The 288,358-nt window shown below is 42.3% G+C and overlaps 3 protein-coding genes across 5 annotated transcripts; 2 read left to right on the forward strand and 1 right to left on the reverse strand.

The window, feature by feature from the left end:
• Window positions 1-79,807: 79,807 nt before the first annotated feature.
• On the forward strand, window positions 79,808-83,117 carry SMIM15 (small integral membrane protein 15). The gene is made up of 3 exons (XM_080933805.1): window positions 79,808-79,886; window positions 80,738-80,889; window positions 81,411-83,117. The coding sequence occupies exon 3, from the start codon at window positions 81,436-81,438 to the stop codon at window positions 81,658-81,660; it is 225 nt and encodes a 74-aa protein (XP_080789931.1). The 5' UTR covers window positions 79,808-79,886; window positions 80,738-80,889; window positions 81,411-81,435; the 3' UTR covers window positions 81,661-83,117.
• Window positions 83,118-86,040: 2,923 nt separating this feature from the next.
• NDUFAF2 (NADH:ubiquinone oxidoreductase complex assembly factor 2) lies at window positions 86,041-196,701 on the reverse strand. The gene is made up of 4 exons (XM_080933637.1): window positions 196,551-196,701; window positions 130,459-130,548; window positions 120,866-120,906; window positions 86,041-86,362 (listed from the first exon to the last, which is right to left on the reverse strand). Exons 1-4 carry the CDS (start codon window positions 196,675-196,677, stop codon window positions 86,114-86,116), a joined length of 507 nt encoding a protein of 168 aa, XP_080789763.1. The 5' UTR covers window positions 196,678-196,701; the 3' UTR covers window positions 86,041-86,113.
• Window positions 196,702-196,869: 168 nt separating this feature from the next.
• Window positions 196,870-230,123, forward strand: ERCC8 (ERCC excision repair 8, CSA ubiquitin ligase complex subunit). 3 transcript variants are annotated; one of them, XR_013975448.1, is made up of 13 exons: window positions 196,870-196,979; window positions 198,218-198,313; window positions 204,932-205,033; window positions 208,917-209,040; window positions 211,944-212,025; window positions 213,203-213,271; window positions 214,535-214,601; window positions 216,077-216,177; window positions 217,223-217,347; window positions 220,410-220,607; window positions 223,560-223,643; window positions 226,451-226,517; window positions 229,161-229,209. XR_013975448.1 is itself a non-coding variant. In XM_080933522.1 (12 exons), exons 1-12 carry the CDS (start codon window positions 196,903-196,905, stop codon window positions 229,224-229,226), a joined length of 1,191 nt encoding a protein of 396 aa, XP_080789648.1. In that variant the 5' UTR covers window positions 196,870-196,902; the 3' UTR covers window positions 229,227-230,123. The 3 variants fall into 3 exon arrangements, 2 of the variants coding, with proteins under 2 accessions (XP_080789648.1, XP_080789649.1); XM_080933522.1 differs by lacking the exon at window positions 226,451-226,517 and having other exon boundaries at window positions 229,161-230,123; XM_080933523.1 differs by lacking the exons at window positions 196,870-196,979; window positions 204,932-205,033; window positions 226,451-226,517 and having other exon boundaries at window positions 198,216-198,313; window positions 229,161-230,123.
• The last annotated feature ends 58,235 nt before the right edge of the window (window positions 230,124-288,358 follow it).

The following is a 288,358-nucleotide window of genomic DNA, read 5'->3' on the forward strand; positions in this document are numbered from 1 at the left end:
AACTAATCTCAACTTCTCCTGGGTAGGTGTGGTATTTACTCATTTATGCTTTATTTACATTTTTTTATTACTCCATTGGTTAAATTAGTGAAACTCACAAGGCAACCTCTAACTTATTAGTGGTAAGGCAGGCTCCTGAAGTGTGAGTCATACAAATAGTCGTTTCCTTTTTTAATCCACAGTTTTAAAGGATTGATGCACACCTCACAGGGGTACGCTGAGGTTTATGAGAATGTGAAAATTGACATTATCTACCCCCGAACTCGAACTCAGGATGGAAGGCCTTCCACAGAATAAACCTTGTATACAAATAATGTTGGTGGAGATCTGGGATTCCTGGTTGTGAGTTTCCTTGTGCTTTTAGAAAGTCCTAAGGGGTGGAAAGGAGGGATGCTTCTTCCATGGTTAAAAAAAATATGCTTTTTTTTTTTTTTCTTGGCCAAGTGCAAGGGATAAACACTCTTGGCTTCTCCTGTTCTGTCTTTTTACTCTAATCTACAAACTGGCCACAAAGGGCCCTCTGTTCCTCCTCTCCTCGGGCATTTCTCAGTCAGACTCCTTCCTGTTTAGCGTTCTGTTTCTTACTTCCAGTTGGTTCTTTGCTTTCCTGTTCAGGCTCAGGCTTCTTTGTTTTTGGGTTTCTCACATTTTCCTATTTTTGAATTGTTTCTTTCTGTAAAACAACCCCCTCTGTCTCGCTCCTTTTTTGTGCCCCCCCCCCACATACCTGACGTTTGTTATTCACCATCCTGGTTTCTATTTATGCCCTCTTTGGCTTTTTATTTCTTTATCGCTGGCCCCCTATTTCCTCTCCTCCTGTTCCCATCTCGATGCCCTTTGACCAGACATCCTCTCCCTGAGCCGCTGGAGAAACAGGCAGAGAAGACTGCAGTGGACAGAACGGGCTGGCAGGATGCATGGTGGTAATGTGGGCCTGAAGGGACGTTCCCTTATCCCAGTGACTTCCTCTGTGCCTGTGGCCGCTGACCATCCCATCCCATCCAGGAAGGGAGCCACACCGAAAGAAGGAAGAGGGAGGAAATAAAGGCTTGGCGACACTGTTCTTTAAAAGTCCCCCCGTCAGCACTTGTCAGACACATCTGTAAAAGGCAGGCACTATTAAGGCTTGGAGCCTCCAGGTCAGCTTCCTCCCAGCCTGACTCCCAGCCTGGGGGCAAGTGTAACCTGCTGCTTCTCCGCTGACCCTGGATCACCCCACTACTGTGCAGGGTGGAAGGGTGCGGGGCACCTCCCAATAAACTTCCCACTCCCCACAACTTGGCTCTTACCTATGCCTTGCCCTTGGCAGTATTGGTTTTAAAACGACTTCCAAAGATGCTTATAGCTACCTCCGGCTTTGTAGACCCACCTCAGTCCACTCCGATTGTACAAGAGAGGAAAAAGATCCCTGCCGGTTAACCATGTGGACACTTGGCTTCTCTCTCACCTTTGGGAGTAGGGAGAGGCACCGGTCTACGTTTTTAAAAGCTGGTGAGCAAGCCTTCTCAGTCACAGAGAGACACCAAACACTGTGATCTTTCTGCCTGGCCCTCCCCACACCTGGGGGTGGGTTGGGTAGCTTCTGAAGCATTGGGGGGGGGGCAGTGGGGAACCAGGAGCGCTTCCTTGCCACTTGGCATGTTGCTGCCCAAGGCTGATGACAGAGCTGACCCCATTTCTCCTATTTTTCTTTTCAAGCCAGGTGGCTGTTTGTTGATTTTCAAACCGAGTCTCAGGGAAAACACCTTGGCTGTCCAATCTCTTCAAAACAATAAAAAGAGGCTTCTTAGCACGCGTGTATTTTGACAAAAGAAGACTCCGGAGGATGAGATCCGAAACAAGGGGAATCAGCCCAAGTTTGCAACAGTTTTTAAGGGCCCTTCATGATGTCAGTTCCCCTCCCCTTCTGCCTGGCCTGGGCTACTCCTTCCACAGAAGGGAGCAGGGCTGGGGCTCAGGACTTTGTCTCATTCAACACAAATCAAGGTGGGGCAGTGAGGGCTGTGCACCCACACCAGCCTCTCCCGCTCCTCCCCCCAACTCGTCCCCTCCCCCCTGCTGACCCCTTCCCAGGCCTCGCTCCGCCCCCAGCCCTCCTTCCCGCCCCGCCCCTGTCCCTTCCCCCTCCCGACCTGGCAGAAGAAAGTTCTTCCTGGCCCAGAGACTTGCTAGCCAGCTTCTAACCTCTCAGCTAGGATCAATATCTTGAGGAAAGGGGGCACTTCTGGGTCCTCCTTTACAACATCTGCAGATTTAGTTTCTGTTTCCTGCCACCCCTCCAAAAAAAGCAACAGCAAAAAAAAAAAAAAAAAAAAATCATGGCTAAATGACCAGACTTGGGTTTTCCAGTTCTTTTTGGTGAGGCCTTTGATTTCTAGCTCAGCCTAGTAGTTCCTGGTCTCAGGATTCCCAGCCCTATTGAGTCACTGACCTTGTCACCAGCTTGTTAGCACTGGAGTGCTGTGGGTACAGGGCACTGTGTTTATCCCCAGAACAAGCTAGTGTCTAATTTAAAAGAGGTCCAGTCTGGCTGTGCCTGGCCACAGACTGAAGGATTTAACTGACTCTTCACTTTCTATAGGAAGGCAGCAGGTCCTGTGTTCTCAGAAAAAGGAAGAAGGGAGGGGGAAGGGAGGGAAGGAAGGAAGGAGGGAGGAAAGGAGGGAAGAAGGGAGGAAGGAAAAAAAGCAAAGGACAAAATCTGTCACAACTAAAAAGCCTCAAGTCCCCATTACTTTGTCATGTAAAGGTTACACAGTACAATAAACAGATTTATTCTCATTATATATTTTCTGGTCATTGCTAGACGTCAGGGCACGAGTGTCCTCAAGCGTCCATAACTAAGTATCACAGACTGGGTGCTTGCTTATTTAATAAAGCAAGAGCATTTCCCCACAGGGGAGCTGCTTCAAGCTGTGCTCCCTCCTAAGACTGCAGAAAGACCTGTTTTCAACCTCCGGCTTGCCTCAGGCTTCCCAATTTAGAGACACAGGGATCCAGTTTTCATCTCCACCCTCCTCCTTGTGTCTGTCCTGTCTTGAGGTCCAGCGGTCCCCTCTCATGCGCTCACCAGGCAGACTGAGTTAGGATCCACCCTAAATGCCTACATTTTAGCTTGTTTATATCATCTGTCAAGGCCTTATTCTCAAGTAAAATCCTACGTGAGGTATGGGACCTAAACCTTATTCTGGGAGACACAGTTCAGCTAGAAAACAGCAGCCTACCTTACATTTTTCAGTGTACTGAGCAAGAAGACATCTTGTCTTGGCTTTGTGACTCTGCCAGTGGGTCGGATGTTCTCTAACTATCTGAATGCTGCCGGTCAAATGTATGGCGAAGGAGAACCTCTCACCAGGACAGAGCAGCCCGGCCTTTCCAAACGTCTGCTTCTGTACTTCCTATCCACATCCAGGCTCCAATCTCTTCCAGTTTCCCAGGACCAAGCAGAAATGTGATTGTACTTTAACTGAGGTCTTTTCCTGGCCAGTGTTCCACACTGGGACACATCTGAGCTGCCGCTCGCTTTCTTATGTAATACTGTCTCTCACCTGTAACAACACTACCCTTCCTCCCTGGTGGTGGTAGGGATTGGGCCTTGGAAGTGGGCCTTCTGCATGCTGGGCAAACACTCTACCCCTGGGGTGCAGCCCCTTTCCCTCACTACTGAAGGAAGCTGGGGGAGGTCCTGGAAGTGTCAACACAGAGAGCACTGGTTGCCTAAGAGTCATTCCTACCCATTATTGTACAGTCACGGGTCAGACGGAAAGTGGTATTTGAGTGTTTTTGAAACACTACGTTGAAAAGAGCGAATGTTGGGTTAGGTTGTCATAGCATTTCCCAAATAATATCAGAGCACATTAGGGTTAATGAACATCTGGGGTTCTCCTCATTTTCTAGACGATATTCATAACAAACCCATGATACGAGCCGTACCCTCCAGGGCTTACAGACTGGCTAATCATCCTTCATTTCCACGGGACTCCCAGCCCGCCTCCCACCAATTGTAGCCTCCCCAGTGAGGGCAACAGACAGGATGAGCAGATGAGAAAAACAAGGAAAATCAAGAGCAGGAAAACCCCACAAGGGGTGGATGGGCATCGTTTTTTTGGCCCAGCCTCCTTGTAGGTTTAGTTGGCTGCCAGGTCTTAGCACAGATCCCAGTTGTAGTAAAATGTGATTTCATTTACAGGTTAGGCTAGTTTTGAGTCTTGTTTGAACATTCTGTTTTGGATTTTTATTTCCAGTTTTTCTAGTTGGGTAAGAGTAAGGTAGATAAGTTGGATGAGGTGAGACTCCTCACTCATCCACCCTGTGACTACAAAGGCTTCAGTGCAGGTGGGATTGGAAAAAGAAGCAAGGGAGCTTAGAGGAGCCAGGCGAGCGAGTGGAGCCAAACCGGAGGGGTCTGTGCCGGAGAGACTAGGAGGGCTGAAGGGGTTTCCCCTCCCACCTTTCCTTTCAGTTTAAAAAATAAAAGTTTTTCTTTTTGTCCTTTCACTCCCACTACACAAAATAAAGCAATACAGAGAAAGCAAAAGTTTCTACCATCTTAACACTACACATCTGTCTAGAGGATGGCCACATTGTTCCGTCAGCTAAGTTCTCTTCAAGGCTTTAAAAAAAAGTATATAATATATTATATTAATGTGTGTGTGTGTGTGTGTGTGTGTGTGTGTGTGTGTGGTGAATGTTCCAGTGTGCTTGGGGATGTCAGAGGACAACTTTCAGAAGTCAGTTTACCCCCTCTAATGTATAGAGCACAGACCCTCACTCAGCCTTGGTGACAGGCACTTTTCTGCACTGAGCAGGCACTCCCCACACCACGCTTCTCCAAGTCATTTGCATAGTGACTTAATGACTGTTATCACAGTCTCTGCACTCAGTGCCAGCACCTTCTCTTCTGATGATGCAGGTAATAGTTTTCCACACCAAACTGCAAAGAAGTAACTTATGCAGTTTAAAGCCATGTTTGAAAATAAACATGTCTCACATAGAATCCAACCGTGAAGAGTTGCTGACTATACAATGCAAGTCTTCGATACTTGATCTGCCAGCCTTTGTGGCAAAGGTAAGCATCATAACTTCCGTGATGGCTTCTGAGGGTGTTCTCGAAGGCACGATTACTTACACGAATCTCAACATGCGTACACACACACAGGCAACATTCGTTCTGCGTGCCCTTAGCTTTGTAGTCCTACATCTTGAGATGTGAAAGAATCAGGAGGAAAATGAGGGGGCTCGACAGGCACACCCCATTATTTATTTTGTCACCAAGTTCCATCTTGTACTTCCCAGTACCTCTTAGTAACTCACCAAGCTATACACCTGCAAATAAGGTCAGAGTCCTCATTACCCCACACTTCCCAGCTGGCTTCACCTCTAAACACTGCTGGATTGAGACCAAGCCCTGGGCACAGCCTTTGGGGGCCCTTTAAGATAGTAGTCCTCTCCATTATCAGAGTTACTGTTGCCATGGTGAAGTCTTTTGTGGAAGTAACCCTTGTTTTACCCAGTGATTGCCTCGGAGGTGTTGTTAGGGATGCTGCTGGCACAGCCATACCAGTGAGGTACTTCTGGTAAGTTCCGAGGTAAACGTTCTCAGGAAGGAAGAACTCGTGTGCTGAAGTTGCCAAGAGCAGCAGTAATACCATTACTCATTTCTTCCTGTACCCAATTTATAAACTGAACATCATCATAGCACAAAGGAGATGTGGCCTTCCAGGTACCCGCTGAGGTTCCCTCTGGAAGAGGAAGGACACCCTTGCATTGGGCGAAAAACTGAAATCAGAAAGATGTCAGAGAGACTTTTGGGGTCTCTCGTGAGGAACACTTTTAGAGAGACAGTAAAGACACTTAAAAAACAAAAACCTTCTTGTGTAGACAGCCAGTGCCCATACGTGACTCTTCAAACTAATAAAAATGGCATCTTTTAAGACCTTCACTCAACCCCCACTGATTCTTTCTCTGTCTAAATCACTGCAGTTTTCTCATAATACTTAAAAAACAAGCCCATTACAGAGCCGATGACATCATGACAATGAGGCCACATTCATTTTCTCCTGCAGACATTTTCCTACTAGATGAGTGGCCTCCTTGTTTAAATATGGAATTCACTGATCATAAAATGGATTTTATCCAGACACAGAACATGCACAAATGAACTCATGGGAAGTGACCCTTGAAATTCACACCACCCTCAAGGCTTGAAAGGGCTTTCTAATTCACTAACTTCAGATGAGCCGTGATAAGGAAGCATAGGACCCCATACAACGATCTGGAAATCACAAGTAGCATGCTACATGATTCCTTGTTCTCTTAACCTAATCCTTTCCGAGGATTCATTAGGCAGTCCAGTCGGGCTTTCCCCGGGAGTCCGGGTCCTTCTGTTGAGCTAGGTGTTCCATCTTTGTGTCTGCACAACTGCTCCTATCAGTCATGGTGATACTGTGACATTGTGTGGGCCTTCTCCCTACAATGCGAGCTAGAGCACAGGTCAAGGGACATGTCTTGTTCATCTCCACATATGTATTAGTCCTCACATCCGCCACCTTGTGGGTTGTCGATAGTGATCTATTTTGTTGTGTTGTCATTTGTACTTCGGACTACACTAAGATTGATCTGGTGTTTTAGACTGGCTTACTTACGGCAAACACGGCCGAGGGCCTACCTCACAGCCACCATCCTCCCTCCTCCTTGCTATGGAGCCCTCCTTTTATTTAAAGCGTGTGCTTAGGATTACGTCCCTTGACACCCTTGGCAATTACTTTCCTGGATTGTGGCCCATTCCCGGCCAGTAAGGCACTAGAGCTTTGGCAAAGGGCTTTCTTGTACTACAGAGAGACTCACAAGAGGAAACTTGTTATTGGGATATTGCATGGGGTATTTGGAGCTATTGCAGACATCCTGCAGCAAAAGGAGGCTAGCTCTACCACAGGCTGCAGAGAAGCCTGGTGGCTCACTGGGACAGAAGACACCCTGCCTGCAGACGTTTGGAATGAGAGACAATTCCTGATTATAATAGTACAGTCATCACCCTCAGTAAGGGTGAGAAGGGGGCTACAGAGTTGGCTACGTGGTTAATAGCACTTGCTCTTGCAGGAGACTAGGGTTAAATTCCCAGCATCCCCCTGCATGAAGGTTCATCATCTGACCCAGGGATCCAATAGCATCTCCCAGGCACACACATGATGCATATACATATGAACAGGCAAAACAGTCATACACATAAAATAAAAATACAATTTGTCAATCAATCAATTAGTAGTGAAGAGGAAGCAGAGGAGAGTCAAGCAAATTCTATCAGATAAAATTAAGTGGAAATAAAGGTTAGAAGGAACCAAAGAATTTATCTTTTGATGAACTTGGGGCTTTATTTTTTTATTATATTGTAATACTTTGTGGGTGTGTGCATGTTTCCCTCCCTCCCTCCCTCCCTCCCTCTCTCTCTCTCTCTCTCTCTCTCTCTCTCTGTGTGTGTGTGTGCGCGCGCGCGAGTGCGTGTCTCGGGAGGAGGCACTCTTACCACATTGTGTGGGTGGAGTTCAGGGGACAACCTGTGAGATTCTCAATTCTTCCACTTTGTAGGATCTGGGGATTGAGCAAAGGTCACAAGGCTTGGCAGTTGGCACCTCTGTCAGCTGAGCCATCTTGCCAGGCATGAACTTGGATTTCAAGTTTACGGGAGGTTTTACCACTAGGATATCATGAATATATTTCCATGACTTATGAAGGTCTAAGAGAAAAGGAAATGGAATGGAAAAGCACAAACTGTCTGCGTTTAAAGGAGAACTTGCCTCTGAGACCAGTAAGACTGGTAAGATGAGCTGCTGACAGTGCTCTGTCCTCAGGAACAAGACAAGACGGGGACAGGGCAGGTCTGTGAGACACTTACTGATCAACTTACCTAAAAGCAATGGGATAAGCTGACAGTTGCTTGCAGTTTGTAGCTTTGTGGTTCTCGGGAGGAGAGAGGCTCCTGGAGCTGAAACAGGGGGTCAGCTCTAGACCTGCACAAGCATCATTAAGTAAGCTCTAGGCTTGACCTTGCAAAGCTGGAAATACCTGTTCCAGCACTATTGGGCTGGAGTAGCAGCCTGGCATCCAGTGTATAATTTACGTTGAATACACACTGCTTTATCAGAGCTTGGCAATTAGTCACATGCCCAGAACAAGGACATTGCATGAGAAATGTAGCCTCGGGGACAGTGGCTGATTATTTCCCGGGTGCCTATTAGCAGGGCTGATGCTAATTCCAATCCACTTTTCCCTGTTAGGATGCAGGAGTTACTGTCGGGATTTGGTCAGTTCCTCTGCCCCTGTCTGTCAAGGAGCAGCTCTGCTTGGGGCCAGAGACTCGGAGGTCTAAGACCTGGACTGAGGGAGGCATTCAGATAATTCAAATACTGGCATTTCAGGTTGATTTACTCGCTGAAATTATGGCGCTGGATCATAATTGACCTGAAACAATAGCTACCCCCTCCTTACAACCAATTTATAGAAATGCTATTATTATCCAGTCTGTATTACCCCAGAAGCAGATGTAAACACAATAAAAGTATATTAACAGCTTTAGAAAGGATGGGGTTGCTTGTGCCTTTGTTTTACTGAGATGGTCTCCGGGGATTTTTTTTCCTTCCAAAACTTACAGGACGAATCCTAAAATGTAGATGCTGAGTGGCATACCGTATTGAAAGGAAGCATGTCATCACAGACCCACACCCTGGTAGCAGGTTTGTAACAGAACAGCCTCAGCTGACAGCCAGTTTTGGCAGCGGGGGCTCTGTCCCAGCTCCCTGCTTCCCTGACTTAGCTTGTACCTTCCCAACCCTTCTTCTTTCCTCTTCCATTTCTTGAGACAGTTCTCAAACCCTCTGTAAAGCAGAGGGTGACCTTGAACTTCTGGTCCCTGTCTTCTTTGCTAGGCTTACTGGGGTGTCCACCACGCTCAGTTTTCATTTCCATTTTGTGACTAACGCCCTCTGCAGGATAACCTGGTGTCTCACCACACCAGGGTCCTGGGAATGTCTTTGAGTTTGGACTGACCTCCCTGATGTCAGATGTGCTGTGGTGACGCCCAGGGCCCGGAGGAGTCCCCTGGGACCACTGCTGCCTTCTCTGTGCCACTCCTCTACCTCAGGCCTGTGCCTCCAGCAGCTGAGGGAATTCTGCATGCTGACTTTGTGCCAATTAGGCTGTGTTGTTTGGGCCCTTACACTGTCCCTTCAGTCTGTGAGGACTGGGAACAAAATATACTTTGCCAATTGATACTGCTGTACCTGAAGCAAGGTATTTCACATCTATGAGCCTTGGTTTTCTATAAAATGAAGGTTAACACCATCAGTGACAGACATTTCGGAACCAATTTGTATGTTACCCAGTGTCCTTATAGAGAACATCTCTTGAAACAATCAGGAACATGTGATGTTTGTACCCAGCATTTGGCAACAGCCAGCCTTTGCCTCCTGAACTCTAGTCATTTCATTTAAAGGATGTAAAGAACCTTTTCAACCCTGGCAAAACAGTTAAAGTAGCTAAGGCCCGAGTCATAGGATACACAGGATGACTCGGTGCCTTTTTCTTCTAGATGGACAGAGGCCAGACCACATGCCTGAAGGGACACAGGGAAGGTTGGCGAGATAACATCTGCATGGAAAATGCAGAGGTGTGCTCTCCTGTGCCAGGTTACAATCACCCTGATCCTGGGGCAAGGGCCCCTTTGTCCAGCTTTGAAAGAGAAGGCACTGCATCAGGCGAGAGAGAAGCCTGGCTTTCCAAGGCTCGCAGCAACCCCCGAGCAAGCCAGAAAAAGAACAGAATGTTGCAGTAACTAGTTACTGTTACTGAGTTCAGAATGAAATCCCCGGTACCGACTTTCTACAGAATCTATTGAAGGCCACTAGCTACAGAGGCACAGGGGACCTATCAGCAGTCCTGTGGCCACCTTTCTGAACCGTTTCCTTTCTGGAAGACAGGACACCACTACCTATTTCATTCAGTTTGGAGGGTACAAAGCCGCCATGTCTTGAGAACTGGAGAGTAGCGCATATTAAGTGGGTTATATCTGATTTGTCTCTCACTTCTTATCTGAAAGTAACCAAGGTCAAGAAGGAAACGCCCGACTCTATTTGCCTGCTGCACGGCAGTCCAGTTGCCTTTGCACAAGGCTGAATTATGGATTAGGAGCAGTGAGAAAAGATGGTAGGATTGGTTCTATTTTTAAGAAACAGCTTAGCCACGGCTCAGTGCTTGCAGTGTGTGGAGTCGCTAAGCCATGCTATTATATAGAAATGTATTAACTTTTATTTATGTAGCTGTTGCATTATTTTTTTTTTCAGAAACTTTTTAACTCATATTCTCTCCTGGTGCCATTTAGTGTCTGTCTTGGTCTCTGTTTCTCCCTCACCTTTTAGAACAGCTGTTCTTTCTTGGCTGGATTTTAGCACCCCAGCCCTGAAAGCAGTCCTCGGTTTTCTGGATCCAGGATGTGTGACATTAGGAGATGTAGCCTTGGTGGCAGCCATTGTCAAACAGGCAAGCAAGACAGCCTGAGCTGCCCAGGCAGTGGGACAGAGGAGACACAGACGCCCTGTCATAGGGAGTCAAGCATCTCCCCACGATCCTGGCCACCACAAGGTTTAGGAAAGACTCCCATTTTCCCGGAGCCTTGGCTGTGGCTCTCTGACAAACCAGCCCCTCAATAATCTGATTGTATGCTTTCAAAATAATTCTCAGTAATGCCCCAAGAATGTCTGAACTGCTGTGTGAACTCACTGGTTTGCATATTTTTCCGCTTATTATCGAGAACTTGGGTGGACAAGGCCCATGACCTTGCTTTTTCTGAGGGCCTCCAGGCAAGGCTCAGGGCAGTCTCTCAGGCTGGTGAACTTGTGGTGGCCTCCTGTCTTGTCCCAATGCTTAAGCTGAACCCATACTCTCTTCCTGCTCCTTCTTCAGAGACAAGTTTTAAAAAGGAAAGCTTTGATTGTAGTTCATGAGCCAGAGAATGGCATGAGCCTGTGCTATAGCTCTGAATTTTCATGAAGTGAGGTTCTGGAAAAAGAAGGTGAGTGTAGAGATGGTGTTGCTCGGCCTAAGTGCCTGGGTGTTAGGTGGACTGTTCAACAACCCCCTTTGCGTCTAGCTTGTCATTCCTAAATCTCTGAAACATCCCAGGCCGACCAGATGCAATGGGACCTGGCTTCACCCTCCCATGGAGATCCAAGAAGTAATGCCTTCATTAAAAATGGGATTTGATACTAGAAAACTAAGCTTCTTCTCAAAAAAAGTTCTGAATGGGTTTACTGCGTGTTTGAAAGCATATAGATGCACAGACTCAGAAGGGACTGCTAGTCCCTTTTACCAGACACAGCCAATTAAATAGAACCACGAAGAAGATCCTTAGCAAACTTAGAAATGGAGGGCAAGGTCCTTTGCAATTCCTCCTTCTAGGCCTCAGCTACATGCATGTATTCTGCATGCCCGAGCACGTGTGAAAGTTGAAAGGTCATTAGCGCTGTAATCCTACAGCAAGGGTGAACATCCACTCTAGGCACACGGGTTTACAAATGATTCCCAGTGTTTTTGCTTAACCCATTCTGTCACGTCTGTATTTGCTGTTGTTGCACATGTGTTGCACGCATGTGCACATATCTGAGTGTCTACATTCCCACGTAGAAGCCACTGTCCATGTCAGGTGTCTTCCATCTTATTTTTTTGTGAGAGGATGCCACTGTCCATGTCAGGTGTCTTCCATCTTATCTTTTTGTGAGAGGATGCCTCACTGAACCCGGAGCTCATTGGCTGGGCTATACTGATTGGCCAGTGAGTACCAGAGCCCTGCCTGTCTCCAACCCCTGTTCCCACTCTCTTGGCACTGGTTCCAGGTGGCTGCTGCCAAGCTTGGCTTTTATGCAATGCCAGCGATCCGACTGCAAGACCTCCTGCTAGCATAGGGAGTACTTTGTCCACCGAACCATCTTCCTAGCCCACTCCTTATTTTAAAAACGAAATCTTTCCTAATAATTTTTCAAGCTGAGTCTTTTTCCTTAAAAGTTCTTAATTCTATAAAATATCGTATAATCTCTAAGAATCTTGGTTCTCTCTCCTTACAAATCTCACGAATAAATTTCTCCCACTTTTGTTTGTTTGTTTGTTCCTTTTGGCTTTGTTGCTGTTTTTTTTTTTTTTCTTCTGTGTTTAATCTATTTAAACAACCCACTTGGGTTCTTATTTTAATTATTAAAAGTTTTAGGTATTCTTCTTAACTTGAAATTTGAAAGATCATTATTTTTACTTCTTTATCTTTATATAATTGTAATCTCCTCTATTAATACTTTGTTGCCAGTCAGATTTACTTGTATTGAGTATGGATGACAGTAGCTTACGTCATGTTAAAACTTCTACTCCTGGCTCTTCCCCACTGGTGTCTTTGCTGCTCTGTGAGGCTTTAGGACCAGGCCATAGTTTCTTGATGATTGTATGGGATTTTTTTATTTGTTGGTTTGGTTTGGTTTGACATAGAGTCTCTAGATATCCCTGGCTGTCCTGGAACTCACTATTATGACCAGGCTGCCTCACACTCACAGAAATCCACCCACCTCTGCCTCCTAAGTGCCACAATTAATGGCAGAGGCCACCACACCCTGCTGATTTGGGGAAATTTTTAGGCATGATTGAAGTGATTTTCTCAAGAGATGACCACATTTGTTGTAGCAACTATAACTTGAAACTAACTCACTTTTTTCCCCCTCTTTTAGCTTGAGGGTTTTGGTCCTTACAGAGAGTTATAAATTTTGGGTCCAAAATCTTTTGTGTGGGTTTCTCTGTGGTTACACATTTTCTGGAGAAAAGGCCCCTAACTTCTACTCGGTGCTATATAGAAAAGAGTTTACACATTGTCTCTATCTGTGAGTGGGATGTAGCTAGGTTGTCTGTATCCTAATATTACTGTCCTTTGGGGTCTTAGCCTTACATGTTACTTTTCCTCTTAAACGTCACCTTGGTTGGGATCTTGGCATGTTCTCATGTCTTTTGTCTACGTGTGCCCACCTGAAAGTAAGATCAGTGTCAGCGGGGTCATGAAGAAAAGGCCAGGGGTTTACCTATGCCTTCACAAAGACAATGGCATTCGGAATCTTTTACCTTTCAACATCTTGTGTTTACATTTTTGCTTCTGACCCTTTATTCATTCCTATCAACTCAATGACACATTTAAAACCAACTTTTGGTATTGTATTTTCAGTTGTTTTCACTGGAGGATGGTCAGAATGTGATTTGCCATACTGAGGCAAATAGGAGTCCTTGTTCTATTCATTTTTGTATTACTTTGTATGCTTGCTGTATTTCATATTGAAAAGGATACTAACTTGAAAACAAACAAACAAATCCTGGAAGGCAACAGACCCACGACTACAATATTAGACAAGGAAGGTGAGGTTACTGGTGAGTATTTTTGTCCCTACCATTAAGTGCTTTAGATAGAAAAATATCCCAGTTGGTAACTATCTTAGGGTTTTATTGCTGTGAAGAGACACCATGACCAAGGCAACTCTTATAAAGACAACATTTAATTGAGGCTGGCTTACAGGTTCAGAGGTTTAGTCCATTATCATCAATGTGGGAACGTGGCAGCATCCAGGCAGACATGGGGCTGGAGGAGCTGAGTTCTACATCTTCATCTGAAGGCTGTTAGGAGAAGACTTGCTTCCAGGCAGCTAGGACAAGGGTCTTACACATGCCCACAGTGGCACACTTTCTTCAACAAGGACACCTCCAAACAGCGTCACTCCCTGGACAATGCATATTCAAACCACCTCAGTAACCAAATGAATCTTTCTAGTTGCTTCTTAAATAGCAGCTCACAGTGACTCAGGAAGCCTCCACTCACCCTTGGGCATCCACGCTGGTTCCCCTGCTTAAACAACAGTTCATTTCCATTCCAGTTGACCAGCCATTTTTATTTTAATAAAGTAAATGTTGAGAAGAAGGAACCATATCCTCAAGGCAGCCTAGTAATGTGGTCAACATTTTATATTCTTAGATAAGAGAAAACCCACCACAGAACCTTAAAAGAAACTGTGGTCTTACTTGGAACTTCTTCTGGAAGAGATGGAGACATATGTCCCCTTTACCAAGCAATGTAGAGTGGGGCAGAGACTACAGCTCAATAATGAGGTGCCTGTCCATCATGCTTCATGGCTGAGACACTAGGATTTGATCCCAAGTACCAGCAGCAGCAGCGTAGTAGTAGTGATACAACTCAGTGAGCGATGCTTCTAGTAATAAAAAGTCTAAGAAATAGGACAATTTACTATCTGTTCACTAAATGATACATTTTTGAGTTTAAGCGCATAAAAACAACCGGAGTCTTTTGTAAGTAAACAACTCAGGTTCGTATTGTGCTGAGTAAAGCTGCTTGGTCTGCTGTGAATGTGAAGATTAGCCAGTGGCACCCAAGCCTATCAGCAGCTCCCAGCCCACCCTGCAGGGACAGCATTGTGTAGCCTTCATTCACACTACTGGTGACCCTGTTGTTCTTACTCCACACCCACAGATAAGAACCTCCAAGTGCTGCCTGGGTGCCCTCAGACACTGAGTCTCAGGCCGCTCTTCCGGTTCTGATCCGCCCCTCCTCACAGCAGCCTGACATTTCATGACAATAAATAATCTGTATCTGCATGGCTTCTCTCAGTGTCTTATGTTCCTTTCTAGTTTTAGTTAAACAATGCTACATATGCATGCGTGTGTGTGTGTGTGTGTGTGTGTGTGTGTGTGTGCATACATATTTTTCTTTACACAAATTCAGTATTCTGATGTAACAGTAACACCATGGTGGACTACCTCAGAGAGAACTGCCTCCTGGGTACTTACCCTATGGTGTCATATAGTTTAACTGTGGGATTGGCACAAAGTCCCACATACTTCAGAGAGAGGTTCCTTTAAAAAAGAATCTAAATTCCTACATTTTTAGCATATGTTTCTATAACTTTATATTATTATTATTATCATCATCATAATTATCATTATTATTTTCTTACCCTTAACTATAGGGATATGTTGTTATTAAAAAAAAATATAGACACAGAATCCCAAACTTGCAAAACAAACAAGGGAGCAACTGTTTACATTACAAAATTATTGTTTGCTTTATAAAATGGTACCAATTTAAATCAAGAGCATCGTGACAATGCTTGAAATATAACTAGATTTGGAAAAAAAATCAATTTACAACAGATTTTTTCAGGATATACATACATGTAGGTGTTAGGGGAAGGATGAAGAGAGTGGGGGGGGCATATGGCCCATGGAGGTGTGGCAAGGCCTGGGGGCAAGGGAGATGCCTCTGGGGGTCCACGAGGGGAATCCCTTCTCCCTGAGGACCAGCCATACAATGGTATAGTACAGAATAGAGTTTATTCAGGTCATGGGAGAGTTAAGAGGGTGGTAGAGGCAGAGAGAGAGAGAGAGAGAGAGAGAGAGAGAGAGAGAGAGAGAGAGAGAGAGAAGTAGAGGAGTAGAGGCCAGCCATGAGCACGTGGAGAGAGGGGGGGAAGGGAAAGGGAAGGGGAGGGGTAGGGTTGGGAGAGCAAAAGAACCAGGAAGCAAGAGAGGCCAAGAGAGAGAGGAGGGAGCAAGCAGCCCCTTTTATAGTGTCAGGTCACTGGGGCAGAGCATACCTGGCTACAGCCAGGTAATTGAGGGGTGGGGTTTACAGAATCCCAACAATAGGGGTGTATCCAGTCCGGCATGGCTTTATGAGTCTGGCTACTGGGTCTTTTCGAGAGGCAAATTGGGCCCAGCACAAGGAACCCCAGGAAGGATTAACACGGCTGCAATTATGTGATATTTTTTTCTCTAAAATTCTTGCCTTATGATTATTATTATCGAAGTCTGTGCTTCAAAAGCAGGAGGCATATCCATTTCTCTTCTCTGCTTTTCAGGCTTCCTCCCTCGGGCCAGCCAGCACAGTGGCATGTGGCCCAGCATGCATAGTCAGCCTCTCACCAGCATGTCTGCAGAACCAACAGTACACACTGAACCAAGCCACACCTCCTGTGAAAGACTCACAATTCTCCTTTCCTCGTCGGTGTGGGAGAGTGGGAGGCGGTGGGGCTGGAGGACTTTGATTGTTGGCAAGAGAGCTGAACGGACCGCAACACCGCAACACCGAGGGGTGGGGGAGGTGGTCTTCTTTTTCACTGGCTCTAATTCCCTTGCCAGACTCACGAAATGACAGTGCTGTAGGGCTTAGAAAAAACTGGGGCAACTCTGGGGCAGTGGGCGGTGGAGAATGTATTAATGACAGCCTGCCTAGGCCGTTGAGTGACAGAGAAAGCGTGCAGATACACTCGCCCGACACTCAGCCAGCCCCATCCTAACAGAGACTCTAAAGCTTTTGTTCCAATCACTCATCTTTTCTGAGTCCTGTTCCAAAATATGCAATATGTCATTTAAAAATACTTTAGGGCTTTTTTTTTTTTTTTTTTTTTTTTTTTTGGTAAGAGGTGTCCACCACAGAAGCGTGAGAGGGAGCTTGGCTTTTTCCCAGCATGCTCAGGAATCCCAGCCTGTACTGACCATAATTAGCATGCTGCTTTCAGAATGCAAGCCTTGGGGGGGGTAAGAAGACAGGGAGTAGGCTAGGTCGTCTGGTACCTCCCTCTTTGCTGTCCTTCCTTGTCACCCCCTAAGAGACACAGCCAGCCACTAGGCGTATTCTGTGTACCCCTAGAGGCGCTGCAGCCAGGGACTTCTGCTTGTTATCAAGTCTTAAGTTTACAGCTTTTGGAGTAGAAAGGCCCGGTCGGGTTTGGTTTTATGAGGTCAGTGGGAAATTAAAGTAATTACGCGGGGAAAGGACGAGGAAACCTGGCATGGGAAAGACCTGGGTTTACTTTAGATTGGTCATGTGACCCTGGGCAGGACTCAGTCTTCCTCTAAGGCAAAGTTTTCTCAGCTCCAGTGATCTTGAAAGTAAACCAGGCATGCAATGGCCAGAGAGGTATAACTGTGTGTGTGTGTCTGTCTGTGGCTCACGTACGGACTCTGAAAAGACAAAGTCAAGGAAGTGGGTAAAAACTACGGCTCCCGAGGGTCCCAAAGTGAAAGTAAACCTCTGGAGTGAGCCGGAGGTCGGAGGAGAAAAAGCTCTTGCCCGCTGATGCTCTTATGTAGCAGACTGTCCTCAAACGTAATGGAGGAAACCACAACAAACATTCTGATATTTAAAAAAAAATGCTTTCGTGGGCAAGAATTCAAGAAGGACTTGGTTGCTGCATAGCCGCCATGTGGGTCTTCACGTGGGTGCAGGTAGTTGTGGAGGAAGATTGCCACCACCCGAAGGGTCAAATGGGCCTTCGGACCATCCAAGTTGGGCTCTGAAAGGGGGCGGGGAGTTCCGGTGGCTGGAAGGGCAGCTGGGTGTGGAGCACTGGACCCACACAAACCACCCCCTCGGGTCAGGCTCTTAGGCACTGACCTCCTCCAGAGCAAACATCTCCAAGAGGACTCAGAGGAAGCAACATGACCCTTTCGGGAACCCCTTCCAGGTCACAGGGTGTCACAGGCGCCACACCTTCGTCCTCAGCAGCCCATCGTGACTGGATCGGATGTCAGAGAGTGTGCGGGGGCCATGTTTTTTCTTAGTATCTCCGAGCTAAAGGTCTTGATAATGTCTATAATTTAATCAGCTATCTGCGACAAGAGGCTCCCTGAATAATGTGCCTTGCCGAGTACTTAGGACGCAAGCGTGCTTAAGGAGTCACTGCATCTTTCAAGTAAATTATAAGGCTCGACAATGGAGTTAACTTTAACCTCCACAGCTGTTGGATGTAATAAAACCAGCTGCATCTCCCCTCAGTGCAGGGAAAAGGTAGAAGAGCTGGAAAAATAAATAAATAAAACCCAGCAACTCCGACTTCCAGGCTCCCGGGAGCCAAGGGCTCTTGTGATGTGGGGCTGTGTGCCACGCAACCCAAAGAAAGACATCAACTCTTCATGAGTGCCTTGGGGCGGGGCCGCTGCCTGGACCCCAGTTCTCCTAACCACTGCCAGCTGCTGGCAAGCACCCCTCGGGCGCTCTTCTGTGGCTCTAATTTCAGTGACTGTTTGTTTCCATCTCGCAGCCGCCATCATCCGACTGGTTTTCGTTCCTGGGGATTAAGCAGTTTCTGAGGTTGTTATCACTCTTCCAGTGGAGCGCATCTTCAAACACCTTCTTGGGTAATTACCATGGCCCAGTGACTGGGGACTCACCAGAGTGATTTTAAACACACACACACACACACACACACACACACACACACACACACACACACACGGTGTGTCTCTGTGTTTGTTTTGTTTCTGCATTGTCTATGCCCAGCCATTCCTGAGAGACAAGGACAAAATAAGAAGACATGTGGTAGTGCTTAGATTATTCCCCCAAAGGGAAAGTGTCCAATATTAAATTATTCAGTCTTTCTACTATTCCTGGGTGGGGAGGAGGCATTTCAACCAAGAAAAATCATAGTTTACCCACAATGCCCAGAGGAGCCTGAATTATACTATCAACTTCTAAATACAGTCAGCAATAATTCACTAGAAAAGCTGCTTTTAAAAAATGACACCTGTAATGTTTACACCGGAAAATATCTGATCCTTCTTTACCTTGTCCCCTCGTCCCCTCTGTCCCTCCCTACACACATGTGGACACGCACAGTTTCCCTACACACTCAGACATGCACAGTTTTCCAGGGTCCTCAGATTCACTCTGCTTTCTTTCTTTGGAAACGAAGTTTAAAGACGTATTTTATGCGAAAAGTCTCCCTGCATTTCACCATTCAGAGGTCAGAAGAGGGCGTGAGATCCCCTGATACTGGAGTTACCAAAGGTTCTGAATTACCACGTGGGTGCTGAGAGCCGGACTCAGCTTCCCTGCAAGAGCGATACTGGTCCACCCCTGCAGCCTTTACTTCCATCTTCTTAACATGCTCATGGGTGACTCTCTAAGGAGATGCCCAAGCGCTTCCCAAAGGAAAGAGTCTACAAAAGGTCTAACTGTGCCTTGTTCATTGAAATGTTCTAAAAATATAGGTTTATCTGACCGGAGACACGGAAAATGGCGGTGGGAAGGAACTCAGGCCATTTCTAGAGATCTTTTTGTCTCAGTTGGTGGCTGGAGGAGCCAGGTGTGGGTTGGATCCTTCAGTTTTGACTCAGTTTTTGCAACTCTGCATCCATTCAACCCTGGCCTAGACTTGCTATGTAAAGATCTGAGTTGAATGAGACAGCCCTGAGGAGATATTTGAACTAGCCTTCTAAGGACAGGTGGCGGCACTGACAGGGCACAATATTAGAACAGAAAAGTCTATGTGTCAGTAAGTCAGTCCTCATCTACTTATGTCTGTTGGTATGAGCATGCTTAGTTCTTGTGTACAGATGCAAACTAATACTACACCCCCCAATTTTTCTCCTCTTCTCTCTAAGAAAGAATGCAGGAGACAAGGAACTGGCCATGTTGTCTAGAAGTAGTGTCCTAGTTAAGTTCATGTTTCTGGGATAAGGACTATAACCAAACACAACCTGAGAAGGAAGAGGTTTACTTGGCTTGCAGCTTACAGCCCGTCATTGGGAGATGCCAAGGCAGAAACGTGAAGGCAGGAACTGAGGCAGAGATTGAGGGTGGAGGGATGAACTCGGTTTACTAGTTTGCTCATCTGCTTTATTATACAAGTCAGGGTCACCTACCCAGGGGTGTGATGGGTCCACCACAATAACCATTCAATCAAGAAAGAGCCCCTTGCCTTTCTTGATTGACATGCCTACGGGCTGATCTAATAGAGGTAATTTTTCAACGGAAGCTCTATCTTCTCAGTTGACTCTGGTTTGTGTCAAGTTGACAAGAGAAACATGTGCGAGGGGAAATGCACCTGCAGAGAAAACATAGTGTCCACAGCAGCTTGGAAGTGTAGAAATGGCTTCTTGGTTACTTAGGCACCCGGGCACATGCTCTTTGGCTTTGGCTCCTTGGTTAAATCTATTCTCTGTGGTTGCTTCCTCTAAAGCTCTTGTCTGCACCAGCAACATTCTAGATAATTCAGAGAACTCATACCCCCAGTCCCAACAACAAAAAGCCCAGCAGCAAGGGTGGTCCAGGGTCCCTTCAGGACTGAACACTATCTCATTGCTCTTCACAGTAGGGGTGTTTATGACCTGTGTGAACATGTGTCTATGCCATAAGCATCTCCTTAGCTTTTCTTAGTTTTGTACCTACGGATAGAGAAAACAGGCACCTTCAAAACAGAGTCACGCATCACTGAACGCTGGGGATTTTCATAGAAGTGCATCGCTAGATAATTTTGTTCTTGTGCAAACATTGAGTACTAAAACAAGCCTAGGTGGAATAGGCTGTACACACCCAGGCTGAGTGATCTATTCGTGGGGATGTGTGCTGGGTGTGTGCTGCAGCTATTACTCTTAAGAGAAGTGATGATGAACAGTCAACGTGACATTAAATCAAGTACAAAGGAAAATGGTGTTATCAAGAGCTGTGGTGACATACAAGATGTATGAAGCTGCCACCATGGCCCACAGCAGGGTGCTTTAACTATGCACTTTTTTCTAAGTAGAAGGAACACTCTAGAATAACAATAAAAGTATAGTACAGCAAATACTGAGGCAGTAACAGTTGTTGGTTGTTATTAAGTATTGGGTATTATAGGCAGTTTCGTGTGCTATGAGACAGTAGAGCAATTAGCAGGTAGGTTTGCCAAGGCCACAATTTCTGCAAAGGCCCTGTCTTATAAATGCATTGTTCAATGAGCCATGCTTCGTGCATGAAAAATTACACCTGGCATCACTAAGGTGGTATTACTTCAGTGATAGGTCCCTGTTGGCTTTGTTGTAATCCTCTGAGACCACTGTTGTGTGCCCGATGTGGGCCATTGTGGAAGGAGACATACTTATGAAGTGAACAACTGTGTCTTACACTTTGACCACTGGAGATCTCCAACAGAATAATTTAGTAAATTTCAGTGACTTCAGGGATGTGGTGCAGGCTGATAAGAATTGATGAGGGTGGTGTGGGGCCATGCCAGACCTTCCCCAAAATGGAAGCCATTTAGACTCAGACCCTGTGTCTCAAGCAAATTGAAACACAGTAACAATGCAATTTGCTGCTGTTTTGTGTAGTGTTCTATGCTGGATGGATAAAAGATAAAACTAAATTGTGAATGACATACAGAATAAACTATTGCACGAGTGTATATTATAACAATTGCTTCCCATTGTAGACTTTTCCCTAAAGTGCTATACGTTTGCGAAAATCAAATAAAATTTGATTAAATATTTAAAGCGACCCTTAAGGTGATTCATTTATTTTAATATTATATTTTAACTAGCTTTTTTATTAAAAAGAAAATGCATGAACATTATAAGACTTTTAAGCGTAAAAATGCATACGGCAATTGGAACTGTAATTCCTGATATGAGGGAAGCTCATCAAATTCAAGGCCTGAACTCAATCCCCAGGAACCACAAAAAAACAATAAATATGGAGAGAAAATGTCTCCCTACACCTAATCTTAGGTTGTCAGGCCTATTTCCAGTTCTCAGAGTAAAACACAGAAATGCACTGTGGTCCGTGCTGAACACCCTGCATGTCTTAAGATGAAGGTGCCTGTGTTTCAAAACAACGAAGCGTGTGTAGAAATTCCACTCTTCGCTTTGCATAGACCCCAGTAGCGTCTACATCATCTCTCGCCCTCTGTGGTGCTGCCTGGTGTCTCCCTGGAAGGAAGATCAGTTATGAGTTCTCCGGTCAGGACTTCATTGTGCACCGAGTCGTCTATGATACTTAAAAGCATACAACACTTTCTTGTGATCTATCTTTATACACTGACTTAGCCACACTTGGCTTGTACCCGATCTCCTAATTTGGCACCTGCACTGTAGTTTCCATCTATCTTGATCCACTGGGCATTCCCCCTTTCCCTTAGTCCCCTGGACCGCAGAAATCACCAAAGCTCACTTCTCTGGGCAGCTCCCAGGCTTCATGGAGGGCCTCTGTGGGCTGCCTGACCTCTGTGGTCTTCGAATCATCCTGCCTTTCATTTCAGTGACTTCAGAGGGGGAGAAAAGACCCAGTCAGTTCCCACTCTCCAGCTCCCCCAGAAGTAGAAGTGTCATATTTTTAAACACCAAAGTGTTTCCTAAACTTGGATGTGTACTATCATCTGAGAAACTCATTAAAAATAAAGATTCCTGGGCTTCCACCCAGAACTGATGCTGAGGGGCTGCCTGGGAACTTGTCTCTGCTCTCAGCCTTAAGAGATACTGACTTGAACCTGCCATGACTGGCCAGTCCCCAGGGACTTTGTGGCTTACAGGAAGAGGACGTTTGTCTCTGAGTTATCCCTCAGTGAATATCAACACTGCTAACCTGCTGAACAAAATTACCGTAACTGGGATGGGTTCCTTGCCTGACTGGGATTGCCGCATTTTGGAGAGTACAGGTCTGTCCCTGGTGAACATCCAGCGAGGCCAGAGCTCTAAAGGGCAGCTCTGCTCAGCTCAGGACACAGCAGATGTCTACGTTTGTCGGCAACTTGGAGGTTGAATTGAAAGGGTTGCATTTACTTGTCTGTACAGAGAGGCTTCGAATCCCAGCAATTTCAATTTAGTTAAACTCATTTTGGAAAATCCTTTTGGCTCATGTGGTCTCATGCTTTGAGTTCCATTTTTAAACACTGGGCCCATCCAAACCCACCAAAGCCCAGCCGACACAGCCAAGGAAGATGCTGCATTTCACACAGATATCTGCTGAGTGTGTAAAAATCTTTACAGATTTGTCCAAACTGCTTTGTTGAGAAACCAAACCAAAGCAAAACAAAACCAAAATCCCTAATCCCAGCGGGGGTGTTTGCAGGGTCCTGTGGTTTTAATCCAAAGTGATGGCAAAAATAAGGACCAGACATGTGACTGACAAGCCGAGAGGTTTCATTAGGAAACCTGAAAGAAACCCACAAGCTTAGTCTTAAAATATACTCCCAAGAGATGAACCAGGGGGAAAAAAAATCATCTTAGTTTTGGCTCTGGAAGCATAGACTGCGGAAACAGGTCCAAACCAAATGCTGTCAGGACTCGCTCATTTTAAATCCAAAGCTGAATTTTATTCCACTAGGGTGACAGTGTTTATTAACACTGTCTGTGGCAATTGGATTGTCTAGCAGAGTTCAGGGAAACTGAAGGCCCTCTCTTGTTTGTGTTATGAACAGAACCAGACGGCTGTCCAATAAAATCAGAACCAACAACATAAATGATGAGTGTTTTACCATATTTTCCTTCCTCTGGGATGTGTAGACAACACCATACAACATCAATTACATTTTCTGTCCTTTAATATAAAAGTTGACTCATTAAATGTCAGATCCCTTTCAGTACTGACTCTTATTAAAGCAACACAAGTATGAGCTGAAGAAATCTGCAGAGGGAGGGGAGGCATGATTTGGTGGTTACAAGTACCGTCTGCTCTTCTAGAGGACCCAGGTTCAATTCCCAGCGCCCACATGGAGGCTGACCACCATCTGTAACTCCAGTTCCAAAGGCTGCAACATACTGTTCTGGCCTCTGCAGGTTCTAGACATTCATACGATGCACATACATATATGCAGGCAAAACAGCTATAGGTATAAAATGAAAATGAGAAAACAATGTTTTTAAATGTGGCACCTTCATATGATTGTTAGTATATAACAAATGACCTTCAAATATAGAGAATTAAAGAACAGCATTGGGTTTGTAGTTCTTAATTTTGTGGGTGGGGAATTCTGGCATGGCTCTGTTGAGTGATTCTTCTACTTCATATGATTGGCTGGAATTCAATGGGTGGCTGATCCTGCCTTGAGTATCCAAGATGGCTGCACCCCATACCTGGTAGGTTGGAAGGACTGTGGAGCTGGCTCAGCATCTGCTACCTCCATTCGTGGTCTCTTTACAATAGTCTTGTGAATCAGAACTTCCAGGTCAAAGTGTGGCTGGGAATAGGCGTGAGCCACTCCACTGACATTGATCAGAGAAGCCACATCCCGTTTCAAGAGGGAGAAACTGGCCTAAATCCTCCCCCCCAACCCGTGGAAAAAATGTTAAAATGCCAAATAATTTCTGGTTACCCTTTTCTCAACCCAAATGATGGGGTTCCCAGAAATTCCAATTTATTCTGTATGTAGTAGAATTAAGGATCTGAACTCGGGAAAACACCAACGGGTGCAAGGGGTCCGAACAGCAGCTTTGAGAAACGCCACTCTCTAGAGTGCGCTTCTAGTCGGGACTTTCGGCACAGACGTCGACCTACCTCCCAGACTGTACTTTTGCTTCATCATGCTGTAGCCTTGGAAGCCACATAATCTGTAGACCCCAACCCCAAAGCAGGCCAAGGGTATGAGAGAAAAGGGTAAGAGGGTAATCGGGGGAAATGAGCTGAGTCAAAATATGAAAGGTGTTTTTTTCTTTTCAGCGTCTATGACCCCCTGTTTGCTGAAAACAAAGCCAAAAATGATGACCTGTCATCTAAACCAATGCCCTGGCTGCAAGACGACAGTAGGACAAAGTCATAGTCACTAAGCAAATTAGGGAGGAACTGAGTGGAATTGGAGAGGGTCCAGAGTCTTTCTATGAAGAGGGGTAGGGGGTGTGTACCCACTGTGTTGGTCAAAGATGGCCAGACAGAACCTTTCCTTTCAGTCCGGATCAAAAGCTGCCAGTTCTGAGCCTTGGAGTCTTGAGAGATGCTGGAAGCAGCACTCAGAGATGATGTGGGCATCGATACAGACGCCCAGGCACAAGCAGATGGAAGGTCAGGGCAAGTGTGACCTACACAAGCCTAGTGGCCAGGGGATGTACCACAGACAGACCACAATTGAGAAGATGCAGGTAAGCTGGGAAGGTAGGCCACATGGGAATCAGGTGCCTCTCAAGACCGATGTGGACTTGCATCTTGGGAGCCTTATTGGCAATAAAAAGTCTCTGGTATCTGTCCATCCTAGGGACCAGTCGAGAAGAGTGTCCTGGACTTCTGTGCCAGTTAGAGCAAGGGTTTCTTCTAGGCTGCGACAGTATGGCTTGTCAAGTTGGAAATGACCCTTTGAGACGAGAAGGCACCCTCTTCCCAGCAGACAGGGCTGCTCAGAGAGCAGAGCACAGCCTGTATCCAGGCCTTTGCCAAGCCAAGGAGTTTGAGTTTAATGTGCAAAGTAACTGAAGGGAAGGGAAGAGTCGGGGTTGATTGTAGTCCTGAAATACTTGGACACACTGGCTTGTGTTTACTTTTAGGTCAAGAAACAGACTTCCCTAAGTTCTTTACTCTTTGGGCTGGAAGTTCATCATCACTGATGAGGTATGAAACATTAGCTTTGGGCTAGCCCACTAAACAGGGGCAGTATGTGAACCCCGTGGGCCTGGTACGCCACCATTGTGATGTCACCCCAGTTAGTCCAGTAACTGGCTGGCTGGAGCTGGGTAACGCTACTGACTGGTGCCGCTGCCAGAAGTCCCGTTCCAGTCGGATGGTGAGCCACATGGCATGCCCTGAATACCAGAGTCTAGGTGTCTGCTCTGGGACTTCTCAGACTGGGTAAATACTACAGCATCACGGTGCTGCTTCTGAGGATTGCTGGACCCTCTCATCAAAAGACAAGGAGTCACCTGTACTCTGCTTCCTCAGTTCACTACCCGCTGCAAGTCAGTGTGTCTGTCCAGTAAGTCACCGTGGCTTCCTGATTTACCACCCATTGTATCTGTCCACCCAGACTTTCCTTCCGGTATGTTGGTCCTGAAGAGAGGCTATTGATCTGATTTCTGCTCGCGTTGGTCTGACCAGTTAGGTCCTCTGTACACTAATCCTTTGTAAGTGCTTGAAATGTGCCAGGTATCCTGCTGGGAGATGAAGAGATGATTGTGACTCTGTCTCTGTCTCCCTCTCTCCTCTCTCCAGGATGTTACAGCAGAGGGGTGTTCAGTAGCTGTATCCCAGCAACTAACTAGTCCCTAAATGTTCTTATGTTCTTTCCAACAGGATTTTATGTTCCAGAATTTTCCTTTCTCTCTCTCTCTCTCTCTCTCTCTCTCTCTCTCTCTCTCTCTCTCTCTCTCTCTCTCTCTCTCTCTCTCTCTCACACACACACACACACACAGCTTGCTTTGCACTGAGGTTCAGGCACTATATCACTGGGGGATACAGTCGCAGAAGAGACAAGCTGAGTTTGAACGGTGTGGAAGTCCACACTGGCACTGCCTGGCCATCTCCCGCCGGGCCCGAGTGGCTCGCTGTGCAGTGAGATCAGTAGCAGCGAACAGAGAGCAGTTTGGAATTCCCATTGAAGTGTCAGGGGAACTATGAATCAATCTGAGGAGACTGGCTCTTATAGCACTGAGGTTTTCTGTCTAAAGAAGGGAGTCTACACTTACTTAACTTTTTAACAATGTTCCTTCAAGACTCAGCTGATTATGCTTACCCCAAGACCCTCTGGTCCCACTTACTGTGCATAGTAGTTTGTTCCTTTCCTCTGTCACAAAATATACTATAGGAATATCCTATGTGTGCCCACTGTCAACAACAGCGAATGTATCACAATTATGTGAATGTTCACTTGTGGATACCATCATACTGTGGTTCCGATGCTAGAACAATTCAATTCCAAGCACCAGCTCTTTCTGAATAACCCCATACAATAAGCAGTTTCATGATATTTCTTTTTTCAAAGATTTGTTTATTTATTTAATATATATAAGTGCCCTGTCGCTGTCCTCAGACACACCAGAAGAGGGCATCAGATCCCATTACAGATGGTTGTGAACCACCATGTGGTTGCTGGGATTTGAAATCAGGACCTCTGGGAAAATAGTGCTCATAACCCCTGAGCCATCTCCTCAACCTCATTTCAAGATATTTCTAAATTTAAAATAGTCCAGTGACTCAGATCACGAATTTAAATTGGAAATTCCCTGATTATTAACAAAGTTAAGCATATTCAAATAGTAATCCATCAACTGCATTTCTGTGTCCATCCAAGTCATTTTCATTTGAAGATAATAACCTCTCTGACTGACTTTTGGAAGTTTGTTATTTATTGCTGATGGCGGTTACTCATCAATTACATTTGTTTCAAACATTTCCTTCCACTGTGACATTTTCACGATTTAGTGTATTTTAATACACAAATGCTTTCCTTTTTCACGTAGACTGTCAGTAATTTTTAAAAGTATGTATTTGTGTGCATGTGAGAGTGCATGCATGTGTGCATGTGTGAGTGTGCTCATGAGTGTGCGTACGGAAGGCAGGGGTCAATCTTGGACGTCACTCCTCGGAACACTGACCACCTTGTTTAGTCAGACAAGGTCTCTCAGTGCTCTGAGACTTGTCGAGCAGACTGGGCTGATTAGCCATTGATTCCCAAGGATACAACAGTTGTTACCTCCCCGTGTTCCACTTTTGATAGGATTACAAGCACCTGTCACCATGCCTGGCTTTTATTTTTGCTGTGAGTTGTGGGGATTGAACTTAGTCTTTAAGCTTGTAAGGCAAGTACTTCATTGCCTGAGTATTTCCACCATCCTTATGAGTTTTTTAAAGTGTTACTTTTTTTTCTTATGTGTATGATTGTTGACTTGCATGTGTGTATATGTACCATGTGCATGCAGTGCCACCATGGGCCAGAAGAGGGCATCAGATATCCTGGAACTGCAGTTACTACTGGCAGTTGTGAGCCACTAGTGTGAGTGCTCAGAACTGACTCCCAGTCCTCTGCAAGAACTGCTCTTACCAGCCGAACTGTTCTCCAGCTCCGTTACCAGCATTCTCTAGGGCCAGCCATTTCTGATTTGCTGTAGAATAAGTCCTTATCTCAAGGTCAGAAAGATGGGGTCGGCATTTCCTGTTCCATGCATAAAGGCTTAATTACCCTGGAATTAGTTGTGCACGTGGTATGAGCTACAGTTCCAACTTGCTTTCCGCATGAAAAACCAATGTTCTTAACATGGCCTACCGACTTAAGTGACAACGAAGATACTGTTCTCTTTTATTAAGTTTCAATATTTAAATTTTCTCTTAATTTGTGAATTTGACATCATGCACCTTAATCCCACTGATTTCCCAGTTCTTCCATATCTGCCCTCCACCCTTGTAACCACACACACACACACACACACACACACACACACACACACACACACACACACAAATGTACAGTGGAAGATGCTGTGTGTCAGACAGTATACCCTTTTGGCCAAATGGCTTTACTTTAAACGTTCATTCATTGGTCTGGCTTGAGGCCTCTGGTTTCTGCTACACTATTAATACTGGATCCTCACTGGGACTCCTCTCTTTCTGTCTCCCTAGTCATGGAGATCCTGTAGCTTTGGCTTTGCAGGATCAACTCCTTTAGCTGCTCTAGCAGTCCATTGATGGAGTAGAGGTTGGGTAGGCCAACTCAGAGCCCCAGATCTGGGCCTGAATGGTGGCTGAGTTGGTCAGCCTGTCACTCTCCTATGACTGTGCCACTGGGGCCAGCTACCTGGCACCCACACTACCAGGGCTATGTCTCCTGAACTGCCCATTGGAGGGGCAGGGCCAGCTCTTGGGCATCATGCTGCTGAGGGGAAGGGACAGCTTCTTCACCCATGCCCCATGGCTAGGTTTCTCAGGGAAGCTTCGGGCCAGCCTCCCCGAGTGCCAGAGCCATTAAGGTACAGGGCCAGCTCTCCCATTTGCCCAGCCAAAGGGAGGATGGCTTTCCCGAGTGCCTCAGCTGGTGAGGATCAGGGAGGTTTTCACATTCATAGGTCAATTTCTAGGGTTTCTATTTTGTTCTTCTGTCAGTTTGTTTAATCCAGAAACAATATCACCTTATCTTAATTATAATAACTTTATGAACAATTGTAATATTTTATTCCTTTTTACAAGGGTATGGCTACCCTTACACTCTTAGTTTGAACTCATTAATATATGTCAAGATTTAGTTTGCCAAATTCTTGGGAAAAGCTTGTTTTCATTGACATTGTAGTGAAACTATGAATTTGAAGAGAATTACTATCTTTGTTCTATTGAGTTTCTCTATTCATTAAAAGACTGTATCTACATTTACTTAGATTTTCTTACTATTCATTCATAATTCAACTGCTGTAAGTCTGACTCTACACCAAGCTCACCTACTGCCCTCCCTTTGTGCTCACAGAACATAGATCATGATAACACAATGGGGAGAAAACAATCAATACTACAAATATGATAAATATTACATATACATGTGATATATACCTACATATGTCATATATACATATTTATTTTATGATATATCATATGCATATATGAAATTATATGTATTTATGAAATAATATGTATATGATGTAAATCCTACAATAAAAATACAAAAATTCTATAATAAACAAATGTTCAATAATTCAATAAATAGGATATGTATTATATATATATATGCATATATGAAATTATATGTACTTATAAAAATCATATGTATATGATGTAAATCCTACAATAAAAATACAAAAATTCTACAATAAATAAATGTACAATAATTCAATAAATAGGATATGTGCATGCAAAGGCAGAGATGAAATCATGTATGCCCTGTTTATGGAAGAGCATGCTAGTCAAGAGACACCAAGGCTGTGGGGTGTTATTCATGGTTGTTGCTTGTTGGAATAACTGTAAAGAGGTTAGAGTTAACTAACTCTAGGTTAGCTGTTAGCAGGTTAGAGTGGAGACCACAGAGCCCAAGCTGCAGACACTGGCATGGAGGAGATCGGACCGTTTCCATAGCTCAGAGGAGTCAGGGTCCTGATGATACAGCTGTGCTCCACTGTTAGGTGAGGAGCCTGTGAGGAGGATGTGTGAGGAACTGGTGGTGCTCTCTAGTCCAGATGGGGCCGAGAGACCTATAACAACGGCAGTGGAGTGATGATATGGAAGATATGCTAGATAAGGAAGGCTGGCATTTAGGAAGAAGCCAGCAAACAGAACCCGGTATTCAGAAATCATCTGCACTGCATCTTTCAGGATCTCAGCAGAAGGCCACCAAATTCTTGGAACACTTAGAGATTGTTTACAATGGGAGGTCTTTAGAGGTGAGAACACATGAGATGGTAGAGCTATGGCACTAAGCGCAGGGGGGGGGGTGGCGGTGCAGTTACGAACTTGAGCTGCCATAGTGAGTGCTGAGTTCTAGGCTCACCTGGGATACATAGGAAGGTGCAAGTTTCTGTCAAAAGGAGAGACAGAGACAGAGAGAGATGGAGACAGAGAGACAGAGACAGAGAGAGAAAGAGACAAAGAGAGAGAGAGACATGGAGAGAGAGAGAGAGAGATGGAGAGAGAGAGAGAGGGAGAGAGAGAGAGAGAGGAACCAGATCGCCACTGGGGACATGTTGCAGTAACATGGATGTGGAGAGCCGGGTGAATGTGGAAGACTCAGGAGGAGCTGCCACTAACTAAAGCTTCCTCCCACACAAAGGGCTGAGGTAGTGTCACCTGCCACTCTCTGTTTTCTCCTATTATTTTGACACCACTTAGCTTTGGCTACAGCCACTCAGAACCCATAAGGTCCGAGGCAGAGCACATATGAATTAGTCCTCTGGGTAGAGCCCTAGCTGCAGAATAGTCTGGAGGACAAGGGGGCTCCTCTTGTCCAGCACGTCAAATGGCATTTCAAACTCCAGGAGATGAGTGGGAATGTGTGTAGATAAAGAGCTTGGTGAGGTCTGAGACTGAACTCTGGAACATTCCTCAAGTTCCCAGTCAGCAAAGGAGACCGAGAAGCAGTCAGAAAGGAGCATCAACACACTAGGGAGAAAAGAAGCCAATCCCAAACTGACTATCACCTGGTTATCTGTGCCACCTGCTTGGATGAGTTTAGTGGGTTCAGTAGGCTAACACGTGTCCACTGGACACTGGCCACAGCAAGTCCAGCCCACTGTTGACATCACTGAAGCAGAGCCGAGAGAGAAGGCAAAGGTGGGGAAGAGGTAGGTTGAAGTCTTAGACATTTAAAGGTGGAGGGAAGTGGATGGTAACCAGAACATTAGGTCAAGACAGATCGCTTTTGTTGTTGTATAAGATGAAAAGAGGTAACAGCGCATTTATATACTTATAGAAATAATCCAGCAACAAAAGGGAGAGGATGAGTAACAGCAGGGGGCAGTGAATTGCTGGGCTGTTCACTTGTAGGACAAGCAAGAGTCGAGGGATCTGGTGACGTAAGGCGGGGCCCGAGTGCAGCCGCCTGGCCTGGCCTGGCAGACGGAAGGCACAGATGCTGGTGGGTGTGCAGGAGACGTGGGTGCTTTGGAAGGGCTCTCTCTTCATTTCTTGGATTTTCTCATTGTCAGAAAGCAAGGCCGTGAGCTAGCAGAATCTGGAAAGGTTGATGTTAGGGAAAGTGAAGGAAAAACACGAACCATTTGACTAGCTCAGCCATCCCCCGACTTCTTCGGTTGTATGCCTCCTAAAATAATTTTAAGAAATGCTAATCCTTATATATTTTAAGAGTGATGCCTGAAACAGTTCCCCAGAAGTTAAAGCCACTCACTGTGAAAGATGTTTTTCACCTACACAACCGGTTAGAGCAATTCTGCTAAAGCAAAGTCAATGCTTTGCTTTCTTTTTAGTCCTTTGGAAACTCTTCATAGTTATTTATTAACAACCACAAGATTATAAAAATCTATTTTTTCTGGTCAGTAGTGGATCATGCCTTTAATCTCATCACTCAGGAGACAGAGGCAGGTGGACCTTTGATTTCAAGGCCAAATTCATCGATGGTGTGAGTTTCAGGACAGCCAGGGCCAGACAGAGAGACTTTTCCTCGACCCCCACAAAAGGTATCTAACAAATACGTCTTTCACAATTATCAAAATAATTTTAATGATTTATAGCAACAATGTAAGTATTCCTTGTTCAGATTAACCAAAAGCAAAGAGAAAGAATATATCCCCCCCCAAATAAGCTACTCACTCTCCCAACACGTTTCTGGTTGTTTCATTAGGCATTGGGGCCATACAACATACTATGATTCGTAATATATGATGTGCATAATTCTAACTATACATAAAAATATCTGTAATATTGTGTGTATGTGTGTGTGTGTGTGTGTGTGTGTGTGTGTGTGTGTGTGTTTAGTGATTCCAACTGGGGAGATGGTTTAGTGGGTAATGTAGTTTGAGTTTGAGCCTTAGGACTCACATGATAAAAAGAGAAAGAGAAAGATAACAGCTCTTGAAAGTTGACCTCCACATACATGCTGTGACATGCTTATGCCAATACATAAGTAAATACAAAAAAAAAAAAATAATAAAATAAAATGGGCAGCAGATATATTCACAAAGTTTCTTTATCAAAGGATCCTTACTTAAAGTTTCTCTTGAGAAAGTCTTCACAAATCCATTTATTCTTAGAAACTATAGAAAAAAGTCTAGTGTCTGTGAGGCCTCTGGTTGGAACTCAAACCACAAAAACTGTAAAACAAACAAATAGATAAAAGGCTGGCAAGATGGCTTGGTGGCTAGAGGCCTTTGCACACTGGCTCAGTGACCTGAGTTTGATGTCTGGATCCCACCAGGTGGCAGGAGAGAACTAACTCCCAAGGGTTGTCCATCTCTTCAAATACTCGTGCAGTAAATTGTTAAAAATCAGTAACACGTACAGGTGAACATTTTAATGGCTCACTGCAAGATTCCACAGCACTGCATGCATTGACACTGCTGTGAGAGGAGCTTTTCTTCCTCCTCTCCTTCTTTTGTTTGTGTTGTTGTGACACATTCATTCATCATATGATGGTAGTCACATGGTTTGTACTTTTCGGTGATTGTGAATAATGTCGTCATAAGTAGATGTAAATAAATATCTATCCCGTCTTGCTTTCAATTTTTTCTAGCTACATAGCCAGAAGTGGAATTGCTGGATCTCACGGTAATTGTAATTTTTGTTTGTATATTTATTTAGAAGAAATGAGTCTAAAAGAATGTGAGCAAGAACAGGCAAGAGAAATACAGATAATTGCAGAGCATTTGTAGGGCTCCACTGAGATCAGCAATTTTGAATTTAAAATGAAACCAGTCAGCATTTTCATCGTATTTTTTTTTATCCGCATTTGTTTGTACAGATGCAGGTATTGGTTGGAATAAATATTGGATATAATCGTGAAATGGGGTTAGTTAAAACAATGGTTCAAAGCAAAAAAAAAAAAAAAAAAAAAAAGCAAAAGGTTTGATGATGTGCATGTAATTCTACACAATTACAGCTTGGGCCAGGACTTCAAACATATTTTAAAAAATAATTTCTAAGCTCTTCATAAATGAAAAGTGTTCAACATGTGTTTCCAGCTATTTTTTGTTAGAACACCCAATAACATTTATTTTTATAAATGTATAATACATCAAGGGCTTGAATGTTGGCTCACAGGTTAAGGGAACATCTTCATGCAGAGAACTCAGGGTCAAGTCCCATTATCTTCATGGTGGTTCCAATTGCAGGGATTCTAATACCCTCTCCTAACCTCTGTGGGTCCAAGGCACATAAAACACTAACACATGTAAAAAATAAATTAAAAATAAATGTATATATATATTAATTATATATATATATATATATATATATTAACCTAGCTTAACCACCTATTTTATTGTTCCAAATATGAATGCTTTTCTTTTCTTTTTCTTTTCATTGTTCTGTTACATGGGCTAATAATTCCAGCATAATGTTGAAAATATCAAATATTATTCTTTTAAACATGGTTTAAAATGTGTGTGTGAGGGCTGTAGGGATGGCTTGGCTGGTAAGAGCACTGGCAACTCTTCCAGAGGACACGAGTCCTAGTCCTAGCATATACTTAGTAGCTCACAATCATCTGCAATTTCAGTCCCAGGGCATCTGACACCGTCCTCTGGCCTCCGTGGTCACTGCATAATATGGTGAACAGGCATATATGCAGACAAAAACACTCATACACATTAAAATAATGCAACAGTTTAAAAAATTGTATGTATGCTATATGAATGTGTGCATGTGTGTGTGTGTGTGTGTGTCCACACATGCACATGTGTGTAGAGGAGAATTTTGGGTCCACTTCCGTCATTGTCAGTGGATCCTGCACATTAGACCTTTACACTATGATTCATAACTGCATTAAAGGTCGTATCAGGAAGGTTGAGAACCTGTGTCTTATGTCTTATTCCCTCACAAGAAAGCCTCACCTTGAATCTGGGGCTTACTTTTTTCATCTTAGCAGACAAGCAGCAGGTCCCTGCAATCCTTCTATCTGTGACCTGCCACTGCCCTGGGGTTACACGTACCTCCATGGCCAGCGCTGTTCTCTGTGTGTGCTGGGATTCGAACTCTGGTCCTCAGGTTTCATAGTGGATGTTCTTAACCACTGCATCATCCCTAGTCCCAAGAACCGATTTAAAATGGCGGTTCTAAACTTACCGTTAAGAAAGATGCATAGGCCTTTAATCCCGGCAGGCAGAGGGAAGGGGGGCAGAGGGGCAGGAGGACAGGGGCGGGGGTGCAGGGGGTTGGGAGGAAAGTGGGGCAAGAGTCAGGGAGGCAGAGGGGAAGAGGGTCTCTGTCAGTTGCAGACCAGCCTGGTCTACGTAGCAAGTTCCAGGATAGCCAGGTCTATGTATTTGTTTTGTTTCTCAAAAGAAAAGACACAAAAAACTAAATGGTAACTCTAGTTTTGGTAGGCATTCTATCAAAGGAAATTCATAGGAATCAGCACAGAGTTTTTCTCATGATTAAAATACTAAAGATTTTCAAAAGCCTTTTCTTTCTTGACATGACTCTCTCTCCCTGATAAGTGGTTAATGTCAAGATTAAATTCATGACATTTTAAAACACCAAATGATTCACTTCACGAGGCAGTGGTGGCGTGCACCTTCAACCTCAGTGTGCAGGAGGCAGAGGCAGGTGGATCTCTGAGTTCAAGACCAGCCTGGTCTACATTGTGATTCCAGGACAGCCAGGGCTACACAGAGAAACCTAACTTGAAAATAACTAAAACAAATGAATGAGCAAAACCAAAACAAACAAAATTACAAAAACATTCTAAAAACCCAAATTATTCCTTTTTTTAGATTATCCCATCTTGGACATGATAGACTAAATATTTCCATGTGATTGGGTTTTTTGGCATTCAAACAAAACCAAGTTTATCACGCCCACTTTACAGATGGAAACAGAGACAGAATTGTGACACATACTGTGGTTTACACCCAGCATGTGGCTGGAAAGGGGTTCTAACCCTGGTCTATCTGATTGTAATTTTACATTCTTTTTGCCCAATGTTCTTCCCTAGGGCAGAGGCCAAGGCTTGCTTATGTCCCAGTGCTGAGGACAACATTTCAATTCTGTGCTAAAAAAAAAAAAAAAATTAGTGAAAGTATGTTTTAGGATTCAAAGAAAAAATTCTTAGTTGGACAAACAGAAAAGGAAATTCATCCAGTTATAAATTAGTTTGTCACAAAAAAATGAAATTAAATGTAAACAGAAGGAAGGGTGTATAAAAGTGGACCTGGCAAGTTAATCCTGGGGTTCGTTCATTGTTATTACATTTCTTGAAAATTTCCATCACTTTGGAATTGATTTTTAAAAGTCAGCAGAAGATAAAACATAATGAAATAAAGTAAAAAAAAAAAATCTCCTGAAATGTACAGCGTTCCCCTGGCTGAACAGTTTCATTAATAAATTCACATTGAAGACCAAAAGAACCCAAGAACCACATAAGCACCAGTCTCCCTAGAGCCCCTGGGCTTCTGTGGTCAGAAGCAGTGTTTTCTGCTCCATCCAGGAAGGAAGCACCCATACAAAAGAATAACTAGCTGTTATGACAGGCTCCAGACAGGACCCTTTCTATCCCAGAAGACACTGGGGTGGGCCCTGCTCATAACAAAAAAAACTTTTGCCAAAACAGAATGAAGGGAACAACAGTTACAGCCAACATAATATTTCACTGCAAGTGGAAAAACAGGCAGGAAAAAAAAAAAAAAAAAAAAAAACCTTCCTTGTCACTTCTGGAAAAAGCAAAAATAAAGATGCATTTTACCCTTAATTTTCCATTTTGTGGGCAAAAATAAAAGGAAAATTACTTCTGGGCCATCCTGCACGTATTACAGAACAAGGAGCCTTTTTAGGCAGTTGAGCAAGAAGCAGGGAAGCAAATGTCCTCGCAGAAAGGGACAATGTAGGCATCTTGTCTTCAGAACTAAGTCTTATAAAGAAATCAAGGGAAGCTGCTACGAGGAGCAGCATCCCTGGGTGATTGGTTGCTGTGGTTGGAAAGGCTGTGGCAAATAACTGGAAGGTTTGAACCTGAGACTGTGAACCATTTCACACCCGTGTCATGAAGCTTTCTACAGGCTTCTACCCATCAGGCATTTCAGCTTCCCCCACCTCCATCTTTTAAATGTTAAGTCTTTCAAAAAATCCAATACATTTTGTGATGTCAGCTATTAACATGGTCCCAAATACTACTAAACTAGTCATTTCCCATGACCAGTTTCTAACTGCCTGTATGTGTGAACAAAATTCCAAGATGACCCCTAATAATCCAACCCTAGTGTACGTACACCCGCTGTGGTCCCCTTCCCTTGAATGTGCTATGGACTTATTAATATAAAAGGGTACCAGTCCTATAATTGTGCTGTTATACAGCAGAAGAGATTTACAGATGTAATTAAGACCTCTAATTAGTCGACCTCTAGTTAATCAAAAGACAGATTATCTTAAGCAGTCCGAATCTAACCAAGGGAACGCTTAGAAGAAATCAGAGCAATTTAAAGGGAGAGAGGCTCGTCCTGCTGACGATGCAGAAACAGCAATGCTTTGACCTGCTTACAGGAGGACAAACGGCAAGACCCAGCCAGCAGCCCGTGGGAAGGGAGAGTAGCTGCCAACCAATAGCCGCTAGGAATCTGGGGACTTGACTTCAGCAGGAGCTGCAAGCTGACTCCTTATAACCCACTGAGACTGGAAGAGGACTCTCAGCCTCGGATGGTCTTACAGCCGTGCCTGACCTTCGGCTTCAGCTCACTGAGATGAAGGTTCAGCAAACGCTTATCCCCCTTTCTAATTCAAGGGGCCTGAGATGAGAAATGCCTGTTGTGCAGCACTCTAGAGGCAGAGGCAGGAGGATCTCTGTGAGTTCAAGACCAGCTGATCCACAGAATGAGTTCCAGGATAGCCAGGACTACTCAGAGAAAACCTTATCTCAGAAAAACAAAAAAACAAAAACCAAAAAGAAAACAAACAAAAAATGCATGTTATTTTAAGCTGTCAAGTTTGTTCTTGCTAATTAGCTTCCTTATAAAGTGAAAACAAATAAAGTTGTGTCTATTGTCTTACTCCAGGGCATTTGGTAGCCATTATGCTAGTTTCTCCAGAAACAGGGCTGCTGATAAGTTCTTTGTCCCTTTTGTGTAATTATTGTTGGAGAGACCACAGGCATCCCAGTGGTCAATTGGGAGGGAGCAGAAGTGTGGGTACCAGGGATGGGGTGTGTAGCTCTGGCCCACTCTTCTTGGCTCTCTTCCCTCTGCTTTGGAGTATGTTCCTCACAGCCTTGCTCTTAGGATGAAAGGTGTGGGAGTCACGATGGCTCTTCCAATGTGAGTAAGAATAACTGATATTTTAATGCCCTGTTATGTTAGGTTGTTTTGTTACTGAAGCTCATGGCTGATGTAATTGGGAACAACACCCCAAAACATCAGGCTGAGATGCAGAAACGACAAGGTAGGAGGACTTTTACTTTAGGCATAGTGCACGCACCTTTAATTCCAGCAATAGACAGGGGTAGGGGAAGGAGGAGGGGTAGGGGAGGGAAGGGGAGAGGCAGGGGAGGAGAGGAGAAGTGGGGGGTAATATTTCCAGGTCCTGTGTCATTCATGGGAGGGCAAAGTTGTGTTTGCACAAAAGCAGTTAGTAAGGACTTGATGAAGACTGGACTTTAATTCTGCCTCTCGTCTTGGCCTCCCCCGATTTTCACCACGTTTGACTCTCATACACTTAGCCTTCACTGGTCCCAACTCTGCCTCTGGAGTGAAACTTGTACATATTAAAAAGTTGTGGTGACCAGTTCCAATGGGTCACGGCTCCATGCTGTTCCAGGCGGTCTGTGAGCCGTTCCCGTGTGGCTCCACACCACACTGCTCCCTGGGAGTTGGTTCTGGCACCAGAGGGCCACATGGAACTAACATTAGTTCATCTCTGGTTAGTACTGCTCCCGGATGCTTTTCTGCTAGCTGAGAACTCTGCCCAACAAACCCGACAAATTCAAAACTCTAGAAACTTGTAATTTCACGATGGCTTTATCTCAGATTTTCTCAGTAAATTTTACTCTCCACAAAACATCCACACCATAAACTCAGAGCCAAATGATATGATGTAATTTGCCTACCTAGACAAGTCAGATCATCCTATACAATTCCATCCCTTACAAAATATTTATAATAACCTGTAGCTATGCAGAGGTGCGCAGAGAGGAACAACTACACCTGCCTCCACATTGCCTCCTCTGGCTTCTCCCTCTTTCTAAAACTTTGTTCCCACCTACCCTTCCTTCTCGTCCAGTGACAGACCTCATTTTATCCTGTGCCTGCCTTCCTTTAATTCCACCCACAGAAACTAAGGCTGGGAACCATTTGGAATTACTGAAATGGATTTCAGATCCCTTGGACAAAGCTTGTTTTGGACAAATTTGCAATTGCTCAGTCAGGAACACAAGGCAAAAAGAAAGGGGAGGGTGTTTGAGTGGCAGAGACACGCATGCTGTAATATTTGGATGACGCAGATCAGGTTAAAATGGAGACCAGCGAGGAAACGATCCTACCTCCTGGGCTGGGCAGGGAGGAAAGGCTTCAGAAGCTGCTGGGCTCCCATCAGTGCAGACGCAGGAGGCTTCCAGGCTGTGCATTTATTTTTAATGTTTTTATAGACCTTGGTTATTTCTTTCATAAAAGAGAACGAGGTGGGGAGGGAAAGAGGGAGGGAGGGAGGGAGGGAGGGAGGGAGGGAGAGAGGTTTGAGTGGACAAGAAAACAGAACAGCAACCATCATTCATCCATGTTGAAAAGCGGGACAGTCTAAGGTCACAGTCAGCTCTTCTTTCCCCAAGGAAAAAGAGGGGGAGCAGGGGACACTGTTCTTAGACATTTCTTGGGGTCTCCTAACTCCCTTAACAGAAAAAAAAAAATTCTCTGAAGGTAGGGTCTGCCCAGAGAGACGGCTAGAGATAACAGAAAAGGATTGTGTCTACTCAGCAGACTTCTAGAAGGCATAAACACATCTGAAAAAGATCAAAGACAAAAACAAAACCCCAGAACTTCTCAGGAGAAAAGTGAAACATTTGTTTTTAAAAGAAAGGGAAGTTCCCCCCCCCCCCCCCCACTCCCGTGGGTTAACCAGAGGGCTGTGCTTGGGATCAGTGAGAGCAGTTTGAAAGTCTTTTAGAAAACAGTTCAGATGGGTTCTGTGGCAAGCGCTAAACTTAGATCTTAAAGATGGAGGCTTTGCTGAAATGGTATCTGGGAAATTAACAGAAATTCCATGCTAGCAGGGTTGGATTTTAAAGTTAAAAATACCACTGGCTCTGTGGATGGTAGGAGCCCACATGTATAAATTAAGCTAACCCTATGCATATCTTCTCAACACATCTGTTCAGACACATCAATACTGTGGTGTGTAAGGGATGGATGGAGGGGTGGAAGAGGACCCCAGAGTCTGACGACTGACTCTTGAACAGCCGAAAGAGGAGCTAACAGATGTTGCTTCTCTGAGAGTCAACACTGATCAAAGGGACCAAGACTGAGGTCTGACATGACTACTTGTTGCTATGGTTTGAATATGAGATCCTGGCCTCCTGAACCTCCAGCATCAGGTAATAAGGGCTTGGTTGCTAACTGACAGACTTGGGAGAAGTGATGGAATCCTAATGCCCCTGATCTAATCAATGGATTTATCCCTTAGTGGATTGATACTATGGTGGTCTTTCAGGAGATAGTTTGAAGTAGGATCCAGTTGGAGAAAGTAGGCCCCTGAGGGTGTGTCCTGGGGGCTATATTTTGCCTAATATCCTTTCTGTGTTTTCTGGCTTCTTGTTCATTATAAAGTGAACTGATCTATTTTGCCATACCTTCTTCACCATGATGGATGAATGGATGGATGCTTCCGAAGCGATAAGCAAGATCAATCCTTCCCCATTTTAGCTGTATATCAAGTATTTTGTCACAGGAAACAAAGAAGTGTAACACCTTGTGAGACACTTTTCAAAGCAAATATGTTGACTGTGCCTGCCTAATAAGGGGGAATGCTGAAGAAATGCTGAAGTGGGTAACTCAAGTGATGGGCCGTAAGCTTATATTTACAATGAAAACAAGCTAATTATGACAAAGTGGGTTGTAAAATGGAGTCACCTAAGTTAATTGTTTCAATTCCCCCACCTCTACCTTCCTCTATAGATGTTCATTCTCAGCCTCTGGGAACAAGGAGACTGTAGAGGTTGGCATGTTGTCTCAAGGGATACACTCCTGGTAGTTGTAGCTGCAAAGCTCATGCCTGCGGCTAGTTCTTTACTCTTCTCACCAAAATGCTGGTGACACGGCCATCGCCACCGTAGACAAGGTGGCCCTGTGTTCTTTGGATTCTGTATTCAGTTCTCTGGACCCATGCGGCAGAGTCACCCAGCTGATGAGAAGGATGTATAGGAAAGGAATGTCACCTTGCTCTTAGGCGAGATCCACAACACAGGTAACAACTTAGGATGCACCGAAATGGAACTAATTGTATCATATTTAATAAATCAATTAGCTTACCACCAAAGAAATACAAAAATAGCTACAGGGTGGCTCTCAGGCTTAGGCATGGTTACAAAGAGGTTGTATGAAAGGGATCTTTTGGGTCTTTGGAAAAAATTACTCTCTTCTGAGACCCAGTTATCACCCCCACCTAGTTCCTCAGCTTTTCTTCTAAATGGCAACGCTGACGCTTTATTAGTTAATCAATAAGACATGATACAGGGCATGGTTATCATAAAATAATCACACCCAGGAGCATTTTGAGGCATGAGCCACTTGCCACTAATCAGATTGGGCTGAGACTACCTTTGGATAACCACACTCCTGGGGACTGCCTCGTTTCTATTACAAGTGCATTTTCTAACGGGGAATATACATTTCTGCAGGGAAATGAAGTTAGCAGTGTGTGCCCAGCAATCACGTCAGCGGAGCTGAGATGCGTTCCTCTCTCGGAAGCAGTCCAACCAAGCATTATCAGAGAAAGCAGTGTGCACATGCAGTGTGGGTGCCTTCACACAGGGAAACTGTGTGTGCACATGAGCACACACGAGTGTTGCTAGCTTGGCATGTAATGCCAACATCCAAAGGTGGCGTTTGACACTTGGCATGAGTGTTTACGAACTGGGGCACTTTGAAGGTGAAGTGGTTTTAGGTGCCTAGGTCATAAAACCAGAAGACCTCCCCAGAGAAATGGACCAAAACCTTTCTTTAACTTCCTACAAAGCAAGACGTTCCTATCTCCTTCAACTACTGTCCCAAGCAAACTGGAGATTCTCCTGTGAGGAGTTTCTATCTCTTCCTTCTTGTCCTAAGCAGCCAAAAATTTCAAATGTGTATATCAAAGAGTTCCAGACAGAAATACCCAGTGAGTCTGGAAATGTGTTTTGCGAAGGTGTGTGTAGCGCTCACCCTGTTAGTTTAGAATGGTAGAAACATCCATTTCAGATGGTAGATGGATCCATGGAACTTTGCAGGGGTGACTCATCTCTTAGAGCCGGAGGTCTGAATCCTGTTTTCTTATACAGAACATTCCCACCCAGGAACTATTAACATGGAGGTAAATAAAACAATGTGGTGAAATTACTTATGCCAATTGCTCTTTTGACAGAGGTGATGTTTGCAGCTGATAGTGAGAGTGGCCATAGAGCTGCTGCTCTTGCTGTGCTGACAGAACCTAATTACTGATTCTCTGGGTTAGCCACACAGTTCTCACAATAAAACAATCTCTCTCTCTCTCTCTCTCTCTCTCTCTCTCTCTCTCTCTCTCTTGCCTCTCTTTTGCACGAAAGATGAGAAGGTATCATAAAGAGAACACTCACATTTTACGAATTTATTATATTAGAATTAAATTTAGCTTTTATATGGCAATACTATGCTTGATCAATGTGACCCTCTTGTGCCTTGCAACATTGGTTATTTCAAGAGCCTGAGAATGTCTGTCTCGGGTCCAACCACTGCTTCGTCCTGCCTACTATTTCATTTCCTCCAAATTCTCCTTGATCTTTGCAAAAACAGCTAAGGCAGCTGAACTCCCTGCTTGAAAGAAATGAGGCCTGGCCAGAAAGAAACCGAGCAGAGATTTGCAATGATCATTAAAAAATTCATCTCACAGCTAGACGAAAGAGGCCATGTTTAATTATTCAGTGAGCAGAAGGGCTCTCTACCCCGATTCCGCAGGAGTTAGGAGCTGATGTGTGTTTTGTGGGAAAAGTCTCATTGGAGCCTTTCTGGACCTGGCAGCCTGGTGAAAATCTCCATCCTAATCCCACACGTGGAACTGCAAGTAGCCAAGGACTGTTATGCAGAACTGGTCTGGCAGGAGCCTGGGGAAGCTCGCTGTCTCGTTGTCTCGTTGTCTCGAGGAAGCAGGGAGATGCTTGGCTGCTCTGCCCCTTGACTGAGGCCCCAGAGGCGGGTGTGCACTTTGCCCAGTTGACTCACTGAAACCTCTGGTCTGATGGCATCCGTGCACTAAATGTCTTCCTTTGAGGTCACCACACAATCAAATTAGTGAGCTCCCCAGCACCCGCGGTCACTGTCTCATTTGCCTGCGAGAATCCCCCAGCTCTTGAGCTGCCTCCCCAACATCTCCAGTCAGTCCCCAGTTTTCTCCCGCACTGAGCGATCCGTCTCAACTCGTCCAGGTTTCCCCGCTGCCTGAGCCGTAAACGTCTTCTCTGACGTTGGGGCCTGCGCTTGTGATTCCGGAACCCGGAGGAAGGAGGAGAAAGACCTGCTCCTAGTGAGCTTGGACCAGCAGAGAAGACTCTTTCAAAAACAACGAAACAAAACAAATACCCAGGCCTGGACCTGGGACCCAACAGTAGGGGACCTGCTTAGCATATGAAAAGCCCAGAGTTAGCTCCCCAGAAGTTTTTTTTTTTTTAAGTTAATAATAAACTTTTCTCTCCCCTAACACCATTTTTGTCTTTGTTTCCTCCTGGTGGGGGGAGGTGCTCACCCACCTCGTCCACCATCAAAGCGGGTAGTCAGACTCCTAAGTCTCCTCTCCACTGACGCTCACACCTGAACAGCTGAGCTGACTGCCGGTGTCCGGGATGCTGGAAAGTCCTCACCTTTCAGTAGTGAACAGAGCCTTGCTTTGTTGCTACCCAATCGAATAATGTCTAGGAGAAGGAATTTAGCAGACAGGAAAAGCTCTACGCAGCTGGCTTTGATCAAAAGCTAGGCATGTTCGATTGGGACTGACCTATGCAGAGGATCCTTCCAACACTGGCCATAGGCCTTATCAGAGACGAATGGGGGCAAGGACACCTCCTGTCTGTCGTGGAAAACATATGCACTGTTTATGAAGGTCGCTTCTAGGGGCTGCTGTATCTCATCTCACAGCCCAGGGGCCATAAGATAAGGGTCGTGTTTATGTGTATACTCAATTCAGTAACTCTGAAACCCATCCCCCAAAGAGAACAGAGCACTGGCTTGTGCTTTTGATGCCCTGCCCTTTTGTATCACACACAGATTTACTTTGGAAGACCTTTTTAGTTAGAAGGTGTGATGGTTTGTACATACTTGGCCCAGGGAGTGGCACTATTAGGAGGTGTGGCCTTGTAGGAGTGGGTGTGTCACTGTGGGCATGGACTTGAGACCCTCACCCTAGCTGCCTAGAAGTCAGTATTCTATTAGCAGCCTTCAGATGAAGATGTAGAACTCTTGGCTTCTCCTGTGCAATGGCTGCCTGGATGCTGCCATGTTCCCACCTTGATGATAATGGACTGAATCTCTGAATCTGTAAGGCAGCCCCAGTTAAATGTTGTCCTTTAAAAGACTTGTCTTGGTCATGGTGTTTGTTCACAGTGGCAAAACCCTAACTAGGACAGCAGGCAATTCTAACTCTTGTGTGTGTGTGTGTGTGTGTGTGTGTGTGTGTGTGTGTGTGAAGCTCAGCCAATGACAAATGGAGATCAGGAAATCCATTTCCTCACTGACCTCAAGGTTTGACCTATTCTACCCTCTGGGATCACGTGGGCTCCAGAAGACAATAAACTGAGGTGGAGACCTAGAGCTCTCTCCCTCTCCTCAACCATCCATTTCCTGCACTTATTCTAGAACAATTACTCAATGATGAACTTCTTTGTCAGGAGCGAACCTTCCTAAACAGTGAAGTTCCTCGAAGAATATCTGATGTGTTCTGATGAACAACCACAGGAGCCATGGTGACATCTTAGTCAGTGTCCTATTGCTGTAAAGAGACACCATGACCATTGCACCTCTTATAAAGGAAAACATTTTATTGGGGCTGGTTTACAGTTCAGAGGTTTAGTCCATTTTTTTCATGGCAAGAAACATGGCAGCATACAGGCAGGCATGGCGCTGCTGGTGAAGGACTTGAGAGTTGCAGATCTTGATCCACGGGCAGCAGAAAGAGAACTGGCTACAGCGTTTGAGACCTTAAATCCCATCCCCTAGTTAAACAATTCCTCCAACAAAGCCACGCCTACTCCAAGGCCCCACCTCCTAATAGTGCCCTGCCCTACGGGTTTGCAGGAGCCATTTTCTTTCAAACCACTACAGTGGTGGACTGCCTGCCAGTTGTGGCGTGGCAGCAATGCGGTGTTCTTCTGGATGTCCTGGTGTTCACTCATGAATATCGTTGACTGAATCTCTTTATGATATCTGCAGAAAGTCCTCCCTCTGAAAACAACGGTGGTCATATCAAATAATCTGATCTGGAACGTCTCCCAGTTGCCACCGTGACCAGAGATCTCTAAAGAGCTGGAGGCACCTCGTCACTTAAGCCACAGAACAGCCCTGGTGCACTGCATTGGCCGTTGGCCTTTACTCTAACCCTGAGAGTTCATACCCATTTCAAGGGCCAAGTAGAATGGTGTCATCGCTCCCAAAATCTTCTTGCAGCCTGTGCAGAAACCAAAGCCTTCTCTCCTATGCAAGCTGAAAACCAAAACTGTGTGGAGTGCAAGCGCATGTAGGGAGGAAGCGCGTCTACTCCAGTGTCTTCTGGCACCCGGCTCAGTCAGCCAGAGTCTTTTAAATTGGATTTTTATTTTAAGCCAGCATCGAGGAAACCTTCTTCCTGGAGCTATTTTGGATGGAGGACATCCGTAAAGAACGAACAGATACAACCTGTTTTTGAGGAACTCTCGTTTTTTTGTGAGAATGATTAAAATGTACGTAGACACACTCAAAGAAACTTTGAAGATGTAATTCTTCCGCATCTTACCAAGTCCGTTCGATTTTAAACAAGAAACTTCTAGAATGAAATGATTTCCATTTCTCTTTCATGGATATTTAAAGTTTATAATAGTGTTTCTCCAATATTGTATCACAAGCATGCTCAAGCATATATCAATGTTAAACAAAGCCTATAGAAAAATTTCTATACCCCTCATCCTGATTCTTTCAGTAACAATTTTCCTAGCCTGTTCTCTCATGTATCAAAATTATATCTTACTATTTATTAATGATAACATTGCAATTCTTAACAATTCATTTTATGCTTTGGTGTAGAAAGTATCTCATATAGGAACTTCAAATAAAAATAAATTACAAACGCTCTTTTTAATCATAGAAATATTAGATGCATGATTTGGGTTTGTAAAGCTGCGCTTTCCTAGTGAGAAGATGCGGAATTAGTTTTAACACTTGTTTGGGTGAGAGCTGTTTTAATGCAATCATTAGGGCATTCATTCATTCTGCTGTCTGGACGTTGAAGACACTGTCTACAGAGGTTTCGGTACCATCTTTCAGAAGTCCCTAGTCTGTTTAATCATAAATGGGAGAAGCTATTTTTTTTTTTAACCAGTGGGTCAATGTGTCTGTTCATTAACTCTTAAGTATAAAGTCACAAATGGAACTTGCTAAAATTCGTTAGTTAGGACGAACCATATGCATTTAGCACCATGATTTATAAAGATCTCAATCAGCTCTCTGACACACATATTTATGTGATCTAATTACCCAAAAAGCTTTGAGTTAGAGGCCATAAAGACAATATACTTCATCCTGTGGTGCCATTTTTAATAGAGGCCTGAGAAAAAGGCATGCATCAGAAAACAGGAAAAACATTTGTTTCACGATCTTAAAAGTAAAATATGATCGTGTTGACCCATACAGTTTTTCATTTCAATCAAAATATCAGGCAATTAATGCAAAGAAAGATCTGACCACTTTGCCTAAAATGACTACTTGAGACTGCCACAATAGTATAGCAACGGTATAGCAATAGTATAGCAACAGTATAGCAACAGTATAATAACAGTATAGTAACAGTATAGCCACAGTATAACAGTATAGTAAAAGTATAGCAACAGTATAGTAACACTATAGCAACAGTATAGTAACAGTATAGCAACAGTATAGCAACAGTATAGCAACAGTATAATAACAGTATAGTAACAGTATAGCAATAGTATAACAGTATAGTAACAGTATAGTAACAGTATAGCAACAGTATAGTAACAGTATAGTAACAGCATAGCAGTAGTATAGCAACAGTATAGTAGCAGTATAGCAATAGTATAGCAACAATATAGTAACAGTATAGCAACAGTATAATAACAGTATAGTAATAGTATAGCAACAGTATAGTAACAGTATAGCAACAGTAAAGCAATAATATAGCAACAGTATAGTAACAGTATAGCAACAGTATAGCAATAGTATAGCAACAGTATAGTAACAGTATAGCAACAGTATAGTAATAGTATAGCAATAGTATAGCAACAGTAAAGCAATAATATAGCAACAGTATACCAATAGTATAACAGTGTCAAAAGCAAATTCCCTCCTGGAAACAGAAAACAGAAGCCCAACCCTAGAGCCACAACTGTATTTACAACCAAACGTGGAGATAAATGTTCCAGAAACAAGTGGTGTGGCCAACTCCAGGGACATGAATGTTTCTAGTCTTAGTACCAGTGAGTAGGGCAGGGTTGAGGGAAGCCACAGTCGTCTCTTAGATAAGACACTGGGTGACAGATCTCAAAACTGCCTGGGGACATTCACTTTAAACAGAGTGTGATGCAACAGAAGCCCACAGGGTTTCTGTATAGCAATAGTGGATGATGCCTGGTGTACAGGGTCAGCCACAGAGTTAGAGTCTGTGACCACACAGGGCACCCAAAGACCAACACCTGACACTGTAGCAAGGTGGCTGAAAGTGACTGGAGTACGAGAAAGATGCAGACAACAGAGCTGGGGAAGAAAGAGTCCAGACGAAATTGGAGAGGGAGGCAAAAGCAGGGAATTAAAATGTACTGTATCATGTTATTAGCACTGTGAGGACAAAAAGCAATCCCTGGAAGTCAGAAGCTACATGGAGTGGGCCTTCTCAGAGAGGAGGAGGTGGGTCTCACATCAAAGCAAGCAATGGGAAAAGCCCGAAGTCAAGCTCTGTGCTGTTTCAACAACTGGACAGGAACAGAATGACATCTCCACAGTCAATCCCCACTGTCCAGAAAGACGCTCAACCATGGCCGACTACATCAGAATGATCTAGAAGATACCAAGAAAAGATTGCATAAGAGAATATCATTAGCAAAAATTAGATTATGAAATCCAGGAAAGAATATGAAATAAAAGGAAAAGGCATTTTAGAAATGAAGGGTAATTGAGAAAGAACCTAAGAATAAATTAGCAGAAGGAGAAAGTGAGAAGAGAAAGTTATTATTAATTTTTTAGATAAAAGAAACCAGAAGCTGTGCACGGGGGCACAGGCTTAGAGCTTTAGAGGCTAAGGCAGGAAGTCTGAGTTCCAGGCAAACTTGCTTTATATGGTTTGAGACCAGTATAAGATTTATATCAAAACAAGTAAGCAAACAAGCAAGCGATTTTTTGATGTTTTAATTTTCTTTTATGTGCATTGGCATTTTTCCTGCATGTAAGTCTGTGTCTGAGTATCAGATCCCTTGGAACTGGAGGCACAGACTGTTGTGAGCTGCTTTGTGAGTGCTGGAATTTGAACTCAGGTCACTAGAAGAGCAGCCAGCACGCTTTACCACTGAGCCATCACTCAGACCAGCATTGGTTCTTCAAAAAAGAAGGAAAGGAAACACATCGTTTTTTTAAGCCTTTAAAAGGTTTTGAAGTGATAAATACTAAAAACAAGTTGAGAAGCTGGGAGACTTTGGAGCACTTGGTCCTAATGGGGTGTCTTCATCCCCCTCTCAAGGTTCATGGATCTGTGTGGGAATGGTTGCAGAAAGATTGTAAGAGCCCAAAGGATGGATGTCTCCAACAGGACTGATGTGTCTATGAACTCACAGAGATGGACAGCATGCACTAGAGTGCACAGGTTCACACCAACGAAATCTAGCACTGAGAATGGGAAGTGGGCAGAGTCCCACCTGTAACCCAGAAGCTGTTGATGCAAATGTTACTTGCCTGGGAGGAAAGAGATTGTCTTCAGTGAAGAGCCTCAGGGCATATCAACCACACGTATGGCAGGCCCAGGCCAACTCAAAGGAACTTCCTGTTTTGATGTTGGTTTGACTACTTTTCCTTCTTTCTTTGTTTTTGAGAGAGAGAGAGAGAGAGAGAGAGAGAGAGGGAGGGAGGGAGGGAGGGAGGGGAAGAGAGAAATTGATAGGTAGAAGGAGAAGTGATCTGGAAGAAGTTGGAAGAGGAGAAAAATATAAGATATGATATGAAATATGAAATATAAGATATGAAAATCTAATAAAACAATTTAAATGATCTCAAATCTGGACAACAGAAGTCCTCGAAGAAAAATGCAGGGTTAACAAAACAAACACTGAAAATGTGATTTAGGAGGATTTCCTAAAGTAAAATGCTGAAAGCCTCATCTTAAACCTTACTTTTAAAAGTTTCACTTTTGAGACAGGGTCTCACAGTGTAACCTAATCTACAGTTCGTAATCCCGTTGCCTCAGATTCCCAGGCACTGGGATTATACACACGCACAACCACGCCCAGCTTTTAACAGTCTAATTAGAAAGAAAAAAATTCTCTAGGCATCTAGCCCAAAAGGGACAGAAAATTAGATCACAATCAGACATTTTGACGGCAATGTTTTATGGCAAAGGGAAACTGGGTGGCATATTTAAGATTTACATAAGTAACACATATTTAAGATGTTACACAAGGAACATATTCAAGATTTGCATCTAGTAAAACATATCTTCAGTTACAAAAAGTGTGTGTAAACTATTAGCAATCTGTGAGAACTCTGAGAATGTCATTTCTATGAGTATTTCTTTAGGAATCTACTACAGAATAAGTCAACAAAAATAACCCAGGACCAATGAGATGGTTTGTTGAGTCAAGGCATTTAGTTGCTGAACCGGATGGGCTAAGTTCAATAGCTAGGACCCACACAGTGGAAGAAGAGAAATAAGTCATACAGATAGTCTTTTGACCTCCACGCACACACTGTTGCATGCATGTGCTTGTACACACAGAGACAAATAAAGAAATGTTCAACCTAACAAAAACTGAGCTACAGGAAGTTGATTGTGCCCAGCAAATACAGAGTTACATGTAGAACTGAAACTGAGGATTAAAAGTAATAGTTATCAGCTATGCTATATTAGGATAATAATGCAGGAGTGGGGGTCGGAGAGATGGTACTGCTTATGGAAAGGACTTGGGTTCGGTTCCCAGCATCCACGTGGCAATCGGAACCATCCATAACTTCAGTTCCAGGGAACCCAAAACCCTCTTCTGGCGCCCCCAGGAACTGCACACACTCAGGGTACTCACACACATGCAGACAAATGCTCGAACACATGAAAATAAGAAAATCTTTTAGTCAGTAAAGTAAAAATAGAAGGCATATGAAGATGCTTTCAGCAGCTTCTAGTGGTGATTCTTGGTGCTAATGTTGGAATTGTTGCTCTGAGACTATGACACGCATACCTGAAATTAAAGAAACCTCTGCAGAATATCCCCACTCTCTCATCTCATGAGTCTTTGAGAACCAAGACTCACCAAGTACAAGGGTAGGTATAGAGGGGGCTAAATGAAAGCCCTACAGTCAGGAAGTTGAATCAAACATGGGAAGGTAAACCCAAGAGGTATTTTACCTTTAAGCATATATTTGACTTTATTATATAATTTATCTTCAATACTATTATATAGCATGCTTCCCTATAAAACCTAGAAACAATGAGCAGTTCCAAAAAGCATAGTCTTTGAACATCATCTACTGCATAAATAAGCCAGAGATGCCAGGAAGAAGGGATGGTTGAGTCTAGGTCTGGGACAAGAGCTATTAAGGAGTGTGTTTTCATATCAGGCAGGAGGAGCACTAACAAAGGTCCCCCAGCATTGTGTCTAGAAGGACCCCACAAGGCTCTGCAAGTAAACAGTTTGAATTTCAACGAGGATAAGTATTTCATTGGGCTGAGACATATCACATTTATTCAGCTGTTTATTTATAATATTTTTAAAAACTGTCTACTTTAGTATGACAAGGAGCTACTTAATTGGAAAACAACTTTTAAGGAAAAGCTAAGCTGCCCTTCTTGCAAACTATTGACTGACAGCAGCTGAGGGAGATGAGCATTATATTCATCTGACAGTTTAAAGCATTAGGGGATGTGGTACCTTGTGGTAGAGCACCTGCCTAGCATGTGTGTGATCCACATCACCACAAAGACAAACCACTCAGTCCAACAAATAAATGGTAGCTCTGCAATTCGTCCTAAACCGCATAGATAGCAAGCGATGAAGCCAAGACTTGCTTGTCTATCCTATTATATTTTAAAAGTGAAATGTTGGATATGAATCAAAACTTTTCTACCTTTTTGCATCTCTTCCAAATAAGGGTTCTCTTTAAACTCCTGTTTATTTTATGTTTTTTAAAAAAATTCTCACTTTTTATTCACTTAGTGGGCAATGGACCCACTAGGAACTAACTAACACTGTACGCACTCAGACAGAGAGGGTCTTTGTTCTCATAGAGTTTAAACTGAGGCTCAATAGAGTCAGTAAGACAGAAAAAGATACCTGAGAATAGTGAGTGTGCAGACAGGTAATATAATGCATCACAAAAAGAGACTGTAGCCGACTAGGTTTGATTGCCTGTTCCAAGAAGGCATCTTTGGGTGGATATATTTTAGTGAAAATTTTAAAACCCACCATGTAAAATTGTCAGGAAAGAAACTTTTAGGTAGCAATTTGGCAGATCTAGAAAGAGAAAGGCGATCAATGGGCAGAGAAGGCGCTTAGTCACACGAGAGAAAAAGTTCAGCACTCACAGTGCAGGATTTTTGCAGGTGAACGCCAATCCTCAGCCAGTTACTCCAGAGCCTCGTGAGGGAAGTGGACTGTTTCTCCTTTCATTGTTGGCTCAGCATAAACTCCACTCGTTACCGCCAGGAGGCCAAGGAGGCTGCATACCTGCTTACTCAGGTACTTTCTACGTCCTGCCCTTCGTCTCGCTAGCCTCGAGTGGGAGCCTTCAGGAGTCCGCCGGCGCTCATGCAGAAGCTGGGGCTGAGCAGATGACGTTTGTAAGTCTGTCCTGGAGATGTGAGGGGTAAGACCCATGAGACACTCCCTTTTGATCCTCTCACCGTTCTAAGGCACATATGCCTCTTCGGGAGTCGTCTGTCACTGTGGACACCTCCAAATCATAACCTTGAACTGACCTTTAGCACTCTGAATGCTCACTGAAGTTCTTTGGAACCTTTACCCAAATTATGCACCCTCCACCCCACCCTGTTTTATCATGGACTCAACTTTTGGGGAAAATGTATCAGTGATTTTTCTCACCGCCGTGACCAAATGCCTCCCAGAAGCAACTTACTGAAGGAATGGTTTAATTTTCACTTACAGAGTCAGAGGATTTTAGTCCACCATGATGGGGAGTGTGGTGTGGCCATAGAAGTTTATGCTTCTGTGCTGGACCGCAAGCATGAGGTCATATCGCAACAGGAAGCAGAGTTCTGGGGCCCAGAACCAGGGATGGGTATACCTTCAAAGGCCCACCCCAAGTCACTTAATCCCAACCCTCGAGGCTCCACCCCCTGACCTCTCCACAGCCATCAAACTAACACAAAGGCTGCAGACCACGTCTTTCAAACATCTTTGAGGGACAATCAAGTTCAAAGCATAGAGAGGGCCAGCACTTAAAGAAAAGAAAAGAAAACAGAATTGAGTACTCAGTAGTGTTGAATGCTGTCGAGAGGTCAAGGGTCCACAAGACACAGCTTGGTGGGATTATTATTGAGGACCTGGAGTCACACAGCTGCTTTCATATAGTCACTGTACCTCAAAAACTCCTACTGCAAACGCAGAGGACGTCTCAGAAATAGTACACCTTAGAATGTGTTTTTCTGAAACAGTGCAGTATGTTATTTAAATTACTATACATATGATTTTGTGTTTATAACAGAATATAATTTTTCCTAATCCATATCTTAGAAGTAAGAAGATTTGTATGAGTTTATTCCAGTGCAGAGGTGGGGGCTAGCAAGAATTGCAGGCTTCCCAAACCAGGCCTAAGCTGAGAAGTTTCTGAACCCCGCTGAGCAATGACGTCATTGTTTCCTTAGTTACCCAATGCGGAGGCAGAAATGAATAAGCTAGATATTACTGCAATATCTAATGGGGTGGGGGTGTTGTAACTTTTAATGGCCATTGGATCTGTCGTCCTTGTAATTCAAAATGTAGTTACTCAGTATGTGTAACCAGAAACTTTATGGGGCCTGTCAAGTTGTTGCTTATGGCACAGGCAAAAAATGTTCTGTATCCATTTACTTTGGTAGGAGCTGAATGTAGATGGTTCAGTGACCACAAGTAAACTCTTGAGTTAGCACTTTTCAGTTATGTCAAGACAAAAACAAAAACTCACCTTTTGTCCTTGACAAAAATCTGAGTATGTACGTATTTATTATATAATGTATGGATTCCCCTTCGCTACATAATATCTGAAAGGTTCAAACAGCTCAGTCCCTACCTTGATAGAAAACTCAAATTCACCTTTTCTTTGTTTATTGTAGCAAGGAACCACCACATAGTTTCCTTATTTGTTGGCAGTTGTTGATAGGCATTGGAAAATCCATAAAAGGGAAACCAGAATAGTTATTCTTATTTCAGAGTTAGCAAAGCTAAGGGACAACTTTAGATGTTGTGTGTAAGCTCAGTCTTCGCTGTGGTAAAGACGCCATTTCAGATTAGTGGTAAGGTCAATGGGCAAAGAAAGCAGCTTTGACTGCTGCCTCATCCCCACATCTAGGATCTGGGAAGTTGTCTTTGATATACATTAACTAGAAGGTAAGGCACACTGTTTATGGCTAACGAACTGTGTGAAAAGTTCAGCCTCAGTAGCCTTTCATCACGCATGACTGAACAAAAGTATATGAGAGAGAGAGATTTTACAAAAATCATTGCTTTTATCATGGTATTTAACAACGTTACATCGTTCGATCTGTGCCGCTAGTCTGAAGTTTACCTAATAACAAGTTTGCAATTATTTTTATTGAGCCTTTCTTTGGAATCAGAACAGTAGCATAGCCGTGTTTTTAGTTCGTAATTTCCCCATGAAAGTTTAACCTCTTTTCAGATTTGAGGTCTGTGGACTGTAAACATCGATCTAACGGAAGCCTATGCAAGGGCACACACAAGTCACACCTGTTTCTGCCCCTTTTCCCTGGTGAAGAAGCTGGGTGTGGCCCCACATACCTCCAGTCCTTTGGAAGCCAAGCGGGCAACTCTCTGAGAATTCAATTCTACATGGTGGGATCCAGAGCAGCGAGGGCAGCATAGTGAGACAGTAAGAATGACCGGAAATTGATTGTTGAATCAGAAGATAAATCATAAAGTACGGTTTAGGCACAAAATCTTGAGTCAGGAGTTCCCTCTGTGCTTTACCCTCTGGTTATGTTAAGTAGTTTCTGACACTTTTAACTAACATGTGGCTTTTATTTTTACTGAGCTTATAGAGTTTACAATTAGTATAAAGGGTCAGCCAGGGCTGGTGAGACGGTTCTGCATGTGAAGACAGGCACTGACCACCAAAGCCACAGACCCTGAGATCCATCTCTGGGTGGCAGGGTGGAAGCAGAAAACTAATCCCTGGGGAGAGGGAAAGTTACTGTGACCTCATACATGCGCTCACTCCCACATCCCACACGTAATAACAGATTCAAACTTCACATACAAATATGGAAAGTCAAACAGTTTGACAACCTTGTTCCAAACACCAACTTCCTCTCCCCCTTGCAGCGCCACCCAGCACACCTGCAGGCGGCCATCTTTAACTCTGCTTTTTTTTTCTGCACACTGCGTTTCTTCCTAGGGCTGATTCATATCGTCACTTCAGCTTTTCCATTTCAGACATTATCTCTTCATTTCCCAATAAAGAAAATAAGGCTCTGGTTGCCGTTACCTCCTGCACTGCCACAGAGTCACACTTCCGTCCCCATGTTGGCTCCGTGACAGTGGCTTAGGTCATTGTTCCACCCGTACATTACTTAAGTGCTCTCGCCCTGTGCTGAGTAACACGCTATGACTTTATTTCCTTCCTACATATTTTTTTTATTGAAACTGAGGTTCATGGGTTTATATTAAACAGGATCTATGACAAACACTTGTCATTGGTCTGTACTTGGCTTTCCTTCATTTCTTTACTTACTTAGCTTTTCTTCTGTGTGCGCACATCCAGCCCTGAGTGTTCCTGTGTGTGTAGGTGCACACGTGTGTGCATGCATGTGTCGGTCAGAAGGCAACCTCATACTCACACTATAATTATGTTTTGTCTTGTTTTGTTTTTGGAAACACTCTTTCACTGTCTTGGGACTCTTGATCAGCCAGGCTGACTGGCCAGAAAGTTCCAATGAATCTGGTGGGCTCTGCCTCCCCAGTATTGGGATTACAAACAGCCATTATGGCAAGCTGTGTGTGTGTGTGTGTGTGTGTGTGTGTGTGTGTGTGTACCCACATGGGTCTTGGGGCTTGAACTCATGTTCTGTGCTTGCAACCAAGCATCTCACTAGCCCTAATTAACTGTTTGCTCTAATGAGCCTTCATCTAATCATTTCTCAAATTACATTTCCTATTCTCGCTCCTCTAGCCTTCTTTTCTTTTTCCTTTTAAGGGAACTTCCATTAATTAAGTACCAAATCTTTTGCAATGGTCCTCAAATGTTTGTACATTTTCTTTCCTGATTTCCCCATTTTTAAAAACAATTTTAAAACAAAACTAAAAACACAAACAAACAACAGTGTTCTGAGTTATTCCTAAAATCTACGTTTAGTTTATGAAAACCTGATTTTTCTGTGTTCTCCCAGTGCCTATCTGTTTTTAGGATCACCTCATTTTCACACAAGACCATAAGAGACAGTGTAATATTTGGATGTTCTTTGAATGTGTTAACAGTGGTGGCCATCTCCCTTAAGTGACCACTTCCTCTGAGAATTTTTGGGAATCAGTCACATCAGAGAGTTTCCTTGTTTTTTATTATTATTATTATTATTATTATTATTATTATTATTATTATTATTATTTATTATTTTGCCATCACCTGGTTGTTTGTTCAATCCAAAAAATGTCCATCAGAGAGTTGATTTGAAACCCCCAAGGTTGTACCTCACTGACTAAAGCCACCCCTGGCCCCTATGTCCAGAAATCTAGCTGGGTCCATCACTAGGGGATTCCGAAAGTCAAGATCATAGGCTCTTCCCCGAGGGAGTTCCTGATGTTGGGGTATTCTTTTCCTTCCCTGGCACAGATTTCTATTTTCTGCCAGGAGCGCTCTGGTTTGACAGGCAACAGTCTGCATGCAGAGAGGGTCATAGCTGTGGCTGCACGCAATGCAGAGAAAGGGCTAAAAGAATAATTGCTTCATTAACACACTGTCAGAGAAACCTTAACCTCATCTTCACCCTCACTTTCCAGAGTCTTAGGGGATTTTGAGATGTAAATTGAGTTTCCCTTTATCTCTGCACACCGCCCATTTGGGCTTCTGTTTTCTCCAGCCCTGCATCAGAATCTCTGTTCCTCCAGCCTCTGTGATTTTCAGACATTAGTTTTCTTCTTTCCGTTATGTTTGCACTTCTGGAAATGCTGGAAACACAGAAATTGTCAGAGTCAACAAGAATATGTTCAGCACCTATCATATACCAGCTGTATACACTCCTCACGTTAATCAGTCTGTGGACTTTTCAGCTGCTTTTAAATCCTAGACTCAAGCTTTTGATCCCCCGCCCCTTACAACCACTGGGCTGATTCTCCAGCTCCTTCTGAGACCCATTATTTATTCTGTTATCTCTTGTGTATCATGGGTCACTCCCCCTCTCTATCAACTGGAAGTATCTGTTCCTGTCTTTCCACTTTAGTTTGAAATGTGTAATCTATTTCTAACTTTGTTTTCTTTCTACATAAAGTGCTCAGCTCACTTCGCCTATTACAACACAGAGGACTTTAAACTCCAGGTAAGAAGAACTATTGCTACCTGTTTATTGTCAGGCTAAGTGTGGATAACCCTCATCAGTCTGACTGTGCAGTGCCATGACCATGAGCTATCGTCATGTTTCATGTTATGTGTTAACATACTTACTTCTTGCCTGGACCCACTGGGAAACAAGTACTGTACAAGGGTCAGGCAGTAGGCTTTCGGGCAACGGTGCTTGGATTCCAGCCCCTTAGTCTCTGTATCTCCATCTATACAAAAACACCTTTCTCAACAACAGCCTTCTCTTCTGTAGGATAGATAGTCATAGCATGAAGTTGGAAAGACCATTCTCCAGATCACATGACTTACTAGATGACAAGTCTTTAGAGTGGTATGGGGTACACAGTCATAAGCACGTGCCATCATTTGGGTACTAAAATTTTTCATCATCACCTCACTTAACGTAAAGGTTAAAAAAGTTAAATTGCCTATGGCTAGTCATCAAGTTAACAGCAATGCAAACTCAAACGATTCTGGTGCCATCTTTGTCTGAGAGTCAACGTAACACATATCTACTTTAAAATGTAGGCTTAAAAGTACCTATTAATTGGGCATTTATTATTTGCCAATTATATGTAGATAACATGGAGCTTAAGTTGAACAAAACAGGCTTGTCTGGCAGACAGAGCTTCATAAACGGTTGGAAAAGGAAGGTGAAGAGGATTTCCAAGCAATGGGACAGTCTGCCCTGGGTGTCTGTCAGCCAGGGTGGTGAGAGGAAGGTTTGGGAGTGGGTGTGGCCATTGTCTGCAGCAAAGCTCAAGGAGGAAGGGGGCAGTGTATGAGGAAGGAAGGGCAGTGGGAATGCTGGTTACAAACAGCGACATTCACACACACAGGTAGTTGGAGGTGGGATTTTCATGGCCAGAACAGGGTTATGGATACAGAGAGGGTAAAAAACAAACAGACTGTGTGGTATTGGGTTATATTCTGGTATGAGAAATATGAAAGGAGGTACTTCCTAAGTCATTCTCCAATGACTATGAATGACACCACAAACCAGACAGGGTCATTACGATAAAAGATGACCACTGGCCAATATTCTACAGAAACAAAGATTCAAACAAAAACTTGCCATGTTGTAATAGTTGGGCTTCTCTAGAGTCACAGAACTTATGGAGTGTCTCTATACATTAAGGGAATTTATTGGAATGACTTACAGTCTGTAGTCCAACTAATCTAACTATGGGCAGCTGTGGATGGGAAGTCCTAGAATCTAGTAGTTTCTCAGTCCCACAAGGCAAGGTTTTTTTTAGCTGAACTCCTATATAAGCTGAAATCCTGAAGAAGCAGATTCCAACAGATGTGCTGGCAAGTAAGTTTAAGCAGGTGAAGAAGAGGAAGGCTTCTTTTCCCACTGAACTTATGTAGGCCTCCAGCAACAATTTGGATGCTGGTTTTTTTGGGTGGTATGTTCCTTGGGTGGTATGTTACTTGGGTAATGTGTTCATTAAATGGTGGGTTCCTTGGGTGGTGTTTCCTTTTTGTTATTATTGCCATAACTTTGTTTTTCTGAGACAACATCTTGCTATAGCTCACCTAGAATTTGCTATGCAAATCAGACTAGCCTTAAGTCTGTGTTGATCCTCCTGCCTCTGCTTCCCTGTGCTAGGGTTACAAGCATGAGGCACCACATCTTAGATATTTTTCTAGTTCTGTCATTTTTAACTCATTCATGTCTCTAAAATAATCTAATTGTGTGCCTCAGACCAATACAACCAAGCTTTCAGGAAGATACTATATAATCACAGAAACAACAGTCAGAATGGTGGTGTACTGGCTGGTTTTGTGTGTCAACTTGACACAAGCTGCAGTTATTCAGAGAAAGGAGCCTCCCTTAAGGAAATGCCTCCATGAGATCCAGCTATAAGGCATTTTCTCAACTAGTGATCAAGGGGGGAGGGCTCAGCCCATTGTGGGTGGTGCCATCCCTGGGCTGGTAAACCTGGGTTCTATAAGAAAGCAGACTGAGCAAGTCAGGTGAAGCAAGCCAGTAAGTAACATCCCTCCATGGCCTCTGCATCAGCTCCTGCTTCCTGACCTGCTTGAGTTCCTGTCCTGACTTCCTTTGGTGATGAACAGCAATGTGGAAATGTAAGCTGAATAAACCCTTTCCTTCCCAACTTGCTTCTTGGTCGTGATGTTTGTGCAGGAATAGAAACCGTGACTAAGACACAGGGTTCCTCCAGAAATAGATGGATAGAACTGCTCTCCACACACCGAGAATCTTCTGGGTAAAAGGTCTGCTACACAGACCTGACCATCTGAGTGTGTCACCATAAACCCACATAAAAAGCTGAATGTTGAGGTATTCATTGTAACCCTGACACTCCTATGCCATGATGACAGGCAGAAACAGCAGAATTGACTATAAGCTCTTGGGCATGTGCACAGAGTAGTGGCAAAAACAAGAGAAGCCCAGACTAAAAGCAAGGTAAGAGCAGACTGGTAAGATGTCCTCTGAGCCCCATACACGTGCTAGAGTAAGCATGCATGTGCCTTCACATATTTACATGCACATTAAACAAATATGTAAAAGTGTATACACTCATGTATATAAAAGTCCTATGGCAAAAACAAACAGGGCTGGAGAGATGGCTCAGCGGTTAAGAGCACTGACTGTTCTTCCAGAGGTCCTGAGTTCAATTCCAGCAACCACACAGTGACTCACAACCACCTGTAATAAGATCTGATGCCCTCTTCTGGTGTGTCTGAAGACAGCGACAATGTACTTATATATATTGTACTGGCTGGTTTTATGTATACCTCCAGGAGATCCAGCCTAAGGTATTTTTTTCAACTAGTGATCAAGGTGGGAGGGCCCAGCCCATTGTGGGTGGTGCCATCCCTGGGCTGGTAGACCTGGGTTCTATAAGAAAGCAGACTGAGCAAGCCAGGGGAAGCAAGCCAGTAAGTAACATCCCTCCATGGCCTCTGCATCAGCTCCTGCTTCCTGACCTGCTTGGGTTCCAGTCCTGACTTCCTTTGGTGATAAACAGTGATATGGAAGTGTAAGCTGAATAAACCCTTTGCTCCCCAACTTGCTTTTTGGTCATGATGCTTTGTGTAGGAATACAAACCCTGACCAAGACATACATAAAATAAATAAATTGTAAAAAAGAAAAACAAACACAAATTCTGGTGTCTGCCAACTGTGTTTATTTCTATAAGCAGGGAAGTCATGCTATAGAGTGTGGAGCCCCGTGGGAGGTCAGCCTACAATGACCCTGGAGCACATGGAAACCCAAATGAAAGGGAACTCAGCAGAGCATTGACTTCTGGTGTTGCCCAGAGTGTCATGGGCCTATGCTGTGGGCACTGCTTGGCACATGCATGTCGGAAAGCTACAGTTAGATGTCTTTACTGTTCCTCACTCATTTTTTTTTCAAAAGTGTTTTTTCACTGAACCAGGCAACTAACCTAAATGTTCAGCCCAACAGGATGGCTGAAACGGGTGACTTTGTGTTTGCACAACAGAATACTACATAGTAATGAAAATGAATAACTCAGCAGCACAAACAAGGAAGGGAAGAAACCAGACCAAGAGATGCCACTTGTCTTTGTGATGACTCGGGAGGCAGAACTATAAAGAAAGGCAGACAGGGAACACTTAAGTGGTGGGCTGGAGTTATTCCAGGAAATGGGTACATATGTCGGGAGGGCTGAGGCTTAGAAGAGACTATGAGGGTCCTGACGTGCTGGTCACACTCTTCTTGATCCCCTTCCCTTTCTTCCTCTTAACCACAGTTGCAGTTACAAGCAGATATTATCTGAACGTTTGTAAGATGCGTGGCTTTGGCTGATGGTAGGCTAGTGAGCAAATATTCCTCATCTTTTTCTCTTGTTACTGATATAACTTGAGGCACAATTATACAGAACTGTGCTTGAGACAAACCATTTTCTCAGAAGCATTGAGGCTTTGCTGCTTGAGGGCCAGCTCTGAGTTTCCTGCTTCTGTCTGTATCATTTTCTGACCATAGGGAACCCTCTTCTTTGAAGAAAAACAAACAAACAAACTAACTAACTAACAGGAGCTGAGCCAGGCAGATGATGGTAAATCTGACTCAAACTGTCACGGATTGATCTTTCTGTATCTTGCATGAAGTTGACAATCGGAGCTAACAAGGACAATTGTCTCTTGTTATTATGTTTGAATAAGTCAGTGTTCTGCAAAAGGGGCAGGAGGTAGGAAATAGATGCAAAACAATCTTACATAAAAGTGAGGTTGTTTAGCCTAGGTGATAGTCCACTGTTTGGCAAAACAAAACAAAAACCAAATGACAAAGGCCAAAGGCTGCTTCCCCAGATTTAATCACTTCTGTGGTGATTGGGAAATGTCACCTCTCACTCTAACCTTGTCACTGAGTTAATTTCTGGAAAGATTCACATTCACATACAAATTCCCAGGTTCAAGTCCAAGTCCTGGCATATGGTGATTAGTGGCTATTGGCTTACGTGTACAGTGGCAACCCTCCCCTGGAATGAAATTTAAAACTGGCAGATAGGAGGTGACAGTTTCTGTGGATTGGCCCAAGTGCCCTCTGGGACAAAATGTAAACCTGCACATTAAAAAGGCATTTTAGCAAAGGCAAATAAAATGTCACTGTATATTAGAGTAATTGTAACGTAGACACAGGCCCTTGGATTCTATGTTCTACACATGCTAGTGACACGCTACAGCTATCTTTATGTTCCTCAGTAATGATCTACTACATATTTTGTATGGAAAATAATGACCACTGTGATTTCCACATCTTGGACATAAGTTTATTTCTTATAAGGTGCATGTGCTTTATAATCCTACTGAGACTTAATAGAGTTTGTGTCTCTGTGAGAGTTCATATAGTGCAGCCTGTGTCTCCACAGTGGTGCTATTTAAATGTGGCGGGCCTTTTAAAAGGTGAGGCCTTGGACTAGCTCCAAGAAAGGAGTCCAGAGTGCATGCCTTTGAAAGGAAGGTCTTTAGAGCCCCTGAAGGTTTCTTTTAAAAATTTATTACTTTATTTTATGTGTTTGGTCTGCGTGTATGTCTGTGCAATGTGTGTGTTCACTACTTGCAGAGGTCAGAAGAAGACTTCAGATCCCCCGGAGCTAGAGTTATAAATGGTTGTTAGCTGTGATGTAGGTGCTGGGAATCCAACAGGGGTACTCTGGAAAAGCAGCCAATGCTGCTAACCATCAAGTCGTCTCTCCAGCTCCTTCCACTGAGTCCCTGTGAGGTGGTAGTAAGGCAGAGAGCCTGACCTCTCTGCTCTGCCTCATATGTAATGGTTAATGTGGTCCAGCGGTCCAGCTGTTGCTGTCTGACAATCAGTATGAGGTGAGTTAGTCAAGGAGTCAGGACTTTCCAACCACCAAAACTGTGAGCTAAATTCTTGTATCCTGTAAGACTCGTTTCATTGTATCAATAATACAACCAAACAATTATATACAGAATAATTATATACTGTGTGTGTGTGTGTGTGTGTGTGTGTGTGTAACATGCATTTCCCAATCAGAATTGTTTCCTGGATGTTTTTCTCCCAAGAGATACTATGAATGATTAGATTATAGCTATGTGTCTTTGGTTTCCACTGCTTGGTGCTAGCAGCCAAAGATGAATTAAGCACAAGGTCTAGAACTTTACATATGAGCTTGGAAGGTTTTAAATAAGCAACAGATCAGAAATTGAGTATCCTTCATTTCTAAGTTGACTAAAGCTTAAAAATAGTGATATATATATATATATATATATATATATATATATATATATATATATATATATATATATATATATATATATATATATAGTGAACTTGTTCATAAACTTCTTTAAATCAAGGCCACATCTGTTTGGATAATTGAAATTATCCAAAAACTTCAGTTAGTTTTTGGATAGTTTTAACTAGAGATAGTTTTCAATCTATCTCTCCCAAGGTGCAGCTAGCAAAATAACGGAGTCCCCCTGCTCACTCTAAAATCTTACAGAGCAGCACATAATTATTTGTGTGGTGGTAGAGCCCTGAGCTCCAACACATAAACCCACCCACTAGTCAACAGTTGCTGCTGTAATTAAAATCACCTTCCCTCAGTTTCTGGATGGTTAAGTGGTTATTTCCATAAGTAAGTAATGTGCTATCTATATGCAGAAACGTAAGGTCTTTCAATGCCTACCTCTTTACATCAGACTGTGCGTCTTTAAACATGACAAATGGACAGTCCTCACTCACTGCTCACAGGACTCCCTGTTTCACTCTCACTAACACAACCAAGTCCCAAAGCAAGGGAAGTCTAAAGCTTACAGTATGAAACACTTGTGTCTCATTAAACAGAGTTCACATGCTGTTTGAGAAGTCTTTGGTGTCTTAAGTTGCAAGAGGGGGGGAAATCTTTGTCATGAGCAACATGCTTAAGAAATAGCATCAATCCAACAGGAAGCACAGCCATCTGGTTTACATCCTCTTTTTGGTCTTTGCTCCTTTAATGGTTATCACCTTTCAGTCTGGTCCAGTGTAAGCTTAGGCTTACACCTCCAGAGTTCTCTCGGGGTAAAGGTAAGAAAGATGCTAAAAAGCCAAAACCATACCACCAGCGGCAGGGCTAGGTAGGGGAGAACGAACAACAGCTGTGTTACCAACGGCCTTGTCCAGATCTGTGGTTTCCAAACATGTCTACACATGGGGATGACCTGTGGAGTCAAAATAGTACTGATGCCCAAAGCATTCTCAGAAGTGGTGACTTTATTGGTCTGGCACACAGCCTGGGACGTAGGATTGTACAGACCTTCATCAGACTCCGCCTGCAGAAAAGTTTGGGAACAAGTGATCGCTCTCTAATTCTATTACATTTTTTTTCAAATTAGGTTTGTATCAACTCTAGCATGATTCTTTTATTGGTCTCATACCATTTGGAGAAATCTCAGGGGAAACAATGTGTTCTGGAATAATCCCATAACTATAAACCCACAGAGGTAAACCGAGACCCAAAAGAGCAAGAGTACGACATAGTCACGTGTCATGTCGCAGGCACTTACGTACCCGCAGAATGGTTGAAGGCAGAAGGCAGCAGGACTTCCTAAAGTTTTTCTGGACAATAATGACTACTTTTCAAAGCCATGCCGCTCTAAAACCAGACATGGGGATCGAAGGCCAGGACACACAGTACCTGGGACTAAGCGATGACCTGGTCCAGCTCTCTACCTGCTTCAGACGGCACCCAGGCAGCAGCTGGGAGGAAGGCTAAGCAATCATATGCGCTACATGAACAAACCTGCGTGAGATACTGAGTTCATTAATGTTCTTGTTGGCAGACATCTAAGCGACTTGGATGCAGCCAAGTGGAATTGCAGGTTTGATTTACTGAAGAGATACAAGTTAAGTTATGCAGACATAAGCATTTCTTTTCAAACACCAGCCTCCGGCTCCATGTCCAGACCTTGTCATTGTTTTTTGTTTTTTTTTTTCTTTTGTCGTTTTGCTACAGTAAAGTTGTGTTTCTCTATGACTGTTCCCCCTCTTATGGGGACACAGCGGTTATCCAGATGAAAGGGGAAGGACAAGCAGCTTGAAAAGTTCAAAGCACGGAGATTAAGTTGTGGGAATGCCATGTGTCTTCACCACTCAATCAAAGATGAGGACCTGCCCAACAGGCGAGCACACTGCAGCTGGGATGCAGGGATGCACAGCACAAAATGTGTGCTCACTCTGACCCTCTGGCAGAAACATCTCGGGCAGCATTGCTCTTTGTCAGCCAGGAACACGAATGCTATCACTCATAAGACCCCACCATGAGAAAGAGCTACAGGCAACTAAAGACTATTAAGACAGGGAGAATCAGTCTTTTCTGGGGATCAGCCACCCGACTGGGTTATCTAACCCCAAGTAACCAGCTCTGGGCTGGAGAGATGTCTCAGACTTTAAAGGCTAGGCTCAAAAACAGAATGCCAAGTGGTCAGCCCTAAACTCATGGGCATATGAGAACACTAAATCACTCAGCAGATTGTGGGTGTGTATAATATTATTGTTATATTTATACAATATAAATGCACATATGCATATGCGTTCATATATAATGAGAACAAGAAGAGACTGTAAATTTTAGAAGTAATTAGGGGAGCAAAGGAAAAATTGGGGGTATGGGAAGAATGAAAGAATGTAAATACAGAACTCACGTATAAAATCCTCGAAAATAAGATAAAATACATGTGAAAAATCTGACGATGGTGACAGCACACGTTCTACCAGCTGCTAGACAAAGAAACACTTTAACTTGCAGCAAAGATGCCTAAGAAGAAAGAACCAAATAAACTAGCACAGCCAGTGGGTGCAATGGGAGCCTGTGGGCCATCCTGAAATAAAGTGTGTTCTCAAAGTCCGCACAGCTGATTCTCCAGGTCTCCCGAGCACAGCGTGGCAGCACCCTTCTGTAACTCCAGCTCGAAGGAGGCAAACCAAGATCAGGCACTCAGGGTCAGCCTGGGCCACCTAACCTTTGTCTCACAAAAGAAAAAGGGAAGGTCCCCCCAGTCTCACTAAAGGCTGGTTACAAAGCACTAAGACAGAGGTAAAGGAAAACATGTTTGCCGTTCTGCCCAACACAGCATCCTCTCCCCTGAGCTCTTCCAGCAAATGGCACCGATTCTCTGGTTTTCATCTTAAGTGCGACTCAGACAGTTGCTTATGTGTGTGCTCTAAAGTTAGGAGGTTTGAGTCAGAGCAGTTGTCCCCCTCTCTGTTTCAGGCTTTAAGTCCCTCCTGTGAGCAGCCAGCCCCAACCTTTCTGCCACCATCAGACCTAACTCCCAGAGCAGTCCTGGATGCCTTTGCTGCCCATCCTTGCCCACCCTGAGTAATATGTCACCTCCCCTAGACCCCACCCTTCTGCTCCCACCAGGTATGTCCTGACCTCTCATGCTCGGACTGCTCAACCCCCCAGTTTCATGTTCTGTCAGCAGCCCCCCTACTCCCTAGAGGGCCCCCTTCTTATTCAAATCATCACATGCTATCTCCCTGCTCAGTTGACAACTGGACACCTTAGCTCCCCTTCCTCCTTTGCTGAGTTCATTCCACCGGATTCACACTCACTACTTTTGTACTTTACGGCTGGGCCCCATGTTTTCTGATTTTAAGAAGCTGACTTAGGGCGTTCCCTTTTCTTTCCATTATCTTGCAACTCGATTGGACTGTTCATCGTTATCATAATTAAAAATTGTCTTGCCTGGTGCTCTTATTCCCTAGAAGGCAGGCAAGTATCACGTTGTATTCTGTGTCATCGCTTTCATACACGGCACTAAATAAATAAACACGTAGGGTGATCCATCTGTGCTTCTCTATCTAGCTGTTAGAAAAACAAAGGCGGAGTTGGGAAATGACTGAGACAGGAATCCCACCCGAGACCAGTTCAAATTGAGTTTGTGGAGTGAAGGTACTGCCTAGGTGGTCTAATGGGCAGCCTGCATCACACAGCCTGTTTCACTTGAAAATGCTAGTTAGAACTACGGTAAGAAAATGGGAAGTATAAAGGTCTTTTCGGCTTAAAAAAGATGCTTTATTGATCATCTATGAATTAGTAATAAATTACTCTAAAACTGAGCAACTTCAAACACCCAACTTCTCATATTGCAGGGTCTTTTGGCAGGTAATCTACACACAGCTTGGCTGAGTCCTCGAAAGTCCACATGCTCAGGCTTAGCGGGAGCTGGCACTATCTCCAGCTCCACTGGAGAGAAGAGGGTGTGTCCAGACCCACTCCCAACAACAGGATTGATTTCCTCCTTGGCTGGTGGCCTTTAGCCATCCTTTGGTCCTTGCTTCTCACTAGAACAGTTCAGAGGATGACAACTGGCTTCTGTGTGAGGCTAAAAAGGGGGAGTGCAGTGGCAGCCAGAGGTAGGGGAAGGATCAGGAGTGAGATGTCCCCCAACTCAGAATTTGGTCCACAAATACCATTCTTGACCAGAAATAAATAGGACTCCTAGGAAAACGGATAACTAGAGCTGGCTGGGAAGGCAGAAGATGAGATGGGAGTATATTTTTGTACTAAAAATAAGAAAGGGCTAAAAAATGAGAAAGACAAGGTTGGGTAAGGAAGGAAGGCAGATGAAGGGGTAAGGAAAGCAGAGAAACAAGGAAGTGGATGTGACTGGGGGCCAACTCTAAGCTACCTACCTAGACATTTAGTAATATTTGACTTAAAAATTAACCTCCATTAAAAGAACCCCAACTAGACTGTCTTAGCTCTAGGAGCAAGTTCATCAACATAAAACTGAAGCTGAAGGCTTTCATAGAAGTAAACTAGAGGTCAACAGACAGGTGTACTAACTAATCACAAATTTGTAATTTTGATATGTAACTACAGGTAGATCAATTTAAGGCCATTTGGGTGAGATAGTATCAGACCAGTCCCATCTATACAACAGTGGCCTGCATGTGGCCTTATAAATCAGGTCAGTGTGCTTTTCAAAAATTAAAAATGATTTCCTTTTATCTCCTCAACATCTCCTTAGTTATACAAGTTCACAGAAAACAGGCCAAGCACTGTCAGGACACAACATAAAATCTGATTTTAGTGATGAGAAAATAGTGAAGAGTGAGCGTAAGGTGCCAAGGAAAACAGGCAAGTTCATGCACCGCTCTCAGACTGGTGAGTGTAGCAATCTACACTCCTCATGTTCCAGCTCAAGCTACTGTACTGGAGGATAGTCAACACTGTGTGGATGCTAACCACCACAGAAGCACAGTGGAAAGCCTTCCTTCCTCAAAGACTGTCAGTATGAAAGCATTCAGTTATGTTTGTCCTGCTTTCAGGTCACTGCTAAGATGGATCTCAGAGTAGTTACTTTTGGTGTGTGTCTATTGGTGTGTGTCTTTGTTAGGGTTTCTTTGTTGTGAAGGGACACCATGACCAAGGCAACTCTTATCGAGGCAAACATTTAATTGGGGCTGGCTTACAGTCTCAAAGGTTCAGTCCATCAAGGTGAGAAGCATGACAGCATGCAGACATAGTGCTGCAGGAGCAGAGGGTTCTACATCCAAAGCTGGCCAGAAGAGGACTGTCTTCCACGGGCAGCCAGAGGAGGCTCTCTCTCTTCCTCACTGGGAAAGGCTTGAGAATAGAACCTCCAAGCCCACCCCAACAGTAACATACTTCCTCCAACAAGGTCACACCTCCTAACAGTACCACTCCCCAGGGGCCAACCACACTGTGGCAAAACACCATAAGTAAGACATTTAAAAGAAAGCACTTAATTAGGCTATGGTTTCAGGGAGTTAGAGTCCACGAGGGTGGAGGGAAGACATGTTGACAGGAACAGCTGAGAGCTCATAAAGCAGATCTGAAATCAGGTCAAGGACATCAGTGATGGTGAGGAGGCTTCTGAAGTCTGAAAGCCAGTCCCTTCACATGCCTATTCCAAAAGGCCACGCCTCCTAATCCTTCCCAGATAGTTTCACCAAGTGATCAAGTATTCTAATATAGAAGCTTATGGGCGTATTCTCATTCACACTACTGCAGCAAGTTAAAGTTGCTTAATGGTATTCAGCAAGTTACAAAGAAGTACCCCAGATTAGAAGAAACCTGTATGAAGGCACAAGTGACTTGTCCGCTGGAAGCTTGAGGGGTTAGCACACTACACACAATCCGCATCTCTGAAATTCTGTTCCAGCTACAATATTCCACCTCCTAAAAATCAATTGTTTGGTTGTAAGAGTACCAGCTTTCCACCTTGAGGACATTGCCTTGGACAGCGCCTTTCCTCTGAATAATTTCCTACATGTTTGCTCAGAGACATTTGGTTTTGTACCTTATAAAACATGATATATATATGTATTTCAAGGATGTGGTCATAATATATATAAAATATAAAAATAACAAGATATAAAAAGACATAAAAGACACAACTGAGAGTCAAGCAAGCTTCATGTACTTTACCCAGTCTATAGAGTCTGCTTCTAAAAGGATGAAACAGCACCACTGGGGAAGCCGAGATGGCAGCTCCTGGTGACAGGGTTACTGTCACCCACACAGTTTTGTGTCAGACACGTTCAGGTTCAGCAGACAATCTTAACTAGTTAAACCTAGTAACCTAACCAGCCGAGAGAGTTGGATCTCCTGCTCACGGTCTACACACAGCTACCTGAGGCCCACGTTTGACTTAGTAAGTTTGCTCTACAGTTGGCACTTCAGTGCCCAAAGCTGAGGATTACTGAGAAGAGGCGGGCCACCTAAAACTCCAGGGAGTAATTCTGAAATTACTTTCTGTATATTATATCCTGGAGCAAATGAATATTGAAGCCAATGGCAGGCAGGTCTGTTGAGTGAGGTTGAAATATGGCAGAAGGGAAAACTAGAATGCACTCCTTATATGGTCCTGAGGAGATCACAATACCCTTGTGAGCTGCTTTGCTTTGTTGAGACAGATTCTCACTGTGTAGCCTTGGCTAGCCTGGAATTCACTAAGTAGACCAGGCTGGCTTTGAACTTTCAGAGATCTGCCTGTCTGTTTCCTGAATGCTGGAATTATGGCTTGTATTACTATGACTGGCTCAAACTTGTGTTTTTAATATGTTGAAGTAGCTAGAGATGTGAGTGTGACAGTTTGCTAAGGACTACAAGAGCTGAAGTGCCAGCAGCCTGAACAAACCCGGCACTGAGGTTTTGGATACAGAATACCATTTGCCATGGAGAAGAAGCAGAGCCCCTCAGAAACCTGGCTAATTCTAGGGTTAGGGCTGGGAATGTAGATGAGCCTGGGGCATTTTCTCTATCAAAAATTAATAAAGGGCCCAGTGGATGATGACATAAGAAAAGGATACAGGCATCTTGGGGCTTCCATTAGTCCAATTAGGGATATTCAGAACATCAAAATAAATAATCATAGTGGGTTTGACTTTGTCGAGTAAACAGTGTGAGTGCACTGTGTTACAGTGAAAAGACAGACAGGAGAGGGATGGTGTTTTCTTTTCACAGAATGTGGACTAATAAATACTTCTGCAGCGGTTGAAGGGGCAAGGAAGAACAAGCTCCCATGTCCCCTGTCCTGGGTCTCTATCGGGTTCAGTGCCATGACAGCTACCTCCACGGAGCTTCAGTTCCCTGTCGCAAGTGGCACCAGCCTGCTCCCGAACTGGAAAGGCTTCCGCTATGATCCTACTGGAATCTCTATAGTCTCCACGATACCTTTCCACGACTAACACTGTAAGCGCGAGACCTTCAAAAGCTTTTTCAGTGGGAAGTCTTGGGCTTGGGCAATAGCCAAGCCTGTGTTTGCCTTACAAACATGAGGATCTGAGTTCAGTTCCCAGAATATGCATAAAACGGTAATCTAAGTGCCGGGGAGACAAAAAGAGGAAGACCTCTGGGATTCACTTTGTCTCAAAGGAGGTAGATTGCATTCCTGAGGGTCACAAATGAAGCTGCCTTTGGCCTCTACATGCATGCACACACAGGAACATGAAGGTACATTAAAGAAATAAATCAGAGAACTTTTCATCTTTATAGCATTTACCCCTCTCCTTCTGGAGTGCCAACGTCCTACGAAGGCATTCGGCATAGTGGCTGTCTTCTGTTCATCAGATCCAATCAGGCCATTGTTAGAACAAATATTTAAATAAAATAATTCAGATTAATTCATTTTTATTATGATTGAGGGCGGAAGAGTTAACAGCCTTGCGGCAAAACTCATTCCAAATTAATATTATCGCCTGTATTTTGTGAAGGTGGACTGTTTCTTTTCCAACTGGAACAGAATAAATGCGCTTGCCAAATCAGTGGTTGCACACTTTGTATTTGTGGTAGTATTACATTACTGTGCTGAAGCACAGGTCCAGGCCAGAGGCTCAGATCTCAGTTACTATTTGGTAAAGTCAGAAATGGTCCATAGTCTTTCTCTACGATCCACCCAATTTTAGAGAACAGCCCAGCAAATTGATGGCTCCAGACAGAAACATCGCCCCTCCATCTTTAAATGGTGGCACAAATCTTTGTCTTTTCGTGTCTGATCTATCTTGGAACAAGAGGGCAGTTTCGGTTTTTCATTTGGCTCTATCCTAATAGCTTTCAATCCACAGAACCAAGCACTGTTAATATCTAGTCCCAGGTGTACATCCCGGATTCTGCCAGAACATGTCACTCGTCTTAGTTGGGGTGTGCTGGGATTTAATCCTAGTGATTGGCTTGGCAGCCAGGAATGGAAGTGAAGAGCAGTTCAGGGAGGAGGAGGGAGGCGAGAGTTTTCCTAACACACCAGGCATGCCCGTTAAACCAGAGAGTCTATGGGTACCGACCAGATGACCTCATCTTATGGATGTTCAGGATTCTATCTTTCTTTACCTTTGTTTTAACAGACTTGCCTACATATTCAAAGCCCAAATTGAGTGGAGTGCTTCTTAGCAAGGAGCTCTAGCTGCGCAGTTCAGCTGGATCTGTTCTGTGCTAAAGGCTTCTTTATAAGTTAGCACAGTGCTTCTCACATTTAGCTACTAATAGCTCTAATACTTAGAGCCGTTTCTCATTCCCCTTCTTCAGGATTCCAGTGCAGGTCAGCAGTACTGAGCCAATTTTGCTGTCATTGTAGGCATTAATCCCACTGTGTTTTCTGAGCTCTTGTATCCTTACACCTACCTACTACAGTGTTTACTTCCACTGGGACATTGTCCCAGGTCAACATAAGCTTCCATCTTAAGCCAGGAACTACGAATGCCCTGGGCACCAAAATTGGTGTCTCAGTTTTGTTACCTGAGGACATGCCAAGACAGGAATACACATGTAGTAATTTTGTGAGATGGGGAAGGATCTGGAAAAGACTGGGTGGGTTATCACTTGACAGTTAAATGTGACCCCAAATGCAAGTGGCAGGTAAGGTATGTTGGGTCAAGTATCCTATGCTACCATGTAGCCTAAGGAAGGCTTAAAACAAAGGATGGAAGCTGGCTCCTGGAGGGTTTATGTCTACAGACAGGCTGGCTTGACCACTTTTGCCTTGATTAGTTATGGAGCTGAAAGAACCAAGGCCCTGATACAGACACGGGGATGGATTCCAGAGTACAGCCGATGGCTGTCTCTAAGTTGTATTCTCACAGTAGCTCCATTGTTCCATTAATAGTAGTTCAAACCAGGCAGTTTGGGTCCATAGTCTAGACTCTGAATCACTGCCCTGTGAAGCATCTCAGAACTGTAGAGATCTGCAATAAATTGGCCTCTATCACACTGAGAGTTTACATGGAAGCTTGGCCAGTCTGGTAAGTCTGGTTTCCCTAAGGCTATGGTAATTCATTCTATTGTATGTGTACGTGTGGGGGTGTGAGGGGCATATTACAGATTAACGTATATGGACAAATTACATATGCATTGGATATACACATGAATAATTTATAGAACCATATGTGGATTTAGTTTCCTGAAGTATAAAAGGGGTTAGCAGATTGGAAAACAGATGCAAGAAAGAGTATTTCCTGGACTGCTTATAGAGTAAGATGGTCAGAAAATGGTGGCTAAGCATTCATATCTTCTAGGGTGCAAAAATTTGAAAATTAAAAATGAACCCATAAAAATTCATTTTCCTCCACATTCTTTGTAAAAATCTTACATAGTACAAAGCAAAAAGAAAAAGAAAAAAAGAAAAGACAACTCATTTAATTTTTATCATTTTCTTAAAAGTGTGTTAGAAATAACTTTCTATCTTTTTTTCAGAGATGTTCTTTTCACTTGGGCTATGATAAATATGTATTTATAGCACAGCAGAAGACTTTTCTATTTTGAGATAGAGTCTCATAAACCTTGACTCCTGATCCTGTTTCTACCCCTGAAAGTGTTAGGTTTATAGGCAAACACAAGCTTAAAGGAAGATGTTATAGTAAACACCAACTTCTTAACGATCAGTGTAAGGATCCAATAATCAACACACACACACACACACACACACACACACACACACACACACAATTCTATGGATTGCAGTATACTTTATTGTAAAAGGAGTTCATGTTTATTCATTATTTTACAGTAAATAGGCATTTTTTTACAGATATGGGAACCAAGGTACAGAACATTTGATTTCCTTGCTCCACAAGAGAATAAAAATAAACGGAAATATTAAATACTTAAGCATTCATTAACAATATAATCCTACAATTATAATGTATTCTTACAACAGAATATCCAAAAGCAGACAGGAAAAGATAATTTCAAGAATATGGATATGTCTGAGGGTAGATATGTGTAATACAGTAAAAAATTAATGTTAAAAATAAAGTGGAAAATTAAAAAATTCAGAATTCCAAATTCGGTGCTTCTGGAAAAATCATAGAATTACTTATAACCAGCCAAGAGGGCACACACAAATCCAAATGAAATTTCTGAATTCAGACTGTTTCCCTTCTTAAACTGGGAGGTCTCAAAACATAAATTGTGAATAAGGCAATGAAGAAATTTAGGACCAGCTTGTTTTTAAGTAAGGAGCTAGCAAGCTCCATTTATAGCCTGGTACATCCAATGTTTCTTTACCTTTAAAACTAGATTCCAAATATATCCTTTATGCTGGGGGGTGGGGGGTGGGGCAGTGGTCCCAAGGACACAGATGCTTTCAGAATTAGACCTTGGGAAGCAATTTTGATTTCCCCCATCTTCGGTTCTGAATTTGAAGGAGTGGTTCTTCATGGTTATAATCAAGATAAATAATAAGTGCAAGAATTTGGATAGCAAGTAAGTAGTTATTACACATCTGGGTTTTCTGTAAAGTGTGGAATTTCACACTCCACTTAAAGTTAACCTGTACCCCCAACCCTTAAGAAAGGACTTATGGTGAACAAATGTTATGCAGGATACCTGCCCTAGGAAAAAGCAATCTAAAGAAATGTAGCAGCTTGGTGTGTCACTTGCCGGAAGAATGTATGCTTAGGACACGTGAACTTAGGTTGGATGTTCAACATGAATTTCAAATTTGGCTCAAGTTTTTTTTGACAGTCAAATCAACAAGATACAATTCTATCAAAGAGTAGATTTCAAAAACCTTTCTCATAAATACATCTCAAAACATCTTAAATGGGACCTTAAAATGTTTTTGATAGTATCATTCAGAAAATGTAACTATTTTTAAAAATTGATATTTAAGCCACATGATTATACGTAGAAGTTTAAAGTCAGAAAACTATGTAGTAAAGGTGGTGGTGCTGGGTCACTTTTGTCAACAAAGAATTCACATCAAAGTCTTATAAAACATGGATTGCTTTTCCCAACGGGAGAGTGATTTCTATTTGGTGACTAGGAAAATGCAGCAGAGAAACAAAAGTCATCTTGACATAGCCCAGGTGACTCATTTAAGAGACAGGACTGACATCTGACCATCGAGATTCAGGAAGAAAGCCCAAGGCCACTCAAACTTTAACAGGATTATATAGTCCACAGCATTGCAGGGGTTTACTCGAGCACTTTCCTCCTCTGAAAGGGCATCCTCCAACAACAGGAAGTTGCTGGCTGCCTGTGCATATGCAGGCCATTCTGCAAATTAAGAATTATGAGCAGTGTTAAAAACAGCAGGCATCCAATTTTCAGTATTATGTGAACAAAAGCCTAAAAATGGCCCAAAGCAGCAGCATAACCACCACCTGTACTGACTAAAAAAGATAAAACAAAACATCAATCTCCCTCCCAAGAGGCTCAAAACTACATGGAAATAGCCCCGGCAGGCAAAGACTCAGGGATGCCTCCTGCTATCTATCCACTCTGCTCCTCCTGCATCTGCACTGAGAATCTACAGAGCATCGAGTCTGCATATACATCCAGTCTTCAGTATCTCCTTACATCTGTAGTCTAGCTGCTCTTATCTTACGTTTTAGCACCTATAGTCTAGAACTAATTCCTCTTATCTTATCAATGAAAATGATGAATCACGACCTTCCGGTAGATAATTTTACATACTTAGAAAGCACTAAACAACTTCGTAACCTTCTTTCAATAATGGGATGTAACCACGACGTACTTATCAATCTTCAAACAGCTTTATCAAGTTTGACAGACAACATCCCTTCCCTTTATCACTTTCAAAATCTTTCAGCCCTCAGCACTTTGACACAAGCTTCACAAATACCCAGGATCTAATTTACTTAATTTGTTCCAACACTACTAGTTATTTGAGTAACTCGCTACCCTGAAATCTACCATTTAAAACAGTAGCAAGTTGAAGACGAGGGTGGCCAACACTGCAATACCCTGTGTGGTCGTTAGAATGAGAATGGGACCTATTGAATCATATATTTAAATATTTGCTTCCCAGTTGATGGGCTGTTTAGGAAGGAATAAGAGGCGTGGACTTGTTAGAGAAATGTGTCACTAGGGGTGGGCTTTGACATTTCAAAAGCTCAGCCGGCTCAGTCTAGCTTATTCTCTGCTTGCAACTTGTGATTTAGATGTGAGCTCTCAGCTACTTGTCCAGCTCCCTGCTGTGCTGATGGTGGAACAACCCTTTCAAATAGTAAGCAAGCTCCCAATCAACTGCTTCCTTTTCTAAGTTGTCTTGCCCATGGTTTATCTCCACATCAATGGAACAACTAAAATCTCTTGTTTCAAACAAACCAACAGAAACATTCAACTACAAAGGGCTAAGGCTGTAGGTCACACACACACAGGAACAGGACTAGGCAGTACTTGCATGGCATGTACCATGCACCTGGTTTCAGCCCAGTACTGCAAACGTGATAGTGATGTTCTTATTACTGAGGCAACTCGTGTCTTGGTTTACATTCTAATAGATTGTCTAGGTTACTGTCTTGGAAAAGACAATAAACCAGTAAACACAGACTGAAGATCTGCGGCAAGCAAAGCAGTGATGGGTGGAGAGGGCTCCTGTGGGAAGGTAGCAGTTGTTTGGCAGCTCCCTTTAAAGTCATTATCTCTGCAAAGGCATAAAAGCAATCTCCCAAGAAATCATCAACTAAATGTGTAAACCAACCAACAAAAGCCATCTGTGTGTTTGAGCTTCTGTGAGTTAAGGTCTGGGGATGGAATTCAGCCTTGCTTGCCAGCGACTATACCCTCTGTCTCCTTAGCCCAATAAATGATAATCTTGCATTAGTCCCTGTTGAGTTTCTTATTCTTCTGAGAGTACTAATTCCGCTTTTCATAAGCTCCTTCACTAATGAATCTGAGTTTAAGACACATGCCTTTAATTTAAGCAGATAGTTCTTAGTAGTATTAGCTAATATTGATACTTTGAGTACTGCACAATAATATCAAATACTGGTTAAAAGTGACAACTGAAATAAAATTGTCTCGCCTGATAGATCCTAATGAGTTTTCTGGAAAGAGTCTGATGGATACTTCATAGAGAAAACAAGCTGAAGAAAAACTAGCGGAGTGTAATCTGCCTAGAAGACGAGGCTACAGTGGGATGAATCACGGATGGGGTGATAAATGGAGAAGTGAAAGTGTTCTGCAGAGGCAGGTTATGCACGTTCAAACAGCCAGCCAACCAAGGCTGGGAAGGCCTCCCCAGCACACTAGCTCTGAGATGTGCTGCCACCACCTGGCAACTGTGAAGTCAGGGATTTTAGCTGTAGCAATGATAGACTCAAAAAGCATCACTCTACTTTGTGGAGGGAAAAAGAGAAAACATTTCTGCTTAGCCTCTGAGTATGCAGGGCTTTTGGTAAGGTATGTTATGAATCCTACTTTGCTTTGTAAGTCTTCTGTTCTTTAACTGTAAGAAACCTGTATAAGAACATGAACCTTTGATGGGTGATTTAGTTCAGGATTAGCGACAGCATTTGAGAAGCACTGACTTGGTGCACAGAAATTACTCAACTGATTCTTAAAATTTATTATTCTTCAGCATGCTCTTCAAAATATGAGCCCAATTAATTCTTAAAGTTATAAACATGCTGACTGAGAAATGCATTTGCACTGTGTTTTGATGAAAAGCAAAGGTGTAAAAATAAAGTTATGAAATAAAACTTCAGGGATTAAAACCCAATTCTATCAGAAGAGGTTAAGTATGTCCAGGGTTACTGGAGGAAAATAAGGCTACAGCTGAGAGACCTTTCAGCAACTTTTAATCAGAGCAAATCATAACATCACTACAGTAGAATCTCATTCACGGCACACTCCTTCCATTGACACATGGTTAGAGTGAGATTTAACTTCGTACTTACCAAGGTAAAAAAGATGTCAGAGACCAACAAATGACAATTCTGCTAGGCATTACCTTCTCAAGAGAAAAAAGCAAACTTACATTTTTTTAAGGCTTTGTGCAATAACAAATATTGTGTAGATCTTCCTTTGTCTCAGTTTCCTATGTGGACATGCTGACTTAATCTTGAATGTGCAGCTCTTCCTACTGTGGTCTCCAAAGGGACCACTTTAACCCTCTCCTCTCCTCTCAGGTATCCCGGAATGGCTCAGACTCACTGGAATCTTCCTGTCTTCACCTCTCAAGTCTTGGAGTTACACCTGGCTAAAATTTACTTAAGAACAAGGCAGACTTATTATGTGTTATCTAAAAATGATATTCTGAAGAACATTTGGGAGAGACTAGAAAATCCAAGTGAAGAGACAATGGTGATGGTGAATGATCATCATCCCATTACTTAAGAGGCTGGACCAGAATGACTGAGTTCAAGTAGAGCCTGGGCTACATAGCAAGACTCTCAAACAAAACCACATCTACTCCCTCCCCCTCAGAAAGGATGAGGAGTTAGACTGGCCAGATATAGACTCCTTTACTGATCTGAAGGGGCCCAAATGACTAGAAGTCAACTAGGATGCTTTTAAGATATATGGGGGGGGGGGGCGAGGCTCAGAGTGAATGAGTTCTGTGTGGGTATCAGTATGGAGACTAAAAAGCTAAACTCGCCATTGAACAGTCCGTGGTTTGGGAGCCCATCTTACTCCTCTCTGGTTAAGATGACGAGGACCACAGTATGGCTGTCCTCTATGGCAACCTTTATCCTGTTCTTAGGCTTGCACAAGTCTGACAGACAAGAAGACAGATCCCTAAAATTATAATACATTATAGCAAAGAAGCTTGCTTTTTCCTTTTCCTTGTGTATGCACCACCTCAGTTCTTCAGGTGCTTCCATACTGTGCCTCCCTTTATTCCCGGGACCCTCAGAGATAAAACACAACAACACACTGGGAGGCAGAACTTGTAAGAAACCATCTATTGAAGTGAACATGTCACTGATACAAGCCAGTTTGGGTCTGTTTATTCTGCACTGGTCTAAGCAATCTTTTAGGTTTTCACCCAAGAATAAAAAAACCACTGCTGCCAATACATATGCAACCATTAGCAATATACCCGAAGAGCAGTATTTTAGATCCTTAGATTACCTGCCAAAGTCTGCTTCTTGGTAAATAATGGTTACTGTTGTTATACTTTAACTACTCAGACATGTCTCGGCTTGCTCCTCAAAGGGAACACTCAGTCTCTCAGGAATAAAAACTTGCTTTATTTGGCACACAACAGTGAGGAGGTCTTGCAACATTCGCCAGAGGCAGTCAAACAGAGCAAGTAGTTCAGGCAAGCAATCACAAAATGTGAGCACCAACCAAACCAGAGCTAATCTTCCAGTTCCTGTAGATTAGGAGACCCATTTAACGCACCCCTTTCTGCTTGTTGACTTTTGAAGTCCTTTATTTATATATTGGAAGAACAAGTACTTCTGTGGGATCTCTATGCCCTGACAGTTTAATTATTGACAGTTTACTTTGGGCAAGTATCGACCATTCCTTCGTGAAATGTTAGGCTCTTAAATGAAAAACAAACAAAATCTCTTTCCCACAGAATGGCAGCATTTCCCCCTGGTAACAAGGTTCACTGGACACATCCCAGCCCGGCTGCTGCTTTGTCTGAATCTTTAAATATTTAACTATTGTTCAACTATAAAGCACGAGTGAGGGGTGAGTTAGGAAACAAGCCAGAGTCCTTCCACGGCCGCGAGAAGGCTCTAAGAAGTCTGCCGGGTGCACCTTATCTCTTGCTCGGCTCTCTGGGGCTGAGAGTCTCCAGTATAAACTCCTCATCCACTTCGTCTCCTCGCCAGCGTCCCACGCAGGACGCGAGGCCACGGTGCCCCATTGGCAGCGCACACCAAGCAACGCACAGCATCACCTGCCGCGAACCCGAAACCATCTCACCGCGTCGCCCCGCCCTCCGACTCTAGCTCGAGCAATGGCGCCGCCGGAAGCCCGCCCGCGACTTCCTTATCCCGCCCCGCCCCGCCCCGCCTGTGGGCGGGACCTGAGCGGAGCGGCTTCCGCTTTCCACTTTCCTGCCTGGCGGTGAGTGGGAACGGGAGCGGGGTTCCCCGGGGTGAGCCGTGGCTAACAGTAGCCTAGGCTGAGCGTGTGGTCAGGCTACCCCGGCTTCCCCAGCACCTCGTCGGTGGGACCTGCCCAGCTCCGCTCAGCCGGGCGGCGTCCTTAGCCTTTGAGGCCGACAGATGGTGGACGTGGCCCGGGGCAGGGAGAATCCTTTGGAAGGAAAGTTAGAAGAGGGAAGAAGCCGTAGGTGAAGAGCCGCCGGGTGCAGCACCGGGTCCCCTAGGCTTTTTGAGGTGAAGGAGTATACCTTAAAGTGAGGCGAGGATGTTTTGGTCCGAGACTGAGGTGCGCTCGAGATGTGTGGCCTGTGGACTAGGTAACTTTGCCACAACCTAGTCTTTAAGTCGAGCTATTCTACTTGCAAAGTTACGCGCTTTTCGCAGAAACTTGTATTAGTGCGTTACTGGGCTCGAGAAAGACCGATCCTTCTTGGACCTTCCTGAAAACTGTTTACAACTGGGCGAGGGCGTTACAACATGGGTTAGGGTGGTTAACGTCTCCCCCAAGTTTAATGTGCTGAAAGTAGAGGCATAGTTTCTGGTGCAAATGCGAAGACAGAGAGGACATGGAAGTTAAAACCAGTGACATTTTTCTTGATATGACGGGTTGTGGGTACCATAATTATTTTGGTAATCCTTTATTTTACTGTAAGGTATACTAATTGTACTACAGACCACAAAACCTTTAAAGAGCTAGGCAGAGCGTTTGACTTTGTAATGTGTTGTACGCAATCCAACGGATAAATGAGGAGTCTTAAGAACAAGCAGTTTAAGCTCTTGGCTGAGGATGTTCGTTAGTGATGGAGCACCTGCTTCTGTGTTCTACTAGGCCTTCGTCGGATCTCCAGCAATAGACGCAAAGATCCGACGTCTTTATGGGTACGGAGCCTGTAACATATCAGTGAACTAGCTTGATTTTTTTTTTTTTTTAATGTCAGTGAAAGTCATAACTTTTATTCAGATAAAAATTTAGTAATCAAATAATTTACTTAAAATATTTGGTTTCTACAAATAGGACTCCATTTCATGGCATTTGCAATTGTAATTTAGGAAGAAATAGGTGTCTATTATAGAAAGATCTTTTTACTTGTTAGTGTTAAGAAAATTTTTAGATTTTTTTCCCATTCATAATCTTACTGTAAACGTATGTAGCCTCTGCTAACCTAGGCCTAGAATGCTTTCAGCCTCTGAAACTTCTTGCTGATTATGCTCATCCTTTCTTGTTCTTCTCGAGCTCTGGCTGGCTCAAACTTCTTGCCAAGTTGACTGATTAATCTGGCTTCTCTCTCCCCTCTTCTGAATTGCTCTGCTTGACCTCAAACTAACTCTAGCAATGTGTTCTAATATGGCTCCTTCTTATTCTCTCAGTCATTGTCTTCACCTGTGTCTAGCTTGATCATCCACCCCCCCTTCTCTCTACACTGCTCTCTTAAGGACCCTCTTTTTTCCTCTGTGTGAGTTAGGCATATCCTAGTCTGTCAAATCTTCCTCTGATTCATCACATTGGCTGCCACTCAATTGGACCTTACTTTCAAATATGGAGTTTCCTTCTACAACATAACTTTACCTTCATTGTTTGGGATTAAAGGTGTATACTAAGGGAGTGTCTGCATTCCGGCCAGAGGGAACAAAGGTGTGTACTAAGAGCTGGCCACACTATAGTACAGTCTTGAGGTTCACAGTGGGATCAAATATCCTGCAACTTCTGACTTAGTTTTCTTCTTTTCCAGCTCATTCATTCATATATATATGAATATACACGTTAACCTCTCTCCAAAGTTTATGGTCAAACTGAAGAAGACATAACCAACAGTCATCCGAATTGTGATTGACTCATTGATAATCCCAGGGGAAAACTAGAGATCACCACTCTTAACATAAGGTAAATGTTTTTAAAAATCCTAGCTTAAGACTTTCTAGAAATAGCCATCTACTTCCCTTTCTCTGGGAGAATTTCTTATGGTCTGGCTTGAGAAGTCAGACATGAATCTGATTTGTACTTTCGTTAATTAGTACTTGGCAGTGCTAATGGTGTGTCAGCAATGACAGGATGCAGCTCTTTCCTGAATCAAGTCTGTGGAATTCAACATCGTTATATGTCTGCTCATGCAGTTTGCCCGGAGAACAAGAGGCATGGAGAGCATCCACAGGACAGTCCAAATGGGCCCTTCCTTCTAAAAATTGCTCGTTATTTTCTGTAAATTATTTGTGTTGTTCAATTTGAACTATTTTTTTCCTAAATGGAGATATTAATCTTTAATTAAAATACTACTAATTAATATTGGGAAAAAAAAACTAGGTGATAACGGAATTCTGATTAAATTGGATGTGTTCCAACCATAGTATGTGATTAACCATAGTCTTATGCTCTTTTTTCCTTCCTCCCTCCCTCCATTCTCCAAGCCTCAGTTTCTTGCTTGCTGCCGACATGCTTGACATAAAGGCTTGGGCTGAGTATGTTGTGGAGTGGGCTGCAAAGGACCCATATGGCTTCCTTACCACCGTTATCTTGGCACTCACGCCGCTGTTCCTAGCTAGCGCTGTACTGTCCTGGAAGTTGGCCAAGATGATTGAAGCCAGAGAGAAGGAACAAAAGAAGAAACAAAAACGGCAAGAAAACATTGCAAAAGCTAAACGGCTAAAAAAGGATTGAAGGGGTGAACAGACTGCAGCTAGAGAAAAGCCCTCTGGAAAATGCTGCAGCTTTGAAAGGACTCACAAAGCTTCCGGTCGGTTCCTGATAGTGTTATTTAGTAAATTAAATCTGACTGTGTAGGGGAGTCATATTCTGACCTCAATACTATAGTAATTTTCAGGCTTGGAAATAAAAGTTTGTTGGTATTACTGACAAGTATTTAAGTTAGCATTTATCATACAGGTAGAGCACACCTAATGTGAAAATTCAAAGCTCAGAAGCACTGTAAAATGTAACACCTGTGCTCAGATAGGATGCCAAGAGTGGAAAAGCCCACAGCCCACTTTGTGATGGGTTGCAGTCAAAATACAGGTGCGCTAAAAATACATAGTTATCTTCATGCCATGAGAAATACAAGCGGACCTTGTGTTTAGATTTGGATCCTATCCTCAAGGTATTATGAAATACTTTAAAATCTGGGGGGAAAAAAAAACATTCCAGGCCCCAAGCACTTTTGTCTGTTCATCTTGTAGTAAAAATTCTTTAAACTGACAGTCATTTGCCATTTTGGAGCTTAAAGTACTCAAGTGAAGAGCAATGAGAAAGTGGTTTAGATGATGAATTTAGACGGTAGTTTAAATGGCGCTCAGTTCTGGACAGACGATATTAGGAATGTAAAAGAACTAACCTGAGGTGAAAAGTTTACTTTGGCTTAAAAGAGATATAGTATATTAATCATGTTTTCAAAATCATTACTGCCTATTTTTTAGAATGGAAGCATTACTTTCTCAAGGGAAAACTTTATTAGTTAGTATGGCTATTTTCGTTCTTCTGACTTTAGCTTTTAACACAGCTGGTAATTACCAAGATATTGCATTTCAAAACCTAATTTTACATAGGATTCTTATTACCTTGACCTCGTTCAGCGCCACCCACTGGATAGAACAGCTTTTGTACTCTGAACACGGCCATCTGCTTAACTGTTGCTAAGAGTAACTGTAGCAGCCATGCAAATGCCTTGTGCTGTTGTTGATACCTTCGGTTCAGTTTAAATGTGAAATTGTTACATGTCACCAGATAATTAGCTTATTACATAGACACTACTTTTGTTTTTATTGATTATAACCAATACAGTAGTGATGTCCTGTTATTTTTAACATAGGCTCAAAGTGAAAATCAAAATTTCAAATTTATGAAGTCATACTTTGTAATTTAAACCAATAAGGGTTTACATTTGGAAACATTTTCATGGGTGAAGAGTGGTTGCAGGGACTGCAATAAAATGTCAGAAGTACAAAGCTGGGGACCTCCCAGCACTCAGACAGACATAAGACTATGAAACATGGCTTTTTAAATGCATGGCCAAGAAGCATTCACTGCAGGAGTTACCGCCTATTACTGTTTTCTGCACCTTTGATAACTTTAAGTTACAATAATTGTCAGTCTTAATAAAAATGAAACTAGATATTGAAATAAATTTGATACCTTTTTATAAAGAGGTCCTGAGTTTTTGTCTTTTGGAGGGAGTATGTATTTAAATTATGTCGTGCAAGTTAATGTTTCAAAAAGATGCATTTCAATCATAGCTAAATGTGCTAGAAACAGGATAGTTTCACAGAAGTCAAGGACTCCTGAGAATGCTGATGGACAAGCTGTTTTCTTTAGGTTATTAGCTCCTGGTTGGTCCCACCTTCACCTCTAAGCACTAAAATAATTCAGTATTTCTCAGTCAGGTGATTACATTTGTATTACATTTATGCAATAAGGTATCATCGAAATTAAAGCAAAACTTGCTTGTAAAGAACCACTGGCCTCCACAGATCTTCAGAACCCACAGTTTGGATGTCACTAATTTCACCAAAAGTTTCAGTATATTTTGTTTATGGCCATATTTTAGCATGGAGTCCAAATATTGAAGCAAAAAGATACAGTAACAGCCACTAAAGAAGGGGTTTCAGTAATTTAAAGGTATGTATTTAACTAAAAGTCTGACTTCTTAATATACTGTAAAAATTAATGTGGCAATTTTGTATTTGATGTAAGCTATTATCTTCGACATTGGAGACTTTGTATACTTGAGACCAACAAACATTTAAACTACTGGGAAAGGTGTGTGTGTGTGTGTGTGTGTGTGTGTGTGTGTGTGTCTGGGGGGTATTGTGTGTAATGCAGGAAAGACTGGCAAGTTTGGAATTCTTCAGAAAAATCCATCTTTTTTCATTGAGAAACAGTAGTATTGTTGAAGACTCTTATGTCATCCAGAATACCTTTTAAAAGAAGGTTTTAAAAGACATGACAAATGGCCGTTTGTCATGTCTGAATTTCAGAAAACTAAATGCAGTTGTTTCTCCTTTTGTGGCTAGAAACAAGCTACCCTGAGGCCAGTCAAGCACTTCCTCAAAATGAGAGAGGAAATGTGATCCCACTTCAGATGATTGCCGTAATGTCTGCGTCTGGTTATAGGGTCACTCTGTGTTATTGCTTCTTATTTGGAATAAATATTTAGGGCCTATTTTTTTTTAACACAATAACAGATGGTCAGATACCAAAGTTTTGAAAATGCAAATAACACTTGGACAAGTTTCTTCATAATTACTTGAAATCTCAGTTGACTTCCACAGCCTCTTCATCTTTTTTTCAGAGTATAAAGTTTTTAAAGTGATTTAAATAAATTCAGATTGTATTTTAAATAATGTAGTTAGTGAAATAGCACTAAAAAGATCAATAGAGTGGTAATTGGTCCAAGGTTAATTAAGAAGCTAGAGCTTTCTATTTTGATAAAAGAATAGGAATGATTTTTCCTTAAGTTTTTTTTTTTTTTTTTTTTAATGTTTTGAGATTGTAATTACATCATTACCACTTTTCTTTCTTCCCTCCAAACCCTCCCCTCCCAGCCCAGCCCTGATCCGTCATCTTTCAAATTCATGGCCTCTTTTGTTACGTACATACATGTGTACATATATAACGTCCATGTGTGCGTGTATTCCTGAATATAACATGCTCAGTCCACACAGGTACTTCTGTGTATGTACTTTAAATATAGGCACAGCTTTATATGATGGAACCCTGGAATCAGACATGACGTCATTACAACTTTGTGCTTCAGAAGTTGTGCATTGTTAAGGCCATTACTGCAGAAGCAGAGTAAGAAATGCTCTACATGTGTAGCAGAAACAGTGACCTGGAAGGATTTAGTTCTTAAATAAATGCTTAAGGTATACAGTGTTCTTTTGTTAATATGAACATTTTCACTCGAGACTAAAAACTTTTTAAAAAGGTATGAAATCTGTCTTAAAAGATAATAAACTTTGAAATGTTCAAATATAGCTAATTAAAAAATGAACCGTGGTAGGCAAGATATTTAATATTTAAATTCTACTTTGAATGTTTCACAGCTAGGTGGCTTTTTTAAAAATTGAATTAAAAATTTTAACTTAGTCACTTTACATCCCTTTCACTGCTCCCTCCTAGTCACTCCCTCCCCATAATCCAATCCTTCCCCCATCCCCCCCCTTCTCTAGGTGGGTATGGATTCCCTCAGGTATTCCCCCCTCCCAGACTTCAAGTCTCTGTGAGGTTAGGCGCTTCCTCTCTCCCTGAGGCCAGAGAAGGCAGCCCAGATAGAGGAACACATCCCATGTACAGGAAACAGCTGTTGGGACAGCCCCTGCTCCAGTTGTTCCGGACCCACACGAAGACCAAGGTGCACACCTGCTACATATGTGTGAGGAGACCTAGGTCCAGCCTGTGTGCTCTTTGGTTGGTAGTTCAGACTCTGAGAGCACCAAGGGTCCAGGTTAGTTTACTGTGTTGGTCTTTCTGTGGGGTTCCTGTCCTCTTCAGGAACCTGCAGTCCTTCGCCCTCTTCTATAAGAATCCTCAAGCGCCATCCACAGTTTGGCTATGGTGGCTAGGTGGCTTTTAAAAAGTATAAAGGCAAATGAAGTCTGGCATGCCAGCAGAGGCAGGTGGATCCCGGGACTTGAGGCCAGTGTGGTGTACACAGTGAGGCACATGATAATCAGGCTATTACTATATCTTATTTATTCTGTAGAGACTCAAATGAGTGTTCTGCACACCTAACAGGAAACCTATTACTCATTACTTAATTTTCTTTGGGTCATATGTTCTGTCCCAAGTTCTCTTATTGAAATAAGAATCTCCTTCCCCTCCCTTTTTAGCATCTGTGAAAGCCCACTGTTGTCCTTAATCATCTGTGCTGGTTCCTGGGTATTCCAAGTGCCACGACACTCACTTGCCAGCAGGTAATCAAGGGAAAGCGATGAGTGAGTCACTGTAGGACTTAAACCTAAGCTCTGTTAGGCTTCCACAATGTCATGTTACGCATAATAAATGTGCTTTGTGGAACGAAGTTTATAGTCAGGAAATACAAAGGGATCAACTTTTAACCTTTTTTTATTTGTTAAAATAGCCATATCCTTATAAATGATATGACTTTACCACGATGCATTCATTGACTGTGTCTTTTGCTGTCTTCTGGCATCCAGGATCCTGGCTGAAAAGTTTTGCCAGTGCTGGTGGGAGCCACTGAGGGTTCTTCCTTCCCAAAGTATGGGGCAGAGGCGTGCCCTTTAATCTGAGTTGCAGAAGGTGAAGGCAATAGTTCTTCACTGGTTTCTTTACCAAGTTTATCTTTTTCATAAAAGTCTTGGCTTTTTATTTTAATTTCTTCTCTGTATTTTTCATTCCTTAGTATTTCCTGTACATAGATATAATTGGGAAACATTAAAGTTTTAGTTTAAATCATTCAAAGGTTTATGGAAATAAAGTCAATCAAGATATTAAGAGACACTGTATTACATGTGTAGATAATGAACGGGGTAAGGCTGCAAAGGCATATTATAAAGGAAAAACTGAGATAACACAGAAAAATATTGACTACTTAAAAAGTAACACAAATGTTACCTAAGAATCTGCACTACTCTAAAAAAAAATTTTTTTTTCAGGTTTCACAACTGCTTTCTGTCTTAAAGCCAAGCACCTATGATGACTTTTCCACTGCAGAGCAAGATGTGCTGGAGTGTCTTAGGATGCTTCTTGGCCGGCTGCTTGTGTCGGGAATTCACATGTGAATGCTAACTCACTTTCTATATTGCCGGATCTAAACTCCACCTATTTCCTTTTCCCTAGAGTGGTCTAGTGGAGAACAGGAGGAGAGAGTTCAGCATGTCCTAGACCTGAGCTACATAGAGCCACTTAACTCCTGGAAGTGTTTCCTCAAAGCACTCAATTTGCAGGAAGTTCTGCAGCTTGGCTCTATCTGGGATCTATACTAAATATTACAGTGAATCTTTGTTATTGTGCTATACTGAATACAAGACTGTCATAGGGGTGTCATTACACAGACCTTTCAGGAAAAGGAATTAAGTCCTTTCAGGTTGCAGGAAAAGAAGGCAATGAGAGACTACAGTATAAGAAAACAGGGTGAACTCCAAGGATCAGAAAGAACCAGAGAAAGTTAGAGGGCACAGAGAATCAGAAAGGCACAAAGTACCCCACATTTCAAGATTGGAGTGTGAAGTAAACTGGGAGAGTGTACACAGCCCCACACCCAATACCAAAAGACCAGCGATTACAGTTCCAGGAAAACTCTTACCAACTTTAAATCCAGCACAGGGAGTTAGTCTGAAACTGACCTCCTCTGCAACAAACTAGCTCAAAAAGAAACCCATTGCACGGTCGCCAACCAACCACCCGCGTGACCCACCACCCACCCACGTGAAGCACGGTGGTGGCACACAGGCCTGTAATTCAGTTTTCCTGGTGTGAAAGCAGAATTTAGAGTTCACGGTCCTTGCTACTCAACCAGCGCCTGTCCAGCCGAGCTAAGTGAGACCCTATCTCTTAAAAATACAAAATTTCATTCAAAGATACAAAAGTAGATGAAACACTGCAAAGAAGATGGTTGCTTCTAAAAGGAAGAATAGATCCGAAGATGGTGAAACAGATTAATGAACAAGGAGACACGGGTTATGAATGTGAGCCATCAGCAGCAGAGATTCTGAAATAGAGCAGTCCTGAACAGTCACAATGGAAGTTCGTGCTGACCTAAAGAGAGTGGCTGTTTATTCCGAGGTGCTAAGAAGTAAACATCCAACTTCCACCCATCCTTTCCTAGCTCCTGTGCTAGTAGGGATTTAAGCCTAGGGTGCCTGCAAGCCAGGTGAGTGCTCCGCCACGGGCTACACCCCTACCCTACCCTATTCCTTTTGAAACAGAGAAAGGAGGTGATACAATGTAATCTTCAGATTTCCCAACAAGATGGTGCATAATTGGTACCACACTAACCTGCTTAAAAAAGAAAAAGAAAAAGAAAGCAAGAAAAAAAGAAGCTAAGAAAAATGTACAAAATACAGTGGTTGGTGCCCAGCTGTGCCTTCTGAAAGATGAGGGATAAAGTGAGGTAATGCTTGTGGTACACACTGAATTTCTGTCTGGATACACATTGTGGACTGCCACATGGGCTAGGGCCCAAGTGAAGGATGGCATCTCACTGAGCCCAAGCCATGATGCTAATTGTGTATAGAGACTAAGGAAGATGGAATACAAGGGGCAGACTATCAAGGTCTAGACTGCACAGGGACCTACCTGAATGTTCAGAAGGACACTAGCTGAGTAAGTGTAATTTGAGACTTTACAAAGCTAGCCAGAAAGACTTCTGGCCAAATCTTACAGCAGAGCAAGATGGGCCACCGCTGGAGCTGGCCCCGGGTGAGGAGGCATTTGAGTTCTGTGGAACCACAAGGGGCACCTGGGCAAACAGTACACAGACCCTAGGAGCACTGCTGCCTGGATTAGAAGCAAGCAGTGTAAGAGCAGGCTTTGCTTTAGGGCTGTGCTATTGAATGTGATAGCTGGATGTTATGTCAATAAAACTTAGAGTAGGTAAGATTTAGAAGTCACAAAGTATTTAACAGTCAAATGTATATAGTGGCTACCACACTTAAAAAGACAGATACAAAAATCTCCACTACAGGATCTCTTATTCTAGCATACTATTCTAGAGTTTATCTACTGGAACTTAAAAATAATCCTCCAGAACTTTGAGATGATTCACATATCAATTAATGGTCCTTCAGTACAAACCTCAGTAGGAAAGACAACAAAACCCACACGCTAAACAAGGAATATCTTAGTGGTCACCATACAAGGAACAAGAGAAAATGTGATCTAAAGGTCCATAGTTCTAGACCTTGAGATGACTGAACGGACAAATATGTCATTATAGCCACAGGAGGAAAGACAGGAAACAGAGACCAAGATAAAAACTAAAACTAAAGGAGAATGTACATGCCAAGAAAACTTGAGTGCTGGTTAGCGGAAAAGAGTCTGAAAGCTACAAACTAAATGAACAAGCTTACAAAATAAAGCCCCAGTGAGGTGGGGACATAATGATCAAAAATACCCCAATGGGATGCATATACAAACTTAACATGTCCAAGAAGCTCAAAACAGACCCCAATTCATACACCAAAACCAAACTGCTAAAAACCGAGAAAGGGAAATCCTTACATGAAAGGACACATAGATGTGAAAGACAAAAACCACTGAGTACTCTCATAAATAGTGGGTGTGCTTAGACAAGAACAAGTAAAGTGCTCGAATAAGAAGACCAGACACAGAATTCCTTTTCCTGTGAAACGGTTCTCTAATGAAGGTGTAGAAAAAAAAAAAAAAAAACATTCAGACAAACAGAAGCTGAACCGATCACAAGATGAAGATGAGAAACGTTAGAGGAAATACTTTGCTGATGGAGAGTCCTACATACAGAAATCTGACCCCATGCAACAGGTCAAGCCCCACAGGGAAGGGTCAGAATGAAGGACTGCACTGCACAGAAACTCAGAGTTCCTGGATGCGTTGCTAGGTGCTGGGGATTCTGGAACTCTGTCCGCTCCTTTCAAGTTCCTGGGAATATGAAGGCCCTCGGAACCCTGTCCAGTGATTGTGTTGCTCCCACAGCAACCCCTTAAACTTCACAGAGCTAGTTCAGGACAGTGCATCCTGGAAGGACAGACTGCTAATCCCATATGCAGCCCTCAGACTACAGGGCTCTGTGTGTATTACTTATGTGTCTCAGCACTGGGTTACAGTATCCAGCAAGAAGCAAGCAACTCTAGGGAGGAAGGCTGGTTCAGCTCACAGAATGAGGGGATGGGGTCTGCCAAGGTAGGGAAGCCATGGCTGCAGGATCATGGATAGGAGAGCTGGGAAGCCTCACGTTTTTCACATCTTGGCAGGATAGGTAGTAGAGAGCAGTCAGGAAGCTGGGCTTCACTATAAGCACATTCCTAGCAACTTATTCCAACCCCAGTCCCCCTTCCTCCTGCGCACACACCTGCTCTTCCAAACAGCATTATCAGCTGGGGACCTAGTGTTCAGGTATGGAAGCCTATGGGGACATTTCACATTCTCAACACCACCTTAAGCCTAGCCTATTTCCATCTAAGGAGGGGCACTACATCATTTCCAGTGTCCTTGACATGGGGTTTTGAGCAGCATATCTATAATGGTCTTTTGATTCAGTCTGAAGCCAAATCATGGAATTAACAGTCACAAAATCACGAGTAGTAGAGTCAACCCCAGTCTGAGAGTGACATGGAGTCCCACGGAATGACTATTATTCCCTACCACATTCAAAGACGAAACCACACTGACAATGGAGACAGACTAAACCCAGTCAAAATCTGTATGCCAAGTTGTTCCTGAAGTGTGCTCATGAACGACCAGTGTCTGTGATAACTCTTATTTGAACAGGCAGCAGACTTCTTCCGATGTAGCCAATACATTAGGTTTGTTTATGGAGCCTTGTTTTGGTGAGAGCTGACAGGCCCGCCAGTGTTACCTATTGTTTGAATTTATAGGTTATTTTATACGTCAAAACTGTGACCTTAAATGTCATTGTGGGGGATGAGATACAACAGGAAAGGGAACAAACAGCTTGAATGCCTTCAAAATGCTTGCCACATACGACAGAGACGATGGCTATTTTTCTGGTATGATTCATTAATGTGAACTCAATCTCCCTAAAGGTGGTCAAGTCTTCTGTAACACCATTACTTGCTAAGAGTCTTTGGGTAGCTGTACTCAAACTGATATATGAATCATGATGCCAAAAAGGTTTGAAAGTCTTTTTTTAAGGCTTAAATATGCACTGTACTCATTAGGCATAGTATAATCAGGAGAGTTTTCTCAGTTTATCAGTGTTGGATGTGAGATTCTAATAGAGAGGCATTTTCCACAACGAAGAGGAATCTGCGCTGTCATACAGTTATGGCTGTAGGAAATCTTAAGTGAAAGAAATAGAAATGAAGATGACAAAGCGAATGGCAGTAGAGGAAAGGTCCCCACAATGTGTGATGAGAGAGAAGGAAACCCAGGCAGCATAGCCTTGGACAGAGCTCTAATGTGAGCGAGGGAAGGGAGAAGGGAAGGGAGAGCTGCCACAGCTCCCTCGGAAGCTGCGATGAGGGGTCAAAGCTCTGAGGACTGAAGATAAGTTCTTCTGCCCGAGGCCACCGCTACAGTACGGCGTGGACATGCAAACGCACACTTCCGAGTCTGGTAAGGGCAGGCCTTGGTCCTCAACGAGAACCTTCAGGAGCACTGCCAGCTGTACACCTAGTAACAGCACACAGCAACGAATGTCACTGGACTTTTACACTGTTTATGTGATACATGCGTAAAATAGAGTTGTTTCCATTATGTTATTCAAGATCCCACCCCAGCCCAGCTTTTATTTTTAAAATATTTAAACCACAGCAGCTGAGACTTTGTCTATCAAGGTTTTTATTTTGTTTTTTTTTTTCTGTAATGCTTTTATGTGTACACCTGTGATGCTAACGATATGATACTCATGTCCAATTTAAAAGGCGCCATGATAACAGCCTTCAAAATTATTGTTATAACTTTGAGAGGAGGGATCTTGGAACTGGACCAGGGCCTCTTACATGTTATCACGCGCTCTGCCACTGGGTCACAGCCCCAGCCATGTCCTTTTCACATGGAGAGGCTGTGTGGGGCAGACCGACAGCAGTCTTGCATTAGGCCATTATCACGTTTGCTTTCAAATTGCTAGAAATCTAATCAGGAAAAAAAAAGCCAATACAGGTTAAAGACCCGTGTACATTTCATGTCAGAGCCTTTAAGTGTAAGCTCCTGTTCCTGAGGTATATGTAGCTACTAGTACTTAAAGCTTCTACGTACATAAGTATGTTCAAATGTATGTTCAAAAACATGCTGAAAAATTTTAACAGCATTGCATTGTTAGAAAGGTTTTTTTAATATATGAACAAGTAAGGTTTAGGAGTCAGTCACATTCAGGCACATTCCATCCTTACATTTTCTATAGGAATAAAACTGTTTTTGTTGTTGAATTTTATACTTCAGATTATACTACAAATAGAAAATGAAAATGGAAATTTATAAAATGTTACCACTTAAAATTATAATATATATAATATAGCTATTGGCACTATATATAGAATAACATGTAAGATAAAAATATAAGGAAAAATTTGGTCTCACAGAAAGATATAATTCTAAAATGCTTATATTACTAAGTATACTCTCTAAAATTTATGTATATTTTAATCTCTTATCAGACATATGCCATAGAGAATAAACTTAATTTTACTAATTTTATTAGTTTCATTTCATAAGTCAAACTCTACTTGCAAAGACTTAGGATTTAAACAAAGATTAAAAGTGAAGTTTGGCCAGCAGTATGTTTTTGAATGCCATATTACAGACAGTCACAAAGAGGGGTGCATGTTACACTAGTAATATACCACAGAGACCTATACTCTCAACATTTCTACAGTGGGAACTCTGCAAGCTGAATATGCACATCGGGGTTGTGTGTGGGGTTGGGATTGAACTCAGGCCTCTCACTACCACTGTGCTGTATCCCACCTCTTTTGACATCAATTTTGTAACATGCAGGGAAAATTCAATCCAATCACACACACTGTTGTTGAAGTGTGAGCTTGAAAATGCTCCTCAGTTGTTTAAACTGCCTTCCTTGTTCTACAAGGTGAACTGTTGGGATGAACCCGTGAGTTATTAGACCACCCCCCTTTCAGTCTGGAAAAGAAAGAAAAGGGGGAGGGGCACACAGGTCCCCCAAAAGTATTCTGTGTTCGGACCCAAGGAAAATACTGATTTATTAACAGTGATCTCGCTTAGATGCTAGGATGACCCAAAAGGACAAATAAATGAGCTTTAGCACTCAGGTTAGAATGCTCGCACAGGGCTGCGAAGACATGTATTAGAGCCAGACAGCAGTCAGGGAGTTACGCTCCAGCACATGCTGCTCTGATGTGTGTTCTTGCCAATCACTTCTGTGCCTCTGCCAAATCAATGTCACAGCTAATTTATGCACTTCTAAATCCACTGCAAACATCCTCTGATCAATTACAGCAATGGAAACGTACACCAACTTTTGTTGTTTTGACATGCTTTCCTGAACTCTTCCTTCTGCATTTTTCCCCAAAGTGTCTCTAATTACAAGAAGTTAATCTCACTGGTTCTTGTTATTTGAGGGGACAATTGTAACGTTTGTTTATATTCTTTGCTGGTTAGGAATTTCTGGCACTGAGTTTTCTGTCTTTGAACTTGAGCCAGACTAATAATTAAATCTTGAAATGTCACTAAAATGAACTAATCACAGAACTTAAGTCATTAATAGTTTTGTGTTGGTATTTCCTTTAATAAAAGAAATGAATTTCCCCGTGTATACATTAAAAAAAACTTCTGAGCATAAAGACACCATTATTTCATGGAAAAACTTAGTAGCTAAACACTAAAAGAAAATAATTAAAGTTACTTAGCTTTAGTCCTATTTAATTGAACTGCTCTGGTAGAAGACAAAGAAAACGTTGCTCCCTTATGGGGGGTTAAAATCCCTGGAAGAAAAGAGAATGTTGGGGCTCCAGGGCTTTCTTTCTAGTAAGGCAGTGATACGGCAGAGAAGCAAAGCTAGGGAGAAAAGAGGAAGAGCCCACAGTGAGTGGCTGCTAACATTTACTGACATCTGCGGGCTGCTGGAGACGGACAAGGGTTCTCTTTTGTGTTGAGAGATGGAAGATGAGCTGGGCAAGTGATGCCTGGAGTTAGAGAAGCCACATATGAAGGCTGTCCTAGAGAAACAAAAAGGCTGTAGTCACATTTGATTTGATGCAGGAACAGTACAGACTGTGAGTCCCACACGCTCTATTCAATAAAGAGCAAGCATCGTTACATCAAGGTTGTGTTCTTATAACTGTCCTTGGCGTGCAGCAAGTCATGATGGTACCCCGAAGTGATTCTGACCTAGGTGAGTATCAAGAACCAAAAGCTCTGTAAGCACCAGTGGCCATGAAGCCTAAAGATCCTATTGTTCCATTCAACTATTCATTGGTTCATTCATGTGAACTCATGTGAACCAGAGTTAAAGGATACAATGTTTACCCAGTGCCCAAAGAAGAAACACTCTTTGTGAGAAAGACAAGGAAAATGTATTCAAGTATAATAAGGACGATTGGGAAATGCAGAAGAAAAGGCCATCTGAATATTAGTCTCACTGAGGGAACTGAGAGGTTAGAAATGATTTTCTGGAGAAGACAATATCTGAGTGTTAACCAGTTTGCAGAATTAATTAGAGAACTGAGAGGAACTGAACCCGTAGAAGTGTGCGCATGTTCACAGGGCTGAGGAGGGAAGCAGCCCAGTGCATTCAGGGTACCCGAAGTGCAGTCCGAGAGAACACAGGAATCAGAGCATGCTATTTCTTCAAGACACTCTCAGGACTTAAGGTTTTATTCTGAAGGCATTAGTAAAGCATTTAGACTTTGAAGCAAAAACAGGATTCCAGAGGAAAAATACAGATTATTTTAAAGGTAAATTTGAATTTCAGATAAACAAACAATAGCTTAGTATTTACCACTTATATACTGCATGGGACAAACTTACACTTAAAATCAGTTGTTTATTTAAAATTAATGTTTAATGGGCTATGCTATATTTCTATTTGCTTAACCTGCAATCATGAATACTGGATTTCCACCTTCACTTGTTTTTTTAAAGTAAGACTACGGCAACTGTGTACACTGGACTAAAAGGTGAGAGGGGGAGGGGTGGGCATACTACAACAGAGAGATGAAATAGGTGTTGCTACAGTAATGCAGAGAAGTCATCAGGCCAGAAACTGCACAGTGGGAGTGAGGCCAAGAAGCAGCTGTGCAAGTGCTCTTGGTTACAAAGCATGGGAGGGAGAAGGCAAGCAGAACTACTAGCTCAAGAAGGCTCTGAATACCCAAGAAACAATTCACACCTTATATGAAGCTCAAAAAAAAAAAAAAAAAAAAAAAAAAAAAAAAAAAAGGAAAGCCAAAATGTGGATGCCTCAGTCCTTCTTAGAAGGAAGAACAGAACACTCTCAGGAGGAAATACAGGGACAAATAGAGGAGCAGGGATTGAAGAAAAGATCATCTAGAGACTGCCTCACCTATAGATCCACCCATATACAGCCACCAAACCCAAGCACTATTGCTGATGTCAAGAAGTGCTTACTGGCAGGAGCCAGATATGGATGCCTCCTCAAGAGGCTCTGCCAGAGTCATATAGATACAGTTGAGGATGCTTGCAGCTAACCATTGGACTGAACATGGGGACCCCAATGAAGGAGCTAGAAAAAGGACGGAGGAAGCTGAAAGGGTTTGCAACCCCATGGGAAGAACAAAATTATCAACTAACCAAACCCACCACAGCTCCCAGGGACTAAAACACTAACCAGTGAGTTCACATGGAGAGACCCATGGCCCCAGGTGCACATGCAACAGAGGACAGCATTGTCTGGTATCAATGGGAGGAGAGGCCTTTGGTCCAGTGAAGGCTTGTTCTCCCAGTGTAGGGGAACGCCAGTGTGCCAAGGTGGAGGCAGTAGTTGGGAGAGGGAGCACATGGAAACAAGTGGAGATGGAGGAGGGATTGGAGTGGGGAGAAAGGGGATAACATTTAGAATGTAAATACAGAGAATATCCAATAAAAATAAAAAAAAAAGAGTGACTGCTAAGCACGTTGTTAGCCATGGCTGGAAAGACAAGGGGCACACATCAATCCTCAGTACTCGGAAAGGTGAGATAAAAAGTGAGAAAAAGAGGTACGAGTGTGCATGGTATGTGCATGCGCATGCGTGTTACACATTAGATATACCAAATAGATGTCTGTAAAACATTCAGGTTCTTTTATCAAACTTTCAGCTCTTCTGTGTCCAACCTTTCAAACAGTTTGGCCTCAAGTGTTTCAGGGCTCATACACAGGCCCTCTTGTTTCTATATTCTCTTGATGGATAATTGCTTTTTGTGCTGCAAGTTTAAACACTATCTCCATAATGCTGAACAATCTCAAATTTATACTTTTAGCCTTGACAGTTTCCTAAGATCTAGACTTGACTGCTTAATAGTTTCATTCAAACTATCCAAGGACCACAGAGGTTCAGCGGGCGTGCTTAAGGTCATATGACTAACCTGTACTTGAAGTAGGCATCTGCTTCCAGCTGCCTGCCTGGCACATTTCTGAGGCCACTCACAAGGCTCTCACAGAGTTGGGGGTCAATGCAGTCTGCCTATCTGTTCTCCCCTGATGCCTGGGAGCTTTGCCTTGTTTCACCGGCTCCTCTTCTCCATCCTCATCTGCTAAACTACAGTCCAGCTCCAAGGCAACAGCTGACAGCCCTGGAAGTTACTTATCACTCTCAGGTAGGCTTTGTCACAGTCAAATGCATACTAGTGGGCGGGATCCGTGAAGAGATGGTGGAGGCAGGAAAAGTTAAGAGGAGGAGGGGTAGGCTAGTAAGTCAGGGCTCTTCGTATGACATGTAGCTGTGCTCAGCACAGGTTAACTTAGCTTCTTTGACATCATTGTGCGTGTTTATGGAGCCACTCCCGCGCCTCCTTCCCTCCCATACCTATGCACCTATGCAGACTAAATCTTACCAGTCTTACCATTGCAGCCTGAACTCTGCATGTGTCACCACCTCTCTTGCCAACAGCGTTTCTTGCTTGGACTAAAGGCACTTCCTAACATGTCTCCTTGGGCCTCAAAGGGACCAGAGGGTGACTTTTGTGCTAGTTTTTACTAACAAACCTTTCATGGGTTATTAGAAATTATGTCAGATTTGCTTGTGGCAGATAAAGGAGACTCATGAGATCCTTTCCAGCTTCAGGGGGATTTATGACAAGACAGCTCACACCTGTCCACAATGCTACACTGGCTAATTCTTTAAGGTAGCCTATCCAGTGAAGAACATAGGCAGGGACACAAACCCAGGCCACACCATCAGGTGGGCAGTACAAATGTGTTAAGGACCGCCACCAGCTTGCCAGAGCTTTGCTGGGCCTCTGTCAGTGTCTGATGTTGTCCTTTGCCCTCTTTCTTCCACAGGGATATCTACTAGATACCCACTGCAACTTCGTCTCAGGCCTGTTCCCCTGGGGGGGGGGGTCAGGGGATCTGATTGTTCTCTGTTCTCTTCTCCACTCATGTGCCTCTATACTATGCTCCAGCCCCACTGGCTGCTTCTGTGCTCTTCAGACACTTTCCCCATCACTGGGCCCCTTTTCTGCCTGGAAAGCTTTTCTTCCAGTTATTCATATGGCTACCTAAGCCTCATGGTTAAGAGAAGACCACAATCTAAAGAGAGCTCCCTTGTTAATCTATGTAATAATGGTTGCACAGTAAAACTAAGCAAAAAAGCAAAAATTCACATTCCATCCTTACTCTGCACATTGGTCTCATCCTGCTAGGGTAATCTTTTATTTAAAAACCAAACCAAAAAAAAAAAAAAAAAAAAAAAAAAAAAAAAAAAAAAAAGCAAAGCAAAACAAATTTTCTATATACTTTCTGCTTTTTTCATAAAATAGGCAAATTATCTATCTGGCCAACTTCAGGTATCATTCATTCCCATTCATATATAGTCAATTTCCCGTTCATCTACTCATCTGAAACTCTGACATGGCACAAAGTCCATATTGCTACGTTTTTGTCGTTGTCTTTTAGTCTCCTGGAACCCCCTTGTGTGGCCACACCATTGTTTTTGTCCAGCAACTGAGTAGATTTCGAGGAGCTGGGTCGCCAAGGCAGAAGGCAAATGCATGTGCAGTTTGGTGGCTCTTTTTGGCTCTTCCCCCCCCCTTGTCCCTCAGACACCGTGCCCAGAACAGGGCCTAGCACACAAGGCGTAGTCAGCATGTACGTGCTGAATGAATACATTTGGCTCCACATACTGTACTGTATCACATGTGCAAAGCTAAATTTAAACACTTAACAATTAGGGATACATTGTATTTCATCATTAATAAAAACAGTTATGGTTCTAAATAATTTTACAGGCCTTTTTTTTATACTGACAAAAAATGCCATAGATTCTTGAAAACTGAAAAAGGATATTTATACTCTTAGGAATTTATATTAGTTTTTAAAAATAAATGTGGCAAAGATGATGCTTTGAAATTGGGAAAAATGCATCCTTGTGTATCTTCTCTTGTCAGTCAGTAAGCATTAGGTTTTGAATATATCACTACTCAAATACAGAGCTCCTAAGTTAGGTTAAAGAAAGAAAGTTTAATAACCAGCCAACTTTTTAGACCCCCAATACTTTTTATCCCCCAGAGCAACACATAATTATGATGGTTATATTCCCTACCTAGTGCACACTTAGACATTTATCCAGAGCAGCACATTTGCAACAATGCAAGTGTGACAGATCACAGTGTGTCCATCCACAGTGCCTAAAACCAGCGTAAACATGACAACAGGTACTGGACAGCTCGGAAAGCCTACTGATGTTTCCCAAAGAGGCAGCGGTCATTCAGAAAAGTAGATGGGTAAATGACTCAATCATTTAACATGGAAATCAGGACAACTCCCCTTACCTATACAACCCTAAAACAGACAAAGCATTCTCCTTTCTAGTCTAGGGTTGGAAAAGGAAGGAATAAGAAGGTAGCTAGGTAAAGGGGAAAGTAATGGCAGGGGTCAGAGATAGACCTGTGATTACTTAGCAGCAGAGATGTCAGACAGGCAAACACTACCCAAGTTTATCAGTGGCGCCTGCCTTGGGCAAGGTGACTGGTGCTGGCAGCCAGGCAGTTGGAGCTTCCTGAAGCAACTGCTGGGAGGGAAGTGGAATTCTCTGAAGGGTAGCATCTGATGAAATGGACTGAAATAAGACTGTGGGAGGGATGAAGGAAGAGTAGAGGGAGCCACAGCGACAGCTCTTCTCCTCTGAGGAACTGAAGGAGCTCATACATTAATTAGGATACAGTGGCCTCCAAAGGTCAGACAACCAAGTGCAAGTTCAAACGGGTATCAGTGGAGTTGAGCTTCTTTTAGGATTGGTGCCAGGCCTAAAAGAGGCTCAGGGATGATGTCCCTGATGTCCCAATGATGGGACTAGAAGATGAAACAACAAAGTCAGGTGAGCATTCTCATGGGAGATGTGGGAGGGAATCCAAATGGTTGCAGGGGACCTGGGGAGGTGGCTCAGTGGGTATCTTAGTCAGGGTTTCTAGTCCTGCACAAACCATCATGACCAAGAAGCAAGTTGGGGAGGAAAAGGTTTGTTCAGCTTACACTCTCCACATTGCTGTTATCATCAAAGGAAGTCAGGACTGGAACTCAAGCAGGTCAGGAAGCCAGAGCTGATGCAGAGGCCATGGAGGGATGTCACTTACTGGCTTGCTTCCCCTGGCTTGCTCAGCCTGCTTTCTTATAGAACCCAGGTCTACCAGCCCAGGGATGGCTCTACCCACAATGGGCTGGGCCCTGCCACCTTGATTACTAGTTGAGAAAATACCTTACAGCTGGATTTCATGGAAGCATTTCCCCAACTGAGGTTCCTTTCTCTGGATAACTCCAGCTTGTGTCAAGTGGACACAAAACCAGCCAGTACAGTGGGTAAGACTCTTGTCACACAAGCATGTCAATCCAAGCTTTATTCCTGGAATCTATGTAAAGGTAGAAAGAGAACTGGTCCCACAAAGCTATCCTCTGCCCTTCACACTCATATTAGGTCAACATGTGGCTTTACCCTTTAACACAACAGCAATCACACACACACACACACACACACACACACACACACACACACACACACACGAATGCACGAACACTGCAAGTAAGAGCAAAAGAATCAAATGCAAACGAGGAACTCAGCAGGAGTTAAGTCCTTCAATATCTGGAGCAAATACTCTGAGCTGGGGACTGTTCTAGATGCTACAGACCACAGACCTGTTCTCGAGGCTTGGACTCTGGTAGGAAGAGACAAAACAGACAGAGACAAAGCACAGCTGGGAACTGAAGGTAAGCAGGTGACTGCAGTGGCCCTGCCCTTTTGCTACCTAACAAACTGGAAACGTAAAATAGTAAGACAGGGCCTGCAACTGAGTAAATTAGAATTCTGCAGAATGTACTTTTGCTTTTCTTTCTCACAAGGAAAAACTACTTTGCTTTTCTCTACAGAATACTTCTAAAACAAATACAGGGATCTAAGCAAACAGAAATTCATAAAGTAGAAAACATAAACCTCTTACACTTTTATTTGCACTACTAAAAAACCCAGAGTATATCACTATATACTTTCCCTTCATTGGTTTTATATATTGCAAAATGAATACAATGTGTCTTATTTACAAACACACCTGTCAATATAAATAAAACATACACAATGCATACTGGCTCATAACTTTTCAATTAATGTTCTTCGGATTTGTGTGTGTCCACTGACAGAGGCATATTATTCTTCTCACTGGTTACTTAGTAGCTAACAACCCACTGTGTAAAGGAGTGTGATAGATTCACTCAATCCCTTGTGGATGCATGTTTAGAATACTTCATAGTTTATAAATGCTACATCTCCATGTAAATTTTAGCTCATTTGCCATTCACTTCTTGGCATACCTTCTCAGGACCAGAAATTCTAGATCAGAAAGTTTTTTTTTTTTTGGAAAATTTGTATCTAGCCCTACCTTATATCTTTATGCATGAATGAGAGCATACGTTTCCCCATAGCTTTGTCAGATGCTTCAGCATCTAACAAGGACACGTGTTCCATCGTGTTCATAGCAGCCTTGTTTATAATAGCCCAAAGCTGGAAAGAACCCAGATTTCCTTCAACAGAGTAGTGGATACAGAAAATGTGGTATATTTACACAATGGAGTAGTACCCAGCTATTAGAAACAATGACTTTAGGAAATTCCTAGGCAAATAAATGGAACTAGAAGCTATCATCCTGAGGGACATACAAGGACAAATAGAGGAGCAGGGATTGAAGAAAAGATCATTCAGAGACTGCCTTACCGGGAGATCCATCCCATATGCAGCCACCAAACCCAAGCACTATTGCTGATGCCAAGTGCTTACTGGCAGGAGCCTGATATGGATGTTTCCTCAGAGGCTCTGCCAGAGCCATACAGATACAGTTGAGGATGCTTGCAGCTAACCATCGGACTGAACATGGGGACCCCAATGATAGAGCTAGAGAAAGGACTGAAAGCTGAAAGGGTCTGCAACCCCATGGGAAGAACAACATTATCAACCATCCAAACCCTCCAGAACTCCCAGGGACTAAAACACCAACCAGTGAGTTCACATGGACAGATCCATGGCCCCAGTTGCCTATGTAGCAGAGGAAGACATTGTCTGGCATCAATGGGAGGAGAGGCCTTTGGCCCAGTGAAGGCTTGTTCTCCCAGTGTAGGGGAATGCCAAGGTGCTGAGGTGGAGAGAGTAGTTGGGAGAGGGAGCACCTTCATGGAAACAAGTGGAGGGGGAATGGGGTATGGGAAGGGGATAACATCTGAAATGTAAATACAGAGAATATCCAATTTTTTTACTTTTTTCCTGTCTCACCTATGCTGTGTGGTTTTGGTGTGAGGCTCTCAGCCTAGCTCTTACCTCTCCAGAGTAGTTTTCTGACTTTGCCCCATGTAAGAAAGGTTGTGTCTGTTGTGTTTTTCAAACTTCTGCTTTTCTCACAGTCCTTTACATATTTGCAGAGATCCTCTTTGGGCACACATTAAAAGTGACTTTCCTAAGTACAAGCTCTGTGGAGACCCCGACGCAGTCAGGGTCTATCAGCATCCATCCTGTCTGTCAACATCTGGCACAGAACAGGCACTCAGGGGTATTTGGGGAACAAATTCAGCTTCCTTCCCCAGGGGAGCTTACCGTTAGTGTTTTCTTCACCAACATTCTCAAAGGCAGCTGGATTAACCCTTCTTTTAAAAAGGTGCCCAGAAGGAGGATGGAAATCTCACTCTTCCTTCACACAAGTGAGCTCAGGCACTGCTGGGCCTGGACCCCCCGTGGACTCTGCTGTGGGGATTCATGGAATACTGTAAAGTAAATGGGCCACTCGGGCTGTGGATGCTCTGGTTTAATAACTATAATGTGGTTTTCATATCTAAGAGGCATCATATTCTAGTACCTCAAAGCTTGTTGGCTGCAAGATCTATTATTCATTTACCTCTGAAAATGAATAAATACTTTGGAGTAAAAGGAGGAATGAGATGTCAGAACAGTCCAAAAGTTAGGAACCATTAGGGAGTTGTGACTGAATTTCTACTACCAACTACTCTGCGGTGACACTACCCCTTTATTTAAAGTAAAGTAACATTTCCTTCAGGTACTTAATATGAATTTCAGCATCATTGATGGTTGGTTCCTGATCATTAGTCAGGTAATTAGGACAGAAAGACACCTGAACAGGTGACATGCTTTGCTAGGTAAAGTTTATTTCATAGGTTACTTCCTATTTTCATGCTGGGCCCAAAAGGCCTTAATTATGAGGTTCTGTGAACCTTTACAGAGTATTCCTTTAGATATGGCTGTGTGGGTACCACTGCTGCCAAGCCTGACCCCTCAGACCCACAGGACACAGAAAGAAGACTGACTCCTGTAGCAGTCCTTTGACTTCCCTACTCACAATGCTAGCCAAGGATGCCCTATCCAATAGGGGGCGGGAGAGGGGAGAGACCCCAACTCATTCCTTTTCTTTTATCCTAGGTATAACATGGCAGGAATTAGCAAAACTCTTATTTGAAAAAATTTCTAATACATAAATGTAACACTTGATATCAGAAAGTCTTGGGTTGAAGAAAACTGGGTTGAGTGTAGCTTAAATTACATTTACATTTTATGTTTCAATTCTCTTTGTTTCTCTCTCAATGTCTCTCTCTCAATGTCCCCCCAGCCCCAATCTTGCCATAGAAAGGATGGCCTTAAACTCCTGGCTCAGTTTTTAAGAGGCAGCAATAAAGTTTCCTTAGGTATATCCATGTTACTACTCAGTAAATGTGTCACTGAACTTGTTACCTGTAAATATTTTGCCAATACACAAATGAATTTTGTTAACAAGTATTGCATTAATGTGATAATGTCACAAGCATAAAAACTATGGAATTCAAATGACTATAAATGACTCTGCAGTATAAATGTGGCAAAGCATCCAACTAGCAGTGAAAATGCAGAGCTCCCTCTGCTAACAGGATGTCATTAATGAGGCTATTTTAGACAAACACTAATAAGTGTTTTTGTTTTTATGATGGATTGCCATGTAATTTGGGGAGAGCTGATAATGCAATTAGTTTGATTCTCTGGGGGGGGGGGGACAATTACTGAAACCTAGTGCTTATCAGTCCTGGAGAAAAACATAACACACCTTCTCCCATCTGAAAAAGAAAGACTGTCAAAATACACAATTATAGAAAAGCTAGAAATAGACGGGGAGAAGACAGGGCCTGTCATAAAAACTTCATTTCCCTTCTGAACATTTCACCCTATATCCAATTGTGCAATTCAGAAAACACTGCATTTTTTGGAACATGTCAAAAAGAACTTTATACATTAAAGATGAAAAGCAAAATTTAAAACCTAAATGTATTTTTATTCTCTGAGTACATGTGAAATAAAAATATCTTAATGAAAAGATAAACTGGGCAAACCTAAACGATGGCATTTGCTTTAAACAAAAAGCACTGTTTTCAGTTTTCCATTAGAAATGACACTCCCCACCACTTTAAAAATGAAAGTCAACCTTGAGCTGACCTCAAGCTGGATCTGACCTGTAATGTAAACCTTCTCCATGCCTACTAGCTTTCATGGCTTAGCTAAGGTGCAGTAGTGGCTCCCATACCTTGGTGGTAACCTACAGCTTTCTATTGAACTTACGACCCAATCAATGAGGGAAACCATGCTTGGTACTGGAAACGGAGCCAACTACTCAGGGCTGGTGAAGCCATGGGTCTTGGAGGAAAATCTACAACTGCCTCCTTGTTAAGCCAGCACAAGCCCTAACTATATCCTTAACACTTGTGCTTATACCCACAGAAAAGAGTTCTACTCACCCCTAATCAAAGAAACTTCCTTCTGCAATGGATAAAGACCATAACAGAAAATTAGAAACAATCAAAATGGCAGCTGTGGAGCCTGGTCCCGGGTGGTACAGATACAACTTACTTACAGGAAAGAAGATCACTCAACTCCATGAGGTCAACAGCTGTAGGCTATACCAAGGTTGTTAGTGAAAATTGACCTCAGGGTTTCTGAATGACCTGGGCAAGTCCTAAACAACTCCAGAATTTCATTCCCTTGAGCTGGTCTTGGTCACCAAGTTGTCAAGCACTCTGGTACACTGTTTCAGCTCTGGTCTTAATCAACATATTGTTTTGCATCAGCATAACTGAAGTGCAGCAGATTCCAAGATGAGCAGACCTGTTGAATTTAATGACCTGGTATTGACCGTTGCTGGTTTGAGCTCATGTCTGCTAAAGACAATTTTGGTTTTGATACAGCTGATGCTGAATAAAGGAGCCCACCGAAAAGAAACTGAATCCAGCAGAGTTAAAGTGGGAGAAAGGAGAGCCCCAATCAGCATGTGCTCTGTTACTGGTCGGGGGGGTTGGGCTTTCTGAGGAGGCAAGGTGAATGTGCTTTAACTACTAAGCCAGGAGACAGAAAGGGAGCTTTGGTCCCTTAGCTCCAACCCCTACTGCTCAGAGGTTAGTAGTATGTTAACTCTTTCCCATAGACACCTATGCTGAGCTATGGGCCAGAATAAATGGTGTGACAAGACTACACAGGCAAATTCCAAGGGGCATCTGATATGGCCTCCTGCATGTTTGTTTCTCTGTCCACTGGGACTGAAACTAAAATTATCATGAACTCTAGAAAAGGTAGCTATATTATTAAAGTTCAGATATATTACATTTTCAAAATTCAAATATTTTAAATTAATCTGAACATCACAAGTAGAAAACAGGTAGCTCTTATGCTACACAGATGGGAAGACAAAACCAGAAAAATTTCTATCAATTTCTACACAATAAACATTTAAAAATACTATATAACACTATTCATAAATGTAGTCCTTTCCAAAAGTCAAGCAAGGGTCAGCAAGATGGCTTGGCAGGCAAAAGGGCTGGCTATGAAAGTCTGATGACCTAAGTTCAATCCCTGGGGCTCACAGTGGTATGGGGCCCCTTGATTGGTAAAAGTTGTCTTCTAACTTCCCACACCTATCTCAGATGCAGTCCTGACACCTCACACAGGTGCAGACCCCCCCAACTCACACAGGTGCAGTCCTCACACAGGTGAGATTCTGACATCTCACACAGGTGCAGTCCCCACACAGGTGATATTCTGATACTCTCACACAGGTGTAGTCCCATACCCTTGGCAGTCCAGACTTAAAGTCCTTAGACCTTTTCTTCTGGGGTCTTCATCTGATTGAGGCCCGCCCAAACACTGAAGGATAATTAATTCCTTTACTCAAATTCTAATTTATGAAAATTAATTGTTGTTGTATATAAATAGTAGGTTTCATTATGAGATATTCTGTCTGTCTGTTTCTCTCTCTCTCTCTCTCTCTCTCTCTCTCTCTCTCTCTCTCTCTCTCTCTCTCTCACACACACACACACACACACATGAATGCACATTTACACCTTGCTCTTATTTACCGGTCATTGCCTACCCATCCCTTTTCTCCTCCCCCAATAATCTATCTCTGTCCTGCATGTGTATGTGCATGAATGCATGTATTTGTATGTGCTGTGTACTTAGATGTAGATTCTACACACAGAGAAAACTATGGGGCAAAAGAAAGACAAAAATGCCATAGTTTCCTCATATAATCCTACCTCCCTGTAGTTCCTTCTCTTCTTTCATTGCTATGTGTGACTTATTTCGTTAACACGATGCTTTCCAGGCCAGACTATTTTCCTGCAAATGACATTATTCCATTCTTCTTTATGGATGAATAAAATTTCACTGTGTACATATGCTATCCTTGCTTTATCCACTCTTGCACTGATGAACATCTCAGCTATTCCCACATCTTGGCTACTGTGAACAGTGCAGCAGTAAACACAGATGTGCATGTCTATGGGATGCTGACTTGGATTCCTTTGGGTTGCATAGTAGTTCTCTTTCAGTTATTCTGAGTAACTTCCAAATTGATTTCCATAGGGGCGGCCCCAGTTTCTGCTCGCTCCAGCACAGTACCAAAGTCCCCCTTCCCACATCCTTGTCAACATTTGTTGTTTGTTTTCTTGGTGATTCTGACTGGTGTGAGAAGAGATGAAATCTCAACACAGTTTTAATTTACATTTCCCTGATGGAAGACACTGAACATTCTCCAAAATATTTATTAGTCATTTGTATCTCTTCCTTTGAGAAGTATCTGTTCAATTCACGTGCCCATTTGGCAATTGGACAATTTGGTGTTTCTAGTTCTTTATGTATTGTAGAGATCAATCAACCCTCCATCAGATAAAGAGTTGGCAAAGATTACTTCCTGTGCTGCAGGCTGTCTCTGCTCTCTACTGACTGTTCCCTCTGGAGCCCAGGATCTTGGAAGCACATGCAATCCACTTGCCAATTCCTGAAAGCATTTCCTGTACTCTTGGGCCTTTTCTGATCCCACCCCCTTGCTACACCTAAATCTTTAAAGACTGTCTTTAAAGACTGTCACCCTTTAGCAGCCTCAGAGTTTCAGTCTTGTAGAAACACCATTTAAGGAATAACTTTGTTCTAGGTCAGACACCTGAGGACCAGAGTGTAAGTCCAACTGGTTATCCAAGTGAGAGCTAACACTTGTACCCAGACACATGCGCAGCAGATGTCTGAGTTTTTCTTAGAGAAAATTGAATATTGTCAGCTTCTATTTTCTACTACATGTACCTCTTACTTCATTAAAAAGAAAAACATATGCAACCCAGTAATTTCATCTCTCCACCTATCATGCATCACAGGGACTGAGAGCCTGTTCTAAGTAACACATCTATTGGCTAGTCTAGAACACTAATGAAAATGTACCACAGCAACAGTAGGACGGAGAAGCCAGTGGAGTATGCTTGAACACACGGACACAACAAACTTATCAAAGATTAATACGTAAAACATCTAATTCCCATTGCTATAGGATCAACATATGCCTGGCATTTTATCACAATCAGGATCCATCTTTGATAATGAACCAAACATGCCTAACAACAGAATAGAATCTGAGGTGGTCCATTCTTGTAGGATATTTGATCATACTGTGAACCCTGAGATGGTGCTAATTTCTGGAAAAATCTGTTTGTAGTTGTGGTGTGGCTCACCCTTAGCACATACTTTTAATCCCAAACAATGATGGTAAAATTAATTAGAAGGAAGCACCCATGTTTGAAGTGATGTCTAATTGAGTGGTAGAACATAGTGATGAATCAGAGAATATTAAACAGAATAGGATACACCCAACTCTTACCAGAAGAGAAAGGGAAGGGGAGCTACTTAAGAGAGCTGGGGGCAGGGAGGAGAGGGGGGGGGGAGAGAGAGAGGGAGGGAGGGAGGGAGGGAGGGAGAGAGAGAGAGAGAGAGAGAGAGAGAGAGAGAGAGAGAGAGAGAGAGACAGAGAGAGCAATTTTACCTGGAGAGTTTTACAGAGACATGCTGCAGAGAGAACAAGCTGGATACAGGTAAAGACAGAACGAGCCAGAGAATGAGAAGGAGCCAGAAGATTAGAACCAATTGCTAAAGTTGTGATGTGATGATCAGTCATACTTTTCTTTAAAAATAGATCATATAAAGTGATTACTTCTCTAGTACGGAGATGAGTGAAGAGAGTCAGGACACTTGATGAAGTAACGAGAGATTTAGAGCTATCCCCCATTCTACCTTCCTCAGCCATCCCCAATCTAGATCTAAGGCCTGTTTTCAAACCTAAGTGAGACTTGTCTTCCTTACTGACGGTATGACTTGGTCAACTACACAGAACTATTTAATATTTATCTACTATGTATTGATGGATCTTAAAGAATCTGAGCAGAATAAATCTAAAAATAATAACAGTACCTTACTTACAACTTATTTAAAACTCCTTTTATATTCTGTTCCTTAAAAGTCAGATAAAGGTCAAAAGAGATGGAAAACTGTGCTAAGAATAAAACATGTCGCTCTGCTTAGACAGATGAAGGAGCACCTCCCCAAACTGAGAAAAAGCGAGAGCCAAGAAATCGACAGGGTACTTCTTAGCAGCACTACCTAAGACCAAAGGCTTGGAAAGGAGGGGGATCTACACCAAACTTGCACAAATAGAACAGCCAGTGAGCGCATCCCTGCAGGCGGGGATGCAGATGGTCTCAGGGGTGAAGAACAGAGTCCCAGGGCTGAGACTCCAAATGCCCCCTAGATTCATTTTAACACACTTCCTAAGAAGTATGGTGAATTTTACATTTTCCCTGTTGTGGTAATCATTAAACAGTGTTTTAACCTTTTATCCCTCCCTCCCTAGAGCTTGCACCCACGGGGCCATCTGGCACTGCAGGGATCTCTAACTTGGTGTTCCACGTCCCTCTAAGAACTGAGGCATGGTTCACTCTACCGCCCCTGCTGCTCCTGTCCCCGGTGGACACGGCTGCCCCCATCGTGTTGTTTTCACTCACTTCCCCTTGGTGGGTTGTTGCCAGGTCTTAGACACACACATCCCAACTCTGGGACCGGCTTTATATGTTCCACCACTACACCCTTTGAACTCAATTGAGTAGTCACACCAAAGAATACTCCAAACTATTCTGATCCAATAGATATAATTTGCCAACCAAGATAAGTCAAATGATCTTGTACAATTCCATCCCTTATAAAACATTCATGACAACCTCATCTGCCTCCATCTTCCTTCCACCCAGAATCCCCTCCTGCCGCCTCTTCTTCCGCTGCGCCGGCCTCCTTCCCGCTTACTTCTCCACTGTCCAATGATGCATCGCTTAACATAAACCCACATTCCCTGTTTCCGTAGAGCTGGAGGTCAACACCTGAAGGCACACCGGGAGAGATGGTTGGAGAAACTGGACTCTGTGCTGCAAGCAGGAGCTTGTGGGTTTTTATTCATTGTGGTAGTTAAAAGCAGAACATGGGCAACGTGGTCTGCTAATGATGAAGTAGCTAACACACACGGCCATGGGAGCCAACCCTGACCTTTGACCTTTCATCTGGCCTTTGCACCTGACCTGAGGCAGGGCCAAATGACTTAGGTATGATGGAATTCAAAGGACTAGCCTGCCCAAAGATTGCTATTATGATGTCGGGAAGCCTAGCCAAGCACGTCTGTTTTCCTGGGTGATAGAAATGCGAGGGGCTGAACAGGGAGTGCGCTGTTGAGCAGGCTTTTCAGTCTTGTAAGTACAGGTTCCCACAATGCCGCTGTCACAGAGCACACACTCCTGAGTAAACTGCATTGAGCCCCAGTTCACTGTATTGGACTAAGTCAGTTTTACAAAAGGCAAGAGACATTAAAATTAGAAACCTAATATAATTTACCTGTTTTATGTCAAATGGATTTAGATCAGGTATGTATGAAAGAAGTCTACAGAGAAAGTATGTTAGCTTTTAAGCACATGTAAGGTATTTGATGGTAACTGAATAAATAATAAACCTAATTAAGCATCACAGATTTTAGAAAAAATTTCAAAAATTAAGTTCTACTGATTTGTTTTTTATATATGTTGCTAGAAAAATTCTTTAAGTGCCTAAGTATGTTTGAATTTCAAGTATCTCATGTAGTAGTTTAAGAATGCCTAATGAGAGAAGGAAAGTGTGTGGATTTGGGCAGGTGGGCAGGATCTGGGAGCTGGGGAACCACAGTCAGATTCAATCGTATGAAACGTGTCGTATTTTAAAAAGAGTGTCTTATTATTCTACCAGGGGTTAAACCTGTTCTCTTAATTATATGACTGTAGGTTGTTTTACTGCTTGTTTCTTATTGTGACAGGGTTTCAAACATATTCTGTAGCTGCGGATGCTCTTGGCCTTTGAGATCCTCCTGTCCCTTCAGAGTCCTGTCTGAAAGGTGGCACCCCCATGCCTGGTGTCTGCTGGGAACTGAACCCAGGGCCTGCCTCAAACACTCTGGGATTCTTTTTAAACAGACTACTTCATGAGCAGAAGTAATACAGCTAACAATATAGTCCTTTGTGCCCACTACCAAATGGAATGGATTAGATAACCCTGAGTTACGACACAAGCCCTTGATGGCCTTCCTTCTGTTCTCCTTCAGCAACATCTATCTACCCTGTGTCCCTGCCTGTCATTTCCATGTTCGAGTTAATGCTTTCAGTGTGTCCCCACACCCATAAGCAGTAGCGATGCTCTGGTGTCTTCAGACTTCAAACCACATCACGCCTTAGCTGGTGCAATCAATAGCAAAGCCTGCAGCAGTAGTGACTGCACACCCAATGCAGGTTTTAAATATGTCTTAAAGCCTCAGAGCTTCAGTTTAGCTTGTTCAATTTATGGAAAATATAACCATACAACTTAATTGGCAAAGCTAGTTCTGATTGTCAAACCCAATCAGCCAAATCTGACTTACTCTGTCAGAAAAAGTCTGGTTTAATTTTAAAATTCAAATAAATGTGTTATTATGCGTCCCCATGACAACTCTCACACTTCTGATTTTTAACTTTAGGATGCTAAGTGGATAGCTGGCTAGGTGGACAGACAGGCACTAGTCCTGGAGACTGCTGCGAGTGTGTGGCCTGGGTAAACAACGATGTCTGGAACTCTGACCATTTTTATTGCAGCTTTGTCTCTACTTAGCTTTAATGCCCTGTGCTGCCTGGAGATTTTAAACCCCGAAGCCGGAGCCCACGGTGAGGTGTAGCATGGACAAAGGTAAGCTTCCCTTTAAAACAGACAACACTTTAACAGTGAGTTTAAAGGAGGTCAATGTGTGTGTGTATGTGTGTGTGTGTGTGTGTGTGTGTGTGTGTGTGTGTGTGTGTGTGTGTGTGTGTGAAAGACTACACATACAGACAGAATGTGAAAGTTGACCTACTGCTTTTGTAGTTTTATTGGGCACAACCACAGTCAGATATGCTGTGTATAACTGTTTCACACGACAGTTGTTTAGAGTCTGTACTAACTACTAAGTCTACCACAGAATGGCTTGGCCCACAGAGCTTAAGCTGAGAAGGCCACCTGGCTGAGAACCCAGGCTCGCCTGCCCTTTACAGAGACGGCAAAGGCCAAAGCAAGGATCACAGAATTGCTGAAGAGCTACATTGCAGGCTCTGCTCCTGTGGATTCTGCAGCAGCCATGAAACACTGCCTCAGACCTTCACTCTTCAGAATTAAGCTTTGTGAGTTAACTCCTTTTGATTAGAAATGAGTTACCCCACCCTGTTTACCAATGGCCAACAGTTACAGATCAATATCCAATATCTACATTATTGTGCATGAATTCTTTTAACTGGACTATTTTCTCCTTCACAGGTATGAACTTGGGAGTTTCCAGCTGGAAGGGAAGGAGACATTGTGTAAACTATCACAAAGAGAATTAATTTACCAGCATCCTTTTCTGCAGGCTTAACACGAATACACGTTATTATCTAATGCATGACACAGGCCTCAACATTACCAGTTATCGCTAACTATCCGTCACAGTGAAGTTCTACCCCACTGGGGTGTTAGGTTTCCTGACCTTCGCTGTCCACACTGATGTGACAGGTCTGAAGACAGATAGAATGTCTCCTAATTTAGGTTTTCTAGTCATTTTCTCATATTATATTAGGGTTATGCATTTTGGAAGATTATTTTATGGATGGCGCCATATTCTATGCCTCAAACAAGAAGGCACTCAAAACAGCAGTTTTGGCTTAGCAAAACATTCGACCATCTGACTAGGGTTTTGTCTGCCAGATGTATCTGGTAAGAAGGTCTAGTTCCCCCTTTGTAAGTAATAAGTAACTCACGGTGCTCTGCTTTCAGACCATTAGACCTGTCAAAGCATAGGAACCAAGAGTTTTAGTGTCTGTAGATGGCTCTTCCCTGAATCAATGATGACTTTGATAGAAGGAAATGGTTTCTTCTACTAAATGGCCACCAGCAAATCACATCTCAAAATTTTCTGATCAGTTCCTGGTTTTAGCACCAGGTCACCATGTTCAGTTCCTGCACACTACTGACTACTGAGCGTGTGAGTTCTGTGTTCACACTGGGTTATTCCTGAGAGTTTTGTCGAAGCTGTTACCAGTTGTGCTTTCTAGTTCCCAAAGCATAGATGTCATCTGCACCTTTTAAAATGACCCTGTCCCTGTCATTGCCATTGTAGGTGTGACGTACTGTGTTAACCCCCCACCTTGAGATGGCTTCATCTTTCCCTATTTCCAAGTTTACATAAATAGCACACAAAACAAAGTCTCCTGTGATTAGCTGTTTGTACAATTCCATGTTTTCTGGGATTCACCCATATTCATAATCAGCTGTACCTCACTCATTCTTAGTCAGTGGTGCTAGACCCCAGGGTGTGAATATGCTACACTCATTCTTAGTCAATGGTGCTAGACCCCAGAGCTACAATTTCCTTATATGTTTCAACCACAATCCTAAAAATATGAGATTTGGTGTAAGTTCACAAGAACATATACTGAATCTCTGTGATTTAAATGAATAGGAAAGTAGGGCTATATATGTCTAATAACTAGCACAGAGAACTCAATAACTCAATAATTGGTTACTTGGAGACAGCACTGAAATGAGCCTCAAGAATTCAGACGCCTCTCTGAATGTTAAACTGCAAAATCGACATATTATAGGCCACAGCAGAAGTACAAAAGTGTAAAGCTAAAGAGAAGCTGCCGGGCCAGCAGCCCCTGACCATAAAACGGTAAAAGAGGGATGCCACTCAGGATGGGCAGCAGAGAAGAGGAGACTCCAGAGACAAATGCTGGCAGACAATCCGGACAAACACTGTCCCCGAGAGTGGAAGCCTTAGCCACCTGACACTTTTCGGTCCCAATCCACCAGGCTCTGCATTGTATGGAGCGTCCGTGGTGACAACAGTTCCTAAGCGCGTGCACTGCCGTGGGTCAGCCTGAGTCAGATAAGGTGGACAGAACAGGCAACAATAAATAAGTGTTTAATTCACTAATGCCCCTCGTTTGAATACTAACCGGGCTCCTGTCCCCCCATTTTGATAGTTTCCCACTGTAATAACACACTTGAAGTTCTGGCAACCATTTCAAGACCTTGTGATGCAGAGTTCAACAACCTTCAGCATAGACAACGATGAGTCTTTGGAGCCTCCAGGCCAGAGTTCAGATCATGGTCGGGCAAGCGAGCAGAGCCATGCTGAGTGTTCCTACACACCTCCCGGCCTCAGTCCATTTCCAAACACCCCTGCCTGCTCTGTCTCTACTGGTTCCTTGAACTCCCTTTTCCTTTTCATGAAGCGCATATTAAAAATAAAGAAGGCAGACTGCTAATATGGTAGTTTTCTTTTTTACTGTCTGTAAACATATTACTGAATCATCATGCATTTTGTCAATAATTAGCAATAAACATGACCACTTTTCAAACAGAAGACTATATTATGCTTCCAACTATTCTGTTGGTCTGAACAGAACAATATTTGTAAACATTTGCTTCTAATGGATTCTAATAGAGTGAGAGTCAGAGAATGTCTACCTCATTAGCTTTGTGAATAGAGCTCACTTTGTAGCACACCGAAGAAGGCGTGCTGAGCCTTGCTGACATACGGTAGTTGAATATGAACCTCTTTGAAAACAGAGCAAGCAATGTTCAGCTTGGAAATATATTTTACAAGGTTAATCTATAAAATGGAAGCTTAAGCCCATTTTTCAAATCTGTCTATAAAATCCAACCTCACAATAACAAATCGGGCTCTATGTTAGTTGATTATGATGCAAAATTACAGAGAAGTTTAACACTTAGTTCCAAGGGCCTATTCAGGTGTCCGAGCCAGGTAAACGAGAAAGAAGTTATTAAATCTGTGAGTTAACAAGTTGAGGAGAAAAAGGTTCAGAGAGGCAGCCTAGGATTTTAATGAAAAGGACTTAAATACAGGCAGGTAGTCTGTCAGCCCTTGGCAACAGGAAGAAGCATTAAGCCTTAGGCTGCAGGGTACTTCTTTGAGAAGGATGGGTAGAGCAGAAGAGGGAGATCGGGGGTAAGGCAGGGAAGTTTTGGGAGGGAGTAGACCTCCCATTGGCTAGAACACCCCAAGACTATGCTAGAAACAGACCTCTTCACCCTTCAAGTTGGCCAGGAGAGAAATAGTAATTTCATAGTATTTGAGTTTATAACAAACTGTTAGGCTTCGAACATGGACTATTGTAAAGAATGTTAAGACTGATGTCCTCCAAGGCTCTCAGGGTAGCTTTCCTCCTGCCCCAGCCTTCTGAGTGGCTAGTAGTGTAGTCATCTGGCTTAAAGTGTGTTCTTCATATTTTTGACAAGTTACATACTATGTGTACTTACTAAAGTCATGTAGCCAAACTGCCTTCTAAAATATTCACATTTATACTTATAGACTTGGGTTGCTCTCACCCTGTGGTCAGGCCCTTTAATGAGAAGCTACTGGCAATTGTTGGATGCGGAGGGAGGGAGATACATTCTCTCATGAAGATGGTCCCTTGTAAGGCTTCTGTGCACAGATGGCTGTCTCTGTAACCATGCACGTATGGGCAACTCTAAAAGGACTCAGTGGATTATCAAGAAAGAGAGAAGAAAACCAAAAGGAGACATAAAACCAAGAGAGGGGCATGATGGGAGGGGGTATGGAGTAGTTGGAAGGGAAAAACAGGAAGGTGGATATGATCATATTTCATTGAATGTATATATGAAATTATCAAGATAAAGAAAAATGTAATTAAAAGAACACAAGAGGAAAATTTATATGCATTTTCATTGTATGATATTTTATTACCATGCAATGCTAATATAATATAATAATATAATATTTTACTAAAAATACTTAAGAATTATTTCTTACAGAGTAAAATTAATACTTTGAGATGTACTGTATTTTCCTAAGGATATATGTATTTTTAGTAGTATAAACCCTCAGCTGAAAGACAGCATTAGAAACATAGATCACAGGGACACAGACAGGCCTGGTGAGAAGGCGTTCCGACTAGCTGGGGTGCAAAGAGATCTCTGCCGAAAGTGCACCCCCCCCCCGCCGCTTGGTTCAGGGAACCAGTAACCCGGCATTGGGCTATACCCAGCCGGAGGACTTTGAGTACAGAACGGGCACTCAGACCATCCGCCACCAGGAACAGTGGAGATCCAGGAACACAGGCCTGGTGAGAAGGCCTTCCGAGTAGCCAGGGAGCAGGAGATCCAGGTACAAGAGAAAGGCGAAAAACAATCACTGACAACAAGACCACATATAAACACAGACAACAAGATGGCAAGAGGAAAGTGAAAGAACATACCCCAGGGAAACCAAGACAACCTGGCAACACCAGAACCCAGCTCTCCCATCACAGCAAATAGCGGAATGCCAAACACTCCAGTAAAAAGACTCAGACCTGAAATAATACCTCAAGATGATGATAGAGATCCTTAAACAAGAACGGGAGGAAAAGCATAAATAATTAGAAGCTTTTAAAGAGGAAACAAGAAAAACACTCAAAGAACTCAAAGAACTAGAGGAAAACAGGACCAAAGGGATGAACGAATGAAAAAAGGAATTTAAAACGGAAATGGACAGAATAAAAAAAACATTAAAAGAGACAACCCTAGAGGTAGAAAACCAAAAGAAGAAATCAGGAGTCACAGATGCAAGCATTTCCAACAGACTACAAGAGATGAAAGAGAGTCTCGGGGGCAGAAGACAACATTGAAAACATAGACAAAACAGTCAGAGAAGATGCAAAAACCAAAAAGCTCCTAACCCAAAATGTCCAGGAGAGCCAGGACACAATGAGAAGACCAAACCTAAGGATAACAGGAATATAAGAGGGAGAAGAATATCAACTAAGAGGCACAATAAATATCTTCAACAAAATTGTAGAAGAAAACTTCCCTACGCTTAAGAATGAGATGACCATGAGCATAAAAGAAGCCTACAGAACTCCAAATAGGTTGGACCAGAAAAGAAATTCCTCCCAACACATAATAGTCAAAATGCCAAGTGCCCAAAGCAAAGAAAAAATATTAAAAGCAGTAAGGGAAAAAGGCCATTAACATGTAAAGGCAGACCAATCAGACACACACCCGACTTCTCAACAGAGACTATGAAAGCTAGAAGAGCCTGGACAGACATCATGCAGACCCTAAGAGAGCACAGGTACCAGCCCAAGCTTCTATACCCAGCAAAACTCTCAATCACTATAGATGGAGAGACTAAGATATTCCAAGACATAACTAAATTTACACAATATCTGACCACAAACCCAGCACTAAAAGGAATTATAGGTGGAAAACCCAATACAACGAAAGGAACTAAATCCTAATAAAAACAAGAAAACTCATAAGCAAAAAAAACCAAAAGTAGAAAGACACACAGACACAATTCAACCTCCAAAAGCAAAAATAGCAGGAAACAGCAACCACTATTCCTTGATATCTGTTAACATAAATGGACTCAATTCCCCAATAAAAAGATATAGGCTATCAGACTGGATACATAAACAAAACCCAGCATTTTGCTTCATACAGGAAACTCATCTCAGAGACAAAGACAGACACTATCTCAGAGTTAAAGGTTGGGAAAAAACTTCCAAGAAAATGGCCCCAAGAAGCAAGCTGGAGTGGCCATTTTAATATCGAATAAAGTAGATTTTCAACCAAAAGTTATCAAAAGAGATATGGAAGGATATTTTTTACTTATTACAGGGGAAATTTGTCAGGAGGAACTCTTAATCCTTAACATATATGCTCCAAATACAAAAGCACTGATATTCATAAAAGAAACCCTACTAAAGCTCAACAAATACATTACGCTGCACACAACAATAGTGGGAGACCTCAATACCCCACTCTCACCAATGGACAGATCATGGAAACAAAAACTGAACAAGGACACTGTAAAACTAGCAGAGGTTATGAACCAACTGGAATTAATAGATATCTACAGAACATATCATCCTAAAACAAAAGAATACACCTTCTTCTCAGCACCTCACGGCACCTTCTCAAAAATTGACCATATAATTGGTCACAAAACGAGCCTCAATAGATATAAGAGGATTGAAATACTCCCATGCATCCTTTCAGATCACCGTGGTCTAAGGCTGGTCCTTAATAACAACAAACACAACTAAAAGCCCATATACACATAGAAACTAAACTATGCTCTATTAAACGATAGCAGGGTCAAAGAAGAAATAAAGAAAGCAATTAAAAATTTTCTAGAATTCAGTGAAAACGAAAACACAACATACCCAAACCTATGGAATGCAATGAAAGCAGTACTGAGAGGAAAACTCATAGCGCTGAGTGCTTCCAAAAAGAAACTGGAGAAAGCATACACCAGCAACTTGACAGCACAGCGGAAAGCTCTAGAACAAAAGGAAGCAGATACACCCAAGAGGAGTAGATGGCAAGAAATAATCAAACTTAGGGCAGAAATAGACCAAAGAGAAACAAAAAGAACCATTCAAAGAATCAACCAAACCAAGAGCTGGTTCTTTGAGAAAATTAACAAGATTGATAAACCCTTAGCCAGACTAACTAGAGGATAAAGAGAGAGTATACAAATTAACAAAATCAGAAAGGAGAGTGGAGAAATAACAACTGAAACTGAGGAAATTCAAGAAATCATCAGATACTACTACAAAAGCCTATACTCAAAAAAGCTGGAAAATCTGGAGGAAATGGATGAATTCCTAGATAGACACAAGATACTAAAGTTAAACCAGGACCAGGTAAACCATCTAAATAATCCCATAACACCTAAAGAAATAGAAGAAGTCATCAAAAGCCTCCCAACCAAAAAAAGCCCAGGTCCAGATGGGTTCAGTGCAGAATTTTATGAGACATTTATTGACGACATAATACCAATACTCTCCAAACTATTCCACAAAATAGAGTCAGATGGAACACTACCTAACTCATTTTTTGAGGCTACAATAACCCTCATTCCTAAACCACACAAAAGCCCTACAAGGAAGGAGAACTTCAGACCAATCTTACTTATGAACATTGATGCAAAAATACCCAACAATATCCTTGCAAACCGAATCCAAAAACACATCAGAACGATCATTCACCATGATCAAGTAGGCTTCATCCCTGGGATGCAGGGATAGTTTAATATTCAGAAATCCATCAATGTAATCCACCATATAAAGAAACTCAAAGAAAAAAACCACATGGTCATCTCACTAGATGCTGAGAAAGCATTTGACAAAATTCAACACCCCTTCATGTTAAAATTCTTGGAAAGAACAGGAATCCAAGGCCCATACCTAAACATAATAAAAGCAATATACAGCAAACCAACAGCGAACATCAAACTTAATGGTGAGAAACTTGAAGCAATCCCACTAAAATCAGGGACTAGACAAGGCTGCCCACTCTCCCCCTACCCATTCAACATAGTACTGGAAGTCCTGGCTGGAGCAATTAGACAGCAAAAGGAGATCAAGGGGATACAAATCGGAAAGGAAGAGGTAAAAACATCACTGTTTGCAGATGGCATGATAGTGTACTTAAGTGACTTCAAAAATTCCACCAGAGCTCTCCTACAGCTGATAAACAAGTTCAACAAAGTGGCTGGATACAAAATTAACTCAAACAAATCAGTAGCCTTCCTCTACTCAAAGGAGAAATGTGGAGAAAGAAATTTGGGAAAAGATACCCTTCACAATAGTCACAAAAACTATGAAATACCTTGGTGTGACTCTAACTAAGCAAGTGAACGACCTGTATGACAAATACTTCAAACCTGTAAAGAAGGAAATCGAGGAAGATCTCAGAAAATGGAAAGATCTCCCATGCTCATGGATTGGAAGGATTAACATTGTAAAAATGGCCATCTTACCAAAAGCAATGTACAGATTCAATGCAATCCCTATCAAAATTCCAACTCAATTCTTCATTGAGTTGGAAAGAGCAATGTGCAATTTCATCTGGAATAACAAAAGACCTAGATAGTGAAATCCATCCTCAACAACAAGAAAACATCTGTGGGAATCACTATCCCTGACCTCAAGCTATATTACAAGGCAATTGTGCTGAAAACTGCATGGTACTGGTACAGAAATAGGCACATGGATCAATGGAATAGAACAGAAGATCCAGAAATGAGCCCTCATGTGTATGGTCACCTGATTTTTGACAAAGGTGCAGTAAACATTCAATGGAAAAAGGACAGCCTATTCAAAAAATGGTGTTGGTCCAACTGGCACTCAGCATGCAGAAGAATGAAAACAGACCCTTTCTTATCTCCTTGTACAAAGCTCAAGTGCAAGTGGAGCAAAGATCTCTACATTAAACCAGGTACACTGAAACTATTAGATGAGAAAGTAGGGAAAACTTTAGAACACATAGGCACAGGAGAAAATTTCCTGATCAGAACACCAATGGCTCAGACTCTAAGGTCAAAGATTGACAAATGGGAATTAATGAGATTGCAAAGTTTCTGTAAGGCTAAGGACACTGTCAAGAAAACAAAACGGCAGCCAACAGAGTGGGAGAAGATCTTTACCAACCCCACATTAGATAGAGGCCTAATATCCAAGATATACAAAGAACTCAAGAAGCTAGACACCAGAGAATCAAACAACCCTATTAAAAAATGGGGAACAGAGCTAAACAAAAAGTTCTCAATTCAGGAATATCGAATGGTTGAGAAGCATCTAAGGAAGTGCTCGACATCCTTAGCCATCAGGGAAATGCAAATCAAAACAACCCTGAGATTCCACCTCACACCATTGTGATTGGCCAAGATCAAAAATTCAGATCACAGCAGATGCTGGTGAGGATGTGGAGAAAGAGGAACACTTCTTCACTGTTGGTGGGGTTGTAAACTGGTACAACCACTCTGGAAATCAGTCTGGCGATTTCTCAGAAAATTGGACATAGTACTACCTGAAGACCCAGTTATTCCATTTCTGGGCATTTACCCCAGAGATGTTCCAATATTCAACAAAGACACATGCAGCATAATGTTCATAGCAGCTCTATTTATAATAGCCAGAAGCTGGAAAGAACCCAGATGTCCTTCAGTAGAGGAATGGATACAAAAATTGTGGTACATTTACACAATGGAGTACTACTCAGCTATCAGAAACAATGACTTTATGAAATTCTTAAGAAAATGGATGCATCTAGAGAATATCATCCTGAGTGAGATAACCCAGTCACAAAAGAACAGACATAATATGCAGTCACTGATAGTGGGATGCTAACCCCAGAAAGCTCTGAGCACCCCAGAAACAACTCACAGACTGTGCGAAGTTCAAGAAAAAAAGAAAAAAAAAAAAAAAAGAAAGAAAGAAAGAAAGAAAGAAAAAAACATTATGGTTACTCCTTACACACCAAGAAAACTTCGACTAATTCTAGGTTACATCCTGTTTTACATGTACTTTATGCTCATTGTAAGTAGTACGATCTTAATGGACACTATCAAACCTTAAAAAAAAAAAAGCCAAGCAATGACAAAAATGTATTTGTATACTTTTATGAAAAAATGCTTAAAATTTGTACATTTATCTTTGTTTTTTAAAAATAAAGTTCTTCAATAAAAAAAGAAAAAAGAAAAATACAAAAAAAATTGTGCGGGTGGCACAAAATCGACTTGTTATATAATTAGGCATAATAATAGATTCTCTGGGTATTAAAAATTTTATATATGAAACCTGTGTGAAAATAAAAAAAAAACAAACAACAAAAAAAGAAACATAGATCACTTCAATATTTCCCATGCATTCTTACCTCCATAGAAGGTGGAGTCTTTCTTGATCTTCTAATCCAAGCTAGAACAAAAAACAGCATTTAAATGTCTTTTTCCACAATTTATCCAATTTATTTATTTATTTTGTTGTGTTGTGCCTAACAGTATAGGTGGAGGTCAGAGGATAATGCCAGTTCTTGCTCTCCATCTTGTGGTTTTGGGGGGATGAAACTCAGATCCTCAAGTTTAGTGGCAAGAGCTTTTACCTATTGAGCCATTTTGCTGGCCATAACACAAAAATTTATTCACTCGTGAGTAGAAGATATTTTGAACATCAGTTATGTACTGTTTTAAATACTGGAGCTTTGACAGGAAAATGAGCAGATGAGGCACCTCATCTGCTGCAGCACATGTGATATGGGAACAGGGAATAAAGCAAACACAATGTCCGGCAGTGATTCACACTGTGAGAAACACACTAGAAAGTCAGGACAGTGTCATGTCTTCATGGGACACAAAGGACAAAACACAACAGAGCTGGAGGCAATGTCAAAATGGTATCATTCTGGAAATCTGAACTTGTAGATGATTAATTTATCAAGGACTTAGAAAAGTTTTATTACAAAAGGTTTCCTTCGTATGTGCTGTAGTAAGCAGCTGCCGGCCCTGGCCAGAGAATCTTCTCTTTAATGCCTGCTCGGGAGGCGAGCTACTGAGGCAGCACACAGACACCGGCTACGTGCCTATTTGGTAGACCCTGCAGCAGAGGGAAAGGTGGAGCTCTGCCTCCCAAAAAGCTAAGTGCGGTCTAGAGTCAGACCTTTAGCTCCATCACTTCCTTCCTATGCTGCCCAGGACACCTTATTTAAATTTCCAAGCATCAGACTTTTCTTTTAAAATGAAACATGATAGTATCTACAGTGAATGGTTGTCACAAAAGCTATCTGATGTTTATTATTTACATACATTTAGCTTATTGTTTATTCTTATTATTCAACACTCTCGTTTTTTCTACTTTGTTTAGTGTGAGACAGGGTTTCACTATATAGCTTTGGCCACTAGGAGCCTTGTGCATTTTTTTTTATAAGTGATTTTTAAAATCAAAGATCCAGTAACTCCTGCTTGGCCTGTGAGGTTGTACAGACTGCTCCAAACAAAACAAAAGCAAGTGAACAAGCAAACAAACAGAAACTTCACTGGGTATGTAGTCTTTAGAAAGTAAGAAAAACCAATGTTTTCTGATTTTAGTTGAGTCAGTCTTCCCTATGAAACTGTGAAGCATTCTTATTTTATAGGGAAATTAAATCATTTTCTAGGTTTGAAGATTAGGTAGTAATGGCGGAATTGAATCAGATCTGCTCCTGTCTCTGGCTGTAAAACTAAGCATGCTTTCCTAAGCAGTCTGTCAAAACTTAGCAGCAAAGGGTACCAAGAGAGGGAGAAGGCTAGCTGCAAGCCTAACCATGTCAGAAAGGACAAACTATAGACCCCACTCTATAAACTGGGGAGCCAAGGCTCAGACAGACTGAGCAACCTTCTTATGGCTATATAATTAGTGAGGAACAGGCTGGGAATTAAACATGCTGAACTGGCTGGGAAGGCAGTCTGTTGAGCAGACACCTCTCTTCAAATCAGCTCTACCAAATTGACATCTGTTTTTCATACAAATGGTAGCATCTGACCTTCCTTTCTGCAAGGTCTGGTTCTGTATGGTTTGTGGGTGTGGGGATGGAGTTTCAGTGTGGACTGGAATTACTGCTGTCTTGCGCTTTCCTGAACTGACCCCATGTGTGCATCTCTAACGGGCTTCATGTTCAGCACCTCCTCCAGTTTTAAACTTTTCTACTTCTTCTTTTGTTCTGTGTTCCTATTTTACTATCTTTGGCTTCTTTTCAGTCCATTTTAACCAAATCTTGCCCAGATTTTATATGACTAGGGTTGTCAAGGTCAGAGTGCATCGGTGAGAGACTTCCCTGTCATGCAAATGCCTTGAAGTGGGTTCTCAATACTTGCTGAATATACGTGCCCAACATGTACCTATATTCATTATAATAGTTCTTGTCCATTAGGAAAATGAACTTAGTAACAAAATGAAATTAACAATTCACCTTAGCAATCAAATCACAACTTCTCCTATGCAGTCAGAGAAAAGTAATGATTTACAGCAATTTCAGCTGCTTCTTAATAAGTTATTTACATTTGTCAATTTTTTTCCAGGTAAGAGACTTTAAAACATTCAGTGGGGCTAGAGAGATGGCTCAGTGGTTAAGGACACTAAGTGCTCTTCCAGAGGACCTGGGTTCAAACCCCGGCACCCACACGGCAGCTCACAGCTGTCTGTAACTCCATGATCTAACATTCTCATGTAAGCAGTCAAAACAGCAATGTACATAAAATAAAAGTAAATAAAATTTAGAAACATTCAGTATATGTCCCATTCCTCTAAAAAGTTTCCAATAACTCTCATTAGAAAGTTAGTTCAGAACCATCAACTGCTAGGAGAGCGTTTAGCAAATCTGAGACTCAAATTAAATTCAGTCTTTACATCTTTTCATGGGTTTTTAAAAAATGTGAAAAGACTCACATTTTATGGCATATGAAAATTATAAGTAACTCAAATTTTCACTGTCTGCAGATAAACTTTGATTGGAACATAGCTCGCTATACTGATTTGTTTCTATGGTCACAAAAGCAGAATCGAGCAACTGTAATAGCCCAAATGACCCACAAAGCCTAAAACACCATCCGGTCCTCTAGAGGAAACGTGTGCCAACCCCTAGGGCTGTCATTTAGTACAGTCCGCTCAGCAACATGTATACACCAGATGCAAACTGCTACCACAGCGCCCAAGACAAACCATGATTAGCTGGTATGCATTTTACTAATGGCCACTGTATATTCTAGAATCTATAAATATACACCAGTGGGCTTGAGTCTGGGATGAGAAGGGCATAGTGCACATTATCATCACAAGAAAACACCACAAAATAACTTGCTTTACTGGGAAACCCACAAATCAGCAGTATTCAGATCCCTTCCAAGACTGGAAAAAGATGTTTTAATAAATCCCAAGCATTTTAAAACAAGTCTCCTGTCCTTTTCAGAACTTGGGGATTGAACCCAAGTGCCTCGGTCACCAAGTTGCACCCTGCACTCCTCCTTTTAAAAGGCTCTAGTAGAGATGAAGACATTAGGGGAAATTATTGCTTATTTTATATCTTTAAATGTTAGTTAAGAAAATTAAAAGAAAATTTTATAATATGAAATTATACAGAATTAAAGTTCTCAGTGTCTTGAAATCATACTGTATTGCAATTGTTTTCTGATGTTTATTTATAAGTATAAGAATGTAATAGAGCCCAGATGCTGAGTGTTGAGTGCCATTCACTATGTACTGGCCGATGTCATAGTGCATGATTCTTTAAGGCTGGACAGAGGGCCTCCCGAGGCTTTGTCTAAGTGATCATTTAACAATCTTTGCTTTGCTGTCATGTAAGTGTTGAGATAGGCTTGCATGTTTGTGACTCTTCAACGAGAGGCAATGGAGGGTACGCTACTGTTTGTCACATATCCAGGAAACACACACTGGATGCACTCCCTGTGACTACTCATCTTAGAGACCCACTTCCTCAGCTGTCAAATCACACAGACATGTCTCAGTGAGAGCCAGCAAAAGGCAGAAGAGACAATGGCAAAAGCAGGACCATCTAAACAGAACCTTCCCCAATAATGAATCATAAAGTGATCGTACTATTGGTACAATGTCTGTAAGGTGAGTTCTGCATTGGCTTTCTTTATAAAGTTACCATTGTTTAAAGAGAATTCAGCAAAAGGACTTGGACAATTAAAGCCCTGTGGTGTAGCAGTCTTTCCTCAGTGCGCATGTGCATCCCCATCACTGTGCGTGAGCCTTACTGTTCCTGTTGGCACACACGGAGTGCACCGAGTACGAAGGTGAACAAGAGAATTAAGTCTCCCGTTGATCATGTAGAGAGAGTAAAAGAAGCAGGGAGAAGACCTCATGAGGCACATTTTCTTCAAATCTCTACAGGCACCAGCATCCTTCTAAAAACACTGCCAACCATCAATGGTACATTGGCTATCTCACTAACAGATTAGTAGGGAAACAAATTCGAAAGTATAAAGAAGTTAACGACTGTTTGCACCCAAAAATATCTTAATTTGGAAAGAGCTGTTTACTTCACTTAAGGAAGAGACTATGATAAACCCTCATAATTAGTAAAAAAAAAAAAAAAAAAAAGAAGAAGAAAAGGATCTCTATTAGTTCTGAGTGTTAGCACTTCATTAAAAAATTAAATAAAGAAGTATGAGAATGTCTTCAAAAGACATATTGTAAAGAGAGCTGTTTTCTGGTAACTGAACTTTAAGTATAGCTTACAGATTACAAGAATTATCTGGTGACCTTTAGGATTCAGGGTGGCTTCTCAAGTATGCAGCAAAAACTTAAGCTGAGTCCTAAAACTGCAAGGAACTGAATGTTGCCAATAATCACCCAGGTGGGAGGCAGATCACTTCCTGGCTGGCACCTTGATCACAGTATCACAGCATCCGATTTAGAGAAGCCAGCTAAGGTACGCCTGGGCTCACAGAGATTCTGGGATAAGAAATACGTGCTGTTTGGAGTAGCTGGAATTCGGTTACTTACACATAGCAACAGGAAACAGACAGAGCATTATCAGCTCACTCTTAGATTGTGGGGCCTTACTCAATTGCATGGAAATAGCACAATCTGTTTTAGCCACTTCCAATGCAACTGAAATTCTGCAGAGAATTTGGGACAAGTATTTGGGTAGACAGACATATGTCTTTATGTCTCTGGGTAACTACCTAGCAGAATTTCTAAGTCCTGGGGTAGCTAGATGTTCATATTTATAAAGACTGATAAACTACTTCCCAGGGCTGATGTACTCATTTATATCCCAGCCAGTGATTCATGAGAGGTTGAGAGATTTACAACAGTAAAATATCAGTTCCATTTTTTATTCATTCTTAAATTCTAACGTATCTCAGCAGTAAATTATCTTGATAAAGAAGACAGGTTTATATTTTTTAATATCTCAGCTTTATTCTTATTCAAAAAAGTTTTAGAAATTCTAGGTTTATTGCACGTTGATATAAATCAACTCAGAATCAGCATGTTGTTCTTTTTTTAAAGCTAGGTATGTGTATCTGCCTCTGGACACATGTTAACATCACACCAGGGATTATCTTCTATCCCTTTCCTCATTAAAAAAATGTGTGTGCATGTGTGTTTGTGTATGTGTTGGGAGGTGCATGAATTGACTCTCTCTGTACCATGTGGGTCCAGAGGGCTACACCCAGGTCGGACTTAGCAGCAAGTGGCAGTTATCCACTAAGCCATCTTACTGGTCTTCGTTACTCATTTCTAAGTTGGGGGTCTCTCAATGAACTTGGATCCCACTCATTGGTCATGTTGACTGGTCAGTGAGCGCCACAAATCCTCTGCCTGTTTTCCAGCACTGGGTTTCAGGCTCACACTATCACATTTGGCGTTTTACCTGGGTGCTGGGACCCAAGCTCAGGTTTCATGTTCACACAGCAAGCACTTACCTGCTGAGACATCTACCAGACCTGGACCTTCTAATGTTAAAACAGCCCATCATACTAGAATAATTCCATATAATTATCATGATCTTGTGTGTGTGTGTGTGTGTGTGTGTGTGTGTGTGTGTGTGTAGTATTTTGGGGTTTAAATGCAGAATCTTGCACATGCTAGGCAAGTGACGCACCACTGAGCGGCATACCTCACCCCACTTTATTTTTATTTGGCACATGTCTTTCCTATCTAGAGTCACAGTCTTCCTGACTAGGAAGCTGGACTCCAGGCATGTACTACCACATCTGGCTCTGATGATAGCTTGCTGACACTGGGTCCGTCATTTCTGTCTGTGCTGATGTGGGAGGTGGGTTAAATAAAACATTATATAATGTAATACAACATAATTTAGTACAACGTATTGTGTGAAATAGCTGGGGCTCAGCTTGGCAGTGCTGCTATTGCCCTGTGTGGCCAAGCCCTTGATTCAATTCTGGACCAGCAATTGGAAAACAGAGTCACAGACTTAAAGGATGATGATTTGAGATCAAATCTTGTAGCAGCTATTGGCTTTGGGGAGGTTTTAGGCCCTGTGACTTAGCAGGAGGAAACGGGAGTTCACGTAAGTTCTCATGGTCTCATCCAGAGACATCAGCTTCCCCACAATTTCTGATGGAATTCCCATGCTCTTCCACCTGTGGACCAGGGCCTGTGCACCTTCCCTTCTCTGGGGCTTTCAGCACTCAAAACACCATCTCTACTTATCAAACTCTCTCTCTTCTCTCAGGCCCATCAGTCCACTGAAGTTTTGGGGGCAGGTATGTGTGGGGTGTCCCTGTCTGATATTAAGATGGATGGTTAATCTTTAGGTATCATGTGACACCCACTGCTCACATCATCCTTCCGGACGATGACTGGCTTCTGGAATGTGAAATGTAAATTTTTTTCTCCTAATTTTCTAGTCATTCTACTTGTCTTCCTGTTCTAAATGCACAGGCCTTTCACCTACTTCTTTACTCTCACAGCCTGTGTGATTTCATCCGGCCTCGCAGGCTTAGGCAGCATTTGCTTGCTGGAAACTACATTTTTATTTCCAACCCAGACATTCCCACTGAATAGACTCACAAGTGACCATTTCTAATTGGATGCTAGACGGGCACCTCCAGCCCACTTCCCTCCTGACCCATGGTTCCCTGCTGCCGTTAACAGCCACTTCATTTTCTCTGGGTGAGGCCAGGTCCAGGTGGCATAACCACTCTTTTCACACAGTGTGCAGAAGTCAACAATCCCATTAGTTCTACTTCTATACTGTTTCAGAACGCACCCACTTCATTCCATTCCTACTGCTAATCTGGCCTAAGTCATACTCATTCTTTGCCTTGGGTATCAGAAAACATGTTGTATCCATGTTTTGATGACATTGCCCGATTGGGCAGCCAGAGTGATCCTTTTTACTCTCACTCAGCATGTGGCTTCTCCTCAAACCGCTCAGTGGTTTACAGTATCACTGGAGTAATGGCGAGGCCACTTACAACAGCTCAGACGCTGCCCACAAGATCAGGTATCTCTGATCTAAACTCATCTCCCGTTGCTTTCTCTAGGCTCTACTCCAGTCAAATTGGCTTCCTTGATATTCCCTAGTCACCAGAGCAAGTCTTTGCTTCAGGGCCTCTGTACTTGCTTTAGCAATGCCCTTCTCTGGTTATGGGTAGGGACAGATCTTTCTTCAGTCTTTATATAAAAAAAAAAATAAAAAAGATACTTGCCTTTGTAATAGGTCCTTCTGCATACTAATTAAAACTGTAAAACCTTTCAAACTATCTCTTTGTCCCTTGGTTGTTTCATTTCCTATGGTCATTAGCATATGCCTAACTTAATTTCTCTTTCTCCCACTCCAGAATGTATGATCTAGGAAGTCAATAGTTTCATAGATCAATGAACGAAAGCCACACTATTTAATCTTATTGTATGAAAGCAGGCACCTGGTAGGCGCGAGTACTTTAAGATTATCAATTAAAAATGCCAACTTTAATGCACCAGGATTAAAAACAGGTAGATTTGTTGCTGATATCAACTACCTCTACAGCTCCCTTTCCCCCTATGTAGTGTTGCATATGTTTGTTAATATCTTCACAGCACAGAGTAAGTGTCTTTTTCATTTAATTGATGTGTGCCACTGTAAAAGTGTTTGTCTTTCGGTATTTGGCTGATGCATAGTTTTGAGGATATACCCATGGGGATAGTGTGCTGAATTACTAGGTCAGGACAGAGTCACAAAAAGCATTAAAACTTCATTCTGATTCTCTAAAAGCCTCAGAGGCTGAAAAATGAGCCATTACCTATTTGTTTATTTATAACTTAATTTATTTCCATAAACATTTTAATTCTATAGCATCATTGGGACAATGACAAAAGAGGCTCATAAGAAGGCATGAGCACTACTGGATGTTTATAAATGTAGAAAGTCTGGGAAATAAAGGTCAGCTGCTCCTTCTGAAGTTGCCACTTAGAGCTGCATTTCTGAAAAAGGCTCTGTCCTCTCCCCTCACGTTGCTTTATCTACCACAGCCATAGATAGCGTCCTCATGGCCAGTGAGAGACTGGATGGAGGCCTGGCATGGTATTTACAGGCACTTGCTGCCAACAGTGCATGGTGCTTATGGTTACCCAGGGAAGTCACTGTGTTACCACACAGCAGCCAGGGTTCTGTATGTATATATCAATCACAGCCATTGATCTGAACTCACTTGACTGGAAACTCCAGAGATGAAACATGTCTGTCTGTACTGTCTGTCTCACTGTCACCATGATCAAACAGGATGGTGACAGCAGAGAAAGTGCATACCACAGGTGACACTTGGCAAGTGCTGAGCAAGCAAGTAGAAGACAGATGTTGGCATTTCAGTCAAGTCTTTCATTTCCAGTGTTCGTGTCTGAGTGACGGTGTGCTGTGTGTGTGCATGCACTAGCTCGTGTGTACTTACCACCAGAGGGGGACACTGGCTTCTCTATCACTCAGATGCTATATTCTCCTGAGATGGACAGAGTCTCTCACTGAACCGGGAACTTGCTACTGGGCAGCAAACCCCAGCAACCATCTTGTCTCCACTGCAGTCAGCATGAGTTACAGGTGCACGAGCTGCTATACCGGCTTGTTAACGTGGCCTCTCAGGCTCTCATGCTTGTGTGTGCCTGCACTCTACAGAACCCGGCCATCGCTCCAGCCCTGGTTAGGCTACTTCACTGTAAGTAGCAAAGGCTAACTCGAGCTAGATTCTGTGTTTTCAATAAATTATTTACCGAGCACTTGCTATGTGGCAAACCGATAAGCTCGTGAGGTCAAGCCTGGGAGACACCTGTCAGTCCTTCTCAGGAGCTGCCTCTAGTTTTCTTGGTAGATTGCCCTTTCTGGGTGTGAAAAGCTTGGATTCTAAAATGATTATGTCTACACAGAAGCTACCAAGTGTATATATTAATGTTCCAGAAAGAAGGAGAGACAATCTGCTGCACTTTGACTGCCTGGTCTTTTATATGAAGAATATTGTTTTTGAGGCAGGGTCTCATACCAGACTGAAATCCACTGTGTGTTCCAAGCTGGCCTTGAGGCTGAGGCAACTCTCCTGTGTCATCCATCCTTTCCACAGGAAGTCAGTTAACACATTTTGTGAGTTAGAGAAATACAACACCTGAGGTAAGCATCCTCCATGAGTTATAGAAGAGAAAATGGACACACCCAAAATAGAATGTTTTCTCAGGTTCAGGGGCTAGTGAATCCTGGAAGAAGGAGTCTAGTCTGGAGGCTGTGCAGGAGCAGGGTCGGGGCGAGGCCCGAGTGAAACCCCTGACTTTTGGCAGGACCTTTATCTGCTGCTTCACCCTAATCCCGGTCCTGCTGGAGCTTCACAACTTTTGCAAATTACAAATAAATAAATAAATTCCAATGTTCCAAAAGATGTAAAAGTGTTTCCATGGAGAAGTCCTTCTGTGTACTCTTGCTAACTCCACACCTCTGAAGTGCCTTGCCTCTCCCAGCATCCTCTGGAGTCGGACACTTACCTTCCCACTCGGTTGGGATGTCTCCTGCTTCATAGTCGACCTCTTTTCTGTTTGCTGTTTCTACGAACCTTTTCTCTCGAATCGTCTGCCCTGTAAAATCAAATGAACACTGACATGAGACTGCGCTGTAGCTCTGACAGGTTATCTTTTATGTTGATTATTGCACACCACATTATGGAAAAATTACTAAATTAGGAAAAGAATAAATTTTGCTTAGAATTATATGGTGGAAAAGGCAGTTTCTAAATGACCACAAATTTTATACTTTTTAGCATTGTAGGCAAAATTAATTTTCATAGAACAGAGCTAGATTCTATTTAAAGAGAGTAACCCATTAATCCTGCAGAACACTAATAATTAATAAAATTATAATGAAGTATGTGACTCCCAAAACTCACAGCATATATATTATAGGTGCCAGCAGCTGCTGTGACTGCTCAAGGGAACTGATATCCACAGTCCTTATTAAACAGGAGATACAAGACCTTGCTGCCATTCTGTTTCCATAGATCACGGGGTTGGATTCTGTGGTCCTGCCTCTCAGACAGAATCTATGGGGGTGGATTCTGTCACCAATCTGGGTTACTACCTCATGGGACAAGGGACAAAAACTGGTACGTCTCAGGTAAGCCAGCTAGGTGCAAAAGACTCCTTTCTTAAGCTATGTTCAAAGCTGATGAGGACAGGTGGCAGTGTGGATGTGGATTGGTGGCCGTGTAGACCCTGAAGAGCAGAAAGAGAAACATGGAGAAAAGCTGCAGGCTAGCTGACTAATGAACTCTACACACTTGTCTTTGCAGAACTGGGATTACGGATGTGCTACCACAACTGGGTTTTTCTTCCAGTGCTGCGGACCCAAACTCAGGTCCTAATGCTTATGTGGCAGGCATTTTACCCACCGAGCCACTGCTGAAGATCCCAACTGCACACAAATACAATGTATTTGTTACTATGTATGTTAGCATACCAATTACTAAATGTGGAGAATAAGAACGGTATGTCTTCAGGTGGTCATTATCTAACACTAAGATGTAAATATGTCTTTTTAGTAACAACATCTAAAAAAGAAATACAATCATCTAAAATACAAAACAGAGCACGAGTGCCTATAAGCTTTTAAGTAAGTTTAGCATAGGAGGAAGACAGAGAAGTCTAGAACTCCCAGGAGCACCACTAAAAAATACTTGCTACAGGTACATTTGTACACAAAATTAGTCTTTCATTCCTGTTTTTCCCATCTGTAAATGTCATGCAAAGTCTTCAAATAATTTGAAAACAAGTCATTGTTACTTGCTTATGAATGCAAGAACAGGTAGAGTAATGAGCATCCTTTGTCTACACATAAATGCAGTGTGTGTGGGAAGTTTGCACATGTATGTGTACCTGCATGTAACAGCAGAGGCCAGAGGAGGGTAGGGGGCACCTTATTCCTTTAAGGTAAAGTCTCTCTAAACATGGAGCATGTGGGACAATGGGTGGCTTATGACATAGTTCTGGGATTTAAACTGCAGCAAGTGCTCTTGGTTGGCAAGCTGTCACTTCAGCTCCTGATGTGCTTTAGCTCCTTGCAATTTTGGGATAAACCTTTATTTGGGAATAGATGAAAAAGACTTACTTAAAACATGCGTATCTTTGGAAGGATTAAATAAAACTATTAGTTCATTGAATAATTAGTTTGTAATTAGATGTTTTCCCTTTCAGAATAAACTGCTATAAAATGTGATTCTTATAAATATATCCTACTTGCTGATTTTTATGAATTGGGAATAAAATTTATGTTTCTCATTGAGTAAGAACTTATATACAAACTATATTTACTAATAAATGTTTTCAGGCAGTATCTGTAAAGATACCCTACTTATAGTAAAAAGCAGCTTCCAATAATAGCCTGATAAAATATTTATGTTTAGATCTAATAAGTCCTAATACACAGTTAAAAAGAAAAAGTTCATTCAGTGGCCACAAAAAGAAACATTGCACAGTTGTTTTAGTTAATAGTAAACAATCCTAGGCTCAATTACAAAGGTATGACAAAAGCGCAAGCTCAGGGCCACTACAATGATCAGAGAATATGGAGACGACAGTATCTTTTCAAACACAAACTGCCTTAAAGCTTCACTGCCACTGAACTTCTCAAGGGACAAGTTCTTATTCCTTTGTCTAGAAACACAGGGATCCCATTAAAAGAAGATGGAAGGAAGGAATGAAGGAGGGAGGGAGGAAGGGAGGGAGGGAGGGAGGGGTGAGATCCGAGGGGGCACAGTGTAGAGACAGAGGCTCAGGAGCATCTGGAGTATGTTAGGGGACCCAGGGTTGAGAAGGAGACTTCAGAGAGAAAGTCCTCTTCTCCCTGGTTTGAATCCCACCCCTGCCATTCAATACCATCTTTGCCATAGTTGCCATACTGTACACTAATCTAGTCTTGAATGTCAGTTCCGATACGTTAGACACGTACTAAAATGGACAGACAGTATAAGTCCAACTAGGATCTACTTGGGTAACCATAGTGCAGGACACACTGGTCTGTCTAGCCGACTCATGTGGAGGGCATAGGAGCCAATATAGCCTGGCTGGGGTATCTGTGGACAGGAAATGTCTGATTTAATATCAGCACTTTGTGTGTGTTGTTTACTCTCCAGTTTATCATGTTACACACAATATTTATAAGTCTAAAGAGGGAAGATTCCTAATATGACCAGGTTTTAGAAGAGAATATAACATTTATGATACGGCTACCATAGACCAGTCACTGAATAAGGTTTACCTTTTAGAGTTAGCATACAAGTATTGGGTTTCACTATAGCATTTTCCTACACACACATACACACACACACACACACACACACACACACACACATACATGCATATACATATTCATATTTACACACAGAGAGGCAGAGAGTGTAGTATTTGTCCAAGTGTACCTTATTTTGCTTACATAACCTCTCGCTGTGTACTTTTTTCTATAAATGTTATTTTTCAGCTGCCTTTATAGCGGAACAAGTTTCCGCTGTGTCTACGAAGCACAATTCTTCGTCAGTTAATTAGGGATTGGGAACTAGGCTGGTTGCATTTCTTAGCTATTTTCCCCTGTTAATTAAATTATTCACTTTACATCCCAATTGCTGCTTCCCTCCTTCCAGTCCCTCCCTCATACAGCCCCCCCCCTGGGGACTTGAGGTTCCAGGGTGGATTGGTACCCAGGGCGTACCTCCCTCTGCTTGGCCACTCTTCTTAGTGAGGCAGTAAACACAGAGCTGTGAGTGTTTCTGTGGTGTGCTGACTTCAGGCAATCTATGCCATCATGGAATAGTACTATTTTTAGTTTTTTGACCAAATTCCACGTGGCCATACCCACCCAACTTTACATTCCCATCAGTGACCTATAAGGTTTCCTCTTTCCCTACAGCTTGCCAGCATTTCTTTTGTCCCGTGTTATTCCGACTGGAGTGAGATGGAAGATGAAGAGTTTGAACTTCAGCCCTGTTGGTTAGGATATTAAGCATTCCTTCAGTTAGTGGTTCTTCTAGCTCCTTTTTGCATAACTCTCAGTTTAGGTCAATAGCCTTTTACTGCCTTGATGATCTGTATTTAGGGCTCAATCTTCTCAGTTCTTTATATTCTGAGTATTAGTTTTCTGGTGAGACCCAGTTGGTGTTTACTTTCCCATCTGCAAACTACTCTTTACTTCGCTGGGCTGGCTGGTCCCTTCGCTCTAATTTGTCTATTTCCTTGCACCTAACCCCACTTGCCAACTCTTGGGGTTGTCACTGTACCATGTCTTTACAAAGTCCTTGTCACGCCTGTATCCTGCCGTGCACAGCCTACGCTTTCCTCTAGCGACCCCGACGCTTCTTCGGCTCTTAGACTCAGGTCTTTCAAACTCTCCTTTCCAGTGTCGCAGCTCCATGAGGCACCTGTTACTTCAGCTTATAAATCAAGACACTGAGGCCTGCAAGAACTTAATTTACTAATTTTAGGTGAAGCACCAGCAGTCTTCTAGGGCCAACCTTTCTTTGCCACTGAACTAGAAATGTTCATCTGTAGACAGGCATGTTTCAGCCGGTAGAACATAAGAGCTAAGCTAAAAGCAAAAGTAACTGAAACCTACGATCCTTTGCTAACATATTTAAAAATGCGGAAACCATCCCAAAGTCAGTTAAGACAGTAATCCTGATAACCATTCAATACTCACTAAACACAAACTGTCAAATGGTTTGAAAATGCAGGTAATTGTTAGAAAATGAGAATCATCTAAAATCCCATCACCTGAAAACTACAGATAGACATGGAAACACAGCCAGACATATACATACATGAGCTGACAAGAATAAATTCATACAGACGTTTTCTGGCACAGAAAATATGAAAATTCTCATGTCATTTTCTTTACCTAAAAAAAAAATGGATATCCAGTTTCAGAGTGTGTTTTGACATTCTGATAAGAAGAAAGCTCCTATGTAAGCGTGCTAACGTTTTTCTCTGTTGTGTTTTAAATGTGAAGATCAAAATAAAACTCATTGCTTTAAGCATTAGGAATCAAATCCACAAGCTGTGACTTGCCAACACTCTGTGCGTGAGACTCCTTTCTGGGATACGGGAAGCTACCACGTTCATCAAAGTAGCCTCTCTGCACAAATGGAGACAACTGGGTACAATGCAGAGGACATCACACCACGGTGAGCCCAGCTCTACAGATGCGTCTGCATCACAGCTCCTGCACCTGCATCACAGCTCCTGCACCTGCATCACAGCTCCTGCACCTGCATCACAGCTCCTGCACCTGCATCACAGCTCCTGCACCTGCATCACAGCTCCTGCACCTGCATCACAGCTCCTGCACCTGCATCACAGCTCCTGCACCTGCATCACAGCTCCTGCACCTGCATCACAGCTCCTGCACCTGCGCTCATGGGTGAACGACTGTAAAACTCACAACAGTGTCTTAGTCACTTTTCAGTTGCTGTGGCAAAACATCACGGCCAAGGCAAGCATCTCTTCCAACATGGTCGTGTCTCTTAAGCCTTCCCAAACCAGTCCACCAAGTGGGAACCAAGTATTCAAACACAAGTCTTTAAGACCGTTTCTCTGAGAGATGGCTGCGTAAGCAGGACTGGAACAATGGCAACATCAGTGGACATGTTTATGTAGAAGCAGAGATACTTCATGGGGTCCTGCCTGTAGACAAAGAACTACAGGCAACCAATGACTACTTGGAGAAGAAGAATTAGTCTTTCCCAGAGATGAGCCCCCTTATTGGTTGTCCAATGCAAAGTGTTCAGCTTTGAAACCATGTGCACACAAAAATTTATCTCCAGGTGTGCAGACACATACATACATACATACATACATACATACATACATACATATACAAATATACATACATACATACATATACATATATACATACAAACACATGGATATATTCCTGTAGCAATAATGAAGGTTATTAATTAGGAAGTAGAGAAACAAGGGTCAAGATCAAGGGAGGGTAGCAGGAAGTGCTTGAGGGAAGAAAGGGAAGTGGGAACTGAGGTAGTTCTATTTCAACCGAAAACATTTAAATGATGGAACACCAATAAAAAGAGTTAAAGTGATACTAAAGGGAATCTAATGTTAATTAGAGAACATATGCTAAAAACATTAACTTTTGCTAATCGAGGCAGAACTTCAAGATGGGAGGAAGAAGAGATGCAGTGCAGCAATGCATTTAGGAGGTTGGTCGCCTTCTGAGAAGCAGACAGACATCTGTCACAGGGAACAATGCTCTGCACTCACTGCCCCCAACACACACACAGCGTATCACACACACACACAGCCTATCACACACACACAGCCTATCAATCATCTCAAAAGAGGAAGGAACAGCGGAGACAGGAAAGTGCTTTGAGAAGTCCTGTGAAATACCAGGCATTACTCACCTCCCTGAGTAAACACTAATCGCCAGCAGGCTCCTCACCTAGGGTGGGAACTTGAGTCACTCCCCATTCATGATGGACTGTTGAAGGACCCAATCTTGTGTGTGTCTTAAGCAGGCAACAGCATTCATACCCAGAAGCCACCATTTCATACCACTCCTACCTACCCTGATTTATATATCCGTGTTTGGGGAACAATGACAAGGAAAATGTATCCACGCTTAATACAGATGGCTCAATTTGAAAACCGGGTTTTCATGTGAGCATTACCATTCAGTATGGTGGTATATTACACACATAACTTCCAGACTATCCCTAGTGTACTCCTGAGAGTGAGGAGGCCTGGCCATTTAAGTCATTTTCAGCACTGTGCCACTGCAGCTAATGCTGTAACGAACACACATGTGCATATGTATTATACACAGTCTCCTTAAATATGTGAAGGGCTCCTATGAGTCTTTAAGAAAAGACCAGCAGTAACCAGACAAATGTCCCATGAACAGATAATCCAGGGACAAGAAGGACAAGGGTATATAGGATGAAATGCCAAGCACCTGTTCAAAAATGCCAATTCACTACCCACTGTAGGAGCTAAACCAGCAACTTTTTATAGTTGGAAATAATTGTCAAAATTGTAAATGCAGGTTCAACCTGACCAGCAATGCTGGACATTTTTATCTATATATCCTTGCTACTCACGGCAGCACTGTCTATCGTGGGACAGCTTAGACATTACTTATGTGTCTGTCCTCAATTATAACTAAGGAAAGGCTGTGCTCACCCACTGTCTGCACTGCCGCAGGTCTGCTTACATAAAAACACCAAAGTAAAGAAAGCAACAAGGTGCAAGGTTGGAAAAAACAAATGGTGACAGGTCTTGGTGACAGGTCTTTTTTTCCTGTGTGTAAGAACTTCTAGGTAGGTTATAAAGGAGAACAAAGCAATATTCACAGCAGTCTGATCCATCTGCTACCATTTCTGTCATCTGCCTACCCCTCCCATCTTCCTGCATACTTGCTTATAAAGCTAAAAGTTACCCTGGAAGGCTGCTCCAGAAATAGATTACTGGTTTGCCACCAGAGAGAACAGAATGGCCACGAGCCAGGAGTAAAAGGAGACTTCCATTCTTGTACTTAGTGCATTCTCTCACAACGTTTCTACTTACATCCAGAATCTAGAGTTTAAAGTAATGAAAATGAACTTCTGGAAAGAGGAGAGGGCCTTGTGGGAAGCAGTGCCAGGAGGAGTGAGTGTAGCTGAAGTGTGTTGCACAGACGTATCAGTCTGCCACAAGGAAACTACTAAACTGAATCTATGCTCAAGAATTGCCAGCTCTGTTACCAACAGGCCCAGCTTCTTGTAGTTTTGGTCACCCTTAGGTGAAAAGATAAGGGATAAGTAGTAAGAGGCACCACTGGGCCAAAAAAATGAAGGAGCAGACCCAGGCACCTTTCTCAGGACCATTTCTTTCTTTATTCACCATTCCAGGCCAAACACGGGAGTAGTCTTTCTTAGGTTTCAGAGCTTCCAACTCCAGAGATATTTCTGGGAAGACTATGACCAAAAGTGATTTGTAGAGAAAGTGGTTTATGTCATCCTCATAGCTTACATCATGGGAAAGTCAGGGGCGGAACTCAAGGCAGGAACAAGGAAGCAAAAAATGAAAGCAGAGACCATGAACAGACACTGCTTACTGGCTTGCTCCCATAGCTTGTTCAGCCTACTTCCTGAAACAACCAGAAGCACCTGCCTAGGGCTGGCACTACCCACAGTGGGCTGGGCCCTTCCACAGCATTCATTAATCAAGAAAATGCTCCACAAACTTATAGGTCAACCTGAGGCTTTTTTTTTTTTCAGTTGAGATTGCCTTTTCCCAGATGACCCTACTTTGTGTCAAATTTAACAACATCAATAAAAGCCAACCCACAAGATTGCTCTTTTTAGTACATAGTTTCAGCTAACCTGGACTACAGCATGAGACCCTGGGTTGGAGGCACAGGGAGAAAGCCGGATGGCATGGTGGAGAGAGTTTCCACCTGTCTGCTTTCAGCCCAGTGTTCCTCAGCCTCTCAGCATGTGAGCTGAGGGTAGCTGCAGGCAAGCTTGGGTTGCAAAGAGAGATTGGGGTGAGGGAGATGACATGTCTGAGGAGCTGTCCCCTGTAAACAAGCAAGCTCCAGACTTCTGATGTCTGACAGAAGCTCCTGGCTTAGGGAAATAGCATGCAGTAGTTAGGATAGCCAGGATAAGATCTTTAAAGACTCACTGACTTTTAGCAATAGTGCTGCCAGCTGATAATTTTAACTAGAAATGATTGAATTCTAATTATAAAAGGAGGCTTAGAAACACCAATGTATATTGTATGAAAGGAAAGCCTTCCGAAAGTCAAGAACCTCAACTACAGACATTAGAATTAAACTTTTAAATTCTAATATTCTGAGACATCATATTTAAAACAAATCTCAATTATAAGAACCAAAATAGGAATTCAGACTGAAAACCATTTTACAGGTGACTTAGAGAAGAATTTGACTGAAGTTACTCAGATGCAGCATCTCTTCATTAGAAGACATTCATGGACCAGACAACGTTTAATTATTTTCCATGTATTACACCTCATCTATAAAATAACCCTTTACAGACGAGAAAAGGGCTGAGATACATTAATCAGTAAAGAAAGATAGTAGACATTTTAATGGAAGCACTTTTCTTTTATTAATTCGGTTATTTATTTACATCCTGGTGGCAGCTCCCTTTCCTTATCCCTCCCTCTTCCTGGTCCCCCCCCCTCATACTCCTCATCACCACCCACCCCTCCCCCCCTTTTCCTCAGAAAAGGAGAGGCCTCCTGTGCATACCAATTAGACCAGGCACATCTTCTACTGAGGCAGGTGAGACAGCTCAGTTAGGGGACAGGAATCCAAAGGCAGGCACTGAGGTCATAGACAGCCCCTGCTCTTGCCGTAAGAGTCCCACACGAAGACCCAGAAATCCAACTGTTACACTTTTCTTATTTCTAAGAATAAGCGTGTCTATTTAAGATTTTAAATTAGTATTCACAAATTTTGTATGTAGAATTATTGTTAAAATGAATATTTGTTAACAGTTATCATGAGCTATTGCTTTCTTACAGTGATTACATTACTGCTTGAAAACTTGATGATTGTGTAATTTGTCATATTCTACATACATTTATGTGAGCTTGGAAGACTCACAGGTCTTGGTAGGTAAGACATTTTTGAAAGCAATTAAATAGGCCTTACAGATAAACATGATGAAGTTCTACGACACCAGTGAGTTCTGTGGATTAGCTGGATTAGGTCCCCAATGTTTATGGGTCCTCACAAGGAATCTCAAGTCAGAACTTATGCCACAGAGCTTGGCTATTCTGAGATGCGTATTATAAATATGGTTTAACCTTTTGGGCTGCAAAAGCTAAAGGGCCCCAGATGGTATGTAGAAAGAGACAGAAAGTCTTAAGCAATCTGCTTACTGTATCAGCAAAATGCTTTGTGACCAGTTAATAGCACATCAGTATTCTTTTCTTGACTGAAAAAGGATGAAATGTTTTCTTGAATTCATTAATATTTTAAAAAGCAATAAGTAAAAATTGTAATAAAATGTATGTCTAAAACCATATATGAAGACTATAATAATTTAAGAAAAAAATACAGCTGCTTACAGCAAACTTCCTATACAAACTTTTACTGATGATAAAAAAATCAAAATACTATTGTATTCAAATAAAAATTTAAAGTTCTAAAAAGTAGCTGAGAATGTAGGACAGTTAATGAACTTTTGCCTAGAATGTGTGAGGTCATTCCAAGTACCTACCTACCTACCTACACACACACACACACACACACACACACACACACACACCAGCCTTAAAGTTCCAAAAACATCTTTTACACAGCAAACATAGTGGGTAGTCTAAACCATTCACTTATGAAGATTTACAATAAAACATTAAACAGGTTTTCTGATAGACACCCAAACAAGGGTATAAATCTTGGGAATATAAAATACTTGGAAGTATTTTACTTCATTTACTTCTTTCTCATTACTATGCAAAACAGATGTTTAATAGAATGTTTTTAAGAAGCAATTAAAATCTTTTTCTAAGCTGCAAAGGATTTCTGAAAAAGCACATGGGTCTCCATTAGAAAGGAAAAACAGAAAAGATGACGTCATGACAATTCACTTTGCAGAGTAGAAGATCTAAGTTTTGCTTGAGGTCAAAGAGTGTAAAGTACTTTGTTCACTTAAAATATTCCATACTTCTTTGTAAAGCACATAAAGTTTACTTATAACTGAAAATTTGAACAGAAAAAAAATACACAAGAAACTAAAAGTAGTTAAGTCTGGAATAAATGCATGTGAATTATAAATTCATATAGCTTATACAAAATTATGGAAGTAAAGGATTCATATTTCTTAAGCCAAATTAAATGGATTATATGACATATAAGGAAAACACACACACACACACACACACACACACACACACACACACACACACACCCCTTGCCTACACCTGGATGGTCTAAAACTTGCTATCTGGATCAGGCTAACCTGAACCTCACTGAGATCTGCTTGGCTCTATCTCCTGGGTGCTGGGATCAAAAGCATGTACCACCCACATACCTTGGTGGTAGCCACAGCTCTCTCATTGGATTTACAACCCACTCAACAAGAGGGAAACCATGCCTGGTACTGAAACCTAGTCAACTACCCAGTACTGGTGAAGTCATTGTAATTAGAGGAGAATCTACAACTGATGATCACTGAGCCAGCACAATCCCTAACAACAATCTATAAACACTTGTCCTCAGACCCACAAATTCTGTCCTCACCAAGGGAACTTCTCTCTGTAACAGATGAAGGCCATTACAGAAAACCACAACCAGTCAATATTCGGGGTGGAGCCCAGTCCCGATGGACACATCTACAAAACACCCCACTCAGGTGTTCTGTGTGCTCAGGGAACATTGCAAAGGATGGGAGGGGATTGTGAGAGCCAGAGGATCATTCACATTTCTGTGAGTTGTGTCTCCTAGTACATTGTCCAAACATGAGCTTAACAAGGAATATATAGGCAACAAAGCAAATATACCAAACTGGATGGGGGAGGGGAACTCATGTGACCTCTACCTACAGAGAAGGACAGACACCGGGTAAGGGTGGGAGTGGGAGAGCTGGCCTCTCCTGAAAAGAGCAAAGAGATTGTCCAGTCTGCAAACATACACACACATCACATTATATGGACACAATAGGTTACACGGACACTTAGGAATATATCTGTACAGACCAATACATATATGCATACAAGAACAACTGATAAAAAGGGCCATGAATTAGGAGAGTGAGGAAGGGGCATATGGAAGGGAGAAATGATTAAAATACAGTCTCAAGAACAAACAGTGTGCTGCCGTTCCCAGCAAAGACTTCAGATAGAAAATGTGTGATAGTGATGGAAAAGCTTTTGTTTTAAAACAAAACTCCCATCTAAAGGAATCAAATTGCAATCTCCTACCCCATCTCAAAAGTCAGCAAATACTCACAGTGAAATACAGTGAGTCTAACTAAGTATTAGGTCATCATGTTACACACCTGACGTGAGCACTTGGGACTGACTGCAAATAGGAGTGAATAAGAAATGGACGGAGTTAATAAAGGCAGCAAATATTACTAGATATGGAGAGATGCAGTTACAACACTGTGAACCCTAAGGAAGTTAGAGGGAAGGGAGAGGACTCCTGAGGATGGCGGTCAACAGAGACCCACAACCCAACAACATGCAGACAGCGAGAGACTTTGAGTCCCTTAGTCTCACTGAAGGGGATACCTCTATCAAACCCCTTCCCTTAGGGCGCACAGTACCGTGGGGAGCAAGACCAGGATGGATGTCACCAAGGAAGCACTATCTTCCTCACGGGAGACTGACAGGGCCCAGCTCCGAGACAGGTAGACATGAATTCCAGAGCTCCACCTTTAACCGAGGCGCTATCTCCAATCCATGTCACCTTCCGAGGAACCACTTTCCCTCGGCGGAGTGCGACTGGGACAGTGACCACACTGGAAGGTAGACGTCGTGCCCAGCAGTAGAGGACTGTCAGAGAATGAGCTCAGTGGCATTGCTGAAGACTTTCTGCCACGTTTGCTTTGACTGGGTTGTTTGCTTGTTTTTGTCTTATCATTCTTATGGTTTCAGATTTTGTGTTTATATGTGTTTTTGTCTTTCAATGTGTATTTCTTATGCCTTTTCTTTTTTCTTTCTTTTTAAATTCTGGTTTGTTTTCCAAAGAAAGAAAGAAGGGCGTGGAGACAGGTGGCTGGGAAAATTGGGAGGATCTGGGAGAAATTGGGGGAGGAGAAACTGATCACAATATACTGTATGAAAACTATTTTCAATTAAAAAAGGAGTAGCAATTACTACAATGTAGAGAATTTTGAAATTATTACACCTGTAAAGCTTAGCCCAGACTTCACTTTGCCTTTAAAATATAGTAAATATCACTGTTATTTCTAGACTCAAGCCAATATTTTAGAAATTGATTTCTAGACTCAAAAATATTCATAGCAATCAAGGATTTGGTCATTTATCACAGGCCATAAAAGAGTCAACAGCTGCAGAACTGCTCCAACTTCATAGGATAGATGACAGTTTTTAAATATAAATACTTTAAAGAAAATGGAGTACATTTATTGGTACATTCATCTTAATTTTAAAAATTATATTTATCAATCCATGAAATTACTAATGCCCTTCATTAATCTACCTAATTTAGCTCAGCACCAAGCGGTATTTATCATTTAGTAATAGGAACTGGCTCTGATGTAACAGAAAGCACATAACCATCTAGTGGGATGTGATAGTCCTGCTGAACAGGACCAGCCTTTTTGCTACAGTGAGATGTGTCTCAAAAACAAACAACAAACTAAAGTCAGAGCCCACAGGAAGGGATGGGGTCTCAGAACTGGGTGCAGCACACGAAAGTGAAACTACCTCTTGGCCTGTGCACTGGTGGGATGCGGTTGGTTAATTGCCAAGAGGAGAACAGAGGATGGACTAGGGCGGCCTTTATGCTCAGCAGTAAAGAAGGCACTGCCTTGTGATTCGGCTGATACTAAGCTAATGTGTTACTGATCACTGTCACCTGACAGAGCTGGAGAGGAGCAGGACTGTTACAGAGTGACAGCTATGAGTACTGCTCTGCTAGGTGTTATTTTTCTACCTTAATTCTTGCAACAATCTTCATGTTTATAATTTTGAAAACTTATGTTCAAAAGAGCCTTCACCACTGAGGTATAGTTTAGAATTACAGTGAATTTCAAACGGATTTAAGAATGCACTCTAGTATAGCCATTCCATGCTAGAGACAGTGTCCATACACCCAGTCACACTGTCCCCTCTCTTCCTGCCTCCGCTTTCCCAACTCATGAAAATAAATACTTTGCACACCTTGCACACCTATCCTCAGTCCTCTCTGCTCTGTACCGTTCAATGATACCACTGGCTGCGGACTGGCAGAGAGGCTGAAAAATGTTTAAATTTCAGCACTCACTTCCTTGGCCCTCAGGAAAAATGCCCACATAACTTTTGCTTTCTTTTTTGTCAGCTTTTGATTATTACAGCTGAGTCAAGCCCACTTGGAAAAACATTTATCATATCTACTCTTGACTCTCCTTAGAAGATGTGAAGAGTTATTGCATCTCTCTTGGTTTCACTGATAATCAATGTTTTTATTAATATGCTATAATTCAGATAAATTATAGATGAAATAAGATCTGTGAATTATTTTGAAAACTGAACTACAGTTTATAACACAATTTCTTTGGAAAATGTGTTGAATTTAAATAAGCTGCTTACATAGAACTTTTAAAATTCAACTAATTTGTAGGTTAGGAACATGTAGAAGCATTAAGTCTTCCATAGTGAAATCCAACGTAAAAAGGGTGGGATGCTGACACAGCAATACTGAAGCACTTCAATGCTTGCCTCGACTGTGGAGCTGTCACTACAGTATCTGTCGACACAGGGCATGAGCTTCCCTAGTGACAGGGACTCCTGAGAGCTGCACTGGTGACACAGCAGAGGACACCTTCCACTCCTTTAACGTTTCTCAATGACCATAACCCCAGCTACTCGGTGAGTCCACTGTGCACTTTTGTTTAGAATGTTTTATGTAGTCCTGTACACTGGTGTTCTCTAAACACTGCCCGCACCAGTCTATCTTCTTTAGTACTGTGTGACTTCGTCTGGCCTGCCTTATCTATAACATAGGACTTAAAAACAACCACAGGAGTCTACTAAAGTCTAAGAATAATGCCCTGTACTTAGTAAATATTACATGCTTTGCATCTGTGTGTGTGAGTGTGTGTGAGTGTGTGTAAGTGTGTGTGCTCACCATAGGGTAGGAGAATACAGGACCCGTGTGGAACAGATTTTGACCTTGTAGAAGATCATGGTTAAGACCCAGCAGCTCCATTACTGAAGGGAAAAAGTGAGCAAGTCTGATGCTACTAAAGGCTGGAGCAGCCTTAGCAGCTCTTCGTGCAGGCACATTTTTTGCCTGGAAACTGCTAATGACTTTAGAATCAACACCTCCACCCCAGGGAGGGGGTCAGGGAATAAGGAAAGTTGGAAACAGATGTGATCAGGGCTGTGCACTCTGAGCTGTACCACCTCCAGAGTATAGGAGAGGCCTTCTGAGGTGTGTGGCGCTTAGCTTAGGTCTACAACATCCTGCCCAGGCTCAGTTCTTCCCGCTGTAACACTATTGGGAATGGGTAGAATGCTTAGGAGGAAGGGCTTAGCGGCAGTAGGTCCACTCAGGGCTTAGCTTTAGGGTGATGCTACAACCATGTGGATGCTTGCTGCCCATCTTACTTCCCAGGTATCAGACATAAGCTGTTTCGGTCCATCAAACACTCCGCGCTCTGAACACTGTCTGACCAGAGGCTGAAAGCAGTGAGGCCACCCACCCAAAACATGAAGGCTATGAGACTTCGCTCAAAACTTCATCACAGCAGTGGAAAGCTAACAGACGTGGTTGGCAAACATTTCCTTCCCTCTGGCAGTTACGTCATCACTGATGACGGCTTATTTTCCTGCACAGAAGTTTTCTAACTTGACCCAATCCCATCTTTGTATCTTCATTTTGTAAACTATGCTTTCGATGTCAGAGTCAATGCATCACAGTTAAGGCCACAGCTTTCCTCCTTTCTAACACTTAAGTCTTCAATGATGTTAATTTTTCTAATGGCTACCATGCTACTTACAGCCACATACCATACAATGACACAAGCACACAAGACATACAGTGGTGGCTATGCCACAAGCTATTTCAGATGACTTACAGAGCTCACTGGCGTTTCATTCCCAGACTGAAGGAGGGAATAGAAATAAACCACTGCCATCATGGAATAACCATACACCGTAATATAAATGTATCACAGATCCCAAACTGTTTAAGGAAGCTGGGAAAGGATTGTGGCAGACTTTTTGATGTTTATATGAAATTCTTCCATTTCATGCTATTCTTCTAATAGTAAGTATGAATTGGGTTAAGTATAAAAGTAAAACACATTTTGAAAAAAATTATAATCTGAAATCATAGTTGTAAAAATATGCAGATGTAAACCATGAAGTCCACAAAAAAGTTATCATATTAAAGTGGTTAAAATTCAGGAAAAGATGAATCACTACAAATCACACGCCACTTCCAAAGAATCAAACCAACAGGCACACCACACGAGCTGTAACTGAGCCTAACCTTCTGTACTGAACGTGATACAGCCAATGAGCCAGCTTGAGCAACCTTAGGAGCCTACTGATGACGTCCCTCGGACAGAGGCATCTACAGGATTTACACCTCAGTTCATCTGCTTTGATGGGATGCTTAGTGGGAGTCAGCCAGAGCTTGGCAGCAGACACTGGGTAACAAGCTGGGTTTCAGGCCAGGAAAGGCCTGCACAGGAAGAATATTCCAAACTTCACACTACTCAGTAGTTTCTACTGGAGGAAGGAGGACAGAGAACACAGGAACGCTCGTGAAATTAACTATGGCCGCTATACTGCTTCATGAGACTTGTCTGTGGCAGAGCAGCAGATCCAACTGTCGCAGCTGTAAATACCTGGGTAAAGTAATACAATTATTAAAGGTAATGAAGCTGCTAATTACACCAAACTACAGCATATGTGTCAGTCTAGACTCTAGAACATATACTGATATAACTGACAACACCCAGAAGGAAGCAAGAACTGTGGTGTGTAATTAGGACACAGGAGAACCACAAGCTTAATTTACAGATTGGAAGGCTGTGGTTCAAAGACATAGGACACAGGATCCTTTGACAAAATCCAGGGTGTTCTGTGATGCAATCATCTTACGTACTCAGAAGCTCTGACTTTCCCCTTAAACTTATAGTAGTAGAGCAACATTACCAAGATGACTTCCACATAACAGAGGCTTATGTGTTTTTAATCTGCATTAACCTCAAATGTAATCATCTGATACATTATCGTTTAGAGCAGTTTAAGCTCAGAGCATCACTGAGCAGCAGGTACATCCGAGATGCATTCCCTAGTTCCCACTTATGCAGAACTCTCTCCACCTGCCAATGTCTCTTCCCAGAGTAGCACATTTGCACACAAGCTGCCACAGCCTCTTCACCAGCATGGAAGGTCCATGTGTGGTGTGCACACCCTATGGGTTTATAATCACCAGTCTCATTTACTGTCAGAGAAAGCTTCAGCCAAGATTCTTCCATGGTCCACTCATCCCTCTTCCACCCATAAGAGCTGGTAACCATTCGTTGTTTCATTATTTTCCTGATTCTTCCTTTCCTAAAGTGTCAGAGAGGAGGTCTAGGGTATGCTTTTATACTTAGTAATATGTTTAAGTTTTTTCTCCCATATTTTTTAATAGTTTGATAGCTCATTTCTTCTTAGTGCTGAATATTACTCCATTATCTTACAGCAGAATTCATCAACATACATTTTTTCTTTCTCTCTCTCTCTCTCTCTCTCTCTCTCTCTCTCTCTCTCTCTCTCTCTCTCTCTCTCTCTCTCTTTTAACAAATATCTGTCAAGCTTAATTTACAGATTGGAAGGCTGTGGTTCAAAGACATAGGACACAGAATCCTTTAACAAAATCCAGGGTGTTCTGTGATGCAATCACTGTACACAGCTCTGACTTTCCCCTGAAACTTCCGGTGGTAGAGTAGCGATATGTACCAAGATGACCATCTTTACACCTACATCTTTATCTTTGACCACCAGTCACATTAAACTTACAGGCTCTAGTAACAGTGATACAGGGAGGGGGAAGCTCCTGCATGCAGTCCTGTGTGCTGCATCTCTGCACATGCACCCAGCAGCACTGTTCTATGACTTTATCCTTCCTCAGATCACCGTTAGACACATAACATAATGCGCTGATATCACACACTCACACACACACACTCACACACTCACACACACTCACACACTCACTCACACACACACACTCACACACACACACTCACATACACTCACACACACATACACACACACTCACTCACACACACACACTCACACACATACACTCACACACACAGTCACACACACACTCACACACTCACACACACAGTCACACACACACTCACACACTCACACACACACTCACTCACACACACACACTCACACACACAGTCACACACACACTCACACACTCACACACACTCACACACACACACACTCACACACACACACACACTCACACACACACACACTCACACACACACACACTCACACACACATACACACACTCACATACACTCACACACACATACACACACACACTCCCTCACACACACACTCACACACACACACACACACTCACACACACACACTCATGCTTTTCCATTAACAGTACTTTTAACACTGTTCTGTACTTTTGTTACATAACAATGCATATTAGAGATTTGCCCCCATTAACATAAAAGCTTATCTTTATTATTTTCCACAGTCGCATCATTGTGTATATGCATAATTTATGTAACTCATTCTATGAATGAGTACTTGGGCTTAAAGAAAATTGAAATTATAACCATAAAGCCATTTGTGTGAGAAGAACCAACAAATTTTAAATGAAAGCTAAGTAATATTCTGTGGTAAAAATAGTTCTATCAAAATTACTATGTGAGGAATGGAAAGGTCTCGGTTAGTGAGAGTGCTTGGTGTGAGACAACGGGTTCAAGTCCCAGCGTCCACATCAAAGTTAGTATGTCCACAGGTAGATCCCAGGTCAGTGAGAGCTGTCTGAAGCGAATGAAGTGGAATGCAGTAGAGGAGAGTACGTAATGTCCTGACTGGCATACATACACATAGTCATGACTGTATGCTCCCCCTGACATGTACACACACACACACACTCACTCACACACACTCACACTCACACACACACTCACACACACACACTCACACACACTCACACACACACACACTCACACACACTCACACACACACACACACACACTCACACACACACACACACACACACACACACACACACGCACACACACACACACAGTCCAGATATTCTGAATAGTAGTTTTAAGCTTAAATACACAACTGCCTCCTTTAAAAGACCCCAGCCCATCAGGGCAAGTCACCTGACAGGGGCTCATCTTTAGGGAACCGTCTGGCCGGTGCTGCTTCATTCACACGCCACGCTAAGCACACGTGGTTTACCATGGCTTCCCACAGGTTTTATCAAAATTACTTTATTCTGGTCTATTTTATACAGATTTATTTTGCTTTTATAGCATGTGAAAAGCAAAAAAAGGAAATAAGCGGCCTTTAAAATCTTCCCTGTCCTCTAGGAAGTTCAGTGAATACGTGTCACCAAGTACAGATGACATCGAGTTTCTCCTTACTGGAAGATAAGTTTACAGTCTGTTCAGACTGACACCTCCACACAATGCTCATTCACCCCCGTGGATAAAATAAATCCGCTCGTAATTCATAGGTCAATGCTTTCTGTAACTAGAGAATCACACTCAGGTCTGCCAAGTTCCAAATCTGGCAGTGTTTTGCTCCAGTGTTGGTCTAGGTAATGAGTTAATAAACACCATCTCTGCCCCGAGTCTTTCCAAAAAGAGTGAAGAAATGAATGAATGCTGAGAATCTTTGTGTTTTAAAATTCATGAAAACAGACAGGTAAAACCACCCACCACCATGCAGAGAAGATGTCTGTATCTCTGCTCGTGAAACTTCAACCTTGGATAAGAACTGTCCAAAGCAATACTTTAAAGCTCCTTCAGAAGAGTAAGCAGAGCCTGCTTATACTGGAATCAGTCAATGACCATTCTCACATCAGGAAATTAGTATATTACCAAAACTTTAAAGAACTTAAACCCTCACATATTCACTTAGCTGCAACTTTTCTCTTTAAGTTACATTTTTTAAAAACTAAACTTTAAACTACATTTTAACTCCTTTTACTAAAATGCTAATTTTTCTAAGTGGTTTATGTTTCAGACAGAATTTTGATAGTTAAGCGGTTATTTTCAGCTGTGCTCTATAATATTAGAGCAAAATTATTGAACATCCAATATTCCCTGAAGAATCCAGATTGAAAGCCCATTAGAGATTTCAGTTGCTTAAAAACATGCTTTGGATCTTATCTGCCACATGGATGACACAGAGTAATGACAACAGCCCTTTGCTAACCATAGAGACCCAGGCCATGGAGTCCCCACAACCTTCTCCACATAGACTATTCGTCTATATTTATTCTACTGCAGTCCTCCTCAAATACACAGATTTTAAGAAGAGTGAACATATTTGTTCATAAAGAACACATCTGGGGGTCTTAGACCCTAAGAATGTTTACACAGTCCTATGGTACTCAGTGTTTGAGGGACACTGGCTATGTTCTCAGGGGAAAGAATGAGTCTGACACTGCTTTACATTCAAAGACTTAACACAAAAGGCAGAACTGTGAATACAGTGGGCACCAGTCCCAGCAGACACATGTACAAAAACTCCTGGACCTAACGCTCAGGGAACTTTGTGGGGGATGGGGCAGAAAGGTTATGAGAGTTTGTTGTAAAATTTGGTCTTGTATGAACATCAGAAGCTACATCCCTTAAGTCTCATCAACATGACTACCTAAACATGACATAAACAAGAACAACAGCAGACATGCCAAAGTGGATGGAGAGAGACCCATGAAGCTTCAACCATACTCAGAAAATCACAGTCGAATAAGGATTGCTGAGGTGTGGGAGAATAGCCTTCCCCAGGGAGGATGCATCCATTGGTTATCCAATACGATGTGGTCAGTCCTAAAAATATACATATGTGTAACATACAAACACATTTGGGAATGTGTGTATGTGCATGTATATAATGTAAGAATGTTTATGTTTGGAGATGTGTATGTGTATGTGTGTGTGTGTGTACAGGTACAGAACTCATGCAGTAACAATGAAAAGAGAGGACTTACCATTTGAAAGAGGGCAAGGGGCTATATAGGAGGATTTGGAGGGAAGGAGGGGAACGAGAAATGAAGTGATAAATAATAAAGACAATAAAAGGAAAATAAAGTTTGTGGGAGAACGTTCAGGCTTCCTGGACTTTCCATAGCAAGGTGCTAATTATGGGCAGTGGAAGCCATTGTTTCCACCCTGAAGGACACAACCTAGAGTGGAGGAACAGACTGGAGATGTTTGCTTTGATGGGGCTATGGAGGAATGGCTCTCCCCATTTGGGTGACCCACTTAGTGACCTTTCCTTACACTGCTTGGCTACAGCTGCATCACACTGAGGTTCGTTCCATTGTCACGTGGCCTTTTTCCTTGTATGCTCAGCCATGTGTTCCCACCCCCTCTGAGAAAGACACTTGTCACTGGATGAGGAACATCTTAGTTATGCCTGAAAGGGCCGTGTTTAGTATATTGAGGCCTTCTTCTAAGGTTTTACCTTAGAAATGAGTTTGTGGAGAACTTTACTTCACCCACTCCACTGGCTGTGTAGGAGGAGGAGGGACAGGCACGGAAATGCTTGTCTCATCAGACCACGTAAACTTAACACAAAAACATTCCAGGATGTAAACATTCGGAGAAGACATTTAAGTATTCACATAGCTTTTATAAACCACCATCTCAAAAATAATCTCAAATAATTCTATACAGTTCTCTCAGACTCCCACACACCACCGTCTATATGAACGTCTCCTCCAAGCTTGTCCATCAGGGGATGTGCCATCCATTCCTATTACCCCAAGCACCGAACAAGCATCAGGACAAAACTAGTTTTCTCTTTGATGAAATATGTTTGAGATGCTGTGCTTTACTAGGTACACTTGCTTATCTTTGCCAGAAGTAACAGAAATACACCACAATCACATGATCATTAAAATAAAAGCCACCGTCTTAGCACAAAGGAGATTCTTTGTTTTTAAAGACAGGGTCTCGCTATGTGGCTCTGGCTATCTTGGGACTCAGGCTGGCCACAGACTCACAGATATCCACCTGCCTCTGCCTTCCAGCTGCTGGGATTACAGGCGTAGGCTAGTACACTCAGTACCTGGGGGGTCTTAAATCACACCTTGACAAAACCTGAATTGGCTGACACACTGGAGGCTAGATAACAAGCAGTATTTTTTTGGTAGAAAAATGATAACATTATTGACTAAGGTTCTACTGGAAGCTTAACCATTTTTGTAGGAGGCAGAAGCAGTTCAGTTTCAAAGGATTCATACAACAGCACTGGTGGCTTCCTGCTGGCTTTCTAAAGAACCACAATCTACTTGTTTTGTGTGCTTTAGAAAATGAGTATTTAGAAGATGAATTGTGTAAGATGGTTGATAAAATGCAGTTTTTCCATGTCTGTGTTTCAATAGTACTTTAAATCATGCGAGTGCAAATGCCACTTCCTTAAATGGGTGACGGCCTCAGCACTCTGGCATGCGGCAGCTTTGTCCTCAGCCCACGTCTCCCCCCTTTTTGGCCTGTCAGCTGTGAGAAACAGTTTTCTACCAATTACTGTCACAATATGAATAAATTCAAAACTGAAAATATAAGCACTGAATATTTTCAGTAAATTTATCCTAAGCTACATTAAAATAGGGCTTTAGAATTTAAGCAAGGCGTTTAGTTAGTAATAAGGAAGAGGCATGACACTTTACTACATCTCCTACAAATAAACACACAAGATAAGAAGTAAAACATGCAGAGAAACGGGCAGATGACATCATATGACATTAAAAAGCCAAAAAGTGTGTATCCACGGCAGGGAACTACACATCTCACAAATTTATTTCATGGTGGAGCCTTTCACCACAGGATCCCTTGTAAGCTACTGCAAAATCTCAGAAAGTTTGAAAGGCCAAACTTTGCTCCTCGTGGTTCTCTCTAGGCTAATCCCGAACTACTTGAAATTACCTCTACTTCTGTGAATTTACATAAATGTCCACCTTCAACTCTAACTTACAGTACTCCATGTGATTATACATGCTATAAATAATCTGCGCCATTCCTGATCCTAAATCTGTTAACCCACGGCAGCTGTTAGGACCTAGGTAAAATATCAAGGAAATGGAATGTTAAGGCCTAGGTAACTGTGACATTCCAAGCCTGCCATTATAAGGAAATTTTCTAACACCAAGATTGGCTACATATTCTGTTATGCTCTATGCCCTTGGAAACCAGTCACGATAGAAATCAGTAGAACTGTTTTTGTATACTTACCCACAATAAGGTTGGGCCCAAACTAACCACCCAATAGCACTTCCTACACCTATGTCTAAGCTTTATGGTACTTTCCTGGTATTTGTGTTTACAAGCTGCCCTGAGACAGACTCCAACATAAGAGGGAGACCTGCATTAATAAGAAACTCTTTAGGACAAGACATCCAGTTTGAGTAGTGGGGTAGTGGGTTGGCCTAATGTTGCTTGTACTCTAATATAATTTGGGGCTCCCCAAAACTGTTTGTCCCAAAGTCCAGAGAGTCAACATGTCAGACACTGAGGGACCCTACCCCCAATTAATTCTGATCGGTGGATAAAGATGCCAACAGCCAATAGCTGGGAAGAAAAGACATAAATGTGGTTATGGTTTGGTGGGCTTGAGGGAAGCAGAGAGAGTTGCCATGGGCAGAGCCAAGAGAACCTGGCCCAGAGAGCTGCCTGGTTGGTGCTAAGAGCAGCCCAGATGAAACATAGTAAGTAATAACTTGGGCTATGGGTAGAAAGGTAGATTGTAACAGAATGGAGGGTGGGCAGCTGCCCAGCTATTGTGCTGCCTAAGACATATTAAAAATATGAAGGCTGGGTGTGTCTTTCATCCAGTAACATAAATGGTCTAAGGAAGGGCAGAAACCCTGAGCAAGAATTTAAAAATATTATTTACTACATACCGGCCTAGTAAAGCTTCCAAGACCTCCCTGGGAACTCGCATCCTACTTATCAGAGACATGCACGTGGGTACCTGACATCCTGGTTGGCAGGTTAAAGACAAGAATGTTAGACCATCCCATCCTGGTAGACAAGTTAGGACATGAATATTAGACAAGACATGTTCCTAAAAAACTTCCCTGTCCCTAAACCCAGATTGTTCAAATAACCTGACACAGATGTTTGTGGATTTGGGGCTTAAAAATCCTGTAGGATCTTAACTCAAGGTCGCATCCCTGAATCTGAACCATAGCCCCCTGGTCAAGCAGTTCTGCTCAATAAACTATCCTTGTCTGACTAAGATCAGTGTTTGGGTGGTTTGTGAAGCGATTCCTGGGCCCCAACAACAGCCAAATGAAAGTTTTGGTTCTTTCCAAGAGTGAACTGTGCATTAATCTCGCCTTCCACACATTCACCACCACCACACAAACCACATACAGACCACACACACACACACACACACACACACACACACACACACACACCACATACAGACCACACGCACACACCATACACACACTACCACACATGGATGCTCTTTATCTAATTCTTCACTTGGCATTCAGACTCTGCTTGGGAGAGCTTCCTTTGCAATTCATTTAGAAAGCAGGATTCCCAAAGAAAGAGGCATGGCTTGTGAACCAGCCCCATAGTTATTAACAGCTTTACAATCGACAGAGCCTTGAGAATATTTGTTTCCCTTCCCATATCCAGCCTGCCCCCCCAAAGGTCACGTGATGGGCTGTATCCACAGGCCTTCCTGCCCTCTGGGGTCAGTAGTCAGGAGCACAAACAGGAAACTGAAAGGAAGGAGGGAGCAGAGTAAGAGGACAGATTCTGCTGGTCCAATGACCTGTCTGTCACTCTTGGCCTAAGGCCACACTCTGAGCTCCTCCCAGAGCATAATCTCTGTCACCCAGAGCTTGGTCACAGTCACCTTCCCTTTGCTCCAGAGCAGGGCTTCGTCTACTTTTCCTACTCATGACCCATTGTGGACTGAGAAAGTTTTACATGAATTTGGGTATACAGAGGTATAAGAATCTATATGAATACGTCTACTGGTAATAGATCACGAAACATTTATTTTTGACAGTTTCTTGGTGTCTTTATAACGTCACCATTCCTGCACGCACACAAATGAGAAGGTTGGGCTTCTTTGTTTTTATGGGACAAATTAAACTGTGGATGAAAACTGATGCTGCTAGATAGTTAGCATCTTCAGTGTTTTCCAGGGTTGACTGATAATTTATAATCATCAATGCCGAGAAGTCTGCCTTACCCAAACACAAAGCACACAATGGCATTTCAGAAACTGTTGGAAATTCTGTCCTAATCTCAAGCCAAAATTCATTTAATGACTTTTTAAAAAATGAAATTCAAGTCAGCAACTCAAGGAGTAACTCTTAAAATCAAACACTTTAAAATAATATAAGGTAAAGTAAATTAATTTTATAATTACATGTTGAGAAATAATGTTGAGTATGGGAACATTAAACATTTTGGTTTTCCATAATTAAACCGTTATGCTTCTATAAAAGGAGTCAAGTTTGTATGTAGAGTAAGACACTGCACCAGATAACACACAGTAGAATCATTTGATGGAGGTACACTAGGCACCGCTCCTTGGGAACATGTGTGTTCAGAACCAAGGCTGCAGGATTAGCAAGCACTGTCAACAGGACCATAGGTTTACTATTCACTGTTTGGATTAAACTTCTGTTTGTTCTATATTCAGAAAACTTTACCTTTGCCATATTTTTTACGAATCCCAAATTCAGTAACCCCATGAGATCATGACTGTTTAAGAGAAGCTGAGTTCAGCTGCTAACATATACAACTTCCAGGATCTCTCTAGGTTCTTGCTGAAAAAAGAAAGACAAATACCCCAAAACACTGGTGCTAGAATGGAAAGCAAAGGCTTATGACGAAGATTCTAAAACAGAGAGGCTGCTTGAGACCCGTGCAGGGCTTTGTTTATTCTCTCAATCTGAAAAAGAATATACTTTTATCTGGCTGTGCACATCCCACCAGAGACGCAGAGCGCTGTAGGAGTCAGCAGTATCACCTCAAAATAAGGTCAGAGCATAGTCCTAGAGCAGGCACGCAACTTCAGGGTCAGAAAGAAAGCACATAAAAGTTGGCAGCGATGTGACAATACAACTAGGTCCCCGTCACAGATGTTTCCTTTGAATCCAACACGCAACAGCACCTCCTTAAAAGAACTCGTGGTGTTTCAGGCCTTAAAATGTTGTGAGCTGTTGCCTATCTGTTCCGATAAAGAAGCAATATGCCCAGCGGTCGAAAGTCTTATTTTGAAGACTTTCCTTTGCGCTGTTTCAGTTCACAAACAGAACCGGAGATACAGAAACCTCTATCCCCTCATCCCTACACACGCGCAGCCCCTCCCATTATTGACATTCCTCACTAGGAAGTAGCAGAGTTTCAAAGCAAGTATATATCCAACTGTTTCCTTCTGTGACAGGTTTTGTCTTATTTGGGGTCAGTGTGGGTAAAGCATTTATAGTAAAGTTGCTGGAAATGCTCTGCATAGTTCCATATAGGCACAGTAGTTCCAAAAGGCACACGAACTGTGTGCCTAGAAAACCTATCCACTGAGCACGGGGAAGACAAGACAATGGATGTGTTGGAGAAGAGGAAGAAAAGTAACAGGCTAGCAGAAGTCTAGTGCTGGTGAGGCTGTGGAGAGCACACTCACGGCTAATGTGAGCAGGTGGAGGGCCCAGGGCCTTTCCTAACGTACTCTAGTAACATTTACTATCAAAACTTGTACATATCTTCTGCCACAGCAATATCACATCTGGGAATTTATCTTACAAAGTAAAAGCATGTGCAGAAAAAGACATTTGATTGGATGTTTATTAACATCTTTAGTAGTAACAAACCCCTTTATATGACTCAAATGGCCAACGATGGATTAATCACAGGAAAAATTATGGTTCATCACACTGAAAATATATGCAGCTATGGGGCTTGTGAGCTGCCACCCCTTTTTGGGAGTCTACTGGAAGTTACTGGTGGCTCAAACAGGAGGGGTGTTGCCACTGATAAGTTGCTGATGGTCCTGTAAATAATCCCCACCTCTGCTCGTGCAAGCAACTCTGAGTCTCCTCAGAGGGTTCTGAACACAGGCTTGAAAGAAAGGAGACTTGGTTGGAAGAATGGTTTCAGCTGAAGAGGAAGAAGGAGAAAACATGACTACATACATGCAGGAAACGGTCAGAGAATAAAATCATAAACATATGCAGCTTTAAAAGACTAATTCAGCCCCGTGTCTTCTTGGTTTGCTGCAGGGTAACAGTCAGGAGGGACAGAGAAGGGAAACAGAACAACTGTGGTTTTGTGGAGAACGAACACTTCTCCAAGTCTCTTATGTGTGCTTACCTATCCATATACAGATCACCTGAGCACGGGAGCCACCAGAATGCAGAAGCATCATTTCTGTGACAGATGCAGAGCTGACCAGACGGGCTCAGTGGGGAAGGACCTCTCCGGAACGGTCCCCTCTAGTTACCACACTCACATGCTTCGATGGCCAGGCCCCAGGTTTCCTTTGCTGTCTCTCCTGTTCCTAACTTACACATGGTATCTATTCACTCATGTCTGCCTCTGCCACTAAATCGCAAGTCCACAGATGAAGTTCTGTGTCTTACTGGTATGCGGGATAGGACACAGACACCAGTCAGTACATACTTGCTATATACATAATGAATGAGTTACAACTCACGTACAAGAGTTAAAAATAGAGATGGTAAGCTAAAGTATCAAGCAATGGTTCTAAACGGATGATGAAATTAAAACTTAAAAAGGCGAGGGGATAGAGATGGTTCTGCAGTTCAGAGCACTGGCTACTCTTCATGAGGGAGGACCCGGGTTAGGTTCCTAACACCCATCTGGCAACTCACAACTTCTGTAATTCAAGTTCCAGGGCATCACACCCCCTCCACTGGCCCTCTACGGGCAATGCATGTGGTACCTCAAATCACATGCAAGCATATAAAACCTAATGAAGTAAATTTTAAAATGAGAGAAAAATATATCTTTCAGAAAGGTTTGGCCTTTAACACATGATGAGAAAGACAATAAGCAGAGATACTGGAAAGGAGACAACTGCAGCCTCCTAGCAGCAGGCCATTACATCCCAGCTAACCGGGCAGACGGAGCTGACTTGCCACCTAAAGTAAATTCTGAGCTTTAGGAAAATAAGGCCCAATGTACACTTCAAGGCACGGCTACTACAAACACTGCTCTTCTCACAGCAGAATAGCTGAGACTCTCAATTATAGCCACAAATAAAACATCCTTTTCTATGTTTTAATATTCATAATCTAGTATGTTAATAAAGTCCAATAATTTCACATTCATATTTCCTAGGTAATCACATATTCTGGTCACACTGTTAATTAAACATAATTCTTTTCTCTATAAGGTCACTGCTTCCTCATAAACTTGTACAAACTCCAATTTTCTAGAAACGCTATCTCAGGCATGCTACACCGTTAAGGCTATCCAAAGGGCTCGGGAAGAACAATGACCCCATCCCCAGAGCTTACCGGTCTCCAGAGACCACAGTATTTTTCAGTTGTGTGTAATATGAAGAGTCTACAAAAGAAGCATCAAGTACAACAATACAAGGTTTTGTTCTCTGTGCTTTTTCAAAGCACTTTAAGATGAGAACGGACCCTTCAGTATAGGTGTAACCATGCTCATGTATCTAAGTATGTGCTTCCTCATCTGTAGAAAATCTACTACTTAAAATCTGGTAACTTATCATTACTACATATGCAAGAGAAACCATGGAGTTTTTAAAGACACAGGATTGCACAGGTTTTTCCTGAACCCTTTTAAAATGAAGGTAAGAATTACAGAAACAAAAGACAAGCTTGTTTTCTATGAGATCAAGATAACAATTTCATGTTCTTGCAAGTAACCTACAATTCACCTGAGAATACTGATCAATTATCCAAAATATTTCGGTTCTTCTGAATGAATATCCAAATCTCTGAAGGCTCTTCCAAAGATACCCTGTGGAATGGAGTTCTGTGGCTTTAAGAACTGCCTTATTTTTGCTGTTTAAATAGTGAAGACTGACTTTTAAGTATATATTAGGGTTTCTATAGATGAATAAACACATATTTAGATATCAAATGTAGACATATTTAGTTAAAATCAATTAAGCTGAGGAGTCTTTCCCTCCTGGCTGTCTGTATTTCTCTTTAATCCCGGTCAGTGTAAGCCCTTATTACCAGTAATTTGCGGCTGTAGTGCTGAGGAAAATGCTACCCTCACAGGTTTCTGCCATCCCTCCCCCTCTTTCCCTGCAGGCTTCTACTGTTGATGGTCTTTATGGAAATATAAACTCAATCAGCAGCTGCAAATTTCATGAGACGTCCATCTTCGTGCTGAATTTCTAACCGAGTGTCAAAACAATCTGTGGATTTCTCCCTGATGAAACACACATTGAATTGTAAATTTCTGCAATTTCCTCACGTTTGACTTTCAGCTGCCAGCCAGGAAACAGCCTACTGGGCTCAGCAAATGATTCCCATTCTTACTTCTTCATTACATTTAAAGAGTTAAAATATAGAAGATCATGAAGTCTACCTCCCCAGCATTGGACAATTAAATTTTCTGCACTAATAAGAAAACAAGCCACCCCCCCCCCGAAAATACATGATATATTTTATAGGGAAACTGTTGCCTAAGAATTTCGTGTTCTATATGGTCATCTGTATTTATTTATGCTGCCTGGTGACTGAAGAGTATGACACGCTTTGACAAAACTGGTATTTTCTATATATACTATCAACAGAGTGCATAACAGAAAGGCAGTCACAAAGCAATGACTAGCAACCACAGTTTAATGAGATACATTTTTTTTTTTTTTTTTGTCTAGTATTTCCAAGAGAAAGATACTAAAAGAATTAAAACAACTAGACGGGGCATTCTTCTTAATATATAATTACAACCAGGTTAATTTTCACCAAAGATTCAACTGAAAAACAGATGGAACTGCTTTTAAAGAACACACTATTACCAAACCTATGTCGTTTTAAAACTTCAAAAGCAAAAATGTCAGGAGTTTTGATAAACTATCTTAAGAAAGTCTTACATTTTGTTTCAGGATACTCCCTTATAGGCAGCTTTCATTGTTACAAAATAAGTCACAGGCCCATTTAAAAAGTCACGAAGCTACTGCAGTAAGCAAACATTATGTTCCCTAGAATCTCAACTGAAACAATGGCTTTGCAGTCATTTACTCCACAGACATTCCTGGAGCACCTCCCCTGGGCCAGGTCATGCTTACTATGACTAGGTTTCCAGAATGTGGGAGACAAGGACCCCATGCTCTTCTCCGAGATGGCACCGCCGAAGGGAGGTGCTCTAAGTGCCACGGACTATAACAAACTCAGAAGAGCAGTGGAGAGGGACAGCGGTCCGTGGACAGGAGTCATGAGGAAGGCAGCGCAAGGAGGAACTGAAGGCAGGGAGGGTCCAGACCCATCAGGAGAGCACAGAGGGACTGTGGAAACCAGTAGGAGCCAGACATGGCACACAGGGCTGATGTGTGGTGACAGGCTGTACTACGTAGGCTGGAGTCTTAAAATATTTATTGAAGCAATTTACTTTTTAAATAATAAAATATTTATTGAAGCATTAACTAGAATGCAAGACAGTGGGAGGGATCTTAGGCATGAATATAAAAATAACACATTTCTCAAAAGCATCTAAAACCATAGAAACTGGAGTCTAATGAGAGGGAACATAACACCCTGGAGCCAGCCTCGGTTCGAATCCAGCTCTAGCAGGTCTGGCTGTGCGACTGGGGCAGGTTTCTTTCTCTGCCTCAATTGTCACGTGAGGAAGGCAGCAGTACCACCATACACTCCAGGCTCACTATGACAACCGTGTACCTTCCAACCAGCCACAGGGCTGGCTCTCCAGCTTAAAAATGTATTTTCATTTAGAAAACATTTATTGAATGTTTACTGCATACTGTAGAAATACCTCACCAATAACCACAAAATAGATTTTATAAGATATTAATAACAGAATCAATCAATACCTTAAAATACAAGGAGTATAAAGTCAGTGAAATTCCATCAATATTTTAAAAATTTATAAAAGTTTTACAACAAAAATACTCCCCCCTGTGTGTGTGTGTGTGTGTGTGTGTGTGTGTGTGTGCGCGCTCTCGTGTGCATGTGTTACTGTACTCTATAGAACACCTTAAAAACAGCACAGTGTCATAAAATTGTGCTTCAGTTGGGGCTGTGACTAGCCCTGGGTTTCAGACCTAAGGGCGTAGAATGACAGCAGTCTGTCACCAGAGAGAAACTTTACCATTAGCTGATGAGGGTTACACTGTGCACGTGTGTAATATTCGAAGTGCCAAAGCCTCTCAGAAAAAATTTGCACAAGAAAAAAGGTCCTTGGTGTGTGAGTGTGAGCAAAGCAGTCACATCAGTTTGAAAGGATGTGGGAAGCCACCAGCCACAAGCTTAAAGTTTAGAGAAATATCACAGGTATGTGGGGGTTTCAAATGTACTCTGTACAGTATGAAAATGGTAAACAAGATCGTGCTAGACCTTTGAAATCCTTTAGGATCTAAAGGATATATAAAAGTAACTAGTGTTATAGAGATGCCCACCGCATTAGATTTCTGCAGAAATAATCTCAATGAAAGATGATTAAGGGAAAAAAAACCGATGACTTGAGATGAGACCACCATGATGGAAAATCTTTAGTTGGTGTAATCAGTTGAACTGACCTCCACACAATGAACCATGGTGCTGACTGCATTTGACTTACAATGGTTGGCCATGGTCTCGAGTTCATGGTGGTATATATGAAAAGATGTCTATATTATACTCTGCTTCTTATACAACAGAGTGATAACTGTAATTCCATTATATACAGCACAGTAATGAGATAATTGTTTCATTAAAGGTAGTTTCTGTGTTCAATCCGCCCAGATGTAGGGTGGACATGCGTGTTCTGAGCATGGCTGTGGCAGAGCAGGTGAGCAAGGATGCTCAGTGCTTTAGGAAAATCACATGCACTTTTTATGCTACTTTCAACTCACCATGGATTTGGGAGGATACAACCACACAGCTAAACAAGGTGCGTCTGCACTCTGGAGGGGACTAACACGAGAGTGTTTAGGGTAAGTTTTAGAAGAGGAAGCATAAAAAAGAAAAAGAAAAAGGAGAAAATGTTTTTTAGAGACCCAAAGAGAAGTACAGTAAATAATCATCATTTGATATTTTACTGTAATTTGAGAGGAAGCCGGATGCAGAGTAAAGTCTGAGGTGGGCTGGCTACATGTCTGTAAGAGAGCTGCTACATGTCTGTAAGAGGCTGCTACATGTCTGTAAGAGGACTGCTACACAAACAGGAGGGTCAGAGTGTGAATCCCAACTAGTCATATAAAGAGCCAGACTGCATACTCAGCACTGGGAGACAGCTGCTGGAGAGCTACCCAATCCAAATGGCTACCTTCTAGGTTAGTGAGACACTGTCTCAAGGCAGTCGGGCAGGAGAGGTAGCAGACATAGACAACATCTTATTCTGGTCTCTTCATGTGCACACATGCCACAGGCCACATATGAGTGTGTACATACATACATACCACATATACTACAGACCACACACACATGTTTACATACACATACACCAGATTTGCCACAGGATAGTCATGAATGTATTTATACACTCACAGGCACAGCATATACCACAGGCCACACATGAATATGCTCACCCACCCAGAATAGATTATGAGGAAATATACTAGTGAACATATTGGAAAACTAAACAAATGATATTAGCGATAACAGTAAAACTTGGACAATACAAATTTTTACTTACAGGATAATATATAGCCCTAAGTCTTTATGTCAAAAACAAAGAAGGGTAAAGATAGATGACCTGAAACTTAAGAAAGTAGAACAAAAACCAAAACAACACAACACATAAAACAGAAGTGGAATTCATAGTTAATGAAATATAAAATAAATACCAAAACCAAAATCTGGTTCTTAGAAAATAGACAAATTTGTTATTTAATTTTAAGAGAAAAAAATACAAGTAAACAACCCTAGGAATTAAAAAATACATGAAAAAACAGAAAAAGATATTGTGTTTTTATGTATTATGTGAACTTTACATTTGAAAATAACTTATAAAACAAGTTTATTATTGTTAATGTGTTTTGTCATAAGGTACAAAAAGTGTGCAATTCCTACCAACGCCAGAAGAGGGCATCAGATCCCCTGGAACTAGAATCATAGATGGTTGTGAACCCCCACAAAGGTGTTGAGAACTGAACCCAAGTCAAAAGCAGCAAGTGCTTGTAACAGCTGAGCCATCTCCCTAGCCTAGATATATGTGAGTTATTAAAAACAATTAGAAAGAGCAAATACAACTTATAACTATTAAGAAACTGAACTGTCATAATAAAAAAATCTTATAATTAGTATAATTTAGTGCAAAATTTCTATGACAAAATTTTCTTTAGATGATAAATTTATATAGACAAGATTCCTAAGCCTAATTCATTTTATGATGCTTGCTTATCTTGCCCTAACATATACTACCAATTCACTGGTAGGAATATGTGCTATCCAAAATAATTTTACTAGGACATTAATCAGTGTCTATAGAATCTGCCTATTATAGGGAGTTTCACATTTACTACCGGAGAAAGGATTTGTTTTTTTTTTTTTTTTTTTTAACAAGCGAAAGAAATAAATGTACGAGGCCAACGTGAGTTCTTCAATGGACAGAGAAGAGATGGTGAGTCCTTGCCTTGGCCACTCCTAATCTTACTCAGAGACTGTGGGATTACGGGTGTGTCATTGCCCCCACCTGGCATGGGAAAACCACACATTTAAAAACACCATTCTCCATCTTTCTGCACAACACTGGTCCCTGCATTCAGTTTTCTTACTGCACTAGCAGTTCACAGCTCACACCTAAACGCAAGCTCCAACCAGGCCAGGTAAGTGGTTAGAAAACAGGGGCTTTGGACCCGGGATCTCTGGGCTGTGGGAAGAGTGGAGAGACTGCTCCAGAGACTGGGATGGGGGTGGGGGGATGGGCGGATCGCCACCCAGCACTTCCTTCCGCCTTCCAGAATACACCACAGGGAACAGAATACACAAGTGAAGCAGAATGCAAAACCAGCCAGGAAAGAAAACACCTTCTGCTGCTTCCTTCTGACAGGAAGCCGGAAGTTTCCCTGCAACCCGGGAATTTGCTACCATGAAACTTGGCTGCCAGCTCAAATGCCATTACTCCAATGTCAAAGTACACAGGCCCACAGCTGTCACCCAGGAGGCCTCTCTGCACAGAGTTCGAAGTTCTTATGTTACTACTTCTTAACTTTTTCTTTTCAGATTTTAAACTAACATTTAACTATCAGTTAGAAATTTACAGTAATATAAAATTATTTGCTCACTAAATATGGAAAAACTTCTGGTACTGGAAAAGACAGAAATACTTAAAAACATGTTTCCATGACTCTCCTCTTAAATATAGAAACAGGAAAAATGGATTTATTTTTAGTAACAGTTAAAAATAATTAAAATAGCAAGTCAGATAAATATATGTTGTACCATCCACTCAGACAACACATTTAATTCTACCAGTAGACATGGCATACTTCACAAAATTAATGGGAGCTGGAACTTATTGCATGCACGTCTGCTTCAAAACAAGGCCAAAGCTTCCAAAGTCAGCCATCCCACTGAATGACTCTTTCAACTGGTCAACTGGTCTCAAAAGGGAATGAACAAGAATACTCGAGAAGCAGGGTCTGCACTCCTAAGCACTGCTTTTTACATGAATATTAAGCAAATGCAAAAGATGCTCTTTTCAACCAGTAGATGGCAATACTCCAAAATCCTAAAACATTAAAATATTCCTAAGAGGGACAGAGGTCTGTGATATGGGTTCTTAACAGGATGTTTCCCAGAACTGAAAAGTTACATGGTAACACTTCAGCTCTGAAGGCAGGTTTTACACCCATTTACTCTCCTTAACTTATTTCTAAGTCTACAAAAGAAGAGTGAACTAGGAGCCCTGTGGCTCCCCAGTGATATACAGAATCAGTTTCTAACGCAGCTTCCAGAGACAGTCCTGTCATGGGATGCATGGATAAAAACACTCTTTATTCAAACAGCTCCGAACAGCCAAGCAGCTGTCCAATGCAGAATAATAATTAGCTGGAAATAAATTCATTGGCTTTAATATAATTCAAGTATGGAAGACACAAAGCTTTAAATCAACGTATCAACAAAGGGAAATCTTAAATACCTTATTTTAAGAGTTGAAAGAAATTATTAAAAAGGGAAAAACTTCTTTTTATGTACCTTTGAACAAAAGACATTAAACAAAACTAAAATCCAAAGAAAACTATGGTGCATACATAAATTAAGTGCCTGAAAAAAATCTAATTAAGCTTGAAGGTTTCCAAATGAACAAAATTGCACAAACATGCTTTTATGGATCAGCTATTTCCTAGGGTGATTAAAAATTTAAAACCAATTCTGCAAACTTCAATGTTTTCTCAGCTTCCCTGTTTAAATGCTTGCAACACTAACAGTGTATATTAGTTTGCATGACTTAGTAACTGTCCAGTTTGAAGATGTTTATCTGTCAGAGAGGTCTCTCTGAGGGCCGGCACACTAGCTGCAGAACTGCTGGTAGCAGAGTTCAGGGTACAAACCTGAGGAAAGTCAACTATTGACACAATTTCCCAAATACTTAACTGATGACATCAATATGAACATGTGAGATTAAAGGGGACATTATTACACAAAAAGAGGTGTGACTTGGTTCACTATTTTTTCAAGCAATCTCCCTCCCTATGTAAAGGCTTTGCAGTTTTGTTCTGAACTCTAAAATACTCATTCTCTTTGGAAAAAAATAAAAGTTCTATTAAGTAAAAATTATAAATTAAAACTGTCAATGCAATTAAAATAATTTCTCTAAATAAGAAAAATTCAAATTCAGTTTTTGTAACATACTAAGATTATTAATGCATTATTATCATTGTCTACATTCTTCTCTTGATACTATATAAAATTTTAGAAATTATAAACACTCTTAATTATATTCTAAAAGAAAACCATAAGCCTTAGACTGAAAGGAAAAAGAAAATCTGAGAATAAATTTTAACTGACTTTATACATACATATTAATTTAGTTTCAGCTAGTTTACTGAGGATTAGAGTAAGCCAATGATTTAGATAATAGCCATATGTACATTATGTCTCTGCTGGGAAGGACAACAAAACTCGTGGACTCTTTAGTTATGCAGAGCATGTGCAGTTGGAGAGTTTTGCAGAATATCACGACGCATACATTGAGTAGGCAGTTGGACAAATGGTCTGAAACTCAAGTGAGAGGGCTGGTGGAAGACAAGGCTTGGAAACCATCAGCACGTATAGTAGCTGAAGCTATAGGAGTGGGTGCATTTAAGAAAGAATTCTGGGGGGGAACAGAAGGATGGAAGCACTGCCAGATAAGTGGGAATACTTTTGGGAACCTGAAGGAACAGTCAGAATGAGAGAATGACACCAAGAAAGGAATGCCGTGGTTAATTTTTTAAAGAAATTAGTCAAGGCACAAAATGGAAAAAATATACTGAGTTTAGCAAACAGGATACCCACACAGTGCTGTTGCCAGAAGCAAGTTGGGATGACAGCAAAGACTGATACACAATCCCAGGGTAGGTAATAAAGCTAAGGTCAGAGATTTGCAAGTCCATCATTTATTGAACAAAGACATTTTTAATGTGCAGCACTGAGCTTGGATTCATTGAAATACTACCCAGTGTATAACGAATACAATGGTCCCATAGCATGCACAGCCTGCCAGGAAAGGCCAAGAGGATCAGCAGACAAAAAGGGCATGCAACAGAAACCTTGGATTAGTTTTTTAAAGGGAAGGTTGGATAGCTGATAGTATTGTGTAAGACTTGAAGAAACAGGTCCCAACACTACTGTGTAAAAAAATAACTATCAAAAACGCCACAGACCTGGTCTAATAAAATACTATCTGGAGGCCCGATGACTCAGGAGGTAAGGGCACTTGCCAATGCCTGGCATCGTGAATTCAATTCCCAGTACCCATGTGGCTAATGAAGAGAACCATGTTCTACTGCAAACTGCCCTCTGACCTCCACATGCACACCGTGGCATCTGTGTGCCCTCCCTAATAAACAAATGTAGTAGCAACAATACCAAGAAGCTCTGCCACTAAGCACTAGATGTGCCCGTCTGCCCCACTGAGTGCTAGCGCTACACAGTAGACAATGCCTCACCCTAAATGTTCTCTTGTCCCCCCTCAGTTATAGCCCAACTATCCCCATGGCCAGAAAGCTTTCCTGCTACTGTACTAATATTATCACAAACTCATGATTTCCTAAGGGGGCAGACATTTCTTATTGGAGGGTTTGAGATCATGTGTTCACACTCTCACTACAAGACAAGCAGGCTGTGTGTGTGTGTGTGTGTGTGTGTGTGAGAGAGAGAGAGAGAGAGAGAGAGAGAGAGAGAGAGAGAGAGAGAGAGAGAAACTTTAAGGAAGGTGGGCTCTACTCTTTGGTTAGACACAGGGAACAGGAATAGAAACAGGAAAAGGCTTGAACAAAGAAATAGAAATGCTATGTTACAAGGAAAGTGTCTATAAAAAAAAGTAAAGAACAGTAATAAGGCAACTTATTTTTCTCTCATAAAAAATAATGGAAGACAGGGCCCGGGCTTCTCACCTGCTCTTTTAAAGTGCCGTCTCAGCTTGCGGTGAGTAAAAAGGCAGCTGAAGCTTCACTCTGCTCTAGCCCAAGAGAAGGAAGAGGCAAGAGAGTGTGGCTTTTCCCAAGAGAGACACAAGGAGTGGATATTAACCATGTAGCATGGTGCCTGCAGAAACTATGTTCTTAGTAAGAAAGAAAAGATGGACGCATAATGGGAGGCAACAGCAGCAGCGAGAGCCCAGGGAAAAGCAAATGTGGCAGCAATTAGATACATGACAGCAATGAAGGGTGGACCCCAAGCATCCACCTGGTCTAGAAAGGAAGGCCAGTCTCCAAGAAAAAAAGACACATTTAAATGCCGGTAAAGGATCGCTGTTGGCAAGACAGAGGGTTGAAAAGAAAAGGGCAAGAGGAAGGCAGTAGGAGGTAAGGGAACTAGAGTTAAAAGGCTGGACATGATACTAAAAACAGAATTAAGAATTCCGTAAGCTAGAGGCTAGAAGTGAAAAGTTAAGATTATTGACCAGGTAGGTGGGAAACTGATTCTGTGGAATGTCTCTTAAACGTAGCAGCCTAGACCTATGCTTAAGGATAGCACGAGTTATGGCATTGAAGCGACCGTCATACAACCACACCCGAAATCTAGAAATCACAGCAAGATTAGCATGTAGGACCTGGGTTAGAGAAAGATGGGTAAAGAAAAGTAAAAGGCAGCTATAGTTCAAGAAAAGAATGTTAAAGGTGCAGCCCACGACAGAGAATACACTAAGGATTCAAAAGCTATGCAGAAAGGATAATTGTCCTGATATCTGAAGGGTGTTCACATGGAGTCAGTCAGAAAAAGATGTTAAATCTGACTCTCAAGTTTCTGCCTAGACATCTAGTTGTGGATTTGAAGATGGATACCATTCATAAAGTCCGACTATTGGACTATTCAGCAAAATTTTGGCTTTCTTTTTCAGAAAATAAGATTTTCACTTTTACACGGTCAGTCTGAAATACCTGTCAGCCACTGTTTTCTGGTTTCTGGAATCAAAGAGAGAGGGGGAATGGATCCAGTATGATTCAGGGCATTGATCAGTGAAGTCACAATGCACTGGGTGGCTCAGAAAAAGGCACAGTGTGACACCGGAGAGGTCAAAAGAGCTCCCATGAGCCCAGTCTCTTAAGAGACAGAAAGGAGGATAGGGACGAGTCTCTCACCTCTCAAGGTTCTGTTTTGTGGTTCTGGGTAGAACCCATGAAACCAGACGCTCAAAAGCATCCCACTCTACCTGGCACCCACGGCAGCTTTCTGGATGTTACAGCCTTCAGTTTCTGCTGATCAATGAACTGGCCCGTTCATCTCTCTGGGGAGTGGGAGGCGCTTCATGGTTAAACTATTTTTAAAGGTTTAATTTTATACCCTTTCCTTCTTGGAGACTTACAGTGCATAACAATAAAGAGCTCTAACAAGTTCTGTATTTTGTTGTAATAACGTATTTAACCCCGGTGCAAATACTGTTACTCAAACCTGCATGGCTTCAAAATGCTTTCAGTTTATAATACATAAAAGTATGAAAACCAAGCCAGAGAACAGTTGTGGTGTTAGCTGGCAGATACAGGAATATTGTGAGTTCAAGGTCAGCCTAGTCTACACATTAAGTTCCAGGGCCATCTAAGCTACAATGCAAAAAGCCTGTCTCAAAAACAAACAAACAAACAATCTGAAAACACTAGTATACTCCTTTGAACTAAACCCAGGGAGCGATTGTTAACCAGGAGGACAAGAGACAACCAGCAGCAAAGGCTTAGGTAAAAGCTGTAGAGCAGCCCTCAGAAGCAACAATATACAGAACCACACAAGGCAGGAACAGGAAACTAACTGAAGGAAGGCAAGCTTAGGGAGCTAGAAAAGGAAAAGCCAGTAAGCAGGACCAGGAAAGCATCTCATTAAAAGCACTGGATCTTAGCATCTCTACAGACCCTAGTCCATGCCATTATCCTAGAGAGCTTAGGACACTGTCACAGCAGATACCACAGCTGTGGAGACCCTGGGGCCTTGGAAGAAAGGACCTGGCTAACTGACCATGTGATTACCTGTGCCTTCCATGGCTGGAGAAATGCAGGTGGTGGTAATGATGCTGATGGCCGCTGACTAACTGCTTCTCACACACAGCTTTTCATAAGCCCGTCTGCGACTCACAATGCTTCAAGAATGAGACAACAATCTTGAAGACCTTGAGAGCCAGGATGTGACTGAGCTAGGATGCTAACGTGCATCCTTTCATTCCAAGGCATGTAAAAATTTAGTAATGCTAAATCTCCGGTTTGGAAGAAAGCTGTCAGCATTTAGTGTGTAAGAAAGTGACATCAGCATTCCTCAAACCTTGATAACTACTAAGAGTAGTCTTAAGAAAGATTGACAGAGACTGGAGACAGAACTCAGTGACGGAGAACTGGCTATGCTTAGTAGGACTCAGTTTCAATTCCCAGCACCTACAAATCAGCTCCCAACCATCTGTACCTCTAGTTCCAGGGGTTCAACTCCTTCTTCTGGCCACTCTGAGCACCAGGTTCCTAGACTCATACACATAAAAAATTTTAATTACTTAAAAAAAAATTTAAAGTGATTGAAAAACACAAAAATGGATAGCAAAGTCATGGATGTATGCATATTCTTATGTGTAACATCTACAACTTGTATGGAATTTTACAGATTTATTCACCTCTTACTGTTCTCGCTGTTCAAAACACCCTCTCAAGTCATCTGACTACTGAGTTTAAACAAAGGGAAAAATCAAGTTTCTTTTAAGATAATTAATTAACAGCACAGTAAAACTCACATTCTAGTAACTCATTAGACATATTTATAGGAATGATAAATTATGTATTGCTATGGCTTCTCACTTAATTTTTAAAATGTGTACCAGGTGCAATGGTACATGTTTCAACCCAGTACACAGGAGGCCAGGACATGAGAATCACAAATGTGAGGTCAGCCTGAGTTGCACAGCAAGGCCCTACCTCAAAATTAAATAAATAAGCAAGCCTCACCAAGGTGAAGGTAAACCTACTTTAAGTCATATGGGTCTAGCTTGTCTATGGGGGGCCTATGGACTAGACTAGACTATTTTATATCCAATGCTCTCAATAACCTGTCATCTCAGAAAAGCTTTGACATCTTAGTGGTAAGTCTGTGATCTGAAAAGCTCTTTATGTGACACACAGTCCCTATAGATTGTCCTGAGACATAACATTATTCACCTGATGAGTGCCAGTTCCCAGCCCACAAGCTGAGGATACAGCCATCGGCATGATTTTTAATCTTTCTTCAAGACACTCGGGGTCTAATGGGGAAGATACTGTCAATTCCAACATTACTAGCATACATCAATTTTATTTCAAATTTTTAATTTTCCCAAACAAAAATGTAATGTGGCATAACTAATTCAGCTTCCATTTCTACATCAAATTTTACAAAACAAATGGGATAAAAGGACCATTTAAAAAAAAAAAAATATGGAACAAGCCAAAAAGGATGTCGGATCACGTGACTATCCTACTTAAAATCTCTCAAGAGCTTCCAAACGCATTTTGAATAAAAATCAAGCCATTTACCCTAATCAATGAGCCCACTTGAGCTGGTATCAGTCAGCAGCTGATCTCATCTGTGCTGCTCTCTTCTTTGTTCCCTGCAGGCCAGCTGCAAGGTTTCCTTCTGCTCTAGGAGCACAGCCACTGCTGCCGCTAGGCCTGTTCCCAGGTTCAGTCAAATGCAAACCCCACACGTCCCTCTCCTGACCTTGCCCCGCAGACCACTGCACTCCTGTTTTCCCTCCCTGATAGGACACTGTTGGTCACCCCACCCCTCTTCTGAAGAGAGAATGACGGAGCATGTGCCTCTCATATTTTATTTGCTAAAGTAGACTAGAACTTACAATAAGAAATGGATGTATTGTATACATTCAACAAATATGTTTGAATGAATCAATTCACTGAGTGTTTGAATGAGGATTCACTCAGCTAATCCTAGAATGCCGGCCCGACAGGGCTGATTCTGCTTTCTGTACGCTCCTCATCCTACTGGGCTTTATGTAAAATATACTATTACCATATACTTGCTGAATGGAGTAACATTTTAGATGTTGAGCCTTAAATTCTTAGGTAAAGAATAACAGAAACAGTCTATGACAAAGGACAAAACCAATTCACACCATTCTGTCTTTCCACATAGCTTCACAATCTTACCTACTGTTTTCACATTTAAAAAAAAAAAAAAATCCTACTCTGATTTCAAGAGCCACAGACTGTTTTGTTGATAAATGTTCCCAGAACTGGTGGAAGAAACAGAATCCCACTTGTAAACTACAGAAAGTCATTCTCTCCTTACAGATCACCACTATTCCCAAACCCTTCCTCCCACCCAGCCTCCAAGCTACCTATGTCTTTGTCCACCCAACCTCTTTCTCTCCCACCTCCTCTGTTCGTTTGGGTTATTACGGAGAGTATCTTCAGATGAATTTAAACGAAGGAGAACTGGGATGGGAAGAGATCGCTTCCGTTAGAGTATATGGCTGCCTCTGCAGTACTCAGCCCTGACAAACCCTGCTCATTCACAGGGCAGACTGATAAGTAAGGAGGAGACGGGAGGAACACTTCTAACTACTGGCTCTCTCAGATCCTAACACCCGAAAGACGGGACATTTAAACTTACTCAATGCTTACTCCAAAATGTATAAAGAAAATCTCATACAAAGCTGGAATCCTTTGGCAGCAATGTTTAGGATGCTCAATAATGCTTTTTATCCCTTTATAGGATATTCTAACAGGTTTCACAACCAAGCTGGTAAAATGCTCTACATACTGAATAACCTACAGTTGGTTATCCATTCAATCAGGCTTTTATATCATGAGAAAACATTGATTCCTACAGTTTTGAAACAGTACCTTTTCCATTGGATAGCACAATTTATAATTGCAGTATAGTACTTTAACTCATTGGTGCGATCCCCAGGAGATCTCGGTTGTTAAGCAGAGGTACACGAAATGTTAGGAAGGCAAATGGGAAATCTATAAGCCAATAAGCATGGGACAAAGAAGACCACTAGACAAACGTATAGTTCAATGTATTTCAAAGGGCCATGGTACAAGCTTTGTAGCAGACAGCAAAAAGTGCTGGTCACTGTTATTGTACAAACTATATTTCCTTGAAACACAAGAAAAGGTACAAGGATCAGAGATATTTATTAAAGTATAGACATTTAGAAAACAATTAGTTATCCAGAGTAATTGTTCTCTGGAGTTCAGCATAGCTTGATCTAGTAGATTGGTATTTATGGTTTATTAGGAAATCATCACAAAAAACAGCTGTTTTATTCTGATCTTGCTGCTCCTCCAGTAATATAGTGCTACACTTGGTAGATAAAACCATATTTTATTCATTGCACCTAAAATTTTTTCATTTAACTGGTTAATTTAATTAGGAAGCTAGCAGTATGAAAAATAATTATTTCTGTTCTTTCAGCTTAGAAGCTACTTGAAACAATTTTTTGAGTTTTTAAAAGTAAAACAAACTTTATAAGAAGTATATTACAAAGATATCTTTAGGTAATTTTTAAGTACACTAATCAATAAAATCAGCCTGTAACTGTACCTTCCAATTAGAGAGAATTTGGGAGTCCAATGGAACGGCACATAGTACAGGCAGACACTTATTCTTAAGAAGTGGCATTCTGTGCTGGTATTGTTCTGTTAACAGCGGTTAGCTAGCACGTGGGGTCACTAATGGACAGGAGTACAGTGAGGCACCGGACAGTGGACAGCAGCTATTTATGCTCTGCTGGTCTAGAGCTGCTGGACAGACATCACTCCCCAAATCTTGGCCAGCTATTTAAGGGGTGGGGGAGAAAAGAAGACTTCTTTCTTGTTAAAGCTCAAGAGAATATGAAGAGGAATGAAAGAGAAAGAACTCAGGCTGATTATGCTGTCAATTTTAGTTGTCATAATGTGCTTCAGAGATAAAACATTCCTCTGAATGGCAATTGAACAGATGGAAATTTTCATTTCTGGTTAACTGGATGGAAGAATTGGACCAGTACCTAAAATGACATTGAAAATGAAGCTGAAACCCCCTCCCACAAGAAGGAAACAGATGCATCACTCCAGATACAAAATAAATTATTGAACAGTGCATATATTATATTGGCATCATTGTATCCAACTGTACATCTGCACAGTGTTTTAGCGTCCTGGTGAGAGAACAGACATTTCTGAAAGGGAAATAGGCAACCATTGAAGTGAGTCAGATAAGTACACCATTTGGGTAAGAAAAGCCAAAGCAACACTTCACTGGATTTCGAGTTATTCATGCTGAGAGGGAAAAGGAACCATAAATTATACTTTTTCCAATGCCCTTCAACTCCTGCAATGATTAAACTGTGGTAGATTTTGAAATACAGAACCACATTTTTAGAATCTGAAATCAGAAGACCCTGAAGGTTGAGGGGTGACTGCCTCCTTTAGTACCCTGACAGATGACTGAGCACACATTAAACAAGACCACTCTTGACATTCAGTGGGGACTAGGAGGGACTCACAGAGCAGCGGAATAAAAGGACTATGCGTGACCCCGTGAGTATGACATGGGACTGGACGGGCTCTCCGTGCTTTTGTGTTTTATTTGTACATCTGCTCTGACCCTTTTCTAGCTCACACCGTCCACTGCCAAAGCTGATCCAATCAATGCCAGAGCACCCACCACCCTCCACGTCCACTCCGTCTTTTCCTCAATGCTCCCTCCAGGTCTTAATCCAGCTGAATACCAGGTTTTGATGGTTTGCCATTTTGATTCATTTTTAGAGTTAACCTGAGCTGGCCCTGGGCCAGCAGTGGTCCTGTCACAAAGAGTGACATCACAGGAAGATATAACCAAGGGCTGTAGAATCCCAAGGTTAGTGTCTAAAAAGGAAAAACAAAGGGGAAAAATGTTTCCAATATAAGGCTTTTGCACCTATAATAAAATATCTGACTCATTTTTATTTATTAAATCATTCATCAGAATGTAATAAGATTTAATATGTAAAGATACAGAATATTTATCACACAAAGCTTCCAACCAAACTATATTTAATAAGGATTCACTACCTGAGACCAATCCTCGCCTCCAAGAAGAGCAGTGGTGAGATTAGTGGAAAAGACAGCACACGGCACAAGGGCAGGTCTGGAAATGAGGACTCACAAGCTTCACAGTGTATTTATGAGCAGTGTTTTCTCTGGAGATCAAAGTTGCACAGGGAACTGTTGCAATCCTTCAATGTAGGCAGCTGTGGGGGAGGGAAGAGCTCCTGTACGTAGAAGGACAAATACAGTGTAAAAGCAAGCCTTGAGGGGGACAGGTGGGGTGTGGGATAAGAGGAGCAGAGAGTACCTGGGAATGGGGAGCCTACACAGGCTCCTCCTAAAAAGGAGAGGAACAGCAGAACCTTTACAACAGCATCACCGGGGGCTGGACAAGCTAAAGAGTCTGTTGGTACATGTGTGGTGGATCCCCAGGTGAGGTGGCTTCTGAGTGAGTGATCTTTTCTTCAAAGTACTTACTGGCAGGAACCAGACAGAGATGCCCCCTCAGGGACTAGGCTAGAGTCATATAGATACAGCTGAGCATGCTTGCAGCCAACCAAGTAAAAGGCTGCATCTCATAGGGAAGGGTGCACACAAGTCCACTGCTCCAAACTGAAGGCTGATGAGGTTGGGGGAGAGGACAATGGGACTCCAAGGAAGCACTGTGTTCTCATTTCAGGTTGTTAGCCTTTTTCTAATTAAATTTATTTCCTTGTTCGTTTGTTTGTTTATGCATGAGCATGCACACATTCTTGTGTGTCATGCTATGGCATGTGTGTAGAGGTCAGAGGATAAATTCTATCAGCTCGTTCTCCTTCTACCATGTGGGTCCAAGAATGAACCCAGGCACAGGTCATTAGGCTAGCACAAAGCATCTTTCCCGTTAAGCCGTCCTGCCAACCCTGTTTGCCTCTGACTTTTTGTTACCATCTGAGCAACATACCTGAGGTAATATCAGCATGACCTCAACATTTACTAACATTAAACACAAACCAATATAATTTGAGTTTATAAGGCCTAAGTGTACCACTTGGAAAGTACTGAATGATTACTCCTTAGAGGCAGATGAAACAACCAGGAGCTGAGCTTCCTTCTCTGAACACAACATTTCAATGTGACAGGAAAACGTCCAAGTGCCATTATTGAAACCATGCAGCATACAGTTATCAATAAATCCAGGGCTAGAGAGATGGTCAAGAGCATTGACTGCTCTTCCAGAGGCCCTGAGTTCAATTTCCAACAACCACATGGTGGCTCACAACCATTTGTAATGGGATCTGATGCCCTCTTCTGGTGTGTCTAAAGACAGCTGCAATGTACTCATACAAATAAAAAAATAAATCTTTAAAAAATATATCAGTAAATCCACACACCCCGCATTGAAAGGACTTTCACTTTGCTTGCTCAGCCTTAGGTTGATCAGGTGATTCACACAGTGTTGATGCTAGCAAACACATCAATCCTTCAAAACGCTTTATATACACCTTAGCAATCTATAATATCTATATTTTAATTTTTCTTATACTTAGCCTGATAAAAATTTATTATGTGAATCCCAGACAAAAAAAGAAAACTCTTATAGAATTCTAAACATTATTTGCTTTCTATTAAAAAAGGAAAAGTGATACAACTAAGTACAATATATTAAGACATTAAAATTGCATTGTTTTAATTTTCTGCATGTATGGATGATTTTGCTGAATGTGTTCTACATGTGTGTCTGGTGGCAGCAGAGGACAGAAGTGGGCCAGATCTCCTGGAACTAGAGTTACAGCTGAATGTGGGCCACCACATAGGATTCTTTAGAAGACGTCTAATTACTTTACTGTTGATGACATCTACTGCCCTGGTCTGGTTCAGATGGCTGTGCCACAATACTGCAATTTGCACTCATATGGTTTTGTTTATATTTTATGTGCATGTGAGCATGGCTGTGTGTGGGTTTATATATGAGTGCAGTATCCTTGGAGGCCAGAAGAGGAACCCTGAATCCCATGCAGCTGGAATTACAGGTTACTTTATTATTTTTAATTGAAGTAAAAATCCTTATGACCTTTACTATTTTAAAGTGAGAAATTCAGTGGTAAAAAGTGCATTCTCCATGTAATTGGTCCCATACCTAATCCAAAGTTGTTTTGTCGTCCCTAAAGCAAACCCCATAAGAGGTGAGCTGGCACTTCCTGCATCATGGCTACCCATGGTCTCAGCAGTGCACACTCTGTCTCAGTGCATTTGTCTACTCTGGACACTTTACATAATTAAATCACACAGTGTAAGCCTTTATGCTTGCATAGGAGACTCACTGGGTCATTCACACGCAGCATGCATAAATCAACGCGTTATTCCTTTTCCTGGCCGAGTGTGTGCTGCATTATACATAAACACATACAGCAACATCACATTTTGTTTATCCATTCTTCTGTGGATGGACACTTGGGATGCTTCTCCGTTTTGGCTTTCTATGAACACTGACGCTCTGAAGAGTATTTTAAGGCACTCACTGGAGTACACTTTGCTTTGGACACCCATGCAGTAGAGGGGTTGACTTTGTGTATGGACCCTGTGCTAATCTCTGAGAGACCACTAGCATCCTTCCCAGCAGTATACCTTCATCAGTTCCCCCAGTACCACAGAGAGCTCTAATTTTGTATGCATTTGTTATTATTTTCTTTTTCCTCTGACACTCAGCCACATTCTCCCCCCCAGAGCCCGTCTGTCTATCATTACATTTACTTATTTCTTTTTGGGCTGAGGCAAGGTCTTCCTACATAATCTAGACTTGCCTTGAATTCACTGTGGAGCTCTGGTGGGCCTAAAATCACAAGTCCCCTGTAGATTGTCCTGAAGCTGTTGGAATTTAATGTTAATTCCTCTTCCCCGAGAAGTGCTGCCTAGTCACATGACTCCAACTGAACCTTCCCATTTTAATTAGTAAAATAAAGGAAAGCCAGTGACTGGGCGGGGCGAGGGAAGTAGAGAGGACTCTGAGCTCTGAGGAGGTCAGAGAATAGAGGGTGAAAGTTGTCATGACAACATGGAGTTTCCCAAGGACCAGCTAGACCCAGGTGATATTAATTGATGTTAAATAGCTATGAACATTAAGGATTTTATAGGTCTAGCATCTTATAGGAAGGGCAGTTTGTATCTTTGTCTATTTGATGTAATCTTGTTGTGCAGAGGATTTGTGAATTGAGAGTTGAATATATAAACCTGTATGAAAAGCTATCAGGCTGTAGAGTTGTGTTTGTTCTTGCTGTAAATCAGCTGCCTTAAAATTTCTGAACGTTCAGCTCCTGTCTGTGGTTATCCATGTAAACTATGTATTTCTCCAGGTGCTCAAATGTTCAAGGAGATAGATCTGAGATACTGTTGAGGTCAAGGATTTTGTGTCAGCTTGGCTCATGTTTTCTGAACAGCAGTCATGCCTGTTATACTTTACAGGGATGACAGATACCCTGACCAACACTGGTTTTTAGCACCCTCTTCCTGGAGCTGACATGAAGGAAATCAGAACTTCCATAGTTCACACACTCCAACAGAAGCACAATTTTTAAAAAATTGTGAATGGCGTTTATTTTTCTATGCAATAGAAGCCTACACAATAGAATTACTAGTCTCCCTTTCTCTTCAGGTCACTGTTGCTGGAAGAAGAGAGATAGTAAAAGGAAGGGAAGACAATCCAATAGAGGCACAAATTTCTATTTTTAGGAAATCACTTAAGAAATAGCCAATAAACTTAGAGTAATGGACCAAGAAGCAGTTTACCACATAAGCAAGGCACCCATAATTGTCGCTTGCACATTCACACCACCACAGTCAGTCTACGTGGAACAAGCTCTGCTGCATTTGATCTTTGTTATGAAGGCATTATTGCAAGCCATGTGACTGCATATACTCCCACACCACTTACGTTCTCTAGGTTTATGAATGGAGGAACTAGTACACAGAAATGTGCTAAAGGAAGTGAGGCAGTAAAATCTAAACCTTAAACTGTAAATTACAGTTTTTGATTGCATGTCTGTGTGCACACACATTTGCATCATAGCAGACCTGTGGAGGTCTTCTGACAACTTGTGGGAGTCTGTTCTCTTCTTCAACCCTATTCCAGGGGTCAAACCTAGGTCATCAGGTTTGACTGCAAGAACCTTTACTCACTAAACCTTCTAGGTAGCCCTTCAAAAAACAATTTTAAGCTACCTGAAGACTAATTTTTGGATCACTTTAAGGAAGAACTAGAATAGGAACAAATAAGAATTATTTGCTTTTAATCTTTATATTATATCAAAAAGTACATGAAGTTATTATTTTCCCCCTTTTTATTCTTACTTTATCACCTAGTACCTAAGATTCAGCTAACCCTGTTCCATCAAGTTCCATTCTCAACATGGAACAACACTGACACATTTATTTACAATTCACAGTGAGTGACAATTTACAGGGAGATCAGTCATTCAGAGCACTGATTCTCCAACTTAATGGACATGTCAATTGTCCATGAGGAGGCTATTATGATGAAGACAATTCAGTAGCCTGGAGTGTGGTCAAAGATTCTGTAAGGACACACAAGGGCTGAATCTATGAAATTCAGTCTCAAGGACAGACTACCAGGACTCTGAACAAAAAGCAAATCGAACGTAAAGGATAAAATACCAACAAAACTGTTAGGCCTACTGGGACTTGCATACTCTCAAAGGCCTGCTTTCCCCTTTGTTCTGTTTCAAGAGAGCGCAAGAGAAATCCTGCAAGACAGGAAATGGACTAGACGAGCCACCTACCTCCCAGGTCCATCTCTTCAATGTTCACAAGCACCAGCTAAACTCCTGTTACCCACCAGGCCCCAATGGAGGTGTTTACAACAGAAAAGTAATACAGTACATAAACTTCACCTTAGAATTGGAGGACTTTGAAAAATTTTAAAGAAATAGGAAGCATACACACATACCCAGTGTCATTACATCAGGAGAAGCTAAAGCAATCATATACATTCTAATTAAAGCCCACTGCATTAGATGTTTGAATTAAATGAATAGCTGAGTGAGTGTGGTGTAGACCCAACAATACTCAGGAGAGAGGAAGGAAGACAACCACAAGTTCAAAACCAGCCTAGTCTACACGAGGAGTTCCAGGCCAGCATGGGTTATGTAGTGAGACCCTATCTTAGGAAGCCAAAAGGTAACGACGACAAAACAAGAGTTACAGTAAACAGAAATTATACTAAAACAAAAGAAATCAATTTAATAAAATTAAAAAACATATACTTCCCAATGTCATCTTTGAAAAAATCTTACACATTCACTTAAAACACTTCACATTTGATTTACTCAGAAGCACGTCCTTTACCAACGGTTTCTGTTGTACCGCTTCAGGCTTGACATTGGCGACACCCTCAAACTGTTGGCATCTGTAATTACCACAGGAAAGCTGCACAAGATTAAGCTCATTAATGTTCCATCACGAGGTAGGAGAGAGGGGCTCAAAGCACCCACACCTCAGGAGAGAGAGAGAGAGAGAGAGAGAGAGAGAGAGAGAGAGAGAGAGAGAGAGAGAGAGAGCAGTGCCTACTGCTGTCAGGGAGGGACTCACAAGTCTCACCTAATCTCCCACACCACATAAGGTGGTTAATGGTTGCTGGGGAGAGAGAGTTAGCAGCCTCTAAGTGAGCCATGCATCTTTGGGTAGCGCCTCACTCGTGATCCTGTATGAACCCCAGTTACTCGCACTGACTCATCAAGCTGGACTAGGGTGTGGGATGCAGTCACACCTGGTTCTGTCATACAGTGCCCTGTCTGAAAGGAGCAGATGTCTGCTCGTGTCTCCCCAGGAAAAGCTAACGCAACAGTTCTGACCAAAGTGGTGCACAGAAACTCAACCAAGACGTGATATTAGATCTTATATTCAAAGTCCGTTTAGAACGAGCCAGTGTTCCACCATCTTCAGTCTTACATACAGCTCAAACTGACAATGAGCAACACTATCAAGACGCCATTTATAATCGAATGTAACCATCTGTTCTTGTTCTCGTCAGTAACTCCCCAACCTCCACTTCCAAGTCAGATCAAATCTCAAATGGAGCCTAAGACCTAGGACCTCATCTTACCTCTCCAGCCTCATTCTTCCTGCTACTGCTCAAAGTCCTCAGAACTATTCTTAAATCGCTTTTCTTACCTCACTTCAAAAACCAAAACAGCAACCCCAGATTATGGAGGTCACAGAGACTGTAATCAACAACTTTCTCTAAAATACATGTGTGTATATATATATTTCATTATAGTATCAAAAAATTTACCAATGTGCCCGCATTCCTGTGTTATACAATATCATTCAACCTAAATCTCCACCATCTTCAGATACTGAAAAAAAAAAATATGGTACATACACATAATATGATACTGCTCAGCCTTTTAAAAGGGAGAAAACTCTTATCTTTAGTGACATCATGAACAGACTTAGAGAATATTGTGTGGTGGTCTGAATGAGAAATGCCCCCCATAGGCTTGTGCATCTCAACATCCCCAGCTGATGGTGCTGTGTAAGTAGAATTATGCAGGGAGTGAAACCAGCCCATGAGAGAAAAAGATGTGCATCGCAGGCAGGAAAGCTGAAGGGGTAGAACCATATAAACCCTCTGATGTGTGATAGAGTTAAAGGATTAGGAGGGTACCACACTGGCTTTATCTTGCTTTGGTAGAGTAAATTCCTCACTGTGCACCTATTCCTCTCTTTTGGAATGGAAATATATACTCTGGCTATTTTATGTTGAAAGTATGTAATCTGCTTTTTAATTTTACAGGGGTTACAACTAAGAGACTGCATGGAGTCTCAGAGGAGACTCTGGATAAACTGTTGAGCCTGAAGGACGATGGGGACTTTGAGGTTGGATTGGATGCGTTCTCCATCATTATACCAACCTATGGGGCAGGGAGTGGAATGTGATGTTTACAATGAGTGAATGTTCACACGTCCCCTGTACGGTTCCCCTGTACGTCTCGGACATCTGAATACTTAGTCTCTAGTTGGTAGCTCTGTTAGGAGAGACGTAGGTGTCGCCTTGTTGGTGGAGACATGTCACTTGTGGCAATGTCTTGAGAGTTAAAAGACTTACACCATTTCCAGTGTACTCTCTCTGTTTTGGGTTTGCAGTCCAAGCTATACACACTCAGATTCCAGCTCCAGCTGCCATGTCTCTACTCTGCCACCATGGACTCCTATCCCTATGGAGCTGCAAGCCAAATAAACGTTTTCTTCTATGGGTTGTCTTCCCAAGGTTTTCTACGGCAGCAATAAAAACTAACGCAATGTAAGAACTGCAGCCTTGCTGGAGGAAGTGTATCACTGGGGGAGGCGCTGAGGGAGGGCTTTGGTTGTTTAAAGCCTTGCACACTTCCAACTTGCTCTCTGCTTAGTGCTTGCCACTAAGGGAGTGAGCTCGAAGCTTCCTGCTCCTGCTGCCATGCCTCATGCTTGTTCCCATGCCTCTCTGCCACAATGACTCAGCCTTCGGCACATACAAGCCAAAACCAACTCCCCCTTCTTTTAAATTGCTCATGGTCTTGGTGTTTTATCACAGCAAAAGAAAAATAATGAGAATGAGAAGAGGAGGAGGAAGAGGAAGCAGAAAAAGAAGAGAAAGAAAAGGAGAAACAGGAGTCTGGAGAGATGGCTCAGTGGTTAAGAACACTGGCTGCTCTTCCATAGAACCCAGGTTCTATTCCCAGCACCCCCACGGTCCCTCACAATTGTCTGTAACCTTAGGTCTAGGGGATCTGACTCCCCTCTTTTGGTTTCCACCGACAATGCACATGGCGTACAGACATTCATGAAGGCAAGACTATACATACATAAAAGTAAACAAATCTCTTAAAACTTATCAAGGAATAAATGCATAAGCAATAGATTTGGAGAACATGTTCTAAAAATTAAGATAGGCAAAGAAAGACAAATACAACATGATCTCACAGATGCGTGAGATATAAACTGATTAACTAAAGACACAGAGTAATGTTGCTTGTCAGGAGCTGGGAAGAGATGCTGGGAGCTGAGGAATCGACAGGATGGAGAAAACATTCTCCTGCACAGCATGGTGACTACGGTAATAACAGACCACGGATCATAAACCTGACACTTGCTGTGGGACTGGAGGAATCTTACTATAAAAGAAAAATACTACTTATATGAGGCAGTATGCCTGTTACCTTAACTTAGTCATTCAACAATGTAAACATACCAAATCATGCTATATACTGGGAATGTAAATAACTAAATACATTTTCTTGGAAAATGGTTAGTCTGAACATAAAGCAAATGTTTTTCAGGTTAGAAACAGTAGCATTGTGAGCACTTGGGGAAAGTATACAAGAACTCATTGTGCAATTTTTGTAGGTTCTCTAAGTCTAAAATTATGTTCAGTATGAAAACAGCCACCAAAAGCCAAAGCTCCTAAGGTGATCTTCCGGTTCCAATCTGACTCTTCCTGTTCCCAGTACAAACTAAAGCAGTCTTTCTGAGACCACACATCAAACAGTGTCATTCTTCTCAACCGTCAGCAAGAACCGCCAACTAACTCCACAGAGCAGAGGAACTCACTGCTGTTCTCTGAATGATGTGTTCTTGCTTCAGATATCCAGTCCTTCTTCAAATGTCAGTCAAGCAGACCTGTCCCTCAGACTTCACGCCCCCCCCCCCCGTCTCTGCACAGTGTGCCCAGGACTCTGCTTTCTCTTCACACTCCCTGCATGGTCACAGCTGCGTCACTACTACATCTGTGTGTGCAGTTTATCATGACTCCCTTCACTACACCGAGAGCATAGACCGTTGTGCACACTCTAACTGCTGTGCCTCAAATTCCCGAAGCCATGTGTGCCACACAGAATACCAGTGAAATAAAAGAACAGTGTTACTGAACACCTACCTATTACTATCCAGCAGTTATTCAAAAGAATAAAAATCCAGCTACACAGTAACCACTTCTAACTCAATGAGGACATCAGGAAATACATAGGCTGACAATATTCTAAAACAATCTTGGCACAGAGGGGGAGGCAACCTGTAGCTGTATTTATATTCAGGAACTCCTCATTGAGTGTGTATCGTTAACAGTTTGTCCCAAATAAAAATACATTACCTATAAGATCAGTTCTCTGCACATTTATTTAATATTACAATTCCAACCCATTCCTCAAGGATATTCATAAGTCTATCTCCCCAATTTTCTAGTATTTAAAAATATTAAAAGATGAATGTAAAACGAAAGTGCAAATCTTGCAGGAAATAGCTTCATGAAGTCTACAAAAGCATTATAGAATCACAAGAAAACGGCTGATTTCTAATTAATATGGCCAAGATAGTCCAGCAAGATAGGAATATAAAAAATAATTCAAACAATAACGAATACAGTAAAGATTATTACAAATATTTAGAAGAAATGGTAATTCCCTCAAATTTTGCAAAAGAAAAAAAGAAAAATCGCCACTTCTTACTTTCAGTAAGAGACAGATATGACTTAAGGATATATTGTTATCAGAACTGTATCAACAGATCTATGTTAACACACACACACATACATACATATACACACACACATACACACACATACACACACAAACACACACACACCACACACATACATACACATATACACACACACAAACACACACACATACACACACACCACATACATACACACACATATATACACACATATACACACACAAACACACGCACATAAACACACACATATATATATACACACATACACAAACACACACACCACACACATACACACATACACACACATACACACACATACACACACACACACATACACACACACATACACACACACACACCACACAAAACTGTACTGGACAGATGGCTCAGGAGTTAAGAGCACCAGCTCTTCTTCCGGAGGACCAGTGTTCAATTCTCAGCACCCACAGGGCAGCCTGCAACTGTGCTTCACTCCAGTCCTCGGGAGGCAGGCACCCTCTTGAGGCAGGCAGCCTCGGGCATGCACAGATGGGGTGCAGGCAAACCCTTCATAGACACACAATGAAGAAATCTTTAAAACCACGGTACTATTCAACACACAATGGGGTGAAACTTCTGGGCACGTCCCCAAAGGCTGTAATCGTGCCAGAGAGACACTTGCACATCTCTGCTCATTGCTGCATATTCACAACAGGTGGGAAATGAACCAGCCTAGATAGTCACCAAGGAATGACTTGAAGATAACGCACTTTGCCTGTTCAATGGAATTTTTCTCAACTGTAAAGCAGTTCCACGAAGCCATGAAATCTGCAGGAAAATGGGTAGAACTAAGATCACTGTGTTAAGTACAGAAACCTAGACTCAGAAGACAAACATTGTGTGTTTTCTCTCACAAGGGGATTCTAGATTTTAGCTTTCATGTGCGTAAGTGTGGGCACAGAACATACAACTAGAGGGAGCACCACGGGAAAGGAAAGCAGGCTTAAGAGGTGGGAAAGAGAGCTGTAGAACACCCACATCAGGAAAGCAGAGGGTGGGCGCTGGGGGGGACAGCCAGTGGGTGGGAACAGGGTGGGTACTGGGGGGGACAGCCAGTGGGTGGGAACAGGGTGGGTGCTGAGGGGGACAGCCAGTGGGTGGGAACAGGATGGGTGCTGAGGGGGAAAGCCAGTGGGTGGGAACAGGGTGGGTACTGGGGGGGGGACAGCAAGGGGAGAGGGACACAAGGGATCAAGAGGGGAATGCTGGAGAAACACCAGCAAAAACAATGTACAAAAATGCCACAATCATCATTACTTCATATGCTAATTAAGAAGAGAACTTCGGAATCCTAGGGAGAGGATGGGTGGAGAGAGAGGAGTGCATATCATACTGCATTATATAAATGTATGCAATTCTCAAAAAACAAATTTTTGATACAATTCCAAATAGCCAGCCCTAAATACATATACATCTGAGCAACATTAAATAGACTCAGGCTACACACACACACACATGCACACACACACAATCACACACACTTACAACACATCTATATATACATATAGATGTATGTTATGATAATTGAAAGAACATGAAGTCACGAATTTGAGAAAGTGGTGGAGCAAAAGATGTAAGTAAAATATTCAAATATAAAATTTTCAGAGACTAAATAAAATGTAAAAGATTCACATTAAATTATAAAATAGAATCTCAAAGATATCATTTATAAAAAGATGTGAGGTGAAGACATCACACGGAACAGCCATAGCAAAAGACACTTCAATAAAGCTATTGGGAGGCAAGTACTGAATTCATTCTTAATGTCAGTAGTTGCTGTACAGCTGTGATCAGTCAATCTTCCCGAGGATCTCACACCCCTCTTTTCATCAAACGTCTCCCTCCTCACACTGCCAGCATAAGACCTGCCACCCACACACACTCACGCACACACTCCTTAAGAGTTACTGAATGTTGTGCACATTCCTGACCAGCTAAAATTCATATATTTAAGGGTTTTATTTACTCATAGGCAGTGCTCTATAAAAATGACTTCTGGACCTTAAAGAACTTTAAGGGAAGACAAGACACATTAAAAGGGGGGAAATGGTTTCCAGAGCAAAGCCCTAGAGAGACGCAGATGCAACTAATATATGTGAGTTATGTCCTAATAAATGAGGCAATATAAATCATTTTATGTGGCATATTCAGCTAAAGAGAAAAAACTCCTTAGCCAGCTTCTTAGGTGGGGAGTGCAGTTTCTCTTTGGGACCACAAGATGGAGTATTAGCCGCTGGAATGCAAGATTAGAGTCAGTCTGATTGAAGTTACTCAAGCTAGTTAAAAATGTCTTACTGCAATCTATTTTTAACTGTATATATTCCCCACACCATCTTGCAAAAAAAGGATTTAGAGTAAAGTTTACAACAGAAGAATTATTCTAACCATTGAATAGTGAAGCCTGCCACATAGTTCTGACTATCTCTCAACACCAGTCCTCACTTGTAAAACAACTTACACTTAGCCTGGGACAGCAGTGGGAAGGGCTTTCCGAACTGCAAAGCTCTTTGAAAGTTAGATGAGGAAACCGTTATCTATCTGATTGTGCAAACATGACATGATTGGGCTGTGACTGAGTGGTCCTGATGAAGCAACACTATTATTTTCTTTTAATTTCTTCACAATGCAGTGTCTCCTGATAAATGCTAAGAAGCGAGTCTAGCATCAAGTATTTACTATAAATACTATGATCGTTAGTACCGATATTGACCTTACTGTCCTAAGCAAATACAAAACCCTCAAAGACAAAGACAACTAGCAACCTAACTCCTGGAGATATTTGACCCTATTTAACAACAGACATAACTCAGTTTGCCAACTGCCCATAATTAGTTTCCATTTCAGCACAAAGGTCCCACTCTCCCCAGTTGGAAAATCAGGAGCAGGATTACAGTTGCTTACACTCATTTAAAGCCACTGAAGGGACTATCAGCTCATTCATCCTCATGCTTCGTTCCAAGTGTGACAGACAAGGACACTCAAGTGCTGTCAGTGACTACAGGGCAAACAGTGGGCCTTTCCTTCTATGACACAATACAGTTAGTATTTAAGTGCGTGGACATCATACACGATTGAGGGAATTCAGGAATCAGTAAAACAAAAACAAAACAAAACAACAACAACAACAACAACAAAACCTTGTAGGAAAACTACTGACAGTAAGGCGCTGACTACTGCCATATTGTCTGTCGTTCTGTCTGTCTTGTGTTCTCCAGTTTTTCTTCTATTTTCATTTTGTGTTTTTGTTGTTGCTGCTGCTGCTGTTTGGGTAAATAAATGCTCTGATTCCTCCAGGTTGTGTGTGGTCTATTTCAAATCACTTTAAAGTAAAAAGTAGTAAAGGCACCATCGATCTTGATTTTTGGAACAATGCTGCCCCCTGCTGGAAGAGCTGAAATATTTTCACAAGTCTCAAACCTTGAGGCGTCTAGAACCACCTAATATTAACTAAAACACCAGAAACTAGACTTTTGTTTGTGGTTGCTTTCCTTTTCCATATTCCCTATGACCATTTCTATTCTCTAAATAATACACATGAACTGGCTGAGGTAAAACCTTCCTTTGCTACTATATGGATGTGTAAAATGTAAATGACTAGAACCAGTGACTCCTATCTCCCTTTTATCTCCCCCAGCCCTATTCAGTTTACATAAAGGAGGCTTAGAGCTGTGCTAGGAAACAGATCAAAGTCTCACCAGTAGGTCTGAGAGCTCACTTGGATCAGGGACCTGCAACAGCCACCGTGTAGCAGCCTCCTGTAACTCTGGCTCCAGGGTAACTTTTCTCTCTTCTGGCCTCAGTGGGCACGCACATACTTGTAGCTCACGTGTACACACATGAATACACACGCACGCACGCACGCACATATGCATGGTGGCCAGGGTAAGGGGTAAATAACTACTAAAGCATCAATACATAAAAATAAACTCTGCTGATTTAAAAAAGTCAATGAACATACTTCAACATATAATTAACAGAATGAAGAGAGATAAGAAGCCACTATGTCCCGTGCACACAAAGGAAACCATGTAAATGCACGTTATTAAATGAAAGCCAATGTAAGAGGTTATATACTGCACAATTACAACTCTGGCTCTTGAGAAAAGTAAACTACTAAGACTGTAACCGCTAGAGCTTATGTGGAGGGCCAAGTGGTGAGAACTCTCACGTAAGCCATGGCAGAGTGTAGGAGTAAGACAGACGATATTGCCAACTTCCAAATAGCTTTCCTGTAAGCCTGACACAAAGTCATGGGCCGGTCAGCTGGTTCCAAAAACAAAGGTGCTTGCTTCCAAGTCTGGTGCCCTGACCCTGAATCCCAGAACCCACAGAACAGGAGAGAACTGTCTTCTCTCCCAAAGCTGTCTCTGACACCTGTGGTTACAGGCATGATTCCATGGGTAAAGTGCTTGCTATACATGTGTGAAGACATGAGTTCAAATCCCCAGCACCCATGTAAAATGCCAGCTCCTGAAGTATGTGCTTGTAATCTAGTGCTGAGAAGATGGAGACAGGAAGATCCCCAGGAACGGCCAGGATCATGCTGGTCAGCCAATCAGTCTGAGTGAACTCAGGGTTCATCAAGAGACCCTGCCTCAAAATATAAGGCAGACAGTAACTAAAGGGGACAAATGACATTGATCTCTAGATTACACACACACACACACACACACACACACACACACACACACACACAGGAGTAAATAAAAATGCTAAAGCTGGTGAGGCAAAGGCAGGTGGGTCTTTTCTGAGTTCCAAGCCAACCTGCTTTGCACAGAGTCCACGTCAGCCAAGCTACGTAATGAGGCTGTTTCAAAGAAGAAAACAACAGAACAAAACAACACATAAGTGTCTTTCATAATATCAAACACAAGACACCTCTAAGCAGATATAACAAAACATAAGCACCCTCCCTGTGCTGAAATCTACAAGTGAAAAAAGAAATCACAGAACCAAGTAAAAGGAACACAAATTTAACCTGAATTGATTGGGGACTTAAATCTCACTCTCTTAAAGCAACACCTTCCAATTTTTTTATTTCTCTTGAACTCCAAAATTGTCTTTGATGCCAGGTAAGTATTTTATTCACATTTTCTGGAGCAAGTTGGAGCTACTGAGTTCATATGGAAATTAAAGAATAGGAAGAGGCTAAGAACCAGTCATACCGCTGGGGAAATGAAAACTAATGTTCATGCAAAACCCATATGTGAATGTTTGTGGCAGCTTTATTCATCTGCACCAAAATGTCCCCCAGGGGGTAAACATACAAACTATGGTGAATCCCTGACATAGAATATTAGTCATCAATAGTAAGAAACAAACTACTGACAGGAACCACAGAACAGTCAGACAGGAATCTTCTGGTCTCCATTTGTGCCCTGGAGCTAAGGCTGTCTGTCCCACAGCCCTCCATACCCAAATACCTCTGAGCTTGTCTCCAGGAGTACTCTCATTCCTAAGCTCACAGGCCCACAGGAGAGACAAACTCCAGTTAGAGACAGCAAGACCAACTAAAACCGGAGATAATGAGATGGCAAGAGGCAAGGGGAAGAACCTAAGCAACAGAATCCAAGGCTACTTAGCATCATCAGAACCCAGTTTACTCAACAGACCAGAAAAGCATGATTATGATAGAGGACTTTAAGAAGAACATAAATAATTCCCTTATATAAATACAGGATAACACAGGTAAAGAAGTAGAAGCCATTAAAGAGCAAACACAAAATATTCCCTTAAAGAATTAAGGGAAAACACAGCCAAACAGATGAAGGAATTGAACAAAACCATCCAGAATCTGAAAAGGAAAATAAAAACAATAAAGAAATCACAAAGGGAGAGAACCTTGAAGATAGAAAACCTAGGAAAGAGAACAGAAGTCATAGATGCACACATCACCAACAGAAAACAAGAGACAGAAGAGAGAATCTCAGGGGCAGAAGATACCATAGAAAACATTGACACAACAGTCAGAGAAAATGCAAAATGCAAAAAGCTCTTAACCCAAAACATCCAGGAAATCCAGGACACAATGAGAAGACCAAACCTAAGGATAATAGGTATAGAAGAAAGCAAAGATCTTAAAGGAACAGTAAATATCTGCAACAAAATTATAGAAGCAAACTTCCCTAACCTAAAGAAAAAGATGCCCATGAATATACACGCCTACAGAACGCCAAACCGATTGGACCAGGGGGGAAAAAACTCCTTCTATCACATAATAACCAAAACACCAAATGTACAAAACAAAGAAAGAATATTAAATGTAGTAAGGGAAAAAAGGACAAGTAACATATAAAGGCAGAACTATCAGAATTACACCAGAATTCTCACTGGAGACTCTAAAAGCCAGAAGACTCTGGACAGATGTCACACAGACCCTAAAAAACCACAAATGCCAGCCCAGGCTATTGTACCCAGCAAAACTCTCAATTAATGTAGATGGAGAAACTAAGTATCTTTCCACAAATCTAATCCTATAAAAGATAATAGTTGGAAAACTCCAACACAAGGAAGGAAGCTACACCCTAGAAAAAACAAGAAATTAATCTTTCAACAAACCGAAAAGATACCCACAAAAACATAATTCCACTTCCAACAACAAAAATAACAGGAAACAACAATCACTATTCCTTAATATCTCTTAATATCAACGGACTCAATTCCCCAATAAAAAGACATAGACTAACAGACTAGATACATAAAGAGGACCCAACATTTTGCTGCATACAAGAAACACACCTCAGTGACAAAGACAAATACTACCTCAGAGTAAAAAGCTGGAAAAAAATTGCCAAGCAATAGACCCAAGAAACAAGTTCAACTAGCCACTCTATTATAAAACAAAATTGACTTTCAACAAAAAGTTATGAAAAACAGATAAGGAAGGATACTTCAGATTCATCAAAGGAAAAATCTACCAAGATGAACCTACAATTCTGAACATCTATGGTCCAAATGCAAGGGCACCCACATTCATAAAAGAAACTTTACTAAAGCTCAAAGCATACATTGCATCTCACACAATAATAGTGAGAGACTTCAACACTCAACTTTCATCAGTGGATAGCTCATGGAAACAGGAACTAAACAGACACAGTGAAAGAAAGAAGTTATAAACCAAATGGATTTAACAGATATCTATAGAACATTTCATCCTAAAACATACCTTCTTCTCAGCACCTGATGGTACCTTCCCCATAGTTGACCATATAATCACAAAAGAGACCTCAACAGATACAAGAAGATGGAAATAATCTCATGCATCCTATCAGATCACCATGGATTAAGACTGGTCTTCAATAACAACAAAAGCAACAGAAAGCACACATACACATGGAAGCTGAACAACCCTCTATCCAATAACTTGGTCAAGGAAGAAATAAAGAAAGAAATCAAAGACTTTTAGAATTTAATGAAAATGAAGGGACAATACACCCAAACTTATGGGACACAATGAAAGCAGTGCTAAGAGGAAAACTCATAACTCTGAGTGCCTCCAAAAAGAAACTGGAGAGAGCATACACTAACAGTTTAACACCACACTTGAAAGCTCTAGAACAAAAAGAAGCAATTATACCCAAGAGGAGTAGATGGCAGGAAATAATCAAACTATATTAATACCTTGGTGTGACCCTAACTAAGCAAGTGAAGGATCTGTATGACAAGAACTTCAAAATTCTGAAGAAGGAAATTGAAGAAGACTTCAGAAGATGGAAAGATTTCCCATGCTCATGGATTGGTAGGATAGTAAAAGTTGCTACCTTGCCAAAAGCGATCTACAGATTCAATGCAATCCCCATCAAAATTCCAACTCAATTCTTCATAGATTTGGAAAGAGAAACTTGCAAATTCATTTGAAAGAACAAAAAACTCAAGATAGCAAAATCTGTACTCAACAATAAAAGAACTTTTGGAGGAATCATAATCACTAACCTTGAGCTGTATTATAGAGAATAGTGATTAAATCTTTATGATATTGATAGAAAGACAGGCAGGTAGATCAATGGAATAGAACTGAAGACCCAGAAATGAATCCACACACCTATGGTCATCTGATCTTTGACAAAGGATCTAAAAACATCATTTTCAACAAATGGTGTTGATTCAACTGGCAGTCAGCATGCAGAAGAATGCAAATCAATCCATTCTTATCTCCTTAATCTCAAGTCCAAGTGGATCAAGGACCTCCACATAAAACCAGATACACTGAAACTAATAGAAGAGAAAGTAGGAAAGAGCCTCAAATACATGGGCACAGGGGAAACTTTCCTGAACAGAACACCAATGACTTATGCTTTAAGTTCTAGAATTGACAAATGGGACCTCATAAAATTGCAAAGCTTCTGTAAGGCAAAGGACACTGTCAATAGCACAAAACAGCAAACAACAGATTGGGAAAAGATCTTTACCAATCCTACATTCAATAAAGGGCTAATATCTAACATATACAAAGAACTCAAGAAATTAGAGTCCAGAGAACCAAATATCCTTATTAAAAATGAGGCACAGAGGTAAACAAAGACTTCTCAAGTAAAAAATATCGAATGGCCTCGAAGCACCTTAAGAAATGTTCAACATCACTAGTCATCAGGGAAATGAAAATCAAAACAACCCTGAGATTCTATCCCACACCAGTCAGAATGGCTAAGATCAAAAATACAGATGACAGCAGATGCTGATGAGGATGTGAAGAAAGCGAAACACTCCTCCACTGTAGGTGGGATTGCAAGCTGGTACAACCATTCTGGAAATCAATCTTGTGTTTCCTCAGAAAATTGGACATAGTGCTACCTGAGTACCCAGCTATCCTACTCCTGGTCATATACCCAAAAGATGCTCCAACATATAACAAAGACACATGCTCCATTACATTCAAAGCAGCCTTATTTATAATAGCCAGGAGCTGGAAAGAACCCAGATGTCCTTCAACAGAGGAATGGATACAGAAAATCTGGTATATTTACATAATGGAGTACTACTCAGCTATTAAAAACAATCACTTCATAAAATTCTTAGTCTTAGGCAAATGGATGGAATTAGAAAATATTCTGAGTGAGGTAACCCAGTCACAAAAGAACACACATGGAATGCACTCACTGATAAGTATGTGGCTATTAGCCCAAAAGCTCGGAATACCCAAGATACAATTCATAGACCACATAAAGCTCAAGAAGAAGGAATACCAAGGTGCGGATGCTTCAGTCCTTCTTAGAAGGGGAAACAAAACACTCACAGGAGAAAACACCGAGACAAAGTGTGGAGCAGAAACTGAAGGAAAGGTCATCCATAGACGGCCCCGCCTGGGGTTTCATCCCATATGCAGCCACTAAACCCAGCTACTGTTGTTGATGCCAAGAAGTGTTTGCTGACAAGAACCTAATCAGGATGTCTCCTGATAGGTTCTGCCAGAGCCTTAGTGATACAGATGAGGATCCTTGCAGCCAACCATTGATATGAGAACAGGGTCCCCAATGGAGAAACTAAAGGAAGGACTGAAGGAGGTGAAGGGGTTTGCAACCCCATCCAAAGAACAACAATATCAACCAACAAGACCCCACAGGGCTCTCAGGGACTAAGCCACCAACAAAAGAGTACGCATGGAAGGACCATGGCTCCAGCCACATATGTAGCAGAGGATGGCATTGTCTTCCATCAATGGGAGGAGAAGCTCTTGGTCCTGTGAGGGCTCGATACCCCAGTGTAGGGGAATGCCAGGACAGTGAGGTGGGAGGAGGTGGGTGGAAGGGGGAGCATCCTCAAAGAAGCAGGGGAAAGTGGGATGGGAGAGGGAGGAACCAGGAAAGGGAATAACAGTTGAAATGTAAATACATAAAATATCCAATTAGAAAAAGGAAAGAAAATATCAGTATTTCATTGGATGTTAAAGGCATTATGCCGAAAGGAAGGTGCCATTTTAAAAAAAGCTATAAACTCTCTGGATATTATTCTCAAGAAGAGAAAACTTCAGTTGATGTAATAAGCAGGTACCAAGATTGCGAACTGAGAGGAAAAGCCACCAAGTGTCAGCATGTGGAAGATACAGAGGGCAGTAACCTTGTCCTGTATCCTGACTGTGATGAAGTTAGATGAATCCTGACACGTAAAGGTATGTAATGTATGCCAGTTGTATAGCATTTGAATTTGAAAAGAACCTCTGTGCTGAGTGTTCTGTGCATCACACACACACCTGTGTGCCAGCACACATCCTGTGCACTCATGTGTGGAGGCCACAGCTGGACGGCAGGGGCTTTCCTCTATACGCTTTGCCTTATTACCCTGAGGAACCATCTCTGGGTTGGAAACTTGCCTACTGACTAGGCTGGCTGACCCCTCTGAGCTGCCAGTCGGTTCCCAGAAAGCTAGGGTGTAGGGTACATGAGTGCTGGTGATTCAAACTCAGTACTTCCTGTTTGCTGAGCAAGTGCTGAAACACAATGAGACATTTCTCAGTCCTTGAAAACAATTAGAAATAAACTTGATTTATTAGTAATAAAGTGAGCAGCAAAGAACTGAACATCTGTTAGCTAGCCAAATCGAAGTGCTGGTTCGGATGTGAAACAGTTGAACCGTTTAGCACTGCTGGTGGGGATGTAAAATGGATCACTGAGCTGTTTTTCTCTTCCTCCCTCCCTCCCTCCCTCCCTCCCTTCCTTTAGAGGTTTGTATTTGTTGTGGCTGTTGTTTTGTTTCTTTCCTTTGAGACAGGGTTTCTCTGTGTAGTCCTACCTATCCTGGAACTTGCTCTGTAGACCAGGCTGGCCTCGGATTCAGAGATCCCCTAGCCTCTACCTCTGAGTGCCGGAACTAAAGGCATGTGGACCACCAGGGCCATTCTGTTTCTCAGAAAGTAAAATGTGCATCTGCAGGTTGGTTCAGGCCTTCTCATTTTAAGCATTTTAAAAAGAGAAATGAAAGCATTGCATCTGTCAGCCTTATCTACATGGACATTAATCATTTATTTGGGACAGCCTTAAAACTGGCAATAATTCGAAGCTCTCTGAACAGGTTAGAAAACTATATAATCTATACTACATTCCACACAGTAGAACATTAGCAACAAGGTTAAAACTTTGATGCACACAAAGATGAATTCCAAAGCAATTATCCTAAAACAAGGACCCAGAAAGAAATCTAAAGGCATATCTATTTTCACTGATAAAACTTGTAGAAAATGCAGGCCAATTCATAGTATCAAAAATCAGATCAGTGGCTGTCTGGGTACGGGAAGCAGAGGCAGTGGTCTGCTCAGTGGACAAAAAAGTTCAAGGTAGTATGTTTTAGAAATGGGCTAAGTGGGTGCAAGAGATGGCTCAGAGGTTAGGAGCACTTGCTGATCTTACAGAAGACACAGCTTCAAATCCAGGCATCATTAACTCCAGTTCCAACATCTATGGCACCAGATACACAATTAGTGTGAAAACCCATACATGCAGGCAACACACATACAATTAATAAAATCTTTCTTGAAGCTAAGTAAAAGAACTTTATATTACCATTTAACATAGTTATTATCGTGAGAAATGAATGAAATACAGTATCGGACCGGTTTTGGACAGTCCCAGTAGCGACAGACACTATTATTATAGTCCTTTCATGCAAGAACACCGAAACAAGGCGAGAATAACTGACTTGTGCCTTAGCTGCCTCAGTCAGCACTTGAACTCTGACCCCTAAATAAAAGACATTGTGTGGCCTGCTGTCAAAAGAAGAAAAAGAAGGGGGGGGGAGAAGGAACGCCCCCCTGGAGGGGGTTCTATGTGTAGCCCTGACTGTCCTTGAACTCACTCTATAGATCAAGCTGACCTCGAGCTCACAGACTCATCCGCCTCTGCCACTTGAGTGCTGGGATTAAAGGCGTGATCCAATACCGCCTGGCCAGAACAGAACACCTCTTAACTAAACCGTTCCACTTCTTGAAAACAGCTTTAGACATACGCTTCTGAAATCGACCTGGACAGGGTCTTGGGACTCAAGACTTCTTGGAAGGGAAACGGAAACTGTTAGAAAAGATCGTTGTATTTGGAAACTTATAGGTTGACAAGGACAGATACAGATAGGGAGGCCACGGAGCCACTAGGAAAGGTAAACTCTGCGGACAACCGGCATCGGAAGACCACGGCTAAGCACTGACGCAAAGTCTTTCCCGATGCTCCCCAGACCCTGCGGAAGATCTTGGAGGACTGGGTCCAGACTTCGTTGTCCAAGGCAACCACCAAGCCCTCGGACCAGGGACAGGGACCAGGACACCGAGGCCCGGCCCCAAAGTACGGCGGCTGCCACCCGCCCGGGACGCCCAGCGACCAGTAGCCGCTCTTCGCCCTCACCTCTCCAGTTCTTGTACTCGGGGACGTAGTAGTATTTGTTCCCCAGATGGTCCGTGCCCACGTGCTCCCTCACCTCCTTGGACAGGGCGCTCCAAGCAGAGCGCAACACACCCCGCCACCAGCCCATGCCTGCCCGCAGGTCAAGGACCCGGACCCCCCTCCCCCGCCTCCCGGAAGGACACGCCCACATGAAGCCCCGCCCACTGCCCGGCGTTCTCGAGCCCCCCAGTAACGCCGCTCTCCTTTGGTCACGTCACATCGCTGATTAGCCAATGGGAGCCCGTGTTGTTGCAACCCGGTCCAAGCTCTGTCATGGCGGCTCCCAGGCCTCAAGCCGGTGTGTGGAACCGAGATGTTGAGCTTTTTGTCCGCTCGACAGTCGGGGTTGGAGGACCCTCTTCGCCTGCGTAGAGCGCAGTCTACACGGAGGTAAGGCACGCCACGTCTTTTCCTCATATGGTGCCAAGTGACAGTCTGGAGCAGGGAGTTAGGGTGGTAAGAAAGGTTGGGCTGAAGATGAAATCGCAGGAGCCAGATGAGGGAGGCCCGCGTGTGCGTGTAGGGGAGAGTTTTAAGAAGAAGCCCAGGTCACAATGATTGTAGCTTGCCGTGTACGTGAAGAATGAAGTTTAAAGTAACCAGAGAGTCAAGTTAGATAACTGTCACTCTGGAGAAAGCTCAAGGCAGTCTCTCCAGTAGCAATACCGTGAACATCCCACGACCAGCTAACCCCACTGAGTCCTGCTCCATCTTATTATTTCTTTGGTGCACTCTCATTTTGTTGACCAACGTCTTTATTTTTGTAAAATTTCATGTGGGTTTATCTCTAAGGCATAGACTTGACTAACCTACTTGATTTGAATGAGTTTGTAAACTGAGTAACAGGTGTACAGTAATCAATCACACAGATTTTCCAACATATGGAACCCATCTTGGTCCTCCAGCCAGCAAATTTGGCCTCCGGTTACTGCTGTCCCTCACATTTCCATATTCGTATCCAAAGCAGAGTTCAAAAGAATAAAGATAGGTTTAAAAACAGTCAAGGCACTAATGAGAAAAAGAAATTAATTCACTTCATTTAAACTGTGGCATTGAATATAGTTTGTATTTTAAATCTTAAGGAAACGTCTAAGAGAATCTTTAAATTGTGTAGTTCAAACTTTTATCCACTAGGTGTCGTCAGTCAGGTTTCTTAGACTATCTTTCCCTCAAAGTTTACCCATAGATGCCTTTTTAAGGACTTACAACTTTAAATCAGCCGTTCTCAACCTGTGGGTCTCTACCCTTTCACAGGGGCTACATATATCCTACACATCAGATGTTTTACATTATGAATCATAACAAGAAAATTAGAGTTTTGAAGCATCAGTAAAAATAATGTTATGGTTGGGGGGTCACTGCAACATAGGAACTGAGTCAAAGGACCACAGCGTTAGGAAAGTGTGAATGAAATTTGAAGTAGTATTCCCAGTGAAATATTTGCGTGTAGTTGGTAACTTGTTTTGAGGCTTTTATTTACAAATATGAAGACCTTTAAATGCAATAAGAAACTAAAGACTTGTAGGATTTGTGGTAATCTGTGTAATCTTAGGGGGGAAGGGATTTGTTGGTATTGACTATTTTTCTTATTGTTAAGTTTTCTCTTTCTCTCCTTTTACTTTGTGAAGGGTCCTGGGCCTGGAGTTAAACAAAGACAGGGATGTTGAGAGAATCCATGGCAGTGGAGTCAACAGTCTGGACATTGAGCCTGTTGAAGGAAGATAGTAAGTTACAGCTTTGCTTTTCTTTCTAAGAGGTGCAGAAAAATCTTGCCGTTTCAGATTGACTAGTAGAAAGCTCTTAGAAATAGTATTTAAAACTGTAAATTGTAGTGTTTGTTGAAAAAGCATTTATTCATTTGAAATAGAAACAGCAAATCAAATATGCAAAATGTTATCATATCAGTATTCCAAAAATGGCATAAATATATTCATGTTAAATTGATGAACCAGGAATTTATGTTGGTGCAGAGGCTTTTAAGTGCTGGGATGTGTTTGGGTGCACTTCTAAAACCTAGTTGTTACTCTCAAGGCCTAATAGGAAGTGAAATATAAAAGATAGAAATGTGTTTAGCAAACTAGGTTTGAAGCGGTTTTCCTGAGTTTCTTACTTATCTCCGTGACCTAACTTTCAGACTTCCAGTCTGTCCTGGCTAGTCTATGCTTAGTTATTTGTCGTAAGTGTTGCTAAAAGATGACAGCCAGGGTTTCAGCACCAATGTCAGGGAAAGGATGAAGGGAGGGGGGCATATGGCCCATGGAGGTGCGACGAGGCCTGGGGGCAAGGGAGATGCCTCTGGAGGAATCCCTTCGCCCTGAGGGACCAGCCACATGACGAGGTATAGTATAGAATAGTTTATTTAGGTCATGGGGGAGTTAAGAAGGTAGTAGAGGCAGAGAGAGAGAAGAGGAGAGTAGAGAGGTAGAGAAATAGAGGCTGGCCATGAGCACATGGAGAGGGGGGAGGAAGGGAAGAGGGGAAGAGCAAGAGAGAGAGGAGAGGGCAAGCAGCCCCTTTTATAGTGTCAGGTAAGTGGTGCGGAGTGTACCTGGCTATTGTCAGGTAACTGAGGGGTGGGGTATGCCTGGCTGTTGCCAGGTAACTGAGGGGTGGGGTTTACAGAATCCCAACAATAAGAACTTGGGAAAATGTGTATTGAAAATATGCTTGTTTGACCTACACTGTAGCTACATGTGTTTCTTGTTCACACTTCCTGTCACATCACGTCAGGCATCCAGGCATCGGCACACCACAATACTTACACAGGAAGGTTTTGGGGTAGAGAGTGCAACTCTGTGGCAAAAGTATGATTTGCATGCGCAAGAATTGGGTTCAGTCTAGAGCAGAATGGAAGGAGAAAACAAGGTTAAGGAATGTGGGCTCAGAGCCCTTGATGTGAGCTGAGGGTGTCATTCACTAATAGACTCTCCCCTCGCAGGTACAAGGCCCTGGAGTCAAGCCCCAGCATTAGAAAGAAATGAAATAAAATCAAGCCTTATGATATCTATAATTAAATTATGTATTAAAATAAGCTACAGGAAGTAGTGTCTCTTCTTGTAATCTAGTTAGCAATTGCCCTGTTTTTTGTTTCCCAGTAAGCTGTTTACATTATTATAAACCAGGTGGGTGTGGTAGGCTTGCACTTTCTACCTTCCCTTCTACCATAATAATAGTATACAGGAAACACGTGCCAAAACACTTCTCCATTTAGCACATGGCTACTTTTAAAAGATGGCACAATAATTCTTTTTTTTTCCTAGCTTTTAAGGCTTAACATAGTATTTCCTGTTTAGAGGCAGGTGAGAGACACTCATTGATAAAATACATGCAGATCTAAGGAGCAAAGGACAACTGATTTGCTTTGGTCATTGGTGCCAGTGGGAAAAGTACAGCAGCATACTGGCCAGTCATTGGCCCAGTGATCATGTGTCCTGTGAGGGACAGTAACCAGTTAACAGTAAGAACTGCTGGATTACAGTTTATGTGCGTGTGAACTATGTCTGAGGAGTGTAAGATGAAGACATTTTTATGGTGTATCTAATTAAAGTCTGAGCCATTTAACGAAGAGGCTTTCCCTTTAATATGTGCTAAAAGCTACAACTGTGTATTTCTTTTTTGCTAAAACATACTATGTATAATCCCATTTAGTAGCAAGAAGAAATAAAGGTGAAAATATATGTCAAATTGGAAACCAGGTATTTTCTTTTCCTTAAGAAAAGTCAGCTTGTGTGTAAGTTGTTTATAATTATATTAGTATTGTTTATCCACCATGAACACTACAGCAGAAGCACTAAAAACCACAGTCAAGGCCAGAATGCAGAGATCTGGTAGACCAGACCCAGTTTCAAGATAGGTGTTATTTTAGGAAGACTATCTGTAAACTACATTTTTAGCAGGTTCAATTACATAGAATACATTTGTAATCCCTTATGAAGATGAAAATTTATATGTCTTCTAAATTCTTTTAATTCATCTTTTGCAATTTTTCTTTTATATAAAAATAATATCTTTTAAATATGGTCATGATTAGCAGAATAGTAACCTCATAGTTAAATAATAGTGTCAGGTACCAAATGGACTCATACAGTAAATAAACTCAAAAGAACACTTTGGCAATTATTTTAATAAAAACATTTTACTTATTGTAAACACCAATTAAATTTAATTAAGAAACAACTCTAGAAGTAATCATTTGTTTTACATTGATAATACATTTACAGTACGGGTAGAGAAACAGAAACCCAACAGATACAAGCATGCAGTTCATCAGTAAAGTGGTGACAAACACCTGTCATCTCAGCTGACCCCTGTAAGGTCACCAGGTCATGAAGTGTCTGCACAGGTCTCTGAGTAAGGGGAGACAAACCTTGACAACTGCAGATCTGTGTGCTGTCAGCTCATACACATGGAAGAAGGAGAGGAAGCAAAACTGATGGAGCCTCTGATCTGGCTGATATCTTTAATTAGCCATGTGATTACAGCAAGTCTGTCACACATTAGTGATAGGTGATTTCACAGCCTTTGTGAGACAGGAAGGAGCTCAGCCTAGCCCCTATAATGGCTCCCAGGAACTAGTAGGCCAAAGCTCTGTGAAGGAGGGAGCCACACACTGAGAAGTAGGCTCCAGCTTAAGCAGTATGAGGCAGTACACACTGAAGGAAAGGGAAGCCCAGTGTGGGCATGAACAGAATCAGAAAGTCTCTTATTAAAAACTGTTAAGGCTTAGATTTCTTATAGAAGGAAAGAAAATAGAAGGAGTATGTTTCTGAAGATAAAAGTTTAATTGTTATTCTAAATCCGGACTCCATTCTGAAAGAGAAGGGAAAACATACAAAAATAGGATGTAAGTGCTGAGAAACAGCGACATCATGCCCAACAGGTCATCCATAAAATGTGTTAGTGCTAATATAATATTCCAAAACTAACAAAAAATCTTTATCTTTGTGTGCGGGTGTATGTGTGTGACCTTATGTCATACTTGTGTGGCACACCTTTAACCAGCTGGACTATCTTTCCAGCCTTCCCCCTTAATAATTTTAAAAGATAGAATCTATGGATGAATAATGTAAATTCAAATTTAAGAATCTCAGAAATGAGGTTATTTAAACCCAAGAAGAAAATTAGAATAAAAGAAAAATATTTCAGAAATGAACCAAAGCATGAAGAACACAAGCAAGTCAGTACAGGGTATAATTCCTTAGAAACAAAAGGCAAAAAGCATTGAGAACTTAAAGATCAGAAAGAAAGGGAGGGGCAGGACTGGGCTGTAGCTCTGTGGTGTAGTGCTTGCTTCTCGTATGTGAGGCCATAGCTTCAGACCCAGCACTAACCCTCTGAAAGGAAAAGAAGACCAGGATGTGAAGGCAGACGGGCAGACAGAGTAAAGGCCAAGAAGACCCAGATTGCACACAACAGGAGCCCATAGAGAATGCCAACAGGAGCAAGCAGAATAAATATGAAACTAATTCAATAAGCCTTGTTGCTTGAGTAAGATCTGTAACTTTGGTGTATAAGGGAATGGGTCACACTGTCACCAGAATTTGACTTTGGGATTTTTGCCCAAAGGAAGAATTTTTTTTTTAAATCTAAAACACTCAGAGAATTAAGTCTTTTATATCTGCTCATACCAATTTTCAAAGCCAGATGGGCAGACATTCGTCAGCATACAGGAATTCTTAGAGCACTGTACTCATTAGCCCTTCTTTGGTATTTTACTGTGTTGAAATCAGATAGCCAGAATAACCAGAGGGTCAGAAATATGTGTTGATGATGACCAATAATTCTAAAAAATATCAGTATTTCATGTAAATGTATAACTTTGTGGATCTAGGTATTGGTTTGGCTGCTGATAACATCACAATAAAGAAACTGTAAGCAAAGGTTATAAGTAAAGATTAAAAGTCTAAGGTTGAAACTGCAGGGCAAATGACCTGCTTTGCCAAGGATAGATCACAAGAAAGAATAGGTCAAGGGAACAAAGCACAAAGGTGAATTGAAGGTCTGTATCCATCTAACACAATCTGAAGCAAAGCTTCTTTACTCATGACATACTTCTGGGCGGTGACTGTGCAGTATTCAGAAGAGGAAGTTGGTGATTACTATACAAGTCGCATTAGTGAGGAAATGAAGGGAAGGGAAGAGAGCTGTGGTTGGGAAAGGTACTATTGTGCAATGTTCCTGAAGAGCCTGCTGATGAGATGCACCTGCTTTTAATTGGGTACCTATATTTTGTGAAATGCTGGAATAAATTCAGAATGTCTAAAACCTTTACACTTAAGTTTGATCCCAAAGAAATTTATTTTCTTCCTTCCTTCCTTCCTTCCTTCCTTCCTTCCTTCCTTCCTTTCTTCCTTCCCTCCCTCCCTCCCTCCCTCCCTCCCTCTTTCCTTCCTTCCTTCCTTCCTATTACCCTTTTTATTGGATATTCTCTGTATTTACATTTCAAATGTTATTCCCTTTTCCCCCTCACCCATCCCCCCCCCTCGGCTTTCATGAAGATGCTCCCACTTCCACCCCAGCACCATGGCATTCTCCTACACAGGTAAAACACGCCTTCACTGGACCAAAGGCCTCCCTTTTCTCCCATTGATGCCAGACAATGTTATCCTCTGTTACATATGCAACTGGAGCCATGGTCTCTCCATATGTACTCACTGGTTGGTGTTTTAGTCCCTGGGAGCTCTGGAGGGTTTGGTTGGTTGATATTGTTGTTCTTCCTATGGGGTTGCAAATCCTTTCAGCTCCTCCAGTCCTTTCTCTAGCTCTTTCATTGGGGTCCACATGTTCAGTCCACGATGCAAGCATCCTGAACTGTATCTGTATGATTCTGGCAGAGTATCTCAGATTCTGCCTCTGAGGAAACCTCCAATATCTGGCTCCTGCCAGTAAGCACTTGTCATTAGCAATAGTTACTGGGGTTCGTGGCTGCATATGGGGTGGATCCCCAGGTGAGACAGTCTCTGGATTATCTTTTCTCCAATCCCTGCTCCTTTATTTTCTCCCTGTATTTTCTCCCATGAATATTTGTTCTTGCAAAGAGATTTTCATCTTATAAAAAATGTAGAGGGATGGCACTCCGAGTGAGGGTGGAAATACAGAAGACATGACAGTATTGACTGTGAAATGGATGTACTTCAGTCTGTGGGAAAGTTAAGACTCTCCCTTTTGTACACTTTGTTCTGAGTTCGCTTCATGCTTCACCACCTGTTGTTTGTTCTAAACTGAAAATATGATGGCTGATGGGCAAGTCAGTTAAATGTTACAGCTTCAAGTTCAGAGATAATTTCAGGTAATGTAATTAGAGAACAAACAACCTACAACAAGCTAAGAGCAGTCCTGGGAAGACTTGGGGTCCTGTGTAATGTACGTCATGGACTAAGAATATTCTACAAGCTAATTTTGTTTGTAAGTTAGTTGAATTAATGTGAAGACCTTTTTGTTGTCAAGTATATGATTGCATATGACTATTTAGAAATAATTTTACAAAGCTTTTAAGTCAAATCATTTCCAAGCACTCCCAATATAATGGACCTGATTGAAGCATAGGTTTGCCCGTTCAGTGCCCTTTGCTCTTAAGTCAGACTGACTGTACAACCCGTGGGCTTCTCAGGTCTCCCTGCTCCCTCCTGGGCTTCACAGTACAGTCCTCCCTCATCAGTAGAGTGAGACTCCCGTGCACCTTGCTGGCTACCTTCTCTTCCCCCTCCAGGTACCAGTTTAAATATTATATAACCAGGGTGCCATCCTTGAAGCTTCAAGCTAAAATAGAAGTAGCTTATTGCCATGGTGATCCCAGTTGCTACAACACAAGGTCTTCCCTGCTAGCCTGTAACCTTCCAGGTGGTCAGGGAGCATGCTGCATGTGCACAGCTCCTTAGCAGAGTGCATTGTTGGTGCTGGAGACACTGTCAGTCAGCTTTATCATTTGGGTGAAATGCCCCTCACTTCATTATTACTATTTTTACAAATGTCCAAAGGCCCATAGGTGATGTAAAGTGCTCAAGAACCCATAGCTACTGTTGGTAATAGACAAATTCTGTTTTCATTTAGCAGATGTAAGAAGACATTTAGAGTGACACTGTAATCTGACTTTCTTAGCTGTCTTTTGCCATCTTGTCCTGCCATTCTTTTGCAATCATGGAGGTGAACCTGAATGATCAAAGGTTGAGTTTTTCTGTGATTGTGCTTTTGTAAATGTTAAGAATTTCCAATTTACTGAAGTCTATTAGATATAACCAAACTTGCTGTCTCAATACTTCCAGCATATAGGTCAGTGTGCAGTCATGAAGGCATCATCCGTAGGTGGACTTCTCACAGTGTTCATGTGACTTCTCTGTTGTCAGCATGTTGTCAGGTGGTTCGGATGGTGTGATTGTACTCTATGACCTTGAGAACGCCAGCAGACAGCCCTATTACACATGTAAAGCAGTGTGTTCCATTGGCAGGTGTGTATTTGAAAGTGTAACTCATGAATATATAAACAGTTCAGTATCATTAGCATCAAATGGAAACAGTGAAAGTAGTAATCATCTGCACAGTGTAAACAAAATTTCAATTGACATGGATATCCCTTGACGCTTTCTTGAAAACTATCAAAATTCAATATATTTCTGTCATGTGACTTCCTTCAGTTTTTGTGTTACCTTTCGAATGAATTTTTAAACAAACTTTTGTGTCATTTTATTCTGTACCTACAGAGCATATCTCAGTAGCTACGATTTTAATACCACTCAGTATAAGGTTCATGTATGAATCTTTCAGCTAATTATAAATGCAGACTAGGTTTTCAACTGATGTTAATGGGGAAAAGATTAAAAACAGAGTGTAATAATATGCAGGCAGTCCTCTCACCACACACACACACACACACACACACACACACACACATATTGCAACCTAAAAATATACCTGTCTGTCCTGACTTCTCTGGCTATTTGATAGTGTTTTTTTTTCTAACAGTTATATGAAGCTCTTTTGCCATCTGTGTCTGATCTGTTCTTAAGCCAACTTTGCTTTAGCCAGTGTGCTCTCACAGGGAAAAGCTCACAGAGCCATATGTTCCCAGAGCACTGCAAAGGACCCTAGGCTCTGAGTTCTAATTATTGTGTTTACACACTATCCATCTTAGAAACACAGCTTTCTAAATCTCTCTTGAGACTGGCTTATTTTGTTTTTGAAGTAATGTTACTGATTCCATCATTCTTATCAAGCTTCTGTAATAATTAAATATTTTAAAGCATATTGAAAATGTAAAAACTACTGTGCAAATCAAAAGGAATATAGCTAGATGGCTCAGTGGGTAAAGGCATTTTGTCACCAAGCCTGGTGACCTTAGTTCTGTTCCTGAGACCCACATAACAGAAGGAGAGAACTGGCTCTCATAAGTTGTTTTCTGGCCCATGCTGCTATGTACACACACACACACACACACACACACACACACACACACACAATTAAAAATTAAGACTATTACCTACTCAGATACTCTAGGATAGCTGAGTACAGTGGCACACACCTTTATTTAGTCCCAGCATTTGGGAGGCAGAGGCAAGAGAAACTCTTGAGTTTGAGGCCAGCCTGGTCAACCTAGTGAGCTCCAAGATAGCCAGGACTGTGTAGAGAGGACCCTGTCTCCAAAACGAACAAACTAAAGGCCAAACAACAACAAAACCAAAGAAGCAAAACAAAAATACTCTAGGACATCTTTTTGTAGAGTGTTATCTCATTATTTGACAATGTCATACTTGTATGTAGTGTATCTTAATCAGATCTCCCTCCCACTTCGCAGGACCCTCCTCAACATGTCCCCCTCCCAACTTTATATTTTCTTTGTTTGTAACTCATTTAGTCCAGATAGTTCTGAAGGCATGCTTATGGATGTGAAGTCATCCATCAGTTGCTAGTAGCTCCTCAGCTAGGAGTGGAGTTTTGTGAGCTCCTCCGTCCCTGCTGCGGTGTGGACTGGCTTGATCCTGTGTGAGCTTTAGACAGATAATCATGGCTGCTGTGGCTTCATGCAATGTCCATGCTGTCCTGAAGAAGTTCTCCCTGTCCTCATCTCCATTCTGTCTACACAGAGCTGAGCACTCAACAGTTCTTAAGCTCAGCACTTAGACCTGTTCTAAGTCTTTGCCTTAGCAGCTACCCCTGCAGAAAGAAGCTTCTCTGAGCCTGAGGGTAGCCCCCGTCTGTGGGTATAAATGGAAACATTTAGAAGGCAATTGACACCATGTCCATTTAGCAAAACAATTCTAGTAGGTTAGCTGCCCACGCCTGTGAACTCCATACCATGGGCTTTTGAAGAACTTTACAGTAGTAGGCCCAAGTGCCTTTTTGTGAAGCATACCTCAGTCCCATCTTGCCACTGATGGCCACCTGGCCTGACAGGCTGGTATTTAGCATGCAGCTTTCATACCTGGGTAGAACTACCAATGAGAGAGTAACTACCCCGCACTGTGAGAGCTGCCTGCCTGGGAAGATGCTTGCAGGGCAGTTCCTGCTTCATGTCTCTGAGTCCTGCAACCAGGATGTACTGTGTCTTCAGCAATAATGCCTTATCATCTAATTAATGGTGGGCAAACAAGATTAATAACAGTGCTGAAGGCCTCTCAGAGTTGCAGCACTGTGTGAGACCTGCTTTTTAAGAGGTTTGAACCAGTTACACACTTAAAGCCCTAATCAAGAAGAAAAAACAAAGGAAATTAAATTCTAAAGTGCTGGCCTTAAACTCACAGAGGTCTGCTTGCCTCTGCTTCCTAGGTGCTGGGATTAAAGGTTTGTGCCACTACACCCAGCTCTAATTTAATAATTATCAAATCTGATATCTAAGATTAAAATTTAGCATTAAGTTTATTAATAATTAAATATATACATATTTTATATGATTGATATATGTTTATGTGAACATATATATACTTATACATATGTTGCTCTATGAAGAACTGTGATCTGTTAAGTTTTTTCATATGTAATATGAGTAAATGTTTAATGTTTCTATTTTATTATATTATGAGTTTTATTTCTAGGTTTAAAGTCTCAAAGTATGACTTTGCATTTCAAAATGGGTATATTTACAATATCATTCTAAAAAATAATTTTAATAAAATTTATTATATTATTATCTTAGGCAACTTAGTAATATTTAGTGTTGGTATACTTAATTTGTTTGTTCTTGAGCATTAATAAGATCTTACTATCAAAATTCTTACTAAATGTACCTGAAAATAATGCATGTAATAGAATGATACAACATTGTGTCCTTATTCAAAATTTAACTTTAAAATATAAATGAGCTTCTGTTTGTATTTCCACAGTAAGGACTGGCTTTATTTAAAAAAAAAAAAAACTCCTCAGAAGTCTATGTTGAAACTAAGACTCTGTGGAGCAATTCAGAGTCATTCTAACTTAGTTCAAGTAGACATTTATTGGAATGTGCTTGTATCTCACATGATTGTGAAGAAAATGAGAGAATCAAATTTATCCAGTGAACACAAAGGAGAGAGAGGGAGGGAGGGAGGGAGGGAGGGGGGGAGAAGTGCTAGAACAGGGAACATCCCCAGGTCACATGACAAAATGATTTTATTTGCACTTTGAAACATGTCAGCAGCTTAGGCCGGCATCCACAGTCTTGGCTAATTTACTCTCTTTGGGATTTCGTGCACACCTGGAGATTCGCAAACCAAGCAGATCAATGAAGCTCAGCACACAGCTTTGCTCTTGGTGCTAAGGAAGAAGAAAAGACTTCTAGAGTTTCTCACTTTCTATAATAGAAAGGAGGCACTTGCTCTCAACAGAACGCATTCCCTGCATCTGGGAGAAGTTTGAATTTGTAGCTGAAAAGAAAAAAAGCGCCTATGAACTGCTGTCCACATATTTAAATGTCTTCACCCAACTGTGGTGAACACTATAGTGCGTGAACACTATTATAGTGTGTAAGCACTATTGTGTGGAATCCCATGGCAGTGTAGGGAGCATTCCACAGTTCTAATAATAATTGAGAAAGGAAAATCTCATGCCAGTACAGAAAACCAATGCCACCTCCAAGGTGAAGGAAGTCCACCATGGTTGGCCACCCCCCCACCCCCGCATACTTACACACATACTGAACACAATACAGGAGTGAGCATATCTCGAATGGTGTGTCTCAGGAGAAGGCAAGCCTCCACATCTCACAGTGAGAACTGAATCTGACGTCCTTTCTCCCCTTCTGAGCAGCTAGGACAAGTATGTGTGATATTAACGTAGCAATCTGTGTCTTTCTTCTTGAGCCTGCTTTGTTTTCCATATTAATACACTTGAAGTCTCTAAATCTTGATTGCTGTTTTGTAGAAGCCATCCTGATGTTCACAAATACAGTGTGGAGACTGTTCAGTGGTATCCTCATGACACTGGCATGTTCACATCCAGCTCATTTGATAAAACTCTGAAAGTATGGGACACAAACACATTGCAGGTACGAACATTAACAACCTTTCTGGATTGCTTTGTAGGGTGATGGAAAATCGAGTCTTCAACTGAATTGGATTTTGCTAAGACGTTCTGAGTGTCAGATATGAAAACAGTCAAGTTAACTAACTTCTGCTGATTAACTCTGTGACAGTGTGCAAGTGCCAAAGAACCCTGCATCTCTGTGCCTCTGTAAATGAAGGCAAGAGGGCACCTTCTAGAATGGTGCCCTCTGTTCTAGATGGCTTATTTACCTACATAATAAGATATCTAGCACAATGCCGAGCACTGACATACAGAACCTTAGCAAATAGCTTTATTTTGAAAACTTTGAGCTAAGGAATAGAATTAGACTTTTCCCCTCTTGATCTAGAATCTTGCAGGAAAAGAAAGTTTTTAAAGTAGAGTTTAATAAAAATGTAGATAGCAGAGATGAGAACTACAAGACACTTAGTGAGATATTTCAGTTCTGCTCTTTTCTCTCAGCTTTCTGTCTACACACCTGTAAAACCTCTCCATCTCCTCAGATTAGTATTGCCTGTGTTCTTGTGTTCTGTGCCAGCCAGGGTTATGTAATAAGACCCTATCTCAAAAAAACAAAAGCCAACAAAACATACATGGTAAAGACTAAATGTGTGTCAGGAACTTCCTGTTTTGACCACAGTGGGGTGTCTTGAGGGCCAACCAATTCCCCATTGGCAAAACCAGCAAAGTTCTGTTTAAAGGATTTGAAAAGCTGCTAAGGAATCTAGAACCCTATAGGCTGGTTCTCAGAGAACAGAAAGATCTAGAAAAGTAACTTCAACTTTATTAATGTTGCACCCTTGTCATTTTTTATGTACAGCAAGAGACTGAGAAGGCAGGAGTTGGATAGCTTTTAAGAGACAGAGTAGCAAGGCCAGTCTGGGCTATAGAGCAGGACCCTTTCTCAGAACAGCAGCAACACACACAAGAATGGTCCTCAGTTCTGGAATGGGAATTGGGTAGTTTATTATGATCAAAGGCTTTGCAAGAAATGCATCTGGAGATAATCTAGAACTGATCTATCTGAATCTGATTCAGGAGTGAATCCACACTGAAAGTGGAGGTTTGTGAGTCAGTAACATTCAGCTGCAGAGAGGAAGCTTAATAGAACAAAATGCTAAGAGTGACCAGGGTTATACCACAAAAGAAGTGGCAACAAACCCTTGGAAGTAATGGAAAGGAAAAGACTTGCAAGGACGGTGAGGTGAATGGCTGTATTGGTTCCTAGCTCACCAACAGACTGACGGAGCCATCCGTGATAGCGAAGAGCATGTGCAAATACAAATAAGACAGAGCCAAGACTGCAGTGAGTTAAGAGATGAGTCCCGGAGAGACCGTGGGTTAAGAGCACTGGCTGCTGTTCCAGAGGACCTGGCTTCAATTTGCTACACCCACATGGTGTTACACAGATATGAATGCAGGCAAAACACCAATGCACATAAAATTAAATCATATAATTTAAAAAAGGAGAAACGGTGATTAAAGATTGCTAAATTTGATATTGAAGAAGAGAAAAGAAAGTTGAGGGTTTTTTTTTTTTTTTTTTTTTTTTAAGTTGAGTTTTATTTCTTCATTTTGTCCTAGGGATAGATATTAAGATGAAGATTTAGCTTTCAGTGCTCCTGGGGATGAGTCAGAAAGAACAGTAATGAGAAATAATCTATAGGTGACTGTAGGCTGAAGTTGGCCACAGTGTTGAGGAGTTCTGAACACAAGCAGAGAGATTAGCTTGTGAATGGGGAAAGACTATTTTTCCATGACGGAAATGAAGAGTAGAAAGCTTGAGCAAAAGTGAGATAAGAGATAAGAGATTGCATAAGAGATTGGGAGATTTCTGATTCAGTGGCTTTTAGTTTTTCTAACTGAACGATCTGATTACCTGCTGTGATTGAGTAAGAATGTTTTTGAGCAGTGGGGAGAGCTGGAAATGCTGCAGGATAACACAGACAACTAGTTAGTGAGACTCTGCACTGTACACTGGCACTCCTTACTAAAGTCCACCTGTAGTGAGTGCTCTTTCAGGGAGGCCAGTCTGCTATCTGCAGGGTTTCACCGAGTAAAGCAGAGACTGTCCAAGAGTAAGCTTTGGGCAAGTCTGACTCAAGATATCTTGTAAATAAAGTGATATTAAGAATACAGACATGGAGCTGGAGAGATGGCTCAGTGGTTAAGAGCACTGACTGAGGTCCTGAGTTCAATTCCCAGCAACCACATGGTGGTTCACAACCATCTGTAATGAGATCTGACGCCCTCTTCTGGTGTGTCTGAAGACAGCTACAGTGTACTTACATATAATAAATAAATAAATAAATCTTTTAAAAAATACAGGCATCTTTATTCGTTGCTAATGGCCTCTTTGACACTACCATAGCAGAGATGTCTGACTGTCCTTGCTCACTGAAACTGCAGGAAAAGCTTGCCAGCCCTTTTGTACAGCCATAGATTCAAAGTGGAGGTATTTTATGTCTTTAGGATAGAGGTTTTGACAAATAGGATAGCAGCAAACACAGATAGTGGTGTTGGATGTGTTGGACTTTACAGTCCAAGCGGGAGAGGAAAAGTGGACAGGAAGGAATGCTAGGGATTCAGGGGCTTCTCCAGAGTTCTAGGGTAGTTGCTGAAGAAGCCAGGAGGAGATACTGTGGTTACCGATAGCTGTCATGATTACAAGGGTGTGTGATTGGCAACATGGGATAAAAACTGAGGTGGATTGGAGATGCTGGCCTGCTAGAGAGGAAAGGTGAGCCAGATTCTTGTCTTAGTTCTGAGATTTGTCATGTTTTAGTTGATAAATTGCTAATAGTCAATTAAGAATATGTTGAAGTTGTGAGAAGGAGAATTCTTGCTTTGATTTTACTTTTTTTTTTTAATCGTCTCTTTTAACAGGCTGCGGATGTGTTTAATTTTGAGGAAACAGTTTACAGTCATCACATGTCCCCAGCAGCCACCAAGCACTGTCTGGTAGCAGGTGAGTATACATCCTTTGCCTTTTAGTGTATTGAAAACTGTCCCATTTTAGAGTTAGTTATGTTAACCTAGAAAAACTTTAAACACTATATTCTGGTGTAGGCCCAGCACATGCTAATGGCTAGGATTCAAAGACGAATAGTATTGTTCTCTCTCTCCCCCTTTCCTTTTTCCTTCCCTATGCTTCTCTCAGAGAGCCTGTGTCTGCTCTCTTAGTCCTTTTAAATCACCAATCTTCACTGTTTGCTGTCAAGCTTGATGCCTAGAATGTGATCCCTGGAACACCCATGGTAGGACAGGTCAACTACAGTAGATTGTCCTCTGACCTCAGCACATGTCCTATCTCTCTCTGTCTCTCTGTCTGTCTCTCTCTCCCCCTCTCTCGCTGTCTCTCTCCCCCCCTTCCTCTCTTTCTGTCTCTCTTCTTCTGTCTCTTTCTCACACACACAAGCTTTGTATTTAATTTGATAATTTTTCCTGTTTAGCACAATTAAAAGAAAACTTTCTCTTTAACATTGTTGTGGAAAACAAATAGGTATTAATATGAATCCTACAATAACAGCAAAACATTTATGTATAAAGAAGAAAAAATGTTAACCTAATAATTAGGTATCTGGTCCCAGGACTCCATTATTGAGTCTCCTGGCCTCAGTTTCCATCCCACATCCCACAGCTGCTTCTCAGACACAAACTGATCTTCAGGAATGTGCAGCCTGGGTCAGTTGCTGTGATACTCTTTCTGGCAACTGGAGGGATAGCAATAGCATTAACCTGGGGAAAGTGCTGATGAACGGGAATGGTTCGCGTGATAGCACGGCAGAGAACGACACATAGCCTTGGACTGCTGATGGAAGCTCCCTGGGACACTTCACTGTACCTACTTCTCCGTGTCTCTGCATAGCCCTACAGGCTGTGCAAACTGTACTGTTGTAAGTTGAGACTAGGCAATGAAGCATACAGCTCTACTGTGGGTGAAGTGCAGACAGGTCCATTTCTCAGTCGTAACCAATACAGACAGACGGTCGAGGTATTTGTAAACGCATTATGGCCTGCCTTTTCTATTTCTGTGTAGGTAAACTGAAATTGCTGTGATTCTTAACGGTAATTTGCTGAGGTTTTTGTTATAATGTATGATAAATATTATATAAAATCTTTTCTTTCTTTTTTTCCTTTAACAGTTGGAACCAGAGGACCCAAGGTACAGCTTTGTGACTTAAAGTCTGGATCCTGTTCTCACATTCTACAGGGTATTTTTTTTTTTTTAATATGGAACAACTACTACTTTGAGTGAAGTGTTCAGTAGAAGAAACATTACTAACAGTGCTTTCTTTGTAAATGGCATGGCTGATGCATTCTGTGCTAGTTGTTAAGACAGCAGAGAAATAAAGGTCCCTCTGTGCATCCTTCCTGTAAAACTGAGCTGCTGAGACGTTTCTGTGAGCAGTGACTGTAAGGAGGGCTCAGAGGATCTGGGAAACAGAAAACCCAGCTCAGAGCCTTCGGCTGTTTCTACATGAAAACCATTTGATAATGTGGCTGATGAGGGAGCTTCTTAATATGTAAATATCTTTTCTCCTCAGCACAAATATCTTAGAAAAAAGTGATAAAACTCTGGCAAAAATACATGAAATAAATAAGTTCATTAATTTTCAATCCATATTATTTCATCTAATTCTAAACAATGCAATGTCGGAATGTAACACACATTTTAATCTGTCTCTGAGAAACATAATAAATATACCAGAAAAACTTGATGGAATGAGTAGCTTCTTTTAAGGTTTATTTAATAATTTTATGTGTATGAGTGTTTCCTGCATGTATGTATGTGCACCACAAACGTGCCTGGTGACCTTGGAGGTCGGGTGTCAGCTTCCCTGGGACTGGAGTTGTTACAGTGTTGAACTGTCGTGTGGGTGCTGGGATCAAACCACAGTCTTCTGCAAGAGCAGCAAGGCTCTTACCACGGACCATTGCAGCCCAGTGGATAGCATTTCTCATGTCAATAATTTCAGTTGATAAAAAGCTAGGCAGATGAAATGTCTGATTTCAATAGTTCCATTAGGTAAAACTATTCTATGAATTTGTCATCTCAGGTTATTAGAAACAACTGTAAACTTGCTTTTTTCAGTCAAGAGTTTTTCTTTTTTCTGTTATAACTTTATAAGAAGCCATAAAATATCCTTATATTTTTTTAAATACTTATTTTTTATTGCTGTGTATCTGTTATAGAGATAGACACCTCAGCGATGTGGAGTGATGGGTACACATTAGTAATTGTGCTTTTCCAAAGCAGAGACCAGTCAGTTCTTTCACATTAAAAGTCCTGGGTTGAAAACATCCCGGAAACCTCACATCGTCTTTAAACGAAGACACTGCAGGTTTAAGACATGGTCCTACCCATTCACTACCATTTGTGCTTGCTGTTCTCTGAGTCAGGCAAAACTACTGCCTTCTCACTCTGTTCTGTTCCGTTTTCTTTTCTTAAATGTTTCATTCACTTGTATTTGCAGGTCACAGACAGGAAATATTGGCAGTTTCCTGGTCACCACGCTATGACTATATCCTGGCAACAGCAAGGTAAAGTGCAGTTTATTTGGTTTTATATTAATACTAGTAATTAGAAGCAATTTGAGAGATTGCATCTTCATAAGATACAGATTTTGTCATATATAGTTAGTACCTGAAAATGAATCATTAAACAAATTTCAATTCATACCAGCAAAGAAAATATCCTTTGCATCGTTTGTATGTGTGCAAGTGTACATGTTTGTGTGTGTAAGCCAGGGGTTGACTCTGGGGTTGTCATCCTCCACTGGATTTATTAAGCTCTCCACTGAGCCTTGAACTCATCAGTTCAGGTAGGTGGGCTGGCTTGTTTCCCTTCCCCAGCTCTGAGATTACAGAAACACACAGCTGCACGTGGCTCTGCTCGAACCTGCAGTCTGTGCACTGTCTACCCAGTGCCCTCCTCTGCATGAACATCCATCTGCAGTCACCATTCAGAACCCAGAGAAAGCAAGAGAATCTCAGGTGACATGAATCAGCTCACCCTGCTAGTAACACAATTGTGTTGTGTTCGTACATGGAAGTATAACACTACACACTTAAGAGTTGTTTCTTTAACCCAGAATTTTTGCTCTGAAAGTATCCATTTATCCATTGATTTAATGTGTTAGTATTTAATGGCTACTGCCTATTACCAGTCTTGTACTAAAGGTACAGGTCAATAGTAACTTGAGAAGGCAGGCAGTCTAAAGGCGGAAAGATCACCGCCTGCAGAACATCCGATGCGGAAGTGCCGCAGTAGCAGCAGATCTTCAGTAACTAGTACGGGAAGACAGCAGGACAAGAATTGTCCTCTGAGATTTTGTCTTGCACTCGTGTACACACATGCATACACATGCACACAAACATACTGCTGCACATGTAATAAATGTAAAATGGATTTTAAAGGATAGTGTCACAGTCTTTATGAAGACAGAGATGAGTCACTGACTGGGAGCATATGTTATTATCAGGTGATTTTTTTAGAGGAGAAATTCACACATGTTCTGTTTGTTTCTTTGTTGTTTGACTTGAAAGAAAATGAAGTGTCTAGCTTCTAGAAGATGTAATTTAGTAAAGACTAACTTGACTACAAAAAGCAAGTAAAAATAAATTGCTTTTTTTATGTACCTTATTTTCAAATAAACCAAGAAACCCAAATTAATGCTAAATAAATGTTTAAACAATGAGATTCCTTAACTGCTTAATTGTCTAGATAACATTGAGAGATAACAGGAAGTATGGATAACAGGAAGTATGCTAGAACTAGTGCGATGGGACCCTGGAGAGTTTTATCCCTGTGATCTGATAAGAAAGGTTACCTCTCTTTGCTGCTGTCTCACTATTTTACGTACTAGTGACTGGTGAGTGTTGGATATTTGTTGAAACAATACAGTACAATTGTAGGAATATATATGTGCTAATAGAGTGAAACCCCTGGTCAAGTCGTCAAACAGTGGAGTTATTATCCAGCTACATATGCCAATATCTGCCCTGATTTCCTTTAGTGCTGACAGTAGAGTAAAGTTATGGGATGTGAGAAGAGCATCAGGATGCTTGCTTACTCTTGACCAGCATAATGGGAAAAAGTCACAAGCTGTTGAATCAGGTAATGAAGACCATATTAATATAGAAATACAGTTGCGCTTTTTTAAAAAAAATTTATTTTATGTGTATAAGTACACTGTAGCTGTCTTCAGACACACCAGAAGAGGGCATCAGATCCCATTACAGATGGTTGTGAGCCACCATGTGGTTGCTGGGATTTGAACTCAGGACCTCTGGAAGAGCAGTCAGTGCTCTTAACCACTGAGCCATCTCTCCAGCCCCCAGAGTAGTGCTTCCTATGGTGGGTTTTCTTTTCTTTAAAATCAAATGATAAATATATATATATTGACAAATTAAAAACTGATTTTTTTGTAAATGGCATTTACCGTGAATCAATTTGTGAATCAAACTTAATTATGGGTTTCTTTCTCCCAAGATACAAATAACTGTGAAGACTGCTTTTGCCTCCAAAGTTGCAGACATAAAACTTCTTGTGTAACATAGTTTGCAAATATTTTTCCCTTAATACAAATTCTATTTTACACAGAAAGCTACACTAGATTAAAGAAATAGCAATGTTTTGTGCGTTCATGTCACCATAAAAACTGCAAGTTGTGGTCAGTGGAAGTTAGGTACAGTCCACGACACTCAGCTTAACGTGTTTCTAAGGGACTTAATGTCTGGGTCGTAGCGGGTACTCCTTCTGGACTAGAAGTGTATTAGGTACACCGGGATGCTCCCACTGCTTTCCAAGTGATGGGATTCCAGGCAGACACGGCCATTACAGGTTGTCAATACTTTGTCAAATGATTTCTAGATTGGGGGACTATATAAAAGGGTTGAAAGGTCTTTAAAGTTTTGGTATTGAACTGTACATTTAATTGAATTTAATAGCACCATTTACTTACTGAAAAAAGTTATACTTTAGCAAGTTTGTCTGCCTATCCTTTTCCTCTGTATTTATGGTTGTTTTAATGTCACTTATTATGTTCATAGAATCCAAAGTATGGTCAAGTTATAGTTGAAGTATTCACCAGTTATTCTTTAGTGAGTTTAGATATATGCTCGATACAGAAAAACATAAACCAAATGTGTTTTCACTGCAGCAAACACTGCTCACAATGGGAAAGTTAATGGCTTATGTTTTACAAGTGACGGGCTTCACCTGCTCACCATTGGCACAGACAACCGAATGCGGCTCTGGAATAGCTCCAGTGGGGACAACACACTGGTAAGAGAGTTCAAAGGGCCTTGCAGTGAGCGGTTTGTGCTATACGCTTTGGACTTTGCCATAGATGTGACTTCACTTTTTGCCTTTGGCTGTTAATGTGTTTTAGAAAGATTCTTTCAATGTGAACACTAATTCTCAAGTCAGGGCAAGCCACCCCACCCATACCCCTCTGACTACAGCAGTGATGAAGTGGAAGGGTATGTACCTGATGCTTCTAATTAAAACATTGAAAACAGTTGTTACCGACAGTCAATTTTATATTTAAAATTAATCATATTCTTTTTCTTACCTACTCATTCTAGCTGATGCTTTTCTTTAAAATTCTTGAGAGGGTCGCTCTGATTACTTATGCAAATACTAGTATTTTTATGCTGTATGGAGTCATTTTGTGTCTGTGGTGATGGCCTCAGACCCAGAGGCTTGTGCCTGCCAGACAAGTACCCTGCCATGAGGCTGCACACCCCAGCCTCCCTTCCAGTTGGTGAGGAGTAGTTTTCTGTCTGTCTCAGGGTAGATGCTCAGGCATTGGCTTCATATTTTAGCCTCTTCTGTTCCTTGTGTAATGCCATGTCCCTACTCAGCCTTCTCCTTTTCCATATCTTCTTTTAAGTATATATTCAGCTTTTCCTTAGTTGCCTAGCAATAATTGTGCAGCAATAGACAAAGCACAGGAAAACCTGACTGGTCTTGGGAGGTTTCCATAGGAAGGATTTAAAAAAAAAAAAAAAACAAATCAGTCAGTGGATGAGTATAAAGTGAATCTGCGGAGAAAGGAGGAGCCTGGTGTGTGTCTATGATCAGGTGGATCAGGCTACCTAGTGGTATCAGAGCCAGTCTAGGCTACCTAGCAAGACCCTATCTCAGGAAAAACTTAGAAAAAAACAAGATACTAGGAAGATAGCGTGCCTGGGTTTCATAGGGCAGTCATGAAAGGCTTAATTGAGAAGTTGACATTTGACCTGGAAGAAAAGAAGAGTTGCCCCATCAGCTACTCGAGAGTTAATCTAGGGAAAGAATAGAAAACATTCAGAGATGGTAGCATCAAGGATATGCTAGCCAAGACACACTGACTGAGTTACTTGGCCTTTCACTTCCTTCTGCCCTCTCTGTGATGTTTCCTAAGTCTTCCAAGGTTAATGCAGGTGTCCCATATGGGGTTGAGCACACACAGGCTCTCATTCTCAGAACTTTAATACGTTTTTGCACTAGCTGCTGCTCACTGTGAAAGAAGCAAGGTTGAAAGTTCTGTGGATATGAACATAAGTATTTGGATTTCATATTTCTTTAGTGAAGCAATGGTCTTCTCAAGGACGTACGATCTCCATAGCTTTGGGCTTTTGACTGGGTTTACAATAACAGGGACCTCCAACCCACTCAGGAAGCAGTTGATGACCTCAGATGGTTTGTACCACTCTTGCACCAGTGGGCACATTCATGGCAGGTTGTTACTGTTGTGTTCAGGGACCGTCACTGACTTTAGGCTCATTAATGACCTTTCTGCCTAGCAGCCTGCATAGTACCTTTCAACACAGAAAGCTCAATAGCATAGATGACACGTGGGGTCAATTCTAACTTGGTTTCTCTACGTACTGCATCTAGGGTAAATGGCATCTTCAGCAATAGGGCTGTACCATTATGGTGGGCAAGCAAGAGCAATGGCTAGATCCTTGTTGTTTTAAGGGCCTCTGGGCTCTCCCTGACCAATACCTTGTTAGGGAAATAACCCATGTCTGGCAAGATTTTTATTTAACTGTGTTTTCTGTGGGAGGCATTATCCATGCATGGTACCTTTGTTCAAACTCCTCTAATAAAAGGTCTCCATAAGGATTTTCCAGATAGCCTTTACTTTCTTTAACCCAGTGCACCCCTCTCCTGTTCCTTTCCCATTCCCATTTTAACCCAGTAATCCCCTCCTACTTTTATATCATGTGTGTTCTGCTCTCCCCTCAGCCCTAAGGCTCCTCCCCACTTATGGACCCCGTTCTAGCTTCTGGAGCCACGCCTCCCCATAGTCAAATAGTACTTACTGGCTTATCTGTGGGAATGGAAGAGTGTTCTTCCTAACCAGTGGAATCAGTGAGTGGACTCAATGAATCTGGATGTAACCTTCATTTCCCAGGTGCCGTAATGTGCATGATTTCCCTTGTATTTTTGCAATAATGCTGTGGTAAATGGTGCCATTTCCAGTTAGCAGATGAGAAGAGTGGAATTTAGAGGTTAAGTCTGAGAGAACCTCTAACACAGATTTCAGATCCCACCGCTGCTGCCACAGGGTGGCTGAAGGCACTAGCTCAGTTACCAGTTAATACTTCCCGTTGGTCCACCATGGTGCTGCACCGAGTCCTCTGGGCATTGTACTCTCTGCCGATTAATTGTTTCCTTAAAATAAAGTCCCAGGAGCCGCTACTACATCAGGAAGTAAGCATGTCTTTACCGTTCAGTGAGTAGTTCTGATAGAAGTGAAGGTTGTGAGCCACGTGGAGAATGCTCACCTGCGCACTTAGAGTGGCTGTGAGGGTCAGATTACGGTGTGGGTTGTATGACAGCACATTCTTAAGAACAGGGCAGCCCACCTGAAAAGACATGTTCCTAGTTTGTTTTATATTAACCCATTGTCTCTTCTTGAAGAAATAGCCTAATTATAACACCAATAACATGCCCTCTTTACCCTTAACAGTATTGAAGGTTTCTTACAATTTTAGTCAGACCAAAGGTGAGAAATGCAGCAAGATTAGAGGTCTCATGTAGCATACATGAGTCCTGTAAAAAGGGAAAGAAAGAAGGAAAGGCAGAGAAGATTCTAAGGAGTTTGACAGTGGGAAATGGTTCAAGTTTGTCTCTGTTGCATCATATATCCCTTGTGGGTTTATTTATAGTTTCTATTTCTTCAAATATAAAATGTTCATTTGTGTCATTGGCCCTAGTTTTTATTAAGATACTGGGTTCTTTACATTAAAGGCCCTCTCTATGGGATGCCATAATAAATGGAGCGTTTGCTTCATCTTTGCTGCTGTTTTAACTCGGGCCTTAGCAGTGAGTAACGTTACAATTTAACCCTGCAGGTGAACTATGGGAAGGTGTGTAACGGCAGTAGGAAAGGGCTGAAGTTCACCGTCTCCCGTGGCTGCAGCTCAGAGTTTGTGTTTGTTCCCTACGGCAGCACCATTGCCATGTATGCCGTCTACTCAGGAGAACGGCTCGCCATGCTTAAGGGACATTACAAAAGTGTCGACTGCTGTGTGTTTCAGCCCAATTTCCAGGTAAGAGTGATGCTTAGGGGAATTGACAGTGCTTAGATGGCAGGCTTTGCCAGACTCAGAGAGTGTCAAACAGAAGTTGTGGTTCTGTTCTCATTCACTTCTAATCAAAGTATGATCCATCTATCTACTTTTGCCCTAGTACTTATTGAATAGACATCAGACGAAAGTGTAAATGAATCAGTATAATACTGTGCAATTGATTGGGAGTAAATTGTCTTCCCTTTGAATATGAACTCCATTTAACCTTTGAAAATCTAACAAAATCTTTTAGGTTAGATTTTTAGGTTATTTGCTTGCTTCCAAAATGTAGTATGCCTTGCGTAGCTACATCAGAATCTGAGAGTAATTGTTTTCTGCCAGATGCTGATGTAAGTATGCTTTTATAGTGGCTAGATACTGAGAGGGTTAGTGAAGGTCTGCCTTTTAATTCACACAACTCACATAGTTTCATTTGTTTGTGTGTGGGAGGACACATACCTTGGGATATGCGGAGGACAGCTTATAGGAGTTGATTCTCTCCCTCCATCTTCAGGGTCCTGGGATCAAACTCTGCTCATCTGGCATAGCAGCAACTGGTGTTACCCACTAAGCCACCTCAGCAGCCCCACAAAATCCCTTAAATACTTACATTAGTTAATTTTCTTGTTAGCGTGACCAAAATGCATGATCGCTGATGTGCTTGCTCTCTCATTTGTGCTACGCCTAGGACACCAACCTACTGGACGATACCACCCACGTCCATGCTGGGGCTCCCTCAGCAAACAACCCTTCTGGAAACACTTCCATAGACACTGTGGTTCTAAATTCAGCCAAGTTTGCTATGGAGATGATTACAGTACTTAGGAGTTTTGTTGAACATCTTGCTTCTCTCTTTCGTGTTAACTCTGGATCGGGCTTTGTGGTTTTGGATGCCCTGTTCTATCACTCTCTGCCCTGGTTCATTGAGACACAGTGTCGCTAAACCTAAGCTGGACTGGCCGGTATCCATCCCTGGCCGTCTTGTGACTGATCCCCTGATGCCCAGGGCCTGCCTACACTGTGTGTCACCACAGCTTTCCACAGGGTTCATGGGCCTTGAACTCAATGCTTCATGCTTCCATAGCAGCCTGGTTATTTACCTTTTATTTTGGCCTCAGCCTGGGGTGTGTCTGTGTGTATTTTGGGTTGTTTTGTTGTGTTAAAATGTATGATAAACGATATATCCAGATGGCTGGTAAATTTCTACTATACCAGTTCCCACTTTTGACTGTTTTCTTAGAACTCTTGAACAACTCCACAGTACTCTTCACAGCATCTTCAAGGGGGCTTCCTAGGACCCTACTCCAACTCTGAAGCCAGTGTCTTTCCTGAGTAGTCAGTATATAGTAGTCAATTTCTTTTCTGAGAAGAGAATTCTAAAGTGCCAGAGATATGATATGACTCACCCTATTTAGATAGCAATGCATGCTCATCTAAAGAATCAAAGAAAACAGTCTCTGAGACAACCGCAACTTTAAATAAGACACTCCGACCAGTAAGTACAACTTTCTTCTACACCGGAGCTTCTTAGCAGAGAGGGCTGAGAGTCAGTTAATATTACACCAAGGGTGAGCTGGAGAGATGGCTCAGCAGTTAAAAACATTCGCTACTCTCACAGAGACCTGGGTTCATTTCCTAGCACACGCGACACCTCATGATCAGCTGTAACTCTGGTTTCAGGGAATCTGACGCCCTCTTCTGGCCTCCTCATGTCGTTTACACACATGATTCACATACATGCACATTGACAAGACATTCATACATGCACACGTACATATGTGTAAAATATATAAATATTGTCAAAAATTCAAAGTTAACCTAGGATCGAAGCTAGCTTGGGCTATAGTATGAAACCTTATCTCAAAAAGAAAAAATTAAATTAAATTAAAATTAAAAACTCAACTAATTCTGAGACAGAGATTGTTCTCAGTTCCTGAGCAGCTAGACAAGGGTAAAATGCTCTGCCTGTGTTATGGTGTTTTGTTCTACTTTATTTTCTCAAACAAGCTCTCGTATAAACCGGGCTGGTCTGAGACCATACTCTCATAGTCCTAATCCTCCTCCCTCCACTACACAAGCACATTGGGGTTACAGTCATATGCCACCACTTCCAGCCAAATGCCATGCGTTTATCTGCTTCAAACCCAGACTTAGTCACTGAACACATCAGAAACACTATGTATTTATTTTACTGCATGGTCAGAATGTATTTGGGTTTTGTTGGGAAGGGGAGTGAGTGTTGTTCAGTGGAGGGCAAACACTATGTCTATGAAGACATTGACACAACTGTGCATCAGTCCACGGGGCCTTCTAGTCAGTAAATGTCTCAACAGACAGGGTTGAGTCTTGAAGCTCTTATGAAGAGCAACCAGGTAGACTGTTGTAAGTCAATGGGTCTTTTCATAGAAACCTGTGATGTCTTCATTGGAGTCCTTATTGCAGATGCCTCAGCTTTTTGCCAAAGAAAATCTATTATACATTTTGCTTTCTCTCACGCTTAAAATAATGCTTATAAGTATTGACAGAAGAAACTAAAGCATTGGGTTTCTGTAGGATTTTCTCACGTATTTGTAAGCTGACATACCCGGTACTGTTTTAGAGAATAAAATAAAGCTCCATATAATATCAGCCATCCTAAACGACTCCAGTAGAGCAATTGATGCTCTCATCTATAGAGGGTGTGAATTGGCGTGAAATCTCAGGGGATAGCCAAAGGTTTTGTAGCACTTTTCCAAAGTTATACCTACATCATGCACAAAATTTAAAGGTATCACATTTTTTAAAAAGTGAAGGACATCATATTTTGTTTAATGAATAGAAATTAAATTAGTGGAATTAATCTAACCTAACTAATCTGCTTAATCTCATCATTTCAAAACTTGATACAGCTCATTCCAGCTTTAAGCTAATTAGTCTTTGTCTCCTGTATTACAGGAACTTTACAGTGGGAGCAGGGACTGCAATATTCTTGCTTGGGTACCAGCTTCATATGACCCAGTTCCTGATGATGATGGTGAAGTAAGTGGTATTTTTACCTAATGTGCAATGATTTCTAATTATGAGAATTAGTGTTTTATTTATATGGGAGAAGCTGTTAAAAGTTTTTTTGCAATTTTCCAGTTGTACAGATAATTTATTATCATACATGTATAAAAAGTTAGAAAATATTAAAACGATGTATAATTTCTTGGTTTTACTTAGTGAAGGTTTTATTTACTGTTTCTAAGATAGTAGTTAATTCATTGTCATATAATTTAGAGTCTCTCTGGTTGACATGCTACAGTAACCCTCATTCATTTCATTAGTAACTATTTGAAAACTTTTTTGTTGTTTTGTTTTTTTTTTTTTTTCAAGACAGGGTATTGCTGTGTAGTCCTGGCTGTCCTGGAACTCACTCTGTAGACCAGGCTAGCCTCAAACTTACAGAGATTCACCTGTCTCTGCCTCCTAAGTGCTGGGATTAAAGTTGGGAGCCACCATGTCTACCTACTATATGGAAACATTTTTAATTCTTTAGTATTCTGTCATTTATATGTCATCGTTCAAATGTTTAACTGTTTCTGTTGATTATTTTAAGCAGCATCAGTATAAATTTATTCTCCGAAGCTGTCATATTTCTAACTAGTTTTAGGTAGGTTCCTAGAAGTATTCCTCATCTGTTGTTGTTTGCTTGCTTCCTGTATGGCTTCAAGCCACCAGGACACAAGTGCCCAATACAGCAAATCTTCCCCTCCGCTGTTCTGAAGAGTTTGCCTTCGCAGTGAGGAGTATTGCTAGGATCCTCCCCTTACCCAGAACTCCATACCACGTTTGAGCAGGGAGGCTGGGGGCTGGCAGCATTTACTGTCTGTTCATTGGCAGGATCCACCGTTTAACAAGACTGACAAGTGGACAGAAGCCCTGCTTCTTCTTTAAGTGGTAATGCCACACAACAGCGCTCCTGATGTCTCCAAGTCACCTAGTGGGATTGGTCTAAGTTGATCCTGCAGACACATGCATCCAACATTACCTTAGCCTCCTAGATGCTTATGTTACCTGCCTGTCAGCTATGGCCCTGGCGCAAGTACCTGGGTCTTCCTCACTCTGGATGGCAGGCTCTTTCCTGTGGGCAGGAAAAAGCTGGAGTTAACTTTTGAATTATGGTATATGACATTTATAATCTCTGCTCACATGTCAGACTCTATCAGTCCACACTTGGATCTGCAATCTCAGTGTCTGCCTCATATAGTAAGACAGTGTGAATAAAAAGCCTTAGATGAAGGTATTACACAGAGGTCAAAGGCCTGAGGCCTGCTTCTCTTACTTTACATTACAACAGTGTTTTCAAACTGAGCACTAATGAGATCATATCCTAGGGACCTCCTTCTAGTGGGCAGTAGGGGAATTTACCTGCTATCCTACTATAACGGGCATTGGTGACAGGAACAGGCTTAAGTGTGATGGTCTTTAAACACTGCTGTGTAATTAAACATGTCTAAGATGTCATCGTAGGAACTTTTCTGGAAAGCATTGTTAAACATTCCCATTTATCCCAACGTCAAGGATATAAAAATATGAATGAAATAATTGGATATAGTTTTGGTTTTTTGTTTGTTTTTCTTTTTTTAAGATGGAAGAAGCCCTATAGGTAATTCAATGGAAGAAAATCAATAAAGCAAGTCCAACATTCTGAAGATATTTTTCTTATCTTTTGTTCCTTTATAAAAAGAGGGCCATGTCAGAAGACACCAGAAACAGAGCTTTACATGGGTAGTAACCTTGGAAGTATCTAATAGCTATTTGCCAGATAGAGTTTCTATCTGAATTTGCTACCAGGACAGCCAGTGTGAAGCCTGGAAGTTACTTTCTTGGATCTTAAACCAGGTGAAAGAGAAAAAGGCACATTCATGCATACTTAGGCCACAGGCCAAAGCCAACTATGTGTGTTCAGATCTCATCACGTGTCTCAGTTGGCTTGATTGCTTTTAGCATACAATCATCTTTGGATGACTGGATTTTCGAATAGTTTGATTTAGGTATTTATTTTGCATTTTTACTTAATTATTTTGTTCTGCTTTTGCCAATTTAAAATAATAAAAAAAATTAAAAATAAAGCTACTGTGATACATCACACAGAGGTAAGAATTTGAGATGAAGAAGTAGCTTGTTACATTTATCTCCTTGCTAAATGGCTGTGGTGACCTCAGCTATAGCAACTGTGCATACGGGAAATGAACACAAACGGAAGCATGTGTGGGGCACGGGCTTGTGACCCCAGTGATCCCAGCGCCTCAGAGGCTGGGGGCGGGGGCTGGAAACCAATCTCACCCAACACGGTGAAGCCCTATATCACAAAGATGGAACGAGTTGAGCTTTCCATTTAAGTGTTGGAGCTACAAAGCCTTAATCTTTTCAAATACACTGCTGCCAGCCAGAGAGATGGTTTAGCAGTTAAGAGTGCTGGCCACTTTTCTAGAGGACCTTGGTTCAATTCCCAGTACCCAAACAATGGCTCACAATGGCATCTGCATGCACCAGGCATGGGAGTGGTACACAGCTGTACATTCAGGCATATATCCATACATGTACATATTTTATTTATTTTTAATTGAAAACTAATTTTTATTAAAAATAAATTTTCAACAAAAACAGTAAAATAAGCTAGGTGTGGTGGCACATGCCTTTAATTTCAGCACTTGGGAGGCAGAAGCAGGTAGATCTCTTGAGTTCAAAGGCAGCCTGGACTACAGAGCAAGTTCCAGGACAGCTGGGACTATACAGAAAACCCTGTCTTAACAAACAAAAACAAAATAAATAAATAAAATATAGTTTCTTTCTGTTTTCAGCTTTAAGATGTGAATAACTCTCAGTAAAGTGCTGTATCTATGAAGTGTTATTTGTAAACGTTTACAGGTTAGTTGGAATGTGTGCACCCTAACAGAGAAGTCGGATAGAAAGAGAACTGGTTGCATATGTAGACGTTTACAATTTAACTCATGTTTTTCCCTCAGCTGCTAAATGAGTAACTTGCCATTTGCCAGGAGGCCCTGCACATGGCTCAGCATAACACAAAGAGCATACATTTGCACACACCGCTTCCTCCTGAGTGCCAGGCAGACCCAGGGCAGAGCTTGTTCTGCCCTGAACAGCTAGTACCCTGGGACAACTGTGGCATTTTCAAATGCATATAAATGATTGTCAAGCCAAAGTTGTTTTTCGTTTTCCTTTCAAACCTAAGCAGAATGCCTGAGAGTTTCTCTCAGAATTTAAAGGAGTAATTTAATTCTACCTATAGAAATTAAAAGACTTTAGATGACAGGAATGTATTTTTGTGGTCTTTAAATTCATTGTTTACTTGGCAGGCTGCTGTATTATATCTAAAGAATCTATCTGTTTTGGTTTTACCCAGACTTTTTAATTGGCAAGGACAACTCGAGCCAGTCTAACTCCTGAGTACTTTTCACTGCCAGAGATGTATAGGAAAGATACACTACAGCTCTAGTCTTCTTATCTAGAATCCTACTTAGCTGAGTGTGCATGCTCACTGCTGTAATCTTAGCACTCAGGGGACTGAGACAGCCTAGGCTACAAAAAGCAAGATTCAGCCTCTTTCTCCCACTTCCCCCCCCCCAAAAATTGGCATTGGCCCAGGAAGCAGCCGTTTCTACTTAGCACCTATATGGATGTATCACTAGCTGACATGGGAACTCTAAGACTTTCCAGTAATACCAGACACTTGAAACTCTGTGATGCTTTGTTTTAAGCCTTAATTTTTGGTCCTGGTCTGGGCTCTTTCTATATTCAAGCTGTCATCCCCATAACATGCACAGCTGTCTGTAGAACCAGAGACCTGCAGAGGTAGAGGGGGGGTAGTTCCACGGATCTATGTCCACTAGGAGGAGGAGGTGAAGAGAAAACCAAAGGAGGACTCTCGAGTGGTAACTATGTACTAAATCCACAAATTGCAGCTCTCGGGTTGGTGTTTTATTTGTGATTTTTTCGGCAATACAATAGACTGGTGCTATTGTGATATGTCCAAACCTGTGTCTACTCCTGTAAGTAGTAAATGTACACAGATGTGTCAAAACCTTATGTTCATCAAAGAAAAAGAATTCATAATGAAATATAAATTTGTTTTTTTGTTGCATTTTCAAATGAAATTAAAATGATTAGAAGACTATACATTGGGCTTTCACAATGGAATTAGAACATATGAACTTTTTTCGCTTTTATTCCCAAAGGATATTTTCGGTAGCTATCTAAGGCAGACTTAAAAGTCTAAAGACAGGAGAGAATTGTCACCCCACACCCAAGTGCCCTTTCTGAACAACCTAGTTTAGCAGTTAAATTGTCAAAATCCTGAGTGGAAAGTTTACAGACATGTCCCACCACACGCAGCTGAAAATATTTTTGCTGGCAGTCATGTTTGAACTGTAAGGAATTACCCTATTAATCCGCCCTTATCATGAGAATCAAACATTTGGATCACGAGTAGATTTCTGGCTTCCATTCCTGCTGGCTGGAAATGAGCGGTGGAGTTTGGTCATAGGTTAATATGTAAAGAAAATTTTATTGTACGTCTTAGTGATAGCCACTAAGTGTAGTGGTGTGCTCTGGTCTATTTGACAACTGTGCAGAATGCCTGTATCCCGGTATGTTTTCTAGATAACCTAGCAGATGTGGGAACTCTGGCTTTCCATTTGAATTGTAATGTTCTGTTATGTCGATCCTATTAGGGGTTACCCTGCACAGAAACTGTTTCCCTATGTTAGAAAAGGCATTATATCTAAGATAACTTAACACTAAGCTTGCCATTTGTGTAGCTGTTGAAATCTGGATCAGATCAAACACCAGATGCAAAGCTGCAAATAAGAAACAGACCTATTCCTAATTTAAGAAATTAATCTTTAAAGCCCCTTATCATCTGTAACAAACAAACAGATGTGGTCATATAATAACCCACAGTACTTTGTTACAAATTTTATTATTCAGTGGGGCTTGGTGGCCACATGCTCATTATCATCCTAGCCCTCAGGAGGATAAGCAGGGGATTTGTCACAACTGAGAACCAGCTGAGCTACGAAACTGTAGTGCGTGGGGCTGCAGTGATAGCTCAGGACGTGGGTTAGATTCCCAATACCCACATAAGGGTTCACAACCGTCGTAACCCCAGAACTGTAATGATCTTTGGGTCAGCCTAGACTAGAGTAAGAGCTGTCTCTAAAGAGGCATGGGGGAATTATAGTATCCTCATTGGTAAAAATATTCTTCAAATCCTGTTTTGTTTTCTAATGGGAAAGTTCATCCACACAACACAGGTACCGGCACTTGTGGGGTTGACTGCAGTCTGCTGTGGGCGTGCCTCCGGTCTCAGCTCCAGGACGTCAGTGTGTAGCTATCTAAATGCATTTACATTATCTTTACATTACTTTGGTTTTTAAACTAGCAGTAATATAGTTTCCAAGTAATCTAATCGATGCTATTAATGATTATTTTATAACCATTATAAGGTTAAAATTATGAAATACATAAAATAGATTTTTCTCTTTTTTTTAGGCTCCAACCAAATCCCAATTGAACCCAGCATTCGCAGATGCCTGGAGCAGTGACGAGGATGGGTGACTGTCAGCCTTCACAGCACTGTTGTGTGCACTCCGCACGGGGCCGTTCTTCCCAGGATTGTTGGTTTTGACACAGCCTCTCACTGTGTAGCCCTGGCTAGCCTGGAACTCTGTACAGCGCACACTCAGCTCAGACTTGCAGCCATTCTCCTGCCTCTGTTCCTAGGTGCTGGGGTTAGAGGTGTGTACCAAGTGCCACCCCCCCCACCCCGCCCCCCACCCCCCACCCCCCCCTTCGTTCGTGAGCTTATTTGTTTCATTGTTTCTTAAACTCTTCGGTCAGTTTCTAGCCTGTTAATCCTGAATTTAGGATATTACCCTCTGTGTTTTAAAATGAGATTAATGTGTATAAAACCCGGAAATATACTTTTATAGGTTAATTAATCAAAACTTGTTTCCTTGAGCCCATTCACCACAGTGGTGGGCCAACCCCTATGGGCACAGCACAAGAACAGAGTTATTCTCAGCCAGTCTTCTATGTATCTGAGCAGCTGAAAGGTGTGGTCTCAGAGGCCCCACCTTTAGGGAAGACTTCAGCAAGGAAAATTAGATAAGCAATACTTGCTGCAAGGATGACATGGTAACTCTGTTTTTTACTGAAGTTAAATGGCTTCCTGTAATGGAACATCCTCTCCCTGCATGTTGAATGTTAAGAGTTCATACATCTTACAGTCTGAACGTTGTGTCACGTGGGCAATCTCTGACCACTTCGTATTACTTTCAGAGGGCAGCTTGCACTCAGTCTCAATTCCTTTCTATGAAACTCAAGATTCATGCAGGGATCTAGAGTAAACATGCACTGTATGTTTGCTCTTTTCTTGTGTCAACTCAGAAGTGATTATTATGACATCTCCCCCACTCCTGTGTGTGTGCGTGTGTGCAAACTCGTGCATGTTACTTTCGGTTCTATTTCTGTAATAAAATGTCCTGAACAAAGACAATAGGAGAGAAAGCATTTATTTCAGTTAACAATCCAGGTTACAGTCCTTCACTGTAGGAAGGACTACCTGCTTTCAGTGGCTCTTGTGGAATCTTGGTGCAAGCTTCCATGATACATAACTTGAATTTTGCAGGGCTGGAAAATTAACACTACATAGAAAACACCAAGTGCTGATGTCCTTTCACTCTTCGGGCCATGGGTGCAGCAGCTTCCGTGTGATCTCGGAGTAGGGAACCCTGCAGAGGCTCTCACTTTGGCGCCCTATGCTTTCTAATGGGTTTTCATATTTATGTAGTGGGGCTTAGACCAGTGGGGCTTTACCTGCCTGGCTGTAGGTGCAGAGTTTGAGCATTCTCTCTGTTGTCATCCCCACACCACTCTGCAAGTTTAAGCTCTTTCATGCTTCTTTCTTGACTAACTGTAGATTTATCATCTTTCTGCTTTCTCATTGTAAAGTAAATCTGGACAGTGAGCAGTGACCACCCTTCATCCGACGTGCAAATCAGACTATCAGGACATGGGTGAATGTAACGCCTCTACTTCAGGTCCACATTGGGCCCTTCTTCCTCTTGGACTTCATAGTGTCTCTCGATGTTGTTTTTATGAGCTCAGCAAGTCTACTTAAAACATTTAAGATGTTCTTTAACCCACAACTCTAAACTCTTTAACATCTTTCTCCTACAGATTAGCCCCAAAGTTTGTGAGACATGATCATATCTGTCTCAGCAACAACCTTACTCCACTTACGGACCTTACCCTCAGTGTCAGTTTTTTAACGATTTATTTTTATTATTTCTATGATGTTATTGTGTGCACATGCGCAGGTGAGGGCAGATGCCTGTGGAGCCCACCGTGTCTGACCCCCTTGGCACTGTAGTTATAGAGAGCTATGGATGCTAAGAACCAAGCTTGGGTTATCTAGAAAAACAGTACTGGGATATTTCTCCAGCTCCACATTTTCTGTATTAGATAATCTTCATACAGGGACTAAACACCTGACCAAAAATAAAGAAAATCAAAACCAAGAGGAGAAAGGATTGATTTAGTTCATTAAAGCAATTAACTTACGAAAACCTTTTATTCAGTTAATGATTGACGGTTTGTTATTACCTTGTGGAATGAACACAAACTGAAATTCCACCCCCCCCCCCCCACGCATCTCTCTCTCTCTCTCTCTCTCTCTCTCTCTCTCTCTCTCTCTCTCTCTCTCTCTCTCTCTCTTTCTCTCTCTTTCTCTCTCTCTCTCTCTCTGGGGTGGAGGGGTAAAGGGTTGCTGGGCATGCACACATGTATGAGTAGGTGCATATAGAGACCACAGGTTGACCTACTCAGCCAGTCTCCACCTTACTGTTTAATTAAGAGAGCCACTTGCTCAGCTGCGTTAGCTGCTCACCAAGCTGTAGGGATCCTCCTGTCTCTACCTCCGCAGCACTGCGATTACAGATGTGTACTACCACAGTTTCAGGTACCTGTGATCTGACCTCCCTCCTGCTAGGCCACAAGCCCTTTACTGACTCCCCACACCCCCGAGTTAACTTTGAATGTTTCCATCTGAAGTATACAGTGAACATTGATTAGTGGATTGGTTTTCTAAGTTAATATGCTGAGCTAACACCATCATTTGTAGCAAGGAACAAAAGAAATCTTATGAAATCACAAAAAACAAAAAGCATATTTCTGACATACAAAAGCACTTAGCTAGTAGATTTCTGTCTTAGTTGGGGTTTTACTGCTGTGAACAGACACTATGACCAAGGCAAGTCTTATACATGACAACATTTAATTAGGGCTGGCTTACAGGTTCAGAGGTTCAGTCCACTATCATCAAGGAGAGAACTTGGCAGCATCCAGGCAGGCATGGTGCAGGGGGAGCTGAGAGTTCTACATCTTCATCTGAAGGAAGCCGGGAACAGACTGGCCATCCTCAGGCAGCTAGGAGGAGGGTCTCCAAGCCCAGCCCCATAGTGACACACTTTCTCCAACAAGGCCACACCTTCTAATAGTGCCACTCCCAGGGCCAAGCATCACAAACCATCACAGTTTCTTCTGTTAAAATCTCAACAGGCTGCACCATCCTATAAATTCATGAAGATACTATTTCAAGATGATCTCATGTGCTTTGCCTTGCTCTCCCTTCTAGACTGAAAATGTTCCACGAGGGCAAAGACTTCATCTATTTTGCTTATTACCACATCAAAAGCACCTAGAATGCTACTTGACAAAAGTTTGTGCCACATGTATATGTGTAATTAGCAAATGACCCATTGGCAAGCCCATAATTGCATAATCTCACAGTTTACATACTGCAGAGTTGTTAATTGATTGTTATGTGTGTCATTTACTGTGTATGAAATTTCGAGTATATTAAATATTAGCTAAGTTGTGTAGTGAAACCTATTATGTGTTAATGAATGCTAATGGAAAACAAAATTATTGCTTGTTGATTGTTACATAATTGTGTCTTCTCGTAAAACAGCAGAAGATTCTTCAGTCAGTGGCTGAAGTACTAGGTGCTCTTACATCATGCAGATCCTGCCTGGATCTTCTACTGGTCTCCATGGGCCTTTTGATGGTTGGAATAAAAATGGCGCCCATAGGCCTATAGGGAGTGGCACTATTAAGAGATGTGGTCTTGTGGGAGGAAGTCTGTCACTGGGCATCCATTTAAGATTTCAGATGCTCAAGCATGCCCCAGTGTCACACACTCGTCCTGCTGCCTTCTGATTCTGATGTAGAACTTTCAGCTTCTCCAGCACCCTAGCTGCCTGTGTTCTGCCATGCTTCCCTTCATAGAGATAATGAACTAAACCTCTGAGCTTTAAATCAGCCTCAGTTAAATGTTGGCTGTGGTTGGTCATGACATCTATTCACAGAGAAAAACACTCAGACAGTGCTCATCAATTATATTGTATATTAAATAAAAGTAAGGGGCATTTGTGAAACCTGGAGTTCAGATTTCTTCATATGGTCTTTACTGCTCATACATTGCTACTTGGTAATGTGATTGGGCTAAACTTTTCCATTGCATTTGACCCAAAGTTTGGCTATTCATCTTCAGCCCCACCCTCTATGGGCAGCTCACAAGTCTTGGAAATTTTACATTCTTCAGGTTGTGATTAGGACTGAAAGTGAGAGAGAGAGAGAGAGAGAGAGAGAGAGAGAGAGAGAGAGAGAGAGAGAGAGAGAGAGAGAGAGAGAGAGAGAGAGAGAGAGAGAGAGAGAGAGAGAGAGAGGAAGAAAAAGAAAGAAAGAAAAGTAAAATGAGGGCTCTCAAAGAGCAAGAAGATGGAAAAGAAAGACTATGTAGGTTTACCAAGAAGCAGATGGAAAATTTAAAGCTATTTAAAGGTTGAAGAAATGGTTTGGCAGTTAGAGTAATTTCTGTGTGATCATAAGGACCAGAATTCAGATACTCGACTTACAGGTCACATCACTTAGCAGGTCAGGAATCCAGTGCATGCCTGTAACCCCAACTCTGAGCAGGGTGGAAACCTGGGAGTTGCTGGGAGCTTGTTGGCTTCTAGGTTAAGCAAGAAAACTTCCAACCTGGGATTACAGAAAGTCTGCCTCAGAGGAATAAGTAGATAGTATATAGAGAAAGATATTCAACCCTTTCTCTGGAACACAGGTGTATATACCTATATACACACGTGCATATTCAGACATACATACAAACTTTTAAAAAAATGAAAGTCATTTCACTGGTATAAACGTAATAGGGATTAAATTTATGGTGCAAATTCAAATAGTTACCTTGATAATTTTTTCTCTAACATCCAAGATCAGTATTGATTTTTTTCAAATGACTACTGTGGGCTGGACAGATGGCTCACTGGTTAAGGACATACATTGTTCTTGCAGAGGACCCCCTAGAAGGTAAATGAGCACAAAACCTCTCATCAGAAGGAAGTGCAAAGTAATGCTGTGTTCGGATCCCATTACCCAGAAGTTACTCCTATGGCCAAATATATAATGTAAGGAAGGCTGGCTGGGAAAGATCACTGGCTGTGCTCAGGAGAAAGGTGAGAAAGGCCTCCTGAGTTGTTAGCCATCGTTAGGTGCAGTCTTTAATGGCCATGTGAATGTTCATAGCTTCTTTCTGGTTTTAATTGTACATAAGCAGTAATGTGTGTTTTGAACAATTTGTTCCCTATTCCTCTCCTCCCTTCTCTCTCTTCCCTCTCCCCCTCTCCTCTCCTCCTCCTCTCTCTTCTCTCTCCCTCTGTCCTCTCTCTCTCCCTCCTCCCCCTCTGTCTCCTCTCTCCCTCCCTCCCTCCTTTCTCCCTCTGTCTTCTCTCCCTCTCTTTCTTGATCCCTCTCCTCTCCCCCTCTCCTTCCATTTCTTCTCCTGCACTGTGTCCCTCCGTCCTTCCATTCCTCCGTGCCTCTCTTTCTTTTTGAGACAGGGTCTCAGATGTCTCAGGCTGATCTTAATTCACTGTAGTCAAGGGTCACATTGACATTCTTACTCTTCTCCCCAAAATGCTAGGGTTATTGTCCTCTGTCATGTGTCCCTAGTTTGTGTAGTGCTGGGGTTCCAACCCAGGACTTTAAGTATTCTTAAGCATTTTAGCAAATGAACTACATCCCTACCCTCAGAGTGGTTTATTTATGTAATTGCCTTATATCTGAAAATAGAAAACTCATTTGAAATGAATTCAAACAGCTATGTAAAGTCAACACCAGAGATACTACCTTTAAATTACAGCCGTGTGCACATATGCTTGACTATTTGTGCCAAAGAAAATGAATGATAGAAAGCAATGTGTAATTTCCTGTTTGCTTAGGCATTCCGTCACAAGCCTGATTTTCAGAACTGGCCTCCACTGTCATTTATGCCAAGTGACTTATAAATATCAACCACACACCTAAAATAAAGAGAACAAACAGCTCAGAATATGCATTTTGAACAAAGGCAATATTTCTTCAGACAATTTAGGAAAGCTTGACTAGTTAAATACTCCTGTTTGCAACCAAGATTCACACATACTTTTCAAACAATAACTCCGGGGACCTTGTCCTGATGATTGATCTCAGAATTATTCCTATAATAGAATTATGCTCCTATTGCGTTCCTTTAAATTCATGTGTTGAAACCTAGTCAACAGTGTTCTGGCATTAGGAGGTGGATGCTCAGGGAAGAGATGAGATCATACGATCGGAGCCTCTGCAAATGGAGTATCATATAAAGGTCCCAGAGAGCTGCCTTACCTTGTCCACTAACAAGAGCATAGCAAGAGGGGCTGCTGAAGAAATGTCTTCAGACACCAGGTGACAGATCCTTGGTCCTGGCCTCAGCATCCAGACATGTAGGAAGTAAATTCCTGCTTATAACTTTCCCAGTTTATGATGTTTTGTTAGTCACTCAAGCTAAGGCAAGCAATTAAAAAAATAATCAACACACTATAAAAAATACAAAATAGCATATCATTTCTAAACATCAAATTTCTTTAAATAAGATCACATTTGATAGTCTCCAGGTTTCAAAGAGTGTCCTCAGTTGATCATCTTATCCCAAATCAAAGTTTTCCAAAACTGGAATGATAGTCAGAGGGGAAAATTTCCAGGGTTGGTGAGAAATTACATAATTACCCCATAAGGCAAGGCTGCAAAACATGAACATAGCGCAAGTAAATATTGCCATAATAAGACAGAGTCCATATCTTCTGAATTATGTGAACCTATAGGATACACCGAACATCAGCCACCTACATAAAACATACTGAGCACTATATAAGGCAAACAACACAACAGATGTGGTAGCACATTCTGAAAAGTGTTGAGGACTAATGAAGTTTGAAAGCATAAATATGATAATGCCTTTTTACTTTTTATTGGGTAGTTTATATATTTACATTTCAAATGTTATCCCCAGTTCCCCCTCTTCCATACCCCCTCCCACTGCTTCTACAAGGATGCTCCCCCTCCCACCCACCCACTTGATAACACCTCCCTAATTAGTTATGTAAATACTTGTCTCAATTAAAGCATTAAAATGTAGTGTTCCTTGACAGTTCATTGTTGGCCATAATTAGATACAAATTTCGCCATCAATTCTATTTGAAAGGCTCTTTATCACAAAATGTAGACGGTGGTTATTACCATGTTGTTGGATTTGCCCCACCCCATCTGGGACCTTGTGATATTAAGACGACTTGACTAAATCACCTTTCAGGTAATACAAGGAGCACAGGAAACATTTTCATGGCTTTTGAAATCATATTAGTCAGTGTTAATCTCGGGCTCACCAGTAGTAATCCTTCACGGTAGAAAGACATGTTTATTCAGTTTCAGATGGTTGAAATTTATGTGGAGACTATTACAGTAGTGACTGTTAGTATCAGTTAAGGGATGGTATTTCCCTATATCTCATTTCTAGCATGAAAATTTAGCATATATTTTACATAAATGAAGAGGGTTACCCTAAAGAAAGTGATTTATCTGAGGCTCATAGTTTGTGTTGGTATCCAGTCATTATAACAATAAAATTTGAGCTAGACAGGCTATAAAGAGATTGAAATAATGTAGTGGGAACTGAATGGCTGTCTCATGTCAGATGCCTGACACAGTGCCATTCTGTTCTTCTCACTACTATACCAAAGCTATTTTCACACGTGCAAGATATATGAAGGGAAGCATTTGAAGCATTTGAACAGCAAGTTGACATGGGTATATCCCACAACTTTATCCAGTTTCTCCTCACCATCTATACAGTTAACTGGAATCTGTGGTGATTTAATATCCTTGGCCAAGGGAGTGACTATTAGGAGGTATGCCCTTGGAGTGGGTGTCACCTTGTGAGAGGAAGTGTGTTACTGTGGGAGTGGGCTTTGAGACCCTCCTCCCAGCCATATGGGAGCAGTCTCCCCTAGTTGTCTTCAGATTGAGATGTAGAACTCTCAGCTCCTCCAGCACCATGCCTGCCTGGATGCTGCCATGCTTCCTGCCATGGTGATAATGGACTGAACCTCAGAACCTGTAAACCAACCCCATTAAATTGTTCTTGTAAGAGTTGCCTTGGTCATGGTGTCTCTTCACAGCAATGGAAACCCCAACTAAGACAACATCTATGGTATGTAAGCTATTCTGGGCAACGAGGATCAAAAAATAAAATATCTTCGCTGAAGAGTTCATAATTTAGTTGAGTAGGCAATAAAGACATATCAGGAGATATGGGCTACATGGCCTGTTAAACTGCCATACAATGTCTGCATCAGAATTATGCAGAGTATGTGTGGAAACATTGGCCCAACCTTCAGGGCTACTAAATCAGTATCCCTGAACATGCTTTTTCAGGAGTCTGGGTTTTTTTTGTTTTGTTTTGTTTTGTTTTGTTTTTTAAGCTAAGGATTTGCTACGTGTCCCAGCCTGGCCTCAAACTCATGGTGATCCTCCTGTCTTAGCCTCTAAGTGTTCAGATTACAAGTACATCACTACACTCAGATCTAGAAACGTGCATTTTGACCATCCAGTGAACCTGGCTTTCAGTAAAGTCTGGTGGTCATTGCTGAGAGAAGTAACTAGTATGGATTCGGTTTTCCTCTCAGCGGATGAGAAGTGGTGAGCAGAAATACAGTTTTATTTATTCTCAAGGGAAGTCAAGCTAAGCTTTAAAATGAGCAACAGCCAAGTTAATCAAACAAGAGTTTAGTAAAGACGAGGCACACAGAATTACACAAAAAATAAGAACATTTTGGGAGGTGACAAGACGGCCTGGTGGGTGACGGCACTCTGGGAGGCTGGCAGCCTGCGCTCGACCTCTGCACCACCCAGGATGGAGAGTTGTTCTGTCTCCTGGGCCACACATCGCTCATGTGTCTGCACTGGACTCAGTCCGGTATTCATGTGCTTTCATGTATCTTCACACACACACAAGCATGCATGTGCACATGCGTGCACACACACAATTTTAAATATAAAAATTAGTCATGGTCTTAAATTTACAGTTGAAAATATAGTTTAAATGTACATAAAGCCTCTTTTTGCATGCTGGAGAAATGGCTCAGTAGCTAAGAGCACTGACTGCTCTTCCAGAGGTCCTGAGTTCAATTCCCGCAACTGCATAATGGCTCACAACCATCTGTCATGGATCAGATGCCCTATTCTGGTGTGTCTAAAGACAGCCACACTGTACTCATAAAATAAATAAATCTTTGTTTTAAAAAGCTTCTGTTTGCTGATTAATTTACAGTAGTAGCAATAGGTACAAAATGAACAAGTGTAACAATATAAGAAAGGCAGATACAGGGAAAATTAAAACTATTCAGAGAGAAGCACAGAGAGCTAAAGATGTGTTACTACCTTAGTGGTTAAGAGCACCAGCTGCTCTGTCAGAGGATTGGGGTTTGATTCCTGTATTCACAGGGCAGCTCACATCCATTTGTAACTCTTGTCCCTGGGGATCTAATGCTCTCTTCTGGTTTTCAAGGACACAGGTACACATGTGTACAATGTACTCAGCTATACATTCAGACAAAACATCCATATGCATACAATTACCCAGAGAAGTTAGGCATGGTGGCACATGCCTATAATCTCAGCATAGCGACCCTGAGGTACAGGTATATCAAGTTGGAGGTCAGCCTGGGCTACACAGTGAAACCTTGTCTTTAAAAGAAATGATTTTTCTGAAATGGAGAAATAAGAAGTGTTTATGACAGGAATCATCTCAATATTTTAAAGAGGCCAAATTATTATACCTTTAAAATAATTCAAGCAAAATTATATACCTTAGCTTTTCAGTAGAAAAATTAATTCCCCATTGAAGTAGTGTATCAGATAAGGGCATAAAGATAAAAATAAAACCTGTCAGCCTGGTTTGAAATCGCAGCTCTAACATGTCATGACCCTGTGTCCTTGGGTGAATTACTAAATCTCCCTGAGCCCCAACAGCTCTGTAAGCTGAGGCTAACATCACTTGCTTCTTTTGTGTATTGGTGGGGAGAGGAAATGTCTTAGTCCCTGTGTTTGCCATTGTTTTTAACATCGAGGAACTAGTAAATTAAATCATGATTGAGTCATATGGTAGAGATGTAGAAGGTAAATAAATAAGGTTTTGATGGAAGTCACCTCAAGATACACTGTTTATTAAAACAGAAAAAAGGAGGAATTCAGCAATATGTGAAGTTTTTCAGTATTTGTATTAAAATAAATAAATAAATAAACAAATAAATGTTTGTGTTGCTATTTATATGAGTTGCAAAATATCTCTGGAATTCTATCAGAACAACTTGGATGAAACAAGGAAGACAGGAGGTGTTTGCTATACACATCAACAAGATCCAAAGTTATAATGTGTGTGTGTGTGTTTGTGTGTGTGTGTGTGTGTGTGTGTAAAACACTAGAAGATTCTTTTTTTATATTATGTGCACGGGTGTTTTGCCTGCATGTGTGCATCCAGTGTGGACGCAAGAGGACATCTTTCAGAAGTCACTTCTCTCCTCATCCTGTAGATACAGAAGATCACACAAGTCATCAAGCCTAGTGGTGATGCTCCCTGCACTGGCTGAGGTGCTCCCTGCACTGGCTGAGGTGCTCCCTGCACTGGCTGAGCCTACTTTCCAGCCTCAAGTACTTTTGTGTTACACTGACTACTTGTTTAAAAATAAGAATACTTTTTAAATGATCCAGAACATTGAATATCAATTTTAGAATGTAAAGTGAGTGCATGAAATCATGAAATGGTGTCCAGTGTCACTGAACATGCTCATTAAGCCATGGTGGGTTAGCAGCTCAGATCTGGCAGATCGGTAAAATGTGATGTCTGAGGTCATGAGATGGCTCAGCAATAGCATCCTAGTACCACACATCCAACAGTGTAATAATGTACTTTTTCCGTGTCTATGTTGTGTGGTCAGGATTGGATGTTGTCTAATATATATGATCTAAAAATGCCACATGTTGGAAAGGGCTAGGGGAAAAGTGAGTTATTAATATTGTAACAAATATATAATTTGACACTACTTAGGATGGCAAAACCTCAGCTGCTGAGGACGAAATGCCTCTCTCTTCCTTGAGTTTATAACTGTGGTATTTGGAGGTATGCCTTTCAGAATGACCGGTTCTTATGTTTAGTTTTTAAATGGATTTATTTGTGGGGTGTGTCACAGAAGCATGCCATTGCATTCGTGTGGACTTCAGAGGAAGACTTTTGGGAATCATTGGCCCAAAATGATTAATTTAGAGGGTAGTTGTAGATGAGACATCAGAATGAGGGTGTTCCTGACCATTTCCTAAACACACTCCCCAGAAGAAAGAAAATCCATGCGCAAGATCAAGAAGAGAGCTGTCTGTACAACGTGAGTGAATAGTCCCTTACCAAAACCTGTCCTTGCACTTGACTTTGTAACTGTAAAACCTGCCAGCTATTTAATCTATCTAGCCCGTGGCATTTTGTTACAACTTAATTTTGTTCATCATCAGGCAAATGTACAGAGGCTTAGCTGTTCATGAACTGTGGTAATTAAATGAATAAAAAACTACATGTATCTAAATTAATAAGTCATTGGCAAGGATTGATTGGGACTGGTAAGATGGCTCAGTGGATAGAGGTGCTTGCTGTTTGGTGGAAAGAGCTGAGTCCTGCAAGTTGCCCTCTGACTTCCACAGTAAGGTCATGGCATGCACACACACACACACACACACACACACACACGTGCATGCACGCACACACACAAATCTAATAAAATAAAAGTTGACTACAGAGCAAAGTTTTGGGATAATATATGTGGTTTGGTACTAGTTATTTAAAATGTAGTTGTTTATTGTATTTTTACATAAAAATTACAATATATATGAGGGTTATGTAACAAACTACAGGATTGGTCCACTGTTGTTTCTGAATTCTTTGGAATAAAAGGAGGCAAAGTAGGCTAGAACTCTGGCTGTTGTATTTCTCTTTTTTTCTTCCTTCCTCCCCCTCTTTCTTCCTTCTTTTTTCCCCTTTCATATGTATGCACAGCAAAGCATCTGCATGGCTGAGAATGTGTATGCTTTACCCTGATAACCTTGGCTTAAGTCCTGACTCCACAGCAAACTGGATAGCAAGTTGCCTAAGCCTCTCTTCTGCAATTGTTCCCTTCCTGTCTCCTCTTGAAACCCACTCTGGCCTGTCCGTGTAACTTTTCGCCCTATCCATGTAACTAAAGCCATTTTTGTCAGATTCAGTCGATGACTTCCATATTGTTAAATCCATAGTCCCTTCTGGTGCTTGACATTCCCTTGCTCCATGTTGTAACGTGTTCTCATACTGTGATAAGAATCTGTGTTATTCTTCAGCAACTCTTCTTTTTCAGCACCTTCCACAGTAGGTTTCATATTTTTATAGGACAGTGATGTTGGATCTGGTTATCTGATGGCTTCAAGGCAATGGAATGTTGGCCAGCTTGATGTGACAGGAACCTTCTGTGTGCTCATAAGCTATGGAATGCCCTTCAGACTTCAGTGGTGTGCTATGAGGTCCCAAACCAGCATCTGTGTCTTCCTTTTGATTCCAGCGGTCATCATTTGAGGACAGGCCAGCTTGCCTACTAAACCTACCTACAGACTGGTTGCCATGAATATGAAGGCAAGTCTACTAACTGTTGTGCTCGTGAGTAATTTGCTGCACACTGTTACTGTGGCATTCCTAACAGAGCTACCTTCCAGGATGGTACCTACACATGGATGCTGAGATTTTCCTCCAGGCTTTCCATCCATCCTCATTCTCTTAACCCTCACCACAGCAGTGCCCCAGGAGCCTGTCTGCAGGCCTCTCTTTTCTCATTTCGCGGTGTTCTTAACCATCTTTAAAAGTATTGAGAGGCTTTTAAGCCCTAAATTTATATTTCTGGCCAAGCCCCTCTTTCAGCGTGCAGACTGAGACACCCAACTCCCTGCCCTATATGTCCACTTGGATACCGAATGGGCTCCTCACTTTAAACCAGCCCTCAAACTAGTTCTGCCCTTTGCCCTACATTTTTTTTCTCTCAGTCTTCTTTATAAAGCAGCATGTTTCGGCTGGAGAGATTGGCTCAGTGGTTAAGAGCACTGACTGCTTTACCAGAGGTCCTGAGTTCAAATCCCAGCTACCACTTGGAGGGCTCACAACCATCTGTAATGAGATCCGATGCCCTCTTCTGGTGTGTCTGAAGACAGCTACAGTGTACTTATATATGACATAATAATAAATCTAAAACAAAAGCAACATGTTCTTTGCAGTTGCTTATGGAAAATGTTTTGAAGCCATTTTGTTTTGGCACACCCTCTCTTTATCTCAGATCTTTGGGAAATCGGGTTGGCACTTTGGGAAATCATCACAATGTACTGGAGGTTGGGAAGTGAGACAGGGTATGGCTGACCTGGAGCTCCCTATGTAAGCTAGGCTAGCCTTGAACGCATAGAGATCTGCCAGCCTCTGCCTCTGAATGCCAGACTGTATTTTAAAGCCTGACCCTTTCACTTGTACCAGCTCCTCTTGCCTCCTTCCTCTCTTATCTGGATTGTGCAAGAGCCTCTTAATAGTTTCTTTCATCTGTCTCCCATCTGTTCTCCCCAACCCTGTTCCATTATCAGCAATGTTGTTAGAATACTTACTTTAAAATGCCAGGTGGGAAACAAAGGCCTATAATCCCAGTACTTAGGAGGCTGAGGCAGGAGGATTGAAAGCTTGAGGGCAGCCTGGACTTTATAGCCAGACCTTGCCTGAAAAGAGACGAAAGAAGAAAGAAAAGGAAGAGGGAAGAAAAAGAAAAGGGGAAAGAAAAAGAAAGAAAAGAAAAGGTTGAAACTGAGCCAGCCAGGTCAGAAACTGCGCCTTGAGACTTTACTTGCATTTGTTGTTCCCTTCCCTGTTCCAAACTCCTCTGACTCCTAGGTCTTCTGGGAACCATGGACTCCCTCCCAGCTGTCCCCATGCCTTCAGCTTAGCGACTGTTCCTTTTGCCAGGAGTACTTTTTACCAGGATACACACACAGCTTTGCCACTTTAAAAATCTTGACTCAGACTTCCTCTTAGCCTGCCATTTCAGCACTGGGCAGCAGGGAACAGGAGGGATGTAAGTCTGAGAACAGCTTGGGTTAACAGCATAACTTTAATTCCCAGCCTCTACTGCAGAGTGAGTCTCAAAAACAGAAGACACAAAAGCCCCCTTTCACGAGGCCTTCAACAATGCCACTCCCCTTCCCCACCTCAGAAATCCCCATGCCCTTCCCTTCTTCTGGTAGGCAACATAGTTTTTTTGGCCTGGTTATGCATTAACTTTATTGTAAGCTCTGGCTAGAATGAATGTTCACTCCCTGAAAAGAGAACATTTTAAGTTTTGTTTGTGTTGTCTGCTGAATCTTTAGATCCTGGGGAGAAGGAGGGGAAATGACAGCATTAAAAAGGCCTTAAATCTAATTAAGTGAATCTAATTAGGCTCTTGCATGTTTGAAATTTTATACAGATAGAAACAGTGACAGACATATGGCAATTGTCTCTAATTTTTAAGAAGTTTCCAAATCTACCAACTTATTTGTGCCATGAAAGAAAGGCTTAAACAAGGATTCTTCCGTTTGTTTGTTGGTGTGGAGTGCTGGACCTTGCACATACTGGGCTACCTCTCCAGTATGAGGTGCCACTGAGCTATCTCTCCAGTATGAGAAATCTCCAGCTTAACTTTGCAGTTGAACTTCTGTGCTTTGTGAGTTGTTCTCAGGTTGACGATTCTGTGGGAGTGCCCAAAGCTTTCTGTTAAACACTGAAACCTTATTTTCAGTGTTCTAGGGTTGGGCCACGGAAGGCTGGCTGGCTTGTTTATGCCTTCCCTATCCACTGCTCCTACTTGTCAAGAGAGTTCCTTCCTATCCTGACTCCAGGTTAGGAACTCTGTCAGGCACAGCCCACACTGTGAGGCACAGGCCTACACAGTCATCCGGCTCAGCACTTCCAATCCAACAGTCACTCAAGTAGACAGGATTTTGCTAGACTCTGTTCCTCGCCCCAGTTCTTTGAGTCTGTTCTTCGTTCCCCCAAAAGCCCCCCTCCCCCGCGTCTCCAGTTTTTCAACAATTCATTTCTTAATAATAAGAAGGGATTGAGCCGCACGAATCTGGCTTGGGTATCTTTTCTGGCCTGGTCTCCATTTTAAAGACCTATTTCTCCTTCATCCCTTCTCCCCTCCGGCCACGGCCACGCTCCCGATCCGTCCTGTAATCCATCAGAGTCAATACGACAATTCTCATAGTGTTTTGGTTAAGCGTGGGGATGAGCCCAGATGATGGCATTCACCCTCAGAAGAAAGGGGCACCAGTAGAGCGGACAGGAACCGGCCCCCCACCGCCCCCTGGATCGCCCGGGGCCAGGCTCTACCCGCGGCGAGGGCGGCTGCGGGAGAGCCAAGCAGGACACCCCACCCCTCGGCGGCACCTGGTGGCGGCGGGCAGGCGGGCCGGGGGGCGGTCCCGGGTGACGCGCGGGGCTGGGAGAGCAGGCAGGTGCCACCCCACGGCCTCCGCCCCTCGCAGACTGGTCGCAGCCCGGGCAGCAGGGGCCGCTGTGAGAGCCGCTCCCGCTCTGCCCGCCGCCGCCCTCGGCTCCCGCGCGCTGCTCGCCTCCCGGCGCGGTGAGTGCGGGGCTGCGGGCTCCCGCAGGCTGGGGCGGTGCTTTCCGGGGTGGCGTGGAGGGCTGCGGGGGAAGGGAGCGCGAGCCGGGGGGACCGACCCCCCGGGGGTCGCGCGGGAAGGGGCGCGGCGTGGGGCCGGGCAGGGCCTCCCTCCCGACGGGGCTGCTCGGCGATCGGGCGCGCCGCGCTCACCTGCGCCTCCCGGAGCCAGGCGCCTTGCGCCCCCGGGGAAGATCGCGCCCCCCGGGCCGTGGGGTTCTGAGTTGCTGCGGGAGAGACTGAAGGAAGGAAGGTCTTGCTCGACCTTGGACCGCGGAGGTCACTTTCGCGGCTCCCAGACCTGGCTTCCCAGACTCCTCTCCACAAACCAGCGATCTCTTCTTCCTGCTTCTGGGTGCGTCCCGCCCGCGGGAACTCGGGGCGCTGTCTCTTTGGCTCCGGGAACAGCATCCCGTCCCGGTGGCTGCTGCGGGCCAGGGAGGGAGGATGAGTCCACGGCTGTGGAACAGGTCGTTCCGGAGACGGAGTGGCAAAGCCTGTCGTTTATCGCCTAGGTGTCATGCGGGGCGAAGTGGGCCTTTCCCTCTTTTTGGCTCTCGCTGATTCAAACTTCCCGGATTCAGAGGAGCGCCTTTGGGGACTACCTGGGCGGGAGCGGCCAGGCTCTCTGTGCACTCAGCTCCGGATGCGGCCAAGCACAGAAGTCCCACTTCTATCGAGCAATACTTTCAGAGACCAAGTGAGCATTCTCGCTCGGCTTGGAGTTCCCAGGTCATCCTTTCTTCTACTCACTCCTGTTTTGCAGTTTCTTGTATAAAACTCGTCCTCTTTAGTAAGTGCCGCCACCTCTGTACTCTGCGCTTGTGGCTTACAATTTGCAGTTTTTGCTCAGGGAGAGATTGTTCTCCCCAAGGTCATCGAGGACTAGGTTAAAAAAAATCTCATTCCCTCACCCCATAGCAGATGCTTGTCCTGTGCCTGGCACGGAGCGCTTAACGCTGTTAGTTCTCAAGAAACCTGTTAAGTAGATACTGTTTTCAGTGTGGGGTTTGGCCTCCAGCCAGCCAGGAGCTCTTGGCTACTCTGCTAGTCAGATGAACCCCGAGTTAAGCGCTATGCGGGTTCAAGCATCACGCTCAGGACTCTCCATCTCTGGTCCCTTCCCTTCTCGTTCATTTTACTGTGGCTAAAGCTCCTATCAGTTTCTCGATCCCTCTTCTTCCTGCTACTGGGTGTGAACCGCAGTGGGTCTTGCACATGTTCAGTTTTTACTCTTGGGCTTGAACCACGTGGCCGGCCCTTTAAAAGATAGAAAATTAAATTGACAGATTGATTTCCTAAAGCCTCATTTTTCGAGTCTACTTAACTGAAATTAAAATCTAGTGGCCCTGTGTATTCAGTTTAGTCTCATATCTTCGAGGAGACATTAGAATACTCCATTTGTGTGCTCCACGTCTTCCCAACGCTCCTGTAGAAGATGATTTCGTCCACCCTTATTAACCTAGTCACCAAGGTGCAGACCTCAGTCATCCTGCCTCCCGTTACCACTCCCTAATCCCAATCATAGAATTCTTTATCCAGTCTTCCAGCTCATTCTTCAGTCTCAGCCCACAGCCCTCCCCATCTGCTCTTCACCAGACCACCCCTCTCCCGATCGATCGGAACACACAGTTATCATGTAGCATACCCACATTTCTTCTTCCTCTTATTTATTTTGAAACGAGGTCCCATGTATTCCAGGCTGGCTTCAAACTCACGGTGTAGCAGAGGATAACCTGGACCTTCCAATCCTTCTGGCTTTATGCCTGCTAGAGTCGCACTCCACCAACCGAGCCACAGCCTTGCTAATACACTTTTCAACCCATTCGTCCTGATTAATCATTACATCTCCAGGTGTGATGCAGGAGCCAACTTTTATGGGAAGTGTGAATCTCAAAACAAAATAGGAAACGACAGTAAGTTTTCTCAAAATAACATTTTTTAATTTGGAAATATAGCACATACATAAAAGCGCATAAAACATCAGTGAGCCGATGAGGCCATAGTTAGCGGCAGAACGTCTTATTCCCCTGAGAACGATAAGATTGGAGGAGGGTGCAGTTGGGACAAACAGGACCCCTTTCACCAAACCTGTGTGTCTGAACCAAGCTGGAGAGGCAAGGCCAGCAAATAGTTGGCCTCGCACGGTAGGATTTGAGGTGTGGAGATAAGATAGGGACCAGGAGAGTAGAGGAGAGGTCAAGAAGTAGGATTTCCCCTCAATAAACCGTTTATTCTCTATAATGGACATCTTGTGCAAGCGTCAGTTTTAAGATAGGGAAGAAATGGTATTTAGAGCCACTGTAGATACAGTAGCATATCAAATTGAGAAACAATCTGGACTCCAGTGATTCATGCCGTATATTATGGATTGTTCCGTAAGCAGATCTTTAGAGAGGAGTATTTCTTACATGTATTTATATGAATCATTCACCCCTGAACACTCAGAACTTATGGGAAAGTTGATAACCTCTGCCAATTTGGCAGATAAAAGATAGGTCGTCTAAAGAGAGCTATGTTGGTGACCTGTATCCCCAAATTTGGAGGCAGGTGGGTCAAAAGTGTAAGGTCATCTTTAGCTGTATAGTGAGTTTGGGTTGGGCCTGGGCCACATGAGACCTTTTCTGGAAAACTTTTTTTGGTCTTTTAGGAAAGTGAAATTTCTAACTATGCTTCATAATTAATGTAGAGTGATTAAAATCACAGAGTAACACACTGGACCTAGGAATGTACCCTTTTTACAAATGACCGCAAGGGCTGACATATGCAGTTCTTACATGTGATTCGAATGAAATGTCTCTACAGAGAACAGCAGATACCTGTAATGCTGTATCTCGCCTGCCCTGGTTGGGGGGAAATGTACAAACCGGTCTACCTACTATGGTATGGATGTCAGTGTAGGGGAGCCTTAAACGTCTAAAACAGAAACTATCATAAGACCAGCTGTACTTGGGCATAGCCGGAGGATTCCAAATCAGCAACCACAGAGAATCTTATACGTATGCATGTCCCCACGCCTGCGCAACAAGAGCTTCATCCACGGAGCATCCCCCTAGAACTTGTTTGTTACCTCAAACTATTAGAAGCCAATTTCCACGTAACTCAGCACATATTCCAGGTTAAGGACAAATCCGTCTAGAAGAGCATCACAATCATAAACACACACACAGAGGCACACACACACAAAGGCACACACACAAAGGCACACACAGATGCACACACACAGAGGCACACACACAGACACACACATACACAGTGACACAGGTTCTTTCCTCTTGGTGTGAGACACACTGCCGCCCCGCACAAAGCCAAGATGGCTTACAAGTTGTGGCCTGAAAATGTTCGACTGTCAGCTTCAGGCCAGGCACAGTGGGTTGGCCAGATGTTGAAGCCGGTCCAAGGCTGCGTGGGTTAGTGGGCCGGTGTACAGAACCGCTGTCATACTCAGGTGAGTGGGGCAGGTAAAACTGACGGTCGAGGGCATTCTCTGGAGCTTGGAAAGAAAGCCTAGCAACTGAGAAACGGACAGCAGTCTGAACATGGGATCCAGGGAAAGGCATGCAGAGGAGATCTAAGACTCGGAAAGTGTGTGTGTGCATGCCCCCACTGTGTGTGTACCTCTGTGTGTGTGCCTTTGTGTGTGCCTCTGTGTGTGTGCCTTTGTGTATGTGTGTGTGTGTGCCTCTGTGTGTGCCTCTGTGTGTGTGCCTCTGTGTGTGTGCCTCTGTGTGTGTGCCTTTGTGTATGTGTGTGTGTGTGACTCTGTGTGTGCCTCTGTGTGTGTGCCTCTGTGTGTGTGCCTCTGTGTGTGTGCCTCTGTGTGTGCCTCTGTGTGTGTGCCTCTGTGTGTGCCTCTGTGTGTGTGCCTCTGTGTGTGCCTCTGTGTGTGTGCCTCTGTGTATGTGTGTGCCTCTGTGTGTGTGCCTCTATGTGTGTGACTCTGTGTGTGCCTCTGTGTGTGTGCCTCTGTGTGTGTGCCTCTGTGTGTGTGACTCTGTGTGTGCCTCTGTGTGTGTGCCTCTGTGTGTACCTCTGTGTGTGCCTCTGTGTGTGTGCCTCTGTGTGTGCCTCTGTGTGTGTGCCTCTGTGTGTGCCTCTGTGTGTGTGCCTCTGTGTGTGCCTCTGTGTGTGTGCCTCTGTGTGTGTGACTCTGGGTGTGTACATCTGTGTGTGCCTCTGTGTGTGTGCCTCTGTGTGTGTGCCTCTGTGTGTGTGCCTTTGTGTGTGTGCCTCTGTGTGTGTGCCTCTGTGTGTGTGCCTCTGTGTGTGTGCCTCTGTGTATGTGTGTGCCTCTGTGTGTGTGTGTGTGTGTGCCTCTGTGTATGTGTGTGCCTCTGTGTATGTGTGTGCCTCTGTGTGTGTGACTCTGTGTGTGTGCCTCTGTGTATGTGTGTGTGCCTCTGTGTGTGCCTGTGTGTGTACATCTGTGTGTGTGCCTCTATGTGTGTGACTTTGTGTGTGTGCCTCTGTGTGTGTGTGCTTCTGTGTGTGTGCCTCTGTGTGTGTGTGTGCCTCTGTGTGTGCCTCTGTGTATGTGCCTCTGTGTATGTGTGTGCTTCTGTGTGTGTGTGCCTCTGTGTGTGTGTGCCTCTGTGTGTGTGTGTGCCTCTGTGTGTGCCTCTGTGTGTGCCTCTGTGTGTTCCTCTGTGTGTATGTATCTGTGTGTGTGCCTCTGTGTGTGTGTGCTTCTGCATGTGTCTCTGTGTGTGCCTTTCTCTCTCTGTGTGTGTGTGCCTCTGTGTGTGTGACTCTCCCACTCTGTCTCTGTGTGTGCCTCTGCGTGTGTCTCTGTGTGCCTCTTTGTGTATGTCTGTCTCTGTGTGTGCCTCCCCGTATGTGTGTGTGTGCCTGTGTGTCTATGTGTAGTCTAGAGGTCGATATGGAATGTCTTTCTTAATGCCCTCCACTGAAAATACTTTTGCATACTAAAAAGACAGCAAGCATGAAACAACGTTGCCTAGGAAGCAGAGGAAAGGTTTACTGAGAGCCTCGCTCTGACCTACTGTAGATTTGTTTCTATTATTCTGTAGTGGGGGAGTGGACGAGCCCCTGGAAGCAGGTAAGGGACCTGTGAAGACTGTTTGTAACTCAGCCTTCTGGTGTCTGACTTTGGCATGGTGAAACTCTCCTATCCAGGTTCTGTCGTTTCACTGATTGGGAAAGGGCTGCCTTCTGCCCGGGTAAAATTCAGTCGCCTGTCAATTTCAGGATTGAAGAAATAGAGGGCACGGCATCCTTTGTACCTCGGTGTTCACAGTCTGCTCAGATCTGCCCTTAAACCGTACATCTCTGGGCACGGCGACGAGCCGGCGTCTGGTTGGTTTCCGACGTCGGGATTAGCTGCAGAGAAGCACTTGTGTTTGTTCTCACGAGTCATCTTAAGTCAGCAAGGTATTCGGGCCCTTGTCTTGCACATAGTCACTGTGGGGAGGAAAGCAGGGAGACCATTGCTGTCACACTGGGCAGAGCACACAGCAGAGGTTCAAAACCAAGGTCTGTATGGTCACACTTCCCCCACCGCATACCAGCTCCATGGTAGACTTGGGATAGGGCAATCCTACAAGTAAACCCAGCGGAGACTTGAGGGCCCACAGCAGCAATGTGTGATCTGGCCACCAAGTAGCTTGAGTAGCCCAGAACACTCTTCAGTCTCCTTCTTTCCTGTCTCAGACGTCATTGTGATTTTCGTGGTGTTTCTGGGATTAAATGAGGTAATAGCTCAGAACTAAGATAGAGGCTGCTTCTTGCTTAAGGGTGACCTTCTTTCGGTCTGTCCAGGAGTTTCCCTGCCCTCTCCTTACTTCTTTTCTTGTGCCTGTTTAGGTAGACAATAGAGGGTAGGATCCCATGGCTCAAACAGATTTATGTCCGCCAACAGCGATCACTCCGGATGCAAATCTTGCTGCTTACCCTCACCTCGTTTGCACATGAGTGACGTCATCCTGCACCCTCCCACCTGTAACCCTAGAGGGTGCAACTTTAATGTAAAGAAAGAAGGCAGGACTGACTGATGTTCTTAGGAGTCTGAGTGGGGTGGGTTCCTGCCCTTATGTAGATAGAGAGCTTTAAATCAAGGCTTGAGAGCCAAGGTTTATTTTCAAAAGAAGAAAAAAAAATATAACTAGTGGGTAAACCATTTATCATTAAATATAGTTGGTGTCTCTTAAAAAATATGTTACATTGCTCATATATAGTTGTCATTCCTATAGATAAAACAATGATTGGATGCTGGCAATGTGCACGTGGTTTCCCACTCTCCACCTCCCCAAAAACAATGCAGCCCCCCCCCCCGGCTCTTTCTGAGCAGTTCTGCACCTTTATTTGACATTCAGCAGGTTAGTTCTCATGCACATTGACCGTCTGTGGATTTCTGAATGTGGTACTAGGCATGTAAGTTACCCATGTGTAGAGTTTGTTTGGTGAGTCCTCATCCTCATTACGTTTTCTGGACAAATGTACTGGGATGTGATAGGAAACATTCCTTAGTCCCTTGGCCAGCCGGCTTTTGAGTTTTATTATGTCAAAGCGCTTGTGAGTGTTGATAGTGGATTCTCGGGTCACCACCTTGCTGATGGCAAGACAGCCCTTCTTCTTGCCACCCAAAGTCCCATAGCTCTACAACTCAGCAGTGCAGTTCTTTTGAGAGTCTAGCATGCTGTCCGGATACAACTACAGGTCTCAGGTCATCATACACACACTGGGCAGCGCCCAAAGACAGAGAACGCCGGCTCCCAGTAAGTGTTCCTGTCCAGCTGCTGTGATGTTTGCTCAACAGGACTATGTGTTTATTGTAAACCTTCTGGTTCCAGTTACGAGTGTGGTTGCAATAGATAATGAAAGTAAGTGTGTGAACTGACCAAGAATAAGTTCAGCAGGAAAGAGTATTATTGTTTCTGTGGAAGGCAGATTGAGTTCTTTGGGAAGTTCCCACAAGAGCGAGCCCCTGGAAAAGTGGTCGAGAAAACTATAAAAGATCAGAAACAAAAATTGTAAAATCAAAACAGAGAGAGAGAGAGAGAGAGAGAGAGAGAGAGAGAGAGAGAGAGAGAGGGAGAGAGAGAGAGAGAGAGAGAGAGAGAGAGAGAGACCTAAAAGCTAATATCCTTGCCTTATAAGCGTTGCCTTTGTTTTAGTATTTTTGATCCAGTTAAACATGAAAATTGGAAATTGGAGAAAATTAGGTCTTGGTATGAATAATACCAGATTATGGGTTCATCCTCAAGGGAGGTCTTAGATACGCTTTGAGACAGTAGGGAAATAGTACGTGTTTGCATAGTTTATGGTAAAGAAAATGTTGTTATATACAGACTTTAAAGTGGTTCCCCTGACAACTACAACCACTACCACCACCATCCCCACCATCACCATCACCACCATCACTACCATCATCACCACCATCACCACCACCACCACCAACACCACCACCATCACCACCACCATCACCACCACCACCACCATCACCACCACCACTACCACCACCACCACCACCATCACCATCACCATCACCACCACCACCACCATCACCATTATCACCACCATCACCACCACCATCACCACTACCACCACCACTACCACCACCACCACCACCACCATCACCACCACCACCACCACCACCATCACCACCATCACTACCATCATCACCACCATCACCACCACCATCACCATCACCATCACCACTACCACCACCATCACCATTATCACCACCATCACCACCACCATCACCACTACCACCACCACCAGCACCACCACCACCACCACCATCACCACCATCACCACCACCACCACCACCATCATCATCATCATCCAGAAGCAGTTAAATTGCTGCTCTGCAGTTACTCATGCCCCACAGCAGGAAACGGTGAGAACTGTTGATTCTGGAGCTGACCCATGTGCCTACAGCAATAAAGACGAGGGGAACCTTTGCCACTGGGACCCACAGCACACGAGCAGAGCTCTCCCTTCGTTGCTCAGCATCCCTCTGATGCTGCATGCTCATGTTCATAATTGGACTTTTGGCATCCACAGGACTTCTAAATTCACCTGTAATAATGTGAACCAATAGGCAGAACTTAGAGTTGGTTTCTACCTGCCATAATTCGTCTACGTGAGAGTGGAAGGCAAAATCACACACTCCAGCAGGATCCCAGTTGTGTGCGACCTGATGGCTTCCTTAATGCTGTTAATCTGACAAACTGGATGTGTGTGATATCACTTATTCTAGTCCCCAATAGCATGGAAGGATTGGCCATTTTTTCTAATTCATTGACAGGTTAATGTACAAAGTCCACAGTATAAAAGAAGAAGAAAGTATCTATTGTAATAACGCTTCCTGAGTACCAGCTATTTGTCAGGCTCTGTACTGTGTGGAACACACACGCTTTAATCTTATTCATTTTAAAGACTTATGTATATCAGTTCACTGTGGCTGTTTTTAGACACACACACACACACACAAAAAAAAAAAAAAAGGGCATCAGATCCCATTACAGATGGTTGTGAGCAATCATGTGGTTGCTGGGATTTGAACTCAGGACCTCTGGAAATGCAGTCAGTGCTCTTAACCTCTGAGCCATCTCTCCAACCCTGCTTTAAATGAGAGATTGTCAAAAAAGAAAGTGGCTGGAGAGATGAAGCAGTGGTTCAGAGCATCTACTGTTCTTGCAGAGGACAGGAGCTCTGTTCCGAGCATCCATGTTGGGACAACTCACAACTGCCTGGCTCCTGAGACCATAGATGTAGTTAGCAAACTAGAAGAGTCACTTTCTTCAGAATGGAGCCTAAATGCTTTTCCAACTTAACTCCCAGTTTTTCTGTGTTATCCTAACTCTGAATGTTTCTCTTTTTTCTTTCTTTTTCTTTCTTTCTTTCTATCTTTTTTATTACTATTACTATTATTATTATTATTATTATTATTATTATTTGCATCTTCCTAGCTCCACTCTGGACTGCAGGGAGCATTCATTACCCCTACAAACTTTACAGTGGTAAACAGACACAGCTGGGCTATGCTTTCCTCAGTTTACAGGTATACATAGTCCAGCTAAGGCTTAAGTGAATCCCAGATGAAATTGTTAAAGGAAAATCTGCAGTGTTAGTACAGAAGAGTAAAAGCCTCTAATCCAAGGAGAGACTGTTTCTCATCTCGATACGTTCCTCCTGTCCTCGGTCTCTGACTTAGTACTTGAGGTTGTCCCTTTTGAGTGGCTGTTTTGCGTGTCTTGTTGGAGTCATATTTGTGAGGTTGGTAGGGCTGAGGCTTAATACTGTTAGCTACTGTTCCCTAAGACTTCAGTGTTGGTTTTCCCCTATTTTTACCAACAGACAGAGAGTACAGGGGAGAATTGTTGACTAATTCATTCATAACAGGCACATGCATGTTAGCTGTTCATTTCTTGCTTTGATTTTTTTTGTTTGTTTGTTAGTTATTGTTTTGTTTTGAGACAGGGTCTCTTGTAATTCAGGTTATCCTCAAAATCTCTATGAAGCCAAATATGACTTGTGCCATCACACTGTGTTTATGCATGGCTGGGGTTCTAATCAGGCCTTGTGGATACTAAGCCAGCACTCCCTCTGCCTTTACTTCTGCAAACTAAGAGTCTATGGCTCCAAGAAATGGAAGTGATTTTTCCAAGATCTCCTGAGCAGCAAGTGGCAGCCCTTGGTCTAGAAAAAATACTTGTCCTATTGCTTACGACATACACCGTAAAGTCTGTTTTCTGATGTCTGGGAAAGAAGCTGTGGGGGATGGAGTTAATAACTTATGAAATAATAAGAGGGTAGATTGAAAATTACTATATATTTTACATTCTACCTTTTCAAAAAACAGAAAGAAAGGAGACGAAAGAAAGAAAGAAAGGAGGAAGAAAGAAAGAAAGAAAGGAAGAAAGGAAAAAGGAAATAAGTGTCTATAATTACACTATGATCCTAGCATAGAAGGAAGATCAATTTAGGTAATGTACTTGTGGTAAGTGGAACACAAAATGGTAGATCATTTGAGAAAGTAACCAAAGCCCCAACGGTTTGAGTTTTGGTTATTTTAAAGCAGAAATTGTAAGGCAGTATTCTCCCCCATCCCCAGAAAATTGAAATTTGTCAAGTAGGTTGCATAAAGAGAATCTTGACTTGCTTTTAGATGATTGATCACTTTTACTGAAAATATAAAGATCTTCTTCAAATTAATAGTGGTTATTAGTTGATTCAATGGTGGGCATAGATTAGATGCCAACGAAGGTAAACTCTTTGAAAGTATTTCTCCAGATACTGCGGGCTGGGTTAATTAGGTCTAAAACTCTAGCAGCAAGTAGTATAGAGTCTCAGAAATTAGATGCTGCTAGGCAGATGGCTTTAGAAAAGCCCAGAAAGCCGAGGAAACACAGGCTTTGTGCTTAATGTCTGACACGGTGTCCTATTGCACTGCAGGCTACTGACTAAGAACGCTGGGAAATGGTATGTTAAATGCTGAGCAAAACCTAGCTGACTGTGAAAGGATTAGCTTTAATGTTAATGTTGCAACTAGGCGTAAGCCGTGCACATCTACCTGACCCGAGTCTGGAACAGCAGGGTGTGCGTGCGTGAGTGAGTGTGTGTGTGTGTGTGTGTGTGTGTGTGTGTGTGTGTGTGTGTGTAAGAGAGAGAGCGAAGTCTCACCCATTCACAGTGGAGAGGGGTTTAATTTAAAATTTTGCCAATCAGCAAATGTCTTGTGACATTAAAACATTTGTTTTGGTGACTCCGCTGCCTCTTCCTCACCTCCATCTCTGTTTCTGCCTCCACCCAGACCCTTCTACTTTCTGTATTTTTTGAAAGTAGCTTTCTTTTCTATTATCCCAGTTCACTTTAAAAAAAATCTATGTAAATAAAAGAGTGTGGGTTTCTTTTTGAGGTGGTATGGGATCTTTTATGAACCTAGATTGACCTCAAGCCCCAGCTCCTTCCGTCTCTGGTATGACAGGTCTGTGTCTGCAAACCTGACAATGATTTTATTTTGTAAACATTACATTTACATTGACTTTTTATATACCAGTCACTGGGCACCTATAACCCGTGGGTCGCAACTCCTTTGAAAGTCAAACGCTGACTGACCCTAGAGGCCACCTCTACTTCTCCCTATCTGTTGTCTATGTTCAAATTAGCTGCATTCTTGTCAGCTCTGTCAGGAACTATAAGCCACTAATCTCACTGCCTTCCTACAATCAATTCTCTGCCAAGAAGCAAAATTAATTTTAAAAGTGTATGTTGAGATCACATGACTATTGTGCTTAAAAGCTTGTGACAGGAGTTTTGGTTTCGCAAGGCAGAGTTCTGGAGACAGCCGGTGGTGATGGCGGCAAACCTGCTTGACTTGTGTGTGCAAGAATGCTGAAGATGGTGAATTTCAGGTGTATGTCTTTATTTAAAGAGGCAAAAAAAAAAAAAAAAAAAAAAAAAAAAAAAAAGCACACTTTAAATGAATGGCTTCTGACGCTTTCATCTCACACAGAGACTGAAATGACAGTTGCTCCCACGACGGCAGGAAGCCCTGCCTTCCCATCACCCCAGAATCAAGCATGACTGTCCCTGTCTTCTCTCTGTGCTCCTGGGGCTTTGTTCTTGTCCCCCTCCAGATCTCTCAGCCTGCACAGCCTCTCCAGTGCCCTCCATCAGACTAGGCTCAGTTCTCCTGCTCCATCACAAGCATAAACCATTTTCTTCCTGATGTCTGCCTCTGCTGTCTTAACTTACGTGTGCATGCATCTTTGCTTATCTTGTCTTCCCACAAGAACATATGTTCCTTGAAGATGGTATCCTAATATAACTCTAGCGTTAAGAGGGGGTGCTTGGTGCATAGCAGTTTTCAACGTTGTTCAATGAAAGAGTAGAGGCAAGCCTTCTCTTCTCCAAACCTCGCAGTTTGGGAAAGACCCAGCAGCCTTGAGTCATGCTTATTGGCAAGGACTTTAAGACCCTCTGGGCTGGGTCTTACAGAGCATGGGCACCAACTCCATGCAACGGAAAATGACCCCTCTCCACAACCTCTGCATCAGCTCCTGCCTCCAGGAGAGAGAGAGAGAGAAAGAGAGAGAGAGAGAGAGAGAGAGAGAGAGAGAGAGAGAGAGAGAGAGAGAGAGAGAGATGCTGAGGATCAAGTGTCAGTCAGCCTAGTCAAATCAATGTCCTCCAGCTCAGTAAGAGACTCTGTCTCAAAAAACAAAATGAAGAGTGGTCAAGAATGATATCCAGTGTTGATCTCTAGACTACACACACAAGCATGTGCACGCACGGTGTGTATACATGTACAAGAGCCCACGCGTAAATGTGCATGCACTCATACAGACATGAGTCCATATACCACACATGAACTAAAAACATTGCCACATTCACACTAGCCAATTTTCTCTGATTCAAGGGAAACTTTCCCTTCCTCTTGTCTCTCTACTGATCCAAAATAAACACAGGAGATAATAAAAATATAGCCATATATTAGTAGTCAAGCATGATGCTTCCAAAGCCATGCTTAGAATGAACCTAGTATAAGATATTGTGTAATGTTCCCAGAAACACCTGGCTTCCCTGGAGCATCTGCTCCTGGAGGACCCATTGGAAGCACTCAGCTGTATGTCAATAAGGCTGCCTTGCCAGCCAGACTACAGTCTCAGGAGCTTTCCTATAAGCCCAAGTCCCTCTTCTCCAGCATAGTTGGTTGTCTTACTTAGGGTTTCTACTGCTGCCCAAAGGACCATGACCAAAAAGCAAGTTGAGGAGGAAAGGGTTTATTTGGCTTATACTTCCATGTAGCTGTTCATCAAAGGACATTTGGACATGAACTCAAGCAGAGGCAGGAACCTGGAGGCAGGAGCTGATGCAGAGGCCAAAGAGGAGTGTTGTTTTCTGTCTTGCTCCTCATGGCTTGCCCAGTCTGCTTTCTTATAGAACCCAGAACCATCAGTACAGGGAGAGTCCCACCCATTTTTGTCTGGGCCCTCCCCATCAACCAACAACTAAGAAAATGCCCAACAGCTTGACCTTATGAAGTAATTTTTCTCAACTGAGGCTCCTTCTTTCAGATAACTCTAGTTTGTTTCAGGTTGATATAAGACCAGCCATCACCCTGATGGTGAAACTCTCTGCTTCTTACTGACATCTCATAAATGATTTTGTAAACAACTGATATATTTTCATCGTCTATAAATAAAACTTCAGGCTTGTGATACAAGATTTCTATAACTCTCATGAAGGAAAAAAAAAAAAAAACCCAGGCTCCCATATAATCAGTAAAATCAGATTATTTTCTGATTATAATGTGTTGATCTTAGAAATATGTTAGAATATCTATCAAAATATAAGTGAACAAACCACAAAAAATGTAAAACTTGAGAAAAATGAAATATGCTACCCATAACCCTTCCAACTAGAAAGGACAATTTCTAATGTTTTGGAAAATTGCCCCCAGCCTTATATAGCCATTTTTTAAAGTTGTTGAACTTTTTCTTTCTTTTTGATTTGAGGCAGGGTCTCACTATTAGCTCAGGCTGGCCCACAACTGCCTATGTAGCCCGAGATGGCCTCAAACACATGGATCCAGCAACCTTATTGGGGTTACAAGTGAATGCCGCCACTGTGCCCGACAGTCTTCCTCGAGAAAAAAAGAATTTAGATGAATATCAAGAACCATGCTTTTAAAAGCTAAAGCAAAGGTATTTCAACACAGAAGTTTTACTCCTTCCTTAAACAACAACAGACATACAAACTAAACAAAACCTCATATTATGGAAGTCTCCCAACAGGAAAAAAAAAATAGGATAATAAAACAGGCTGGGTGCATCATCACTAGTCAAGGATAATCTTGTTTGACCTGTTTTGGTTTATGTCTGAGATATAAGGTCTTTAAAAATAAAACACAAGGTCACACTGAAGAAGTTTAAAACAGTTACTGAATGTCATAAAACATGCTAGCAACATGAAGCATTTGCAAACAAATCAACATGACAAAGACTAAAAGGCTATGCAGTAGGTTTAACAGACTGCATAAGTAGAAGCCAGCTTAGTTCCGTTTATCTCCAAAAGTGCCTTTAGGCAATCTGAAGGAGGGGTGCTGTGAGGAAAGGTGAAAGGGGGCGGGCTGAGTCGGGAATCTGGGTTTTAAGCTGCACAGGAAGCTTGTGGAACCAGAACTGGCCACAGGAAAACCATATCAAAGGGTCTTTAGCTGAGACTTGAGACAGCCCAGTTCTCTTCCACTGTAGAATACCCGAGCAAGAGACAGGCTCACATCCAGAATTTACACTTTAATAAGGTGGCCTCTTCTGAGCAATGTTTTCATGACGACCTTTTAAAAAATATCTCAGACATCATCCAGCGGCGAATAAACTGCAATAGATAGGATTCTTCCCTTGCCCTTTACCAACAATTCATCCAAAATAAAAGGGCAGGGTATTTGACAACCCCCTACAAATTGTCTAAAAACATTTTCAGTTTCCTTAAGAGAACATTCCTAACTATTTGCTATGATCTCTTTCATGGGGCTCCTTGCTGCAATTTTAATTTCAGTTTCTGGAGGGACCTATAATGCCTCTTACTGTGTCTTCCTTGCGGGTAAGCAGTGGAGGGAAATGTGCAGATGCCTTCGTTTCTGGAAAGTACGGCATTCTGGAGGATTGTATTCCGATGACCAAGTTACCTGCTGGCTGACATATTTGATATCTGGGTGGAAGAAGTCTTATCTTCCAAGGGGTCACAAGGTCTGGGGACTGGGCAGAACGTCCCTCTCTGCTGTTCTGCATGTTTGCAAGGAACTGACTTCCATGGGAACATGAAGCAAAGGCCTCCGTTTTTGGACATCTCTCTTGAGGTCGGCTTCTGTTCTCTTTCTCTCTTTATTCTTTCTGATATTCTCTGCTTCATCCCTCTCACGTGGTGGATTCCTCTCCAGCCCCATGCTTCCTGCAGCTCTACAGCCTTCCGAGTCCTTCGGGTTGCTGTGCTGTGGGCAGTCTGGGCTTTCCCTGTCTGATTTTGCTGATAAGCTCTGTCACTGTCACAACCCACTTTCTCGGCCCATCTTTGCACTTAGCTGGAACCATGCCAGGAGCATGTAGTTAGCTCTAATGTCTCTACCCACAGCATCTAGCCTTCCATCTCCTAAAGCTCTTCCTCAATTCCATCCTATAGTGACCTTTGTCTCCCATTGCTCTCCTCTTTGACTTTGTCTAGTTTCCATAGGTGACTCTGAGTTAGTAACTACAGTTATCTCTGAATGTAATCTAAGTATCTCAACAGCTGTTTTTGAAACTTGGATAAAAAAGAATCAATGGATAGATTTCAATCTTGCTTACACGCTGACCAACATTACTAAATCTATTCATTCATTCAGCTACTCTCTACCTTGGCCCCATAATACAACCGCGGTGAATAAGAGAAAAAAATCCCATAGTCCTGTAATGTCAGCTACTTGGGTGGAGGAAGCGTTCCTGCTTCATCCTGGGATGAGTGGGTGTCAGCTTACATAGTCTCTAACAAACAAGCACCATGCAACTGAACAAAGATGCTCACTGCCAAGGATAATTAAGTCTGAAAGTTTGGAGCATGACCGAAGTATCAGCATTACATCATGTTCTCCAGATGATTCTGTGTGCAAGCATGAAGTACTCTTACTTCCCATTGCTCCTAACAATGGTCTGGTTCCTTCACTAATTCTAAAACCCTCCTATGCAAATGAAAGATACGTATCATGTGTTTTCTCTAGTGTGCAGAGCCTAGATTTAAATACACACACAGACATACACATAAGTATATGTGCATAATAAAATATAAATAAAACCCCCTACCAGCTAAGATTCTTATCCCTAAGGATAAGGGATAAAGCTTATTGTAATCTCAGCCTCAGAGGAGGCTGAGGCAAGAGAATCTTGAGTTCAAATTCACCCTGAGCTACATAGTGAGATCCTTTACCAAAGCAGGGCCAGAAGAAGGGCTTCTTCTACTTAACTTTTGTACATTTTATAACCTTCAGCATTTGCTGTCATTGCCTGTTTTGATAGAAAAAAAAAAGCAACAGGATTTTGTCATTGAAATCCTTTTAATTATTTTTGCTTTCCTTTCATTGAGTCCTGGGTCAGGTCAGGTGTTGGGCAGAGTGAACAGAGAAGCAATCCCATGCCTCCGTGCTGGCTTCCTAGGGCACGAGGAAGCATTCCTGCCTCCTACGAACACGTTGACATTATACCTTTCTTCACATTACCGCTTCTCAGAGAAGAGCTCACTGTTGCCCTGGTGGACAGAGTATACCTGGGATTTTGCCCGTTTCCCCTCTTCCGTAGCTTTCAAGGCTAATGGCTGTTGAAAGAGGCTGCTGATTCAGGAGAGTGTCATTCATCTGTCCAGTCTTAACGTTTGGCTTCTGCCTTGGGAGTTAGCCTTTTTTCCCCACCCTAAGTCACAGGGGTTTCTGTGGGGGCCATTTTGCCCATCTTGTTGACTCGTCTGATACCCCGACCATCTTCACTGCCCTATTCTCCCTTCTGGTTTTGTGATTCTATATATACTCTGCTTTTCCTTCCCATCTCTGAGATTCTTTTCCCCAGCACATGTCTTAAATGGTGATATTCCCCATGGGTCCACCCTTAGATAACCATCTTTCTCACGCATCTGTTACTGGAGTTTTAATCCCCAACTAGATAAAGAAGTCTTCCAAATCTGAAGAACTTTCATCCTGGATCTTCCTCCCAAATACCTGCTGAGTATCTCCACCTCAGCGATGAGTAAGGTTGTCACACCACGGTTTCCCAATGTCCTGCTCTCTGTAAACCTGTTTCTCTGTTGGAGTTGCTTATCTTATCTAGTAGCCCCAACCTCGGGAGCTTTCGTCATTCTCCTGTGACTGAGTCACCAAACCCATCTATATTGCTTCATGGAGAGTCCTTGACTGTACCCACTGCTGTTACGTATGCATCGCCAAGCTGGGCTCTCCTTGAAAGCTTTGACTCGTTTCTCAGCGGTGAGTGCTGTTAAGTCACACCTTACTCCTCTCTGCGATTGGGGACACCCGTCTAGTCATCTCTGTCTTGGCCTAAAAGCCAAGTCCTGTAGAGTCTGTTTCGGGCATTGTTCTGGAGCAAGTGTGGGTAGTCAGTGTGGTGGAAGGTAGAGAGCCATGTGCTTGAACTCATTCGCTTACTGAGCTTCATAGCGAAGGACCTTTGGGAAGTCCTCATCCTGGACTACAGCATCATTTCAGCTAGGTCCCGCCCCTTCCTCTGGAGGCTTATTTGTTTAACTGCCAGAAAACACCCAATTCCTATCATTTCTTAAGAAATAGCTCAGATCCCATATCTGCCCACAGCTTAAAAAAAAAATGTTCACACCTTTAATAGTTTGTTCGCTGATACTTTTCTGAGTGTCTGCATTGTCCCATGCAGGAAACAGGGTTTGTGAGAGGAGGGAGCTGAGCGTGTATCCTGGGGGCATTAAATGCATAGTTTTCAAACTACTTGAACTGCTCAAACCATGGTGGTGGACCATTGGGGATTTTATCTGTTTGTGTTTTCTAATGGATCAATAAATGGTCCTATTACTCATAAAGACTAGGGGAGTTGCACCAGAGGTGACTCACCTCACTAATTCAGCAATAACCTCACCTAGTCTGAACCTAGTTCAGCAAGTGCTTCATTCTTTCCTGTCACAGGGATGTCAGATTTCTGGGAGCATCTCAGATGGTTACCTGTGATTTCTGGACCTGTCTTGTGCCACAGTAGTAGCAGACCATTCTCATGATCTCTGCTGTAAGCCACTAGAGAAGAAGGGTCTGCTTCCGGCAACCCGAAAGGTCTTCCTGAATAGAAATAAAGACTAAAGGGGAGACCCAAAGCCTGTTACTGCCTTAACTAGCTATGTAGTCAAAGTTTTGTGGTTATGAGGAAAAATAGAAGCATATCTTTCTGGTGGATCCTTTTGTGACTCAGGTCCAGGACAAAAGAGGCATGATGGAATATTCTAGAAGGCAAGAAACAAAACTAGAGAGTAGAAAGCCAGGCGGGCTGAGCTCCTTTGTTCAGCCAACACCTTGACAATTGCGTGAATTGTAGATTCTTTCTAGGCATTGAAATTTGAAGTAAGTACAGGTTTTGCTAGGCTTGCTTTCTTGCCTCCCTCCCTACTTCCTTCCCTTCCTCCCTCCTTTCTCTCTTCCTTCCTTTCTATCACTATAGATGCCTTTGAAGAAATGAAACATGGGACACAAAATAGTCCACTTAATCCTTATTAGATGACTGGTGGCCTTGAGAAAAGTGGCAAGCTGCCAAGTCAGAAAGTCTGGTTAATAAGTTACAGGAACAATCCAGGCGAGAGATTAGTAAGGGCCAGGCACTGTGAGCGGAAGTGGAAGGGAAAAGAAAGGAACTTGTAGAAAATATCGCTGAGGTCAACTAATCATTGAGTCTCTGGGGGTCAATAAAGTTTGGAGATGGCTTGCAATTTCTGTGATAGGTTTTTGATCCAGGCCAATGAGAGAATGTGCCATAAAAGAGGAAGGGGCTGGAGACATAGTCAAAAGTCTGATGCTATTCTGGAAAGGTTCCTCCTGTTTGCCCCACTATCAGCTTTTGTGCTGACCTTCTTAATAGAGTTCACTGTGCTTATGTGCTTGTGAGTTTGATGAAAATATCCCACCAAGTTTTCCATCCCAAACACTCATCGCAAGGCCTACTACATGGAACAGACTTGACAAATGGTTGCTGGGTTAAACATTTAGTATATTAGTTTTTTTTGTTTCACCACCAAGTCAGTAAATCTAAACAGCATACATTTATTAATGTTCCAGAAGTCCTGCTTGGTATGGCTGGTTTCTCTGCTATGTTTCACAAGGCCCAAATCAAAGTATGGGATTATTGGGCTCATTTATTAACATTGCGCATTTATTTGTGTGTGTGTGTGTGTGTGTGTGTGTGTGTGTGCGCGCGTGCTCACTCGCGCACATGCACAGACTCATGAATGCTCCAAAAACAAATCCATATATGTGTGTAAGTCAGAGGACTGCTTTTAGTTAGCTCTCTGCTTCTTCCATGTGGCTTCCTGGGTTGGTTGGGGGCAAGTGCCTCTACTCTATGAAGTATCTTCATCACCCCTGACTCAGCTCCTGGGGAAGCACCTTTGAGGTCAGCCGCATTGCAGGGGGAACCTCTTTCTGTGTGGCTACATGAGCCCTCATTTCCTGGGCAGTCAGAAAGGAAATGCTTGCCTCTTTCTAGCCCTTGAATGCAGGCCTGGAGTCTTGAGGACAGCAATGTCTGCTCCTAGCCAGGTACAATGCTTTGTTTTTGAACTGCTTCTGTAATTATCTAGAGCTTACCATGGCAATCCAGGCTAATCTCTATTTTAAGACCTGTCACCTTAATTACATTGGAAGACTGTTTTGTCATGTAATGTATTCACAGGTTAGGCCATGGATGCCTGTTAGAAGAGAATATTGTTTTGTCTACCACAGTGGTAATGATCTAATTGTGGAAGGGTTATGATCATGGTTCTTAAACATATGTATTTTGGCTTCTCTCATTTGTTCATGGAAACAGAAGGGTACCGATTTTCTCAGTATCAGAAAAAAAAAAAGAAAGAGCGGAAGTCACCCAACTATTTACCCATTCTATGCATTCATCTTTGCTTCATCTGCTCAATTAGTCATTCACTCATTCATTCACATATATACATTTTGATACTGACTTTAAGAGTCTAGACTGCAGGGCGAGGAAGGAGGGATGTAATTCTGTTGGTGGGGTGCTTATCCAGCATGCACAAGGCTCTGAGTTCAATCCTCAGTCCTGTTTAGCTGGATGTGGTGGTCCATGCCTGTAATCTCAGCACTTGAGAGGTGGAGCAGGAGGATCAGAAGTTCAAAGTCATCCTTAGCTGCATAGCAAGTTCAAGACTAACCCGGACTAAATGATATGCTGTCCTCAACAGCAACACCGACAGCAGCAAAGAGATTACAAGCTGGCGTCTGGGTTTGCATGATGAGGAAGAGAATGAGCCATAAGGAAAAGTAACCGCGGATTTCTGTCAGATCATATTTAGTATATTGAAGTCAAATTGTCTTTTTGTTTGTCTAGTTTTGAGATAGTCTCACGTGTCTTAGGCTGGACTTAGCTCTCAGTGTAGGCAAAGATGATCTTTGAATCCCTGATCCGCTTGCTCCCGTCCCTAGCATTAGAGTTTCAGCCATGCACTGTCCCTTCCAGCTAAATAAATAAGACTTATTCATTTATTTCATGTGAGTACACTGTCACCATCTTCAGACACACCAGAAGAGGGCATCAGATCCCATTACAGATGGTTGTGAGCCACCATGTGGTTGCTGGGAATTGAACTCAGGACCTCTGGAAGAGCAGCCAGTGTTCTTAACCACTGAGCCGTCTCTCCAGCCCTGTGCTAAGGTTTCTTAAAACCATGGTGTCTGGTTGTAATTTCACCTTGTGCTGATGAAGCCTTGCTCTCCAAGAGCAGATGACTGGTTTTTAGTGTGCTGTGGCTTCAAGCCCTTACCAAGTGCTCAGTAAATATGTAATTGAAGGAATCACTGCTGGTTCGCCCCCTTATGCGTGTGGCCATGCTGTTTGGACCCCGTTACTAAGCGTATTATAATTTTAATTTTTAACTTTGTTTAAATAGGTAACAGATGTCATCAACTGCTGATTACTCTCCACTCTTTGCACACAAGGAATTTGTTCCCCTGTACCCAGGCTTACTGTATCCACATGAAGTGATAATTTCATAGCAACACAGATAAAATGACTTTGCTCCTTACTTTTTATAACTCCATTCCTTTTTTTATGACATGTTATTTAATGGTAAGAATATACCAGTTTATTAAAGTCTCATGTTGGTGACCACTCGGAGTGTTTCCGTTTCTTCCCTGTTACTGATGATCACAGCAAACAAACCTCACGTCAGTGCCCTTCACACACAGAGACCATTTGGATCCTGCTAGGTTCTGCAAGTTCACTCCACAGAAGTTACACAGAGACGCTGTCACCACAATGCACAGAGGTTCCTTCACACCTGGATGTACGCATTTGTTCCCACACGTTATGCACTTAGCCAAGCTAATATGTAGAAGTAATGTTTAAGTTAAAACCTAGACCTGCCACACTGGGGAGTGTGTGTACAATTTGTTGGAGCCGTTTGAATTTCTTTTTTTCCCCCTCATGTATTTGTATGTTTTGTTCATTTTTCTTATTGAGTTGATGCTTTTGTTTTTAATTTGTCAATAGTCTTTATAAAGAAAGTAGTTTTAGAGATATCATTTTCTTTTGTCTGTTTGAAAATTTACTTAGCTTTAGATATAGACAAAAGTCTCATTTTACGTGATCTTGTTTAGTTAATATTTTAATCTATGACTTCTTGTTTTCTTAGAAAGTCTTCTCTCGTTGCAACAGTAGAGTGTGAAATCGTCATTGACGTTTTATCGGGTATCTTTAAAGCTCTTTATCTTTAAATGACTATAGATTACAGGAAGTTAGAGTGTTAGCACAGAGCGCTCCTGGATCCCACACTCAGCTCTCCTGGGGTACTAGGTATTATATGAATTTCATGTTTTTATATTTAGTTTTTTGACTGACCAGATATATATTTTGATATGACATGTGTGCTTGGATGCTGCAGCGCATGTCTGTGATCTCAATACTTGGGGTGTGGTGGAAGAATTGGGAACACAAAGTCATCTTCAACTAAGTAGTAACTTCAAGGCCACCCTTTTTTTCTCCTTCAGTAAGACCTTGTATCAAAACAAAGAAGAAAAAAAACCACCAAACCAAAACAGAAAGAAACTAAACTGATATAGATTTCAACTTACTTTTTTTCCTAATTGGCTACCTGTTGCTCACAACATTTTAAGAACCACGTTGGAATAGAACATTCTATGCCATTATAAACATCTTTTCCCCTAAGAAATCCCTGTTCAGATAACCAGTGCCATCCTTGTTGCAAAAACACCGTTATGGTGTATGTTGCTCTATTTTTCTAGTATTGATTTTGGGTAGTGGGGGTTTTGCCAGGATACAAGAGAATACATATTGATGCCCTGTCCAGAAGCAGCTCATCTATTAAGGTAAAGCCTTTGGACTATGCAGTGGTTAAGGTGAACCATGTTGTTAATTCTGTAGGGCCCTGGGCAGATTCAAGCTGCTTGGGTCACAGATCAAGTAGCCCGGCAGAGCTCAGTCTTGGGTTCTGCCTTGGGAAGCTTCTGACTTGTTTCTCTGAGACATTTCTCCTGTCTGCCTGAGGTGGAACTCAGTTCCGTAGACACAAGATAACAACGGCCACAACTTAGGGGCCCAAGTCTTATCCCATTCCCTGTTAATTTAATTTTAAAATACTTTATTGCGTATAGTTCATATTTATAAGACAACCATTCTAAGATTCTTATGTTTCAAATAATCGACTAATCCTGGACCTCTGAGGGTTTTCTGACTTTACTAAATTAAAAAAAAAAAAGATGTTTGTCTGCTTATTTAATGATCTAATTAGGTGTAGATTTGTATATTCCTAAATTCTTTCCCAACTATAAAGTCCTAGTGTGCATTTTTAAATCCTATTTGTTTCCCCCGTGGTTTTATATTCTCATACAAGAGGGAGAGAGCAGACACATTTTAAAAATGAGAAGTATTTTCATATGGATTATGTAGAGGGAAATCTTGTGGACTTCAGTTTGTTCTATAGCCTGCCAGTGTGTAGTTAAAAGCCATTCCTTAAAACTCCACACAGGCGCTGGTGTTGGATTTAAGGCTTTTGGTTTAACACTCTGGGGAGCTCTTACAGTTTCCTATCCCCAGCCACAGTGTGCTCTGCGGGAATCCCCCATAGAGCAGGGGTTTTAGGAGACATTCGCAGTTGAGAAGGAAGGACAGTCTTCAACTCTCAGTCCTGCTGTTCAGAATTACTTGGCAGGAAAGCAAGGCCTTCTGGGGATTGTGCCCCTTTTCTGGTGTGTGTGTGTGTGTGTGTGTGTGTGTGTGTGTGTGTATGTGTGTGTGTGTGTGTGTGTGTGTTTCTGTGGCCAGCCCTTGGAGAGACTTCCTTATGGACAGAAATCACTTTGCATGTTTGTGACGGAAGGCCATGGTCTGACAGTCTGCTGAGTTGACACAAGGCCAGTCATGCCCAAGAAACTTGTTTGTAAAGTGAATTCCAAGTCATCCATTTGAAGCTGGCCACATAAACAAAGCCAGGGTTGAGTGAATGTGACAGTGGCTGATTCCACTCAGGGGTCCAGGTCTAGAGAAGAACGTGGTTTAGGGGGCTGGAGGGATGGCTCAGTGGTTAAGAGCACTGACTACTCTTCCAGAGGTTCTGAGTTCAAATCTCAGCAGCCACATGGTGGCTCATAAGCATCTGTAATGAGATCTGATGCCTTCTTCTGGTGTGTCTGAAGACAGCTACAGTGTATTCATATATAATAAATAAATACATCTTTTAAAAAGATCTTTTAAAAAAAGAATGTGCTTTAATGAAATCAAAGCTAAAGATACTAATTCTGTCTGCCTAGAGATGATTCTGCTTTTTAATATATATATATTTATTTTATATATTTTTAATATAATGTATTTATTATATATTATTTATAAATACATCTCTGTAATGATATATAATATAATTATATGTAATAAATATATAAATACACATGTGTATATATATATATATATATATAGTGTGTGTGTGTGTGTGTGTGTGTGTGTGTGTGTGTGTGCACGCACTCGCATGCCTTGGGTAGGGGAGGGGTACTTCATGTACCAATGTACCTGTGTGGAAATCAGAGGAATAGAGGAAACTCTGAGTCCATGAGTCCATTATCTCCCTCCACATGGGTCCCAGGGACTGAACTCAGATCATCAGAACCTCACAGGAAGCTTAGACCTATCGGACCACCCCACTAGGCTGTAATTTCTCTTCTGAAACCCATCCATCTTATGGTGGTGGCGGGGTGGCTAGGCAGTTAAGAGCACTTGCTGCTCTTCCAGTGGATCTGGGTTAGGTTCCCTGCACCCACAAATCTGTAAAACTTTTTATAAGTCCAGTTTCAGAGGATCTGTGATGCTCTCATCTGGCCTCAGATATATACTCCATATACACATGCCCTCCAAGCACATGGCACCCAGATATATAAATGCAGGAAAAACACCTGGTAAAACAAACACCCCCAGCCTTCCTTGCAGCCTTCCAGGCCGTCCTGGACAGCTCTGCGAGCACTCACCTCTGCTTTTCAGTTCTGTTTTACTGAAACCTGATCGACAGAACGTTCCAGGAAGCTTAGACCTGCTGGACTACCCACTAGGCTCCAACTCCACTAACACCCGTATGCCTCAGAAAATCAATCGTTCTTTATTGAGGGTGACTCTCATCCTTCCGCCAGGCTGGCTTTAGTGCGCTGAATAGAATGAACAGTTCTCTTTCCCCAAGAGCCTTCTAACCTAGAATAATCTTTAATCTGTGACAATTTGACTTTTATGGGTAATTTGACTTTCGATTGAGGAGCTCTTCCTACTTAGGGACCTGCTCTGCTGGCCAGGGCTCTCTGAGACTTCTTCATAGGGTCAACTAGGGTTATTAGTAATAACGCAAATAATGCCAGCCGTCTCAGGTTCAGAGGTCAGTCTGGTTATTGGTGAACTGTCAGAGGATGTGAGCTGTGCTCCAATTAATGCTGCTTATCTTTATTTTAATTACGTGCATGCATGTGTTTCTGTGTGTGAGTTTGCACATGAGTGCTGTGCCCATAGAGGTCAGGAAAGGTCATCAGATCCCCTGGAACTGAGGTTACAGACAATGGACTTGGGCTACATTGAATTACTATCCCATTGGGTATTTCCAAGTTATGTTTCATGCAGTGGGATAATGCCTTTTTCTACAGCCCATCCTTACTTACCCTGTGATTGCTCTACTAAGCTCTGACTGCCTCTAGGAAGACCATCTTCGCCCTATCTGTACTGTTTACGAAGCACCTGGGGCTACCTGTTGCTGTACCACAGGACTGTCTACTATGACTATGTGCTTGACACTGAACTCCAAGAGGGCAAGCACTCGATATTAACTACTTTTTTCTTTCTAATAGAACCATGGCTTCTTACATGCTAGACAAGCAGTCTACCACTGAGTTATACCCAGCCTCTTTATTTCTCTCTCTCTCTCTGTATATATAAAAATCATATATAATATATTAATTTAATTTATATATTACCTATATATTTTGTATATATATAAATTAGATATAATATATGTGTATTATATATTTATATGTGTACATATTACACATATAATATATACATAATATATATTATTTTATGTAGTTTTATTTTGAAATCAGTATTCTTAAGTTACCCAGTCTAGTCTTGAATTTGAGATCTTCCTGCCAGCTTTCCAGATACAGGATTTCAGTCATGGACCACCAGGACTGGCTTGTTCACTTTCAAAGACAGCATTGACTGGCCCTAAGGAGATCATCCAGTGGTTACGAGTACATACTGTTCTTCCCAAGGAGCCAAGTTCATTGCCTGGGACCCAGTGCTCTTTTCCTGATTGTTTTTACATATGCCTTATTTACTTATAATTTATTTGTTTATGATTAATGTCATGATTGAAAATAAAACCAACTATTTCTTAAAACAGCGTCAATTGGGGCATAGTTCACATCCCATCCATTCAGAACACTTAAAGTGTGCCTCAGTGAGTTTGACTGTATTTCAGTTTCACAGTCATGGCTACAATCCACCTTAGAACATTTTCTTTTCTAAAACTTTGATTGATTGATGATTGACTGACTGTGTGTGTGTGTGTGTGTGTGTGTGTGTGTGTAAGTGTGTGTGTGTGTGAGTGAGTGTGTGTGTGTGTGTGTGAGAGTAAGTGTGTGTGTGTGTGTGTGTGTGTATGGTGTATGGGAATATGTTCCCACCACGGCACACATAGAGGACAAGTCCTCTTCTACTACCACATGAGTACTGAGATCATACTCAGGTCAGCAGGGCTTGGTGGCAAGCACCTTTACTTACTGAGCCATGTCACCTGCCCAGAACATTCTCATCAGTGACAACAGTCAATGCCCCGTGTACTCCCATTCTCAGTGGTCCAGATCTAGGAAACAACCTCACCTTCTGGACATTTGTTTGAATAAAAGAGGATCCACTGGAGGACAAATGCTGCCAGTAGCCACCATGGCTCCTTCTGTGAGGGCATCTTTTAATGTTGCTGCAGTTCATAAGCCCCTAGTAGGATCTCGGCCATGATCCAGCTCCCCCTTCACTGCTATCCTTACCCTTTGCTGATCTGATGGTTTGATGCTCTGAGCTGAGCCATTCAAGGGGCCCTCAAAGGCTTACTTAAAATTCAAAGTAAGTGGGAAGTTTCTGGTAATGCTTCAGGGAATCGTGGGAAAGGGCCACCGTTCTGTCTCAAGTGTCTGGGACTAAGGTTGTAAGAGGCCAAGGACAACCATTGCGCCACCAGAGATAAAGTTCTTGGACCAGAGTCAGACCGAAGGCTTTCACTAGTCAAGACTGAGAGTCAAAGTTCTGAAGGCAATCACATACCCACATATGCCACAGTTCCAGCTGTAGACCTGCGGCTCACTGAGAGTTACTTCAGGAATCGGTTCTCTGCTCCTTTTCATTGCTGAGTGCTATTTCACTGTATGGACATACCACATTTTGGGTTATTTAGTTTTCATCTTTTTACCATTGATTAACTGTGGATATTCATATGCAGATTTTTAAAATGTATATTCCCAGGCATAGGATTGCTGGTCTGTGATAATTCCCTGTTTAGCTTTCTGAGGGACTGCAAGTTGTTTTCCATGGTGCCTGCCTTGAATGGCACAAAGTCGTTGGCATTATGAATGTTCCACTTTCCGGGTGTCCTTACTGATCCTTGTTTAGGGTTTTAATTACTTCTTTGTTTTGTTTTTAACAGCCAGCCAGGTGTGATGAATTATCCAACTAACCTTTGAATCTCCAACCTGAGGCCTACCTTGGTGGTCGTAAACATTGATTGATTGATTAAGCCTGTTTTGCCCTGTTTCCCTTATCACCTTCTGGAAGGATAAAGGACTATAAATGGGTATAGATTGATAACCCTTGGGGCCTAAATATCTGCTGTGCAGTTTGGTAGCTGTGTGATCCAGAGAAAGTGTCTTGATCTCTGAGCTTCAATTTTGTATACCCAAAGATAAGATATCACTTTTACGCGGTTGCTATGAGTCAGTGGGTGAGCTAAGATGAATAGAAGATGCAGGTAGGAAGCCTGACCCAAGCCTTCGTTAAAGGGGTGCTGCCATCCTCATGGGTGAGTGAGTGGGTGGCAGCTTCCTGTGTTCTTGCCTCGGGACACAGCCAGTAGCTGATTTCAGGGGACAGATAGGACTGGGCTCTGTGCCTATCACCAGTGTGACATCAACACCTTTTGCAGGAGAACTCCTTCAGAGATTGTCTGGGATCTGTCAACACCTCTTCTTCCTGAGACACCTTGGTGATTACTGCAATCAGCAGGGCCTGATGACCTGTGACTTATTTCAAAGCCCTAACAGACCCATTTCATGGGTCCCAACTGCTTCCAGTAACGAGTACTTAAAAGGATATTCTTTGCAGAACCAATCATTTCTTTCCAAGACTCTTGTCAATACACGGTTTTTGTTTATTTGTTTATTTTTGCTTTTGCTTTGTTTTTAGCTGTAGAAGCCCCAAGATTCTAGGTGGTTGTGGGTTGTTTGAGGCTGAGAAAGAACTTCTTGACGTTCAAGGAGCCTCACTTGGCAGGGCTGTCTCTGTTGCCTCCTTGCCTTTGAACCTCTTGGATCATGTATGAAAGAAGAGGAAGAGCTTTCATCTGAGCTATTGTGGCAGTGTTCCCAGTTCAGGAAGACTTGCTTGTCTTACAGATCCCACACAGTGGCTGCAATGAAGCCTCAGGATTTGAGTTGTTTGTACATTTCTGTAATTTCGTGAACACTCCAGTGCTCACGTGTCCCAGAGGACAGACTGAAGTTTCCATATAGACTTTCAGTTTTCAGATCCTTTGTCTCTGTCTAGTCCTATTGGCTACTCCCCTCTCTATAAATGTTTTTTATGATTTATTTCATTTCATGTACATTGGTGTTTTGTCTGTCTGGTCCCCTGGAGCTGGAGTTATAGACAGTTGTGTGCTGATATGTGGGTGCTGGGAATTGAACCTGGATCCTCTGGAAGAGCAACCAAGTGCTCTTAACCATTGAGCTCTCTCTCCAGCCCTCTGTTCTCTTTGTAAATAAAACCTTACTGTGGTCTTTGAACCCCCTTCCCTAAAGCCTTGTTCAGTAAATATGAAACAAAAACAAATAGTTTGAGACTGTTCCAAAACATAGGGATGAATGAATGAACGAATTCATAGTTTTATTTTGTTTTCTTCTTTAGAACTCAGGAGAAGCCTTTCAGTTAGGCAGAGATAGGTTTCTATAACCTTAGCATATACCCGCAGGGGAGAGAAAATGGCTTTAATCAGCAAGATTGGCTATCTGGGAACAGATATGATAGCTTTAATCAGTATCATAAAAACAGACCGCTGAGGATTGCTAGGGGTGGGAAGGGGAGGAGGCTGATGAGGAATAGTTTACTGAAGGGGAAAGTATTCTACACACAGGAGAGTAGTGCATTTGGGGACGTTTGAATGGGCAAAATAGAGTCAGAGAATGAATCTGAGAACGCAGACCTGCTGTGACCCATTCCAGGAAGGTATTAGAAGCTCCTGAACAGGAAACAAGGGATGGTGGTAGAAGGGTTTGGAGTTTGTTTTTTTTGCTTTTGTTTTTGTTCCCTGGCCATAAGGTTAACCCTAAACTTGGCCTCAAGGGCTGTAACAGTAGAGGTGGGAGTTCCCCAGGGTGGAAGGTGAGAGTGCATGTGTGAGCTGAGACTGGTTTGCTGGCCACGAGGACTGAGGGGAAAGTGCTCACCCACGAGAAGTCAGAGGCCTGTGTTGAGGTGTTCCAGTTGGCAGAGAGCAACACAGAAGATTTATCAAAGGAGACTTAAGGTAGGAAGACCTGAGCCAGGGACACAGCAGGCAAGATGGGTTCACGTTAGGACTGCTGGGTTGCCAGGGATTAGGACATGTCTCCATGGTAATGTTGGCTGGTAGGTGGAGACACTAACCCTGGCATGAGCGAAATGTCAGGGTTTACAGTATCGATTTAGGAGTCACTACCATAGTACTAGAAGTGACTGTGATAAGCTAGGCGTGGTGGCTCATACCGCAGTCCTAGTCCAGGGGAGGCTGGGCTACAGAATGAGACTCTCAAACAAGCAAACACCACAAATGGAGTAAACAGCCACACGGATAAGTCAAGGGAAATAGAAGATCCAATCATTGAGGGAGTCTTCTCCACATCCAATGTAGGGACACGACACGAAGAAGGCAGAAGACCGGAAACATGCCTGGGCACAGACAGAAAGTGATATGATCTAAATGCTATGGTCTGGGCTGGAGGAAGGAAGGAGAGGTCAGCAGAGGAGATCAGGACAGATAAGAATTCCTAGCACACTTGCAGCACGCATACATCCAACTTCTAGCATAGGAATAGTTGAACAAGTAAAGAAACACAATTAAAACACAAAACTCAGAGAGAGCCTCTGCTTGTACCAAAGGCAGATGGTTATCTGCAGGACCGGCGTGGCTCCCCTCTTTGGGCATCCTTTGAGTGGATCTGGAAGGTGTTGGTATCATCAACACAGCAGGCAGTTCAAACGGCTAAAAATCCCGTGGATTGGGGTTGACATGAGACCTATGACACGTATACGCTCCCCTCCTAAGGCTGTAGGACTATGTTCCTACATTTAATGTGGGGAATCATAAATTCTATACTTCAATTACAAGTCAGAATAAAAAATTATCTCCCATGTTAGGAAAACGTGGAGGGGAAAGGTAAAGGTCACTGATAGGACTGTAGTTTTCTGCAATAAGTTTCGGGCGACAGAGATTGGATGTTCTGTCCTCCAGTCTTTATTAGTGTGGTAGTAGACATTTGGGAATTTACCAGATGATAGCTAGGCACCTCCACAGGTAGCTACCCGGTAAAGATGTTAGTAAGCCTCCACTACTCTGGAGACAGTTGACCTTTTCATAGCATGGGGTTCCTTTAAAATGTTCACATGATCCGGGTCTGTGTTTATCCAAGTTAGTGATGGACAGTATACAGAGGGAGAGGACACTTTGGGTGCATTCTGATTGGCTGAATTCAGCAGCCTTGGCGACGTTGTCTCTTTCTGTCCTGAAGCAGAACAACATGTAATGTTCAGGGAACTCATCCTGGCGGGAGCAGAGCGTGCTGCTGCTAGCCCATCAGCAGAAGTGTGGGGCCTCAGCATCTTTCTGTGTTCTTAGGAAGCAATCTCCAATGCTGGACCTAGTCTGGAGCACGCTGCAGAGGATGCCGCAGTGTGTGCTGCTCTGTGTGCACGTTATTAAGGTTCCAAATTCACACTCTGATCTTTGTCTCTGGTGGAAGTGCATATATCACCTGAACTGTGCCTTCCTTCCACCTATGAGGGTTTTGTTAAATAGTGACTCTAAAAAATAAAATGCAGATAATCGCATTCCCAATGTTTTAAGGGAAGGGGGAGCAGACATTAATGAAAACACATTCCTCACATTTTTTGAGAATCAAATCTCATTAAAGAAAATCTCTTGAGGAGATCAAGCGCAGCTTAGTAAAGGGCAAGGCCACAAATAGGTGTGACTAATCAACAGTATGTTGAAAAGTTGGCCTTGCTATGTGTGTATGGTTTTTTACATGCAAATATGCCTTTTTTCAACGTCGGACTTAAATTTTAACTGGGGAGAAGTCAAGCCTTTATGCCAGCAAAGGCAGCAAAGTGATTGTCAACTGTGATCTTTTGACTTATTATCTGACAAGACATGTGAACATTTATTTCTTGGCCCGCCTTTCTCAGCTTAGCACTTAGTATTTTACACACATTCAGTTCAAATATCTTTTCCACCATTTCTGTAAAGCATACAGAATTTTAGAAGCGGCAACATGGTATGTCCATAAGTAAAGTGCCCTTTAAAAATATGAAATAAGAGGTTCACACAGATGTGAAAACAAGTGGTGTGTGTGTGAATGTGTGTGTGTGTGTGTGTGAGTACATGTGTCTGTGAATGTGTGCATTCATGCCTCTGTCTGTCTCTTTGTGTCTGTCTGTCCGTTTGTCCATATATATGTACAGATGCTAGGTGTCTTTCCTCAACCAGATTTCACTTTGAGACACTGAATCTGGAGTTCAGCTAGGCTGGCTGTCTAGGGCGCTCCAGAGAGCTCCCTGCCTCTGTCTTCCTGGCGATGGGATTAAAGCATGTGCCACCATCGCCAGTCTGAGAATCTAAACTGAGGCCCTCGTGCTTACACTGTGAATATTACCAACTGAGCATCCCAGCTGCCCTGAAATCAAATACTTACCCATTAGTGTGGCACGATGCCTGTCTTCTCATGTCAGACGCCAGCCTAGAAAACTGAACCCACTCTTCCAGTGCAGGTCACGGGCACGGCAAAAATGAGTACACACGGTGTACTGTAGGAGCGCATGTTTGTGTGATTGCCTATCCGATTCAGCGGAATACTTGCATCTGTGTAATGGGTTAATGTCTCGTTTCCTTTGGGTAACAAGCATTTTCTGATGTCCTAAGCTCCACACAAAAGTCCTCTAAGACATACAGATAGATAAGCAATAGACAACTGTTAAGCAGTGGGCTGTAAAAACCTGTATGAAAAGACTTTAATAAATGGATGGACTCACCATCATTATACTGAGAAGCCTTAAGCATGCGATTCCATTGTCAGGGTCTAGGTATGTGTTAAATGTTGAGAAAGAAGCCAAATGGTATTATCTCAGGCTAGACTAGCCTATTCCAGTTTACCCTGATTATGATAAGAAATGTTTCATTTCATTATCTTAAATACTCCAAACTTTCACTTAAACATCTATTTGTGTTTAGTGTTATCTTTAAAAAAATAAATCAATAATAGCTCCCCCAAACTACTTCAAATCCAAACCACAGTGCAGAGTTTCCCCACGTGAGGTAAGTGAAACCCTGAAAATAGGACTTTTTCCCAAGAATCTCAGAAAGGTAATGAACATTAGGTTGTCTAAAATCTCCAGTTGTAAGATATCCCCTGGATTATCTGGAGGCTCTAATAAAGGTGGTTTCTCATTAATTAATTAATTAATTTATTTATATTTTAATGTCATGTATATAGCTGTTTCACAAGGAAATCTGGAATCTCTGGCAAGGGAGTCATCTGTGGTTGTGAACCACCATGTAGCTCTGGGGACTTGAACTAGGGTCCTCTGTGAGACAGCCCGTGTGCTTCACTGCGGGGCTAGCCCTCTCCTTCTGTTTGGCTGAAGGCCTGTTTCGGTAAACAAGACCCTCGGGCTAAATGTTCTTGCCTACATTAAGGGCTAAGTAAATGAATGTTCGGATCTTGTCTAGGCAACGAAATGCCTGTCATACTTTGCATTTCTAAACAACTGGAGCATGATTTCACTTCAGAAGCCCAGCTAATGGTAGGCTGAGCACTGGTACTGAGATTAGACTTTGTCATGGTTTGTAAGGAGCAGTTATGGCCCGGGGAACTCACTGAGACGCCAATTTCCACGTTTTTTCCTATTTTACTTTTACCACCAATAAAATCAGCAGGTTAATCATAGGCACACACATACCTGTGCCGGTCCGTTGCTCCTACTCTGTCCAGGGCAACCAGAATGCTTTTGTGCTTGAAATAAATCATTTACCACCTTCCTCCATCTTCTCCCTACAAATGTCTTGTAAAACACAATATAAAATGGGGAAGACCCCAGAGGTCAAGTGAGCTAAGTATTTGGTGCAAATCCTTCAGAATTGTGCTGATCTCAGCTGAAGGGCCTAAGGGGCCCCTGCAGCCCAAACCTTCCTTCAGGGTAGCAACTCTTCCAGTAAGTACAGCAGATTCCTCTCAGGCCTCCCCTGCAGCCCCAACGAACACCAGCATTTTCTTTCCATTATTGAATAGTATTCTTTTGGTTGGATCTACTGCTGTTTGTCCATTTATATGGGTGGTTTCTAGGGTGATTATGAATAAAGTCAATCTAAAACGTTATACTCAGGCATCTATGTGTAGAAGATAAAAGAAAACATGTCTTTCATATAATACTTAGGAGTAAGGAAGATTATTAGGCAACATCCTCAGTATATGGGATTTTGATTGTTATTGTTCTAATCAACTTGAGAGTAATTGATACCTTTGCTTTCATGAGAAAGGATATTCATCTTTCTGACACGAGCTCCTGAATTCTGTACCACCACACCCAGCTTGATAATCGATAATCCTAATAATATCGAGTCTCTCAATCTATGAACATGGTATTATTTTCTACTCATTAAGTCTCTGGCTCTTTTCATAGATGCACACTTTTTTTCTTTACATTAGTTTGTCAAGCACAGTTTGGCTTGCAGTTGTTCTATAGCACTAGTGTTCTCAGTATATAATGTACATTTACACTGTGCATTTAAACACGGGTTCTTCTTTTGCTGAACTTGGAAAGACCAGTGCTCTTTGCACAGGATGTTTTTGCACTGTTTGGAGGTTGTGGGTCGCTTTAATGTTTATCAGTTTCATTTGACTTCACTGCCTTCTCTCTCTCTCTCCTGCTCCCTCTCTCTCCTGCTCTCTCTCTCTCTCTCTCTCTCTCTCTCTCTCTCTCTCTCTCTCTCTCTCTCTCCTGCTCTCTCTCCCTCTCTCTCTCTCTCTCTCTCCTGCTCTCTCTCTTCTGCTCTCTCTCTCCTGCTCTCTCTCTCTCTCTCTCTCTCTCTCTCTCTCTCTCTCTCCTGCTCTCTCTCTCCTGCTCTCTCTCCTGCTCCCTCTCTCTCTCTCTCTCTTTCTCTCTCTCTCTCTCTCTCTCTCCTGCTCTCTCTCTCCTGCTCTCTCTCTCCTGCTCTCTCTCTCCTGCTCCCTCTCTCTCTCTCTCTCTCTCTCTCTCTCTCTCTCTCTCTCTCTCTCTCTCTCTCTCTCTCTTGCCTGGCCTTTGCTGTTTCTCCATGTTTAGTGGCCTTTCTTTAGCCCTTATCCCTGAATCTGTTTGTAAAATTTTGTTTGTTTCATCTTGTGGGCACCTGGATAACTCTGGTCTTCGTACTGCACAGAAGCTTTGTCTTTTCTTCCCCACAATATTTTGAGCCTAGTCTCCAACCTCCACTTACTTGGTGTTGTTTGAGGACTGAGATTTTCAGTTTATACTTAATTTCCTTCTATCACAGGAAAGTCTGATGTCTTTTCAGTTTCAAAGTACTTGCTTACTCCAATTAATGATTAAGTTGCTTTCTTTCCAGCACCTAGCCAACTTAAATATAATCTAATAATCCAGTCCTTATGTGGTTGACCGAGCGAGGTTGTGCCCAACAGTTTTGCTGAGCTGAAGACCTGAATGCAGAGTTATGTTGGGCGCAGAGTGAATGAAATCTGGGCGGGAAACAGGACTAAAGAAGTTTATATGGAGACCAGATGAAAGGTGGTTTGGAAGGTGAAACAAAGGGCTGTCGCTTAGGCGGACCACGTCTGAACTGGGTTTTCCTTCTTTGGTTGCATCTCTGAAATGTTGTGTCCTTTAATCATTTAGTGTATTCATTCTTCAGTGTGTGGAACCAGTTAGATGTTACCCTGCAGCTTTCGACGGTTGCTTCCTTGTGTTTGTCCCTGGATTCTCTTCCTGTTTCTCAAACATGGGTGTTCCCTAGGGTGCTGTCCTCAGGCTGGTCCCCTCCTATGGTATTTCTCAAGAGACTTGTACTGTTCCCGCGTTAATTATCACCTCTTGCTGTAATTAAGCATGGCTTGAATCCTAGGTTCTGATGTTGGGTTTTTTTCCTTCTTAAGTTCAATGAACATATACACTTGGTATATTAGTTTGCTAGGGCTGCTAAACAAAATTCCATTCATTGGATGGCTTAAACAACAAAACTGCATTACCTCATAGTTCTGAAGATCAGAAGTCAGAGATCAAGGGGTATATAGTGTTTGCCCTGAAGACTGTGTGTGTGTGTGTGTGTGTGTGTGTGTGTGTGTGTGTGTGAAGGGAGTCTATTCCAGCTCTTTGTCTTAGCCTGTAGATGGTCATCTTGTGTTTCTACTTCAGTTACCCTGTGTGTTTATCCATACCTGGTTTTTCCCTTCTATAAAGATACAACTCATATTAGATTTGGAGCTAGCCTCATGATTGATTGATTGATTGATTGATTGGTTTATGTATTTATTGGGATGAGGTGTGTATTACCACCCAGGACAGAGGACAACTAACTTATAGGAAGTTTTTTTTCCCCCAGCCCTTATGTAGGTCCTGGGGATTGAACTCAGGTCCTTGGGCTGGGCAGCAGCTGTCTTTACTTGCTACGCCATCTCACTGGCCTGTGACTTCATCTTTAACTTCATTGTGGCTATAAAGGCCCTCTGAAGGCACATTCTTCAGTTCTGGCAACCAGAATCGAACGCATTAATTTTAAGGGTGCACAGTGTAATACACTTTGTTATTCACCCGTGGATATTTTCTGCTGGTATCAATCAGAGACCCCCAAGCATAGACTCTTCTTCCTTCTTGATAAATGGGACAGGTAAGAGTTAAAAGACAAGAACTTGCAACAGTGTGCAGTATGTCCTGTCTTGGATAAGGACTACCATTACAAGGTGACTTAGTGGGAAAACTTTCTGTCTGCCAGCTCCAGGACGCATCACGGAGGAAGAAGGGCTTCTGCATCTTTCCCAATCGGATCCAACCCTGTTTACCCTACTTCTAACCACACCCTCCATTTCCCAGCCCTACATCCCACCACCCAGTTAATCTCTCCAAATCTCTCATTGATGGACAGATTCCCAACTTGAAAAACCTGTAATGACTGCTCATTGTCAACAGAACTCAGGCTAATAAATTTTTTTTTTAAGCCAGGCTTCCTTTGCTTCCTGCATGGTCAAGTAAGTACCACTGGAGCTCTCCTTTCTGTCAGCATCTTCCTCCAGTTCATAACCTTGTGTGTTACCCAGGTACTAACAGCCAGTCTACAAACGTGCTCGGCCTTTTTATATTATATGGTCAGAATTTTTGTTGGTTTTCCACTCTATCATTAACACTAAAATAGTGTGTGGCATATAACAAATACTTAAAAATATTGGTTGAGTACCTGGTTCCCCAACCCCTTGGAGGTCAGCCTGCTTGCAGAATCTGCCTCCCCTCTCCTCCAGGTGTGAGCATTTCTTTTTACCCATTGGATTTTTGTTCTTTTTTCTTTCTTTTTTTTTCTTTTTTTTTTCTTTTTTTGCTATTATGTGATTTTTTTTCATTTTTATTGGATATTTTATGTATTTACATTTTAAATGTTATCCCCTCCCCCCCATGTCCCCAATGCTTCACCTCCCACCCACCCACTCCTACCTTAATTCCCTGGCATTCCCCTACACAGGGGAAACAAGCCTTCACAGGACCAAGGGCTTCTCCTTCCATTGATGCCCAACAAGGCCATCTCTGCTTCATATGCAGATGGAGCTCTGGGTCCCTCCATGTGCACTCTTTGGTTGGTGGTTTAGTCCTGGGAGCCCTGGGGAGGGGTCTGGTTGTTGATAATGTTGTTCTTCCCATGGGGTTGCACACCCCTTTCAGCTCCCCAGTCTTCTCTCTAACTCCTCCATTGGGGTCCCCATGATCAGTCCGGTGGTTGGCTGCAAGCGTCTTAATCTGTATGAGTACGGCTCTAGCAGAGCCTCTCAGAAGACATCCATATCAGGCTCCTGTCAGCAAGCACTTCTTGGCATCAGCAATAGTGTCTGAGTTTGGTGGCTGCATATGGGATGAATCCCCTAGTGGGGCAGTCTCTGGATGGCCTTTCCTTCAGTCTCTGCTCCACACTTTGTCTCTGTATTTCCTCTTGTGAGTACTTTGTTCCCCCTTCTAAGAAGGACTGAAGCATCCACATTTTGGTCTTCCTTCTTCTTGAGCTTCATATGGTCTGTGAATTGTTCTTAAAGCTCACATTGTATACTGTTCTCTTGTATGCCTTCTTTCTGGGCCAGGTGCATCTGACAGGTGTGTCACACCCACAAGACTTTTCCTGTTCCATCTGAACTCTTTGCACGATCTTCTTTGCATCACAGAAACCTAAGTAGATAGATGCCTTTCCTGGCAGATTGGAAGTTGCTTAAGTTTAGGAACCATATTTTAAAAATAAGATTGTATTCTCCACTGTACTTAAACAAACAAACAAGTAGATGTTCAGAGAATACTCTGTTTGAAGGGGAAAACGCATGAGAGAGAAGTTTTGCATTCACCTGAAAGCAAGTGAAATGGGCATCCCACCCTGCCTTGTTTTTTTTTTCTCCGAGGTTACAGGATTTACAAACTCATCTCACAGTTATTCAGTGAACACCTGGTTAACTCAAGATACCGTACTAGCCCTGGATTGTGAATGAGATTTAAATCATCTCTGCAGTAATTAGCAATTCTGATAACCTATTCTGATTGGTCCCAGGGGGCACAGTTTTTAGGATACTTTTTAATTCTCAAACTTCACTCACCCCATTTCTAGAAAGTCTTCACTTGCTGATGTTGCTTTTGGAAAGGGTCAGTGTCTGCACGGTGCTACTCCCGTAGTGCCTAATTCTGTGGTTACAACTGCTGGTGAGTTGGAAAGATATAAATGCTCACACCTGGGGGGAGGGGAGGCGGACTCTGCAAGCAGGCCGGCCTCCAAGGGGCTGGGGAACCAGCTACTCAACCAGTATGTTTAAGTATCTATTATATAGCACTCACTATTTTAATGTTGACCAAAGAGTGGAAAACGGACAAAAATCCCGACCATGTAATATAAAAGACCCAGTTCTCTCTCCAGTTCTAGAGAACGAATGTGGCACCAGAAATAATGGCTTTTATTTGCCTCCTTACATGGGAGGGCGTTTCTGTTATCATGAGTGCCCAGAAACAGTTAACAGCACAATATTTAGTATTGTGCTAAAGTAGTCACAGAAGTTCTATTTCCTAATGGTGTCTTTACCTCCTTTATATTTGATACAGTGTCACGTTAGCACACTGACACTACGTGACAGACTCTAAGTGAACACTGAAGCCAAAATGCCTGTTTCATTTCTCAGACTCAAGTCATGATTGAGCCAGAGCTCTGAACCAGACAGAAATGTGATCTGAATTAGTCTGGTAGGTCATGCACATACGTCCTCTCTTTTAGAGCATTAAATTCTTAGTAAAGCCTTCAAATAAGGAGGAGGGGAGGCAGGAAACATTGAGATAAAAAGACAGAATGAAGAAATAGAAAATGTATTTGTTTTGAATACTGATTGGTGTAGAAACTCCAACCCTTCCTTTTGAAAGGCAAGCCCGAGATGTTCGTACCAGATCATACCAGATTAATCCTGTGTCATTGCTACTGGGGTAGGAAACACCCATTGTATTTATGTCGGCTGGATTCCATACAGAGCACCTTCATCCCAGGGAACCCATAAAATGACGATTACAAGTGTTATCCCGCCCTGTGTTTATAGATTTATAGTACAGCATCTGTTCCAAGGAGACTGTGGCATAGCTAATTATAAATAGAAGATACATAAAAGTCGCTGGAAAGTCTTACATGGTGCTACAGTTTGCTTAACTTATTTGCATACTTTACTTACTAACTTATTTATCATGCTTTGTTTAAATCAAAATCTTCTTGCCAGGAACTTACCCCGGCAAGAAGGGTAGCACGCACTTGGGTGGGCTCCGACTTTGGAACTTTGGTTTACATCTGAACATGCCGTGCCAGGGCAGTCTTCCAAGCTACAGTTAGGTTCTACATTGTATCGCTGAGTTAGGCTCTCCTCTGTCTCTGTGGATGACCATTCTGTTTCAGGGCCCTATGTCTTCCCTAAGGGTGTGTGCATGCGTGTGTGATGACATAGATCTCCCTAAGCAGCACAGTCTAGCCTTCAACTTGTGTCCTCTTTCAGCTTCCCAAGTGCTAGGATTACATGAATGCATTGCTGCACTTTGGCTAGCTGCTAGCCAGTGAGACTCATGAAATGTGCCATTTGAAAGCCTTCTCGGAGACCATGCAGAAGATTTTAAACTTCTAAAAAGAAGTACCAACTGGGTGTGGTTCAGTCCCAGCAGTCTGGAACCTAGATGAGAGTCACTTACCTAGGGAGACCTTGTAAACGAAAGGAAGGAAAGGATGAAGGAGGGAGAGTCCATCTTACTATTCTCATATGTGGGGGAATGGCTACCACTGTTTCTTCCATTAAAAGCAACAACTCAGTTCTTTTCTCACTCACAAGAGGTGCCCTGTGCTTGGATGCCGTGTTCTTTGAGAGACCATATTCCCTCATGGGTTAAGTTATTTACAGTTGATTGCTCTGTTACTTATAGCAAGTGATATTCCTTGATTCAATGGCATTTTCATTTGAAAAATAGGTTATGTGGTTGATTTTTTTTATTGATATTTGACTTGCTTGTGTTTCTGTTTGCCTGAACAACCATCCTTACAATCTAGTTTTCTGAAATGTACTGAGAACTGAGGTGTAATCGTGACTTTTCTGTCACAAGTGCTTGAGAACCTTACACTTCACCCCTAAAGTAAGGTTTAGTTTCCTTATACTGTGGATGTGGACGTGGTGCTCACGGATCATCTCACAGGAATTCTCTGTGTCATCAGATTAATCTGGCCCAGAGTCAGTGACACCTCCTATTCCACCTGGATTCCAATGTCTTCCACATCCAGGTGATGTTTATTAGCTGAATCATGATAATGCTTGTTCCACATATTGTGGGTGGTGTATTAGGGATTCCAAATCATTCATGTCCAGGAACCACCAAAATAAATGTAGAATACACATAAGGTACATTGGCCTACCTCACAAAATTTTACCTGACATCTGTTGTGATGCCTCCTTTCTGTTCTAATTTAATTTGTTTGAATCTTTTCACTATCAAAAGGTTTTATATCTTTTAACTTTTTCATACAACTTGTTTTTCTTTTTCTCTTTGTATTTCATGACTCAAGTGAAGACATTCTGCTCATTTCTAAAATGGTCTGCCTTACTTCATTCTGCAGATTTTGGACCTAATTTTTGATTGTTATTGTTTTATCTCATCCTTGTTACCAAGTTCCTTGGTGTAGAACATCCAGTTTTTAATAACTCATGTTGAGAATTTCATATCTGAGTAATGTATTTGCACCATCTCTACCTCTCACTCTTTCCCTCAGGTCTTCCCATGTCTTCCCCACTCCTTAACAGACTTGTGATTTCTTCTTTAATTGTTATGGCTACATTTTATTGGACATAATTCTTTGTTTCAAATGTAGGTATCTGTTACAACAAAATTTTGTATGAGGTACTTCTCTCATTGCTATGGCCAAACACCTGACAACACAGTTTAAAGGGGATGGTTTGTTTCAAATGGAATACAGTCCACCATGTTGGGATAAGGCTTGATGTAAGTGATTCTAAGGTAGTATCACAGACAGCCCCCTAGTTAGTTATCCCATGGGGTAGTCACAGATCAGAGAGTGTGTCCCAATGACTCATTTCTTCAAATTAGACCCTGTACTGGCTGGTTTTATGTCAAGTTGACATGAGCTGGAGTTATCACTAAGAAAGGAGCCTCTGTTGAGATCTAGCTATAAGGCATTTTCTCAACTAGTGATCAAAGGGGAAGGGCCTAGTTCATTTTGGGTGGTGCCATCCCTGGGCTGGTAGACCTGGGTTCTATAAGAAAGCAAGCTGAGCAAGCCAGGGGAAGCAAGCCAGTAAGTAACATCCCTCCATGGCCTCTGTATCAGCTCCTGCTTCCTAACCTGCTTGGGTTCCAATCCTGACTTCCTTTGGTGATAAACAGATATGGAAGTGTAAGCTGAATAAACCCTTTCCTCCCCAACTTGCTTCTTGGTCATGATGTTTTGTGCAGGAATAGAAACCCTGACTAGGACAAATTGATACCAGGAGTAGGGTATTCCTGTGACAACCTGAGCATGTTTTGGGGAGGACTGTGGAAGGACTTTGGAATATTGAGTTAGAAGGCCCATTGGAATGGTAAGAGCTCCTTGGGATGTTCTATAGGAGTTTGAAAGATAATGTTGAGAACAGTGCAGAAGATGAAGGCCTGGCTTGTGAAATTTCAGAGGGAAGATTAAAGTTTATTATCAGGGCTGTTGCTGTTTTGATTGCGAAGATTCTGTGGTTTTGGTTAGCTGGGGCTAAAGAATCAGCTGTGATTAACAAAATACCAGAACTACTAAAGCAAAACCTTTTCGTTACTGGGACTATTGATGCTGGTCAGCTGGAGCTAAGAAATTAGTGGTGATTAAGAAGAGGCCAGTATCATTGAGGTGAAATATTCTGGGAACTGTTTTCTGGGAACACAAAGAGGCTATGTTCCAGAGATAGCCAAGGTTGTACCTCATACTGTGGCTGGACTTGGTAATGTATAAGAGTCACCCAGGTGGTACTGGTTTTGAAGGCATGTAGGGGTCATGAAGACCACTTGAGGATTGGCACTCTGAGAGGCCATAGAAGGCCATTGGTGAAGGTGCAGCCTAAGTTACAATTAATATTCTAGGACTGAAGGGGCCATGAAAAGGAGTTGAGGCTTGGCACCATAAAGAGAGCCTATGAGAGGCTATTGGTGAAGCCAAGTTGCAGTAGAAGACAGCACTGTTTTTGGAGATGCCAGTACCATGAGATGACCACCAAGAACAGTAGCACCGGTAGAGAACAGGCAGCTGGAGCCTAGAAGTCAAGGTGTGTGCTACAAAGGGCAGAGCTGGAGAAGTGACCCAAGCCCTTGGAGGAGCCCAGAAGTTTGTGAGTGGATCCCAGACACTGGTTGGTTAGAGTTTGATTTTGCTTTTGATTATGACTGTGCCTGATATTTTTCCCTCTTGAAGGAAGAAAGTATTTTAGTGGAGCCCACAGTTAAGAGACTTTGAATTGAAAAAAAAAAAAAGAATTTGAATTTTAAAAGAGATTGGATTTTAAAGGGATTGAAATTTTAATATGTAAGATTTTTGTAAAGACAGTGGAACTCTTAAGGTTATTTAGATTTTGGGGGGTGAATAGAAAAGTAAGGATTGAGGCTTAGCAGTGATGCATTTGTGTGTCAAGTTGACAAGGGGTTAATTGTACTGGCTGGTTTTGTATCAACTTGACACAAGCTGGAGTTATCACAGAGAAAGGGGCCTCAGTTGAGGAAACCCTGACTAGGGCAGATCCCACCTCCACAAAGATTCCACAGCCTCTATTAGGCACCATCTGATCAAACAGATGACCCTGTGGTAGGCATTTCACATTCAGAGTGTAACAAGTCTCTCAGAATTGCTGTGCCCCACATTTTTTTTCCGTCTTTATTTATCTGCACGTAGTTTCCAGTTCCATTCTGATTTCCTTTGGACCTATTCACTGTTCAGGAAAAGGCTGTTTTCTTTCAACATATTTGTGAATCTTCTGGGTCTCCTTCTGCTGAGGATGTATAGCTTCATAACATTGTGGTTAGGGAAGAGACTTGATATGGTTTCAGTCTTCTTAAATTTTTTACCCTTGTTCTGTGACTATATGGTCTATCCTGGAGGATATTCTGTTTGCCTGAGAGCAGCGTGCATCATGCTGTTGGTTATAAGTCCTTTTGTTTTGTCTTATTTTTCTGTCTGGGTGATTGATGTGTTTGTTATTCAAAGGGTAGATTGGAATCTTGTGCACTTTGTATCGCAGCCCATCTTTCCCTGTAACTCTGCCGGTACATGCTTTATGTATTTAGTGCTGGGATGTTATTTGAACCTCTCTCACCTGTCCCCCTCCTTTCATCCCTCTCGTGTGATACTAGACATGGAACCCAAGTCCTCACATGTAGTAAATAAAGATTCTGACCAACTCAGCCCTTCTTACATCTTCATGATGGACTTGACCCTTTATTTTTTTGACCCCTTTATATCTCATGGCAACTAGAGTCCATTTTGTGTGATAGAAGAACATCGTTGTTTTTTTTTTCCCCTGCTGTAGCTTATTTTGTATTTGTTGAGGGTGATAGACATCTTCCACAGTGAGCATCTCTCTTGAAATCCCAGCGAGTTACAAGAAGTATATGCGGGACCAAGGGAATGGGGGAGGAGCCTGTATGTGCACCATGCCCGGCTGGAGAGATGGCTCAGCGATTAAGAATGCTGGCTGCTCTGACCTAGGAATCCCTAGAATCTCCATAGTAACTTACAACTGAAAAACACTGAAGTTAATCTGTAAGGAAAGCTCACATATTATTTTGAACAACTTCACCCTAAACGAGCACACGGCTGCCAAGTGCTCCCCATGAGGCAAGCTGCTGTAGTCTGTGGGCGGGGCACACTGATGGTGATCTAGATAACTACCATAACCTTGGACGTTTTTTGTCCACAAGGGAAACATTTGATAATTGCTGTAGATGGGTTAGGTTGTCTCAACCACAAAGCAGGGGTTCCTGGCACCTAGTAGATAGAAGCCAGGTTGTCTCAAGTCGCCCATAATACTCAGAGTAGGTCCCCATGACTAAGAAATAT

This window comes from Micromys minutus (assembly GCF_963924665.1).
Source record: "Micromys minutus genome assembly, chromosome: 20".
Lineage (NCBI taxonomy): Eukaryota > Metazoa > Chordata > Mammalia > Rodentia > Muridae > Micromys > Micromys minutus.

Bases quoted from the DNA above. Each gene is read 5' to 3' on its own strand.
- SMIM15 (XM_080933805.1), top strand. From the start codon at position 81,436: ATGCTTGACATAAAGGCTTGGGCTGAGTATGTTGTGGAGTGGGCTGCA.
- NDUFAF2 (XM_080933637.1), bottom strand. From the start codon at position 196,677: ATGGGCTGGTGGCGGGGTGTGTTGCGCTCTGCTTGGAGCGCCCTGTCC. The intron at 120,907-130,458 runs GTAAGTGTCCGA...TTTTTGTTCTAG, and splicing joins CATCCCAACCGAGTGGGAAG to CTTGGATTAGAAGATCAAGA. The intron at 86,363-120,865 runs GTAAGAATGCAT...ATCTATGTACAG, and splicing joins AGACTCCACCTTCTATGGAG to GAAATACTAAGGAATGAAAA.
- ERCC8 (XM_080933522.1), top strand. From the start codon at position 196,903: ATGTTGAGCTTTTTGTCCGCTCGACAGTCGGGGTTGGAGGACCCTCTT. The intron at 196,980-198,217 runs GTAAGGCACGCC...TACTTTGTGAAG, and splicing joins AGAGCGCAGTCTACACGGAG to GGTCCTGGGCCTGGAGTTAA. The intron at 214,602-216,076 runs GTAAAGTGCAGT...GATTTCCTTTAG, and splicing joins TATATCCTGGCAACAGCAAG to TGCTGACAGTAGAGTAAAGT.